The 288358-nt window shown below is 36.8% G+C and overlaps 2 protein-coding genes across 6 annotated transcripts; one reads left to right on the top strand and one right to left on the bottom strand.

Moving 5' to 3' along the window:
- Positions 1-94753: 94753 nt before the first annotated feature.
- Positions 94754-253413, bottom strand: LOC131052518 (uncharacterized). Of its 4 annotated transcripts, XR_009107442.2 has the most exons (12): positions 253234-253413; positions 195999-196076; positions 190948-191030; positions 171081-171182; positions 170554-170935; positions 141936-142040; positions 141749-141849; positions 141463-141601; positions 103939-104051; positions 103024-103406; positions 96257-96396; positions 95921-96053 (listed from the first exon to the last, which is right to left on the bottom strand). XR_009107442.2 is itself a non-coding variant. In XM_057987132.2 (11 exons), the coding sequence occupies exons 1-11, from the start codon at positions 253285-253287 to the stop codon at positions 95401-95403; spliced, it is 2193 nt and encodes a 730-aa protein (XP_057843115.2). In that variant the 5' UTR covers positions 253288-253413; the 3' UTR covers positions 94754-95400. The 4 variants fall into 4 exon arrangements, 3 of the variants coding, with proteins under 3 accessions (XP_057843115.2, XP_057843117.2, XP_057843116.2); XM_057987132.2 differs by lacking the exon at positions 96257-96396 and having other exon boundaries at positions 94754-96053; XM_057987134.2 differs by lacking the exons at positions 96257-96396; positions 253234-253413 and adding an exon at positions 201171-201291 and having other exon boundaries at positions 94754-96053.
- Positions 197389-199624, top strand: LOC131857312 (uncharacterized). 2 transcript variants are annotated; one of them, XR_009358651.1, is made up of 3 exons: positions 197389-198587; positions 198701-199399; positions 199515-199624. XR_009358651.1 is itself a non-coding variant. In XM_059209601.1 (2 exons), exons 1-2 carry the CDS (start codon positions 197409-197411, stop codon positions 199049-199051), a joined length of 1530 nt encoding a protein of 509 aa, XP_059065584.1. In that variant the 5' UTR covers positions 197389-197408; the 3' UTR covers positions 199052-199444. The 2 variants fall into 2 exon arrangements, 1 of the variants encoding a protein (XP_059065584.1); XM_059209601.1 differs by lacking the exon at positions 199515-199624 and having other exon boundaries at positions 198701-199444.
- Positions 253414-288358: the final 34945 nt, after the last annotated feature.

Genomic DNA, 288358 nt, shown 5'->3' with positions numbered 1-288358 from the left:
GTATGAAGGGTCCATTTTGGAACCAGAATAGACACAACCCATGCTATGAGAGGGAAGAATCGTGCCCTACTTAAAACATGGTTAAGTTATTTTCCTATTTTTTTAGTATTTTTAAGTGATGTTTATTTCTAGATCTTTTTTTGTGGGCATAAGTAGGGAGGGCACTCAAAATATGTAAATAACTTAATCTAGAGATTAATTACAAATTATTTGATTGACCATGGCCATGCTCAATGAATAGACATAGCGTACACATTTATAACCATTTTGTTCTCTTTTGAAAAAGTAATGAAAAAAAGAAAAGAAATTGGGGATTTTTCTTGCGTCAACCGATTTTAAGGAGCTAGCAACTTCCCTTGGTCATGGATCCCCTATGGGTCATGACTCCATAGGTGTTGTTGCCTCACATTGTTGGGATGAACCTAGTAGCAGTGTTTTAGCTCAAATGTCATGTTTTTCTCCCTTTTTCATTTTTATTTAATCTAAAATATTCTCAAATCAAAACTTTATTATTATATAATATTATTTTACTATATTTTATATATTAAATATGTATATATAATTTAATGCTTGTATCCATAATTTAATATTTATTTGTTTTTGTATATAAAGATTATAAGAAACAATATATATAAATTATTTCTTATATTTGCTAGATGTTCACATATTTAGATTTGTAATAGCCATTTATATATAAAGGTAAAGATAAAGGTTTTTTTAAATTATATTATTATTTATATGTAAAATAAGGATTGCCATTAGAATGTAATAATGTGGTTTTTGTTTGATTTAGTCTCTTGGCTTGTAGGTGGATGATGGAATTGTTGTCAAAGAAAATGGGTCTTCATCGTTAGACTAACACTATAAACAATCTCTTATTTCTTTCACCCAAATAACAATAAAATTCAACCAACTATTGCATTTCATCTTAACCCCAACTACATCCATCTTCCTTTTAAGACAATCTAAAAAAGAATACATTTTTTCCTTACTACACACTTGAATATATTGCATCTTTCATTTCTTTTACAAAATTTGTTACAAGTTTTTTTGGCCAACCTTCCTTTTTTTTAACACCATGCTCTTAATAAGTATACTCAAGGATTGCTTCTATGGAATAAATATTAATGAAATTAAAGAGAACAACACCAAAAAATATATCATGTGTTTCAGCACTAACAAGAGTAGATTATAAGTTTGTCCATATTTCAAGTTAGAAGGGGATATTATCCCAATATTAAACTAATAGATTATAGACCATGCCAACAGGTGAGGAAAAACTCTCCACAAATCCAAACATGACATCGTTAAGACATTGCATGGCTCTATCCATCCCCTCAGGAGAGAGAAAAATCAAAACCCCAAAATTAACAAGTTTGAATAGCAAATACCTACATAAAAATCACACACTATTATACAAAACTCAACTTCTCAAGTGCACGCTTGAATCAATCACAAACCAATATAAAAATAAGAACTATCAAAAATCACATTTAACCAAATCTCAAGCAAATTTACAACATTCACAAAATATCTCTATTAGCATTTGGAGTTAGGGTGACTTAACATTCCTTCTTTCACTCCCCTTTGTTGGACATCCTTCATCTTCTTCTTTATTAAAACCTCTTCCAAGAGAACCTCCATCGCATCTCCTCCTAACCAAGTAGAAGAAGAATAAACACAAAGAAACAAAAAATATATAAAAGAAAGGATCCTTTTTTTTTTCGAGAAGCCTCTTCCTTTTGCCTTAAAAGAATCTTTCCTCAAATCCCAATTTCATGACAATCATAAAATAATAATAAAAAGGGGGTCAACACTCATTTATTAAACACGTTATAGTTTTCAAAGCATGCCTGACCCCTATGTATGTATCTACATATTAAAAATCACCAAAACAAAAGAATAAAACATTTGAAGGAACACTTTTAAACCAAATAAAAGATGCATAAACATTTAACGAAATTTCAAGTGAACTTTTACCCCTATATAGCTTCACATCATATCAAATGACCCCCAAAAGTAAAATTAAATAATAAAACACAATAAAATCAATATCGGCTCAAAAATCTGAAAGGTCAACTTGGACAAATTGAAAACAACACATTGGGCCTTTCATATACATCAATTATAACTTAAGAGTTCAATAAGTGAAGTATGTCTATGAAGTTTTGATCTCTCTCTCTCTCTCTCTCTCTCTCTCTCTCTCTCTCTCTCTCTCTCTCTCTCTCTCTCTCTCTCTCTCTCTCTCTCTCTCTCTCTCTCTCTCTCTCTCTCTCTCTCTCTCTCTCTCTCTCTCTCTCTCTCTCTCTCTCTCTCTCTCTCTCTCTCTCTCTCTCTCTCTCTCTCTCTCTCTCTCTCTCTCTCCTATTGACACTTATTTCCTACACAATATCTACAATGTTAATATACATACATATCCAATATATGCATGGTTAGTTATTATCGAAGAATCACACTTGACATTATTTAATTGATAACAATTAATATATTCAATCCAAACTCATTAACAAATAAATTTTATCATAAACATTGATTTTAGGTTTTAATTTACTTAATTTTAAAATATCTTCAACAATTTTCTTATTATTAAGATTGCTATGTGACAATATTAATGCATATAACCTACCACTTCCAATTACTTGAAGTTTACATTTAGTCCAAATAACATTACCTTCACTTGTATTTTTGGCTACCAATCTCTTTGAACTACTTGAAAACTCTTCTAAACCCCTCTTCTCAAATAGCATCTACATCAAAAGACATTTAACAAATTAATATATGCATTAATCTATAGATGAAAACCACACTAATCATTATCTCCTAATCAATTAAATTAAATCATCATATCATATTTCTTGAAAATAATCCAATCATGAGACATCACACCTAGTCCTAGAATTGGTCAAAAAAGCATATATCTATAGATGAAAACCACACTAATCATTATCTCCTAATCAACTAAATTAAATCATCATATCATATTTATTGAAAATAATCCAATCCTAGAATTGGTCAAACAATCACCAATCCAAACTGATAATGTCAACAATTCTCATCAAATAATTCCATAACATTGATAACATATGGTGGGAGTCATTAGATTGTGAAAAATATGATATGCTTGGTTACAATAATGTCATAGAACTACAAGTTGTCATTAGATTATAGAACTATATCTATAACTATCACAATTTGTTTAAAAAACATGCCTCAAAGCCTACTACAACCAATGCACATCATAAGGGAAATTTTGATAAAATAAAATTGTAAGTTTATTATCAATCACGATTAAACGTTATTTTGGTATAATTTTTAATCATAAAATTTTAGCCATGTGTGCAATTTATGTTTTTCTTAAGTGTAATTGAAGGACAAGTTGTTTAGTTAATCTTGCAAATGTTCTCTAACTCATTATTGCTTTTGGAGATCTACGTGTAGTCCAAGTGTTTACTCCCTTTTTGTGGCTATAGTTTGACATGCTCAATGTGCCTTTTGGATGTTAATATTCCTTATTATCTTTAATGAACTCTTTGAAAATTTATGTATGGTGATTTTGATTTATTTTTGAATATTTTGTATACCAAAATTTGATAATTATTTATCTTGTAACTTTTAATTTAGTAACTTTGAAATTGAGCTCATTCGATTTCTCATTCTTAGGATTGATATTTCTTTTTCTTGGCGATTTTTTCTTTTTTAGATGGATTTGTTTCACTATTTCATGTAATATTTTTAGTACCATGGTCATGATGGGCCTCTAATAGGTCATATAAGAGAGTATATTGTAGAGGAAATGCTTGTTCTTGATGTTGAGAAATGATGCTAAACAATTATTATTTATCTAGCTAAATGTATATTGAGTAAGCTATTTGTGATATAGTAGAAGCATGTAATTTGTGAACAAGTCTTTAATGATTGGAGTGTATAAAAATCCTTATTAATAATGATTCATTATCCTTAAATTTATATAGGAGCTAAAATCATAGCCTTTTTCTTTGGTGGATTGTAAACATGGAATTTATTTAATTGTTTGAGTAGGTTGTATCTAGATGAATGGATTTTTTACTTATTTTACCATTTATGAAGATATATCCTAATTCTAAATTTGAATATATCATATATTTGATCAAATATTTCAAGTTTTATTATTTAATACAATCAAAATAAGAATAGAATTAAAATATTTATGAATATTTTTCTCAATATGAGAAATCTAAGAGTGAGTTATCAAATCAAGAAAGTAGCATTAATATTAGAGTAAATGTTTAGAACATAAGTGCAAAAGATATCACTAAGTATGTAATTTTAAGACATGATAACACTAGTTGTAGATGTGGTTTCATAAAAAGGATATAGGTGAATAAATATTTGTTTTCAATGCAAATATTGACTATTAATCTATGAAGTTATTGTTTTTGTAGTATGAGATTTATTATGCCTAGTAGGGGTTATAATGATTTTTAGGGACTGAATTACATAACTTTATGGCAGTAGCCATAGGTACATTCCTATGTGATATTTTGAAAATAATATGTGAAGTAGTGTTATTTATTGAATTCATGTTTAAATTGTGATATGTAATATTTTTACTAGAATATTTATTTATAAAAGTTATTATAGTTGTTTGTAAAAGAAACAATGATATATTAGTACATTTAGAAAGTAAGATGTGATTGAGAAATTTTGTTATATTACATAAACAAATTGAACCATTTAATTTGTTAACACTATTACTCTTGTCAAATGAAATGTGGTAAATCAAGTCTAAAGTGTTTACTTTGCTCTTCAAAGTTCCAAAAATTGAAGAGTAAGTTGACATAGGGAGGCAGAACCCATGGACGAAAGAAAGCATAAGCGAAATGAGGTGGATTTATTATGATTAAATTGACGGAAAACTCAATAAAAAAGAATTTTGATTAAATTTTAATTCATTTTAAAATTTAATTTTATTAAATAATTTGAATATTAGGTGCAATAATATTAAATTTGGAGATTTCAATTATTTCTTTTCTTTTTAAATTCACAAAAAGTAAACTCTTGTTAAATTATATTTAAAAAATGTGAATTAATAGAAGCAAAATGGAATTTATAAGTAAATTAATTAAATAATTTATTTATCTTTATTTCAAATGTGCAAGTCCAAATAAAAAAAATATTGGACATAAGCAAAAAGTGGACAACAAAATTAGAAAGTTAACTGGTGTAGGAGCACCCTAGGGACCTGGTTTGGTCCAAGAAGTCAAAATTTAAATTTTATGTTTGTTTTATGTTATTATGTGCAAATAAGGCCATTTGAGGCCATTTTGATGTATTTAGAGTCAATTTGGAAAGTTTGGGGTCTGTATGGTTAAAAATGTAAAAGTTGCAAAAAGTTGTCATTATTGTCATGACAATTTTTGCAACTTTGAAAGCAACTTTTGAAATGTGGTTGAAAGTTAGTTTTGAATGGTTTTTATTTTTTAACCCACTTGTATGGGCATAAATATGCCCTTGGAACGCCATCCAAGGGGTTGGTGGATGTATTGAAGGGAGAAAGATAATAAAATTTTGAGTTCTTTCATTTTTCACTATTTTTCTAGATGTTACAGTCTGATTCTCTTCATTTTTTAGTATGAAACTCATCATGTTTTGATTGGAAACCAATTTTATGTGTTCAAGTAGTGAACTAACTTAATTTTTTCTTTTGTGGCATTAAATTTCATTCATATTTGGAGTAGTTATGATCATTTTATTGACTACAATTTTCCAGATTTCTCTGTAATAGTTCGATTGTAGCGTATAATACGGGCTTGTATGGAAGAGTTGTGATCTCTAATTGGATTAATTTGAAAGAGTAGTGAATCACTTTATTTGACACTGATTTCATGAGTTTTGATTAAGTTTAGTGCAAGTTATAGTATTTTTTCTAAAATTTGCCTGTACACAGGCAGTGATAGGGCCTGACATAAGAAAGTTTTGTTTTGGCCAATCCACCTATTGTATGACACTATTACTAGGTGGAATGGAATGTTACAATGTATATTTTTTTTTTCAACCCTTGGAATGGTTAAAGGAGCTCCTTTGATGGCACTGTGATGATGCTTTAGGTGGACTAAGACACATTCTCCAGTAAAAATGAGAGGTATGAAGTCGGAAATGGATGAACAACAGTTGGGAAGGGTGATGTGAGTGTTCTAAAATTATTTTCAAACATTATATAAGTTTTTTGATGAGTTGGTGAGATTTTGGAAGTTGTGGAAGTAAGATTTCTAGTAAACCCTCTTATTACAAGCCTTAAATAGACCTCTAATAATGAGGGTTTGATGATTTGATAAATTGTTGTCTTTGTAGCTTGTCAAAAATGATGAAACTCCCCATTTGGTAACCTTCCCAAAATATTTATGTTGATTTTTCAGTGTGGGAAGGATTTTCCTTGATAGTTGCTTTGGAAATTAGGCCTAATTGAGCCCCCAAAATGGTGACAATCCTAATTAGGTCCTTGTGGTCTGAAACAAGCCTTGGTGAATTTTATATATGTCATGTAACTAATTAATGGGTATCTCAATATGTCCTTTTTTTTTTTTTATCTATCACCATTGTATAAAAAGTTATGTGCCAAAAACTATGTGTTGAGGGCTACTTGGAAAGTGTTAGGGTTGTGAATGGAGTAATGAAGAACTAGGTCGGAGGGTTCATGTCAATGGTTGAGGGGTGTTGTTGTGATGCTAAAACCCTTTTTATAATCCTTCCCCTAAAGTTTGGATCCATTTTGAGTCAGCATTCAAGTTTGGGTCATTTGTTGACAAGGTGTGAGGGGATGGTGAGTAGGCAAGGTGAGTTGGGAGAAATATCTCCCTTTGGAATCTTGTGAGCACTTTTGGGAAATGGTTTTGAGCTTTCTCTAATGAATTTTATCCCTCTACGTCATTAACATTTGAATGCATGATAAAGCTGGAGTGAAGTAAAGTAGAAAAAGGAAAGTTGCTATATATTGGTTCTTGCATGTACATCCACTAAAGAGGGGACTTAAAAAGATTATAAATTTGTTCTTGCATGCACAAGAAAATAATGGTTCTCTATATTTTTCTGAAAGAGATTTTCTAGTTTTGGACACAATTATTGGTTTCAAGAAAGCTATAAATTCAAGCTTGTGGCTCATTGTAAATTGTTAGATAGTTAGACTTTTCTTAGTTATAATCTTAGGTTTTAGAAATAGTTTAGGAATTGGAAAACTTTTGGAACTTGATTGCATGTCATTCTAGCTTAATTTACATACATTTTCATTTTAATGTAGTGGAGAACAATTTAATAGAAGATAAAAATTAGGTGTTTTATGTGACAAATCTGCCAAACTTTAATATCTTATTCGAAGGTGAATTTATATATTTTCATACAATTTGACACTTCTTTTAGATGTTTTTTTATTCATATAATGTATGTTTAGTATTCTTTCATTTGATTTAACTTCCACAGTCTGGAAAGAATTGCATTTGCATTAATTCAATATGTGTATTTTAATGGTGGTTGATTTTGATGTCAAAATGTGGTTTAACATTTCTACCTTTGTTTTAGTTTTATTAATGTGTTAAGTTGATAATTTAGATATTAATGGTTGAATACTCTAATGACCTTTGGATTTATTTGAAATTTAGATTAAATGAGTATTGAATGTTCATCATCTTTCTTCCATTCTCTTCTACTTTTTCTATTTCTTTCCTCTCATTTAGTTTGGTTTTAGTTTTAGTTTGTTAACTTGTGTAGATAAACCAAAAGATTCAACACCAACAGGCCCCTAAATAAGTATAGCCACATCAACTATCATGTTACCCAATGTCGTTGTGACCCAATCAAAGAGACCTTTGAGTCATCAACCCATTGAGGTTGACTACTTTTCAGGAGAGGTGATGTGTATGAATTTATGTGCTACCTTCCTATCGATAAGTGTGTCAAAACAAGGTTCAATAGTCTACATACTCAAGAAGGCACTTTATGGATTCAAGCAAGCTCCTAGTGCCTCGTACACAAGGTTGGACAGATACTTATAGAAAATTTTCAAGAAAGGTACAACAGATAGTAATCTTCATTTCTAGTTTGAAGGTGATAAATTGCTAATAGTTGTGTATATCATATTTAAAGGAGATGATAGTGTTTGTAAGAAATTTTAAAAAGAAATATATAAAGAATTTGAGATGTCAATGATTGGTGAGTCGTCATTTTTCATTGGTTTTTAAGAGACATAGTAAAAATATGGTATTTTCATTTCTCATACCAAGTGGGTTAGATGTGTTGATGACAACAAAAGTACAAGTGGTGGTACAATTTTCTTGGTAGGCAGATTGGTCTCTTGGTTGAGAAAAATGTAGGATCCAGTATTTTTATCTCCTACAGAGGTAGAAAATAATGTATCAACATATTATTGCACTCGAGTCATGTGGATGAAGCAAACTCTCAAAGATATTAAGGTGATGTATGGCGAAGGAATTTCTATTATGTGTGACAATATAAATATAGTTAACATTTCAAAGAATATGGTAATGCATTCAAGGACTAAACAAATCTCTATTGAATATCACTTCTTAAGAGAGAAGGTTGCCAATAAGGAAGACAAATTGGATTATGTGCCTACATGTAGTGCCCCTCCATGCTATTCTTTGAATACTTGTTACTTTGACTTGTTAGACTATGTTTTGACTTCTTATGTGTGATTTATTTTGTTGCTTTTTCACCCACTGGGAATATTTTGGTGGACTTGTTTGTGTGTGGCTAGATTGATCTCTACCATGTGCTTTTTAGTACCTTCATATTTCAATTGTGGGATGGTTTACCATTATGTTATTATTTGTAATATATCTTACAAAAATGGTGTAAGAGATTATGTATCTTTTTATTTGTATTCATAACTGTAAAGATATTTGAGATTATTCTAAGTGGAATGCTGGTAATAGAATAGATGTGATTATATTAATGGATGTCTTGCAAGTGAAAGAGCTATGTGAATTGCATATATCAGTATATATATCTTTATGTGACGAGTTATATGGTTAACATATGGTAGTGAGTGTTGCTTAGCAGCGATGTTCACACGATGTTAGGGAACCCTTAGAGTTCTATTATGTGATGTGATTATCTTTTGCTAAATATTGTAACTATGATTCTTTTATGTTGTGTAGTGTGCTTACTTAATGTTGTATTGAATTAAAGATGGTTGATGTGTTATGTTTCCTTTTAAGATAAAATGTATTTACTAAGTATTTGAGTTATTAGTTATTAGTACGTTGGGGTTCCTTGGTGGGTTGTTACACTACAAAGGATCAGATTGCAAACATTTTTACCAAGGAACTAGCCAAGGATACCTTTGAGTATCTTTGAAAAAAGTTACAGGTTTTTGTCCCTCCTTCAAATTATATGTAGAGAAGTCATGCATCTTTCTAGGAAGAGAATCAAAGTTTATGTTTTATCTCCTAGATTGATGTGGTAGTTGCTCTCAAGGGGATTAGTGAAGGTTATGGTTTGTTTGTTGTAGTAAAGTGGTTGCAGAAGAGAGATATCCCTATCAGGGGGGGGGGGGGGGGGGGGGGGAGTATGGAGAGTTATTGTTTGCAGTATTGAGTACTTTGTCTTTAATGTCAAAGGGGAAGATCTAAATACAATTGGAAGGGGGATATTGTTGGTTGGTGGTACAAGTGTTGTCATCAATGGCATAAAAGATTGTTTGAAACTTGAGTTGTGTTGGCATTGATGTCACTATGTGTGGAAGTTGTAGTTCTGCAAATGTAATAGAGGGTCTAGAAATTAGTGTTTAGATGTTGTGATGTTGGCTAGTGGTGATAATGAGTAAGTATGAGCTGTTTTTGGAAGGCTACAATAGTGGAAATTATAATATATAGGAAATAGTGTTGAATATCTTTATTCACCACATTCCTTTGGTTCTTGATATTCATAGCTTGTGATTCTAGTTATAATGTAGATACACCCTGTGGATGTTGCACTATCATGTTTTCAAGTTCTCAGTTGGCTAGATGATGAAGCTGGTTATGGCAGTTTGTTGGCAGTGAGGTCGTTTGTTAACATGCTTCTTCATTTTTCTACATGTTATATTTGATTCCAACTTTAGAGGATGTTCTAGCATGTGATGTTCATTGCAACTGAATTAGGAATATGTGTTATGATGTATTTGGGCCCCTTTTATCTTCTAAAGTAGACCATATTTTGTATTTCTGCTCTAGGTGGCTAACATTATGTATTTCATGTATATTTTATTTGTGGCTAAACTAGTTGAGGGTTTCAATGTATAACCTTATATAAATAGAAGTACAAATGTGTAATTTGGAAAGTGAATTATTGTAAATTGTATGTGAATGATATGAAAGTAGTAGAAGTGAAAATTTTAGATTGGGATGAGCCTTGATGATCATATGACAATGTGTTGAGATGGTAAACAAATTCAAAGATGTTTGCCATGATATTGTTTATTTGACATAGTGGTTCAAGGATAGTTTCATGATTATGAGATCTTTTTCATTCCAATTCATTATTTTCCTATACTTGTCAATAGATAGTGATCCCTTTGGCAACTTGTGTAGTCTATGTATCTTATCTTGAGATTGTGCGTGAAAGTAATAAAATTCCTTTGTACCATGTCTCAAGTTTGTGCACCTTAGTCTGGAAAGTTCAATCATGTGCTATGAACTTCCTTGGCCTTGAGCCTAAAAAAATGTAATCAGTTATTTATATTGCATGTGTGATTCTAATTGTGATTTTTCTCTTCTTGGGTTTTCCATTTAAGTATGGTGTTCTTTGGTGTGTTGTGCTTTATGGTTTCATGTTTTGTAATTGTAGAGATAAGTTAATTGTGATTTAAGGTTTAAAGAATTATAAGTAATAATATTGAAGATCCAGACTAATTCACCCCTCCTCTTAGTGGATTGTGGTGTGTCCAACAAATATATACTCTAAGATACAATGATCACTGTATACACTAAAAAACTGGCTATGAATAATTAAATAAATATTGATTATTTATTTAATGTTAATTTCCTCTATTAAATAATTAAATTGACAAGTTTAATTATTTAATTCATTTTAATCTTAATTATTCTACTAAATAATTAATTTGAAAAGATTAATTTAATTGACTTTAATTCTTATTTTTCTATTAATTAATTAAATTAAAACATTTTATTAATTAATTCATTACCCATTTCTTCTAAATAAATTCAATTAGATATCTAAATATTTAATCATTCCCTATCTAATTCTTCTAAAGTCTCATCAATTAAATAATTTTATAATTATTTAAATCATCAAATCCACATCACTTCATCTCCACATCACTCAACCTTGCCAACTCACATTTTATGTGGCTAAATAAATTATTAATTAGCCATATTAATTCTAACCTCATTTTCTTCTTTTGAGAATGTGTACTTACACTCATCCTCAACTTCCCTATATCATCTCCAGCAACTCCTACATCTTTGGAGGAAGCTTGTCCTCATATCCCTAAATCTTCTCCAACCATCCTATATTCTCTCAAGTCTTCATCCTCAGTCAAGGTGAACCTTCTGACACTTGGCTTTTCCTTCCACCTTCTCCTCAATCTTGCGGGTGTAGAAGAAACATCTTCATCTTTTATCTCTCACATTATCTCAACCAATCGTTTCATAGCCATCCAATCTACATGATTCAATCTCAACTATTGATCTCTTCCACATGGGATTCTGCACATCAAAAATCTATAAAAAGAGAGTTTCTCTAGAATTTTGAAACTAATAGTCATCTATGGTGATCTTGCAGTAGTCATTTTGCATCCATAAGTTTAAGCATTTTGAGTATCTGAGCATTTTAGGAGTCTTTTATTATCTTGCATCATAGCATAAATCATTTTAGCTTGCATAATCCAACTATCAGTTATTTGTCCATTCCACATTTGTCATCTTGGAGGCCACACAGTGCATGTCTGAGAGCAATTAACTGCAACCAAGAACAATGGGGATAGGACACAATGAGATAGGATGGTAAAGGTATATTTTTCATATTTTCATGCTTTATTCCTTCACTTTGTTTCATTGGTTGATATTTGGAGTTTTCCTGTAGCTTTCATTATCAATATTTGTTGAAAAACTAACAAGTTTCAGGCTTATTATGAAGATTAATTCCAAGTTGATACATTTTTGGCACCCACTGTGGGGTCCGAGGCCTCATTTTCTATCTTATTTCTTTCATTCTCGTAGGAGTTTAGCAGAGTTGCACATTTGCCTAACTTTTTAACACATTTGTAATGCCTTTTAGCACATTTGTTGCTTTCTGTAGTGCATTTGCAATATCTGGTAGTGCATTTGTCAAGTTTAATAGCATATTTGCTAGATTTAATAATGCATCTATTACATTTTAGCGCATATGTAATGCAGTCTACCACATTTGCATTTTTGGGTAGCGAATTCATTAATTTAGATAGTGCATTTGCAGTTTGATTTAGCACATTTGTAGTTTTAGTGCTTTTGTTCTGATAATTTGTAAAAAATTTAAAAGCAGGTTGTTTGACTAACACTTTTTGCAGATTCGACCGTCAAAGACCAAATCTTTAAAACAATTGTGCTCTTGCAAGTTGTTTTTCATGCATTTCTCACATTTAGTTTAACTAGGGGTTTTGTAATTTATCGTCTTTTGCTTCACTATGTAATCCCATATTTGTTTAAAAAAAATATATATCAAATCTAATATTGGTTTTATACTTTTTGGCTTCAAGTGCGATGAATATTCTCGATGGTGAATGTTTGAGTTAACTCAACCAATTTGTTGCTACCTAGGTTGCTATCTACTTCTTGGTGTAAGTTTCTTTCACCAACCATTCATAGTTTGTAGTAAAATGAAATTTGAGAAAAGATAAAATATGATAGAAATGAAATTTCAATAAAAATTTGGGTCTCACATGCCGATCCAAATGTGCAGGTACATGGGTTGACAAAAATTCACATGTTATTCATGATGTCGATGGGGTTTTCAAATCAAATGTAAAGGTCCTTGAAGGTCATCAATCAAACAACTTGACACATTGCGTGCTCTATACAACTCTATATACATTATATTTGCATTATTTAAAATCAAGGCAATGCCTTCTATGAACTTGCATGAGACCAATTAGGTTGTCCCATTACTAGTTGATTGTTGGTGTTAACTGTTGAAGGTAGATGTAAGTTTGTCTAGCCCTATGTTGCACCATTAATTTGTATCATATTTCAACTTTCCATAATAATAAAGAAATTGATATAAAAAAAATTTTGGCAAAAGTGGCAAAGCCACCTTAATGTATTATTATTAAATATAAAATATTTACAAAACTAGTTCAAAGGAGCATACCGACAAAAAAGAACCAGCAAGAAAACCTTTGGTTATAGCTCAAAGAATATACAAATAATTAACCCGATCATATCATTGATGGTTACAAGGATCCATCATGAGTTTACATATGCATATATCCATGTGCAAAAAAATCATATCAGAATATCATCAACACGTTTTGTTTTTCCAACTTTTTGTGTGCAGAGTGGGAAGATCATTTTGGATCTTAGACATAAGTAAAGGATCATCATTATAAGTAAAGAAATTGATAAATTTCATAAGCTTCCCCGCTTAAGAATCACTATAAGTTATGTCTACCTTGCTACAATATAATTACAAAATTTAATTTTTTCCTTGAAATAAACTTGCAATTCATACTACACATTCACAATTGATTGTGAAGACAAATTAATGCACTATAGACACATCCATTCATATAAGTAAACACATAAAATAGGAGACAATCTAAATTTTCATGTAGTCATTTCACTCAACTCAATTGTGCATGTGTTGTCATTGATCTATCATCTAACCAAGAAATATGCTTCTTATGGCTTATTACATCAAGAGGAAGAAAAAGAAACCAACTTTTCAAAAAAGGCAAGAAACAAAAATTCAAAACCTTAAGATCTTTGTACAAGAATATATGCATTAACAAAGAGTAATACCTGAAAATTGATGACTTTCCTGTTTTGAAATCAAGAAATACACCTCTTTCAACTCATAATTTTTGAGAAGAAGAAAAGGAAGCAACATGTTAAAAAAAAAGGCGAGAAACTTAGAATTTGAAAATTCAAAATTTCAAAACTTGAAAGTATAAGAAAAGAGGGAAGAAAATATCAGAAGTGATCAAATCCATGCTACTAACTCTTGAAGCCTCTTGATGTGTCCCTTGTATTCTTCATCTTCAATCTTTGTCTTTTCCATCTCTACCTTTACCACTCCACTGTCAATCCTTGACAATGCATCCATGTAAGCTTTCAACTTCTTCAGGTACTACACATCATCTACAATGATATCAGCTAACATTGGGTCAATTGCATCTCTAATATCCAGTTTCCATTCTGACCTAGGTCCGAGGAGCTTTTTTCCTCCCACTTTACTCTTTTATATCAAACACAACTGGCATATGACTTGTAACCAGGCATTGGAAACTTTTGAGCTCATTTCATATCCTATGTGTGTACATCATGTGGATAATGAAAAATTTCCTAACCACTTCAAATTTTTCTTTGAAATTCATTATCATTCTATTTAGATACTCAAGAAGGGGCTTAATCAACACAATCTCCAGTACTGCAAGCAATTTGCTCATATGAGATAATGAGCATGCTAAGAATTATTGCCACTTCAAATGCTCTTAGGAAAATGCTAGTAATTCTATATGTTCATCCCAAGCTGTATCTGCATGATCCAAAATTTCAGTGATCCTTGACTCAAGCAACGAATGAGCTATCTCCATCTTAATACTCCTTTCTACCCTTGAAGTGTCTAATTTCAATACACCAACCTCCTTGCTTAATATGGTTGCTTTTATTATTGCCTAAGCCAACTCACTTCTCAATCCTATTATCTCCTCATAAGAGTAATCAATCATACCACAAGGTCTATTTGTAGGTCCTGCATATAACTGTTCCTGTAGTGTGTTCACCTTTTCTCTCAGGATTTCATTCTCTTCATCAGTCTTTATTGCTACCTTGTGAGAAAAAATTGTCACATGCAAAGTCAGGCCTATTTCTTATGTGGCCGAGGTGTCTGCCACTCTCCTAGCCAGTAAGTTGCCAAATAGTTGATCCATCTCATGACTCATTATTGGCCTCCTGGTAGCCAGGTGAAGGCATCAAATAACTAATTGATCAAGATGATCATCAAAGATCACTCCCAAGAGCACCTTTTCTCTCTGCACCAGATCAAATGAATCCAAATCAATGTCATGCCTTCTTCTTAACTCATCAAAAACTATGGTAGAGGAGATATCCCATCCTTCCAAAATAAGTACTCCACTCCTTTTCACAATTTGTCTCCCCATTTCAGGGGTCATGATGGCTAGTTGTTCCTTAGTAGTTTTCAATAGTTCATCCTTCATTCTCATCCTCTCATCATGTGCTAAGGTATTTAGGTTAATACCTTTCTTCCTTTCTAACTCATTTGTCATATTCCTCATGACAAACTATTGGAACTCTTTGGTCTGTATAAACTTATCATCACTCATGAATTGTTCATAAGAATTTAACCGGACATCTTCACTAAGGTCACCTCCAAGTCTGAATGCATCAAGGGCCCACACTAGAGGAGGATATTGAATTGTGACACCCAACAGGGTGTCAAACCTATGAGGGGGTAAAGGCTCTTCCCCTTGAAATTCAAAACCTTGTAAGCTTGAAATGGAATATCTCTCCCTATAGATAATGTATGTAGGGGAGTTACAACCCTTGTACTTTCCGGGACTTGAGAAAAAGAGCCCCCTGAAGATGAAGCTATCATAGGCTTTTTCATGGCAGCCTCTGCAAGTAACCTTTGTGGTGGGGAGGGCTCAAATGGCATATGAGAGGTAGTAGGAGTGGAAGAAAGTTCATCAAAAATGAGTGGAGGGGATGGTGGAGGTGAAGTTGGACCAATAAGAGAGCCAATGGACTAAGGAGACTCTAGTATTTCCTCCTCAGGCTCTCTAACTTGTGGTTGTTTTTCCATCATTGGTTCCTCATGAGGTAGAGGAATCATATCCACATTTGGATTGCACTAAAGATGGCCATCATTCTAGCCTCATGGATCTTCAATGTCTGTCATGCTAGAACATAAGTATTATCTTCCCTTCTCTTTCTATGCTCCTCATATTGAATTTTACACCATCTCTCTTTTCTTTCCAAAACATCATTGTAATCCACATCATTTCTTATAAGGTCTTCTTCATCACTCATGCTATTGTGTTTTTTCCTTCTCAATATTTTGGACAAACCATTCAGAATCATAAAATATATGCTTAGCTCAGGGAAGTCTATATCTATTCAACATGGAGTCCAAAATATCATATACTTTTCTATTTAAGAAATGATACATCCCAATCACAACCTGCGATGGGATCATTGAGCCCTTTTTATGATCTCCCCCAACCAAAGACTTATATGCTTCTACCAACTGATGCATTATCTCCAAGAAAGCAACCCTATCTTGAATAGTGATAGGCAAAATTCGAGGAGCGACAGGGCTACCAAATACCCTAATTATTGTATGGTCCTTGAAATAGAACCATGATCCCCAATTGTGAGGAATCTCCAACTTAGGTTTGAGATCCACGAGTTTCAAAAATTGTTTAACTTGTTGGATTAAACCCCATCTGACATTTTTTCTGGAGGATGGTTAGCAGTTTTCCAAAAAAAGATCCTCAAAGACTAAATAGTTAGATTCATTCAAATAAAAATTCCAAATATAGGTCCACTCTTGGATCAAGAGAGGCTCTCCTCCAATTATTGTCTTAACCTTCCAGTATTGATGCCAAACACTAAGGCCCTTATATAGGAAAATGTGCATCAACAGATAGTAATACCTAAACTTTGATGACTTCCCTAGTTTGAAATCATGGAGAGCAATATGGAGACCCTTAGCTACCAAGGAAGCACAATCAAAAGGCCTATTGATATCCTTGTCTTGGGTATCAATACACAACACCAACATCCAATTAGGAATCATACTCCTTGCATCTGCAACACACACTTGACACAAAGAATAATATGTATCTGTGAAATATCCAACAAACAGATCAACATTATAGGGGGTCACTTGTCTAGAGGTCAATTTCCTTTCATCTCTTTTGGTCCCCTTCGGCTTGAATGATGCCAAATTTTCTCTATATAATTTTTCATTATTCTTGTATACTTCTTCCAATTCCTTTGGATTGATAGTGAAATCCATATTGGGATTTAACTTGAAAAACTTCCTCAATAACTTCCTTTGAGATTGTTGTAAGTTTGCCACCCTCTTTGGCCACAATTTCCCTAGTATCTGGCCTATAATTGGCAGCGATAGCAGGAACCAACTCAACATTCATGTCTACATTTGAAACCACCAATCTGGCAAGATTGTAAGTCCAGATATTGGACACATGCATTCTTTCTTTCATTTTGTTATATAATATTCTCCAAAGGCTAAAACCCCATGGTGGGACCAAAGCATCCCTACATCTAGCAAAGTGGTCAATAATAAACTCATCCATTCTGGATCCTAGTTTTGATATTTTCTTAACTTCAGTTGACCTAGGAAGATGCAAGATCACTTCCTCTAAAAATTACCTCTTTCCAAGGATAGAAGACTCAACCATTATAGTTTGTTCAAAGCAATTCAAACAACAACTAGGGTTATGGAATTCTATTCAGGACACAATCTAGGCAATTGAATCACCTCGTGCGATTGAAAATCGGACATAAAGGACAAGAGAGATAACATACCAAACATATTTAGGATTTGTATAGAATCCCTTTAGTGTAAACACTAGCAGTCATGCAGAAGATTGCAAGAAGAATTTAGAAGTGTCATAGAGAACTATAAATGTGAAATTGAGTCATGATGGTGCTAATATATTCATGAAATTCAAATTACATCGAGCAATTGGGTTCATTAACTGTAGGCACGTATGTTGGTTTGATGGTGGGAGCTAGCCGTTATAATTCATATTTGAATGTTGGGGCCCTAACAACAAGATCATTTCCAATCGATGACGAATGAGAGCTGGGTGCCCAAAGAATTTTTTATTTTTTTTATTTGCCACCACTCAAAAGGATTTTTTCGGCACTACGAGATTAACCTTATCATGCATCTCCGCACAATCGCACAAAGATATCAGTCATGGATCTATCTAAAAAGCATCACACTTTATTTCACTTAGAAGGTAAGCCAATGGGATCCACATTCTTACCATGTCACACAGTCTTCCACCTAGCGTCTGTCGACTTGCCCAAACATTGTAGTCACCACCAATAGGCCCCATATGCCACATAGGCGGGTGGAATTGCGGAATTAGGATGAGTGAGAATATAGTCATATAGTCCTCCACTTGTCATTTGTTTTATCGTCCAAATGTGTGTCATCATCGCTAGTAGGGCTCATGTGCCACATACACAGGCAGAGTTGCAGAGTTAACTCATGCGGACAACTTTGGTTAGCTTGGAAAGTGATCAACCAAAACCATAACATACATGGTGAGGAAATCAGGCCCACCTCTCTAATGTGTCCATTGACATCCAACAAGTAGAAGAGTATTGGTGCACTTAGAATGAGTCAGATTTTTGTGGGGCCCATGTGCCATGTGACCAGGTGGATTTGTGGAGTTAACTCCCACGACCAACTTTGGTTAGTTGTGCAACTACATGATGATCTGGACAGTTAGATGAATGGAAAGTGATCAACCAAAACCATAATGTACGTGGTGGGGAAATCAGGCCCACCTCTCTGATGTGTCCACTAACATCTAACATGTGGAAGCTTATTGGTCCACTTATAATGAGTCAATTTTTTGCGGGGCCCATGTGCCATGTGAGCGAGCAGAGTTGCGGAGTTAGTGTGAGTGAGCATCTTGGATTAACTGCACAACTGCATGATCACGAGGTCGTCAATCTTACATAAGATGCACAACAAGATAAAGGCTTAGGAAATAAAGCAACCAAGTGGCTACAAAGAAGGGGCCAATCACAAAAATGATGCAAAAGGCTTAAGTCATGACTTAAGAGATCGAAAAATTGACTACAAGAAGTCATTGTGAGATTATAACAAAAAGAGACAAGGATTGTATGGGTAACTTTAGGGTTTAGGGATGTCTTTGGGCTTAAACCAAAAAGATGACGACTCTGGTTTTTCGGCTCTAGTCCTTTTAAAATTTCTCCTCAAAAATCATTTTTTTCTCATTTAATGTTTGGTTGAACTCCTTACATTCTTACCTTCCCCTCACACATGTCGATGGACAAATGATGTATGGCACGACTGAGAATGATTAATTTTCCTACAAAAGATTTTGCGATGGATATGTTTTTAAATTTCGAGGACCTCTACTCATATCACATTTACTACGCATTTATGATCTCTCTCTCGATTATTTAGTTTTCTATATATTTAGATATTTGCAGCTTCTCTTTTTGCATTCCATTTCAATTCCTTCATTTTCCCACCATTTGCCTTGCTGCTTTTTTTTAGCTTTGCATCTATGGATTCTCCTATCTGATTTATTTCTACCAAACAATAAATGGCTTTTCTTGGGGAAATTTTAGATAGGTGCCTCTTAGGGGTTTTGAATTATTCCAACCCCCTCATAATTCATGCAATCAAAAAAATCTTGGGGGAGGATTTCATCATGTCTTCTCATAGATACATAATGAATACAGACGTCCATGTTGTATTCCTAGCTTCGATTATCTAGGCGGGAGAAGCAAAGGTGACGACCATGCACTTGTGACAAAATCTTTTTGACGATGCTTTTTTGAGAGAAATTGAAATAGTTGTTGCTAATATTGGTGATCGTTTCACCATTTCACTCCCACACATGTGACTACTTTGCAACTCATCATGGGAATCGACAAGTTTGCAGGATGCCTATTCTTTCTGGGCCATTGGCAGATGTGTTTGTACCAAGAACAACAGAAATTCTCAAGCATATGAGATTTGTGTAGAGAGTTTTGGGTCTGAAGTTCAACAAAGGCAGGGATTAGTTCGAGGAATACATCAATGAGGAAGGGCTCGACACAAACTATGAACTAGAGCATCATGGTTTGGTTATTGAAGAAGAAGTTTGGCCTTCTAGTTCTAATGATGAACCATAGCCAGGACACCAGGTGTGGCAGGGACAGACATTCTAGGACCAATCCATCACTAAGGTCTAGCTTTGCCCCTTCATTTCTTCTGCTTGCACGTCACTAAGAGTTGTAGTATTTGTTTTTTTTTGCTTACAATCTGAAGAATGTATAAGGAATTTACTAGTTTTGCTTCTACATATTTAATGTCTAAATTTAGGGAAAGTATATGGGTTATGTTAATCAATTTTATTGACTGTGATGTATTTTGATTTAATGTGAAATTTCAAAAAATATGGAGATACTATAGACTAGGGTGTTCAGTAGTTTTTTTTGTATATGGCTCAATGGTTATAAAATATTGATCGAGAAAACAATGCACATATTTTAACTTTTGTATACTATTCTCAATATAAAACAAAATTAAATGGCTTATACAGTAAATCACTAGTTTTGATATGAGTCTTTCCAAAATCCTTACAAAATATTGTAGTACTTATAAAAGTACAAACAATATTGTCGCTTGACTATGTTTTTCTCATTTAGCATGCATTATGATAACAATATTGGCGCTTATCATGGTAGAAAAAGTAAGAGAAAATATTTCACATTCCCTACTTTATTCAAATTGCAAACCTACCTAACTAGTAGTTGCCAATGAGCCTCCCAACGACTTCATCTACATATTTATATATGATACGATCAATGATTATAGACCATTCCTACCATTGATAACTAATAAGAATTATTATAAATCTAACAAGTTTTATTTTTATTGTCTTGATTTAAGGTTTTATCTATTAATTTATAATTACAAATGTCTTAATTTATTAAATGTACTATTAGTTTAAAATGGACATTTCTAACAAAAAATCCATTTCATCCCCTACCTCATTTAACTTGTATACCCTACATTTTCTTGATTTATCTACAAATTCTTTGATATTAATTATTTGGATGTCTCCATCTACCAGTCTCTATTTAAGTTATCTAATTGATTGAAGTGATAAATTTCAATTGAACCTAATTCTCAGTCAAAAAATATGCAAAAATTAAATTAAAGAGAAAAAAATGCCTCGATACTCTCGACGTACTTTATATAGATTAAAGTGTATATATATAGGCTAGTATATATCTCTCATAGCTTTGCTACACATTTTCGATAAAAAAAACAAGTAAAAATTCACAAAAACTATGAATTTTTCTTTTTTACTTGGACAATTTATCCCTACAATGATTGTTGACGACATTAGCCAATAGGAGGATGAAGGAATAATTTTATTAGAATTATTTAAATGTTTAAAAAGTTGGAAACATTAGGAATGTTAAAGTAATGGAAAAATTGTGAAAAGAATAATCGCATCCAACAGATGCATTAGTATCCTGCCTCTCAGTAGGAACTAAAAAAAAATTATTTTGTTGATGGTCATTCCTTCTGATGTGTCCATCCACATGTGCATCAGTGAATCGAAAAGATGAATTTTTAACATCTTCGGAACACATAAGATGGAAATATAAAGGGGTATGAAAAATGTTATAGAAAAAATTGATACATATAATATCTAGTGAAAATAGGGGGGTTTCTAATTTGGGTTGTGTATTGGGAGGGGGTGACAAGAAAAGAGTTTAAGGAAATATTTTTTGAAAATAGGGGGATTATTTAGTATGCCACGAATGCACATGATATAACCCATGTTCACTAAGTGAAGCCCCCATGATATATGCAAGGTTGGTCATTGTACATTTTATACTCTCATTTCCATATATAACATACATCGTTTTGTGTTCATTATTTCACTAATGGAAGAGGAAGAAGAGGGAGAGGAAGAGGAGGAGGGAAATGAGGAAGAGGAAGAGGAGAGAAGGTCTCTATAGTTGGGTCTCAAAGGTGTTGATTAACTCAACGAGTAATTGTGGGCAATTTGTTTAAGAGGCCTTTATGGTTCTTTTAAACTTGGAAACAAATTTCTTTTTGCAAAATGATTTTTATTTCTATATTATTTTATCTTCTTAATTTCATTTTTTAATCACTACCAAAAAAAAATTTAAATGTAAAAAGAATGGGTTTAACAAGAAATCAATAAATTGATAAATGATATAATCTTAAAAATATTGACCTTTATGTCACAAGATCTAAATGAACGACCCTCTAAAATCAATTCACTAAGATAAATGAATTTTCAATATTGAATAAAATGAATACAATTTCCAAAAGATCTAATGATAAATTCCATGAACTCATCAAAATACATTCTCAATCTACGTATTCTAAATTTCCTACTAAATTCAAAACATAAAGAATCGACAAGAACACTCTACCATTTTAGAGACAAACAATTGAATAAGCCAAATCCTTTATAAATTTTAGCAGAATTCACTACACCAAAATCTTGATCTTCTCCTTACAAAATTCTTTCTCTAATTATTACCAAAAAAAAAATCTAACTAATCACTATCTTACTAGATTTAATATCAAAAGAGGCTTCCCTTTTACAATCTTAAAAGCTCCCTTTTATAGAGAAAAATGAGGGGCCGAAAACATTTGATTGACCTATCCTAATATTTGTAAAATGTCCATGCACACATGTTCTCAACTGCAAAAACTATCTAAAAATAGCATCCTATCTCTAGGTTTTACAATCTAACACCTATAAGCTTCCAAGGTGCAACTAAGCTGCAAATGAAATCAAACAATGGAGCAGAATTTGCAGTACTATATGAAGGCATTCAATTGTGCTGTGAAAAAGATATTAGAAGAATTGATATTCAAGTGAATTTCATGATTGTAATTAATGTGATTGCCAAATGAAACACACCAAGCTAGAAACTCTCAGCTTGGATCAAATGGAGGAATATATAATCTGATATTGGATGGCTTAAATCATTAAGTTTTGATTTCTAAGCTTAAAAGTGTTAAATATTCATAATTAAGTGACATTTTTTAGGTTTGATATGTTGCTTAATGTGTGTAGTTTTAGACTGGCCATCAGACATATATACCGTAAAGAAAAAAATAAATGAAAGAAGACTTCATAAACATTCCCTATTGTAGATGTGATTGGAGAAACGTTGAAGAACAATTAAAGGAAGTTTTTGTGATAAAAGGTGACTTGGAGGAAGATGAGGTAAGAAGAATAGTAGGAGAACTGAATCTGAGTAGATCACATATTCAAAACTCTGAATTGTTACAGTGTTTTGTTTACAAGACTTTGTGAACAACTAGGGAAATCAAAACAACAGAGAAAGCCATCAAACGTATGATAAACTCTGAGATGCAAACTATGGTATTACAAGCAATGAGAAACATAATGCTCAAGCAGACTAAAGGGTTGATAGGAGACATGGTAGGCATTGAAACATTGAAGAAGAACAAGAAGCAAATAAAGATTGTGACAGTGCTAAGCGAAGGACTAACTCACAATGTAATGGACACACATGCATACTTAGTTAAATTTCACAAAATGTTTTTCACTCCAGCACAAATTGAGCATCTTCAAGAGGTCATTGAGGTCATTAGAATCTTTATTTTCACTCTCTGTGGCTAGAGTATGTAAGTAACTAGCGGTTGGATCTGAGAAGGTCCAATTTGTACTGTCGATAGCAATTTATCAGATGAAGATGAAGTACATCATGCCTGAAAATGCACCTACATTATATCGAACTCTTATGCAAAATTGTTGGTAACATATTTCAATATTTTGATGGGAAGCCAATGGTCATTTCTAGCCTACTTAGAGAAACGACCAATTACATCGCTTCTCTTACAGTAACATAAGTAGATGTTCTGAAATCTCTTGCAATTTCTGCTAGTACTGCAGCACAATTGAAGTGCTAAGTTATTGTGATATTGGATCAACTGGTTTTGCCTCGCATAGGTTGCCCAAAATTAGTTTATTGGCAATGGAGGGAATTCCGTATATACAAACAAGTGTCCCCTCCCTCTATGGAAATTCCCTCCGCAACTGAATTATTCATTCCCAATTAAAGGAGACACTTGTATATATATTATCGTTTAGGTCACATCTGGCAGTTTTTTTCGATCCCCGTGTTTTTTTAATCTGTTGCATTCATTGCTTACTTTCTCGGACATTTGTACAGAATGGACGCCCAACCAGATTCTTTTCAATCATTTCAAGGGAATCTGTGAGCAAATCAAGATTATTTTTCATGCTAATGAAGCTCCAATAAGGCCAGTGAAGGGACGACATGGAGCAAAAGTAAGGGTGAAGAAGAAAAGGCTTAAAAATTGAATGGTGAAATACAAAAAGATGCGTACCTCTGGATATTAGCAAGCAGAATATGAAAATAACTATGATCGCCATAAGACATATATATTATCAGTCTGTCAAGTGTTTTATATAAAAGTTTAAGTTTCACCTCTTCTTCAAATCTTACAAACCATCAAATGCTTACCCAAGCTCAGTTAGCTTTAAGTGGGCTTCTAGATAATCATCAAGGAAAGCATTTTCATTCTGACACAGACAACAAAGCTCATTTCAATTAGAAGTTTAAGGATAAACTCTTATAAAATCAAATTATTACAAAGAAAAGCATATGATTATCACAATTGCCAAACAACTTCAAGTGCCTAGAAGATTTGTTAGCGATGTCCCATCATAGGTGACTGATTTAACAGCTTCAAATGCCTCGAAGATTTGTTAGTGCTTTCCCATCATAGGTAATTGTGAAATTATTGAAGCAAAATTAAAGAACTAAAAGTATAATATATGATTTATGGGAATAAGAAAACTACTTTTATCAATATTGTCATCCTTCCGTAGAGCACAATATGTTGTGTGAACATCTTGAACTTTTCATACTTTCTTTTTATAAGGAGAACTATTGTAGGTGAAGTTCTTCCTTTGGTTGTGAAGCCTGTGTGCGACATAGAAACTTGTTAATAATTTACATGAATGGTATATAGTATGTGGGCGACATAGAAACTTGTTAAGAATTTACATAAATGGCATATAGATGAAATTCGCTGAGAAAGATTAAAGAAGCATACTTCTTTTTTATTAGGAGAGTTGTTGCAGTCGAGCTTCTTCTTTTTTCCTAATGACCATGTATGGATTGTTCTCCATTTTTGTGTACCGCTCGTAAGAGAATACCCCACCACCGGGAAACTGTCTCATGTCGTTAAATCGTGATTTTCCGTTACTGACAGTTTTTTTCAGTCGTTTCCCGTTTCAAATAGTTTTTTTCAGCGTGGGGGGCAGAACAAATGTATTATGTTGCAGACTAAGAGTGGGACGATAACAACCATTTGGATTGTACGAGACTTATATTTACACTAGTCTTATGAGTCCAAGGAATGAGAGTCGAAGTACAAAGGCATTATTTGCATATATATAAGTTTAAGTTACCTAACCATATGCATTATTGTAAACTTAGCCTTAATAATAATTATAACCATAAATCTAAATGTAATCTAGTTCTAATTATAACCATAGTTCCAATCATAATTCTAATGTAATCTTAATCTTATTTTTCTCTTAATCTTATTTTTTCTCATAACTCTTAATTGTAACCTAAAATAATTTTCATAAAATTGTATTTGTATTTTTTCAATTAAATAGCTATTATTTTTAAAAAAATAATAATAAATGTGACTTATGCACTTCAAAATAAAATTTACATTTTAAATACATTTAACTTTTAGACTACTACTAGTTGTAACCTAAAATAATTTTCATAAAATTGCAATTGTATTTTTTCACTTAAAATAACTATTATTTTAAGAAAAATAAAAAAATGTGACTTCTCCACTTCAAAATTAAATTTACATTTTAAATATATGTAATTTTTAACCTACTTGTAATTGTAATGTGAAATAATTTTTATTAAATTGTAGTTTAATTTTTTCACTACAATAACTATTATTTCAGGAAAAATAAAAAAATATAACTTATGCATTCCAAAATAAATTTTATATCTAAAATAAAAATTATATATATGTAAGTTTAAGTTAAACAAATATAAAGTCCAATGCTTACTAATACCAAAATATGATAGGATTCATTGGGTTAAAGGAAAATCTTTTTCCGTAGATGGACAATTTAGCTAATGATCTTTAAAATATCTAAATCAGTCCTAGTCAAACTATCTATATGACTGTATCATATGGTTACCTAACCCAAGAAGAAGAATGTCACACTAATGATATATCACCTAAATGAAAGATTTGTTATGTATGTCGTGCCAGATAAGAGACTAAAAGCTATTTGAGCAATATGTCATAATTTTTCTTTTGGTACAGAAAGGTATATCTAACTATCAAGAGGCTATGTAACAAGTCTCATAAATTTATTTTCTTATAGAAAAACATATACAACATTTGTTTTGAAGATATAACCACCTAGCTAGGTCATGTTATTTGTGCTTTTTATATATTTGAATTATAAATAAATAATAACTAATACACTTTTCAACTTGCTTAATAATTTCAAATTATTGAGATAAAATGTAATTCCATTCTTTATGATAATAGCATAGTTTCTTAGTGTAGATGGATTGGACCTAAATTCTGAACAATGTTTCTTCATGCAAGTAAGAAATGAAATGTTGCAACAGGTAGCGCACATGACAACAAGGCATTAATTTAACAATACAATTATAATTCATCAATTTTTCAATAAAAACTCTTCATAATAAGTAAGATATTGATAGATTGCATGATTCAAAGTGTAATGGTTCATTAAAATTGCAGAAAAAATATTTAAACTTGAAATTAATTTAATGTACCTTTCTTGAGGTGTTGATTATATCATTCATTGAAAACTCATTTGATAAAATTATGAGATGGATGAAAGCACTCTTATTTCCAAGTGTTTCATTATTTGGGGATGCCATCTAAAGTAAGGTTTTATGTTTAAATTATTTATTCTATTTATAGACATTGTAGGCGGTGAAGAAAATGAAGGCAATTAAAACCAAATCAAATCTATAAAAAAATCAAGGCGAATCAAATATTCACCCCCAAAATATCATATGCATTTAGTGGATCCACATAAGATTTATCTCCATTTACTGAAATCCACCATGCATTTACTGACTCCATATTGTATCCGATACTATATTATTTAATGAGTTGGCTTGTTGGCCATTAAAAATCTGAAAAAATTAGATTTGTATGACATGGGCTGCTAGAAGATGCAGCATCATGTCTATCATTTCTCATTATTTTTTTGTTATGATCATCAGGATCCTTTCGGATTTGCCAGTAAAATTAATTTTTTTGCTATGCTCGTAGGGTTTCTTTTTTATTTGCTAGCAAAAGAGGTTTACCGATGCCGACACTTTAGAATTGTATTTGGGTGATGAAAACTGTATACCAGTGAAAGAAAACCATTTACCAGCGTGAGATAGGTTTTGTTGAAAATCCCACGCACATCTGCGGTTTGATGAACCGTGAAATTTCTGGGCTGGCAAAAAAATTCCGGCGTGAGACAATTCCGGTGGGAGGCTTTCCCACAAGGAATTGCCTATGGGCAATTATATGATGATTAATGAAATGGAGCTATCCCACTGGTAGCAATTTGCGCAAAAAAAAATAAAATAATGAATAACATAAAACATGGAGCATTTATGATCCGAATTATGGATTCAGATGACAACACTTGAGTGAGAACCTGCGGTATTGTAAATTCTGTTTACATGAACAAGAAAGCATAGAATTGAAGCAAGCCAAAAATTAATCTATTCAATTCAAATTCAGTCCAAGGGATTCCAAGGGTCACCAACAACTCCTTGAGAATCGAAACCCAACAGTCACATCTTGTTTATTTACATAATAAAATCTAAAACTATGAAAATTTCAAAAAAACTATATAAAATTTTGTCCTAACTTTAACTAGACATAACTTTTTGCACATGACTCGAAATTACGAGCCGTTTAACTCGTTGGAAAGGTCTCCAAGAGTTGGAGGCAAAGTTGTACCATACAACCATCCATTGTCCTACAAGTTGTACCACCATCCATTCTCTTACAGACCATACAACCACCCATTATTTTCCAAGTCATAAAGCTATCAACTACATTTCAAATAGTACGATCCCCATATGTGATCTCCTCCATACACCTAATCCCTATATCATAGAGTTCTCACATATAATTTTGTCCCCATCATATGCTCTATACCAATAATTGATTCCTCTTGAACACACACCATACACCCTAAACCTAATTCATCTATGCCATATACCCCTACATTATTTCATCTCCATTGTATATTTTTCCATTTCCAACCATGCTACCCTTCTATTGTTGTGCTATTTATTATTTTATTGTCATATTGCATTATTGTCCAACCCATTGTAAGACCTACCCCTGCTACCATTCGGTTACTTTATCCAAAACCTCACCAATGTATGCCTCACACACAAAAAAGGTTTATCTTCATACGGTTTGTATGTCCATCATTCTTCATACAACTTGTTGGAACTTGGCTTTGCCTTAGAAAAAATTAGGTTGTTATCAAAATTTGATTGAAGATGGTCTAGTTGATTCTTCCTCTAATTATGACTTTGGAAGAAATAGGGAATACCTCATATAGAATGGTGAACTAGATGAAAGTGCATTCCTAGAATATGGGGATACTAAACACTATTTTCATGATCAAAATGCTTTTGAAGTGTATGCAATAGTATCTGAGCTTACTAATCAATTGGGTGCAACACTCTTATATTTTATAATACAATCAAATGGGGTCCCTTGGTTGGTTGGTCCTAAGCATTATTCAAATATTGACATACATTGGTAAACACTTCAAGAACTCTCATTTTTGGCATTATAAGCATTGTTTTTTTGCCTCTAAAAGACCATGAAAATGATGTGTGCCATCATGGTTTGTGTGATTTTCCTCATGAGGGGTACTACCTCTCAACCCCACTAGGGGCCTTGCCCCTACGTCCTCACTAACTCATTTGATTTACCAAGTAGTCTCCAAGCTTGATTTTGTGAACTATACTTTGGAGTTTGCCTGCATGCCTTTGTCTAGAATATTGTCATCAGTTTGAAAAATATTCCTTAATGTTACTTCATGCTTACTTGTTTTCCTTGTCATCTAGAAGACAACGTTTTCTTTTCAAAGGGATGATGTAGTTAATGTATAACATTTATTATTATGTTTCAATAATATGGTTTATCCAACTACATATTAATTATTTATTGGTTTCAAGTAGTTTATGCATCAAGTGATTGACAGTTGTTTTGTCTTCGCAATTGTCTAGTTCTTTAAATAGATTTTGTATCGTCAATGGAAGAAGAATGATCTAGTTGAATTGACTTTGATCCTTGCCTAACCATCTCTAGTCTACTTCTAAAATAACATCATGTGTGAATAAAGATATAATTTTGATCATATATTTGGTATGCATTATTAATTATGTTTAATCTCTCAAGTATTCATTTTATCAGATAGGAGAGTAAATAGATGTGTCTCAATGATGCCATGGTCTATAGTCAAGTGCTTTGGTTTAAAATTTGCTTTCCCTTTAGCTCTCTTACTTTTTTTTTGTACCCACTTCTTGATGCTATGTTAGAATTCTAATGAATAATTTTGAAAAAGGATTGATAATGGTGGTCTAGTAATTGGAGAGATTTTCTATATCACCACTCTTAAAGAGAGGCGTAACAAGGCTAGTTTTCCAATCTATTGGAATCCCAAGGTTGATGATGTTGAAAATGTTCCTTGTATGGGGAGAAAGAATGGTCTTTCCCCATTTTAAGAACTTTGCCTATAAATCAACCATGTTCTTAATACCTTCTTTAACCACTTGGAAAGTAAATTGTTGTGTTGTCATATTGACCATGGGAGGTGCCTTTGGTTCGTGATCATATAGTTGCCCTGCTTAAGTAAGACATCGATCAAATATTATTCTATTTCTTGTGTTTTGTTTTCTTTGTTGAAGCTCCCTCCAAAAAATTTGGGTTATTATTCCCTAAATAGATCAATTTATCTATCCTTCTAATCATCTACTCTCTTTTTTTCTTTTAAAATGTGCTAGAATATACCTTTTTTGTTGCCTTCCACTCCTCATCAAACCAAGCATTTGTAAGAAAATAACTTGTTTTCTTTCCCCTATTTTCAACCCTTATACATCTTTGAAGAGCATCTTGTAATATGATTTTTAATTTGTGATTTATGAATCCCTACTTACTATTTTTCGTTATTTGTTGTAATGCCTCTCGTGTTTGCATTCTACCATTGCTTTATTTTGATCCAATATTGACTCTATATATGGTAAACTTGGATTATGCATATGTTTTTCTTTTGTATTGGCATCCATGTGGTGCACCCTTATTACAGTTATATTCTTTCGATCATGTAAATATCACTACTAAAGTTTATAGATGTTATACATGTATATCCAGAGATGATTTTATATATGATGTTATGACATGATGTTTATATGATGGTTTTTTAATTATACTAATGATGATGCGATACATTATGATACATTGATTATGTTGTAATCATTTGATGACATATCATGTTACTGACCATGTTATGATGTGACCCCGATTGGTGAATGATTATATATGTGATTTTTCTGTATTATACATGTACAAGTATATTGTTTTATTGATTGATTTAGGTACAAGGCATTGACTCTACTTGGCTCCATAGGTTTGAGCATGCCCATTTCCTCGTCGGTGGTTATAGGAGATAGCACATTGGCCAATATTATACCTATTCATAACCATCATTCCTAATTTGGATGATTTGCCTGATAATGTGTTACACCTCTAGTCACCATTTTGGTATGTATGGTATATACCCTATTGCATACTTGTGTAAGATTTGTAATGATTGTTTATGCATAGTCAGTCATTTGTGAATTTTCATCATTTTAATGTGTATATTAATGATATTTATATATTATTGTGGTATTTTAATATTTAAATGCATAATATGTCTTGTGTGCATTTGAAATGATGTTTGCATGATTTTATTATAGGGGTTATTTGGGGGGTAGTGTAGGGGGCAGGGGGAAAGGGTGGTTATTTTTTATTTAAGTTTTAAATTAATTTATTATTATTTTATTCTCATTTTAAAAAGTTATTTTTATATTGTGGATTGGAGTTCATTTTTTAACACTTATTATTTCTCATTGTGAGCTCTCAAAACCATATACATGGATTTGGGATTGATGATTGTGGGAGTTCTACTTGGATGATTTTTAAGGGTAGAGGTTTGATTGAATCATGTTGGTGAATGTTACCAGTTGTCCAAAGAATTCGCCCTCTCCCATTGTGTGTGCATTGCATTTCCATATTGAAGTAAGATTGGAGGTAGGAACTCAATTTCTTCCTTGTTTTGCAATTTGATTGTTTAAAACCTATTACAAATGAATTGTTAGATGATTTCAAACATCTCTTCTATTTAAACTTTTCTAGTTTAGTTTTTATATAATTCGATTAATTTGGATTTTGAAAACATGATTTTATATGGTGTTATGCTACCCAATTTTGTGTAGAATGAATGGATTATTTATTTGAGAGTGATTTTTATGGTGTTGGGTTTATGAGAATCAAAAGGGTATTCTTGCATTTTCAATTTTGGTATTTTAGAAAATTTGAGCTTTTTAAGGTCCATCAATGGTGGATGGCCTTAGGACTAGTTTTTGGTCCAAACTTGTGATTTGTTGCAAAGTGAATTTTGATGGTTTTCTAATGATGTTCCAATGTGGAATGATAGTGTTATATATGTAATTTCCGAATTGAGATCGTTTTGGATCCAATTCCATGATATTGAGGCTAGATGGGCATTTTGGTGAATAATGGTAATTGATGCATTGTTGTGTGAGTTTATTTGTGATTGGACAATGAATTGCATTTGATTTCTCATTCATTGGAGTGAAATGAGCTTAGGGTGTGGGTATTAGAGTTGGTTAGGGGAGTGGCTCTCAATGGGGATTGAGCCCCAAAGTGGCCACCAAGGTAACTCATTGGAGAGTTGAGTAATTAAAAGTAAAAACATAATTAAAACATTGGGGAAAACAGACTAATAATATAATCAAAGATGCATGTTGCATGTCTTGATGTCATGACCTGACTTAGACCACCTAGTTAGAGATTACTTTTATATGCCAGATACTTATACTGATGACATTTTTGCATGTGATGACTTTGATTAGGTTAATTAATTATGTTAGATGATACTATGGTGCTTATGATGTTAATGATGATAGATACTATTTATGATGTTTAATGTCATTTTAATAATGATGTTTAATGATATTAATGATGATTAGTTATTTTTATACTATTTATGACGTTAAATATTGTTTTAATGATGATGCTTAATATTGTTAGATTTTTAAATGTGATGCATTTTTATTGTGATCTGATGACTTGTTGTCGAGTATGAGGTGGTTGTAGGTTGACCGTCAAAGGCAGACATATGACCGAGGAGTTTTCTAGCTTTCTGGCAGTGACCTATGAAATGGGACCCTATGCAAAAATACAAATTAGATAATAATTAGTAAATTAAACCTTGAAACTAAAATAAATAAACCAATGCTAGAAATTAACTAAATAATAATTAATTATTCGAAAATGATTATTCGATAGTTAAATTATATATATATATATATATAATAAATAAAACCTATTAAAGAGATAAAGCATAATATTTTAAATTAAATATATATTTTTTGATTGGTAATGTTGTGATTATTTTTATTTATTAAGAAACCTTTTAACTGGAGCTATGAACCAGTGGGGGTCACAATGGGGGGGCCCCTCCCCGAGGGATTACATGATGAGGTATTAACGCCTCCTCGATGATGTGAATGCCACACTTACATATATTTTTGTTATGTATATTTCTCCTTATCACTCGATATGCCTTATCTCTCCAAACATCTCCTTATCACTCCATTACAATTCTCCTTATCTCTCCAACACGGGCTTTGTTGCTCCTTGAACTGGTAGGGGGGCATCATGATCTGGGCAGGGCACAATGAATACGAGGAGACATCAACGCCTCACCAATGCGTGGACACGGGAGCAGTGTGGACACCAATCACAGGAGGAAACCAAGTCAGTCGAAGACGAAGGGACTCGAACACGGGACTGCCCTCTCAATAAGGCTCGTGACAACCGTCATGCTACGGGGTCATCCCCCCAATTTTAAATTAAATATTAAATTAGAGGCCAATTGTAGTATAAATAAATAAAATATTAATTTATTTGAAGGTTGAGTTATATATATATATATATATATATATATATATATATATATATATATATATATATATCAATTTTAAGATTGTAAATTCTAATAGTATATGCCTGAGCTATAAATAAAGCAAATATAATAATTTTTGCATGTGTGAATAATAAATAATAATAAATAAATATAATAAAATCAAGATTTGTAATTATAATATCTAAATTATAAGGTTTGCATGTGTGAATAAGAGAATTAATATTATAAATTAATATTTTGACATGCAATGGGCATTGCATTAAAATAGCTAATCATGCGTAATTTAAAATTAAATAAGAAAAATTAGTTGAATTTCATAGAAGTAATAATAGATTAAAATATTTGTTAAAATCAATTTGACATGCTATTAGCCCCTATTTTCGCAATAATAGGCCCTATTTTATTTTGGAATATTCATGTCGTGATAGTCTATGTATTAATTTTAGCATAGCTGGGGTGTCCTAGCCGAAATATTCTTATGTCTAAAATATTCGAGTATCTGAACCTTTTTGTTTGAAGCCATAGTTTAGTTCATTAGTTCATAGGTTCAATGGTTCATTGTAACTTTGTGTATATACTATGTTCTGGTTTCGCTGAACCTAACTTGTGCAAAAAGCTCGAGCGGGAGGTGAACTTGAACCACTGAACCATTCTTGGTTCATGCGTTCATTGGTTCAATGCTTCAACCATTCTTCATTCAAAGCGGGCACTTTATAAGGCGAAGGTCAAGAAAGGGGAAAGACTACAGTTATATAAAGAATATTCCAAGGATCCCAGCGATTTATTTGAAAAGATTTTTTACAAGATGGTAATCATTTCCTAATAAGGAATTGTGTGAGGTGTTGTCTAATAAAAGTTGGTGTCAGAAGTGTCATCTCTGTCGTCACTCAACACGAGTGAATGAGTTGTGGTAATCATGACCGGATTTTGAGCCATTTATATTGTTTTTGTACAAAATGATTTGTGTCTTCATGAAAAGACTTAATTAGGAAAGGCGAAGTTCGGTGCTGGAGATAATTTTCTCAAAATTAGCAAACACACAGTTGTATGAAAGGTGAGTAGAAAATCTTTGCCATCTTTATCATTTTCATACTACAGGGAAGGAACTATAATTTTGTTGTAATAAATTGTAGTGGGTGTAATTGTTGAACTCGTTTTGGTTAAAAAATGAGACTCGTCCCACCAAAACCAAGGCCAAAATATGGTCTAGGTTGTTCTCTCTCTAAATTTGGGGATACATCCCTAGTTCATGCAGACTTAGATGAATTCATAGAAAGAGCTAAAAATTCCTCCAGTTCACCTATGATGGGAAGAATTGTAGACAGCGGGTTGATAGAAGCTTCAATGATTCTTGTTGTCATGCAGTGCTCTGAATTACTACTTGAGTGTATGAACACGTATGATCATGTACATAGATGCATGAGAAATGCAAATGGGGGCATTTTGTTGAATGTGAATATAGAAACCATTATGGCAATATTTAAGATTCCTACCAAAGAATCGTATGAATATTGGCCAAAAACCACCTCATATTGGTTTTTCTCAGAGAAGAAAACCCAGTATAGATGTGTCATAGCCAGAAATTGGCTCCTTAAATTCTAGAAGGGTGGTTCTAGGTTACCAAAGCTCTTCACCAGAGAAAATTTGATTAAAGAGGTGAGAGATATTGTCATACTATTGCATAAGGTGAAGGAAGTCATCAAGCATTTTATTGGGAAGACTGGATGTATTTCTACATCCAGATTATTCTAGATGAGAAGAGATGTATTGATTGGGCAGAGTAAATTGTAGAGAGACTGCATGAGGGATTAAGTAATTGTCTTGGAAACAATAATTTCTATATATCCTCGTACTTGTTTTACTATTTGGCATGTGTTAGACCCTGGCCAGGACTGCATCATGCAGAATGGTTTGATGGGATGAAAATCAATGATTACCACCCATACCTCCTATTAAAGAAATGTCATGAATATTTCAGGAGAGTGCATGATATATTTGTAGGGAGGTTGGTGTATGAACTGCGTGGAAATGTAAATAAGCGGTTATCTGATGAGGCAATGCAACTAGTGAGCACCTATGGGAGCTATTTCATTTAATATCCTTGGTTCACTTATATGAGGGTTGGTGGGTTTGAAGGTGAACCATTCAAATTGCCAAGGTTTGCCCTTGATCGATTTGTGTTAATTGAGTTGTGCAGGCAGCTAGCTCATATAGATAAAAAGACTCTGGCTAGACAAGATTTAGACATCTCTTTTCTGGTTGAACTAGGTTACTATATTTGTCATTCTGTCTCAGATGCCTTGAACTTGGAAATTGATTTCAAGAAGTTGAATCTCCAACACTATGTTTCTCAACCAAATTTTGATAGTAAAGACTATGCTAGGGCACATTTAGCTCTGAAGGAAAATTTCTCACATGTTCCACAGCTTGAAGATATTGGGGAGGCCTGTGGGGATGAATTTGAAGTCAGACGGAGAGCATTCTCCAGGTTCACTGTAGAACAAATTATTTCCTTCCTGCTCAGAATGGATATAATAGAAATTGTGGATGAGGGAGAAGATTTGATTGACCCACAATATGCACAAAAGGTACAAGGCTCCCCAATCCCTAAGATAGAATGGGACAAGAAAGAGGAAGAGCACATTCAGATGAGGACTTTTCCCATTATCCATAGGACTGAACAATGGTTGAGAAAAAAAAGATTGGGAAGGCTTGTGATCAAGGATTCTTCTATTCAAAAGGCTTCATCTAATAAATCTATTAAAATTTGTGATGCAGGTAGTACCAAGATTAGGCATGAGGCAAACACTACCAAAGTTCAAAGAAATCCCTTGTTAGCCAACTCCCAGCTTTCATTACCAGATCTAGAACCAAAATTACAGATAAAAATTTGTTAGAGAGTTCAGTTGTGATCGATCTAGAAGGATCTGTAGTACCCCTACCCTATTCAATTTCTAACCTTGGTTTAATCTTGATTAGTTTATCGTAATATAATGTTATAGTCAGATGTTGATTTAACGCATAGCTATTGATGTGGTTTTCACACTAGTTGTATGCAAGTTGTTAATGTACCTATTTCGTGGTATCAATATTGAGCTAACGTTTTCATTAAATTTTATATATGTATGCATGTATGATCCTTGGTTGCAGGAGATTTCAGGTGCAACGCCGCATGAGTGCGAGGTTCGTCTTCACCTGGGTGTGCAGGTTTGAGTGTGCCTTTTTAATCCTTAGATTTGGATTAGGTGGTCGTAAGACCCTAGTTGACCTTAGTCGTGCTCAAGTGAGCATCGCCAGTCGTCGTCGGTTATCCCTTTTTGTTTGGGTTTGCGAGTCGTCTATTTGGTTGACCTTCTCGATTTGCATGCTTGATGTGTATGGTTAAATTGATTAATTAGTCCTTAGTAATTATCTTGATTAAATATATGCGTTTGTGCTCTGAAGATTAATGGATTAAATTGATCGGGTATTCGTTATGCGATTTTCGTTGTTAATGAATTGCCTATTTTAAATTGGAAGAAAATTTGATTTAATGATTGATTTGGAATATTTAATGCATTTTATATATGCTGTTGAAAAAGAAATTTTTATATTTTATCGCAATAGACGTAATTGCATTCTGTTGGCTTCTGAAATTAGAATGGCTAAATCTGATTAAATGAGAAATCGTTTTTGAATTAATAAAGCAAGTTAATTTGTTGCTAGTTAGAAAGAATTAATTTTTGAGGATTATTTGAAAATAAAGATTTTTATTCCAAAAATGGAATTTTTGGGTCAACTCTTCCATATAACCCAAATTTGGGGAAAAATGGAAAATGGAAAAAAATGGACATTTTGGGAAGATTTTGGTTGGAAAGATTTTTGTTGGAGGTTTGGGAAGGAATGTTGCTGGATCTGACAGGTGGGTTCTCCCTCAGCTATACCAGGATTGCGATTGAAGGTAGGATTCTGAATTGTTTTCCTGTTGCCAAAAGAATTTACTGTTTTATTGAAAGGAATGAATTTGTCATTAGAAAATCAATTTGATTGCTCATTATGAGTTTGGCTGGAGATTTTAATGGAGATGTGCATTTTCCTCTTTGCGTTTGGGTGTTGGAAACCCTTGGATGTTTGTTAAGGATGAAAAAAAAAAATCCATCAAGAAAATATGTTTTCTAACGCACTTCGTTTAATTCGAATTTTTAATGAATCGAAATTTCCATCAAACTTCTTGCTGGGCGTTTGTGTTAATTTCGGACTGGGTGTTTTTGAAAAAAAAATATATATATATATAAATTTTTAGTGAGCTGGGCGTTGTGTTGTTTCCGCACTGTGTGTTCAAATTAAATTTAAAACGTATTTGTTTTTGGACCGTGCGTATGTTTTTTTTTAAACCCTGGTTTGGGGTTGGAGGGCGGGGAGCGGAGCTCCACCTGCTCCTCCCCCCTCTCCCGCACGTCCCCCTTGCTGCTCCCCCCATCTCCCGTGCCTTCTCGCAGACCGTTTGGGCCGCGGCTCACGGCGGTGGCCGCAGGGGCCGCGGTGGCCGCAGGGCGCCGCGGCACCTGCGGGCACCACCGTGAGCGCCACCCACGGGTGGTTCCCCGGCGCTACGGCTAGGGCACAGCCCGCTCGCGCCTAGGGTTTTTTTTAACATGCGTTTTTTTTAAAAAGAAAAGAACCTAGTTTTAAAATGGTATTTTGGTTAATGTATTTTTTTGTATTATTCAAAAAAAATGCATAAGATAGTTAATATCATTTCATGTAAGTTATATTATTGTTAAGTGGATATTAGTTCTTAATTTGGATTAAGGAGGCATTAATCGTCACAAATGTTAGTTTAATATTGATTAATCTTATAATGGAGTTTATAGGTTAATTGCTATTCAGCTTCCTTTCGTGATTTCTGCCCTCTTTCTAATTAAGTTCTACGACTATAATATTGCAATTTAATATTGTTGATTATGCTCTGATTGATCTTGGCTAATAAATTCATATCTTACCTTCTAGCTGATTAGGGAAGTTGGCTAATTGAGGTAGTCTTGTTTAAAAACAAATAGAGAATAATATATTATTGAAAAATCATTGAAATACGATGTAGTTACTAATTGATGTTGTTAAATATCTTATTTTAGTTGATTAATGGTTGTCTGAATTTTATTAATATGAATTGGTTAAAACTCATTATGGCTTAATTTGCCTGTTCGATGCTTTGAACCTTAGGAGTTAGAAAACCAAGAACAACTCATCCCTAGTTGAGGTAGATAACTGTAATCTGATTTAGATCTTGTAGAAAACTCGATCGACTTGTAATGATTAAATCAATTTGAGGAAATATTGTAATTTCTGATTATTGCCTTGCGAGTTTAATTTCTGTATTCGCCTTTAATTATGAAATGGCAAGAGTGCTTTGTTTGATAGGACCCTGTCGTATGGATGATTTGGTGTTCCTGTTTCAGTCCTCGATTCCGAGTTGACTGTTGTATTGTGGTAGTGTCGTTTTGGTCATATCCTCTTTGTGTGAGTCGAATGATGATTCATGGTTGACCTTAGTTTGTCAGGTCTCTAGTTAGAGTACCGTCAGTAAGTGTTCATCTTTGAGTCGTGTTTGACCAGATGATTGTTTCTCTCTTCTTGAACTCCGTTCGTCTGACCATGTGTATTCCTTGGTTTGAGTTCGTCTGAGTATAGTCTAGTGTCGTATGGGAAAGTGGCTTTCGATTGGGGGCCGCGCCCAAAGTGGCTGCTGGGAAACCCATCGAAAGTGAGTCTAATAAGTGATAACCTAAATATATTAGAATGGAATCTCTAAATAAGATAAATGTGTCTCACACATGGGACGAGTGCTATCATAGATTCGACATGCGGTGAGAAGGCCTGAGATGGCAAACCACCATCCTTGTCTTCACGAGAGGATGCGTGGGTCCACACGAGGCTTGGATGGGCCGGAAGCTCGGATTAGGTTGCCAGGGTGACCCAGTGTATGGGGCCGGGACCTATGAAGACTTGCCATGGTATCCATACCAGGTTGTGTGATGACACTTGTCCCTACGTTCGCTAGTGTGTTGTTGTTTTGTCCTGTTTTGAGTACCTTTGTGAGTCGTCCTTTTGTCTCTGCCCTTGTGAGTGTCGGTTTCATGTTAGACCTTGGGTGGTGATGGCTCAGTTTTATGGATGCTCTCATGGACCTCTTGTTTTAGCTTTGATTATGTTCAGCTGGATCCTGTTCTTTTTAAGGATCGTTTATGTATTAATTGACCGATGCGGTCATTTGTTTATTGCTTATGTATCGCCTTGATGGCTGGATTGTATTGGTGTAACCTCTTGTATTCTTAACCTTTATTATTTATCAGAGGGGTCTTGCAGTTGCGCAGACCCGGAGATGTAGCCCTTTAGGGGTGAACTCCGAGATCATTATGGTGTTATGTGGTGTATTCGCTTATGTTTCCTTTATTCAGCTTTATCATGTATGATTAACTTATGTTAGAATGGTTAAGTGGATAAATGGGAATTAACTATAAATGCTTATATTCAGTTCTTCCTTGAATGCCATGTTGATCGAAAGCGTAAGTGTTCTAGAAGTGATTTATCGTAGATGCTAGTATGCAATCGTCTTTTAAATGCAATAAATTGGAATATGAAAGAATGTATTTTAGAGTAATGGATATACTCAGTTGTTATTAAGGAATTTAAATATGCTTGGAAAGATCTCTTATGTTATGATGAAATCCTAGTGTATTGGAATGTTATATGTATGGTTTGTAATTTCAAATGAAAAGCTTGAATGTAGATTATGAATATATCTTAATAGGTGAATCTTTGTTGTGATTTATATTTCTGTCCTTTGAAAGAAATTATCCTGATTATGAATTATCTCATTATTAAGATATTCAGCTTAATGGATTAATTGTGTGAGTTAAATGAATTGTGAAATTTGAGTAATCTCGTTGGGAAACTCTTTAGGAGTTAGTTGATGTCTTCCGCTATGTAATCTGAATCTTTGATACCATGTTGTATCTTAATGTGGTGTAACGTTAAAAAAAAAAATTGCACTCTATTCTTGTGTTATGGCTTAATCCCTTCGGGGTTTCCTGGCGGGGCATTACAGGATCTCCAGAAGCCAAGGATAAAATGGCAGAATGAAACAATGGGATACCTACGTTGGAGATTGGAGATACTGAAGAATCTGAGAAATAAGAGGAAGGTGTTGAAGGCGCATTAATTTTAGCTAATGTTGAGCACCCTCAAGATAAGAGAGATGCCAGTCACAACACTCACCATTGGTTGGACACCGTGTAGTACCCCTACCCTAGACAACTTTGTAAAACCAGTTTAACCTTGGTTGACTTTTTATGTGGCAATCTTGAATGGTTGAATTACCATGAGGTAATGTTTTGTCAGATATTATGATTATTGTGAGTATCTGTTAATGTGCTTTCGCATTGATTCTTATGTAAGTTTAAATTGTCCTCCTGATTCTTGTTAGTAATCTCAAGCTAACTTCTTCATTATATATGTGTGTGTGTGTGTGTGTGTGTGTGTATGCTTGTCTAACTCTTGGTTGCAGGAGATTGCAGATACAGTACCGCCTAGGTGTAAGGTTCGTCTTCACCTAGATTCGCAGTGTTGAGTATACCTCTTTCATCCTTAGAATTTGGGTTAGGTGGTCGTAAAACCTTCAGTTTACCCTAGTCATACTCAAATGAGTGTCGCTTGTGTTCTGTCAGTTTTCTTTTCATTTGGGTTTGCGGGTCGGGTAATTGGTTGGCTTACTTGGTTTGTGTGCGTGGTGTGTGTAAATAGAGTATTTAACCCTAAGTATTTATTTTGATTTAATGTGTTCATTTACACATTAGTATTTGAGGAATTAAAATAAATAGGTTTCTTTTATGTGATTAATCATTAATTAAAAAGATCGCCCTATTTATGTTTGTAGTGAGTTTAATTTAATGGTTAATTTTAAATAACGAATTTATTCAGTTTATGCATTTTAAAAAGGAAAGATTTAAATTTATTCGAAATAGAAATAATTTTATCTCTTTTGCTTTTAGGAATAGAAAGATTAATTTTAATTATTTAAGAAAATCAATTTTGATTAGAAAAGTGAGTTTTATTCATATTTATTTTATATAGTGTGTAAGATTGATTTTGAGAATTTAATTCAATTAAAAATATTTTACCCTCATTAATATTGTGAAATGCAACTATTAGCTTTGTTAATTAAAAATTAAATGAGGGAGAAAAACATTTCTTTTAATTAACTAAATTTATAATCTCAATGCATAAACAATTCAACTATGAGATAATTCCATAAAATTAATTAATTAATTAATTAAATTAAGTTGCAAGCTGCATGATATTAGAAATATATTTTTTATTTAAATTTTAGTGGAAAAATAAATTAGATTAATTATATTTATTGTTCCTAGAATTTTAAATAAATAAATTAAACAATAAATTAAAAAAAAAAATGAATAAAAGAATTAATTGGAATTAAAGTATTGTTTTAATTCTTTATTTAGAAAATTAATTAATTTGCATGAGAAAAGAAAATAAAGAATAATGATTTTTAATTATTGCATGTTAGCTTATCTTTTGTTATAAAATTATAAAATAAAATAAAATTACTTTTATTCTAAATTTAGGTTTTTGAGAAAAGCTATTGAACCTAGAATTTTAGCTTAAATAGGGAATAGGTCTTTATTTTAAACACATAGGAAACAGGTCAAGGATTTAGGTGAAGAAATTTATTGGAAACTTGTGGAAAAGATTAGGGCTCTTCTACAAAATTCTTCCAGGAAAGCAATACCAGGTTGGGTGGCTTCTTTGATTGTTGATTTTTAGAAAATAATTCTATTTCTTCCATTTCTCTCTGAATGATGTGTATGTAAATTATTGTCAAACCCAAAACCCTCTTCTGGTGAATTCGAGTTTTGTTTTAAAAATTCATGCCTGATGTGTATTTCTAATTTATGGGAAGAATGTAATTTTGAGAAAATTAGGAAAATTATTATAGAAAATTTGTCAAGATTTTATGATGCATGGAGAATTGCAAGATTGGTGAAAAAGGGTATTTATCTGAGAAATTAACTTCTCTTGTTTGATTTTTTTACAACAGTTTTGTTTATTTATGGAATCTTTATGAAATGGTTTTTATTACCTTAAGAAAATAAATTTAATTATACATTAAATTTATTTGGGTTAATTAATAAAAAAATATATATATATGAAAGATTAAATTATGCGAAAATGTAATTATTGAAAAAATATTGTTTTTATTGAAATTAATGTTAAATTTTTATTTAAAAATACATATATATATAGATATATATATATAGATATATATATATAGATATATATATATATATATATATATATATATATATATATATATATATATATATATATATATATATAATAATTAATTTATTAATTTTTGTGGGGAGGCATTGCCTCTACCCACGCGGCACTACCCATGGTAGTGGCTGCTGCCATAGGGCAGCACCGCTACCCAAAGGTAGCGGTTGCTGCCTTAGGGTAGCAGCACTCCCCATAGGTAGCGTGTGCTACCATAGGGCAGCAACGCTACCCATATGGCAGCAACGCTACCCTTAGGGTAGTTATTTTAGAGTTTAAATGTAATTTTTAATTTTTAAATTTTATTTATTATTTTATTTATTATTTATTTATTTTTTAATATAAAAAAATAAAATAAATAATATTAAAATAATTATAATGTGTTAATATATATATGTATATTTAAATATATATATATATATATATATAGTTGTTTAATTTTTATTTGTCAATTTAAAGATTTTTGTTATATGAATAAAGAATTTAGAATTTTGTAATTTTAGAAAAAAGAAAAAAAGCTTATAATTTTAAATTCGATATTCTTATTGGAAATATATTAGGAGTTTAATTCATATGTGAATTTATTTAACTTTATTGGACAAATGATAAGATGGATTTATTAATATAGTTATGTTTCCTTGTCTTCTGAAAAAATCTATTTAATTATGTTCTTGATTGTTTAAAGAAAAGATTGCCTGTAATAGGATCTTGTGTAGATGGTGTTATCAGTCAAGTTTAATTTTATTGCAATTTTGGTTGAGTTGTCATTGTGTCCTATGTTGATATATTTGTTTGGACCCTGTCATTGGATGATTTGGGATACCTGTTTATGTCTTCTGTTTCTAGTTTGGTTGTTGCCTTGTGATGGTGTTTTGACTGGTCTTCTTCTGTATGTGAATGTCAAGTGTTGACTTGTGGTTGACCATAGCGGGTCAGGTCTCTAGTTAGAGTATTTTCGGGCAGTGGACCTTGTACCAGTTTAAATGTGTTCAATTGGATCCGTTTCTATGTAGGGATCATTGATGTAATTATTGACCGATGTGGTCGGTTGTTTATTGGTATGATTCACCTCGGTGGAAGGAATGTAAATGATGTGGAACTTATGTACCCTTAACTAATTAAAATGAACAGAGGGGTCTTGCAGTTGAGCAGACCCAAAGATGTAGCCCTCTAGGTGTGAACTCTGAGATCACTTTGGTGTTATGGGTTGTTTTTGTACTTATGATTTCTTTTTTAGTTTTAGCATGCATGAATGGCATTATTGTAGCGTCGTAAATTGTACGCACTCGCTAGGGTGGTACAATTTCACACCTAGTTTAGCACCCGCCTTAGTGCATTTTGCATTCTGCATTGTATTTCTCCTTAAGCACTTAATTAATCAAATTAATTAGGTCTAAGGTCCCTATTTCATCATTCTCTACATCATAAAGTTGGTCCCTTTCATTAAAGTGTGCCCTTTTCATTTTATTCCTCCTATACATCATTTAATCAAAAACCCTAATTAGGTCCTATTTTGAACTTGGGGGCTTGATTTCGGGGGTCAAAACATCTCGAAATCACCTGTAACTTCGGGATTCTCTCTAAAATCATCATATCCGACGGCCCTGAAAATTTGGTGAAAAGTTGTCGGGACCATGGCGCCCGTGCAACATGGTCCCGGACATTTTCCCGAAATTTTGGGAGCACGATCCAATCATAAAATAAAGCTTAACCCTAAGAAATTGGCGGGATATTCAATCTCTAGGTCGGCCAAAATACGAATTTACGACCTAGGGTTTCATACATAAAAGCTCTCTTTCCTCATTGGAAGGGATCGGATTTTTGGTTTCCAGGAACTTCATATGCAGCGAAAGAGCGGATCTTTGAAGACTTCAACAACACTCAACATCATTCTATCAAGCATCTATCAAATCCATTCATTCATCCAATTAGGGCTTGGAAGACATTGAAGAACAATAGGAGATTACCGACTGAAGATTGGCTTGTACTCCTCCCCTAAGGGTTGGGTATGATTTCATATTGTTTTCATGTCCTTACATAAGCTTTGATACATCATTTATTCATGCTTTAGATCATATTGCATCTTGATTTAGAGCATTTACATTATCATTTACAAGCAATTAGGGTTTACTTTCTAGGTTGCTCTAGTTTGCTTTCTTGCATTTTGGACCTTGCACACACACTAGGTTTGCACACACAATACATTTTACAAAACAACTTGGCTATTCGTGGAGGTGGAAATCACCGAAGCGGGGCTTTGACTAAGGCAAAACCCTATATAGCTGCCCTTCCCCCTTTTCAGATATTATTGCAGGTTTCGGGATTCGGACGACGCCGCAGAACACAGATCCGGAAAGAGAAGACTGAGACAGAACCTTGTATAAAATTGCAGCTCAGAAGACCAGGACAGGGGCGCTGGGCGCCCTGGTCCATGGGACAGAGGCGCTGGGCGCCCTGGTCCTCCGGACAGACAGCTTTCCGACAGTTTCCAGACAGTGTTTCAGGGTGCAAAACAGTGGTTTCCGGTGCAGTTTTCAGGACAGTGGCGCCCACGCCCCCGTCCCGAACATTTTCAGTCTGATTTCGACTCCGGGTACATATCTGCATTCTTATTTTATCCTTACATTTACAGCTGTCTATTGTTTAATCTCAATTCTGCAAACTTGTTACTAGTTCATACTTACATTTCGAGGTTAGGGTTTGAACTTGTATCATTTTAGCTTTCAATTTCAACAAGGGAATAGAAATCCTAATAGATATCTCGTGGCTCTCTCTTTCACCAAAAGAAGTAGCCAACCGTGCGATATCTCTAGGCTCTTTCGTATTCCGCAATGTGTGTCAAAAGTTAGGATTAGGGTACATTGTCCTAGTCTCGCTTTTTCCCCTACACAATTATGTTAGAATGTATGAAGTGGATTAGATGAAATTAATTGTAAATGCATGTCTTTTAAATGCAGTAAATTGGATCATGAAAGAATGTAGTTTGGAATAATGGAATATATTTCGGAAATTAAGTATGCATGGAAAGATCTCATTGGTTTATGGTGAAATTTAAGTGTGTTATTAAATTGGATGCATGATTCAAATTTTAATGAAAAGTATGAACGTAATGTATGAATAAATTTTAATGGATAAACTTTGTCTTGTGATCTATATTTTTTCTTACTGAAAGAAATTATCCTTGTTTAAGAATTATCTCGTTATTAAGACAATCGACTAAGTGGATTGGTTAGAATGAGTTAAGTTGATTGTGTAATTAAGTAATCACGTTGGGAAACTCTTTAGGTGTTAGTTGATGTCTTCCGATGTGTAATTTGAGCTTGGATATCTTGTTGTATCTTAATGTTGTGTCTTATTTTATTTTTTATAAATTATTGCACTCCATTCGTGTGTTTTAGCTTAATCCCTTCGGGTTTTCCTGGAGGGGCATTACACACCGCTCTTAGCAGCAAGAAAAGGAACATGGTACTTGTCTTTGTTCTAGTTGAGGACATGGTTAGCAAGTGTCTAGGAAAGACTCTGAAGTCTAAGAGGCTAAAGATAGTTTCCAAGATTGATTTTGATCAAGATACAAGAAGTTGGACTGCTAAGATAGCACGTCTTGTTTCAGATAAACAAATAGAAAATCCGTCAGCAAAGGATTTTAATGTTGAAAAAAATAATTTAGGTGTTTGATCACATGTGGAAGATGTGCATCATTTAGAGGCCTCCACTAAAAGGATAATTAACAAAGCTTAGAAAGATGAGAAGGATAAGAAAAATCTCAAACAAACGCTGAGGCACGTGGCAGAATATATAGATGTCATTGATAATCCAAATGCTCAACCAATATCCCAATTGCCTATGTCATTTGATCCCAAGTCACCAAATAATCAAAAGCTTTTCGGACAAATCCACAAGAGTAGGATGGTGACCGAAATTTTCCTGGAATGGTTAAGTGGGATCACATAATCTGGCACAAAATACTTTAAAAATATGAGCAAGGTTTATGAGAATGCCACGATTGTAATGAAAGAACTCGAAGTAGAAATTACCAGTTGGAGGAAAGAGGAAACCAAATGAAAGACTGTGATAGCCCAAATGGCCAATGTGCAAAAATATGGCATCATGAAATTTCTGTCAGAAAACAAGTACAGGGCCTAGATGATAGTGTTCTTTATGTGTGCAAGAGAAATATTGAGTGAGAGAATTTTGTAGTGGAATAGGGGTGTAGTGAATCTTCTAAGTTGCGAAATGAGTTATCTCAACTCGTTCTATCGATGCAAAATGATTTAAAATGTATAGGAATTAAATGCCTGAAAGAAGATGGAAGAACCATAGAGAGTCTAGAAGTCATTACTCAATCATTTGAAGAAAGGATTAACTATGTTATAGAAACAAAGGCCCTGACCACAAATGACTTTTGAATGGTGGCGAAAATTGAATCCCTTATTTTCCTCTGCATAGGACACTTAAGGAATCATGCAGATATCGTGGCCCAGATTCAGCGAGATAAGGAGATGTGGCACCAGAGAATCGCACATATCAGAATCCCGAACTTCGTCGTTATACAAAATTTCTCAGCTACTCGGAGTGGAAACGTGTCTCTAGCATCGCACAAAACCAGCCCGAAGAATCCACCTCAAAGTTGCAATATCGGCCATGCTGGCCATTGAAATTATTTAATGTTGAATTGTAGGACGGTTTTTCTTTCAAGCGGAATGTTTTCTGGTTACATTTTCAAAAACCAAATCCTAACTCAAGGGCAAAGTTATGTAACTCTATGTTTCCCAAAATTTTAGTTAGCCGATGTGTGGCTATTTATATGTTCTCAAAAGACTATGGAAAGGTCCAAATTTTGGTTTTGTTTTCTGAAAAGCTTTCAGACTTGTTATGTTATGCATTAGCTAATGTTTTATACAGAAATTCTCATTTATATGTGTGTGAATGAAGATGACCTTTTTGGAAAATTCAAATTTGTGTATTTAATGAAGGAATTGAATTTCTGTTGGGGTTCATTTCTATCAAAATAGTCTTTATTTCTGATGAAACATTATGTGTTTATGAAGAAAATTATGTCAGAAAGTTTTGATGAATGGAAGGTGTGAAAAATAGCGAAGTCTGTGAACTTTGTTATTAAAGAAATTGAGTGAACATAAATTGCATTTACAACATAGTGTTGTGTAGATGTGAAAATGCCTTTCGTACTTTCAAGTGAAAAGTATATGAATTGTTATTTTCTTTCCTTAATTCATTGAAGATCTAAAGAGGGAGTTGTACCTCAAAAAAAATTAGAGGGAAACTTTCATAAGTTTACCCAACTGTTTGGTTAATGATTTATTCTTTAAAGGGCAACAAAGTAGTATTACATTAATTTCATCAAAGGACAATCTGTTAACCACTAGATTTTGGTGACTCTGCTAGGGAACAAAAAAAATAAAAATTGAGTCAATAATAGTCGCCTAGACATGGGAAAAATATAAATATCTCATGTGATAAATTGTTCTGTTGTGTGATTTGTTTATAATATACTGAATTAAGCAGAAAATTGTAATTGAATTGTATACCACAACAAACTAGAGTCCAGGAGGTATATTGGATCCTTAAGGAGAGAAGGTGTTGTTGATCCCATTTTTCAGGAATTACAAAATCTGAGTTTCTCATCTACTCCCCCTCGCGTAAGGCGAGCTAGAAGTAGACCATCCTCTCCTCCTCGGAAGGCCTTACATCCCCTAATTTTCAAGTCCTCATCTTACATGGAACTACCTTGCCTATTGTCATTAACCTTGTACCTCTCACTGTTCTAATGGCTCAACCATGGGGAGCTTCTATAGATCCCCTGAACTTAGGAGCTAATTTAAATGCCCTGCCCAAAGGAGCGAAAGATAATCTGCCCAAGTTCAATGGAGATGGTAAAACAATAATTGATGAACATTTGAATTCTTTTAATGTAGCATGTGGTGTATTGGGGGTTCAACATGAAGATGTGGTTGTGACACATTTTGTACAAACTTTAACTGATGCTATGGCAGAATGGTTTTACCATTTACCCAATGGTTCAATCACTACTTGGGATGATATGAGAACAAGATTCGAAGCTAGGTTCAAAAGTGTAGAGGATGAGCATTCTCTACTCGCTCAGCTAACGCAGTTAAAAAAATAAATTCATGAACCTATGAGAGAGTTTGTAGCTAAATTTAATAAGTTTGTTAATAAAATACGAGAAAATAAAAGGCCTTATGCTGATAATAAAAAAAATTCTTTCTTAATTCAATGCCCCCTAATATAGGCTTTCACCTCAGGAGACAAAGGATAGCTAATTTGGCGGCAACCCAAACATTAGCTATTGGGTTAGATGATGATTAATCATTGCTGGTAAATGGAAGAAAGAGGTTCAAACACCAAATGCCCAGCCTTCAACCTCTTCTGATCCAATGATACAAAGGTTGGTTAATGATGTTATTGCATTAAAGAGAGTTTCCAAAAGCTATTACCTCTTTTCAACAGCCTTATCAAGATATTCCTAGAAAAAATAATAATCAACCAGCAAATGCTAGTAATAAGACACTACAACTTCCACCTATACAACAGAGGCTTGCTATTGAAGCTCATCCCGATAAAAGTAATATGTGTATCTTACATTTGATAGATGAACATGATAGGGGTTCTTGCGTAGAAATGGTACATTATATACAAATGACTAATACGAGGGAAACTGTGGAAGAGGTTGTAGATGATGGAAGAAATTTTGAACAGCCTGGCGACTCTAGGATCCACTTCCTAGAATATGAATCAAATTCAAAATGAGGAGGTGATATATTAATTGCTCTTGAAGATCCTTCGTGTGTTGTACTAACTAGGAACCAACGCAATTTCATATCCACAAATGAAGTGACCTCTCTATAAATATCAACCAAGGGTAAGGAACTCCAAACTCGAACCCCTACTAGTAGTTCAAAGGTTCAAGAGGTTCAATTGTTGAAGAGACCCAATACCGAATCCTCGTTTGATATTGTAGAATTTTGTAAGTCTTCAAAAATTCAAATTTCCCTTGTTGAATACCTTAGATTGAATCCTAATGAGCTAGAAAAATGAATAAAATATGTCAAAGGTGAAGATCCACAACATGAGCCTATCAATCAGTATTCCATTGATGTTGAGTCTTCTGATGTTTCTTTGTTTAAATTGGTTGAGTCTACACTTGACTTGATTGCAAGTTAACCCAATGATTCTTCTCCTTCATTCTACCCAAAGCCCGATCCTTTTTATGTATCTTTGTTTATCAATGGTCACAAGCTTAGTAACTGTATTATAGACTCTGGTGCATCAAATAATATCATGCCCTCTGCAGTAACCAGAGCTTTAGGCTTATCCCTCACAAAAACATTTCGTAGATGCTATTCCATGGATTCAAAGCAAATTCCCATGCTTGGGCAGATTAAAGACGCACAGGTAGCTCTAGCGATTCATCATAGTAAAATGGCAAAAGTGACTATTCTTGTCGCTAATATCCCTACTAGTTATGGCATGTTGTTGAGTAGGACTTTGTAAAGATTTGGGTGGGAAAATTAAAATGGATTGGTCATAGGCAACTATTCTGGTAGGAAAACAAAAGGTGGTATTACAGCCTAAAATTAAGGCGAAGTTTACTGTGTTTCCTTCTGATGATCCTAAGTCCTAGATATTGTATCAGGAATGTGATTTCGATAATTATATGATTTTCTCTTACAGTCAAGATAAAAACTCTACACTAGAACTAGAATGTTCTAATGATATTTGAATCATGGAATTCGACGATAGTTGTTCTACAACTGGCTCAGGAGTTGTTCTGATCTCTCCTAGTGGTGAGAAATTCCCTTTTGCTTTCAAATTGGGTTTAGAGGAGGCTAGAAAGAAAGGAATAAAAATGCTTTGGGTTAAAGGAGATGCCGAGTTGATTATTAAACAAGTGAGAAGTATTTTTACTGCGAAGAATGAAAGGTTGAAACATTATAGAAATAGGGTCTGGGACCAAATTGAAGGTTTTGATGCATTTTCAGTTGAGGCTATTCCTAGAGAATAGAATACCTGGGCTGATTCGCTTGTTGTATCGGCTTCTCTTCTGCTCCCTCATCCTGATTTTAAGGAGGAAACATATAGAATTGAAATAGTTTATCTCCCTAATGTGCTTGATAATTCTGAATCTTGGCAGGTGTTTGAGAGTGATAAGCAGATTGATAATTTTCTGCAGAATGCAGGTAACAACTTTCTTTGAAGGTTGTGGCTCTGAATGTAGAGATTTTTGTTCTGATCCAGAAGATAATTTGGGTGGAAATATAGTTCATCTTAAAGGGAACAAGTTTCCTAAGGGGTTAATCTCTCTTGAAAAATTATTTGATAGGCATGATGGATATAAAGGAAATAAAAATGTACCCAGTTTCAATGAGTCAAGAGATTATGAAAAGGTGAATATAGGAGATGAAGTTGATCCCAAGTTTAATAATTTGGGAAAGTGTTAAACGCCTGAGGAGAAACATAGATTTATTAATCTCTTGCTAAGTTATAAAGATGTTTTTGCCTGGTCATATGATGATTTGAAGAATTTCAGGGATGGCCAATTTCAGCATCATATTCCTTTGAAACCAGGAGCAACACTGTTCAGACAGAAGTTGAGAAATTTTAATCCCAAGGTTGTTGATGCCATTTTCAGAGAGGTGGATAAGATGTTAAAAGCCAAGATCATATACCCAATTCATCATTCAACTTGGGTAGCTAATATTGTTCCAGTGCGCAAGAAAAATGGGGAGATAAGAATTTGTGTAAACTTCATAAATTTAAATCAGGCCAGCCTCAAAGATAATTATCATCTACCAGTCATGGACCATATCCTGCAAACTATTGTTGGTTTTCAAATGATGTCGATTTTAGACGGGTTCTTTGGTTATAATCGGATAAGTGTTGCTAAAGTAGACCAACACAAAACTGCCTTTACTACTCCTTGGGGAACCTTCGCGCACAACTGCATGCCCTTCGGATTGATAAGTGTTGGAGCAACCTTCCAAAGGGTGATGGACCTCTCTTTTGGTCACTTAGTTAATAAAATAATTGTTATCTCTTTGGATGACCTAATTGTCTTTTCCAGACGGAGGAAGAATCACTTAAGGGATTTACAGACTGTTTTGCAAAAGTGCAAAGATCATAGTGTTTCTTTGAACCTGAAAAAAGTATGTTTTATGTGTTACAAAAGGTAAGTTTTTAGGACATATTGTCTCTAAGGTGGGCATAAATATTGACCCAGATATGGTCAGAGCCATCCAACAACTAACTCTTCCATTCAATAGAAGTGGTGTTAAATATTTCTTCGAACAAGTTAATTTTCTCAGGAGATTTGTATAGGATTTTGCAGAGATCACTAAACATATTGTGGGAATGATGGATGAAAAATTGGCGTTCAAGTGGAATGAAGAAGCCAAAAAAGGCTATTTCCCAAGAACCTACTTTAATAAATCCAGACTTCCAAAAGGAATTAATCATTTACTATTACGCCTTTGAACATACTATGTCTGGCATTTTGTTGCAAAAGAATGAACAAAATGAGGAAGTTCCTATAGCCTTTATGAGTGTTCCACTTAAGAAACATGAACTCAAATATTCTTTAATAAAAAAGAAGGCATTTGCAGTGGTGAAAGTTGTTAAACACTTAAAAAACCATATCCTACATTCTCATGCAATTGTGTTTGTGCCTCATTCTACTATGAAAAGTATTATAACTCTATAGGAGGTAGGTTTGAATAATCATGCAACCCGGGTCTCTAAAATATAGGAGTTTGATCTAGATATCAAACCGACAAATCTTGTCCGGGGACAGGGCTTGTGTCATTTGATTGCTGAAAATAAGGAGGACACAGAAGAAGGATTTCCCACAGTCTTATTTATTGGACTTCAAGATCCATGGTTTGTTGATGTGGCTCATTATTTGACATATGGAGAGTTCCCAGAACACCAATCCCCTAGAGAGAGAAGAAATTTGAAGTTGAAGGCAACAAAGTATGTAACTTTTGATGATATTCTATACCAAAAAGACTTAGATGGAACATTTTTAAGGTGTGTAGATGTTGATCAGAAGGAAAATACTTTAAGGGATTTTCATGATGAGGCAAGTGGCGGTTAGTTCTCATCTACAGTAACAACTTTCAAAATCCTCAGGAATTGTTATTACTGGCCCAGGGTATTCAAAGATGCATATAAGTGGGTAGCCAATTGTGAAAAGTGTAAGTTGTTTTCTAGAGCACTTCCACTGAGACCTGTTGTCATAGAAGAACCGTTTAAGAAATGGGGTTTAGACTTCATTGGTCCCCTTTTGCCTCCCTCAAGTGTGAGGCATCCTCATATCTTGACTGCAACTAATTATTTTACCAAGTAGGTAGAGGTCATTCCTATTAAGAAAACTACTTCTGAGGTTGTTGTTGGACACAATGGATCCCTGAGAGGGGGGTGAATCAGTAACTTAAATAATTTTTATTTAATCAGAGCTATACCGATTCAATATGAAATAAAAAAAATGCAGACCGGTTAACAAAGGAATGCAAACAAGGTGTGTAGGAGAAATATCTAAAAGATTAATACAATACACACATGAAGATGCAACACACAACACCAAATGTATGAGGAAAACCCAATGTGGGAAAAACCTCAATGAGAATAGTTGTTGGAGATCTTTTGCTCCAATCCTGCCTCACAATGAAAAGGTCTGATTACAAATTTTAGGGCACCAACCCCTTATTTATGAGCACCTACTCAAAGGAGCACCAACCCCTACACAATTTATAGGCTACAACCTAAAGGATCTACAACCCCTGCACTAAGCACCTACTCAGTGAAAACAATATGAAAAATCAGATATACAAATGAGATCCTTGCTGCAAATGAAGTCTTGCAACCCTTCAAATCTTTGCACTACCAGTTTCTATCTTACCGGTTTCTATCAACTCAACACACACTACAATTTAGCCTTTCTGTTGGTTCTAACTCTACTTAATCTTCTCTACCTCTGTTCTATTTAATTCAAATCACGCTTGGTCACTCTCTATGAGGTACTGCTTCTTTCAGTTTGTCACCTTTGTATTCTATGCTCACTCTATCGGTTTGTTCCTTACACAGGTTTACCCTGCTTCTCCTTTTTGGTACAATCTTCACTCACAAACACTTCAAGTGTTTATCTCTTCGGCTCTCAGACAAAAAATTTATTCTCTCCTTCACACTTTAGCAGCAACACTATATGTCTTAAGTCGTCATATTTAAACTAAAGATTTCTCGCCAAAAAATAATTCAAAGAGGGTGGCTAGGGTTTCCTTCTACTGACCAAATCTGCATCCAATCTGATCTGATCTACCTTGGATTTCACACCTACATTGGAGGAAAAAGCCATCACGCATTTTCCATATGTCCAAAGTATGTTTGCCAAAAATAGAAAACCCGACCATGATTTACGGCCTTGAAATATGTTGACTCATTTATGATCTAGTTGTTTCCTTCTCGAGGTCCTCTTGCAATTTGATTTTCTTGCTTTGATCCAGGTGCCAACAACTCCCAAATCTTTCTCTGTCATTCATTCTTTCTCGAGCTGCATCAATCTATCATTGACCTGTGATTTGTGGTTGTTTCATTTAATGTCAACTAACTGCTCCAACAACCATGTCGAGGGAAACTTCACCAACCTCTGCATTCTCGCCACCTCAGCTCCACTTGGCATCACATTGGCATACACTCATCTCACTAACACAAGGTCAGTTTAAACTTGAACATTTAACAAATCCTCATATCGACACAAGCCCTTACCGGTAAAACCTTCTTCTGCTGCTATCCGACAGCATACACTACACCAGTAGCTCAACTTTACCTCTGATGGTTTGTGATCTCTTTGTCACTCTGCCTCTTTATCACAAACATTATCACAAACAAACAACTAGCCTTCATACCGGTTACAACTTGTCATGCCAACACACTTCATATCACCTCTTACCAGTGATGTCACTGACATTCTCAATACCTACTTGTGTTCCACGCCTTCATACCGGTTTTGTCTTCCACCATACTGGTTGACAAGCCTTCATGTTAATCTTCCTTATGCCGGTTCAATTCTTCTTCATACCGGGTTGACATACCTTACTAGTAGCTTACAATACCGATTGACATCAATGACAACTCAATGCCAACAATCTCCCCCTTTGGCATTGATGTCAACATTATCTATTCTGGTTTCTCTCCCCCTTTGATAGAAATGGAAAAGAGAACCTTAGTCTAACACCAATAATATCTCCCTTGGCTGGATCCGGTTAGGACACATTCTTCCCTTGTGTCCATGCTTCATGATTCAAGAGTCATATGATAGTAACAATTGTTGACTCCCCCTGAACCATACATCCTCCTACACATTTAAGTTTGTCGGATGGTGGGACAGCTCCCATCTTGTGTCTCAAGTACTCAAATGGACCTAAAAGAAGTGGCTTGGTAAATATGTCAGCAATCTGCTCACGAGTTGGAACATATTCTACTATCACCTCCTTGTCTTCTACCTTCTCCCTGAAGAAGTGATACTTTATTGCAATGTGTTTTGTTCTTGAGTGCATTACTAGATTCTTGGAGATGTTGATTGCACTTGAGTTATCACACCGAATTGGAATAGGATCTGGTATCTCCACCTGCATGTCCTTTAATGTCTGCTTCATCCATAGCACTTGTGAACAACATGTAGCAACAACTATATATTCAACCTCAACAATGGATAATGACATTGAGTCTTGATTTTTGTTGTGCCATGATACTAACCGGTCTCCTAAGTAGAAAGCACCACCACTTGTGCTCTTTCAATCATAAATGCATCATGCCCAATCTGCATCAGTATAAGCCTTCAAAGAGAAGTCTCATTTCTTTGGATACCACAGGCCATAACTGATAGTTCCTTGCAGATACCTGAAGATTCTCCTTATTGCATTTAAGTGCCACTGCTTAGGAGAATCTTGGAATCTTGCTACCATGCAAACAACTTATACAATATATGGTTTAGGTGATGTTAGATATAACAAACTACCAATCATAGACCTATACAGTGTTTGCTCAACTTCTGGTGACTCATCTAGTTTTCTCAACTTACAACTGGTAACCATAGGAGTACTTACTGGTTTGTTGTCCTCCATTTGAAACTTCTTCAACATATCTTTAACATAGTTGGTTTAAGAGATGAAAATTCCTTTCTTCTGCTATGAGATCTGCAAACCAAGAAAATAGGACAACTCGCCTAGCATGGACATCTCAAATTATGTCTTCATCTGATCTGCAAATTGTTTGCACATGATGTCCTTGTCTCCACCAAATATAATGTCATCCACATACACAATGACTATGATCACATGGTCTCCATTTATCTTGATGTATAGGTTGTTGTCTGCATTCCCTTTCCGGAATCCTTGCTCCTTTGAGTATTTATCCAATCGAAAATACCATTCTCTGGGAGCCTTCTTTAAACCATACAAGGCTTTCTTTAACCGGCATACAAAAATCTCATCATCATGTAAAAGATAACCCTCTAGTTGTTCCATATACACCTCTTCTTCAAGGTTACCATTCAAAAAAGAAAATTTGACATCCATTTGGTAGAGCTTGTAACCTTTATAGGAAGAGAAAGCTAAAAACATTTTTATTGCCTCTAACCTAGCAATCAGTGCAAAGGTTTACTCGAAGTCAATACCTTCCACTTGAGCATACCCTTTGCAAACTAACCTTTCTTTATGATGAATTATCTTGCCTTCTTCATTCATCTTATTCTGGTACACACACTTGGTACCTATGACATTCTTGTCTGTCGGTCTAAGAACAAGTTCCCATGTTTGATTTTTCTCAATTTGTTTCAACTCTTCATCCATGGCATCTACCCATTTCTCATTTTTGCTAGCTTCATCAAAAGTTTTGGGTTCAAGTTCTGCCATGAGACAGAAATTTACCTACTCATCATTTCAAGATAGTCTTCTTCTAGTTTGCACACCTTCATTTTTATCTCCTATGATCTATTCTTCTAGATGGATCTTCTGCACATACCGGTTGGAGTTCTTGCTTGGTGCTTCCTCTACAATCCACTATTAGATTGATCTTCATTCTCATCATCTTAAACATCAATATAGGGTGTTGGTGCAGATTCTTTATTATGTAGGTCTTCATCTATTCTCACATTTATACTATCAACCATTTTTCTTAAGTTCTTTTTGTAGCATTTGTAGGCTTTGCTCTTGGTTGAGTAACCCAATAATATTCCTTCATCACTTCTAGAATCAAAACTTCCTAATCCATCAGCATCTCTCTTGATGGAGCACTTACTTCCAAACACTCTAAAATGCTTGAGTGATGGTTTCCGATTGTACCATAACTCATAGGGAGTCATTCTACTGTTCACTCTTAGATGTACCCGATTTAATGTATAGACAACAGTATGAACTGCCTCCTTCCAATATGTATCTGGTATGCTAGCCTCATTCAACATTGTTCTAGCCATTTCCTTTACTGTCCTATTCTTCCAATCTACCACACCATTATGTTCTAGTGTTCTTGTTGTTAAATATTGTCTATGGATTCCATGTTTCTCACAGTAATCAATAAATTCATTTGAAGAATATTCTCCACCCCAGTTTGATCTTAAACACTTTAACCGGTGTCCACTATTATTTTCAACCATCCTTCTAAAAATCTAGAATCTTTCAAATGCCTATGATTTTTCATGCAAAAAAAGTAACCCAAGTCATCCTTGAGTAGTCATCAATGAACAACATGAAGTATCTCTCACCAGTTAGAGCCCTTGTCCTTGATGGCCCACACAAATCTGTATGCACTAATTCTAGAGGTCTTGAGGTATTGTAATCCTTTGTTTTGCAACTTTCTTTGATTTGCTTGCCTTTGATACATTCATCACAAAAAGTACTTGTTGGTTTTGTTATTTGTGGAATGTTTCTTACATACCGGTTCTTGCTTATCTTGACCAGATTACCAAAGTTCACATGACCTAATCTTCGGTGCCACAACCAACTTTAATCAACTTGTCCCATCATGCATTGGGACTCATAGCATTCCTTCAGATTGTAGACATTACGATATGTTCTCTTTCCTTCTGCCACAACCTGAGTGATACTCTGTTTTCTTATCTTACAATCGGTAGAGTCAAATGTGAGCTTGTACCCTTTGTCACACATCTGACTAACACTTAGCAAATTATGCTTCAATCCTTCCACGTAGTACACATCATGAGACTTAAGCTTTCCATCAATATTCAATGTACCACGACCTTTAATCTTGATGGAGGAGTTGTCACCAAAATGGACAAAACCACCATTCCAATCATCAAGCTTGATAAACTTTTTCTTGTCTTTGGTCATGTGATTTGAGCAGCCACTATCAACTACCCATAAATTCTTCCTTTCAGAATGTAGAGCAGTCTGCACAATCAAGTTTGAAACTATCTTGTTCTTCTCCTTCTCTATCCAAACCTATTTCTCTTCTTTCTTCTCCTCTTCTGTCATCTTGTGTTCCGGTTTAGTCTCTATCTTTTGATTCGGTACTATTTTCTTTTGCTCACCAGTTCTCAGCTTACAATGCCTTGCAATGTGACCAAAATTTTGACACTTGTAACATTTTACATTAGTTTTGAAATATGTATCCAAAGCATTCTTGTAGGACATCTGCACACTTCTCCTACACTCATAACTCTTATGACCAAACTCATTTCAATTATAGCAAGTGACATTTTTACCTTGTAATGCAGCAAATGAGTTTCTACTCTCAAAACTAGGGTTTACATTCATTTTCCTACAGTCTGCCATTCTATGACTAAATTTATTACACTAGTGACAATAACCATGAAAGTTTGGAACATACCAGTTAGATTGTCTTAGTCCTGCAAATGACTGCCTCACCAGGGGTCTTCCTTTCATGCTGCTAACTCTAGTGAATCCTTCATGATCATCTTTTGCATTTCTCCTTGGATCTGCATGTTGGTGCATTGAGTATGGTCTCTGGTTCATTGATCGTGTATACCGGTTTGTGTGACAATTCTTAACAACATTTGTGTATGTATTCTTACTGGTATCTTTGCTTACCGTGAATGTCTTCTTCTCTTCACCTTCATTTGAAGAAGTAAACAATATCTCCTTACTCGATGTGTCTTTTCTGTTTGAACTTTGACCCTCTTCAAATCCTAAGCCACTGGTATCCTTAGATTGCTTCTGTTTGCTCAACATCTTGTCTAAAGCTTCGGTGTTGCCTTCATATTTGCTTCTCACTTTCATTTCTTCCTTTCTTTTCTCTAATTCCTTCCGGAGCTTGACAATTTCTTCTTCTAGGTTCTGATGCTCCTTCTCCTTTTTACTCATGCTAGTGCTAATAACTTCATAGATCCTCTTGGCTTCTTCCAATTGACTTTTTAGATCTGCAATTGTTTTCTTGAAATTTTCAATAGATTTTTCCAACATCTCTTGTTCTTCAACTGTAGCCTTTTTCACCTTCTTCAGATCTCTTCTTGTTTTCTTCAGCTCTTCCAAGGCGCCGATGAGCTCTGCTTCAAGATCCACTTCTTCTTTCTCTTCCTCTTCTTCTTTTATTCAGGTACCAAAACCTCTTGGGCCATGAAAAGGGTTGCACTGACTTCATCTTCATTGCAACAGTCATTTGAGACACTCTCCTCATTGGTGGTATCATTTTCATGTGTGTAAAGACCGTTATGCTTTTGGTTTCCTCTTCTACCATACTGGTAGACATTATTCTTCTTGTCCTTACTGTATGATCTGCTACCACTTGATTGATCATCTTCATTCTTATCACCATAGGGACATTTGGTAGCAAAATGTCCAATCTTTCCACAATTGAAACATTTCAGGGGTAGCTTGCCTTTGTATTTGTCTAAGCTCGTCTTGAGTCTTCTGACAAAGTTTGCCATGTTATCATCAGAGTCTTCACTGGTCTCATCATGATAAGACTCTTCTTTTCCTTTTCTTGATGTTTTTAATGCAACTTCTTTCTTCACAACCTCAATACCAACAATCCTCATTTCATAAGTAGTTAGGGAACCATACAACTCATCCATTGTAAAGACTTTCGGATCTTTTTTTTCTTCTATTGTAGAAACCTTTATATCATGCTTAGGTGTAAGGGATCTAAGTACTTTCTTCACTACCACCTCATCTTGTATTTCTTCTCCAAGCCCTCTAATGATGTTTGTTGTTACATCAATCCTTTGGAGATAGTCAACGATCTTCTCTTCATCTCTCATCTTCAAACCCTCAAGTTGTGCTTTCAATGTTTGTAACTTGGCTTCCTTGACTTTAGCATCGCCTTCAAATATTTTTGCAACTTATCCCAAGTTGCTTTGGCAGATGAGCAGTGCATGACCGTAAAAAAATCATTATCAGATAGCCCACTAAGAATAGAATTCTTTGCCTTAGCATTGTTCTCATATTCCTTCTTAGCATCTAGATCAGTAGGAGGATTATTAGGGACAGTATACCCATTCACAATCGACATCCATACATCACAACCTAGAGAGGACAAATAGGTTTCTATTCTTCTACTCCAAAAGGCATAGTTGACACCATCAAACATAGGGGCTTTTGAGGAGGCTGATTTTTTTCTTGCCATTGTGAACACTTGACAGGATCTACCCAAGCGAGAGGACGCTTTGAAAAACTAGGGTACCTAGGCTCTGATACCAATTGTTGGACACAATGGATCACTAAGAGGGGGGTTAACCAGTGATTTAAATAATTTTAACTTAATCAAAGCTATATCGGTTCAATATGAAATAAACAAAATGCAGATCGGTTACCAAAGCAATGCAAACAAAATGTGTAGGAGAAATATCTAAAAGATTAATACAATACACACATGAAGATGCAACACACAACACCAGATGTATGAGGAAAACCTAATGTGGGAAAAACCTCGGTGAGAATAGTTGTTGGAGATCTTTTGCTCCAATCCAGCCTCATAATGAAAAGGTCCAATTACAAATTTTAGGGCACCAACCCCTAATTTATGAGCACCTCCTGAAAGGAGCACCAACCCCTACACAATTTATAAGCTACAACCTAAAGGAGATACAACCCCTGCACTAAGCACCTACTCATTGAAAACAATATGAAAACTCAGATATACAAATGAGATCCTTGTTGCAAATGAAGTTTTGCAACCCTTCAAAGCTTTGCACTACCGGTTTCTATCTTACCAGTTTGTATCAACTCAACACACACTGCAACTTAGCCTTTCTGTTGGTTCTAACTCTTCTTAATCTTCTCTACCTCTACTCTACTGAATTCAAATCACACTTGGTCACTCTCTATCAGGTACTGCTTCTTTCAATTTGCCACCTCTGCATTCTATGCTCACACTATCGATTTGTTCCTTACACCAGTTTAACCTACTTCTCCTTACCGATACAATCTTCACTCACAAACACTTCAAGTGTTTATCTCTTTGATTCTCAGACAACAATTTCACTCTCTCCTTCACACTTCAGCAACAACACTATCTATCTTAGGTCACCATATTTAAATTGAAGCTTTCCCACCAAAAACTAATTCAAACTGAGGGTGGCTAGGGTTTTCTACCGACCAAATCTGCATCCAATTTGATCTGATCCGCCTTGGATCGCACACCTGCATTGGAGGAAAAAGCCATCACGCATTTTCCATCTGTCCAAAGTATGTTTGCCAAAAATAGAAAACTCGACCATGATTTTCGGCCTTGAAATATGTCAACTCATTTATGATCAAGTTGTTTCCTTCTTGAGGTCCTCTTGCAATTTGATTTTCTTGCTTCGATTCAGGCACCAATCACTCCCTGATCTTTCTCTATCATTCATTCTTTCTCGGGCCGCATCAATCTATCATCAACCCGTGATTTGTGGTTGTTTCATTTAATGTCGACTAACTACTCCAACAACCATGTCAATAGAAACTTCACCAACCTTTGCATTCTCTCCATGTCATCTCCACGTGGCATCACATCGACATACACTCAGCTCACCGACACAGGGTTGGTTTAAACTTGAACATTCAACAAATCCTCATACCAGCACAAGCCCTTACCAGTAAAACCTTCTCCTACTGCTATCCAACATCATACACTACACCGGTAGATCAACTTCACCTCCGGTGGTTTGTGACCTCTTTGTCACTCTGCCTCTTTATCACAAACATTATCACAAACAAACAACCAACCTTCATACTAGTTACAACTTGTCATGCCAACACACAACTTCATATCACCTCTTACCGGTGATGTCACTGACAGTCTCAATACCCGCTTCTCTTCCACGCCTTCATATACATTTTGTCTTCCACCATACCGATTGACAAGCCTTCATGTTAATCTTCCTTATGTCAGTTCAATTTTTCTTCATACCACGTTGACATACCCTACCGATAGCCTGCAATACCGGTTGACATCAATGACAACTCAATGCCAATAGTTGTGTGTAATTTTCTGAAGGAAAACATATTAGTATGCTTCGGTGTGCCCCAGAAGATTGTGACTGATAATGCTCCCAATTTCTCCTCAACGGAATTGGCTATGTTTTTCTATGATCATAGTATCTCACTTTCTCATTCATCAAATTATTACCTACAAAGTAATGGATAGACAAAGTCCAGCAATAAAAACCTGATTGCTATTATGAGAAAGCTGGTGAATGACAACCCCAAAAAATGGCATAAAAAGCTATACAAAGCACTATTAGCTGACCAAACTTCACCTAAGTGGGCAATAGGGATGGTGCCTTTTGAATTAGTATGTGGAATGGGGGCTCATTTATCACTTCCATTAGAGCTAGCAACAACTAGGTTACAAATAGTGATTGAGGACCAATATTTCCAGAATTCTTTAGAGAAAAGAATAATATACCTAACCAAAATAGAGGAGGAAAGGAATGAGTTGGTTGATCGTATCACAAATCAATGGGCTAGAGTTAAAAGGATATTTGATTAGAAGGCCAGACCCAAGAAATAAATGCAAGGTGATCAAGTCTTATTGTGGGACAAGAGAAGAGAATCAAAAGGAGCTCATGGAAAGTTTGATTATCTCTGCAAAGTACCATTCAAGATCCATCAGGTATTGGGTCCTAACTCTTTCAAGTTAGAATATCTCGATGGAACCATCTTGCCTCTATCCTATAATGGGCATGATCTGAAACTCTATCAATTGTAAGAAACGAGTCCCCTGTCTTTGTACATAGTTTGGTTTAGTTGCTTTGTTTTGGTGTGTCGTTCGTGTGTCTTCTGTTTCAATTCGGTCTTCCTTTCCATGATTGAAAGTTAGTGCGTAACCAGATATTCTAGGTTCATTTCCTAGTCCTTCACAGTCTTGGTCCCCAGTCAGAGCCAATTGTTAGCCCCTATTTTAGCAATAGCGGACCATATTTTATATTGGAATATCCATGTCGTGATAGTCTGTGCATTAATTTTAGCATAGTTGGGGTGTCCTAGCCGAAATATTCTTATGTTTAAAATATTCGATTCTCTGAACCTTTTTGTTTGAACCCGAAGTTTAGTTCATAGGTTCATTGGTTCATTGTAACTTTCCGTATATACTATGTTTTGGTTTCATCAGATCTAACTTGTGCAGAAAGCTCGAGCGGGAGGTGAAATTGAACCATTGAACCATTCTTGGTTCATGCGTTCATTGGTTCAATAGTTCAGTCGTTCTTCATTCAAAGCAGACAGTCTATAAGGCAGAGGTCAAGAAAGGGGAAAGACTGCAGTCATATAAATAATATTCCAAGGATCCCGGTGATTTATCCGAAAAGATTTTTCACAAGAGGGTAATCATTTCTTGATAAGGAATTCCGCGAGGTGTTGTATAATAAAAGTTGGTGTCAGAAGTGTCATCTTCGTCGTCACTCAACATGACTAAATGAGTTCTGGTAATCATGACCAGATTTTTAGCCATTTATATCATTTTTGTACAAAACAATTTGTGTCTTCATGAAAAAACTTAATTAGGAAAGGTGAAATTCGGCGCTAGAGGTAACTTTCTCATAATTAGAAGACACATAGTTGTATGAAAGGTGAGTAGAAAATCTTCACCATATTTGTCATTTTCATCCTACAATGAAGGAACTATAATTTTGTTGTAATAAACTATAGTGGTTGTAATTGTTGTTCATTTTGGTTTAAAAATGAGATCAGTCCCACCAAAACCAGGGCAAAAATCTGGTCTAGGTTGTTCTCTCCCCTAATTTGGGGATATATCCCTAGTTCATGCCGACTTAGATGAATTCCTGGAAAGAGCTAAAAATTCCTCCAGTTCACCTATGATGGGAAGAATTGTAAACAACTGGTTGATAGAAGCTTCAGTGTTTCCTTATGTCGTGTAGTGCCCTGAATTAGTACTTGAGTGTATGAACATGTATGACCTTGTACATAGATGCATTAGAAATGCAAATGGGGACATTTTGTTGAATGTGAATAGACAAACCATTATGGTAGTATTTAAGATTCTCGCCAAAGAATCGTATGAAGATTGGACAATAACCACCTCATATGGGTTTTCTAAGAGAAGAAAACCTAGTAGAGAAGTGTCATAGCTAGAATTGGCTCCTTAAATTCCAAAAGAGTGGTTCTAGGTTACCAAAGCCCTTAACCAAAAAACATATGATTAAAGAGGTGAGAGATACTGTCATACTGTTGCATAAGGTGAAAGGAACTCAACAAGAATTTTATTGGTAAGACCGGATGTATTTCTACATCCAACTTATTCTAGAGGAGAAGAGATATATTGATTGGGTGGAGTTAATTGCTGAGAGACTACATGAGGGGTTAAGTAATTGTCTTGGAAACAAGAATTTCTATATGTCCTCATACTTGTTTTATTATTTGGCATGTGTTAGACCCTGACCAGGACTGCATCATGCAGAATGGTTTGATGGGATGAAAATCTATGATTACCACATGTACCTCCTATTACAGAAATGTCATGAAGATTTTAGGAGAGTGCATGATATATTTGCAGGGAGGCTGGTGTATGAACTGCGAGGAAATGTAAATAAGCAGTTATCTGATGAGGCAATGCAGCTAGTAAGAACCTATGGGAGATATTTCATTTAGTATCCCTGGTTCACTTATATCAGGATTGGTGGGTTCAAAGGTGAACCATTCAAATTGTCGAGGTTTGCCCTTGATCGCTTCATGTTAATTGAGTTGTGCAGGCAGTTGGCTCATATAGATAAAAAGACTTTGGCTAGACAAGATTTAGGCATCTCTTTTCTGGATAAACTGGGTTACTATATTTGTCATTCTGTCTCAGATGCCTTGAACTTGGAAATTGATTTCAAGAAGTTGAATCTCCAGCACTATGTTGCTTGACCGAATTTCGATAGTAAAGCCTATGCTCAAGCACATTTAGCTCTAAAGGAAAATTTTTCACATGTTCCATTGCTTGAAGATTTTTGGGAGGACTGTGGGGACGAATTTGAAGTCATACGGAAACATTCTCCAGGTTTAGTACTGTAGAACAAATTATTTCCTTCCAGCTCATAATGGATATAATAGGAATTGTGGATGAGAGAGAAGATTTGATTGACCCACCATATGCAGAAAAGGTGCAGGGCTCCCCAATCCCTGAGATAGAATGGGACAAGAAAAAGGAAGAGAACATTCTGATGAGGACTTTTCCTGTTATCTGTAGGACTGAACAGTGGTTGAGAAAACAAAGATTGGGAAGGCTTGCGGTCAAGGATTCTTCTGTTCAAAAGGCTTCATCTAATAAATATGTTAAAAGTTGTGATGTAGGTAGTACCAAGATTAGGCCTGAGGAAAACACTACCAAAAGTATAAGGAAATCCCTTGTTAGCCAACTTCGAGCTCGCATTACTAGATCGAGAACCAAAATTAAGGATAAAAAGTTGTTAGAGAGTTCAATCGTGGTCAATCTAGAATGATCTCTAGAAGCTGAGGATAAAATGCCAGAATCAAACACCGATATACCTACTTTGGAGATTGGTGATGCTAAAGAACCTGAGAAAGAAGATGAAGGCACTAAAGGCACATTACTTTTACCTAATGTTGAGCACCCTCAAGAAAAGAGAGACGCCAGTCCCAACACTCCCCATTGGTTGGACACTTCTCTTAGCAGCAAGAAAAGGAACGTAGTACCTGTCTTAGTTCCAATTGAGGACATGGTTAGCAAGTGTCTAGGAAAGACTCCAAAGTCTAAGAGGCTAAAGACAGTTTCTAAGATTGATTTTAATCAAGATACAGGAAGTTGGACTACTGAGATAACACGCCCTGTTTCAGATAAAGAAGTATAAAATCCGTCAACAAAGGATTTTAATGTTGAAAAAATTAATTTAGGTGTTGGATCACGTCTGGCAGATGTGCATCATTTAGAGGCATCCACTAAAAGGATAATTAACAGAACTTGGAAAGAAGAGAAGGATAAGAAAAATCTCAAAGAAACATTGAGGCACATGGCAGAATATATAGATGTCATTCATACTCCAAATGCTCGACCAATCTCCCAATTGCCTATATCATTTGATCCCAAGTCACCAGATAATCAAAAGCTTTTGGGATAAATCCACAAGAGTAGGATGGTGACCAAAATATTCCTAGAATGGTTAAGTGGGATCACACAATCTGGCATAGAATACTTTAAAAATCTGAGCAAGGTAATGAGAATGTCATGATTGTAATGAAAGAACTCGTAGCAAAAATTAGCAAAAATTACCAATTGGAGGAAAGAGGAAACCAAATGGAAGGTTGTGATAGCCCAAATGGGCGATGTGTAGAAATATGGCATCATGAAATTTCTGTCAGAAAAATAGGTACAGGGCCTAGATGATAGTGTTCTTTATGTGTGCAAGAGAAATATTGAGTGGCAGAATTCTATAGTTGAATGGGGGTGTGGCGAATCTGCTAAGTTGTGAAACGAGTTATCTCAACTCGTTCTATCGATGCAAAATGATTTGAAATGTATAGGAATTAAATGCCTGAAAGAAGATTGAAGAACCATAGAGAGCCTAGAAGTCATTACTCAATCATTTGAAGAAAGGATTAACTATGTTCGAGAAACAAAAGCCTTGACCACAAACGACTTCTGAACGGTGGCAAAAATTGAATCTCTCCTTTTCCTCTGCATAGGACACTTGGGGACTCATGCAGATATCGTGACCCAGATTCAGCGAGATAAGGAGATGTGGTGCCAGAGAATCGCACATATCGGAATCCCGAACTTCAACGTTATACAAAATTTCTCAACTACTCACTTGGAGTGGAAACGTGTCTCCAACACCACATAGAACCAGCCCAAAGAATCTGCCTCATAACTGCAATCTCGGCCATGTTGGCCATTGAAATTGTTTAACGTTGAACTATAGGACGGTTTTGCTTTCAAGCAGTTAGTTTATTGGTTACATTTTCATAAACTAAATCCCGACTCGGGGGCAAAGTTATGTAACTCGGTGTTTCCCAAAATTTCAGTTAGCCGATGTGTGGCTATTTATATGTTCTCAAAAGACTATGGAAATGTCCAAATTTTGGTTTTGTTTTCTGAAAAGATTTCAGACTTGTTATGTTCTGCATTAGTTGATGTTTTATACAGAAATACTTGTTTATCTGTGTGTGAATGAAGATGACTTTTTTGGAAAATTCAAATCTGTGTGCTTAATGAAGGAATTGAATTTTTGTTGGGGTTCATTATGTCAAAATGGTCTTTATTTCTGATGAAACATTATGTGTTCATGAAGAAAATCATGTCTAAAAGTTTTGATGAATGGAAGGTGTGAAAAATAGCGAAGTCTGTGAACTCCGTTAGTAAAGAAATTGAGTGAACATAAATTGCATTTACAACATAGTGGTGTGTAGATGTGAAAATGTCTTTCATACTTTTAGGTGAAAAGTATATGAATTGTTCTTTTCTTTCCTTAATTCATTGAAGATCCAAAGAGGGAGTTGTACCTCAGAAAATTTCAAAGGGAAACATTCATAAGTTTACCCAACTATTTGGTTAATGATTTGTTCTTTAAAGAGCAATAGAGTAGTATTACATTAATTTCATCAAAGGACAAATCTGTTAACCAACACATGCATAATATTAATAATAAATTTTTGAAAACTAAATGCATATGCAAAATTAGTAAATTCATGCCCTTGCAATTTTAATTAGCTAAATTCTAAATTTAAAACTCAATATTACTTAATTTTTAATTAAAACAAAATCGTGCATTCTTCATGCATTTAACTATCTTAGCCTTCTTATTTATAAATATACGATATGTCAATCTTATTGGACACATTCAACTGGCTGAAGGTGTTAGGATACCTTCTATGTGATCTCTTTCCCTAATTCAGCGAGCCTAAGTATTTAGTGGATAGAACGTTTGCTGGTGAGAAGGTGTGAGGGGGATAAAGAGTCGGTTGGGAAACAGAAAGACTTCGCCTCCTCTTTTCCATCTTCCTCGTATTCTCTGTCAGGTAACTTTGGCTTGATTTATCATTGACTTGGAGGTTGAAGGGTAATTTGCTAACCTTCATCTCTTCCCTCATCTAGTTGAGCTTGTATCTATGTAAGTCTCCAAACCTAGGAAAAATTTCTTCCTTTTGACAGCAATTTGGGATCACAGGAAGGCGATTTGAGATGCTGTTTTGTTTTAAATAACTCTTGCCAGCTGAAAGTTAGTTCAGCATCCCCTCTTTATTAGTATTTCGATTTGTAAATGCCAGCCGAAGTTGATGATTTTAAGTCTTCGCCACAATCTTTCACGCCCCTCCTCTGAGCGCCTTGTCCTGGGTTTTCTGCAGAGAATGTAGTAAAAAAGGCGATGGTTTATTCCTCTCCACGCCTTCTTTTCCCTTCTACCACGCCTCCTCACCTCCCAAATTCTTCCTAGCTTGATTTCGTCGCAAAAAAATAAGTAATAAAGGTTGGGGGAGAGGGGAGAGGGGAGCGGGGCGAGGGGGGGCATTGTGTTTGGAGTTTGATTTCCCACGCCTTTCTCCAATTAAGTTGCATGTTAGACACAATTCGGTTGAATATTAAATTTCACTTATTATTTGCATGTCGGTTATCGTAACATTGCATGTGCATTAATGATAATTTAATTTAATTGTAATTATGAGTTACTATGGTGGTTTAACTAGGGTTAGGACAAGCGGGTCCTTACACTTGAGTGTATTTGTATAGGCTAAGGACGTATTGAGAAGGCTTTTTCATCCGTGGGGCATTGATCTGGCATGATTGAGTCTCCTCGTCTTCACGAGAGGACTACTCGGTTTTGCATGAGTCGTCGCTTCGAGCTATGTGATGACACTCTCATTTTGTAGTCTCTAATATCCAACCCCTATGTAGAATTGAGTAGTGAACCAATATGGATTCATGACTTGGTATCACTCCTATCATTGATGTTGCATTGCATTCTCATATGTCATTGTATGTCATCTGTGCATCGTGTATGGCGTGTGAGCCTACTATCCCCTTGTATGTATTGTTTGATGATATGGGTCGTGTGGTTATCCCCACAAGCATGGTGGGGTGGACCTAAGGGTTCCACGTGATTGGTTGGTATTGCAAACCACCACAAACCGCTGGACTTGGTTCAAGATCGGCATTGGAGAGTTCTTCCATCTTCCTCAACACTTGTTCTTTCTCATTCCCTCATTTCTCAGAAAGTTGTAATCAATTGTATTATGAAATAAGAATTATAAATTTTAATGATCTGTACATGAAACACTCTGAGAGGAGAATGATGTAATTGAAATGTATTGATATGATTTAGAGTAGTTTTACGTGAACCGGTGTCAGGGACAAACTAAGATCTTGTATGCTTATCAATTCTTAGTGCATTATGGTATTATCATATGAACACTTCAATTGGTTCTCTAAAATGAGCATAGATGTGTCTTGAGTAAACTCAAAGGTTGATGAATTCATCTCCTAATGTTTTTGTGTGATCATGTCCAATTTGGTGTAGTATGGTGTAGTTTGGAGTCATTCTAAATTTATTTGGGACAATCTCAAATGTGTCCCAATGTGGTTTTTAGATGGTTTGGACATCCCTGAGAGTGTTGTTTATGGCTTAAGGAATTTTAGGGTGGATTGAGTATATTTAGGGTCCATCTGAGTCTCGACTAGTCTCGTAGGTGTCACCTAGTGAACCGTGTTGGTGTAAATATAATTAATTCTTGCTTGAGTTCCACTTACGTAGATATTAGTTATCATTATTTAGTATTTCCTAAGTGCATTGGTATTTGCATAAGGGCAATTGTACTTACTCCTACCTATTCCCTCATCTCATTGAGCCACGTGGCATTTTTATGCTCTCAATTGTCTAGCCTCTTGCCTATATAAGCAAAGGCATTGTATATTTGTAGATATCTCAGCTCAATATCATGTTTGGTGTTTAATGTTCTCTCTATGGAAGTATTTGAAGTCATTGATACTAGCTTGGGAGCATTGTTTCAACATGGTATCAGAAACTTTTGATCTGCAACTCTTCTTGTTGAGACCCTTCACCCGTCATGGAGATCCCAGCTATTGCAATTGTGTAATTGTCTTAGGCAGAGCTTAGTTCTTTGTATTATCATCAAAGTTTATTTTGCCCTATCAACGGTAATTTTGATTGATCATTGACTTTCATTGTTGTGGTAGTTGTTTATTTCATTATATTATTTTGTCAGCCCTATTATCTTTCCTATATAAGCAAAGGCATCATACATTTGTAGATATCTCAGCAAAATATCATGTCCTCGTGTTTAATATTCTCTCTCTATGAAAGTACTTGCAATTGTTGATCTTAGCTTGGGAGCATTGCTCCAACATGGTATCAAAGCCATTTGATTTGTGCAACTCTTCATATTGAGACCTATAGATGTATAAAAATGACCACTTTCCTAAGTGAATATTTAATATTAATTTTAACCTCATTCCTCTATTTAATTAAATTCTTTATATTCATCTATTTAATTAAATGAATTACTCAATTTATTTAATTAAGTTCACCTCAGTCTTTTCTAGCCTTTAATTAAATAAATCACTTTATTTAATTAAATTCCCCTTTCTCCCCTTCTAATTAAATTTACATTTAATTAAATTGATCCTTGCAAGTAAATAAATTTTATTTATTTATTTAAATCCCCCACTTGTATTTATGCAAGTTGCATCTATTTTTGTTGAAATAAAGTAATTTATTATAGTTGAAATTCCCCTCCATCCACTTGCAAAATCCTACATCTCCCACTTGCCTCCTTAACCCCCTTCTAGATTCTTCTAATCACTTCCAATTTAGCCTAATCCATCTTCTAAATATTGTCACATCCCTAAGCAAAGGGAAGTCACTTCTCAAACCCTCAAATTCTCCAATAACCGTTAAAGGCTTTATGTCCTCAACAAGTTAACCTTCAAAGTCTTCATAACCATTAATGGCTAACTCAACCTTCTTGCATGATTAGAGATTGTCTCTCTAACTCAACCCACATCTAACCCAAGGGTCTCATCAAGCATTCATGGCTTTAACCTTAGTTTTCCCTTTAACCCTTGCACAAGAGTTTACCTCTTGGGTAAAAGCTTTATCCAATGGATAACTCTAATCTAACCTTAACCCTTACCTCCTAAGGTAACCTTCATGTCTTCTCAAGCATTTAATGCTTCTTTCATCTCTTCTCAAGCAGTCTCTTATTGACAATTGTCACCATTTCATTCGTGACAATTGTAAACATAGATTGATAACTTTCAATCCTGGCCTTTGTTAAGATTATCCAATCTTGACCATCCATTGCCCTATTTTTCCTATAAATAGAGCTCTCATTCTCTCATTTCCAGATATCCAAGTTTCATGCATCTAATCTATAGTCATTTTATTAAGCATTTAGCCTCTCTTTGATAAAAATCATCTTAATAGCATTTTAGAATTAATTTTAAATATCATAGCATATCCATGTTAGACTAGTATATATTGTTGGGATAGGATTACTAATCTTCATCATAACATCATATTCATGCTAGTTTAAATCATCATAGATTCAATATCATACATATCTAGGAATGCATTCATGCTAAATTAATCAAACATCACTCATTCTTAGAGTTGTCATTCCTAAGTCACTTTGCTCAATGATCTGAGAGCAAAGGCATTGGCTTGAGGGATCCTGTGAGATGGAGAACAATGGAACACCCCTTGGGAAGTTGAGCTATTCAATATACCTCCATAACTTGCACCAAGAGTCCCATTGGTGTGTGGATCTTTTGGAAACTGAATTTTACATTTTTGTCCTCCACTTTTCCCGCACACATTTCCGGCACCCACTGTGGGGCTTAACCCCATTAATCTTATCATTTTTGATACAGGAGCAACATTACAAGCACGCGGAAAAGCTGAGTTAGTGCATTGGATACTTTCTTTAGCGCATAGAACCCTTTTAGTAGCGCTTTCGGTATATTGTTTAGCACGTGAGACTCATTCATTAGCGCATTTAGGCTTTTTGTTAGCACCTAACAGTTCTGGCTTTATTCTGTATTATCATAGCGCATTCGAAAAACAGAGTAGTGCATTAGGTAATCAACTTAGCACATAGGAAGCTTTCTGTAGCGCATCTGCACTTTTCTGTAGAGCATCTGTGCTGCAGTCTAGCGCATAGCTATAAGTGGGAAAAACACAATTTGTAACCGAAGCAAAAAGTTAGGCTTATAAGCTTACATCTGATCTAAATCTTTCACTAACTGGTATTTTTGTTGCAGGTTACTAATCTTTATTTGCAAGTTGGAGGAGTTTCATTTTAAAACATTTAATTATTTTTGTTTCTAACTTTTTCAAGTTAGTTTTAAAAATAGTTCATTTTCTTGTTGGTTAAAAAGAACAACCTCATTTTCATTTGGTGTTGCTTTAAAAAGAACAACAAACTTTCAAATTTTTACGAAGGATTAAAAAAAAAAAACCTCATTTTCATTTGGTGTTGCTTTAAAAAGAACAACAAACTTTCAAAGTTTTACCAAGGATTAAAAAGAACCTCATTTTCATTTGGTGTTGCTTTAAAAAGAACAACAAACTTTCAAAGTTTAGCAAAAATTAAAAAGAACAAACTCATTTTCATTTGGTGTTTCTTAAAAAGAACTTCACCTTCCTTTGGTGCATAAAAGGATCCATTTTTCTTGGCAAGGGTAAAAAGAGCCTCATATTTATTTTGTGCAAGGCAAAGGAAATTTTTCATTTCGCAACTTCCCTTTTGTTGACCAATATCGAAATTTCCTTTGTTGACCAGGATTTCTTTTACTTAGATAAAAAATCACTGATTTGAAGGTTAAAAAGAACATGTTTTTTGGAGCAAAATCTCCAAGTAGAAATTAGAAAATCACTGATTTAAAAGTTAAAAAAAACACTTGTGTGTCTTATCTCGAAAGTGGAAGGTATATGTTCTCCCCTTAATTGGGTGACCAAAAAGTCAAACCAATCTTATGCTTTCTTCATTTCAAGCATTTAAATCCTTTAGCAGGCTTGCCCTCCCGAGTTTCTCTTAGAGCGCCATTTAAATGGTCAGCGAGAGGGGAACAACCTAAGTGGGAAACAACTTTATCGTCAACTATTCCAACCCACTATAATCAAAAGTGGAGGCTGATGAAAGTCCCCTTCAACGGTTTTGCTCAGTGATTAGCCTTCCCCCAGTAAAGCCTTTGTTATAAAGGTTGGGAAGCCTCCCGAGGGAGTTTATCACTAAAGACCAAATGAAAGCCTGATTAAGAACCTTAGAACTAGAAACTTTGAGCCGAGACAGTATCCAAACATCTTCAATATCATAGTGCAAGAGTGGGGAAGAATCTACCCCCAAGATCACTCACCATATATCTCCCAAGATAACTACTCAATTGTGAAGTAATTCACTTTGAGTTAATTTCTAGCAAAAGGCAAAAAAATGGGCGCCCTCTAGAGGGTGACAAGGTTGTTTGAGTTGACGAAGTATCGAGACTAGTGGGCTATGATATTGTTGATGACCCTTGAATAAAGAGTCTATCTGATTTGTCTTACTTGTTATCTAAACTTGTGAAAACATCGGGGATTTGAACACATCCTCACTGAACATACACTATTTGTCTAGCAGAGGAAAAATTTGTTATCTCATTTGTGTGTCATGTTTGCAGCTTATTTTTCAGAAAACCATCCATCAAAAACACAAGTTAAAATCCCAAAATGACATAAAACAAGGAAATTAGGACAGTTTAGCGCATAGGAGCAACTTCCTAGCACATATCATTCATTCTTTAGCGCATCTTAACCAAAACTTAGCGCTCTCAGCCTTCACTTTAGCGCATAACCAATTTCAGATTAAGAAATTTTTTAGTAGTGCTTTGTGATACCAATTTAGTGCATTCGCACATCAGCCTAGCGCATAGGAGGCATACTTTAGCGCTTTCAGCTTAAACAATAGCGCTTTTCAAGAACATATTAGCGCGTAACCTTTCAGTCAAAACAGTTTCAAACAAATCTCAATCAATGCGTAGAAGAGGCAGCTTAGCGCATAGAGAACTTTTTGTTGCGCATCTAGGTCATTAGTTAGCGCATCCAGTCTCTGCTTTAGCGCATGGTAAAAACCAAAAAAAATAGAGAGCAAACCAGGCCTTTCAAGAAAATTTTATCATCAGTTGTAAGTACCCTTTTTGGTCCTCTGCCAAAATCATCAGTCAAAATCCGAACTAGATTATCAAAGAAAACAATTCCAAAATCAAGCAAGCATCCTTAGAACAAATTTTTCGAATCTTAAACTAACTCGAGATAAGACTTCATCCAACAAAAATCAGGCAGTACCATCACATTGATCAAAGTTTCACCATCTAATGAATCCTATCACAAACTAAATACCAAGTTTAATCTTTAAGTTGTCAAATCGAGTTTCCATATCGAGAGACTCTTATCCATATCATTTGACACACTTTGTCGTGGGGGCGAATCTAACTAAACCTCTACTTGATGAAGTAAGCTTGAGTTTTTCAAACAAAGTATCACAATCCAACATCAAAGGAAACCATTGATCATTCATGTATGACCACTCCTCATATTTTGAGAAGAACAAGTTTTCATCAAAAAACTAAGTTGAAGAAGAGACAACCTAGTTCTAAGACACTTGCAAAAAAGAATAAGTTTCTCTATATCAATTGCCAACTTTTTAAATCACATTGCACATTCTTGTGTCACATGCGATTGTATATTCAAGGCAAATCAAACGATTTTGACAAAGAACCTTTAAGAAGAAAAGCTTATATTTAGATAGCAACATTCAACCAATGCTTAAATCGTGGAGGAAGGATCAACCCGACTTTATTCCCACAGTTCTGTATCACTTATAACGAAGCTCAACCTGAACCACCAACCCCTGAGAGAGAACAAGAAGAAGAAACTCCCTTTGTAATCGAAAGTTTTTATTGAAGAACATATTCTATCCACCAAACACCACCAGGAACTCCGATAGAAAAAATGCCCATTGTCATTCGCTCTCAAAGAAACAAGCAAAGTGAATCACAACTAGAGTCAAGTATGGGTCGTAGATTATCGAACCCTTTCGAGTATACTAATCTGGGAGATACAGAGATCACTGAGGAACTTCTCCATGAATGTCAAGAAAATCCCTCATTCCAAAGGCTCATGGAAAGACTTATTGAAGCAAACAAAGAAAAATATATGCTTATGCTAACTAGCAAAGGAGTTAGACTTCCTAAAGATTTCGATACCGGAAACTTAAGGAATGTAGACGAACAAATTTTTAGAACAAGGTCTAGGAATTACGCCTATCAAGACCAACAAAGAGAAGAAGAAACACATGACACAAAAATCATACATGAACAAAATAACACACCCGAACACAACCATGCCCGAACTTGGGATTATCTTAATGAAAGGGAAGAAGCTTTCTCTCGATGTACAAATGCACCCATGGTCGCTCTTACACAAAAAATTCAAATGTTGCAAAGGCAAATGCAGGACATGCAACAAGGGACCACAGTGTGATACTCCTTGGACGAGATCTGTCCTTATCCCTGTGAGAGGATATTAAACATGATACATTTTCCCCTGAATTCAGATATACCAAAATACGACAAATACGATGGTAAAAGTGGTCCCCACAATCATGTTCGGGAATTTTGTACCATAAGCCTAGAGTTTGCTCACGATGACACTTATTTCATGAGACTATTCCCAAGAAGTTTGGGAGGGCAAACAATGGAGTGGTTGTCTAAACTTACACCTCCCATCAGATCATTTGATGAGTTGGTAAACAAATTTATCACACAATACTCCTATAATATTGAACACGCAATCACCATGTTGGATGTATGTAACACCAAACAAAAAAATGAGACATTCATGGTGTTTCTTTAACGTTGGAGACATATGGTTTCGAGATATCCTCGAGACGTACCTGAAAAGGTTAAGATGGAGATCTTTATCGACAATCTAAATAGTGAGATGAGTTATCAACTCAAACTCCAATGCATACCATCTTTTGCCAAGTTAATCGAAAATGGAATCCAAGTACAGGAAGCCTGCATCAAGAAAGGAACATTGAAGTTCTTTAAAGAAGGAACTAACTCATTCGACACTCACTCCTTTAACAATCAAAACAACAACAACACCTTAGACAAATCCAGATTTTGGACAAGAAACAAAAATGTTGTTAATGAGGGAGGAGTTGATGCTAATGATATGAAGTCCAAACAACCAGTATTAGCTTTATCAGGTAATCCACAATCTAACAAAATTCAAAAAGCTATTAATCAAGGCCCTAACACTTATCCACAAAATACCAATCAAGGACCTTCAATTTCAAACATCAACAATACCCAAGGAAAACAATAACCAAGGCAACAATGCTAACCGAGGGAATAATACAAACCAAAGAGGTAACACCAACACTTTCCCAAATAGACGCATCTACACACCATTGGGGCAAACCTTAGAAACAACATTTTGAGAACTCCTGGCAAACAAGATTATCACATTGTCAGCCATAAACAACTTTGAACCCCAGATCAAACCACCTTGGTGGAATGACTCGCATTTCTATGATTTTCATCGCAACAAAGGACATAACACAAATGATTGCATGAGGCTTAATAATATTGTTCAAGATATGATCGATAGAGGTGATTTAACGATTGATGGTCTCAAAACAAACGGTGACCATCACGCTTTTAAAAATCCTCTTCCAAATTACAACAAAGAAGGAGCTTCATCATCAAATGATACAAGAGGAGCTTGTATAAATCACGTGTACAACAAAACCATCAATCACATATAAATGGATGACAACCAAATAAATTTCATAAAAATCAAGGACAAACAAGACCATGCATCAATCAATGTGACAACCAAATCTCAAAAATACATCTTGAAAGGGCATACATCAACATCCACCACTATCCCCAAGACTCAATATGATTTGGTTAATCAACTGCGAAGAACTCCTGCTCAAATATTCACATACTCGAGTTACTCAAACTCTCGCCGAAACATAAGGACATCTTAGAACAAGCACTAGTTGAAACAAATGTTCCTCAAGATCTGGACATTGATAAATTCCAAGCCATGGTAGCTCATATGACAGCGCCTCATAACCTCACCTTTTCCGAACACGATAATATCTCTTTGATTCACATTCACATAACACTCCCCTTCATATTGAAGTCTTAGTCTACAAACATCGAGTTAAAAGAGTATTAATAGATGGAGGAGTTGGTCTCAATATCTGTACTTTAAAACTTATTTGTGAATTAGGATCCTCTGAACAGTCTATTGATCCACACAAAAAGATCACCATCAAGGCCTATGATGATGAAGAAAGATCATCCAAAGGAACAGTAATACTCCCTATTCAGGTAGGACCGATACAAAGGGATACTATGTGCCAAGTCTTAGACATAGACTTAACATACAATATTTAATTGGGTCATCCTTGGATACATGAAATGCAAGCAGTGCCTTCAACATACCATCAATGTGTCAAATTCACGTATAATGGATAGGAAATTTCCATATCTACCGACAATAATCCTTTTCAACATTGCAATGCTATGGGGGCAGCTCAAGACAACTTGGTTCCACACAATAGGGAAGCTCCAACTTCCTCAGCATTAGATCATCATCAAGAAAAGCTCAGGTCTTTATCCATGGACTTCAAACAAAAGATGAAAATCAAAGAGCAAGGCATGGGAGAATACTCTTTCAAACCCATGTGTCTATCCAAATTGCCAACATCACCAAAATCTCATGGACAACCTTTTGCATCGACACATCAAGCAACACAACCCATCACCAAGTTTGATGGAAAATTTATCCAATTGGGCACACTAGCAAATGAATCAAAAGAGAAAGACATCCTTAGTTGGCTATACAAGGATGAGGAAGAGGTCAAAGTTGCTACTCTGGAGGTGGCCATACCAACACAACAATATGGAAAAGGATTCATGATCATGCAACGGATGGAATACAACGGAAAAGGACCTATAGGCAAGCATCAAGAAGGCATTACAGAACCGCTAGAACCTCTTTCACAATTTTCTCGAGACAAAACATGACTGGGATATGGACGCAACATACCACCTAGGCACAAACAAACTAAGTATCAAAAACCTCAGTGGAAAGCAAAGAAGAAATAGAACGAGAACTCATGGCAAGAGGCACTACACCAAGCAACAAAAACAAGGAAAGAGCGAGAACAACAGGAAAAAGAGAAACGACAAGAGGAACTAGCCATTCAAAGGGAGGAAACATCTTATGAGAAAGTGCATCATGTACATGAACCTATTCAAAACAAGGCAAAGTCATCACCCGAAGAAATCATTTCTCCCCAAGGAGAAACAATGTATGAACAAATGCAAAGGGTACAAGCAGGCTTTGATTCTGAATCAGAAAAAACTACACGACTAGTATCAATTATCAGAGATCTTTTCTCACCATACAACGTACCTGTCAGCAACACTGAAAGACTCTAGGACAGTACTTCTAAAACTGATTCTAATGACTATGAATGGGGTAGTTGTTCAAATATTATTGAGGATGTTGAAGAAGGTACTATCCATTAACACACACCCCTTTCTCAGGAGAGACAAGGCGTAGAGTCTCGATTACTTGAATTCGGACCATGACATATCTATGAGGCTAAGGAAAATAAGCAGTGGCACTACGAACAAGTCTACACCGAAGATGATACCATTGAAGACCTTGACAATATTATTAACCTAACCAACATCCCAGACAACTTTAATGCTACCTGTATCATGACACTTACCGCAGCCAATCTTGACCCACCAAATGACTCTCTACCGCTCGTATTTCCTAATTTCATAGACTGGGAAGAACCTGAACACCCTGATATACCTATTTTACCAGATGATGAATCCATTTTCCATTACCTATGTACAATCAACCCGGAAACATGCTCTACCAGTGAACAAAATAATGATATCTGTAATTGGGAGAGTGTCAAGTTTCTCAGTCACAAAAATGAAAGAAACAAAGGATCTAATGCTGAAAACCAGTCAATGGCAGCACTAGATCACAAAAAAGTCAAAATAAAGGATGCATCTAAGGGTGAAAACCTTATTAAGGCACCTAAGGATGGGAGACTTGACACTCTTCCTGAACACTATCAGGAGTGGTCACCCATATTGATTGAGCCAACTTAATCAATAAACATTGGTACAGAAGCAGCAGCTAAAAACATACACCTAGCAGAATCACTGACAGAAGAGGAACAACCAGAGTTTATCAGATTCTTCAAAGAAAAGAAAATCAATTTTACTTGGTCCTATGCTGATATCCCCGGAATAGATCCGAACCTAATCATGCATCATTTATCTATTGCTCCAACGGCTAAGCCAGTCAAGTAGAAGTTAAGAAAGATGAATCCGCATGTAGCATTGATGGTGAAATTTGAACTAAAGAAGTTATTAGACAACGGATTCATTTGACCTATAGACTATGATGAATGGATTTCAAACATTGTACCAATTTCAAAACTGGATGAAAGCATCAAAAAATGCACAAATTTTAGAGATGTCAACAAAGCCTGTCCAAAGGATGACTTTCCTTTGCCCAACATTAACATAATTGTGGACCTAACAGTAGGTCGTGTAATTCTATCATTAATGGATGGTTTCTCTAGCTATAATCAAATCAAGATAGCTTCAGAGGATCAAGATAAAACTGTGTTCACCTGTCCTTGGGGAATGTATTGTTGGAACATCATGCCTTTTGGCTTGAAGAATGTTGGGGCAACTTATCAAAGAGCAATGACGACAATCTTTCATGATATGATGCATACCTTCATGGAGGACTATGTGGATGATTCACTAGCTAAGTCATTCACCCGGGCAGAACATCTAGGCATATTAGATAAAATCTTTCAAAGATTGGAGCAATTCCAAGTCAGGATAATCCCTAAGAAGTGTGTCTTCGGGGAGACATCAGGTAAACTATTAGGCTACATTGTGTCTGTAAAAGGCATTGAAGTAGATCCAGTGAAGGTACAAGCCATCATGGAGATGCCACCTCCCAGGAACATTAGTCAACTCAGACCTCTACAAGGACGGCTACAGCCTATCAGGGGATTCATAGCCCAACTAGCATATAAAAGTCCCATTCAATCATCTGCTACATAAGAACATACCATTTTGATGGGAAGCCAAGTGTGCGGAATCATTCTAACTCAAGCAATATCTAATGAATCTACCAGTTCTGGTACCACCCATAGCAGGGAAGTTGCTCATTCTCTACATATAAACAACGAAAAAATCATTGGGGCATTGTTAGCACAAGAAGATCAAGAAGGCAAGGAATGAGCTATATATTACATCAGTAGGACATTAAACAAATATGAGCTAAATTACACATTCATTGAGAAGGCTTGTTTAGATGTGGTATCCGCCTCTCAAAAGTTCCACCATTGCATGATAGCTCACACAATCAAGCTAGTAGCAAAAATTGATCCTCTCAAGTATTTACTCAACAAAGAAGCTCTTATAGGTCGATTGGCTAAATGGGTCATGATTATCAGTGAATTTTATATCCAATACATAGAGCGTCGGGCTATCAAGGGACAGGTAATTGCAGATCAACTAGCTGAAGCACCACTACCAGATAAACAACCAATGCAGGTGGAATTTCCAGACATGGATGTCCTTACTATTTCACTCAAGCAATGGACCCTATACTTTGACAGTTCCTACACCCAACATGGATCGGGTGCCAACATATTGTTCGTCACTCTCGAAGGACACACTATTCCAAGATCGTATAGGCTCATGTTTCCATGCACCAATAACATCGACGAGTATGAAGCCCTGGTCACAAGAATCAAAATGGCAGTGGAATGGAGAATCATAGAATTGAGAGTCTATGGAGATTCTCAACTGGTTATAAATCAAATCAACAATGAATATCAGACAAAGGATGACAAGTTGCTACCATACAAAAGAATGGTGGATGACTTCAAACAGTACTTTGTAAACATCACCTTCGAGCAAATACCAAGGTTGGAAAATAGAGTGGCCGATGCAATGGCCACTGTCGCTTCACTACTACAAATTCCAGAGTAACAGAGTCATTATGAGTTCTTGGTAGAGCAACTGTTTTCCCTGGCTTATGACAATTTTGCTTCCCACATCATCTATGCCTTAACCGATTCAGACTCCCCTCTATACGGGACAATCTATGAATATCTTAAAACCAATACCCTACCACTCGACCTATCTCGTAACCAAAAATGCAATTTTATCCAGCAGGCCGTTCATTATACCTTAACCACTGACACACTTTACCGTCGAGGTCTAGATGGTACTCTTCTTCATTGCCTTGATCATAATGAATCTGACTATGCTTTACATGAGATTCACAAGGGTATCTGTGGCACACATTCAAGTAGTCCTACTCTCGCTAAAAAAATTATGAGAATGGGATATTACTAGCCGACAATGGAGAAAGACTCTTATCAATTTGCAAAGAAATGTCTTAAGTGCCAAATTCATGGCAATCTTATCCATGCACCAGCACAGGAGTTGCGGCCATTTACAACATCTTGGCCTTTCTATCAGTGGGGATTTGATTTAGTAGGAAAAATCCATCCTTCCTCTTCCAATGGACACAAGTTCATCATCACTGCATCACAGTATTTCAAAAAATAGATTGAAGCAATCTCAATGACCATAGTAACTAGAAAACGAATTGCCTCATTTATTCTCAATTATCTAATTTGCAAATATGGCATTCCAAGTTCCATCATCACAGACAACGGGCATCCCTTTAAAAATTAGGATGTACGAGAGCTATGTGAGCGATTCAAAATCCAACATCGCTTCTCTACACCTTACTACCCATAGGGGAATGGTCAAGCAGAAGCATCAAGTAAAACAATCTTGAAAATCCTAAAGAAAACAGTAAATAATGCAGGTAAGGATTGGCATGTACAACTCAATCTATTACTCTGGGCATATAGGACTAGCATTCAAACACCTACAGGGGCTACGCCATATTCATTAGTGTACAGATCAGAAGCAATTCTACCTCTTGAGGTATAAATTCCATCACTCAAAGTATCTTTGAAAGGCCTCATACCAGATGAAGAGTATCGGGTAAACAGACTGCATGAACTAGAGCTTCTGGATGAAAAATGACAACATGCCTATGATCATCTCAAGGCATACCAGCAGTGCATGTGTAGAAGCTACAACCACAGAGTCATCCCTAGGAATTTTAAAGTCGGTGATCTTGTACTCAAAGAAAATCCCAGAAATCAACAAGATCGAGAAAAGAAGGGAAAGTTTGATGTTCTCGATGAACCAATCAACAACATCCATCTAAATAAAAAATAAATTAAAAAAATAAGTGCAATAAAAGCAAGTGGTGAAAACCTAGCAACAGACACTATTTGTGAGAGAACAACTCCTCTATCTATCACTACTCATATCTTTTACATCCATCCAAAATAAAAGCTAATGGCCATTGCCCCACACTTTTTACGCAGTATTATCCCAGACATACTTAGCGTAGTCATTGTCCTTGATTATTCGAAGATCAGTTCATCATATCCCACCATGGCTTGGTGATCACTATGTATATCCACATTGATATATATCTATAACTAGGGGCAACATTCCTCCCACTTCAAGCATTCCAACAAATGAACAAACAAGAATCACAGCACGCTAAGGAAATCTTGTAAACAATAGCTCATCAAGCCAGAAAACAAGACCATTATCCAAATACAACTTTAACACACACATGATGGATGATTTTCTGAATTATAATTTGTTTACATCTAGCATGAAGTTTTGACTATTTTGTATCTTAAAATTTTGAATCATTAGATCTCTTTAATTTCTCAACGATGCATCAAGCTATAGAAAAGAAAAAGGGGGAATCTGATATTTTTTGGGTTTTTTGTCTATGAGGCGATCACTTGTACGGTTCAAATTTCTCTTGAGACATGATTGAAAACATATAATTGAATACATTGTTCCACTTTGCGGATACAAATGGTTAACTCTTCTTTGTTTTATGCAAGCAACACTAAGGTCATCTTGGTTTAATTATACCTGGACACTTGTGTCGTCTTGCCATATCAAACTCTATGCAAGTATTACTTAGGTCATTATGGTTCAATTATACCATTATGCTTGTATAAACTACAAACATATCAAAAGCTCAATGATGACAAACCAAAATAGAGCAAAAACAAATAACTAAACAAGAATGACAACAACAAAATGAAGGTGATCATTTAGCTGCATATCATTTTAAACTTGCATTTAGTTGCATATCATTTTAAACTTTCACTTAGTTGCATATCATTTTAAACTTGCACTTAGTTGAATATCATTTTAAAGCAAACTTTCATATCATACATCTCACATCATCATCATTATCATACATCAAAGAAATCAAGATAACAAAGCATCATCATATTTTCATCATCATGGCTCATACATCATAATCAAAACAAAAACATTACATCATCATCATAGAAACATCATATCAATGCATATCATAAATCATCACCCATAACACATCACATGTGGATCAGAGAAATCAGTGCCATATATATTTCTCTCAAAAATGGTTGAAATGTACAAGGGATATCATGTCTGTCAAAATACAACAGAGATGAGTCTATCAGGTATGTCTATCTCTTGAGACTAGCGGTCTCACAGGAGATGTCCCAACTTCTGGATCTCCACCAGCTGGATCACATCAAGGAGGCCCTGTAACACCTCTGCTCTTTGTCCCCGTCTAACTACGAGCAGATCGACTGGCTACATAACTAGGAGCTCTGTGCTCTCTAGGGACTAGCTTCTCATATAACCGCCTGTAGTACTCGACCTCCTTGGTCATGTACCGTATCTCCCTCAGTGTATCCCACATCGGGGCACCACCTGTCGCTCTCTCCAATATCTCAATAAGATCCTCTACTCAGCCCCGACGCTCTCTCTCTCTATATCCCACTCTACCATAATCTATGTAATCTGGTACTACTGTGCTAGCACATGTTCTTGTAGTTGTTGCACTGTGACCTAAAGGGATCTAATCTGTGAGTCTTGTCAATGGGTGGGTACCCTAATTTGAATGGGTACCTGTGTTGTGGTCCCACCCATACATGTCCCTGTCTAACGCACCGGTGGAGGTAGAACATCAGATCTCCTCCTCTGGGCGGTTCGCCTAACATCCTCTATACCATCCACCACTACTAACACTGCACCTACCCTACTAGCACCACCAACACCAAGGAGAAGTCCTCCTCTCCCTCCATCCCCTCCTCGTCCTCTATCTCCTCCTCTATCTCTCCCTCCACCTCCTCTATCACCTCCTCCACCACCTCCTCCATCACCTCCTCCATTATCCCCACCTCCATCTCCTACCTCCTCTCCCTCCTCATCTCTCTATCTAACTCCCCCTTGCCTCTCTGGCTACTCATCCTCCTCATCATCAAAAGTAGGTAACATCTCTACTGGATCGAATATCCATGCCACTGCATGTGCCACGAAGTAGGTAGAGAACTCCTCTGTCATCCCAGCATCAACAACCCCAGCCAATGTCATGTACTCCTCTACCACCGCTACACTATCCACCATGGGTCCCCACTTAGGCACATCCTATCTCCAGCAAGCATATAAATACGCTCCCTATGGTATCCCATGTTGTCTTCCATACTGCCACTGCACACGGCTATGAAAAAATCGCTCAATGATAAAGGGTGTCCGCCCGATGAAATATCTCGACATATACACATAGGGCATCTCTATCCCATCCTCATCCCACACCTCACAATCCATATACGGTCTCCAAATTACCATATCAATATCATCCAATGCCCTCCGCTAGTGCTCTAGTTTGCCTAGCTTACGTTGGAAAACTATACTTGTATACCCATAAGCATATGCTTGACCAACTAGCCTATCCCTATCGACAAGTGGTCTCGACACAGGAATGTGCTCCCAGGCCCACACCTATAGTAATGTCACCCCCACGAACAAACTGTTTTATCCTAGATACACCACCTGGTGAAGCTCTCTGTAAAGGTGGGATAACATATAGGACCCCCATGCAAACCTATGTCCCTGTGTGACCATATCCTCCAAAACCAATCCCCATCCCATAGCTAGTCCCTTCGACCTACGGTCAGGACATAGAAATCCACCAATAAAACTTGCTAGTATCGAAGGCAAGGGAGCATAATCCAGATCCACAAACTCCTGCCATGGGATCTCATATCCACATATTTGATCATCCTGGAAGATGCGACAAAAAGCCTCTATCCCACCCTCCTCAATCTTTTCATATGCCAACAAGGCCCCCACAATAGGAATCCACAGAATGCGATAACAGTCCTCAAGTGTGACTGTTATCTCGCCAGTAGCCAAATGGAAGGTGTTCGTGTCACTGTGCCACCTCTCCGCCAAAGCTGTCAACAAACCTCGTTTAATGATATACTAAGGCATGTCTAGTAAGGATGATAAACCACATCTCTTGATCACATCCCTATTAGCCTGTGACAATCGCGGAATCAATGACCACGGTCGCGGAAATAACTCTCATGACTGGAGTAGACCAAGTTGTGCCTGCAAAACAACAAATGTCCATCATCAATTCCCACATCTATCTGATATATCCAATCAAAACAAAATCAACTTGAAACAACGAAGCATCAAATCAAGACCCATATCAAAAATCAAGACTCATATCGAAAATCAAGACTCATATAAAAAATCCAAGGCCCATATCGAAAATCAAGACTCATATCGAGAAATTATACTAGAGATCCATAACGCAAGCATCATATCGAGAAATCATATCAGAAATCTATAACACAAGCAATTCAAAATCCATAATGCAAGCATCACATCAGGAATCATATCGGAAATCAAGAATCAAAACTCATATCAGACATCACATTCACATCGCAAAGAAAAAATCATAGATCCGCATCAACAGAAAATCTGGATCCTCATCAAAACAATCAATCAGCTTGGCAAAACATATCGAAATCAATTTCAATAGACTCCAAATCATCAAATCAAGACTCAAACATCATTACAGTAGGCAAAAACATTGGCTCATAACCCATCTTGAAACACTTAGCAAAGACCTATCCACCCCTAAGCCACCTACATCATCTATTCCCCTCCCCCCCCCCCTCCCCTCGCGACACTTTCTTCCAAGTCTTTTCTACCCATTTTTGACCCCACACGCCAAAATAGACCTCCTATGCGCTAAGCTGCTAACTATGTGCTATCTTTTTTTACCAATGCACTAGAAACTTTACTCTACACGCTAAAATCCTCTATGCGCTAACTGGTTTTTCCATTGCGCTACCCTGCTCACCCAAAGCGCTAATCCACCTAACTCGCTACTCTATCTACCCTGTGCGCTGACCTGTCTGCCCTATGCACTAAAACACCCTACGCACTACCTTAACCTATCGAAGCGCTGCAGAATGCAACCTAAATGCTAACCTAGTTAGGTTAACCCTACATGCTATTGTTCCTATCGTATGCACTAAAACTATACTCCTATGCGCTAAAATGATAAATTTTCAACTAAAAAATGAAGAACGTGAAAAAAAAAAAAAAAAGCAAAATCAATCAAAAACGTGGCAAAAATTATATGACTTATAGGTGAGCCATACGCGACGGGCGTCCGGTATCGACAAACGCGCTCGAATCGATGTGAAGCATAGGGAACCGACATTTTTCGTCAGAGCTCAAGTGTCACAATCACAAGGAGACAAATGTGCAAATGATAAGAATAAAATCACTTTTTACCTTTTTATAGGGTAAAAGTCAACAAGATTAGTAAATGGGGCATGTATTTTCCTCATATTTTCCTCACTTTTAACCTTATCAACATCATTTTCGGGAGATGAATCAATTTCAAATGCATTCAACACAGTCAAAATATTCAAAATACAATTAATTCAAAAATGTTCATGAAATCAACAAAATTTTCAAAATCCTTGATTCATCTCCCGAGGGGGCATCATCAATATCATTCATTAAATCTAGGGCATCATATCAACATCTCGACACACGACATCATATCAAATAAATTTTGACAACATATCCAACAAAAAAAAATTGAATCAACATGTGTACACACGTCACTTCAAAGAGGGGCAAAATGTAGACGTATAAAAATGACCACTTTCCTAAGTGAATATTTAATATTAATTTTAACCTCATTCTTCTATTTAATTTATTTAATTAAATTCTTTATATTCATCTATTTAATTAAATGAATTACTCAATTTATTTAATTAAGTTCACCTAAGCCTTTTCTACCCTTTAATTAAATAAATCACTTTATTTAATTAAATTCCCCTTTCTCCCCCTTTAATTAAATTTACATTTAATTAAATTGATCCTTGCAAGTAAATAAATTTAATTTATTTATTTAAATCCCCCACTTGTATTTATGCAAGTTGCATCTATTTTTATTGAAATAAAGTAATTTATTTTAATTAAAATTCCCCTCCATCCACTTGCAAAATCCTACATCTCCCACTTGCCTCCTTAACCCCCTTCTAGATTTTTCTAATCACTTCCAATTTAGCCTAATCCATCTTCTAAATATTGTCACATCCCTAAGCAAAGGGAAGTCACTTCTCAAACCCTCAAAGTCTCCAATAACCATTAAAAGCTTTATGTCCTCAACAAGTTAACCTTCAAAGTTTTCATAACCATTAATGGTTAACTCAACCTTCTTGCATGATTAAAGACTTTCTCTCTAACTCAACCCACATCTAACCCAAGGGTCTCATCAAGCATTCATGGCTTTAACCTTGGTTATCCCTTTAACCCTTGCACAAGAGTTTACCTCTTGGGTAAAAGCTTTATCCAATGGATAACTCTAACCTAACTTTAACTCTTACCTCCTAAGGTAACCTTCATGTCTTCTCCAGAATTTAATGCTTCTTTCATCTCTTCTCAAGCAGTCTCTTATTGACAATTGTCACCATTTCATTCGTGACAATTGTAAACATAGATTGATAACTTTCAATCTTGGCCCTTGTTAATATTATCCAATCTTGACCATCCATTGCCCTATTTTTCCTATAAATAGAGCTCTCATTCTCTCATTTTCAGATATCCAAGTTTCATGCATCTAATCTATAGTCATTTTATTAAACATTTAGCCTCTCTTTGATAAAAATCATCTTAATAGCATTTTAGAAGTAATTTTAAATATCATAGCATATCCATGTTAGACTAGTATATATTATTAGGATAGGATTACTAATCTTCATCATAACATCATATTCATGCTAGTTTAAATCACCGTAGATTCAATATCATACATATCTAGGAATGCATTCATGCTAAATTAATCAAACATCACTCATTCTTGAAGTTGTCATTCCTAAGTCACTTTGCTCAGTGATCTGAGAGAAAAGGCATTAGCTTGAGGGATCCTGTGAGATAGAGAACAATGGAACACCCCTTGGGGAGTTGAACTATTCAATATAGCTCCATAACTTGCACCAAGAGTCCCATTGGTGTGTGGATCTTTTGGAAACTGAATTTTATGTTTCTGTCCCCCACTTTTCCCGCACACAAGACCCTTCACTAGTTGAGATCACAGGTATTGCAATTGTGTATTTGTTTTAGGTAGAGTTCAGTTCTTTGTATTATCATCAGAGTTTTTTTGCCCTATCCTTGCCAATTTCGTCTCATCATTTACTGTCATTGTTGTGATGGTTGCTTATTTCATTATATTATTTTTTTGGCTCTATTTATCATGAATGCAAGTTCTCTATTGTGGACGAGAGATACTAGGTTCTATTTTCTGCAAATCGGCCTGATGCCACAGTATTGACCGACGATTTGGTGGCCTCTCCAGACTATTCGAGCTTATTACTGGCTTTGTTTTAGGTTGGGACCACGTGTTCTGATCAGCCATAATTTTCCTTTTGGCGGCTTTGTTTTTTTGTCGGGCCATTGATCTTAATTGGCAGGCAGTTTGCACTTCCCATCCACCTTTATTTCTGATCTGCATGGGCCATTTTTGCACAACAGCATCAGACATTTTTTATTGGGGGAGATGGCTTTATAGGATTGGTCAAACCAATAATTGAATGAAATATACCATTTGTTGTGAAAAGAAACCAATCATTTGATGTCACATCATCTACACAAGTATTGGGCTCTTTTGCACACCTATTGGTCTCACTTAGTTTTTGGGCTATTTTGGACACCTTGGTGAAAAACATGCTGATGTGGCATCATACTTGATGATGTGGCCCTGAAACCTTAGTTATAAGCAGGGGACTTGCCAAGTAAGCTGCTGTAAAAATTTCATAATGATTTGAAATTTCCACATAGGATTTTGAGAAGCGTGAAGTTAGGGTACACAACTACTGGGTCCTCTCCCCTATTTGTGATTTGGAGTTTGAATGCACAGAAGTGGGCCCCTATGATATTTTGTTGGGGTAGGCATCAAACTGTATAGTCCCACATTGGAGCTGCAAGAGAGTATTTTGTTGTTCAAATAGCCAAGCGTTCCAATTTTGGAGTCCTGCCAAAGGCTTATTCTCATGTGTGAAAGGTTGTGGTGCTTGTGATTGGTTGTATGGTTGCTTTTACTTTTGTGTGAAGTTGTTGTTTTTGTTTTTGTGTGAAGTTGTGGGCTTCTGAACTGCACTTGTGGCATTTTGATTTGGAGCTGATGTGGCGCGAGACCCAGTGGGACTTACATCTTTTTGGCAACCAATCAGGTTTATTTTGTTGCCTCAAGTTTTTTTTTTATCATATTCAGGAGTCTCTATATATATGTTTCTATCTTGAGTACTTTTTGAAGAATAATCCTAGTCTAAAATAGGTTTTGTATTTCATCCTTCTTTGATTATCTTGGAGAAAGGGAATTATAGACAATGGAATGATTTTATAATTAATCATCTTAATGAGTGTGATTTATTGTCATATTTATATAATCATGTTCCTCTTCCTGACACCCCTCGTTAAAATCTCGTTTGGAAATACAATAGGGCTCAAGTCTTCAGAGTTATTTTTATGCATTTAGATGAGAACACTTTGGAGTCATTTGTTCCTTCTGAGAGCCCTCATACCTTTTGGATTCACATTTGGGAGTTATATGTGTCCCTGATTCTCAACCATTATCAGATGATCCTATTTCTGATAATTATGTGCCTCTTCATTTTTCAAAGAAGATAAACCCTTGTGATCTTTTGGAGGAGGTTGCTTCAAAGGTTCCTAATTCTTCTTTAGAGATAGTTGATCCGCCTTCACATCCATTTACTTGTTATCCAAAGTCATTGATTGAGACTTTCATCATTCCTGATCAGAAAGAGCATCATTGTCTTTCAGACTTGGTTGAATCACACATTGTTAGTGATTCATTACATGAGGTGTATATCTTCCTGATTGAGATTCCTATTTGACAAATATTGATTCATTATTTGTGGAGTCTCACATTTCAGATTTGGAGAACACATTTGAGGGGTTATCTCTCCTTTTTTATGATAGTTATTGCATTTCTATTGTCACATCATCTTCGTTTTAGGATCTTGCTTCATATCAGTTTCCATATAGTTCTAGTTTGTCACCTTCTTGTTTGTTTAATTGGAGTGTGGCATCATCATATTTCATGGACAAGGAGACACGAGAGCAATTTTCAAAGACATCATCATTCATTTGGATTCTACTTCCTATCAACTCCTATTCAAAATGGTAAGCATACATGCATCTATACATGGTTTTGTTTCTTCCTAAGGGGAGACAAGTGGTTTGTAAGCACTGGATTATGTTTTTCCTTCAAACACTTACCATTCTTGCAAGAGATTATTCATTATAGAGGGGCTACATAGTCTCTCATTGTCCTTCCTATAGGGGGTCTATCATTGTATTTTTGTGATAGATGTAGTTCTTGGGGGGTATTGGTGTTGAAAACTCCATTCATCACTCATCTTCATTTGCATTATATCTTTTTTGGAGAAGAGTTTTGTTCCATGAGGTTTTCTCCTTTTCTTCGTTTGTAAGAGATTAGTTGCATTTGCATTGTACATGAGTACCTAACATGGCCTTCGTTGTCGAGACCCATATCATATTTCATTATTTCTCCCTAAGTTGCACTTAAGGGGCAGTGTTTGAGTAAATATTATTTACTCTTGCTTAAGTTCCACTGAAGTAAATATTAGTTGTCATTATTTAGTCTTTCCTAAGTGCATTGGTATTTGCATAAGGGTAGTTGTACTTACCCCTACCTACTCTCTCATCTCATTGAGCCACATGGCATTTCATGTGCTCTCAATTGTCTAGTCTCTTGCCTATATAAGACAAGGCATTGTACATTTGTAGATATCGCTGCTCAATATCATTTCCTAATGTTTAATATTTGCTCTCTGTGGAAGTACTTGTAGTTGTTGATCCTCAATTGGGAGCATTGCTCCAACATGGTATCAAAGACACTTTTCTTGCCTTGTCTTCACACCTGACCTTTAAGTTCTCTCAATTCAAGTTTTGTGTGGATATTTTGACTTCATCAAGGGGTTTGGGGTGCCCAAGGATCCAAATTGTCCATCTGGGAAGCTCACTAATCAGGACAAATGCACGTCTCAAAGGATGTCAATGCAAGTCTACTAGGTCAAAGGATACCAATGCATAATTGGGACACAAGCACGATTTGAGGACATTGGTGTGTCGCACTAGTGTCCTATAGGCACGTAGGTATCCTTTTCAAGCGATTGCATCCTCCAGTTTAGTCTGTCAGGGCTTTCGGGGTCCTAGGAGCTCAATTTGACTTCATTCTAATTGTGTTTCAAAGCTAGTGACATCTAGGAACCCTCAAAGGTGCCTTGAGTTGGTTTTAAATGAGTTTGGGTGGTGTCGATGGCATCCAAGTGCGATTAGGTATTTGCTAGAGCTCATTGGTGACACCCAAGACCTAGTAAGTGGTCATGTTTGCCGAATCAAGTTTTGTAACTTTCGGAATGGTCTTGTGTGACCCTAATCACCTTAGTAACCTTGTCCTTGTGTTTCGGAGATCTTTCCTCATGTTTGGTTGAAGTTTCAGGTGACAAGTCTTCTACATTTGCATTGTCAAGTAACAACAAGTTGACCCAATCTTGAGGTTTGAGCTTAGTACTTGTTTATGCTATGTATGTTTATACTTATCACTTCAAAAAAAATATTTACATGTATTCCTATGTGTATCTTGCTCATATCCTCTAGGGTTCCTGACGAGGCACTATATTTACTTTAAAGGTTATATTAAGGTAAAGCATTTTTCTATGATTATTAGAATATTTCCTTTTGTTGAGTCTTCATGATTATGTTGCTCTTTTATTATAGGCTAATTGCTTTTTGGTCAAAGTAACATTGTGAAATTGAGCTATGATCTAGTTTTAGCTCCATGGAAGGATCTTCTAATGCTTTTTTTTGTTATCGTGCCCATCAAGCTTTGCGAGAAAATAATGGAATCACCCACAAGACATGATTATAGATTTTAGTCATGTAATTCTCAAGAGTTCTTCCATCTACCTATACCATCACAAATAAGCAAGCTATAAATACCACATAAGGCTAGTAGTTCTTCTCCAAAGTGATTAATGCCCCCATTATCTTTTGAACATCTAGTCCAGTGATGGTTTTCTACTTCCTCTAACCAATAAGGATTGTTATTCTCCTTGTTGCTCAAAAGTTTGGATTGCTCATTTGTAATCCTAGCATTAAAATAACCCATAAGAATGGCTTCACCATGCTTAGCATGTTCATATATCTTTTTTTACGGCTACAAAATGATCCTTGCCATCCATCCCACCATTTTTGTAAGTTTTTGAAGCCCATGGAGCAAAATAAGAAGCTACAAATAGGATGTCTTCTGTTTTATATTATTCTAACCCAAATGTATTGCTTATTTATGTTTGCTTTATCCAATTGAATGTTCATGCCCCGAATTCTCTAATGTTCCATTCCAAATGGTCATTTTCATTTAATCTTCAAATTAAAAAAATCTTGCAACTATGGTGCTCATGAGTTTCTTTGAGAGAGATAATGTCCCTTTCCATCAACAATAGGCCCTAACCCAGGAACCCTTCTCTATGGGTAACCCTTTCAATTCAAACATACTAAATGCTCCTAAGTCAACCTATTGTTGTTTACCTTGAGGAAAATGACTCATAGGAGTATCCTCAATTCTTTTTAGTCATGTTTACTTCATTTCATCTCTTGCTTGCCATAATTTTCCTACCCCCTCTTTGTTGCCTTCATGTTATGTTGTGGTGTTTCAAGGCATGAAATTGGCAATAATATCTTTATTGGTTTGTAACCATGCCCATATGCCCTCATTCCTTGCTACTCTATCTAATTCTCCTCTTTAAACCTCTTCTTGTGTTGGTGTTAGGTCCTCGCCTAGGAAGAAACAAGAAACTTTTAAAGGACATCTTTTCCTTAAAAGTTGTTTCTTGTCAACTATTATCATCATGGCATCTTTGATAGACCTATTACTTTATACTTTATTCATTTATCTTTGTCTCTCTCAACTTGATAAATTTACCCTTTCCATTGCATCTTGTCTCTAAGAAAGTAACTAGTAAAATTGAGTGTACTTTCAATTTGTCCATATTCTCTCTCTCCTCTAATAATTGGATTTTTTAGCCTATCATTTGCTTTGTACTCTCTTGCTTGTGATTAGTGTGTTTTGTGTTTGGTTCAATTGCCTTATCTGTTGGCTCTTTCAAATCCTATGCCCTTGATTTTGTTGCCTTTAAGAAGTTACTTGTAATGGTTTCTTTTATCTTCATGCCATGCATGTTTTCTTGTCACGGTATTTGCATTTGAACTCCTGCACCTTTTGAATATGCCATGCCAATGTCTATTTTTGTTGGTTCTTGTGTGAGTTGTCAAGTTTGTTTCATGTTTCCCTACCCCTAATGCTTCTTGAAACATTGTTACATGCTCCTTTAATACTTTGTTATCCATTTCTAGAGATTGATTTGTCATTATGATGCCTCAAAGATTGCAACTATTTTCTTGCTCCCTAGTTTCCATAATTTCCAACCTTGTCTTGATATTCAATAGCTCCTCCATCTCACCTTTGATGTTCAATAACTCTTCAATATGGTGACGATGTAAGAGGTGTTGATGTGGGTCTATAAACTACTTCTATTTCCCCTTTCCCTCCATTCACATTTATCTCCAAACTTTCTAAAATTAAATTGGAAAATAGAATCTTCTCTTTAGACTTGGTGTTGAGAACATGAATAAGGTGTCCTAATAGTGGGATGCTGTTTTTCATACCTTTTCTAAAGTTTTGGATGATACAAAAGAATGCACGGATGGTTGTTCTTCTCTTCCTTTCCTTTAAATGAATGGAAATGAAAGAACAAGAGAGTAAGGTCTTAAAATTTTGATTTTCCACAACCTCTTCAATTTTATTTTATTTGTCTTTGAATGCTTCAATTAAATCTAACTTGCAGTGTTTTGAAACAACTTCCCAAGCTTTAAGCTAACTAAATAGGTTATTAATATTTTGTTACTTAATTCAACATCAGAGTTTTATTTATGATATGTAAAAGATGAAATTCTGGGGTTCTTAGCCCATCAATTGTGGAACTTCGAATCAATAAAACACATCACTTTAATCTTGGATAAAAGCAATAAATACATACAAACAGAATGCGTTCTCTACAATGTGAACTCTAGCACTACCAGTTCAAAGCAAATACATACCAAGCCTTTCCAATTGAGCTAATCTTATGGGCATTTTAAATCAATAAAATCCATTACTTCAATCTTGAGTAATATCAATAAAAACATAAAATAATGTATTATCTACAATGTGAACTCCGGCACTATCACTTTAAGGCAAATACATACCAAGCTCTTCCAATTGAGCTAAATTTATGGGCACTTCAAATTGATAGGACCCTTACTTCAATCCTGGATAACAGCAATAAAAACGTACTTACAAAATTATTCTCTACAATGTGATCTCCACCACTACCACTTCAAGGCAAATATATACCAAGCCCATCCACCAATTGAGCTAATCAAACCAGATTGAAGCACATTTGATCAAGTACCGCTTACCTATTTCATATAACCCATAAGGAACTCTGGAGCCCACTCCCAAATTGTTCTGGAAATCCCATCATGTTTGGAGAGCTTGGACACACAAGTGGAGAGAAGTTCTACCACAAAAATTGTCGGCTGACAGTGAAAAAAATTCTTTGGAAGATAACAATTTTTCAAACCACATAATTCCTCAGCACTTTAATGTCATACTACTTGGACCTGGAGAAAAATGAATCTAAAGTTAGATTCTGGTTCCTCTTCTTTGGATAAAAATTCTTAGCCAAAAGGTTACTTTGTTTCCTCCACTCATTTGTATCTTTGGAATGCAGTTCTAGTGCATAATGATAATCTTCATGTTCCTGCTTCTGTTGTTCATCACAACCCACTTTCTGTCCACATTTCTCACAAACAAAAGACCCCATAACACCATTCTCTTCCATCTCAAATCCTCTCTTTCGTGTACTTCCCTGTTCTCTGTTGCCACCTTGAACATGAATGCTACCTGGAGAGGTCTCACCCAGATCTGATTCAATGTCAACACTTACTCCTGCTACACAGGCTCTGCTTTCCAGATTACCACTGTCTGCAGTTTCTGTTTGTTTCTCAAAGTCACAAGGAAATGAAAGTACCTCCCTCCTAGAGTTTTCCTCTGCTAATTCTTTCTTTGCCTGGAAATAATCTGCTCTACAAATAAAGGAGCTTGAGACAGTAATTTGGGCAACATCTTCTATCAAAGGTCTGCAGACATCATCATTGCCATCTTCTAGTCCTGATGATGCATTCAACTTGGTCATATCATTTCTCTTGCACTGCTCCTCGATAGCTTTTCTCAACTCCAGAGAGCTTTTGCACAACATTTCACCTGAAAAAAAATTTTGTTAACAAATATACCTCAGTATACAAATCAAGCATTTTTAAGACAGCTTAGCAAGAGAATGCATCCAGAAGTTCCACGGAACTTGTATTTTGTAATACACAAAAAGACTTACATTCTTGAAATGTAATCAGCAATTAAGAGAAAATGAAATGCACATATCATCATTTGCTTAATTAACGCATAGATACCATATAATTCAAAGATGCTTGCAGAGCACTTCCATTCGAGTACAACAGTTGCAAGAGAGAACTAGTGATATTCTCATATAACTCCACTAAGAACAAGTATTGTAGAATATTTCCATAAACAGAAACCAAGCATCAAGTTTCTGCAATATTGACAATTTCAAACTTATATATTAAAAACCATTATTAAAGAATGGAACATATGTTAACATTTATGATACAAATATGAAATTTCATGATTCACTGATATTTTATTTATAATTTAGAATCTTGTAACAGAATAACTTAAACTTTGATTCAAGTCCCAATCTAAATGATACTCATGAATTGTCAGATTCAAAAAATGTGTATATAAGTCAAAATGTCACATCACAAAATATGAGATTTGGAAAGCTCTAGAGGAACTTCTTATAACCCCCAAAAGCCATACTTCTTGTTGATTTCTTTTCTTTGTATCTTTTTTTTGGACTCAACTGAACAAGATTATCTTGTCCCTTGTGCAGAGACCACCTCCCCTGCATTAAGTTTATTGACAAATTCCTAGGGGTTTCTCTTATTTTCTCAAAATAGCAACTATTATTCATGTATTAGATGTAGAGTCGCCACCTCCTAAGAGGAACAATATCTAATCCTCAATTGATCCAAATCTGTTGGTGCCCAAAACCACATATTGGAAAACCAAAGACTTGCCTAATCCTCAGTTGATCCAATCAGCCTTGGCCAACGAACATGGATGGTCAAAGACCAAATCCCTCTACGCTTTAGGCTCCACTAAACCCAGGTGGGTGTACCTTACACTCTCAAGCACAAAAGAGGTTTGTTTTGAGTGAATTTAAACTATGGGAATTAGCAATTGCAGGGATGGCAAAAGGTTTTCCTACAACTATGCTAACAGGAGTGCTTTTTATTGAATGCCTTTAAAAGTGATAAAATAAGTGTAAGTATAGTTGTATTATGCAAAAGATTACTGTTAGGACTTTACACAATTATGAAAAAGAGCAATACTTATAGAAATTAGAAGATTTATTTCTTTAATAAGGACCTAATGCATACAAACTTATTCAGCAAATATTAATAATGTTTACCTCACTGGGTAAACAGGAAGAATACAGAAACTGAACAGCAATGCACAATGCAATTACAAAGGAAGTACCAGAATAAGCTTTCCATTAATGTCAAAAGATGTTCATATTATAATCTGTCGTCCACATTACATGTCCTCCAACACCCGGAGATGGTACAATATATGACAGCCGAAGGGGTGCGACACAACCGTCGCAACTCCAACTACCTACCCGTCGGCTAACTAACTGACCGTCGTAACACATTATTACCGACGACAACATAAACATAACAACATAACATAATGATTATTCTCGACAACAAATAATAGACCAGTGCATTTATCTGTCAGTTAATGTGTAATGTCCCTACTAGTTAGAGATCATTGTCCTGCAAAACAGATTGTTAGAACACAACAAAAATATATATACATAACTAATCTAATTTGAATTAAAGTTCAATTACTTAATTAACACTACTTTCAATTCTTTAAAATAAAAAGGATACGAATGCCATACGAAGATATGTCCTTGGGCAGCTGTGAAGCTCGTCTTCTTGGAACCCATCTTGGTTACAAGCCATCCAGGAAATCGAAGGTGAATTCGATTCCTATCTTGGATGTAACTTCTTACACCCAAGCCATCCAGGAAATCGAAGGTTAATTAAATTCCTGTCTTGGATGTAACTTCTTACACCCAAGCCATCCAGGAAATCGAAGGTTAATTCGAATCCTGTCTTGGATGTAACTTCTTACATCCAAGCCATCCAGGAAATTGAAGGTTAATTCGATTGCTGTCTTGGATGTAACTTCTTACACCCAAGCCATCCAGGAAATCGAAGGTTAATTCGATTCCTGTCTTGGATGTAACTTCTTACACCCAAGCCATCCAGAAAATCGAAGGTTAATTCGATTTTTGTCTTGGGTGTAATTTCTTACACCCAAGCCATCCAAGGAAGACCATATGTCAATTCCTTGCCTTGGATGATGCATCTCATCATCCAAGTCCATCAGAGGGGACCGGCCAGATCCGTCTCTTCTTGGATGATCTTAGTCAACCAAGTCACATATATGCATATAGATATTCAGTATAAACTGCCTACCAGGGATTATCATAATCCCTCCATTAGGCTAAAGGAATTTCTTCCATATGGCCTCCATCATATAATCACATTAATATTACATTTTATAATTCATTACTGTTTTCCATTCCATAATTTACGTCTTCATTTACATATTCTTTAATCTTTCTAATGATCCTAAATATACATACATATTCTACATAGATTCCTATCTTTATTGCCACATTCATATAAGTAATCATTAGAGATATATGTATTCATAAAAATGCATTAATATATGTGTGTGTGTGGTAGACATGTCCAGACACATATAGACCTTAAGACTTCTTAACCCCTCTTACCTGTACGCAGATTGTAGGCTACGATTGGAGTTCGCACTGTAGATGTCACCTGCAGATTGGGAGGCATACCACAAAGAACACAAATGTTACTTCCTGTAACTTGATAACAATTCTGATCTGATCTTATCAAATGCTGATCTCGCTAGATGCTTTTGATTCCTTCCCTTTATATCTCTCAATTTGAGGGAGAGGTCACACCTCTTCATCATGTATGCCCTTTGGCAAGAGATACACCCTTTCACCATTATCACCCTTTGAAAGAGTGCAACTCTTCATTATTTCTACCATTTGAAAGGGACACAACCTTTCATAATCAAATCTGCACTTATTATTTAAATCAGGTCTGCACTTCTCATTATCAAATTATCCCTCCCTCAAATGAGGTTTTCTTCTCCCTTTTATATATCATTGTTGAGGGAGTCACAACTTTTCCTTTCATGTCTTTTGACTTTTCATTAACTTAATTAATTTTTAATTAATCATATTTAATTATATCATTTTATATTTTAATTTTATTATTATCATTTATTATTAAATTCTATTTCAAAGGGGATATTATTATCATTTATTATTAAATTCTATTTCAAAATGGAGACATTACATAATGCATAACTTTGTGGACAAGCATCACTATCAACTCAAGAGACAATTATAAGACCATCACTGCGAAGGTTTCATTGTGTGTTGCATGAACAATAAAAACCCAATTTTACATTCGATACAACATCATGTGATGGGACATCACAGCAAATCCAAAAGATTTATCAAGAGGACATATGATTTCATCAAACACAAAATTACACACAACGATCTGAAGATAAAAACACGAAATCTTGTATATTAACTTCTGGAATAAGAATGTACACAAAAACTGCACTTACAAATACTCTAATACATTCCGTTTGCACAGAATAAACTTCTTATTCCTACTAGACCTTTCTAAAACATAACACTTGCAGCCCAGCCAGCGGCAGAATTATCTATTGCCCCCTCATGATACAAAAATGGCTCTTAGGAGACAACCACCAAAGACTCTGAACACTTCATTATAATTAAATTGTTATGTTATGTTGTACCCAACTATGTATTAATTAATTGTCAACTTGTGGGTAGTCATTAGGAGTTGGTTATAAGTGGTTCTAGATAGTTGTTTTCTATGTGGCAGCCACTGGACACTTCAAAAATGTTTGCTATATTTAGGAAATGCAATCTAATCCTTGATTGAACATCCCTGGTCTACTTCTATGCAGAGAAATTTATATAAATAAAGTTATACATCTGTTACTCAATCCAGTTGCATGTGTTTTATGTTCATTTAAGCAAGTATTAGTCCTGTCAAATAAAGGAGTAAACAAGAAGGCATTAAATAAAAATCAGCTGAAATATGACTATAGCTAAGTAAGCTTAACCTATGGTGTAGTAAATGATGAGAACACACTTATACTGAGACGATGGGGTGGAGGGGTGAATCAGTATAAGATAATCTTCTGCTTATTTAAAATTCAATATCCTTAATAACAACATTCACAAAAGATCAGAAAGAAGATTAAATTCTCTAAGGATGCTGTTTGATGTGTTTTGGTTTGCTTCTGTTACAATTTAGATACCTATTAACATTATAGTTGATGCTCTCTGGATGTGGATGGGCGAATGTTTGCTTGAATCTTGTTGATATTATGTATTTTGTATATTCTGGGACTGTTAAAGAGAGTATCTCTGTAGTGGTTGAATCTGTAAATTTTGTATATGGGACTGGCAAGGGTACATCTTTGTGGTAGACGAATATGTAATTTTTGTATATGGGGTTGTGGGGGTGGTTGATTTTCATGCTGACATCACTGGTAAAAGACCGCTTTCTACATACTTTTTGTAATATTTCTTGATAACTAATACAAAATTAACCTTTACCAATCAAAAAAAACATTCACAAAACATCTAACAATTAAGAAACACAAGATTTACATAGAAACCCTTTCGGGAGAAAACCACAAGAAAGACCGCTTGGATCTACTGCAAATCCAGCCACAAAATACAATTCTCCTAAAATACTTTGTAGGTACCAACCCACTGGAGACACCAATACCCACAGCTGAGCACCAACTTAGCAAGAAACACCAATCTCTTCTTTTAAGAGGCACCAACCTCCAAACAAAGAATATTTTCACCTTCTTTCATATTGCTTATTCAATGGATGACCATCATTTAAATCACCTTCATAAAATCTGCTTGTAAATAATGCAATGTTTTTTCACGCATATACACTCTTCAAAACTCTGCTTGTATTAGAAAGATATAACATTTTTTCTGCATACCTCCCTACCCCCATCTCATCTTATTTTTATACCACTTCATGCCTCTTCATGAAGAGAAGAAATTTTTCCAAGGGAGGTCTTCCCCCTTTCAAAGAGGTGCCCCAATTAATATTAAATGGGACAACTTGTCCCAAAAAATGGGCACCAAAAATTGAGATTCCTTGGGCGCAGAAATACATGGGTCGACCATTAAAATTAAATCATAATAATTGCATTAAATTATTCCATGGGTCGGTTAGCCAAATGATTCTTTTTTTTTACTTTAATAAAACATCATCTCGACATTAATTCTCCTTTGACATCAATGACAAAATCTCCAATAGTAAATGCATGAGAAATACATACCAAGTGCAAAATGCATAAATACACGCATACACCAGCAAAGTACTTCTACAACTTCTCTATAAAACTACTAATATTATATAACTGTATTTATGTATACTTGCTTTGATGAAATCCAAATGGTCCATGATTATTATCAACCCAAAATATATAAAAAAGACATCATAAAGATGTGAAATCCACGATCCTGAAGATGCACATATTTTAAAGTGTACCCTAGAGATGCATCCTTGGGGATTTATAGCAACCCTTAAAAAAAGGAATATTTTAGGGTCTTAGGGAGACAACAATGGAGCATCCTCACCCCATCCCCAACTTTTCTTTAAAAAAAGAGGGACATCACCTCAATTTGGAGAACATTTCTAGGGACATGCCCTTCTAGATATGCCACACAGAAGCACTTGTGTCTTTGTATTCCCTCGACCATGCCTAGGACATTAGGTTGTATCCTACAGCCTTGAAATATTCCTAACTCAAAAACAAACAAAAAGTAGAGAGAGAGGGAGAGAAAGAGAGTTTATTTTGAAATTTTCTTACTTGATAGATCATATTTATATTTATTTTTTGTTTGAATGTCGATAAAGTAGTAAATGTTTAGTATTGTAAGGCATTGCTCCTATCATATGTTCTGTTTTCTACCATATCTATTTTGCGACACACTCCAATTTCACTTGAGCGTATTTTGTCCTAATTGGAGGCATAGCAAGGATTCTACATAACATAGAATTGATCAATAATAAGCTGCCTTCTGTTTAAACACATGGTAATATGCTTAAATACTTTTTTTTTGGCATTTAGAATTTCACCTAATTGTTTTCAACAAAATACCAGCCTTCCAAGGCACACGTAGTTTTCATTGAGAATTAAATATAGTGATTGGAATGTTCTTGTTAACTGGATTCAATGAAAAAAAGAGGAAAGACAAACCAATGCCATGTCATGGTTGTTTTCTAGGTCATGCTTTCAACATTACCCACAAATGGTTTTGTGATACACTATAATATGTAGAATTTTAAAAATCTGATGCCTCGTGATCAATTCAATCAAGAAAATGTCATCGCAAATCCAGCACATTGTCTACTCTTTTAAAATTTCAACTTATTTTAGTATGTTTAGGTTATTTTTAATTTTTTATATAAATGTATCTGAAATATTTAAAAAACCTTTTTGTATATTATTAGTAGACATTACCCTGCTGTTCTAAAGAATCTGGGAAAAAAATTGACATCCTTGAAACTTGGAGAACCATTGAAATTTTGCTTATGTTTCAGAGTTTGTACAGAAATTGTTAATTCCCAGTTTCATGGCATATGCAAATTCAGCACAGGGATTTCATTAAATTTGAAAAGTCAGCAATTTTCCAATACATTTGAAGTTTGAAGACAACTTTGAAACACTGTAATGTCATCAAACCTTTTAGCCATGTGAGATATGAGTACTGTAAAATGGTTTACAAGTTCTTGAATTTACACCCTATAGAATTGTAGACAAACCAAAAGAACAAAAGATAAATGTCACAAAAATTGAAGAATCGTGCAATGTCACAGACTCACAACTCAACTGTGAATGTTTTCTTACCAAATTCCAGTAAAAGTAATAAATAAGAAGTATGGCATGGAGATGAACAAATTACCAGATAAAGGAGATTCTATAGAACCTTCACTGAGCCTCTGGCCAAACAAAGATGGACAGGCATGGCTGTTTCTTGAATGATCTGTTTTTACCACATTCCTGAAGAACAAAATTTCATCCTTGCCAGAGGTATGAGTTTCTTGAATTTTAGTAGAATTCTGTAGTAAAGAGCGAATATCTTGTGAAGCACTTGAAATGCCTCTATTAGCATCCGTAAAATTTGTGGCACCAATGTTTAACACAACAACTGAAAAAGAATGCCCCCTGAGGCTACGAGATACAAGGCTCATTCCTGTTTGGACTAAAATTTGCTTTCGCCTATCCATGGTGCATTTGGTTGATAGCAGCTCCGAAGGCATTTGAGTTGATGCGCTTGTAAAATTCCTTCAATAATAGACAATGTAAGAGAAAAACATATCATAGCATTCATCCAAGATGCAGAAGCTTGATTACTTGGAATGCTCTAAGGCACAGGCAGAACCAAAGAGTATGTAGGATGCAAATCGGTGGCCTTTTGAACAATGTGCATCCCTAACAACAAAATCTCTTATTTTCGGTGCTCATTAAGATGCCCACACACACAGATAATTTATGCATGAGCTTAGTTTCTATTTTAAAATATCCAAGATGCAGAAGCTTGATTACTTGGAATGCTCTAAGGCACAGGCAGAACCAAAGAGTATGTAGGATGCAAATCGGTGGCCTTTTGAACAATGTGCATCCCTAACAACAAAATCTCTTATTTTCGGTGCTCATTAAGATGCCCACACACACAGATAATTTATGCATGAGCTTAGTTTCTATTTTAAAATAAAGATATTGTATATCACTAAACATAGTAATGGAGAAAACAACCTTTTAGCAAATTAAAAGCTATAAAAGATTGCCAGGGTCTAGAACAACTCAATTTGCTTACCCACTACCCTTTTGCCTCCATTTGATTGTAAACACCCGTGGTGCCCGCCCAGTTTCCATTTTATCTTCATCTAGCCTAGCCATGAAATCTAATGCCAATGATGATAATATGCACTACAAAATCCACAATGAAAAACCTTTCAGAAGCTATAATTATGCATAAGCAGAAGTGGTAAATAAGTTTAGAATCTAAAAAAATGCTATAGATATTGTAACCCTTTTCCACTTAAATTCTTTTTGGCAAAAAATCAAATTATACTATATCCACAAAAATTGCACAGAAGTGCAAAATGACCAATCGAAAGAACATTGGAGTATTATAAATATTAAGAGAACAATTTACCGCATCCTAAGTTATGAACAAATCGTGTAAAATACATACTCAATGTAGGTTATAATAGGTTGCAATATGTAGATTTTAATGATTAATTTATGTGGGAAGAGGAAAAAAAGAGAACTTATTTGCATGCAACTTGAAACTTCATTTTTTCATTAATGCTATCATGAAACCAAAAAAATATATTTGCATTGAAAACATTCCAAATAGCATGAACAATTACTTCTCTATCTAGCCAAACACAATTATTTTTTTACCATATCATGATGTCAATGTCATCAGTTCCTTCTAGAAGACCTGTTGACAATGCTGGATACTAAACTGGGCAAGTCTAAAGTGTTCAATCTCATCAATAAAAAACTTTTGCAGAAATCTCATCAACTCAGATGGAAATTCTTCATTTATCTGGCATACATACAATCAAGCCAAACATATCTTAACAGTGCACTGTCCTTTTGAGGATTTCACCCTTCACTGCCAATTGATATTCATATTTGCTTCTAACAATTGCAAAACCTATGTCGTCAGTGGTGGACGGATCAGTGATATGAAACTCAGTCTTAAGTACCTACCACTATGGCACTGCACCCTGCTCACTCTTCTACACATTCTGAATTTGCCCCATTTTGATGTCAAGCTGCCCCCCATGGCCTACAATTAGAATATGGAGAAGATACTTATCACCATTTTCATCTCTACAAAATCATCCAGCCTGACCCTCTCAACCATGGCCAGTCTGCAATGGACATCATCAAGTCTTAAATTGGCCCTCCCGTGGCAATTGATGAGGATCCCATTGGCTACTCAGGTTTAAGCCACAAACATGTGACAGTGCTAGCTAACATCCAAGGTCTTCATTTTCAATCTTCATCAACTCTGTGTTTCTTTGAGGAGTTCTCCCTCACAAAGCTATTATTGCTTGTACTTAGATACTATGGTTTGGGACTTTATAACTTAATTCCCCCCCCCCCCTCTTGCTTCATTTCTTTGTTTTAGCCCTTAGTCTTTAGTCGCTTTCATAACTTAAAAGTATTTTTACTCTCCTACTTCTGTATTGTAACTGAATGAAATTTTAAGTCTACTCTAACCTACTTTGTGGATTTGAGAACATTAATCTAGTTTCTTTCTTTCTTTCTTATTCCATTTTCTGCATCACCCAAGTTGGACAATACCACTTATTGATCCAAGTGGCAGCACTAAATCTACAATAATCAGTGTAGACATATAAATCTGACAATCTGATTAAATAAATATTTAATGTTTATTTAATCCATTAAATCAAATTCCTCTATTAATTAAATCATATTTAATTAATCCTCCCCCCCACATTCTTCTATTGATTACATAAATTATTCAATTTATTAAATTGACCACATTCTAACCTTATATTGAATAAATCATTTTTATTTTAAATCCCCATTTCCTATTTAATTAAAGTCTTTATCCTATTTAAATAAATCAAATTTATTTAAATATCCTTCCAATGCAAGTTGTAACCACTTTTTGAAATAAATCATTTTATTTCAAATTAAATCCAAAAATATCCTCCCACTTGCATTCTCCTAACAAATCCACTTGCATGACTTAATATCTTCTAGAATCTTCTAGATTCTTCTAGATCATCCTAATTAATCCTAATCCCCACCTTAAGCATTTGCACATTCCTTAAGAGAAGGTCACTTCTCAAAAACCCTGAAAGTCTTCATAAACCATTAAAGGCTTTATGTCTTCAACAAGTTAACCTCCAAAGTCTTCAATAACCATTAATGGTTAACTCAACCTCAACCCTTGGTTACAGACTTTCTCTCTAACTTAACCCTGATCTAACCCATGGGTCTCTTCAAGCATTCATTGCTTTGACCATCATTATCTATTAACCCTTGCACAAGAGTTTATCCTTTGGACAGAAGGATTATCCAAGAACTCAACCCTAACCTAACCCTAACCTTACCTCCTAAGGTAACCACCATAGCTTCTCAGGCATTTCATGCCTCTTACATCTCCTCTCAAGCCTCCTCATGGTGACACTTGTCAACATGGGATTGGGTTGAAAATCTCACAAGGATTGAAGATCATTCAATCCTAACCCTTGTTAAAATTACTCAATCTCAACCCTCCAATTGCCCATTTCTTCTATAAATAGGCTTCATTTCCTTCATTATTCATCATCCAAGTCTTCATGCATCCAGATTATAGTTCATTTTATCAAGCATCTTGCCTCTCTTTGATAATAGCATTTTAATCATTTAGGAGCACATTAACATAGCATTTTAATCATGAATCAAGTTAGCATAGCTTTTTAGTTTCTTTATCATATCATCATCTTCATCATAGCATATTATCATATCTTAGCAAGCTTTGTTAATCCATGTAGATCTAAAATACATTGCATATAGATGACTTTCATCTCATATCACTCGTTCTTGGAGTTGTCATTCTAAAGGTTAGTTGCTCAATGATCTAAGAGCAACCATTGACTGAAAGAATCCTTGGAGATAGAGAACAATGGAACGATTTTAGAAGATTGATTGTTGAACTTGTTTTGCTCATTTAATCTCTCTCATGCAATGTTTCATTGGTATACTTGATTGTGTTTTGCTCGTAACTGCCTAACCTCTCTTTCAGGTATACAATCGGTACCATCAAATCTAATTCTATGGTTTGTCATGATGCCAAATGGAGATATACAGTCCACAATATCACCAAGATCAATTTTCTATTTTGTTTTGTGAGCAATAGTTCGTAGTGATTGTATGAGTCGTCTAGAAACAAGTACATGAAATTTCTATTGTCTGAAGTTTTGGAATTTGGATCTCTCTACAAGACCCGTCAAAGTGGAAATGTTTGAAGACAATACTTGAGCAAAAAGAAATGTTAGTGGTTCTTAAAGAAGGCAGGAGGAGGTCAGATAGATTAGAAATGAGATGGTGAGTACAAGAAAAACATAGAAAGAAGAGGATGATTGGGGGTTCGATAAGTTAACTCCAAAAGGAATTAATTAACAGATTAATTTGTTAGTTTAATTACTTAATTAATCAAGCCAATCAATTAAGCACATTGGTTTACAACATATTTGATCTATAAATCAGCTTGGTATGGGTTTTGGCTAAGTTTGTGTTTTAAGGTTTTTAAGATTGGCTGAATTTTCAACCATCATCTTTCTTGAGTTTGTTCAATCATTTTTTACATTTATATGGCTTCCCTTATTTCTATCCCTGATACAAAAGACGTGATTGTTGAGTTTCTCATTTTCAGCTAATGCCAATCGTTTAACCATGCATCATTGTATGTTTCAAGTAGTATCCTTGATTCTTCTTTGGAAAATCAACCTGTTTCACCACATAAGGAACACTATATGTTCAAGGAATCTCGTAAATTTTCTTTTCTGATTAGTAACTTCTAATAGTCTTTGGCACTTCTAAAGCGATTTCCAAGTCTCTTTCAGCATAAATGATAATATGTCAAGTGAAAGTCCAATATTGACGAAGAGCTAACCTTCTAAAGCTAGTTGTAATGTTATCAACTTATCACCAATTCAAGGCTACATTACCTAGGGGCACGTCCTCGGGTTTTTCTTCAAGCGTCCCCATCCCAAGAACATCTCAGGGACAAGGGATGCCTAGTGGACATCCCTATAAATTCTTCATATTGACAGTGAATTTTGACAATGAATTCTATAAGAAATATGACTGAGACTCTCAATTCAACATAAATTAGGCATAAGAATTCTGCTAGTTCTTATATGTTAAGGTTCTATAGTGTATATGTGCATGCTTTATCCATGTTTTCATATGAATATTTTAAATTTCCCTATATATTTTAATTTTCCCTATTTTTATATAGACGTCTCCTTTGCCAACCCCTAGCCATCCCCAAAATTGGTTAAAAAAACTGCCATCTCGGAAACACATCCCCCCATCCCCTATTGTCCCCATCCTGAAAACTCGAGGTAACATAGATTCAAGGTCATTCCATGCTTGAGGTTTAGTGTTGTGGTGATAGTATAGGCAAAGGCTTCAAAAGTTTTTTCCAAGAACTCTAACAAGCCTATTCAACAAATTAAAGGTGACTATTATGCAATCACCAACTAATTATACAACTACCTTAGTAATCTCATTGTTGTTGCTGTCCATTTCGAAATTGCCACTTGTTGTAGACAGTAGATTAGTCACAAAATACTGTACAAGTAAATGAGGGGCCAAGTGTTTTCCCTACACTCGGCCTTTCAATTTCAATTCCACTTGCCCTCTTGCACACCCACCAACCCCTAAATCTCAGTCTCTCTATAAATACAAGCACAATCTATTGATAGAGGTTAAAAACCAATGGGCCTCACAAGTTGTAAACAAGGACTTTCACAAGCACATTCAACAAACTAATGGTGGATGGTATACAACCATCAACAAAATGTGCAACTACCTCAGTGATTTTGTCTTTGTTGCTGGTCTTTTCAACACTACCAGCTATTATAAGCAATAGTTTAGTCACAAATCACTGTACAAGTAAATGAGGGGCCAAGAGCCAAAGAAAAAGCATTTGTCCTGCCCTTAGCCCTTCTTTATAAATTCCCCTCACCCTCTTGCATACCCACCAACCCCTAAACCTCACTCTTTCTGTAAGTACAAGTACAAACCACTCTCCCTCAGTCAAAAACCGTGTAATGCAGCCTATTATTCTACTATCTCATGAACTCAAGCACAATCCTGCTATATTTTCTACATGCTAGGTTAAAATTTCACTAGTTAGGCATTCCTTAGCCTTTGGAAGCTACTAGGTGAGTTGCAACACATCATACCACCTACAAGGGTCTTTGAAGCAAGGTGTTCACTTCCATAGGGAACTATTCAATTATCATATAAACGGAAAACATTTACAAAACATAACACAATACAATGCTTCAATGCAGAACACAATATAGGCTTCAAAAGGATATTTCTTTGATCACCATATGCACTGTGTGTACAAAATCACTACTGGTTCTCAAGACACAACTGAGTACATAAATAGTGTCCAGTGGTTGGTTAAGACTGCCAACTGCCAAAAACTACCCACAACTACCCATTTGGGAACAAATGACATTAGACTGCCAAATACAACATAATTAATTAACTAACAACATTTTATTTATGAATTACGAGAAAATTGCCGAGGCAATCACTATTGCTCAATCCTTGGTTTGCCACTTTGTTTGGCAAGTCAGGATTTGCTATTATTTATTTCAATTTTCATAAATCTAGCATAGATTAGGATTTAGATTAATGAATTCTTGCTTGTTTGTGTTATTTTTTTCTCATAGCATTTTCTCTCACTTGCTCATTTGTTTCAAAGAGGAACATGGGCAGTTTGGGTAGAATTTTCATAATCCTTACCTGGCACCCTGTCACACCTCCCAAATTCAAGTTTACCTTGATTGCTTGTTTCCACTCAACTTTGTGTTCTTTGTTTATGTTTTTCTCAATCTCAAAATGGTAATTAGAGTCTTCGGACTCTTTATTTCATAATGAAATTGGGCACTGCTTGAAGGCCACCAAATGATAAGATTTTGTTTAATTGGCGTTGTTCTTTCATCCTTCTTTCTTTATTGTAGGTCTTCCTTGAGTTTGTCAATATTTTCATCATACTACATCAGTATTTTCCCTATCATTTTTTCTGTTTCCTGATTTCCATGAATGTCATTCTTGTTCAAGTATCATTTATGATCATTTCAAATAGATGGTAGTTGTCTACTCTTACTGAATTTATTTTCTAGTTTCTTTCATTCTTTGTTGTTATGAGAGTGTTTCAATCCATTGTAGGTTTCAACTTTGTTCTCGTTGGAGTAAATAGGTGACTCCACAACGCCCCCAAGATCCCTGAAAGACCAAAACAACTTCCACAAGAGAGAATGGCAAGCATGAATTGCTTCAACTATGCAAGATTGATTGAATATGATAATTGAACATGTTAATGTGCAATGAGAAGCCTCACATACAAAGGCAAGGTGATGAGGTAGAGTGGTAACTACCCTTGATACAAACATCAAATGCATGATGCAAATATTAAATGCCTACATACCTAGAAATAAATGAGGTGAACATGGCCAAGTTATAACTAACTTCTAGAATGCCGCCTAGGATATAAGGACAAATAACTTAGTACCTAAGTAAACTAAACATGTGAATATTCCCACTAATAACTAGATAGGTATAACCTCATCCACACTAACACCACCACCACCCCCCTTAAGTGCAACTTAGGGAAAAGATTATTATGCAATATGGATCTCGCCTACCCATGTGCAATGCAATCTCTCACAAACGAAGAAAAGGAGAAAACCCATTGGGACAAAACTCCTATCCAAAATAGATAAAAGAAACAAACAAATGATGATGCATGGAGGACTCAATGATACCCCTCAAGGACTACATACATCATGTATATACGATCAAGTATCCCCCCATAGGAAGAAAAAAGAGAGATATGATCTCCCCCGATAATGAACAATGTCCTGCTGAAATGGTGAGTGCTTGAAGACAAAACATAGTCCAATGCCTACAAACAACATTTCTCCCCTTGGGAAGAAGATAAACCAAATACAAATGCAAGAATGCTTCCTATTCTGGATAGGAATTGGTAGGAAGTGGAAACCATAAATTTTATGTGTCGCCAAGTCCTTGGATGATAAAGATGCCACAAACCAATCAGGTAAATATCAAATCACAATAGAATGTGACAAACAAGGAACCAATGGAAACTGATTTTGAACAAACTCTGATAACAAAGATGAAGTGACAACAGTTGTGCTAATACTATCATCAAATAGGAAAGATAAACCCGCAAATGTGTCTCTCAAATTTGAAATGTGAGACTCCACAAACAATGAAGCAATGTCTCTCAAATAGGAATCCCAATCAAGAAGACAAATAGATACATGTTGTAGTGAATGGTAGTACTCAATGAATCACCAACAAAAGATGAAGGTGTGATCTCAACTGGAGAAGTAAGAGTTGCAGGAGAAGTTTCTGGATCATCAAGATGCTCAAATGTTGCATCATATTCAAACTCCACTAAGTTATCATCATCAAAGGGAATATTGTCAACATTACCAAGTGAAATGAGGCAATTTGAAGTAGGATCATCTAGGAATGGAGGAACATAAGGATCTGCAAAAATCTCCCAAATCTTGATCCAAATTGTGCGTAGGCACTCGATCCCTCTAAAATGTGTGTAGGTTTCATAAAAGAGGCTTTTATTGAAACTAAAACCAATCAACCTTATGATATGATCATTCTTATTTCCCCAAACTGATTGTTTCCATTGTGTCTTTGGCTCAAGAATGAGTCCACAGAGATGAGGCAAAAGATTAAGCCACCTACAATGTGTAATAGTGCCTTTTGCCCATGACTCATAATCGTCCTTAGTCAAAGTGATTACAGAAGGATGAGTTGCATAACCCATGATTGCATCAATGATACACTTCTCAAATGACAAATCAGAGATCAATCACATGAACTATAGCTGAAATGAAGTAACTAAATCAAAGAAACACCTTCTCAACTAGCAAAATATCCAAGTAATCCACTAGTACGCAACAATAAAAAAATTGAATCACACAAGTACCTGGGACACAATCTAGAAAAAGCGCATGGATGGCTTTGTGAAGCTCCTCAATACCTTTCCAACACCACAAGAATCACAAAAATCGGAGATCGTGGCCAAAAGATATGAACTCAGAGGTGCAAGACTAATATTTCCCTTCAACAGGGAAAAAATAGCATTAAACAGCAAAATCTCTAAAAAATACATGTACCACTGAGAAAGTGGCAAAATCAACTTTCCATTGATATCTCGTTTGCAAAATTTTGCCTCTGTATGTCCAAGTTACAATAGTTTCAAAAATAATTTAGGCACTTTAGGCAAAATCACGGCCCCCCAGGAGCTAAACGTTGGTCACCAACATGACCACAGGCTACACAAGTACAAAAAATAAAAAGTGCTTATGTGGGTGTTGCTAGTGCCCAACCCACATACATCATTGCACCACAAACCCTGTACACACGTAGCACCAACCTCAACATAATAAGACAACCAAGGAAAATATGTCATGGGCTGACAAGAATAGTACAAGCACCTACCGAAAATAAACCTCGAACCAATGATAAGTGTGATGCAAAAGGAGAAAGTGCGTGGCCAAAGAGAATAAAATGAAGGCAGTAAACTTCTTGACAAATAAATCGCACCCTGCATCCTACAAAACAATAATACGCCCTCAGAGTGAGCAATAGAAGCATCGAACAAATGCAAGTACAAGCTCCTGCCACCAATATATGTTGTGCCAAATAACACAAGATACACTGACCACGGAGTGAAAAGGGAGCTGACCTTGGCATATAAAGTGCCAACCAAGTGAGCCGACCTTACAATACGGTGGGCCAATGAAATGCCTCCTACAAAAACACAAAGAGAAGTCGACCTTGGACAATGGAAATGACTCAAACAAGGTATATAGTCCAATCGACAAGAAATATTTATGCACCTAAAATTTTCCACAAATGACAATCTGAAGAAAGGCTGACCACTAACCATAAAGCACCAATGTAATTTGAAAGGTTGATCAATTGTTGAAGCCAACTAGTAAACAAAGCGTGGTGCTAACAAGACAAATATACGAACTGGTATAGATTTAAAAAGTCGACAAGTTTGCAAAAACGGTACCCCCAACAAAAAGGACGGGTCTCCAGACCCGTGAAGAGCCTAAAAACCAAATATATGTCACCAAAACAATTTTGTTATGATCTTTTTGTAAAAGCAACTATAGAAAATAAAGTTTGCCTGACCAAACAATGTAAAATGCAGGAAAAATATAATGAGGAAAAATAAAAAATTTGTACCCTATGAGCTTTGAGAGGCCATACAACCTCGCCAGGCAAAAAAATTTTCCTTCAGAAATGACTTTACCCAAATTTAAAGTGCCTTATATGGAAATAAGGGTTTTTGGGCCTTCTGAACACAACCGTGATGCCCTTTTCGCCTCAAATTGCACTCATTAACAACTCAACGCCAAAACACAACTCTCAATGTTGGGAAGGAGTCTTCAAATTTGGAGCTTTGATACCATGTTGGAGTAAACAAGTGAGTCCACAACACCCCCAAGATCCTTGGATCAAGAGAGAATGGCAAGAATGGATTGCTTCGACAATGCAAGACTATGATAATTGGACATGCTAATATACAATGAGAAGCCTTGGTTATTAAAGCAAGGTAATGAGATAGAATGACAACTACCCTTGCTACAAATATTAAATGCATAGATATCTAAAAGGAAATGAAATGAACATGGCCCCATTATAACTAACTTCTAGAATGTCCCCTAGGATATAATGACAACTAACTTAGTGCCTAAGTGAACTTAACATGTGAATAGTTTCCCACTAATAATGAGATAGGCAATAACCTCATTCACACTAACACTTACAACTTTACAATTTTCTATCCAACATCTTGCCATTGGTTTCAGTCATCCTTAGGGTTAGCCATTGTTGTTTGTTCACTTTTAGTCTCTTTCCAGCCTTCCCTATCACTGTTTGAGTGGGTTTTCAGCTAGCTTGCTGGTTCAGGTTCGGGCAGCGGTACGCCGGTACGGCAAAATTTTGAAAAGGGGTTTGGGTTCGTTAGTACAAAGACATGTAAATTTTATATATATATATATATATATATATATATATATATATATATATATATATATATTTTAATATTTGTGCAGCGTGTAAGCATGAATTAAGATTAGCATGTCACATAGCATCATATAAACCAAAGTTCCCAGACTCGGACTCGGCTCGGACTCGGCAAGGCCAACTCGACTCGTGACTTGGCTATGACTCGGCAATGACTCGGCAAAATAAAAAAACCCTTGAAATTAAGAGATTTTTAACAATTTAAAACTTGTTTCATGCACCCATTATTGAATAAAGCCCAATTATAATGTGTGCTAGCTTGTTATGCCATGAAAGGCATGCTGGTAGAGTATCTACTTGCTTGGGGCTTCTGTTTAGTATTTTCTTTGGCCAAAATGAAATTTTGGGAGCACCAACATGAGACATCATGAACATCTTCACTTGGAAACTGTAAGGAGTGCTTGTGTATGGTAGCATTAAATAGTGTGCTTGTTGAGCTTAGGTTTTACCTTGGGACTATAGTTGACCTTGGTCTTTCTTGTACCTCTTAGTTTTTAGGCTATATATATGTTGGATGGAAGGGGGAATTGTGAGGCTAGAAGGGTTTGAAAATATGCTCCTCAGAGACATGTCCCTTGCCAAAAATAACCTTGTGCCGCATGGGGGGAATTTTTGGGATGTGGGGACAAGTAGGAAATGTCCCCAACTCACCCCCTTTTTTCAAAATTTTAAGAAACATCCCTGTTGTGAGGTACTCACACATCGCCCCGTTGGAAATGCAGACCCCCACTTTTTGCTTTCTAGGGTTAGCTCTTTTAGTTTTGTTGTTGGTCGTTTTAGTGTCTTAGCCTTTGCATTGAAGGGATTGAGTTTCTCAAAGGTCATCAAATCAGGTGGATCTCCTCAAGGTGGAGTGAAGGAGGTTAGGTCAGTTGAGCAATTAGGGGTTATTTAGATCATTCCTAGGGTTTTTGTGTACTATCTAGTCACGCTTCAAGTTGCTAAATCAAACCTTGGTTGAATGCATAGTGTCCGCCTAGGTCCCGTCCCTTACATCAAGGTTAGAGTGAACTCGCCTTAAAAGTCTGGAATGTCATCCTGATCCTGAAATGGCCTGAAATTCGACTAAGTCTGGAAATTTGAAGGATTCTCCAAAAACTAGATTTTGCATTATAACTCATGGAGGTCCGAAACCACTCTCAAACATCCTGACAATATATATGGAATATAACTTAAAGTATAAGAAAGAGAAAAGACATAAGGAAATGTCACTTATACTTAAATGTTATATTCCATATATGAATCCTGACGGAGAGACTAACTTGTCAAACAAGTCAAAACATTGACCTGTCGTGGCCGAGTCTTGGAGCTTGGACTAGGCGAGTTTTGCCATAACTTGCCTGACTCGCGAGTCAGGCGAGTTTTGGTCAAAACTCGCCGAGTTAGAGTCCCGAGTCAGCAAAACTCGCCAAGCTTGGCTCGACTCGCCAACTCGGCGAACTCGCTTGGCTCGCGGCGAGTTTGGGAACTCTGATATAAACAACAAAACAAACATAAACTTGTAATCATAGCATCATGATCATATCATAATTGCATCATATACATCAAGTTTAATATCAAAATGACAAAATATTCAAGTATCATTGTTTCAACTTTCAACAATATAAAGTTTAATCATCAAATGGATCAGCTAATTCATCCTCCTCCTCCTCCTCCTCATCCTCCTCATCATTGACATTGACATTAGATGAGCCAACGCCACTTGCACTTGCACTATAAGATTGCTCGCCCTCCAAGTCATCAAGTGTCAATGCAAGAAGCTGAGAAGTGGGAGCAACCAAATCAGTATGCTCTAGCTCTATATCCCACATCTTCGTTTCCCCTTGTGTGTAGTCACGTTGTTTGTGTGAAAGAAGACGTAGGTTGGAATGCACATATACTAAATTCTCCGCTCTTTTTGATAGCAACCTATTGCGCTTTACTGAGTGGATGAAAGAGTATGTGCTCCAATTTCTTTCTGAAGCAGATGAACTAGCAACCTATGAAGACAAAGTAAACAATTAAAGTTATACATTAATAAAATTAAAATGGAAAATTACTAGCAACCTATGAAGACAAAATAAACTATAAATAAACTTGTGATAATTTTAATTAATTAAACTTACTTGTGATAAAAATTTTACAGCGAGGGGTTGTAGGTGTTGGAAGCATGCACCATGGAAGTACCACCAACTATGAGCATCCTTCTTGGATCTATGACGAAGTGCCTCAACACTTAGACCATTCCCATTTGCGAATTCTATGAACTCATTTGTAACAATATCTCGCAAATCATCATCAGGATATAGTCTAAGACATGCTTCCTTGTACCCATCAGATACTTCTAGATCTCTCCATGGTGGAATCCTTCCTGGTTTATCAAGATACTGATTACTATAGTGCTTTGGTGTCAATGCATAGGCAAGAAGATGCAAAGGAGTGGTCATCTTATTCCACCTTTCTACAATAATTGCTTTCACTTCTTTGAAGAATTGCTCCTCACGGTCATTCTCTTTTGCATTTATAGTGAACTTTATTTTTTCAAACATTGAGTCAATGCCATCATAAATCTCACCAATGCAAGGCCTATCCATGTCGGTATAGCGAATCATACTCATAATGGGCTCAGTGATACTTAGGAGATATGTAACAAGATCCCACCATTTCTCATTCAATATTCTCTCCCTAATTTTTTATGCCCTCTCACTACTACTCTGCTTCCATACAGTCCAATTGTTGTTGATCACCATATTGCATAGTGCCACTCTAACTTTCACATGTCGTCTTAAGACGATTGTGTTTGATGCAAAACGGGTCTCAACAACCTATAACACAAATTAATGTCAAAATGATTAAAAAATAAAGCCAAACTTTAAAGAAGAATACACAATATAGCTTACACAATGATATTATGAACATTGAAATTAAAAAAATCAGAAAATGTAAAATTAAATTACTATTTCACTTACCTTCAATAGCTCCAAATTCAAAAAGGATCTAAAAATCCCTTGAGACATGTGGTGGTTTGTGATGAACATCTGGATGTCCTCAGCCTCTGCATACACATCTCTGATCCATTTTATTTTAGTCTATTGTGACCATTTCACACATCGCCCCATTTAAAATGGGGACCCCCTCTTTTTGCTCGTTTTTGCTCGCCTTTCGCTTTGCTTTTTAGGGTTTTGGTAGTTCGTCAGTTGTTTGGATTTAGGGTCAAGCCTTAGGGTTTCCGTTCTGTCTTTTCAGGCCAGAGTCCAATCAATCTTGAGAGCTTTTTAAGCTTCCTTTTGTAGGATGCAATTTTGAATGGAATGAATTCGCCAGAATGGTCTATTTTCAATTGGAATTTTGAATGCAGAATCTTAATTTGTCTAAGTGTTGATGATGAAAATGTGAATTTTATTCAATTGAGTAATTTTGACCTAAATTTTGAGTTTTTTGATATTTGATCCTGGGCATGGGGAATAATTTGTTTTTGCCTTGTGAAGTGATTGAACTTGTGAAATCATGATATTTTGGCCTGTAGAAGCAAAATCGCTCCTGTCCCTCAGTGAAGGACCGGAGCTCGTTTTCAAAAATCTTACTATCTCTGCAGGATCAAGATGATTTTTCGAATGGAAGTAGTAAAGAAAGGCGTGATCTTTCCGTTGAATATAAATTGAAGAATTTCACGAACATAGAAATGCCTCAGGAAGCAAAATCGCTCCTGTCCCTCAGTGAAGGACCGGAGCTTAAAATCAAACATCACCTCGTCCTTGTAGGATTTTAACAACTTGACGATTTGGAGAGATCCAAGGGAGTGCATTTTACCAGATGAATATAATTTGAAGGCACAAACATGAAGAAAAGTGGACCAGAATGCCAAGATCGCTCTGTCCCTCAGTCAGGGACCAGGGCGAAATCCATTGTAGCTCCCGTCCCTCTCCCAGGGACCAGAGCGAAATTCTTCATAAGGCATGTCTTAGGCAAAGATCAAGCAAGTTTTATGTTTGAAGGCAAAAAAGGAGGTCAATTGAACCCGTTGAAGACAAATTGAAGATTACAAAACATCTGCAAGGGACCCAAATGCCTAAGTTTGCTCCTGTCCCTCAGTCAGGGACCAGAGCGATTTTTACCTTAGACAAATTTCATGCCAAGTAAGAGCAAATTCCAAGGCATGGATGAGTGAAACGGAGCACTACAAGACCATTGAAGATAATTTTTGAAGTTAGCAAAGTGAGATGAAGCCTACAAGAGCAAGATCGCTCCTGTCCCTCAGTCAGGGACCAGGACGATATGATGGTTATATTGCCTTTCCTCCAAGTTCAAGACACTCCAAGACGAAGTACAAGGTGGTGAGGACGTTTTAAGGCATCTCAATGAAGAACGAAGTATCCAAAGCCACCAATGTTGAAGGAATTACACCAAGACACCCAGTTCGCTCCTGTCCCTCAGGCAGGGACCAGAGCGAAATTTTCATAAAGGCCTAGATTTTGAAAGTTTAACGAGTATTAAGCGACCAAGAAGGATCAAAGGACTTTATTTTACACGATGAAAGTAATGGCAAGTTGTTAAAAGCAAGCATGAGCCCAGGACATTGAAGTTCGCTCCTGTCCCTCAGTCAGGGACTAGAGCGATATTTACCATATTGGCCAAATCTCTCAAAAATCACGTTAAGTCAAGGTTGTGCGAGGTGGTAAAAGGTCTAAGGTGTCTTAAGAAAATGATATACAAAGGTTTCAAACGTCAAATGACTATCAATTGAGCCAAGGAAGCTATATCGCTCCTGTCCTTTAGGCAAGGACCAGAGCGATTTTCATTAAATCATTCATTTTCCTTCAAAATCAAGACAAGGCAAGGATAGGCAAGATCAAGGACATCATTTAGGAAGCAATGAACGAAGAACAAAGGTTGAAAGATGGCGAGTTTTGACTAGAATATGGAGATCGCTCCTGTCCCTCACCAAGGGACCAGGGCGATATTTGCTAAAATACTTGTTATCCTTCAAAGATCATGTCAAAACAAAGTTGCAAAAGGTTTAAAACGTCGTTTGGAAAATCATGAACGAGGAGTTAAAATCAAGAACGAAGAATTTCAAGTAAGAACATAGGGATCGCTCCTGTCCCTCTCCAAGGGACCAGAGCGATATCACCTCAAGAGGCACTCATTTGCAAAGTCAAGTCACCCAAGTTCGAAATTCATAGCAAAAACGCCAGCTTCAACGTAAGGATGAAGATTTTGAACGTCAAAAGCACAAGAATCAAGACCAAATTGAAATTTCGCTCCTGTCCCTCAGTCAGGGACCAGGGCGATGAGGTTTGCACTTTTCCATTTTCAAATTTTGGGCGCTCAAACATTTGTTTGAATTTATTTTAAATGCTAAATTCGATAAATTTAAAAAATCAATTAAAATAGCATTTAAAATTTGCGCTAAATATTAATTAATTATTTTTGCCTTGTAAAAAAAAAATCGAATTTGTTAATTAAAAAACAATGGCATTTAATTAATTAATTATTATTTTAAATAAATAAAATGGGGCGCTTGGAATTTAAATTCTTTTATTTACAAAAGTCGGCCTTGTTTTTTATTTTAAAATTGGTTTTTAATTGCTATATTTTGTAAAAGTCGGCCTCAAGGTAATTGTGGTGTGAGCGCCTATAAAGGGAGGTGAAAGATTGCATTTTTACATCATCGTTTAATCATCTTTACATGCGATTGGAGGAAGACAAGGGAGAGGTGCGAATTGTATTCAAGGTAGTGCGAATTTCATTTCAAGCAAGGAGGTGCGAAGTATTATCCAAGGAGGTGCGAATTTGAAGTTTGAATTAAGGCGAACTTGCCAAAGACCACATCAAAGACATCTCCAAGGGTGGGGAAGTTGATAAGAAGGACGTTTGTTTGAAGATCACGTTGAAGGCTTCTAATGTTAATTTTGCCTAGGCGAATCCATTTGTTTTGCATTCTAGACTTAGCTCTCTAGTGAGGTATGGCGATATGGTTTTATTGTTTTAATTTTGAGCGTTTATCGTCATAGCCTAGATTTTGAATTTTGAAGTTTTGAATTCCCCTAGCTCAATCGTTTTTTTTAGGAAATGATAACTCAAGGACTTATCATGAAGTTTCCTAAAAAATTAATCTTTAATCTAATCTAGTTATGCATTGCAAAATCTAGTTTCTCATTATGAAATGTTGTGTAGGTATGGTGACCCCGAAGGTGGGAGCATCCACCAGTCATCCAGCTCTCATGAAGGAAGATCAAAAGACCGAAGAAGTGGAGACCAAGATCGTGTCTAAATGGAGCAACATTGGAGATACTAACTTGGGCAACTTCAGCACGAAGAAGTTTCGAGATGTCCCTTACATTGGCAAGCCATCACCTGTCGCCTGGAGGATAATTGAAAGTGGCATCATTAAGGCGGCCGGCTTCCCTCCAGCAGTACAGTGTCATGAGTTGATGATCGAGTGCGCTCGTCATTATGATCCTCAGTCCAGAACGATCGTGTCCAATGAAGGAAACACTTTGGCGTACCTTTCAGAGGAAGCTATAAGTGAAGCTTTCCATCTTCTAGAGCACAGAGACATGATATACAAGAGCATAGAAGGAGCCAGGTCAATGTACGAAGATGATCCAGATGCTTGCCTAAGCATCATCAACAAGAACTGGTTACTCAAGAGTCGTCCTCGCCTGAGTAAGGTACCGAACACACCACACAGGATTGATTTCCAGGAGGAGTACAGAGATTTGATTACAATGCTCAACCGAGTTACAAGAGCCCCTCACGCCTTCTATTTTGAGAAGTGGATGTTCTACTTCATCCAGGTGATAGTTCAGGGTAAAGGAACAATTCATTGGGCTAGGATGATTAGCCATTGCTTGGACGTACAGTTGAGGAGACTAAAGGCTACCAAGTCCTTCCACATGAGTTCATACGTCATATATGCTTTGATCAGGAGCTTCGAGTATGCAGGACTACCTCACAGAGGAGTGATTGGAAGAGGACCCGACGAGGTCAGAGTTTGTGATTCCTATGTCCACTTGCATCATCCGCCAGGAAGCAACTACAAGCTAGTTAATGATACCTTCACGATGAAAATCACAAGGACGTTGCAAGGTGGTATTCATAACAGATTATCTCAGGATGCACAGAAATTAGTAAAGAGGTACGGTGCTTGGTTTATCCAATTTCCGAAGTTTACTTATATCAAAGTACATGGATGTCCTTTACCTCCATACATGTTGCCGAGATATCCGACAGACAGAATAGTGTTACTTGAGGTAACAAGACAGTTGGCAGCTTATGCGAAGGCATTCAGACACAGACATGGAAATGGAGTTCCGGTACCTATCATATTGGGCAATTCAGTTGAGGTATGTCCTAATGCTTTAGCCATGGATGATGCAGAGAAGGAGTTAGCCTTGTATTCTTTTTCATCCTTTGCTTTGAGAGAAAGCTTTGATCCACATGGACATTTAGAGGAGACAGTCGGTAGGAAGTTTAAGCATGAGTACCAAATTGAAGATTTTATGATGAATCTCTTAGATGATCTTGAAGTGAAACGAAAAATGCATTCTAGATTGCCTTTGGATTTCATCAGGAAATGCAGGATTTACAGAGTGGCCGACCAAGCTCAGGACAGTGGCAGACATCTCCAGTCATCCTATGACCGAGAAAGCAAATCAGTAAAGTTAGATTGGAATGAGCCCGAGGTCGTGGATCTAGATGCTTTGATGGCTCCAGTCTTGTCTTGTACTCGCAGATGGGTTGACGTACAGCATCAGAAGTTGAGAGAGCAAGGCATAGCTATGACTTTCACTTTGGAAGAGAAACCAGCCGAAGGTGGAGCTAGTGTGAGCGAAGGTAATCCTAATCCCAGAAATACAAATGAAGGTAACCTTCGAAGTGCAAGTGAAGGCGATCTCCATCCAAGAGGCTCGAAGAGGAAAGAGAGACCTGAAAAGAGAGAATCTTCCAAGAAGAAGCAAGGGGCCAACCGAGATCGTTCATCCGGCACATCTTCTCGACCTGAGAAGAGGACACTTGAAGTGGAAGATTCTATGGAGTCGATGGTTCAGAATGATAAAGAAGGACAGGTACCTCAAGGGTCACCAAGTGGATCTCTCCAAGATTATGAATTACATGAAGACAAGAATAATGACGAAGTAACATCTCCTCACAGAGAAGAAGAAATAGTGCATAAGGAAATACAGGTCAAAGAGACAAGATCAGCCATCCCAGATTGGTTGAAGGAAAGATTAACGAAGGTGATTGTGATCGAGGACGAAGACAATGTGATTGATTTAGAGAGCCTTGTTGGACATTCCAAGGAAGTGACAGAAAAGAGGAAGGCTACCAAGATGTCCAAGATGATTAGAGATGAGACTAGATCCAGAAAATTACAGATAGCTACACCGACAGTAGACAAGTACGAAGGTGAGATCCTAGCAGAGGAATATGATGTAGAGACATTTGAGCTAGGTCCATCCACAGCTGAGCAGACACTAGATGATGCCACAGATTCCTTTGAGGCATTGAAGGACAAGCTTAGAGAAGAAATGGAGAAGAGTAGAAAGCTTGAGAGAGAGAGAGGTGCATGGAGGACATATTTCAGTCATCTCAATGAACCTTTGGGACGTCAGGATCCAGCTAGGTCACCAGTGCAGGCACTTCCCCTTCAATCAATTAATGAGGCAGAAAGATTCAGGAATATGGTCCAGCGTACAAGTACTTGGATGGATAAATCTCATACAGTTGCCGTAGAATTTGTAACAAGGATGATGAAGATTATTCATCAAGCTATCCAGGTTCTTGAGATAATCCACAATTTGATGATAACAGTAGCCGCATTTGCTCATACCAAAGATGTTATCATTCCTGTCTTGAAAGTAATCAGACACACATCAAGGAAGGTCTTAGCGCAAGAAAAGATCATGGATGGAGGATCTCACAGTTTGCTTCAGTGGTCCACCTTACTTCAGATGAAGGAAGTTCTCTCCGAGGACATCAGTACTAGATGCAGTCATGTTGAGGAGGTGATCAACCCGATCCAGGACAGAGTATTTGAGGTACTACGTACCATTCTTGGCAGGAGGATCGAAGTTGAGATAGATGTGGATATGCAGGAATTAGAGGATAGAATCAAGGTCATCTTTTGCAAGGATACTAATATCACAGACGAGCAATATGATCAGATGTTTGCCACCATGCTCCTGATTGAAAGAACAAAGGAACTTGAATCTTCATGGGACGCAGCTCTTCTAGATGCATTTGATCAGGTCATCCACTTGGAAGAAAGTATGAAGAATCTTCCCGAGATTCCAATTGTAGAGATCGAAGGAATCGTATCAAGATTCATTGCATATGCTAAAAAGGAACATTGGAAAGGGAATAAGATTCTAGATGAGAGGTTGTTATAGATGACATGGCACCTTAATTGTCATTGGTTTATGTCTCCTAGGTTTTTGTGCCGAATTTAATATTTGGCTATGCATTTAATATTGTTCAGTAAAAAGGAGGCCATTTGTAACAAACCCTAATTAGGGTTTAGGTGTCATGATCTTGACCGTTGATCTGCTTTCAATCTGGACCATTCATTGTAATTGAGGATGCTATTTATACCCTCATTTCCATTTCATTTAAAAAATTAGAAAATAGATAATAGTTAAGAGATTAGAGAGAGAAGTTTGATGTATTAGAGAGATTAGAGTTTAGAAGCAATTTATTTTGTAGCAAGATTGAGTTTGAGGAAAGGAATTCAAGCAATTGTTGTACATGATGACTTTGGAATCAATGAAATATTGAAGTTATGGTGTTTTGTTGCAACTTTCTTGGTTATCTTCATGGTTGTTCAATTCATTTGAATCATGCTCAATCAAAGTAGTGTGTTAATTTGAAGGACATAGTGTGAGACTTGATCTTTGGTAGGATTCGTAATCCAAACCACTAGCTTCTTGCTGATTGTGGGAATGCCTTGCGTGGTCGACTGGAGATATTTGAATCACTTAACCTTCAATCATTATTGTATCTTGGATATGTACCTTTGTGGTAGTGTCTTTGATCTTTGATGCGTTGAAAATCTTTTGTTACCTTAGAAGATCGCATCAATTTCAATTGAGTTGTTATTTTATGGCGAAATTGAAGTTGGTAGAATCTTGCCAAGTCTTGTCCACATGAAGTCATTCTTAGGGTTAGATTAGATTAGACCTCTTGCAAACCCTATCCTTTTGTTATTTTTTGAAAAGCTTCTTTAGTTTAGTAAGACTTTCGGAGTGTAAGGCCCCTTAAGGATACAGCAAATCACATCATACCGCTGGAGCTTATCCACACGTAGAGACCCTACTAACCAGAACATTGGAGTCATCCTAACTGATCCTTCATGCGAATCTTCAGCAGTTAGAGACTTTATTCAAGAGAGGATAAGATGCCTTTAGGTATTTTATTCTGTGTATGATGGTGTACAAAATACACGTCAACATAGTCCCAATCCTTTGTAGCATAAGATTGAGTGAATGGACCGCACAAGGTGTCCAAAAGATGTGATCATAGCATTCCTCAACCAACAAACCAGCAGCTCTACAATTTCTTGCATTGTCCATTATGACTTGGACAACATTGCGAGGTCCCATTGACTCAATGGCGGAGATGAGAATTTCTGTAATAAATTGGCCATCTTTTACTTAGCCCTCACAATCCACAGCTTTCAAAAACATTGCCCCTTTAGGGGACACCGCTATGACATTGATCAAGGGATGATTTTTAGCATCTTTCCACCCATCTGAAACAATTGTTACACCTGTCTCTGCTCATGAATCCCTTATGGGTTTCAATGCATCTTCAACCCTCTTCACCTCTTTGTCCAATCATGTTCCACGTACCTTCTCATAACCTAGGCCCTTATACCCTCTTGGAGCTTCATTAACACTTTTTATCATTTGCTTCCAATATGGGGAGTGAACTACATTGAAAGCCAACCCATTTGCACAAATGCACCTTTCTATATCTTGGTCAGCAATGTCTCTACTCTCATTTTGAAATGCGGTTTCTAAAGGCCTCTTTGTTCTTTTGCATATCAAGGGTGGTTCATTTTCAGGTTCATTTGTGGAAAAGAAGGGGTGGTCTTGTACTACATCATCGGGATGAAATGGGGCTTGCATTCCCCTTGTTTTCTTTGTAGAGGTTTGAGTCAATCTCCGAGCTTCTCTCTCTTCTGCCTCCTCATGCTCCTTAAAATATTTCATCACTGTCTCATTTGGTATAGGTTTACCATCTTTTCCAAGGCATTTTTTGATGCCTCTTCCTTTTATTCCACACAAATGGCCTACTACCTGATAATATGAACTATTACATTCAATATCACATCCTTGGCATCTCCAACGGAATCCCCCACCTCCTGGACGTGGGCTTAAAATGTCAACATACTTCCATAAGGGAGAATTCGGATCATTTCTTTGTTTTGTAATTGTTTGTTCATTGCCAACGGAGGAAGAGGTAGATGCCATTCTAGTTCCTATGGAAAGAAATAACATTAACATATTCAAAACAAAAACAAAATAATGAAAAACAATTAATGTTTCATGTTTGAAAATCTGTGAAACAAAAATAGTTGGAAAAAAATGTTAAAAAATCTACCTCTTATAGGCAATGGGAGTCTACAAATGTATGGAAATGATGCTGCAGCACTTGTTGAAGCTTCAAAAATCAGTCTTCAACTCCTCCTATTTGATCTTGGAAGCCAAACTTTGTTCACCCTTTCAACCTGTTGTCAAAAAACTTTTGTTTGCAACACAACTGAGGAGAAATGAGACAAGATTATGTTTTAGAAGTCACTTTTAGGGTATAAAATTGACTTTTTACATGGCGGATTTCAAAAAAACAAAAAATTGGATTAAAAAGTGCGTTTTGGGCTGCCCAGCCGTCCGGGTTTGACTTGGGTCCGCCCGGGTTCGACCCGGTTCGATCTTGGTCCACCCGGGTTCGAACCAGGTCGAACCCCATCTGGGAAATTCGAACCTTGATCGAACCAAGGCCGGACCGGACCTGGACCGTACCAAACCCAAACCAGGGGTGTCTAGGGGCGAACCCGGTAAGCTAGGTTTTTATCCCTTTTTCAACAAGCAATGGAAGCCCAATATTTGTGTCTTTTCCCCTAAGATATTTTTTGTTTTGAACCTTTAAGCCATTGTTTATTTATTATTTACTCTAATTTTAGCAAGCTGCAGCTTGGTGGGCAAAGGAGGAATACTTACCTTCAAAACCAAATCTTTTCTGCATATTTATAAACATATGAAAATGCTAGAGCAAATTCTTGATATAAATGGTTATCTTCAAAGCTGAAGCAAATACAATATCAAATATAACAGCTCAACAATTAAGTGAAAGTTTATTTGTGTAAAATTCTTAGTAGGGAATCAAAACTTTCACTAAACCTTCTAAAGAGGGCTTGCCAACAACACAAATTCTTAGTAATATATAATAGGAAAATAACATAAATACGGCGACTAAAATATCTCAACCAAATTCTTATAAATAATCAAAGAAACGATCCCAATCGAGCAAAGACACCCAAAACTTCAGCTTCTACCCTAATCATGGCCCCTGCAATATGTAGCCCCATTCTCTCTTTTTTTCTTCTTTTCTTTTTTGTGATTTTTTGTGTTTCACAATAGTTTTGTATGATAAAGAAGAGTGTCGAGAATAGAAATGTTTGCAACATTTAAACAACTCAGGAAATTGACAATATACAGAAACACACAAGGCTGAAATATTCCAGATTTAATTTCTGATTTGATAATACAATATTTCTCAAAAGTATGAACAACCCAATTCATAATAGCATTACCAATGTATTTCAAACATGCCAAGAAAAATGCAGTAATGAAATAGACTGAATTGGTATTGAAATCAGCTAATGGGCACTTGTAGTTTGGATGCCAATCTTCAATAACTTGTCCAAAGGCCATGAAATGGATAGAAATGGTAGTGCAGACTCTAAATGCCTCCCAACAGCAATGAAAACCTCTTCAAACCCCAAGCACCACCTTCCTCTATGCTCATGCCACTCCCTAGGTTGTATGACATGCAAATAATTCGTTCAATTTGCTCCTTCAAGACAGTAAATACAATGGAAATCTTTCACGATGAAGCCCCGTTGTGATCTCTATGTGAAATCACCGAGTAATGCTCCAGATTGGGTCTTTCACCAATGTAGAAGATGTTCCTTGCAAGGGTTTTCATCCTCACAAAGCCTGAGCTTAACCAAATTCAACTCAAGAAACCACATAGTGTTTTCTCAAAGAGAAATATTAGAAATTATTAACTCAACATACCAAATGATCTCTCAATTCCCCTTTTTGCAAGCCTTTTAGGGAACTTTCTAGAAACTCCCTTTTAAAATTACTTTATTAATTTATTAATCCTTTTAACTCCAAAAAGTGATTTAATTTACTTTTATAACATTTCTGGCACTCAAAGTCACATCTAAGCATCCCATCATTTAAAACTTTATATTCTCTTTCCAACAAGCTATAACACTAAGATGCCCGATAAATAAATTCAATTTAAAAAGCAACCACAGTGAAAAATATTAAATATAGCTCAATAATGTACCCAATTAGCGACAATGGTTGAAATGCATCATAATTGCAATCTGACTATGTAGGAGTGATCCCAATGATGAAAGATGATAAACAGACCTAACTGGGTGACTTACTAAAAATAGACACTCCCTCCAAGAATCTTGGAGCCCAAACCGGAAGTCAAAAATATAAACTGAAAGTGTCATATGACTCGTCCAAACCATCTAAGCTCACTAGTAACATCAAATTACCCCTCTGAACAAGCTAACACAAACCCAGAAAGTCAACAACAATTGCACTGGTAGAGAACCTAAAAAATGGGGACATTACAAGCTTTGATAAGAAGCAAAGGTAGTGTGAATGCTATCAATTTTACCTCACAACGAACAAGTGGGAGGTTGAAGGTTTTGGTGACTGATCATTTGTGGCAATCAATAAGCGTTGGCAGGTGCTGATCCCAAACAAATGAAGAGAAAAGCAGTTAGATAATTATAAGAGGATGTTACTCGATCATTATAAGTATGAATTTATCAGGGAGAAAAGGTCATCGTAGTTGAGCAATGTTATTTTTAGTACTTTCAGATTGAATAAAACTCAAAAAATCAGAATTAGTTTTAACTAGGTTAATTAGATTTATTGTTTTCCAGATTTAAGCATAGTAAAGGAAATGAATGCATAAAGACAAAGCACAGTTACCCTAGGAAAACCTCTTAGGAGGAAAAACCCAGCCAGAAAAGATCCTCAGATCTGATTATGGTTTTGAATTCAACTGATAATTACACACTTATCTGGAGTATAGATGTTGCAGTCACAAGGAAGATGACATAGAAGTCTACACAATTAGTTTGCTGATGGAGATCATGATTTGCAGTCCTTCTAATGGGTTTGTTTGGACCTTCAATGGAGTTCTCTATCTCTTGGAGGTGATCTGCTGCCTTTGATGAAGTTCGTTGTCTTCTATTAATGATTTGCTGCCCTTTAAAATAGTTCATTGTTATCAACTGCCTTGAATATATATTTCGCTTCCTTAGAATATATTTCGCATCTTCTTGCAAAACTGAAAATGAATGATGTTATGTGAAGTATATGCTTTATTTATGGTAGTAGCAATACTTCTTAATCATGTCGGCCTTCTTTGCAAATTAAACATATTAATTTATTTAATTCCTTTTAAGCGAAATGGATAGGGTCGGCCCTATCATGGAGGCGTGTTGGGTTTGGGTGTAGCGTGGGGACCTTTTAGGTGGAGCCAAGAGGTATGGGGCCTAGCCCTATATGTTGGAAAAGGGGTTGGCCCACTTAGGCAGATTCCAATGTTGCCCAAGGCAATTGGAATCCGCTAGCCCTAATTACAAACAACACTCCTTAATTAGGGAAGAGAATCATAACCATAATCTTCCATCTTGCACACAAGCAAGTATGGAACTACATAATCATAATCTTCCAGCTTGCACACAAGCATAGACTGGATCCACCTTACATTTCTCGCAAAGGGTGGAGAGGATCTTTTCTACCATCTTACATTGCCCGCAGAGGATGGTCAACAATTACACTAATACCATCTTACATTGCCCGCAAAGGATGGTTAACATTCACAATATCATCTTACATTGCCCGCAGAGGATGGTTAATAATTACACTTCTCCTTGAGAAGTTTACAATACCACCTTACATTGCTCGCAGAGGGTGGTTAACATTTACAATACCATCTTACATTGCCCGCAGAGGATGGTTAATAATTATACTTCTCCCTGAGAAGTTTACAATACCACCTTACATTGCCCACAAAGGGTGGTTTGATACAACACAATGTATTACTGAGATTGAGACTCCCTCTCAATTAAGGTTTCATTTTCCATAGTACCAAGTCTGTCCCTGAAGTACACAAACTTCACTTTGGATAGAGGCTTGGTAAGAATATCTGCAACCTGCTCACCAGTGCTGACATACTTCAACTGGATAGCTCCTCTTTGCATCATATCCCGAATGAAATGATAGTGGGTTTCCACATGTTTTGACCTGTCATGAAACACTAGATTGATAGACATTTTAATACAACTCTGGTTATCACAGTGAATAATAGTAGGATCCCAAGCCTGACCAAACAACCCAGCAAGAAGCTTGCGAAGCCACACTGCCTCTCTGGAAGCTACACTTGCTGCAATATATTCAGCTTTAGCAGTACTCAATGCTACTAAGGATTGTTTTTTGCAAGCCCAAGAGATCACTGCGGATCCCAAGCTAAAACAAATACCGGAGGTGCTTTTCCTGTCTTTGACGCTTCCAGCCCAGTTTGCATCTGAATAACCTTCCAAGGTTATTGAAGTGTTAAGTGGATACTTCAGCCCAAAACCAACTGTGCCTCACAAGTATCTTAGGATGTGCTTGGTTGCAACAAGATGAACATGTTTGGGCATGCTCATAAACTGGCTGAGAGCATTCACAGCAAAACATATGTCTGGTCTAGTGTTAACTAGATACATCAATGATCCAATCAACTGTTGGTACTCTGATGGATCTGCAAAATCAAAGTTAGCTGCAGAAACACTTAACTTCTTTAAGTTATATTCCATAGGAGTAGACATGGGCTTACAATCCATCATTCTAAATCTTTTCAAAATGTCAATAGTATACTTTCCTTGACTTAGAAAAATTTCGTTAGATCTTTGTCATACTTCTAGACCTAGGAAATAATGCATTAGACCTAAGTCTTTCATTTCAAATTCTAAACTTAGTTCTTTCTTGCATCTAATTATGAGTTCATCATTCTTTCTTGCATCTAATAATGAGTTCATCTTTACCAATAAGGAATAGGTCATCCACATATAGAACTAGAATTAGCATTTCATCATTGGCTACCTTAAAGTATATGTTAGAGTCAACATCATTTTTACAAAAACCTAGACTTAGCAAGTATTTATCAATTCTTTCATACCAAGCACAAGGAGCTTGTTTAAGGCCATACAGAGCTTTCTTCAACCTGCACACATGAGTTAATCTATTATGAATCTCATAACCCTCAGGTTGCTCAATATAGACTTCTTCCTCAATGACACCATTAAGGAAGGTAGTCTTAACATCCATCTAATGTAGTTTCCAACCCCTAGCAGCAGCAATAGCTATTATCGTTCTAATAGAAGTATGTCTAGCAACAGGAGCAAATGTTTCTTCATAGTCTATGCCTTCCTTTTGAGAAAAACCACGAGCTACAAATCTAGCCTTATATTTTTCAATACTACCATCAGTATTATGTTTAATTTTAAATAACCATTTAGAGAAAACAACAGATTTACTTTTGGGTCTGGGCACAATATCCCACACATCATTCTTGATGATTGACTGATACTCTTCATCCATAGCAAGCTTCCAAGCATGATGAATCAAGGCTTCTTCAACATTGCAAGGTTCAGTTTCGATGAGATTGCACATCAATGCAACATAGTTGGAGAATACCTGAGATCTCTTAGTTTCACGGAAGGTGCCACTGGGAGTAGCAAATCTTTCAGCTTCTTGAATGGTGTTTCTTACCCAAATAGACCTCTTTTTGGTAACGACAACGTCACTAGGAATATCAATGGGATTCATGGGCTCTGGTGGATCAATAGGTTCTTCTTGAGGTTGAAGTTCAACCAGCTCCCTTTGAATCTCAGGGTTAGTATCAACATTTATATCTTCATTGTCATTAGTTTCATCAATAACACAAGAACCTTTCGATTCCTTGAAGGCAATGTTTTCTTCAAATGTAACTTCCCTACTTACCTCAACATACCTTTGACCCGGGATGAATATCTTGAATGCCTTGGAGGATTCACTATAGCCGACTAGCATGCCTTTCTTTCCGGAAGGTTCCAACTTTGTTCGCTTTTCCTTGGGCACATGAACATAAACGGGACTTCCAAAAATTCTGAGGTGACTGATGTTTGGTTTGGATCCTGTGAAGGCTTCTTCAGGGGTCATGTTCTTTAGAACACGGTGTGGACATCTATTATGGATATACACTGCTGTTCTAGAAGCCTTAGCCCATAGGAAGGTCTGCAAGTCTCGATCGTGAATCATAGCCTTTGCAGCCTCAACAATCGTCCTATTCTTTCTTTCAGCAAAACCATTTTGTTGAGGAATGTATGGAACACAAAACTCCCTCTTAATTCCTGACTCAACACAAAAATCATAGAAGCTACCAGAGGTGTACTCACCTCCATTGTCAGATCTTAGACATTTAATTCTTTTACCAGAGGAGTTTTCAGTTAATACTTTAAACTCTTTAAATTTACTTAAGACTTCATCTGACTCTTTAGATTTCAAGAAGTAGATCCAAGTTTTCCTAGAGAAATCGTCTATGAAGATTACGTAATAAAGAAATCCACTAGGAGATGCTATAGACATAGGACCACATAAATCAGAGTGAACAAGTTCTAATTTGTCTTTAGCTCTATTTTCACTTTTATGAAAAGGACTTTTAACATTTTTACCTCTAGCACAACCTTTACAAGTGTTATCATGAATTTGACTAAGTTTAGGCATACCTTTGACTAACTTTTCAAGAGAAGGAAGAGCTTGATAATGCAAGTGTCCAAGTCTTTTATGCCATAGCTCACAAGATTCAGGAGCCTCATTAATGAGGGCTTGAATAGGGTTAGTAGAGAGCCTATACAGACTATCATATCTATGACCAATTATACGAGCAGATTTAAAACTAGATTTCTTAGGCCAAGCAAGAACTTTTCCCTCAGAAAATGCAATTTGATAACCTTTATCTTCTAGAGCGGAAATGGAAATTAGGTTTCTTTTAATTCCAAGAACAAACAAGATATCACTGAGGTGCAGAGAAATACCAAAGTCTAAATTTAGAGAGGTAGAGCCAGAACCTCTTACCAAATAACGAGCATCATCACCAATTACCACATGAAGGCTGGTATCTTTTTCTGCTAAGTCTGAAAGATGATCACAGTAGCCTGTGATGTGTCTGGAGGCACCACTATCAATCAACCATGTATTATTATCTGAAGGGACACTGCTAGACAGAGCGGAGATGAATAGGAAGTCATTACTTTGTTCTGAGACTTCATTTAGGTTGGCTTCACTTTGGGTAGGGTTATTCTGACATTCTTTAGCATAGTGACCAAATTTGTCACATCTAAAGCATCAGACACGCGAGGTATCTCTTGGTTTCTTCCAAGGGTGTTAGGAACTAAATGGTCTAAATTCCCTATTTCTTTTTGGGTAAGGCTTCTTCCAATTTGCCCCTTTCTTGCATTGGGCTGCAAGCATGTGATGATCATCTACATGGGGACTTTTGGTTTGCCCTCTTGTAATGAGGCGAGACTCTTTTTGGATGCAATCATTCTTAAGGCGATCAAGGGTAGGTAACTTAGTCCTGCCACTTATGGTCTGAATAAATAACTCCCATGAGTGAGGAAGACCATTTAGGGCAATCATGACAAGGTCTTTGTCTTCCATGTTATGACCAATTAAACCTAGCTGATTCTTTAGTTCTGAAATTCTCATAAAGTAGGAAATAACAAAGTCTTCTTTTGCCATTTTGATATTAAGTAGTTGTTGTCTCAAAGTAATTGCCCTACTGAGATTGTTAACTTCATATGTACCTTGTAGATGGCTGAACATTTCCCTTGCAGTGGTAAATGAGGCAATAGAGGTGACTAGGTGGTCTTTGATGAATCAATGACAATCTTCCTGGCCTTGACAGCATCCTTTTTGAATTGTTTTAGCTCGGCTGCATCCGTAGGTTCAGTTAGCTCTTTCGCTACAATGAATTGGAGAAGATCTTCTTCCTCTAGTGCCAACTTGATTCGAACCTTCCATGCAGTGAAATTGAGATTCCCATCAAGCCTATCTTCAACTTTCAGCCCCATTGACCTGACCTGCAAATGCGACAACAATCTGGAAATAAAGGAGTACTGAATTCTATATCTGAAAGTTGATCTAGCCTATAGCTCTAATACCATGTTATTTTTAGTACTTTCAGATTGAATAAAACTCAGAAAATCAGAATTAGTTTTAACTAGGTTAATTAGATTTATTGTTTTCCAGATTTAAGCATAGTAAAGGAAATGAATGCATAAAGACAAAGCACAGTTACCCTGGGAAAACCTCTTAGGAGGAAAAACCCAGCCAGAAAAGATCCTCAGATCTGATTATGGTTTTGAATTCAACTGATAATTACACATTTATCTGGAGTATAGATGTTGCAGTCACAAGGAAGATGACATTGAAGTCTACACAATTAGTTTGCTGATGGAGATCATGATTTGCAGTCCTTCTAATGGGTTTGTTTGGACCTCCAATGGAGTTCTCTATCTCTTGGAGGTGATCTGCTGCCTTTGATGAAGTTCGCTGTCTTCTATTAATGATCTGCTGCCCTTTAATGTAGTTCGCTGTTATCAACTGCCTTGAATATATATTTCACTTCCTTGGAATATATTTCGCATCTTCTTGCAAAACTGAAAATGAATGATGTTATGTGAAGTATATGCTTTATTTATAGGAGTAGCAATACTTCTTAATCATGTCGGCCTTCTTTGCAAATTAAACATATTAATTTATTTAATTCCTTTTAAGCGAAATGGATAGGGTCGGCCCTATCATGGAGGCGTGTTGGGTTTGGGTGTAGCGTGGGGACCTTTTAGGTGGAGTCGAGAGGTATGGGGCCTGGCCCTATATGTTGGAAAAGGGGCTGGCCCCCTTAGGCGGATTCCAATGTTGCCCAAGGCAATTGGAATCCGCCAGCCCTAATTACAAACAACATGCAATGCATATGTTGTTTACACCCCATGCAAGGTATAAATGGTCAAAGGCATGTTGAAGCAATGATACTTCAACATGATCATATCAAAGTGCGAGGCGCAATTTGACTAGTCACAGAATAACTATTGGATGCTCTAAATCATCTTGTTTATACCTTACATTTGTGGTCAATGGGTATCCAAAAGCATGCTTATGCTTTTGTTTTAGAAAATAAGTGAGGTTAGTGTGTCATTTAAATGTTATATGATGCTAGAATGTTAAGTAAAATTGTGTTTGTAATGTCATCATTGATAGTTATCAAGTGATTCGATTCCTGGGAGTTTCAAGAAATTGTGGGTGGGTGAAATATTTTGTTAAAGCAAATGGCTTTATAAGCCATATTTAAAATCATTTGTGATTCCTAAAGCATATTTGATGATATATGATTGCATAAAACGTTGAATTTTTCTTCCTACTTGTTCTCTAATATTACACAATGAGAGCATCTTTCACACCCTTCAATGAAATGACATTGTTAAGGATAAGCTCCTCTAATTTATCTGAAATTTGACAATTACGATTGAAGAAAACTTCTTAATTATTGAGAATGAGTTAAGGATTAGAAGCTTTGGAATGGATATTTGAATATCTAAATCTATAGGTCCATTTCTACTTCACTACAAGTGTCATTGCCTTATTTGAATTGGAGAACTGGATAATCTTATATATAATGTCATGTGCACTTGTAATAAGCACAATAATCCTTTCCATTGCCAAATAGAGTCAAACATGAAAAAGTTTCATTCTTTGACAATGTGAAAGCATGGACAATATGCTCCTTTTATGAGGCACAAAATAGTGATTGGGCTTGCAAGATTGATTTAGTTCCTTGAAACGCATGCTCAAAGATATTGATGATGAAGATCTCTAAATCCTTATAGAGATGAGAAAATAAATCTGAAACAAGCTTCATTTGAAGGATTTTTTCAACATCTAAAACCTTTAATTTGATAGCGATAATATTTAAGTGATCAAATGTATTGTTAAACCAGATGGCCAAAACCTTGACAAAGATGGAACCGAAGTATAGATAGCTACTCTTTGAGGGGGGTGAATTTTTTTTCAAATTGTCTCTTTGAAGAATTTCCAATTGCCAATCTATAGCTACTTTGTCACAGCAAAATCTTGGACACTAGATTGCCACCAAGTAAGATCTTGATAATTCATAAACTTGGTGACCATAATGTGTTTTGTTTATGTCGATGTCTTTGTGTTTTGATGCATGCTTTGAAAATGTGAACTCAAACATCTAGTTTGTTACCAATGTTTGTACCATCAACATGGGGAATGAATATCTTACTGTTTGATTTCAAATTAGATCGGGCAATCAAAATCTGAAAATCATTGTAGGAGTTTTTCTTGTCATTGGTTGTGTCAATTAGATTTGGTTGTAGTTCTTAGTGCACCTCCTGTGCAAACATCTAGACCAGCTAAAGGTTCTAAGTGATATTTGATTAACTACCTAGACCATCCATAATTTTCCTTTGTTTAATAAAAATTACAACAAAAGAAAATCAAGGAACATACCAATAAAAAATAATAATATTAATAAAATAAATTAAAGGACTATAGAAGCATAAAAAGTAATGAGCCCTTTAGGCTTATAACATAGAAGTGACCCCTATGCATGAGGTACTAATGATTCATCCATGATGAAAGTGAGTAAACAAAGTTACAACAAGATCCCTTACACAGCTTTAGAAAGAGTGTACTATTCCCTTAGACAAAAGGTGATGACAATAAATGGGAGTAGCTTCTTTTTTGTTTTTTGAAAAACCTAGTGAAAATTTATTAAAGTAATTCTGGAGTGTTTCTATAATGGTCATTCAATTAGGATCTTTCCCTTTCGTAGTTTGTTTCTTTTTACTATGCTTCCTTTCGTGTTTCTATTCTCAATCGTTTCCCTCATGGAAAGATCGTCTTGTAATTTTGTATATAAGGAGCATTCCTCTCCTTAATTAATTACAACATCAAATTATCATTTCATGGTATTAGATCTTAGGTTCTTTTTTGGCAAATATTTTTAGTAAAAAAAATTGTGGGTATTCTGATTTTTTCCACAAAAAATCATGGAAGCGTTTTGCTAGATTTTTTCCACAAAAATCATGGAGTTTTTATTTCTATTTACTACTCGTGATGGCCGCCAGTAAAGTTTTTGACCAGACTAGGGAGTTTTGTACGATTTTCTCCTCAAAAAATGTGGATGGGTTTTCTGATTTTTCTCCAAAAAAATCATGGTGGTGGCTTTTCTGATTTTTTCCATAAAAAATCATGATGGTGGGTTTTCTGATTTTTTCCAAAAAAATCATGGAGGAGGGTTTGTCGATTTTTCCATAAAATCATGGTTTCAGTTTTTTGCCAAACTTTTTGTCAACAAAAACTTAATTTTTTTGAGACGCTGATCTCGATGTTTTTGGATAAAGGGAGGGATAGCTTTGTTACCCAACATCATGTTGGAAGGATTGTGGTAAACTTGGTCATATCCAGAAGTTTCGCAGAACAAAGGAGGGTCTCAGCAACAGGCTCATATCGCAAAGTGTTCTAAGGAGAAGAGGGCAGCCTTCTATGCATTCATGGCCAAATGACCTCCAAATTATGTTAAGTTTTCAGTAAAGTAGTTAGTAGAATGACCATTTAGGGAGGGTATTAAAGTAATTTTGGAGTGTTTCTATAATGGTCATTCAGTTAGGATCTTTCCCTTGCATAGTTAGTTTATTTTTAGTATGTTTTCTTTCATGTTTCTATTCTCGATCATTTCCCTGATGGAAAGATTGTCTTGTAATTTTCTATGTAAGGAGTAGTTCCTCTCCTTAATAAATTACAACATCGAATTATCATTTCAAAATTATGGCTGCTAGGCTCTAATGTAGTATATGAAAGAATTTTTAAAAAGAAAATTTAAATAACTTCTAAAACCCCTAGAAAAATGAATTGGCAATCAAAGGCCATAATTTATAGTATATTCCCTTAAAACTAGCAGTTTTTAAACAAGACCTAAATGTAGGAAAATGACAGGAATATTATAATTTTCATAAAACTTGAACATATCTTGCTATATCTTTCTTCAAGCAGGGATCTCACACAAATCAATTCAGGCTACGGCATCTATGGACAGTATGAACATGGCCACAAGCCATGTGCTAGGGCCAAGAAGAATCCTTGCCAAAATCCAAGTGACCCATGGAAAGGCATTACGAGGAAGTTCATTGTCATCAAACTGCAGCAGCAAACGCCATGGACCATGCAGCTTGATTCTCACAAACTGACAGCTAAGTTCATAAGCACAGGCAATGATCATGAATAGAAAACAGAATTGCTCAGCAAAGAATCTTACAATAACCAAGCATGGATAACTAGCTAAACAAGAGACTAGGACAGCAAAGGCAGCACATGAAGGTTGATATCTAACTAGAAAAGTGTAGGATTTGTGATTTGGAAAGGCAAGAACAGGCCCAATCTGCAATATCAAATGAGGCCAGAATCTTCAGCTGCCCAAGTGGCCAAAACCCTCGTGAAGATGACTAACAAATATGTAAAGAAAAAGTATAAAGCTAGCAGAAACATGACCAGGAAAAAACAAAAGATAATGATAGGCTGCACACAAAATATGACTATACCAACCATAAGCTCTCTAATGGCACAAAAATATCAAAAAAACTGTAATTTGAAATTGTATAGGTGTCAATGTACTAATGCTATGTGTGATGCATGTCCACACAAATCATTACAATATTAGAGCAGTTAGGCCCAAAGAATCAATGTGTATCACCTAACCACATTAATGAAAAGAATTATGGATGATCCAAATAGTGACAATCACAAATAAAGAACAAATAAAAAAATTAAAAAAAAAAAAATAGGACCACAAATTTAATAATCGGCGTCTTGGTTGAGCTATGGAGATGATGGTGGTGTTGATCTGCACATTTGAGGTATTTGTGTTGTCCTTTAAATAGATTTTTCATGATCATAATGCCCATGGATATAGCTTTAAAGCTGAGTTACTGGTTCAGGTTTGGGTTCAGAATCGGGTTCAATGGTTCAGCTTGCAGGTTTGGTCAAAAACATTTTGGAGGTTGGGTTCATCAATACAAAAACTTATAAAAATCAGAAATAAATACATATGGGTCATCAAAAATATCATCATCACCATCCATATTAGATGACTATCTTCTTGTAGATCATTTGACTTGGGTTTACTTGACATGACAATGCATGACATTCCATAGATAACAACTTGATGACTAGCATATCCATGGCTCTTGATAGAACACTGCGATACATAGGATACTCTTCATAGAACACTATGATCTCTCTTTTGATACCACTGTCATTTGAAGTTTACTATCACTCTCGTGATGGCTTCCCTGTAAACTGTATTTGTCTGGTGCTGTATCACAAGGTCTTTACGCATATTAAGGCTGCTTCTTTTGAGTTTATAGAACCTTGAAGTGTGTCAAGAATTTGGATAGGGCTGAAGGGATTCTTGAAGTAATGAACTGACCCTAAGGTTTTAACATGGTTATAACCTTTGCTCATTATCATCTACAGATCACTGCCCCTACACACTTGATAGAGTGGTGCAGGGGGTTAATTGATACTCTTGAAGACACAATCCACTCTCCTTAGCAGATAAGCATGATTCATGCATTGTTATAAATTTGATACCATTAGAGATTGAGAGTTGAATATGCAAGTGTATATGATTTATACTATGTTGAATTCTTTTGTCATTGATGTCGAGAAGTTTCTGGTTTGATGCTGGAAGTGTAAGCTCGGTTGTCAGCTTCAGCATGTGCTTTTTGGTACTTCAGAACAGGCCATGTTTTGAGAACTCAGGTGACTTGCTTGTTTCTTGTCTCTTATGTCGACTTGGCTGGTCAGATTGCTCTAGTGACAGATGGATGTTGAGTGTGTATTTCTGGCTCCAGCTACATAGCTAGTTGTGTAATGCCTTTGCCATATATGACACTGGGCGTTGTGTTTCAAAACGTAGATCCCTTTTTTTTTGGGTGGTCACAGAGCCGTTTCTCTTGCTGTTGGTGGAATCGATTTTTATTGTTGCCAAGTTGTATATGAAGTCTGCAAATCGGTTTATCTGCAGAGGGTCCAATTTAGCTTATTTTTGGTGGTGATTTTTCAGTAGTCTCTTTTTCTTCTGGAAAGTTTGAAAAAGAGTGAAGAAAGTTGCAACGGATGGCTGAAAAGACTGGCGTGTTGGTTAAAAAAAACCAGCTCTGCATTGTTTGGTTGCAGGCATCTAAACAGTCACTCGTCAGCAATATCGTGGGCAAGTGTGTCCGAGCTGGTATGTATGGTAAGGTTATTCAAAAATTAAAAAATCGCCTCTTTAGAAAAATATAGATGGCGGATATATGCGTTTTAATATATATACGCATGATGAGAGAGTTGCTATAATCCTATGAGGTGTGCCTATCGTATTTGATTGGTTTAAAAATATTAAGTTTTTTTTTGGTGTTGAAGTTACATAGAAGAATGTGAGTTTTTGAATGAAGTGATATGCGTGTGGTTTTTAAGTTTTTTTTTGGCATGGTGAATTTGTGGAAGCGAAGCTGTTGTGTAATGGAGTTTTTTGAAAATATGATGAAATCATAACAGTATTGTAAAGTGTAAAGGGTGCTGTTCGAGTTTTGGTGATTAGTTTTCTGGAGGCAGCAAATTTTTCTTTCTTTGAAGCTGTGTGTTCTTAGGAGTCCGAATCTTGGAAGTTTGTCTTGAGCTGAAGTGATCTGTGTATCACAATGAGACTCTTTTGCTACTGAGCGTTGATAAGGTGACAAAATCTCCAGTGGCTGGTTGTTTTCAGTCAATACATACAGAAAATTTCGTTTCAGTTTGACATGTGCTGGATATCAATCAGTATGATATGTTTTAAAAGAGTTTTACCCATTTCTGAGTAAAACAGAGAGCTTGCATGTTCATTAAAAATTTCTGAACCTGTATTCTGTGTAGTTGAGATGGTGCTCATAATGTGAGTTGTAGCTCACTTCTGTAACAGGATTGTTGCCCATTTTTAATAGATGTTCTTCAGTGCCGTGGTTTTTTACCCGAAAGGGTTTTCCACGAGATATACCTTGTGTTCTTGCTTTGTGCCTATCCTATGTTTATCTTTCTATGTTCAATGATTGTTGTGCATGCTGAAGTTAAAAATACTAAACACTGATTCACCCCCCCCTCTCAGTGTTTTCTGTTTGCTTTTCATAGGAGACCTTCCATTTTCTTTCTAGCATGGCAACCCGGTGATTGTTCTTTGATGCAATGGTTTTGACAATCTTTTTACCACTACTATAGATGGATACCTTACAATTAAAAGACAAAAAAAGTCAAAAAAAAAATTAAAACAACCCAAATTCACTGACTGGACATATCTAGAGGTGAAATTCGGGTTCACCTAGGCTCATCTGGGCCAAACCCACAAGCTGTGAGCAGGACCTTGGCCAAACCCACAGAGGTCATGACCAGGACCCTAAGCCCAGTTTGAACTGGACTAGGACCCAGGGTTGGACTGGGACTCAGGGTTGCCCAAAGATGAACCAGTAACTTGGTTTTAAAGGTTGGTGTCTTGAAGGTGGTGGAGATTTGGTACTGAAGAATCTCCCTCTCCTCTCCACTTCCAAATCCTTTATTTTCTTATGTACTTAGAATATCAAGAATTACAATATTAAACGAACTTCATATTTATTTTCTTGTGGCATCATGAATGAATTTTTCCCTAAGTTTTCCTGTGCACCAGCTATGCCTTCACTAAAATCTTATAGGATCTCATACTATTCCCAATGGTGTGCCCTCGTAAAGCTACTCTAAACCCCTCCCCTTGCCCAACATACCCCACTTGCAAATCTTTTTTGTCTTCATTTTCCTTTTGAAGCTTATCAACATATGATTAGCTGCTAAAGGTTTAAATCTCAAACTACAGTGTGCTACCTCAGGACAGCAGTTAAACCAGGCTACCAACCAAATTCAGTATCCTATATCATGTGTTGCATTGTTGATGTCCTTGTCATGCAAACAAGCTGAATGGAATGTGTTTTCTAGAAATAAAAATTTAATTCTTTACAAACTTTAAACTACATTATTGATATCTTTATCGACAATGGGAAGACATCACAAGACCACTTTACCTCTATTCTCTTCAAAGATGTACATGGAGGGAAGGAATCTTCAACAGATACAGATTTCTGTGGTCCTTTATCCCTTACAGGTGACAAGTCAACTCCCCTGCATCCATTAAATAGGAAACGACCTGTTTTCTCACCAAACCTGAGTTAAAGAAGCCAATGAAAGAATTAGAAAGATTAATGGGCGTAATGCCACCCACTATTTAGATGACTTTAATAGTGCACATAAAATACAGTACTATGTAAGAAATGATGCTATAAGTAGTCAATATCTCACAAGTGCCCATACATTTGCAATAACTCATGCAGACTGCAGATTTGAAGATCAGCTACTGTCTGAATTCCAATCTCCATGAGCATGGATTCTGTCCGATGTCCAACACCAGGTAGCTTTCAACACAAAATCTATTAGCTTCAATAACCGTATCATAGAATTTAAGTTGCCAAGGATCACTTGCAAAGTAAATCAAACCAACCTTACGCACTGAAAGTGGGCAAAGAAATTCAAGTACAGCTGATTTAAGAAGGCACGTTTGTTTATTAGGCTTATTAACTGAGCTTACCATCTTGGCAAGCATTTTCTACAACAGAAAACATATAACTGTCAGAAAGAATGCAAGAAACTAAACTAACACCTCAAACTGATAAACAAAACTGAGCATAAGTAACATAATGACTAAACAAATAATTGAATATCAAGATGTTTCTTAAACTTGAGTAATAAGATGTAGTGATATGTCACAGCATAGTTCGATATGAAGGTGCAAGTAATATTTTGAGTTCAAACAACATTAACATAAGTAATTGGATTTCAACGCAGGTCATAGTGCTAAGGAGGATACTATTGAAATTGCTGATGATTTTGACCCAGATCATTATAAAGGGAAGATTTTTGGAGGCTCTAGCTCTATTCATTTGGTTGGTTGAAGGTCGGCCCATTTGCTAAAGCGGCCTCTCAAGGTAAAGGCAATGAGCAGAGGGGTAAACAACCCGTTCTAGATGATGATGCGGTGTAAAATTCCTCTCTAGAAATTGTTTGCAAATAAATATACTGTACAATTTCTCACTAGGAACTTAGTGCAAATAAATATGTATAGCCAGTTTATCCAGAGATGTAACATTTACTAAACCTTTTGATCATTGAAATTCCCATACTATAGCATATAACCCGTGCCATTCCCAGTTACATTCATTGAAATGCCCATAGTGTTGCATATAACCCGTGCAATTCCCAGTTATATTTCATGTTTATTAGTATTCACAGTATGAACGGAATTAACATTTACAGTATTCAAGATGTAACGATGCACCTGTTGTTTGCCGAGGCAGTGATTCCCCCTTCATATAGCTATCAGACGTTGGACTGAACTTCGTGGCTTCCCCGTAAGGCGTGATGATGGCAACCTTCTACGATATTTACACTCGGGTTTCCGAACGAGTCTGGGTCCTTCGTATCAACACGCATGATTTACATTCATACCCAATATCGGGTCTCCTTAAATGCCACGGAATCAATAGATTGGTGTGTGTCGATGCCTCTTCCCCTGACTTAGGTGATGGAGATGTATGAACTTGGTGCTATGCACGATAACCATGAATGAAGTTTGCGGCTCAGTCAAAGCACTTGCAGCCGGTTTTCTGGAATTCGCGGCAATGTACAGAAATGTGGTTTTCTCACCAAGATACTAATGGCTTTCCAACTTGCAAACAAAACTTATCATGAGGTTCCTCCTTGAATTCGATACCTCTTAATCCCAATAGGCCAGATGCTGGCTGGCGAAAGGAATTGTTCCCTAAGTTTGATATCACACAGATAATCAAACGCTTCTCTCACGCAATGTGATTGGTTTCATAATCTTTTCTCCTCCCCTCCATCGCAAATGCCCATTTCTTTTATTACCACCGAAGTGGTTATAAGTCCCGTAATCGTTACGGCTAGCAAATACGTAATTAAAAGAATATGCCTTTGTAAATATTAATCATTTATATAAACGAATGGGAAATTCATATAAAGTAATTAATATTTTTTATATCTTCGTTAATCACGTACAAGGGGACATGACATGCAGAGGAGTCTACTGAGGATGAGTATTAGCCTCACAATGCTGAAGAGAGCATGGAGAACAATATGCAGCAAAGAAGACTCTAACATTCACAATAATAATGGAGAGGAGGTTGATTTTGAAGAGAAAAACATTGAAGAAGAGTATGAGACAGACGCTGGTCAGGAAGAAGAAGATTTAAACAAAGAAAAGGAAATGTTAGGAACAGGGATTGAGATTAAGAATGACAAGGTGACCAATGATAGACTCAAAGTGCAAATTGCAGACCTTCATGTCTATATTGCTGATCTGGAATCTCGGGGCAAACTCGGCAAAAATGATGGAGAAACTCAAAATGATGGAAAATGCCCTTGGAAGCATAATCTCAGTTACAAATAATATAATGCAAAAAGTGGTGATGGGTACTATTTCTGGACAATCCAAGATAAAAAAAAGCAAAGCAAGACCCCAGAGGTTAAGGACTCTGTTAAGGGCAGAAACAAGAAGCCCAGAGGTGTATGGATAGACTTGCTTGATGCTCTGACTGAGAATTGGAACCTAATCATTGGTTCTAAGGAATGAAGGTTTATGATGCTTTTTGTTGTTTTCTTTTTATTGTGTTCATATGTTGTTCTCAGGCCTGAGTACCTGTTTTTGTCTATAAGGCCTGCATGCCTCTCCTGATAATATAGTTTTGGATACTATGCTTAAGGCTTGCGTGTCTTCCTTTAGTTTTATGTGATAGTACTGGCCTAAGTGCCAGTTTTTGTGGTTGGTCTAGGCTGGCCCGGACTTGTTCTGCTGTTTTGTTTCTGTGAATGTTGGGATCAAGACCCATTCCCTACTTATTTAATCAAAAACATAAGTAATTGGTGCAAAAGACCATATAGAACATGAAACCAATGTTACAAGACTCACCAAGACTTGCCAACATTCACCTGAACTCGGCAAGTCCCAAGGCTAGCAAGTCAAAACGAGGCCTAAGGACTCATGATGCGGGTACTAGGTGAGTCTGGTCAGACTCGCCAGACTTGGCAAGTCCCAACTAGTTGACTTGGCCAAGTCTATGAAAACTACGAAAAAAGGCATAAAAACTTGAAAATGCTTAAAATTAAAAGCATGGAAGCCAAGCATTTATTGAAGGGTTTGGAGCACTTTTGGAAGATAGTTAAAACTATTAAAATTATTAAAAATGGCACATGCCATGATGGTTTGTGTGATCTCAAAGGCTTTAAGTTGGACTTAGTGGTCAAGCTCAGCCCTAAATGCCACCCTGTATTGCGACAGTGAGCACACTAGGGCTACCCTTGGACCCCACAAGAGGCACTACCTCCAAACCTCCACAAGGGGTATTGCCCCCCAAACCCCCTTGTTGGGGGGGACATGCTACTCCCAAATCCCTAAACAAATAAATAAAATCTTTTTGTGCCATGTTGGATGGAAAAGCAACACTTTTTTTAATTTTCCAACTTTTTCCCAGTTAAATTACATTTATACTTCTAGTTTGTTAAGTCAAATCCTAAGTAGCACTCTTAAGGCTGCAACAACATTTGCAAACTTGTCTAAGATACAAGTACGTGACTCCACATAGAACTAGAAATGTTGGGTTGAGGGATACAAGATTCTTTCTACCATAGTTCATAACTCCATATTGTGATTCTTATTTTTGATGCCATGGATATCATAATCCATATTTTATGGTTTTTTCAATTTGCCGAATTTAGTTCAAAAATCACTTGTGAAGTCTCTGCCAAATTTAAGCCTTGTAACTATGCATGAAACTATAGGATTTATTAAAAAATTCCAGCATCTAGTCAAGGGATGAAATAGATGAATTCTCTCCAGCCATTATATATAGGAGTAAAAAAGTTACATAATTGCTCTACCACCAACTTCTTATTGAACTTTCAACCATCTTGTTAGGATTGGCCCCTTAACGATGCTTGCACACAATGAAAAAGTACAAAGAGACTTGCAAGGCATTATTAGAAACCTAAGTTGCAAGAAATGTCATAGAAAGTCCCCATCCTCTCATTTCCCAATTGTGAATTCCCTAAAATGCCAAGGGATATCTGAATTGGTTACTCAATGACATTTTTGGCATTTCCAAGATGTTTGTTTCTAGGGGCAAGGAATTTTCTAGGCTTTTTAAATATTTTTATGTACACATGCAGAAAATAATGTGTTTTTGTAAATATACATATATGTTTACACACATACACATGTTTTTTTTCAGTTTTTTTGTTTGACATTTATACATCATTTCATTTCTAGGGATTCTTAGAAAATCAGCATTTCCAATTTAGTCCTTTGGCTAGATTCAAGTGATGGTCTTCCATTTTGGACCTTTATGTTTATTGGATGGGTGATCTTTAACACCTTTTTGCAGAAGTTTATAACTATAGAGGATTACTTTTCCTGCATTTTGTTATTTGAAAAAATAAAAATAAGCATCAGGCAAAGCTATAGTTTAGTAGCGCAATCTACTAACATGGAGTATTATTCATTAGCACTATGATCAATTGATAGAAATTCTGTACATAAATGTTACAAAGCTAAAGAGAGGGAACTCCTCTATAAGATTCGTGTTGTTAATAACTCTTCGGATGGAGGTAATCTAACTGTCCTGCCAGCTGATAGGTAAAATCTCTTAATGTTGTCTAATATTTCATTCCTTCCAACAATTTTTATTATACAATCAAATTTCGTTTGTTATTGTGCTAAATAATGGAAGTTCCCTAGTAATGTGTTCGAGGGTATAGCGGGGTGTTTACTTCAAGAATGACCTCTATCAGTTCAAAGAACATTGTCATAATGGATCTATTCACAAGACTCTTATCAAATATGTTTCCACATCTATCCATGCAGACTTGTTCCTCCCAGTATAGAAAACCCTCCTTCAAGAAAATCACACATTCGTTTAATAGTGAACCCCAGTTGAAGTATCCACAGTGCTTGTAGGTTCAATAAAATGTGATCCTCGCCATCTCTCTCTTCTTCTCAACCTTGAAATCTTTCAATTAAACTTCACAGATTGTGATTTTCTTCATGCCTTTTAGCTTGAATTGTGTAAAGGTATTTAAATATGTGATTGATGACTTCCTCTATCATTGTTTTATTGTTGATATAGAAAACAGTATACGTATTCTGTAGAAATAGGTCACAAAATTCCTCAGACAAGAATTACACTCTGTGCAGATGATTACACAACGCTATTACAAAAGTGGCTAAAGAATTTTCCCAAAAACAACAATTTAGAGCCAGATGGCATTTAGAAAAGACAAAATAGACCATATAGATAATGATTTTCAATCTTTCTGTTGTAAAACAAAAATGGAGCATTTGATATAGAAAGAAAGTAGATGTGGTCATGATGAGAATCAGGAAAGCTCTCAGCTTCATCCAATATTCCTTTTAATGGTGCAACGGTGCTTCTCAGTTTGAGTTTGAAGTGGAGTACACCCTTCATTGTTACAAACCCATTCCATAATTACCTTATTTGGACCCCCTAGTTGTGCATTCCATGACTCAACAGGGCTGTTGGCGTCAGTGGGCATCATTGATGTTGGAAATTTTTTGAAGTTGAGACTTGAGACCTTTTAGAAAAACGGAAATGCTGGAACTGCTGGGTGGTGTTGGATATGCCTTGTATACTTTGCATGTTTGACACCATGATGTGGGCTCCAAGGGACGTGCTGTCCCTCAATTGGAAGATGTGGGGAGCCAGCAGCCCCTGAGGAAAGACATTTAGGTCCTTATGGGTGATTTCTCAGCCTGTGGTTTTATTATTTTATACCAATTGTAATGTATACTTGTTGTGGCTTAGTAGTTTCCTGTATTGATGTGCCTAAAAAAATTTAGCACATGAATTTGGGTTAAGCATAAATGCAAAAAATGTTATTGTCCTGTGAACACTTGAATTAATAGAGGGAATGCTGGTTTATTGTGTTTTTTCCAAAAAGGTTTCCTAGGATAAAATGTCTTGTTATACTGTTACTGAGCTATTATTTCTTTCTGCTGCATTTTAAGATTTTGTTAGCATTGCTTCCTGCATAGTTTTATCAATATTTTCTCTTCAGGAGGTTGCAGCACCATCACTTCTCAGCACTGAAAATAAATTTGTAGCCTACATGCAAATAAGCACACTTTAATAGCAATGTTGGAGGACAGCAAGGCCTTTCTCCTGTTTTTTAGGGCAATTCATGATAACTCATTAATTGTCCTTGATGGCTAAAACATTACTACACAGCAGAGTGGTCTCAAGTTCTACAGCCTTTAGGAGACTGTTGAGAGTATTGTTATATTTGCCAAAGTAAAACAAATGGCAATAAAGTTTTGAAGTTGCTTTTTAGTTTATTATGTGGATAACAATGCAAGATTTGGCTCTAACTTTCAAGGGTTACCACATTATATAATTGGCCACCAAGATTGAAAGGAATAGAATGGCGGAGGGTGTTTGCATTTGCAGAGAGAAAGAGGTGTTGATACTAGAATTTAGTCTTCATGAATAGATAACAGAGGGAAACTAAATGTTTGTGGATATCGAGTCAATTGTAGCAGATAATTTGAGGGATTGAATGAGAATGCAACTCATGCTGATGGGTCCAGGAGATAAAGCAAAAACAATGCAACTCTTACCCTATTTTGTAGTGTATCAGGGTCCTAGAAGCAGCTTTCTTGGCACAAACAAGCAGCTGCCAGAAAGAAACCTCCTATCCTTTGCATTCCTCATCAAAAATGACGATGACAGCATACTTAGCATCACTTCCTTTGATTGTATAGTCATCCTTTCAGACCCCTTTATCTTCCTTGTGTAAGTCTTTTTGTGGCTGGTAATTAGCTTTGAGTCATTTACAACTGCAGTACGGAATAGAAACTCTTATAGATTTTTCAAGCTGCCTAAGACTCTTACTGATGCTCATAATCACCTTGATTTTGTGTTTCCAAGTAGTTATGTCAAATCTGAAACATCCCTTGAAGTTGCCACATTGACTTATCCTTTACATTCCTCATCAAAAATGATGATGACAGCACACTTAGCATCATATGGGTAGGCTTCCTTTCATTTTATATTCATCCCTTCAGACCCTTTTCTCTTGCTTGTGTAAGATTTTTTGTGGCTGTTGACCATCTTTGAGGCATTTACAACTGTAGTAAGGGATGCAAACTCTTATAGACTTTTCACGCTGCCTAAGACTCTTCCTGATGTTCGTAATCACCTTGATTTTAAGTTTCCAAGTAGTTATGTCATATCTGAAACATCCCTTAAAGTTACTGTTATCACAAAAGCTTGCACCCTTGCTAAGCTATCAACTCAGCAACCTTGTGAAACATGGAAACAACCCTGAAGTGTGGAACCTTGCGCATGGGGTTGAATCTCCGGAGAAGGCCGGCTTCCTTCTTCAAATAGGTGCAGGTGTTGAACCAGCTCAACACTTCAAAACTAACTCCTAAGCCTATCCTAACAAATTGCAAAGGAAAAGGGAAGAGAGAATGCTTGAAACAAAAGGGAGGTGATGCACCGAGAAGAGATTGTTTCTCTCCCTACCGACATGGCACAAAAAAATCAATTGAAATACCCCAGAGATGCACAACTTCAGTTGCATAAGTGACCCAAACGCATGTATGGAAGTTGGAATTTTGCTAAGTGTCAAGAGAGAAGGATTCCCACAAGTCACGCTCAGAAAACAAGTCAACACAGCATATATGGAGAGAGGAGCCACAACATACACTTATGATGAAGGTAAGGAAACATACACAGCATGCATGTAAGCCAGTTAATTAGTAAATAAGGCTTTTGTAAAGCTTTAAAAGAAAACAATAGTATTAAGTTATATCTACGGGTAGTTAGCTGCCTGACAATTGGTGGCCTAACCAACCGCGAACTCTTGATATTGTAAACTCGTAGCACACTTTGGACACATTGGATGGGAATGGAATATAATAGAGAAATCCGTGTTACATGAATATATCGTGGTATACTGTATTGTGTGTTCTTGATTCCGTGTTAATGTGTTACTATGCTCTGGTGTTATAATTTGGATATTGATGTTCTGGATACTACAACCTAACTCACTTAGGCTACTTACATTTTGGCGCCGCTGCCCAAGTCGAATTTGAAGGTCTTAGGAGGGAAAGCTGGCGGGATGGAAGTATAATGGGTCGTCCATTAGACCAAAGCATCCTGGTGACAGACAGTGACGTAGAGGATAATACGGAAGTAACCAGTGAGGATCAGTTGACACAAGACCTGATTCAGGCGTGGAACGTTTTCGTGGACCGGTACGTACAGCGAGAAGCAGAACTGAGCGTTGTCTCGGCTGGTACGGTACAGGCGGAACTCAACGTGAACCAGGCCGTGCACGATCTCCTGGGTAGCCTTCCACGGTTGTTGGCAAGTGTACTCGTGGAACGTGAAGAGGAATGAGAGAACACACGGAGGGAGCAACGGAGGCAACAAGTGCTTCAACAGTATAGAGAAAGGAACCGAAGGGAAGAAGAGCAGAGGGACTACACACAACAACGAAACCACCGCAGTTCCAATAATTAATGCCAAATACACTCAATAAAGATCGAAGCCGACAAGCCTCGAAGGAACAAGAAGGGAACCAAGAAGACATAGTGCGAAGATCCCTGCGTATCCAGGAGCAACTGGAGAGGCGCCTGAAACTCTACTGGATAGTTGAAGAAAGAGGGAGCCTGGCGGAAGGTTCTCGACAACATACACAAGAGTGGGACAGGAGTCACAATAGCCCAGAGGCAATAGGCAGTAGTGATAATTGGGATCAAATAACCGCACCAACCGAGTCATTCAACAATTCCCAGAATAACTTGAGGGGTACGAGGAAGATGGCACATAACCCCAAAAAACAGAAACTTCCCAGATTCAATGGACTAGGATCGGAGGACCCCGCTCACCACTGTAAAACGTGTGTCACCATATGGTAGGCCAATGGCAAGGATGATGAGGATAACTGGCTGAAAGCATTCCCAGCCACCCTCTGTGGAATTGCCATTGACTGGTACACGGACCTACCCACCACTTCGAACGATACCTGGAAAAAACTTGCTAAGGCATTTGAGGAGGAGTTTCGGCTACTGCGGGACGATGATGAGATCGTCGCAGAAATATACAACACCAAACAGGGCAAGTGTGAGACGGTACGGTCCTACTACCGCAAACTAAAAGAATTAATTGGCAAAGACAATACCCCGGCCAACGGATTAAAGAAGCGATGGTTCATCGAGGGTCTGCAACCATCCCTACGGAAAAAGATGAAGGTAGTACCTCCATCTACTTTCATGGAGGCATACAATAGGGCCATGGATATTGAAAGCGAGAACAAGACATCGAAGGGCAAGAAGCGCACAAGCGATGAAGATAGTAGTGATCAGGAAAGCGAGGAGGAGTCACGAACGATACAAGCACTCTGGAAGGATATGAGACGGATGATGCGAGAATGCAGACGCAAAAGGAAGAAAGTAGGGAGGGCAGGGACCTCTGGTGCACAAAGTGCAAACTGGAGGGACACACAAAAACCAATTGTCCAAAGAAAGCTTTTTGTGACATCTGCCAAGTGTTGGGGCATGCTATTAAGGAATGCCCCTACAACTTGAAGGCAAGGAGTGCCCAGGTACTATATACTCAAGAACAAGCAACACCACCCACTACACCCTCCAAGAACACAAACTCAGACACATCACCAGGTGGCTACAGGAGCAGCCGGAGAGGGAGTAACAACAACAGTAATAATAATACCCCACAGGGTCGCATCCAATACGATGCAAAAGGCAGACCAATGATACAATGTCGACGATGTAACGAATGGGGCCATTTTGCACGTGACTGCCAGAGTGGTGTTGGACAAGGAGGAGGGCTACTCTGCAAATGGTGCGGGTCGGGCAACCACGAAGATGCGGAATGTCCAAGACAGAAAGGCGTGAACATGCTGGAGGTAGTACGGTCAAAACCAGAAGTATTGGCCACTACCCGATCTCATACAAGGAAACTAACTTACCCTGAACCAGGTATAGAAAAGGAAAGACTAAAGGAGGCACAAAAGGAAGTAGAAAAGGAAATGAGTGAGGGACGGCGGAAGATAGTACCCCACAAAACCACCAGGACCATACGAGTCGACTCCGGAGCTACCATAATGAACCAGCTGCTACAAACCACCGTCCCAGTTCGTGTAGCGGATCTGTTGCAGACACTACCACAACTACGGATAGCTATAAACCAAGTGGAGGAGACCACGAAGGGGGAAAAGACGTCGGGCCTAAGAGAGGAAATGGAAGGAAGGAACCACTCAAAGGAGACCACTGACCCTATGTTGATGGCAGTAGGGGCAGGCAGGACACCAGCCGTAGTAGAAATGGAGATTCTTGGTTACAAACTTACTAACACGATTGTAGATGGTGGGTCCGCGGTAAACGTGCTACCCGAGGAGACATGGAAAACCTTGGGGAAGCCGACACTCTGGCCACCTGCCTTTCACCTCATAGGAGCAGATCAACATGGCATAAAACCACTTGGCACACTTATGGGCCAAAAGGTAACCATTGGAACCCAACAATTCTTTCTAGATTTTATGGTTATATCCTTAGCAAGGAAAGGATACGATGCACTCTTGGGAAGAGGATGGCTCATCATGGCCAAAGCGATTACAATTGCAAGAAAAACACTCTCTCAATCGAAAGTGAAGGGAAGAAATATATCATTGATCTAGGAAACCAAGTAGTGAGTCAAGAAGTGGCTTCAGATTCCGAGTCCGAGAAAGGCACACCAGGGGAGGATGCTAAAATGGAACCTGATGAAGGAGTCCTCCGCCTAGGGAATTGCTCAGAGGACGAAACAAGTTCTATCAATGGGTTATTCCACTAGCAGATGGAAGATTATGAAATCTTCCACCCGTGCAACATGTTGGAGATCCTGGAGATCGAGGAAGGCAATACTTACCCACCACAATTTGCCGAATACCAGGAAGGGGAAGCCCAGGTAGATGGGACCCCGGCCCACCAATTCAAAGAAAATGAGATCATACAATATGTGGAACCCAAGGTACAACAAACCAACCTCGGCGAAGAAAAGGATCCAAAAGTAATACTAGTAGGGGACGATTGGGACCTGTTGTGACCATTTCACACATCGCCCCATTGCAAATGGGGACCCCCTCTTTTTCCTCCTTTTTCGCTCGTTCTTCGTTTTTTTTTTTAGGATTTTGTTAGATTGTCAATTGTCTGGATTTAGGGTCAACCCTTAGGGTTTTAATTAACGTCTTTTCAAGCCAGAATCCAGTCAGTTTTGAGAGCTTTGAGCTTCTTTTCTAGGATGCAATTTTGAATGCAATGATTTCGCCAGATTGGTCTATTTTTTCAATTGGAATGTTGAATGCAGAGCTTAAATTTTTCTAAGTGTTGATGATGAAATGTGAATTTTTGTCCAATTGAATATTTTGACCAAATTTTGACTTTTTTTGATTTTTGATCCCGGGCATTGAGAATGATTTGTTTTCGCCTCGTGAATTGATTAAACTTGTAAAATCATGTTATTTTGGCCTGTAGGAGCAAAATCGCTCCTGTCCCTCAGTGAAGGACGGGAGCTCGTTTTCAAATATCTTACTGTCCCTGCAGAGTCAAGATGAATTTCGAGTTGGAAGTGATAGAGAAAGGCGAGATCTTTCCATTGAATATAAATTGAAGATTTTCACGAACACAGAAATGCCTCCAGGAGTAAAATCGCTCCTGTCCCTTAGTGAAGGACCGGAGCTACAAATCAAATTTTGCTTTGTCCTTGCGGGATTTCGACGACTTGACGATTTGAAGAGGTCCAAAGGGAGATGTTTTATCAGATGAATATAATTTGAAGTGCAAATATGAAGAAGAATGACTCAGAATGCTAAAATCGCTCCTGTTCCTCTCCAAGGGACCAGGGCGAAGTATGTTATAGCTCCCGTCCCTCTCCCAGGGACCAGAGCGATATTCTTCATAGAGTAAAATCCAGGCCAAGATCAAGTCAAGTTCATGTTTGGTGGCAAGGAAGACGGTGAAATGAACTCATTGAATATAAATTGAATATTTTAAAATGTCAACAAGGGTCCCAAAATGCCTAGTTCGCTCCTGTCCCTCAGGAAGGGACCAGAGCGATTTTTGTTATAAATGATTTTCTTGCCAAGTTTCAATCGATCCCAAGGCATGAATAAATGGAAGGACGCATTACGAACCCGTTGAATATAAGTTTTGAAGGTGACAAGGTGAAATGAAGACCACAAGAACAAGTTCGCTCCTGTCCCTCTCCAAGGGACCAGGGCGATACAGTGGTTATGTTGCCTTTTCCTCAAGTTTAAAACCAATCCAAGTCAAAACGAAGGGTGGCAAGGACGTTTCAGGGCATTTCAATCAAGCACAAGTTACCAAGGTCATCACAGTAAAAGGGATTTGCACTCTAAGACCCAGTTCGCTCCTGTCCCTCAGGAAGGGACCAGAGCGATATTAGGTATATTGGCCAGCTCATGCAAGAATCACGTAAGGTCAAAGTTTTTCAAGGTCATACAAGGTCCGTGGTATGATTAGAAGGTGATATGCAAAGGTTTTGAACGTCCGAATGTTGCCAAACAAGCTAAAGAGCTCATATCGCTCCTGTCCTTTGGACAAGGACCAAAGCGATTTCATTAAAAACAGTCATACTCCTTCAAAGTCAAGGCAAGGCGAGGATGGACGAGGTAAAGGACGCTATTTGAAAGGCAATAAACGATGAACCAAGGTTAAATGTTACCAACTTGAGCTCAAAACGGAAAAAAAACATGGATCGCTCCTGTCCCTCTCCAAGGGACAAGGGTGATGATCCTTATAACATCCAAACCACCTCATGATAGCAAGTGGGACGTGCGTGGAATGGACTAGCAACGATGTTATTCGCCTAGCAATGGAAGTTCGAAGATCAAAGATGCAAGATGAACGTGAAAACATGGAGATCGCTCCTGTCCCTCTCCAAGGGACTAGGGCGATGTTAGGCAAAACACATGATATTCTTTGAAAATCACGTTAAGACAAAGACGCACAAGGTTTTAAATGGCATTTGGAAGATGATACAAGGAAAGGATCGTATCAAAATGGAGAATTTCAAGCGAAAATCTTAGGATCGCTCCTGTCCCTCTCCAAGGGACAAGGGCGGTGATACATCTAAAGACACTCATGCACACATGCAAGGCAATCTAATTCGAAGAACCCAACAAGATGATCGATTTTGAACGTGGAAATGAAGGAGTTGAACGTTGAAAACGCAAGAATCATGACAAAAATGGTGAATCGCTCCTGTCCCTCTCCAAGGGACCAGGGCGATGAAGTACGTCCACTTCATTTTCAAAATTTTGGCGCCAAATTAACCTCTTTGAATTCATTTTAATGCTAAAGTTCGATAAAATTTAAAATCCTATTTAATTGGCATTTAATATGGCGTTTCGCATTTATTAATTATTTTGCCTTGGTTTAAAAATCGAAATTTATTAATTAAAAAACGAAAGGCATTTAATTAATTATTAATTAATCATAAAAAAAATCGATTGGGTCGCTTTGATATGGAGGTCGGTCTTATTATTTAATTAAAAAATCATTTTAAAATTGCTATATTTTCCAAGTCGGCCTTGATAAATGGAGAGGTGCAAGCGCTATATATGGAGGGTGAAATTGTCATTTTCACATAATCATTTTACTTATCTTACATGCGATATTGAGGAAGACGAAGAAAGTGCGAAGTGTGTTTGAAGAAGTGTGAATTTCCATTCAATCCAAAGGTGGCGCTAATACTTCCAAGGTGGTGCGATATTTGAAGATCTTCATTAGAGCGAATTTGCCAAGATTTGAAGGTCACGCCAAAGGCGAACTTGAAAGATCACGTCAAAGACAAAGGTGGCGAAATTGATTTTCTTTGAGGAGATAACGTTGAAGATTATTTATACCTCAATTTTGCCTAGGCGATCCTTTTCTTTTGCATTCTAGAGTTAGCTCTCTATTGAGGTATGGCGATTTGATTTTTATTGCTTTATTTGTTGATCGTCATATTTTGAATTTTGAATTTTGAATTCCTAGCTCAATTGTTTTATTTTAGGAAATGATAACTCAAAGACTTATCATGAAGTTTCCTAAAATTTCTCCTCTAATCTATGTTATTTATTGCAAAATCTAGCTTCTCATTATGAAATGTTGTGTAGGTATGGCAACCCCGAAGGCGGGAGCATCCACCAGTCGCTCAGCTCTCATGAAAGAAGATTAGAGGACCGAAGAAGTGGAGACCAAGATCGTGTCGAAGTGGAGCAACATTGGAGATACAAACTTGGGTAACTTTAGCACGAAGAAGTTTCGAGAGGTCCCTTACATTGGTAAGCCATCACCTGTCGCCCGGAGAATAATCGAGAGTGGTATCATTAAGGCGGCAGGCTTTCCTCCAGCTATTCAATGCCATGAATTGATGATCGAGTGTGCTCGTCACTATGATCCACAGTCCAGGACGATCGTGTCCAAAGAGGGAAACACTTTGGCATACCTTTCAGAGGAAGCTGTAAGTGAAGCTTTCCATCTTCCAGAGCACAGGGACATGATATACAAGAGCATAGAAGGAGCCAGATCAATGTACGAAGATGATCCAGATGCTTGTCTAAGTATTATCAATAAGAACTGGCTACTCAAAAGTCGTCCCCGTTTGAGCAAGGTCCCGAACACACCGCACAGGATTGATTTCCAGGAGGAGTACAGAGATTTAATTACCATGCTCAACCGAGTTACAGGAGCCCCTCATGCCTTCTATTTTGAGAAGTGGATGTTTTACTTCATCCAGGTGATTGTTCAAGGGAAAGGTACAATACATTGGGCTAGGATGATTAGCCATTGCTTAGACGTACAGTTGAGGAGACTCAAGGCTACTAAGTCCTTCCACATGAGTTCATATGTCATCTATGCCTTGATCAGGAGTGTTGAATACGCAGGACTACCTCACAGAGGAGTGATTGGAAGAGGACCCGGCGAGGTCAGAGCTTGTGATTCCTATGCCTACTTGCATCATCCGCCAGGGAGCAACTATAAGTTGGTTAATGATACTTTCACGATGAACATCACCAGGATGTTGCAAGGTGGAATTCACAACAGGTTATCTCAGGATGCCCAGGAATTCATAAAGAGGTACGGTGCTTGGTTCATTCAGTTTCCCAAAGTTCACTTATATTAGATTGCATGGATGTCTTTTACCACCATACATGTTGCCGAGATATCCGACAGACAGAATTGTGTTACTTGAAGTAACAAGACAGTTGGCAGCATATGTGAAGGCATTCAGACACAGACATCAGAATGGAGTTCCAGTACCTATTATTTTGGGCAATTCAGTTGAGGTATGTCCTAATGCTTTAGCCATGGATGACGTAGAGAAGGAGTTAGCCTTGTATTCTTTTTCATCTTTTGCTTTGAGAGAAAGCTTTGATCCACATGGACATTTAGAGGAGACGGTCGGTAGAAGGTTTAGGCATGAGTACGAGATTGAAGATTTTATGATGAATCTCTTAGATGATCTTGAAGTGAAACGAAAAATGCATTCTAGATTGCCTTTGGATTTCATCAGGAAATGCAGGATTTACAGAGTGGCCGACCAAGCTCAGGACAGTGGCAGACATATCCAGTCTTCCTATGATCGAGAAAGCAAAACAGTAAGGTTAGATTGGAATGAGCCCGAGGTCGTGGATTTAGATACTTTGATGGCACCAGTCTTGTCTTGTACTCGCAGATGGGTTGACATTCAGCATCAGAAGTTGAGAGAACAAGGCATAGCTATGTCTTTCACTTTGGAAGAGAAACCTGCCGAAGGTGGAGCTAGTGTGAGTGAAGGCAATCCTAATCCTAGAAATTCAGGTGAAGGTAACCTTCGATGTGCCAGTGAGGGCAATCTCCATCCAAGAGGTTCGAAGAGGAAAGAGAGACCTGGAAAGAGAGAGTCTTCCAAGAAGAAACAAGAGGCTAACAGAGATCGATCATCCGGTACTTCTTCTAGACCTGAGAAGAGAACAATTCAAGTGGAAGAATCCATGGAGTCTATGGTACAGAATGACAGGCAGGAAGAAGGACAGGTACAGCATGGGTCACCAGATGGATCTCTCCAAGACTATGAGTTAGATGAAGATAAAGAGGACAATGAAATAACATCTCCTCCCAGACAAGAAGAAATAGTGCATAAAGAGATTCAAGTTCAAGAAACAAGATCAATTATCCCGGATTGGTTGAAGGAAAGATTAACCAAGGTGATCGTAGTAGAGGACGAAGACAATGCAATTGATTTAGAGAGCCTTGTTGGACGTTCACACGAAGTAACAGAGAAGAGAAAGGCTACCAAGATGTCCAAGATGATTCGAGATGAGACTGGATCCAGGAAATTGCAGATAGCTACACCGGCAGCAGACAAATATGAGGGTGAGATCCTAGCAGAGGATTACGATATTCATACAATTGAGTTAGGACCATCCACTGCAGAGCAGACAATGGAGGATGCTACCGATTCATTTGAAGCATTGAAAGACAAGCTTAGAGAAGAAATGGAGAAGAACAGAAAGCTTGAGAGAGAGAGAGGTGCATGGAGGACATATTTCAGTCACATCAATGAACCTTTGGGACGTCAGGATCTAGTTAGATCACCAGTGCAAGCATTGCCGCTTCAATCAATCAATGAAGCAGAAAGATTCAGGAACATGGTCCAACGTACAAGTAATTGGATGGATAGATCTCATACAGTGGCCATAGAGTTTGTAACAAGGATGATGAAGTTTATTCATCAAGCTATCCAGGTTCTTGAGATGATCCACAATTTGATGATAACAGTAGCTGCATTCGCCCATACCAAGGACGTTATCATTCCTGTCTTGAAAGTTATTAGACACACATCAAGGAAGATTTTAGCGCAGGAGAGGATCTTGGATGGAGAACCTCACAGTTTGTTTCATTGGTCAACCTTACTCCATATGAAGAATGTTTTCTTTGAGGACATCAATACTAGATGTAGCCAAGTTGAGGAGGTGATCAATCCGATCCAGGACAGTGTATTTGAGGTACTTCGTACCATTCTTGGCAGAAGGATCGAGGTCGAGACAGATGTGGATATGCAGGAACTAGAGGATAGAATCAAGGTCATCTTTTGCAAGGACGTAAATGTTACAGATGAGCAGTATGATCAGATGTTCGCCATCATGCTCCTGATTGAGAGGACGAAGGAACTTGAATCTACTTGGGACGCAGCTCTTCTAGATGCATTCGATCAGGTCATCCACTTAGAAGAGAGTATGAAGAATCTTCCCGAGATTCCAATCGCAGAAATCGAAGGAATCGTGACAAAATTCATTGCATATGCTAAGAAAGAGAATTGGAAAGGGAATAAGATTCTAGATGAAAGGTTGTTACAGATGACATGACATCTTATTTCTCATTGGTTTATGCCTCCTAGGTTTTTGTGCCAGATTTAATATTTGGCTATGTATTTAATATTGTTCAGTAAAAAGGAGGTCATTTGTAACAAACCCTAATCAGGGTTTAGGTGTCATGATCTTGTCCATTGATTTACTTTCAATCTGGACCTTTCATTGTAATTGGGGATGCTATTTATACCCCCATTTTTCATTTCATTGGGTAATAGAGAAATAGTGGAATAGTGTGAGAGTTAATAGTTGATGTAAGAGAGATTAGAGTTAGAAGCAATTTCATTTTGTAGTAAGATTGAGCTTTGAAGAGAGAAATTCAAGCAATTGTTGTACATGATGACTTGGAAATCAATAAAATATTGAAGTTATGGTGTTTTGTTGCAAATTTCTTGAGTTATCTTCATGGTTGTTTGATCTACTTGAATCGTGCTCAATCAAAGTAGTTTGTTAATTTGAAAGACTAAGTGTGAGACTTGATATTTGGTAGGATTCGTACTCCAAACCACTAGCTTCTTGCTGATTGTAGGAACGCCTTGCGTGGTCGACTGGAAAAGACATTGAATCCTTAATCTTCAAACGTTATCGCATCTTGGATATGTACCTTCGTGGTAGTGTCCTTGATCTTTGATGTATTGAATATCATTTTATTACCTTAGAAGATCGCACTAATTTCAATTGAGTTGTTATATTATGGCAAAATTGAAGTTGGTTGAATCTTGCCAAGTCTTGTCTACACGAAGTCATCCTTAGGGTTAGGTTAGATTAGACCTCTTTCAAACCCTATCCTTTTGTTATTTTTGAAAAAGTTTCTTAGTTTAGCAAATCTTGAACTTTCGGAATACGTAAGGCCCCTTGGAGGAAACAGCAAATCACATCATACCGCTGGAAGCTTGTCCACACGTAGAGACCCTACTAAAAGAACCTTGGAGTCTACCTAACTGATCCTTTATGCGTATCTTCAGCAGTTAGAGACTATTTTCTCAAGAGAGGATAAGATGCCTATTGGTATTTTATTCTGTGTATGATGGTGTACAAAATACACGTCAACAGGACCCCGTACTAAAAGCAGCAGCATTTAAAATATTTCTCGAGTACAAAGATGTGTTCGCATGGACATATAAGGATTTGAAAGGAGTGCCTCCAGAACTATGTGTACATCGCATAACATTAATACCAGGGGCTAGGCCAGTAAGGAAATGCCCTTACCGCATGAACAAAAATTACGCGGCAAAGGTACAAGAGGAAATAGAAAAAATGTTAGAAGCCAGAATCATATTCCGGGTGCAAACCAGTGAATGGGTCTCGCCTATTGTCATTTCGCTCAAAAAAGAGGGAAATCAGATCCGCATCTGCGTAGACTTCAGATGTTCAAATGCTGTGACAGTGAAAGATCCCTTTCCCATACCATTTACTGATAGTATACTGGAAGAAGTGGCGCGGCACGAAAGCTATTCCTTCATGGATGGCTTTTTGGGCTACAACCAAATCAGCATAGCCGAAGAGGATAGGCTGAAAACCACCTTTATTGTGGAAGATGGAGTTTACACGTATAATCGGATGCCATTCGGATTATGCAATGCCCCAGCCACATTCCAGAGGATCATACTGCATATCTTCGACAAAATTGCAACTGGAAATTTTAAAGCATTTCTGGACGATTGGTTAGTGTACAGCGAGAAGAAAAATCACTTGCAAATACTAGGGGAGTGCATGGAAAGGTGTCGTCGAGCACAACTTGCCCTCAATCCAAAGAAATGTCGGTTCCTCGTTCCCCAAGGAAGGTTACTTGGCCACATAGTCTACGAAGTAGGGTTGAAAACTAACCCTGATAAGATAAGAGTCATCATGGAAATGGAAGACCCAACGGATGTTACAGGAGTAAAATCCTTCCTGGGCCACATAGGATACTATCGACGGTTTATCAAAGGATTTGCTGAGGTGTCCCTCCCACTAGAAAAACTCACAAGGAAGGGGGAGCCATTCGTATGGCACCAAGAGCAAGAAGAGGCCTTTAGGGAACTCAAATCCAGACTTGTAAGTGCACCTACCCTGATATACCCAAATTGGGATAATAAATTTCATGTGCATGTGGATGCCTCCAACTTTGCCATTGGCGCCACCCTAGCACAGGCAGGAGCCAAAGGCTTGGACCACCCTATATACTTTGCTAGCCGCCTACTGTCGAGAGCAGAAAGAAACTATAGTACCACAGCACGAGAAGCCTTGGGGATGGTGCACGCAGTGCAAAAATCCCGGCATTACCTCCTGGCCACGCCCTTTACCTTCTTCGTAGATCACCAGGCACTCTTGTATCTGGTAAACAAACTGGTCATCCAAGGGAGAGTAAGTCGATGGCTGATCTTACTCCAAGAATTTACCTTCAACATTGTGGTGCGACTAGGAAAGAGCCATGTAATGGCTGATCATCTGTCAAGGATAAAATGAGGGGAACGCGCAGAAGGGGGAGTAAATGAGGATTTTCTGGATGGCCACTTGTTTCAAATAGCAGTCTTACCATCTTGGTATGAGAAGCTCGGACAATACCTAGCCAGCGCAACGTTTCCAAAGGAGATACCCCCAAGTGAAAGAAGGAAGCTGGCACTGAAAAGCACAACGTTTCAACTGATCCACAGCCTTTTGTATAAAATAGGCCCTGATGAGGTACTACGAAGGTGTGTCTTAGAAGAAGAACTTTTGGGGGTTCTGAGGGAATCACATGAAGGGCTAGTCGGAGGGCATATGGGCCCAGATGCTACCGCAAGAAAAATATTACTAGCAGGGTTGTGGTGGCCTACACTTTATGCAGATGCGCGGGAATGGGTGTCAAGTTGTGATACTTGCCAAAGGGCGGGTAAGCCACTCAAACAAGACTTTATGCCTCTTTTTCCATCCCAACCACAGGAGTTGTTTGAGAGATGGGGGCTAGATTTTGTAGGGCCACTCAGGGTAAGCAAAGCACATAAATGCCGGTACATAGTCGTGGCCACAGAATACCTTACAAAATGGGCCGAGGCTAGAGCTCTTCCAGACAATACGGCACTCAGTACTGCCAAGTTCCTATATGAACAGATCGTAACTCGATTTGGCATACCGATACAAGTCACCAGTGATAGAGGCGTACGTTTTGTGAATCAGGTGATACGCACTATGACAATAGAATTCAGAATTTTTCACACACTGTCGAGTCCATAATACCCAAGGGCGAATGGACAAGCAGAATCAACAAACAAAGTATTGGTGTCCATTCTATACAAGACTTGTGGAGTAAAACAAGAGGACTGGGAGGAAAGGTTGAGCGCTATGCTGTGGGCCTGTCGCACTTCTTACAAAGCCACTATTGGGCACACCCCATTCCAGCTCATGTATGGACAGGAAGCTGTGATGCCAGCAGAGTACACTATACCAAGTTTGAGAATAGCGGTCCAAAACCAGTTGGGGGACGAGGACAGCCTAAGGGAGCGATTGACTACATTAATTCAGATGGAGGAACGTAGGACAGTGGCACAATGGGCCACAGAAGTAGCCCAGAGAAGAAGGAAATTCTGGCATGACAAACACCTCAGACGGATGAAATTCTCACCGGGATAGTTGGTGCTTAAATACAACGGCTAGAATGAACTTTGACCTGGGAAGTTTAAGGTACTATGGTTAGGACCCTATAAAATAGAGGGAGTAGGGGCAAACAGAGCTATAAAACTATCTACCATAGATGGCAATCCGATCAAAGACCCAGTAAATGGCTCAAAACTCAAAATCTACAAGGAGAGAGAAACTATCCAGGGGAGAGGAATTGTCCAGGAGAGAGAGGAGAGAGAAACTGTTGCGGTAAATATGTTGGGGTATGCCTGGAGAGAAAGTGGGACCAAGGAGAATGGTTCTAAGTCACGAAAGTTAGAAACATGGGCTGAGAACAAGGAAAAATTAAATGCAAAGAGAACCCGAATAAAAATATTTCGCATGAAAAGAAAAGGCCATAGAAAGATAAAGACCAAAGGAAATATAAAGCACTTAATATGGGGCCAGCAAAACAAAGGAGGGAGTGGCTCACAAAATACTAAACGGAGAATAAAAAGCACCCGGCATAGGAGCCAAGTGGCACAAAGGCACATAAACCTTGGCAAAGGCAACAAAGAAGCGTGGAGGAGTATACAAGGCGTACGCATTGAGCAATTGGCACGAAGGCATATCAACCCTTGCGAAGGCACTACGCGGCACGTACGCACCACGCAGCACGTACGCACGACCAAGAAAGGGCACGCCACGCATTGGAAAGGTTGGAGCGTACGTGGAGCCGTGAAGGGGAGACACGGCGTATGCGGAAAGACAAAGGGGAGAGATGGCACGAAGCGCAGTGGTACGAAGGGAACACGGGGAGGCGGAGGTGACGGCTACGAAGGGAGCGCCCCAAGCGTACGCAAGCTAAGGCGTACGCGGGTCAATGGCACACGCAGCACCAGTGGCGTACGTAGCACCATCGTAGGTGTATGCATAAGCAGACCAAGGCTAAGGCGTACACGAGTCAACGGCACAAGCACCAGTGGCGTACGCAGCACCACCGTAGGCGTAGGCGTACGCATAAGCAGACCAAGGCGTACGCATAAGCCCAACTGTGACGTACACCTTAGCCATAGCAGGCGCAGGGACCACAACACACGCAGCCGCAGCGCACACAACGACGGGGTAAAATGGCCACATCAGCTCTGCAGTATAGATATCCTTGAAAAAGCTCAAGGCCACCAAAAGGGCCATCACTACGGTTGCACAGTAAGGGGAAAGCATACGCCAGCAAGGCACAAGATGGTGAAAGGAAGTCACGGCAACCCTAGAACGGGAAGTTATGACATAAACTACAAGGCCAGTACCTCTAATAAGCAACTAATGGCCATGCCAGGAACCAAGAAAAGCCAGGAGAAGGCAGAACAGGTAAACGTGGAGAATATCACATTTGAAGGAGTTCTTGGAAGTGAGTGCAGGAGGTGGTGGGAAAACAATGAGGAGGACCACCCCCTAAAGAGTCCACTGAAGAAAGCAAAAGTTGATAAAATCATTTTTATGCCCATCTTCAACCTAAAAGAATTTGGGCCTATATTGCGTGCCATGGTCCATGGGTATGAGCAAGACAAGCATAGATCAGTAATTGACTATTTGGGACAGACAGTGGTCATTTCTTATGCACCCAAGGAATTCAGCAAGGTTTTCAACATTCCGAGTAGCGGCGATTCAGCTATGAAACCGTCAGCAAGAATGCCTACAGAAGAAAAGAAGTGGCTACTTGAACACATCTGTGGCGATACACTCACAGAAGAGCAATGGGGCAGTTTATGGCAGAATAGCACTAGAAGGGGCCTGAAGAAATCCTATCTCAGCTCACCAGAATGGAGATGCATCATGGATATCCTGAAGAGTAAGCTAACAGCAGCAAGCCAAGCATCTGATGTTGCAATATGGATGCTACGCCTAATGCACGGACTGAGTAATGGCAAAATTTACAACTAGGGCCGCGTCCTCTCCAACTGGATAAAGGAAGCCATGCTCCTCAAACACAAGACTCTATATGTCCCCATCACCTCATTGCCCTCTTCTTGGAAGCATTGTGAACTCAAGTGGCGTTGGAAAATAGAGGAGGTTTTGTGGCCTCAAGCCAGGTGGAGCCCTACAAGCCAGCCATGTATTATTGGCTACACCTGGACACTTTTACAATAACCACAGAGACAACACCGAGGAAAAAAGCAAGGCAAGAACTGGCAGGGAGCATAGAAGATGGAGGAGAAGAAGACAACAACTTTGAGGAAGAGGTAGAGACAGGGGAAGAAGAGACATACATATCATCTCCAGAGGAAGATGAAGGAGAATTCCGTATGGAGCCAATGGGCATGGAACAGGAAGGAGGACACGTAGGAGGTCTGCGACAGGTAGAGACAGAAAGCCGTATGGGGGGCATACCAGTTGTACAAGGATGGGGAGTAAGGAAAAAGGTACTTTTCAAACCAGCACACATTCCCATCACGGCACAATTGTTAACTGGGGTCACAGGGACCCCATCTCAGTTAGTAGACTTGAGGAGACACAGTGCTGGGGCCCACACTCTCCATATAAACACACCCAGGGGCGTGGAAGCGGCTAGAGCTGTCGCATTGGTAGTGGCACCAATAACTGATCCGCTTGCAACCATGGAGGTAGGAAATACCGAAGGGGGAATACACTGTGAAGAGCGAGAGGGAGACAGAGGAAAGGGGACCGAGGAAACAGACATGGAGACAGAAGCAGACAGCCTACTAGCGAGATTCCAAATGGACATAGAGGTTCCACCTCCTTCACCATCGCTAGGGCCTGATCAACAGGAGAGGAGCTTGAGGATTGAAGAAATCAGGAAAGGGCACAATACGTCCTCACCAGTAGAGGGGATCCGAGAGTGGGAACCGGTTGCGCAGCATTTTCTTTCCGAGTTGGAAGTAATGAGGATAGCCACGAAGAGGATGATAGATAATTCTCGAGGATCTGATATGCCTGCTATAGTAAGAGCAACGGAAGCACTACTGGCGTTTATGACAGAAGGCTGCGAGAGGGAGTTCTCAGAGAAAATTAGGAACCAAGGTTTGCCCGACACGGAAACTCTGGAGATAGTAGCAAAATGGGGAGTACCACAGATCCTTAGTGGGCATACAGGAGGTAATCAGGAAGTAATGAGAGCTCTCACTTCCATGGAACGGACTTTCTGTACTACATTCTTACAGCTCCAAAGGATGACCTGGAAAGCGAGCAAAATGGAAGGAGACCACACCTTAGCCCTACAGCGAGAGAGTGAACTGAAAGAAAGGATCCATGCTATAGAGCAAGAAATGGTTCAAGAGAGAACCACACGACTGGAAAAGGAACGGAAGTTGGCTACCTCTGAGAAGGACCGAATGGATGCACTCAGGCTTCTGAAAGCCACTCAAGAGAAGCAACTCCTTGCTGAAAGGGATCTGAAGATACTCCGAGAACGGACCACTACAAGAACAAGGACGTCCTCTTGTCCCTCTAAATAGATATTTCTTGTTATTTTGATGTGGTGTTTGTCTGGAAGACGAACAAGTTTTGGGGGGGGATGATGTAAGCTAGTTAATTAGTAAATAAGGCTTTTGTAATGCTTTAAAAGAAAACAATAGTATTAAGTTATATCTACGGGTAGTTAGTTGCCTGACGGTTGGTGGCCTAACCAACCGCGAACTCTTTATATTGTAAACTCGTAGCACATTTTGGACACATTGAATGGGAATGGAATATAATAGAGAAATCTGTGTTACATGAATATATCGTGGTATACTGTATTGTGTGTTCTTGATTCCGTGTTAATGTGTTACTATGCTTTGGTGTTATAATTTGGATATTGATGTTCTGGATACTACAACCTAACTCACTTAGGCTACTTACAAAACTAACTCCTAAGCCTATCCTAACAAATTGCAAAGGAAAAGGGAAGAGAGAATGCTTGAAACAAAAGGGAGGTGCTGCACCGAGAAGAGATTGTTTCTCTCCCTACCGAAATGGCACAAAAAAATCAATTGAAATACCCCAGAGATGCACAACTTCAGTTGCATAAGTGACCCAAATGCATGTATGGAAGTTGGAATTTTGCTAAGTGTCAAGAGGAGAGAAGGATTCCCACAAGTCATGCTCAGAAAACAAGTCAACACAGCATATATGGAGAGAGGAGCCACAACATACACTTATGATGAAGGTAAGGAAACATACACAGCATGCACAAGTTGAAAGAAGGCAAGAATGTAACTTCAATTCGTTTGAAGGCCAAAGGCCAATCTTACAGTTGCAGAAGTGCAAAAAAGATTACAAGTCTTCAAGAGAAAAGAAGAGCATAAGAAAGCTCAAGGCAGCAGAGAGAGAACCCCTTACAATGAGGCTTAACAACCTTATGTAGAAAAATGGGTTACAATGGTGATCATGACCCCTGCATGTCAGTCTGGAGGTGCAGGGAAGTGCATGCACTTGGCTTGTACATACAAGCAACCTAGCCATACCACCATAGGCAACTCTGAGGAAGGTAGATTGACTGACCCTCCAAAGTCAGACATGACATAAGTCACCCAGCATGGCCCCGTACCTTCCTTGAAGGAAATCCTACCAAAACATTTAATACACCCTTGTGGCTCCAAAAAAAGTCACCAAAACCGTCGGAGCATTAAAGGCCTTGAGTGTCGATCATGCCATCCGGAAGTGTCGCCAGTCGGAAGGAATCTCGGAGACTTCGGAAGCTCGGACTCCTGAAGTGAGGAAGACAAGGGAAGAACTTTGGAACCTCGAGGTTCCGGAGTTCCGGGATGGAGAGGAGAAGAGAAGGGAAAGACCTTCGGAACCTCGGGGTTCCGAAGTTCCGGAGGAACTAGAGAGAGAAGACAAAAGGGGAAGGAACTTCAAATCCTCGGGGTTCTGATATTCCGGGGAGAAGAAGGAAGAAGGGGAAGGAGGGAACCTCGGAACCTCGGGGTTCCGAGGTTCCGGGCAAGGCAAGGGAAGGGAACTTCAGAACCTCGGGGTTTCGGAGTTCCGAGGAACTGCGCAAAGGAACTTCAGAACTTCAAGGTTCCGGAGTTCCGAGGAAGAAAGGGAAAGGCTAAAGAGGAGGGGAACTTCGGAACCTGGGGTTTTCGGAGTTCCGGGCAAAGGGGAAACTTAAGAGAAGAGGAGAAGGAGAGGAAGGCTAGTAACTTCAGAACCTCGGGGTTCCGGAGTTCCGGAGAGAAGGGAGAAAAGGGACAAGGGACAAGGGACAAGGGACTTCGGAACCTCGGGGTTCCGAAGTTCCAGGCAAAAGGAGAGAAAGGCTAAGGAGAGGAGGGGCTAAGGAGAGAAAGGCTAAGGAGAGGAGGGGCTAAGCTAGGGAAGGAACTTCGAGGTTCCGAAGTTCTGGAGAAGGAAAGAAAGCGGCTAAGGCAAAGAACTTCGGAACCTCGGGGTTACGGAGTTTCGAGGTAGAAGAAAAGGCCAAGGGAGGAACTTCCTCCGAACAAGGCAACACTTCACACTTCATGATTCTTCTCTCCTTGATCAGCAGGGGCAGCGCTGGCCCATAGAACATATCTCTAATCGGTTCTCACTGATGGACCAAGGGTGTCATAAAATGACAACAGTTACCACAGTGAATACAAAAAACTGCCTCAAAGCTCTTTGCTAAGTAAACTTTGAAGGATTTGAAATCTGCCATGAAGATGATTTCAGGTGAGATCTTTGGAAGATGCTATAAGAGAAAACCCATAGATCATTGCCTTCATTGTCAATAGGAAGCAACAAACACATTAGCTATTGTGTACCATTTACTTGCATTGTGATTATCTAATGAGCTTGCCTCCTAGGATCCTCCAACCTGGCCTCCTTAGCTCTAGATTTTGTGACAAGCATTCTCAGACTTGATATTGGTACTCCTGAAGTAAAAAGCTCCTCCAATAAGAACTAGACACTGACACTTGAGAGATTTTGAATCTCCATCTTGTGGTCTTCCTTTGTTTCTATTGCTTTGCACGGTTATCCCCACACTATTCCATTTATAATTGTACTAAATTGGGGGTTACTCTTTTTGGGTTAAGCCCCATGTTCCAAATTTTCTCACAGTTTTTGATTCATGTCAGTGGCACTTTTGCCCTAATACTTTCCTGTTGTATGTGATGTAAATTATAGTCCCTTTGATCTTTTCGGGTCATTTGTGGACATTAATATATTTTATTTCTTTCAATATTCTTTATTAGTGAGAACTTTGCATTTCCTAGTTGCTTGCAATATCCATGTTGTGTTCTCCTACTATCGTAAATTGCATTCTATGAAAGGAATCTTGATTGACCCTGGCAAATCAGGTTGTCTGAGTGATGCAGATAAGGGAGCCCTCAACAATTCATATGCCTCTTGTTGCACTCATTTCTTTGAAATAGTCTCTTTAAGATAATCATTGTATCATGTATGAAAACACTTTAGGACCTTCTTGTTAAAAATTGTTGAGCCTGATGACAACAATTTTCTGATTTCAAGGCATGCTTCAAGATGTCTCTAAAACTTGTAAAATCATGTTGCCCTATCAGCTTACTTGGTCTTGCACTAAGACCTAGAATAAACCACTAGTATTGCAGTTCCAACTCCAAACCATATTGGATTGATCAAAATTCATTTTACGGATATCAGTGTTTAAAGAATTATATGGCTGTCTAGAATGTAAAATCTGACTACACAGTAAATTGTTTGCTAGATGAATATCAAAAAGTATTGAAAATTTTAGTCAACATTGAGTTACTTTAATTGGTTCACCATTTGAACCTTCCAAGTTTTACTTATCATATTCTAGTCAAGAACTCTATTAACGGAGATGGCTCCAAAGTTGGCAATTTATTTTGCTTGCTTTAGCCATTGCAAGCCACAATTACTATGACACAAATCAAACCTCATACATATTTCCATCTCCGCCATATCCCAAGCAAGGCTACAATGGGATAATGAATTGTATCCATTTAATGCATTTGGTATGCTTCTTGGATGAATGGATTTAATAAAGTGGCACAATCCCATCAATATCTCTTATTCCCATATAAAAATGTCCGAGACTGAATTTGCGGTTGATCACTCGACAATTCTTCTCATTCTAGGTAAAAATTCTTTGATAATTATATCATTTGTTCATGCATTATTTTAAGTTTTACTGTTCTAATATCATAATTCTATGTTTCTCAATACTTATTATGTCTTTTATAAGTCCATTGTTTCTACTTTAAATTTTCTGATTCTTCACTGCTTTTCTAACATCTGATATTTATCATGCAAAAAAACAAGGGGGTATGAGATGAATCCGAATAGCTAAACTGAATACAATCCTCATATTCTAGCTCTCTGTCATCGCCTCTATTCCATTGTCTTCTTTGTTAAGTTAGAGGTACCTGCTTCCTAGACATAATAAATGTTATATTACCACTATCAGCATCTGAAGACACTAAGCAGTTCTCTCTTTAAGATCTTTATAGAGGAGCTAAAATTGTTCTCAGGGCTATATTGTTCACTACTAATCTATATATGGGCAAGATTTAAGTTTTACATGTCATTTTTTGCATTGAGTCCTTGGATTGGATGAAACCCTTATATTAGATTCTTGGAGTTTTACAACCTTTAGATTTAATCTCTTAGATATTGCCTGAGGCCTATACAGAGCATTTATCAAATAAAATTTTGAATATAAAAATTAAGTTTGCAGAAGAAAATATTGAGGGGAATTGGTATGAATATTTCCTTCCATCAATAGCACAAGTTTGCTTTCGCAAACGCTTCTTTTCTAGGTAATAACAGTGTTACATGGTGTATTTCATATATTTATCAACAATTGGAAAGATCAAGCATTTTTTTCAAATTGCTTGATGAACTCCTAAATATGTCACAGGTTTATATGGAAATCTACTTTTTATTTCATGGACTGTGGAAGACTTAATACTCTTTATTTCTATTGGTAGAGTGTAATCTCAGGGACTTACTCCTTAAATTTGTTCAGATAACTAACATTTTAAAGCAGTCATACAGTGGTTTCCAAGTCTGTATTGTCAAAATCGATGATTTGCATAAAATAGAAAAATAAAGCATACATTGTAGGAGATTCCACAGGAACATTGAAAACCAGTCTCTGCCTCCACAATTGCACGAATTTCAGCTACTAAATGGCTTCCAACCATAAGCAGATTCCTGCCATCAGAAGAAACACTATGGAACTCATTCTCAATCTCTGAAGTAATATTCCTAGCAGATGCACTGACCCCTTCGCATTTGCTTTCAGAAGCTGAATATGGACTCAGGTGTCCAAGGTTGCATCCTGTTGAAGTAGTTTCATCTTTCATATGCTCCTTTTCAAATTCCTTTACAGATTCAAAGCCTACTACAAAACCCACGAAGTGATTGGGAAAGGACCCTAGTGCAGCACGCTTTTTGGTCTCAGATGTGATATCTATACTACATTCATCCAATCCTGACCTGCAGAGTGACCATATCACACACATAATGCTTGCTAGTGTTATAGCCAACATAATTTTGTGCTTCCTACACAACTTGCTTTTACAAGAAACCTAAAAGAGCTCATAAGTATGTGTGCATCAATTCAATGACCATACATAAGCACCTTTCTAGTGTACCAAACCGCCTGAGCACATTCATTATCTCTCTGCTAGCTGCTCTATATGGTGTAAGATCTTCCCCATTGATCAAGACTATGTCAGGACACCTGCTCAATCAAAAAAAGAAAACAGGTGATGATTCTCAATCAAAGCTTCAAATTAGAACATCACAAAAATCTGGAAGTGGTAAAAGGTGGGAGTTACAATCAAAATGGCATACGAACCACTAACTCCTAAAACAGAAGGCCATAATGTGACCTATATTCTATAAAGCCGTCAATTTGAAAACAAATATCCAACAGACAACAAGATGGACTAAAAGTACAGTCCAAAATCTCCAATAATAATTGATCAAAAAGAATAAATCTAAATCTTCAATGGAGGAAACATACAAACAAGAATTGAGGCTTCAATACCTAGAAGTACAATGGGAAATTTCAGCAGCCCAAAAAATGAGAGGTGATCAAATGATGTAGCATGATTCATTCCAGTTTTTTATAGCTCTATAGCTTTCAAAGTCAATCTTGCCATACTAAATATGCTATTGCTGGAACACAGTGTGTTTACAATTTGTGAAAAAGAAAATTAATAATAGTACAATTACATAGGAAAGAGATCTCCTTCAACATAATCCGCACAAAAAATGGACAAACTTGAACACACCAGCAATGTGATTACACTAAGAAAACGATACAAAAAATGGACAAACTTGAACACACCAGCAATGTGATTACACTAAATGAAAGAAAACGATAGAAGACCAGGCAGTTCATGTTACATGAAAATAGCAACCACACATTTTTCATTATCCATGCAGCACCTCTTTTTCTCTCTCTAAGGATGTTGCAGAGGTTAATTCCTTTTTTTCTATATTGCTAATCGTTTGCAATATTCTGCTCATACATTCATCAACATGAGACCAATACAAGCCCTTGCAAGTACAAAAATGAGACTAGTTCTAGCCCCTTTTGAGCAACCACACAAGAAACCATCCATGGAAGACAAAGAGTCACAACCTAGAATTCCATATTGGATGTCCCCTTGGGATTTGAACTTGGGTATCCACAATGTGAAATCAATGCTTTAACCAATTAAGCTCAACCCCTTGGACAGAGATTAATGCCTTAAAAACAAAAATCGGTGAAAATCCCTATTAATTGGCCTAGTGATTAGACCCCATAAGGTTTCTTGACAAAGCACAAAACAAAAAAACACAGTGTCTCCAATTCGTTCAAAAGAAGTCGCGTCATTTTATTGTTTTCCAACAACAAACATTGGCTGGAAATCTAAGTTACGGGGTTCGGCTATATAGGCCCCCATATGCCTAAATACAATTCGGGTATGAGGGTCGTATGTGGAACAGCATTTGGTTCGCTTGGGGTCCACCTCCGACTCCAACTCCTCCGTCTGCTTCTGCTATGTAACATTTTGTGTCTTCAGCGTCAGTGCTTCCTATCTTCGTGTCTTCAACGTCAAATTTCGGCTCATATATTGTTCCGAACAGCTCCGCGATGGTATATTTGGAATTGCCACAACTCCTGGTATCAATTATTATATAATATATAATATATATATATATATATATATAATTTTTATATTGTTTTTGTACTAACAAACCCAACTCCTGGTATGAATTATTATATCTTATTTCCCCATAAAGTGATTATTATATCATTTAAATCCAAACTTAGGAAATATTAAAATATTTCAAAATGTTTCCTTATTTATTAATAAAATGAGATCCGGGGCTCAAATTGGAATTTCGTCTAAAGTGCTATGATCACTGTTGACGATTGAACCTTTGCAGGCTGACTGGCAGTTCCTCCTAAAAAATAGGAACTCGCCCTAAAAAATAGTTACCTCGCTCAAAGTGCCAAAAACTGTCTGAGAGGCTCTTGCTCAGCTCCGTGGTCCCTCGGGTGGTCAACCTGTTAACTGCCAATTCTCCCTAAAAAATAGGAGACCTCCCTAAAAAGTAGGAACTGTCGTTTGAACATCTGAATCAGCTCACAAAGCCCCTTGAAAGGCTCCATGACTCCTGAATGGGTTCCCTCGTCACTCCACTGCCCTACGGAAACCAGATGATAGGCCAATCCTTGCTCAACTACATGTCACCTAGGAAGGGGACATTACACTACATAAGATGACCAAGAATGAATGATGGTGTTGATCTTACTGATAAAACAACAACAAAAAGATAAATGCTCCGCCAATCTTGGAGTAAAATATGAAAGACATGCCTCAATGCAAAGTACATATGAAGTGAAATTTAAAAATGCACAACAGGAAGGTGTCTTAGCTGAAAACGATTATGAAGTTTAATTTTCAGGTGCTTCTGCAAGTGAGGAGTAAATGAGTCTTCATGGCAGTTCTGAGATTGAAGGATATGCTGATTTGGAGTTTACTAAATCAGCAACTATTGATAAGTCATTTGAAGGTATGGAATTAATGATTTATTGCTTGAGCAAAGTGTTATCATCTCACCTGTTCAAGCAGTTTGCAAGGAAACAATTACAAAGACAAAAGATCAGCTTGCTGCTACAAAAAAATTCCGTGAGCAATTTGTTGCTAACCCACTTCTTGACATGGAGACAAAGTTATGATTTGATAATCAACTTTTTGGGATGGATGTTGAGATATTTTCCATTTCTAATAACATAGCTTGTGACCAGCTTGTGACCGTAGCAAGATATGGGACCCAGGTGATTGTTTGGGTCACCCAAGACTAATAGTCAAAATGGAGCAATGGTAATTCAATGATATGATGAGGTATGCTCATATTTTTACTTTCAGCCCACATGAAAATAACTTGACAATGTTTATGATGATGCATAAGAGTGGGATAGATAAAAGATTTGATAGGACACTCTGGTATGAGGTACTCCCTTCTACAAAAGAAGAATCTAGATTTTGTGAGTATCTTAGCTTGGCTTATTATTCTGAGACACAAGAAATGAAAATAGGAGTAATTTACATTCATATTCCAATTTTAATCAGAGTGGTGCAGCAAAAGCATTGTGCAGTGATCCTGAGATTGATTTGGGATCCTGGAATCATGTTAGGTTTAACGGAGATCAATCAAAATTGAGATGGCATTGCTTGAGGACATGCAATTTTGGGAAGGTTGGACTGTAATGTCCCCTTTTCAATCTATTTCAACATTCTTGGAAAGTTCCAAGATTCCTTGGAGAAGGCCAACTTCACCAAAAAATACTTCTGACAATGGTAGTGAGCACACTTACTCAAGATAAGTCCAACAGTACTTTCTGGATGAAATTTCAACATTCTAAGATTTGTCCACACTTCACAGAGAAATTTGCTATCTATGGAAGGCACTATCTTTCATAAAGTTAGATTACCTGAGAATTTAAGGTAATTTTGGCATGGTCAAAAATCATATTTGGACCATTTTATTATTTTCCGTAACTTGATGGCTGTGCAAAAATATAAATATTTTATTTATTAAATGATTCATATGGTTCTAAAATAAATTAACGCAAAAGTCACTTTATTATGAGGGGCAATATGAATTTTTTACAAAGTAATTAAATTGTTATTTAATATGACTTCTAGAGAGATCCGAAGGGGTTATAAAAGGAGGTTGAGAGAAGTAATTTTCTCATTCTTGATATTTTTGACATTTGCTATTTCATGGAAACCCTAGTTGTCAAGTTGAGTAAATTACTGCCCTAGGACGAAAAGCCTAAGGTGAAGATTGGTTTTGGGGGTGAAAAATCTTCCCAAGCCAATACAGCAGGATTCATTCCAGGTCACAAGTTGTGCTAAAAGATCACAGTTTGATGTTGGAAGAGTTGTGCTAAAAGAGAGATATCATCCTAGTTGATATTGTGCTAAAGGTAGAATTATTGAGATTTGTTTACAAATAATAATTTTATGTGGAGCATATTGGATGCAGGTGGATTTGGAGATTTTTGTTAACACCAAAGGACAAGAGCGCTCCATAATAGGGTTTATTTAGCCCTAGCCATCTCATTTAGAGTCCACCTGAAAGGAGTGATATTTGGAGATATATGTGTTAGTCGCAGCCTTGAAAGAAGTGTATGATGTTATTCTGTATTTATTGTTTGAATATAAACTAGTTGTCCACCTTGGAGGCATAAATATAATCAGCCACTTAGCTTAAGTGACTTTGAGCAATAAAAATGGAGCTGCATTAAATAGGAAATTTAAATTGGGGAATAGCAATTTTGGATGCCTGGAAGATGTTTGAAGGCTGTTGCTAGATTTCCTAAGAGTCCAGATATACTAAATTGTCTGCTCTTATTCTATGCAATTCTAATTGTAAGTTGTTAAATTCCATTCGAAGGGACTTTACACTGAGATTCTGACTTCTATTCATAAGCTAACAGAACATGTAAAAATTGCTTGAGAAATGGCTTATAATAATTTTTTGGGGTAGCGATAAGGAGGCAATATAGATTGCTGTTAATGAATAGTAATAATGGGTCTACAGATAGGACAATTAGTAGGTTCATAACTCTAAGTCTTAGTTGTGTTTGGTAACATTACACAAATAAAGCCAAACAATCAAACCTCAAAACCAAATTAGGAGTTAAGAGTGGTGAATCACTTGTATTCTTTGTTTATGTGTTGGGCATGGTCATGCTTTTCTGATGTAATTGCTGTGTTGGTCGTAAAATGGGCTTTGTACTACTTGTTAAGCTACGTTGGTTAAGTATGTTAGTGTTGTCAAGATTAGTTGTCCATTGCACGACGGTTCCCCACGGGTGGTAACCGCAACCCTTGATCGTGTCTTTATATATGCTCTTGTACTTGTTGTTGGATACACTGATGCAGAGAATGATTATTGTACTAGACATTTTGGCATTAATGAAAGCATTGCTTTGAGTTTCTGGTTACTATTCTATCCTATGGTTATCATCTAACTGTTGATATGCAATATTAATAACACACCCCACAGGGTAAACATCTGGAGCCGTTGCCGTCTGAATCTGGGTAGCCACGGAGTGTGAATGGCCTACAGAGGATAATGGGCCAGCCCATTGGCAATAGCACCGAGGGGGATGATAGCCGACTAAGAGAACTTTACGAAGGGGAGAACGCATTGACAGGTGACTTAGTGATCTGGTTCCAAGCGGCTATAGAGACTTTCGTACAAGGGGAGGCTACACAAGAAGAGGTACCCGAGGGTGTAGTTTGGGACGCTCTCAACGTCAACCCGGCCGCAAATAGGTTGTTGCACCAACTCCTGCGTCTCCTAGCCCAAGCAACCCTTGCCCACAAGCACAGAAGGGAGGAAACCCAACGTGAGGAGCAACACCAATAGGTCCTCCGGGAGTATGAAGAAAACAACCGTTGCTGGGAAGAGGAGCCTAATGGCAAGCGACGATGGGAAACTTGAACCTTGAGCCTCAGGGGCAAAATAAAGAACACTCCTACATTATGTACGGGAATTAATGCCCGGCTTATTAAATAAGGATAGAAATAAGAAGGCACAAAGTGAGGAGTGGGAGGCCACACACAAAGCCCTGATTCTGGAACAAGTAGAACGTAGACGGAGGCTGAGGCAACTTGCTGAAGGACGACCTGCCGAAGGGTTGCCCGAAGGGAACCAAGGAGGTGTCACGGAGAGTGCAGGAGCAGAAGCTGAAGGAGATTTCTACATGTCGCCAGAACACCGTAGGGTGAGAAGCTACAAAGAATTTTTGGAGGAAACAAGGCTACGAAGAAATATGGTCGAAGAGACCCGGCATCAATTCGGGAATTTATCCCTTACACCGCGCACGGAGGACCACCGAAGGGAGCGAACAGACGACGGGGGTGAGAACGGAGGGGAGGGCAACCGTACAACCGTAGGTGCGGAGGAGGCATAGGCACACGGCAAGCAGGACCCCCTCTTGGGACCCATCACACCAAGCATGCAAGTACAAACCACCGTACCCCCAGTCACTCAAACAACACACACCACCGGCGCGGATGGGAGTGGTGCAGGTAAACAAAAGTTGTCGAAGTTTAACGGCGACGGGAAGGAAGATCCCGTCCGCCATTGCTGCACCTGCGAAACCATATGATCAACGAACGGTGTTACCGACCAGGACGAATGGGTAACACAATTTCCAGCAACCTTAAGGGGAGTGGCCATCGACTAGTACTCCGATATGGATAAGGCCAAAGTCGGCACATGGCCCAACCTAAAGAAGGAGTTCGAGATAGAGTTCCGCCTCCTTAGAGACGACAATGAAATAGTAGCCGAAATCAATGGCACAAAGCAAAACAAGAACGAGACAGTCCGAGCCTATAGTCGGCGGCTCAAGGAACTGTTGGGGAAGAGAGTCAACCAGCGGATGGGTTGAAAAAGAGATGGTTCGTGGAGGAACTGAAACACTCCCTCTGGAAGAAGATGAAAATTGTTCCACCAACCTCATACGAAGATGCATATAATAAAGCGACGGATCTCGAGAGCGAGACCAAGACATCCAAGAAGAAAAAGAAGAAGGATAGCTCGTCCGAGGATGATGACTCTTCGAAGGGAAGCAGCAACGATGGCGAGTCCGGCAAAAAGGTGCAAGCCCTGCCAGAGGACATGCTAAGGATGATGAAAGAGTTGAAGGTTATGAAGGGAGGTCCGAGCAAGACCCACGAAGGGGAGCTTTGGTGCACGGAATGTAAGACGGACGGCCACATGAAAGACTCCTGCCCAAAGAAGGCCTATTGTGATATATGCCAATTGATGGGGCATCCCACCAAGGAATGCCCCTCCAACATGACAACACGAAACCAACAAGTATTGCTTACCCAGGAACAACTGTAATGTCCCCTTCCCAGGCGTAATGTTTCAGTTGACCGATGGCCTATTTCGGAGACCCGTAGGCTACTCAATGGGTGAAATTAGGGTTTCCAATTTTGGAGGTGGTTGTTGCTCGTGAATTAGAGTTTGGATCGCGGATTCTTTCTGGGTTTTCAAAGGGCTTCGCAGTGGTATGTCCGGCTTTGCGTTCTGAGCACTTTATGGAATTTACTATTTTTAGTAAATTCTATTTCTGGCAATGATCCTAATTATTTCGACATAGTTGGTTCTCTTCTTTAGTTGGTTCAGTTGGCTTCGTCACTTTTGGCCTTGGGATGTTTTTGGAGAGATAAGTTCATTTCATATAAATAATGTTATGTTTTAATGTTATATTTTAAAGTTGACCCCTTGGCCTAGCTTCATCACTTCAAGTTGTTTTAAAAGGTGGTCTTCAAGGGTGGACGCATCATGGAAGGGATTTAATATTTCCTAAGGTCTAAAATCTTGCTTATGAAAAGGGGTGCCAACTTTATGAAGAGAAGTGAATTAAAATAAAGGTTAATTAAGCTTTTAAAAGTGGCGTCATTTCTTGGAGGAAAATTCAAATGTGAAATTAGGGTGCACTTTCTAGAAGCCTCTAGAGATCCCTTGTTAAGCTTATAAATGGAGGCCTCTTCCCTTCATTTGGCATCTTATGTCTATGGTAATGTTACTCTGCCGGAATGGTATTAGGGGTGCTTCGAGGAATGAATGCCTCCTAGCCTTGGCATGGCTTCTTGCTTGAAAGATAGCAACTAGTGGTGATTTAGTGTAGTTGTGAGAGTTTGTAGTGGGGATTGCATTGTAGCTTGAGTTGTGCTTGAAGTTCAGTTATTTGCAGTTCATTTCATTTTCGGGAGTCGCGGTTAGCAGGGCAGATTTGTAGTTTCATTCATATAATCCAAAATAAAAACATATTCATTCTGGGTATTGCATATTTCCTCTTGTTTTGGTTGGGCGCTCCTTTGTGCAAATTTGCAGATTCTAATATGAAGTGTTTTATTTTATAGAGAAGAATCGCCATTCTTGCCTGGCGTCACTACTGGGATTTGCCTTGGGGTTCGTGTTAAATAATATGTTGGGTTAATGTCTGATTTCTTGGTATTGGTTGGGTCGCCTCCTTCATAGGAAGCCATTGCTTTTGGTTTTGGGTCATTCAAACTAGTATTGAGAGAGTAATGAGCATTTTAATGATTCCAGGTGTTGCTGATTAAGCATTTCACGTGCAGGTCTGTCATAAATCAGAATATTAAGATTGATCATTGAGTAGAATATCTTGGACTTATCATTTTTGTTAAGCCCGGGAGAGCCTTCTATATTGTTACAGCATTGTATAGTCTTAATCCTATGAACTTGGCAAGCATTTACTATCATATTGTAAGCTGAACAGTAGTACTGGCAGCTTTTCTTCTCATTTTCATTTCACGCTTGTTATTTACATTTAATTCCATTTGTAAGTTCTTAGCATCTCTGCCATATGGTAGCTCCATTCCCACCCTGGGTTTGAAAGCACATGCTTGGTGTCAAGTTTTCCTTTCAGCAATTGTAATTGTAAAGATCCTTTGACCATATGTTAGTCCATCTTGGGCACATTCTTGGTTAGAGTTGCTTTCAACATGCACCAAGATCCTCTGACCATATGTTAGTCCATCTTGGGCACATTCTTGGTTAGAGTTACTTTCAGAATGCTTTAAGACCCTCTGACCATATGCTCACGCCTTGCCCAACCCGGGATCCTGGTGTACATTCTTGGTTAGAGTTGTATTCCTCATCGTTTTGGTTTAAGTGCTAACCCTAACGGATGTGTGTTGCATTACTCTTTGTAATTGATAAATTGAAAAAATTGGTCTGGGATATTTCAGTGGTATCAGAGCTTCACATCCTGCCATCCTGTGAAACAAACCTTCTATGAGTGACAGAGAAAGAAGATACTTAGCAAGGGAAGATAAGGAGGCTGCAAGTTAGTTTCAGTTTCAGTGGTATCAGGTTCCTGAAGGTCAGACAGCATTAGAGGTTTTGAGGGCTCGTTGGGAGTCTTCTCCGGAAACAGAAATGGGGGACAGTGAAAGGCGAGTGGGTGGTACTAAGAGGTTTACAAGCAATCGGGATGAAAGTGGAAAAGGAAGGGAAAGAACACCAAGTCCGGGAAGGAGGTTCGAGAGGAAGATGGATGCCTTATTGGATATGGTATCTCTCATGATGGGGAAAATGGGTCAAAGTTCTAATTCACAGAACAATCAAGGGCACACCGGAGAACACAGCGGCTCCAACCAGCATAGTGAACATGTTGCTCCACATACCTCAAATAGAACAAACATTTCTTCCAGGCCTTTTAAACCCACCTTCTTGGCACCAGTAAACCCTCAACCTGATCCGGGAGAGAATGCATCATTTGTGGAACAATTGAGACTTGATCGTGCTGAGTATGAGTCTCTTCCTGATGAAATCAAGTTAGACATGTCTTACAATGATTTCGTGGACCATAAAAGGAAGAATAAAAGACATGGGAGACATTGTGAACATAGGGAAGCAATAGTACAGAGGGATTTGCATCAAGCAATCAACAAGGTTATGCTTCTACATTTTGATGGGAGTGATAGTAGTTCAGCTAGAGCTTGGATACAGAAGTTAGACAACTATCTAGCTCTTAGACCCATGACAGAAGAGGAGGCAATCAAGTTTGCTACGCTCCATTTAGATGGGGTAGCACACGAATGGTGGTACCATGGTCTAGTCACCTTGGGGCATCGGTCGATCACTACCTATGATGAGTTCACCAATAGGCTCATAGAGAGATTCGAGAAAAAGGATCCAGAAGTGCATTTCAGAGAATTGGCACAACTTAGACAACATGGCACAGTTGATGCTTACATAGCTGAATTTCATAGGCTTTCAGTAATGGTCACGGGAATCACCGAGAGGCGGTTGGTGATCCTATTCAGTGAAGGGCTTATGGAACCACTCAAGGGTTGGATTAAAGCTTTCGATCCACCCTCCTTACAAGAGGCAATGAAAAAAGCAAGAAATATGGAGTGGGCTGCTCCTAAGGCAAAAATTCAATCCAAGCCATTATTTCACAAAAAGGATAAAGGAAAGGGACCTCACCATAAGGAGTTCAAACATCATAACACTCATGTCACAAGGCTGGATCCAGAGACACTTAATGAACTCCGAAGAAAGGGGTTATGTTTCCGATGTAGAGAAAAATGGTCCCAAGATCATATTTGCCCAAAGGGGGTCAACATTCATCAAATTGAATACTATTCAGCTGGAGAAAGCAATTCTGATTCTTCAGACCAGCAATCAGATTGTGATGACAGCGAAGTGGAAAGAGTTCCCGAAGAATCTGAAGGTGAAAAAGGAAGTGGGGGTACCTTGGCTCAACTTTCGAGCTTTCAAAAAAATGAATCCTTCAAGGTTCGAGGGATGATTAAGGGGCAGCGAATAGTTGCTTTGATTGATACTGGAGCAACGCATAACTTCATTGATGAAGTGGTGATGGTAAAGAAAGGGCTACAAACAGAAGATTTTGAAGGCTTCAAGGTTATGGTTGCTGATGGGTTTCACATTTCTTGCACCAAGAAGATCCCAAATATGTCTATGCAATTGGGCAACTACGAAGTCAAGGATGACTTCTATGTAGTCAACATTGGAGATACGGATGCCATCCTAGGCATTCAATGGCTATGTTCACTTGGAGAGATCTCCCTAAATCTGCAAACCATGGAGCTCAAGTTTCAATCCGATGGGAAGAAGGTGGTGTTAAGAGGAATGTCTAACGGTGGACCTCGGATCGTGTCATTAAAGCGAATGGCAAAGTTGATTCGGCATGATCAAGTTGAGTGGGCTGCGGAATGTATGATTCTCCCAGCTAGTCCGGTTGAAACAAAGAGGGACTACCCTCCTGATATCCAATCCTTACTCACCAGGAAGAGTAAAGTGTTTGCTGATTTACCTCTTAGGCCACCTCTCGAATGAGGCTCAGAGCATGTCATAGAGCTCAAGGAAGGGGCTAAACCAATTATCACAACTCCATATCGGTACCCTAAGAAGCAAAAGGATGAGATTGAGAAAAACATTTAGGAACTCTTGGAGATGGGCTTCATTCGTCCAAGTAAGAGTCCTTTCGCTTCAGCAGTTGTTCTTGTGAAGAAGAAGGATGGTACCATTCGTATGTGTGTGGATTATCGTGCTTTGAATCAAAGCAACATCAAAAATCGATACCCCATTCCAAGGATAGATGAGCTCATAGATGAGCTACATGGAGCCAAGTTCTTCTCAAAGATTGATCTGAGGTCAAGCTACTACCAAATTCGGATGAGAAGGTCCGATGTTGAGAAGACAGCATTTATATGTCACTATGGTCACTTTGAGTTTTTAGTCATGCCATTTGGGTTGACTAATGCTCCTGCTACCTTCCAGTCTTGTATGAACAGAGTCTTTCAGAAGCAGTTGAGGAACTTTGTGTTAATCTTTTTTGATGACATTCTGATCTACAGCAGGACATGGGAAGAACACCTCAAGCACGTAGAGGAAGTGCTTAGCATCCTTGAATCAGAAAGTTTGTTTGCCAAAGAATCCAAATGTGAATTTGGAATGAAGGAGCTACTTTACCTTGGTCACATAATCAGTGCTGATGGAGTGAAGGTTGATCCCGAAAAGATCAAGGCAATAGTTGATTGGCCACCCCTAAAGAACTTGACTCATTTGAAAGGGTTCTTGGGTCTTTGTGGTTTTTACAAAAGATTTGTGAAGGGCTATTCACAGAACGCTGCTCCTCTTACTGACCTCACGAAAAAGGGAGCTTTTTGTTGGACAGAAAAGGCTCAAACTACTTTTGATAAGTTTAAGAAGATCATGAGCTCTTGTCCGGTTTTGGCAATTCCAGATTTCTCCAAGCCCTTCGAGCTACAGTGTGATGCATCTGGAGAAGGTGTTGGGGCTGTTTTGATGCAAGACAAGCATCCCATTGTGTTTGAGAGAAAAAAATTAAGAGGTGTTGAAAGGACCTACTCCATCTATGACAAGGAAATGCTTGCAATCATGCATGCATTAGCTAAGTTCAGACAGTATTTGGTGGGGAGCAAATTTGTGGTCAAGACTGATCACAATAGTCTCAAGCACTTCATGCATCAGAAGGATTTGAACGAGAGACAACAAAAATGGGTGAGTAAGCTTCAAGCTTACGATTTTGACATTGAGTATGTCAAAGGGAAAAACAATATTGTGGCTGATGCTCTATCTAGGAGACCTCATCTGAGTTCATTGTGTGAGCTCACTGCTGATTGGAAGGACATGTTGCTCGCTGATTATGCCAAAAATCAGTTGGCAATCAGCATCATTGAAGGTACTTTTCATGACGAAAGGTACAAGGTGGTTGACGGGTTGATACACTACAAGGGTAGAATCTTTGTGGTGGCTGATTCTAAACTCAGAAAGAAGATTTTGATGACATTCCATGACATTCCACTTGCTGGTCATCAGGGTTTCTTCAAGACATAGGCAAATTCAGGAAAGATTTGCTTGGAAAGGGCTGAAAGGGGAAGTTCAACACTACATCCAAGAATGTCCTATTTGTCAGATGAACAAAAATGAGCACACTCTACCTGCTGGTCTGCTGCAACCTCTTCCCATTCCCAACCAAAAATGGGAAAGCATATCAATGGACTTCATCACTGGGTTGCCAAAGGCCCAAGGCAAAGATTGTATCTATGTTGTAGTGGACAGATTGACAAAGTTTGCTCACTTCTTTGCCATCACGAGCTCTTTTTCAACAGCTCAAGTTGCAGATTTGTTTTTTCATGAGGTGTTTCGATTGCATAGGTTGCCGAAAAACATTGTGAGCGATAGGGACAGCAAGTTCCTAAGCACCTTTTGGCAAGAAGTCTTCAGGATGAGTGGTACGGTGCTTACTCCAAGCACTAGTTATCACCCCCAAACCGATGGACAAACAGAGATAGTGAACAAGTGGTTGGAAGGCTATCTGAGAAACTATGTTTCGGAGCAGCAAAGAGCATGGGTGAAATGGCTCCACATAGGCGAGTATTGTTACAATTCTTCCTTTCACATGTCAATAAGGATGTCTCCCTTCATGGTTCTCTATGGTTATGAGGCTCCTAGCTTTGCTGATTTGGTGTTTGGTGATAGCAAAGCCCCTCAAGCCAAAGATTTGTTGCAGCAAAGTCAAGACATCTTGAAATCCTTGAAGAACAACTTGCAGATTGCTCAGAATCAGCAAAAGATGTACGTTGATCAACGACGTGTTGAGCGCTCTTTTGAGGTTGGAGATATGGTTTATCTTCGACTACAGCCATACAAACAGTCTACTCTCAAGAAGAGTGGAGCTGAGAAGCTCAAGCCTCGTTTCTATGGGCCATTCCAAGTCATCAAAAAGGTTGGAGCAATAGCTTATGAGTTGGAGCTACCTTCGAGTAGTAAAGTGCACAATGTCTTCCACGTGTCTCGCCTCAAGAAGGCACTTGGACATAATGTTATTGCTTCTTCACAATTACCACCTTTGGACGAAGAAGGGCAGTTGATTTTGATTCCGGAGGAGATTATTGATTCCAAAGAGAGTTCTTTGAGAAGAAGGACAATCAAGGAATACTTGGTGAGGTGGAAGAATTTGCCCTTGGAGGATGCAACTTGGGAGAATGAGGAGATTTTGCAGCATCCAAACTTGCAATTGCTTGAGGACAAGCAATCTTGGGGAGGGCGGACTGTAATGTCCCCTTCTCAAGCGTAATGTTTCAGTTGACCGATGGCCTATTTCGGAGACCCGTAGGCTAATCAATGGGTGAAATTAGGGTTTCCAATTTTGGAGGTTGTTGTTGCTCATGAATTAGAGTTTGGATCGCGGATTCTTTCTGGGTTTTCAAAGGGCTTCGCAGTGGTATGTCCGGCTTTGCGTTCCAAGCACTTTTTGGAATTTACTATTTTTAGTAAATTCTATTTCTGGCAGTGATCCTAATTATTTCAACACAGTCGATTCTCTTCTTCAGTTGGTTCAGTTGGCTTCGTCACTTTTGGCCTTGGGATGTTTTTGGAGAGGTAAGTTCATTTCATTTAAATAATGTTATGTTTTAATGTTATATTTTAAAGTTGACCCCTTGGCCTAGCTTCATCACTTCAAGTTGTTTTAAAAGGTGGTCTTCAAGGGTGGACGCATCATTGAAGGGATTTAATATTTCCTAAGGTCTAAAATCTTGCTTATGAAAAGGGGTGCCAACTTTATGAAGAGAAGTGAATTAAAATAAAGGTTAATTAAGCTTTTAAAAGTGGCATCATTTCTTGGAGGAAAATTCAAATGTGAAATTAGGGCGCACTTTCTAGAAGCCTCTAGAGATCCCTTGTTAAGCTTATAAATGGAGGCCTCTTCCCTTCATTTGGCATCTTATGTCTATGGTAATGTTAATCTGCCGGAATGGTATTGGGGTTGCTTCGAGGAATGAATGCCTCCTAGCCTTGGCATTGCTTCTTGCTTGAAAGATAGCAACTAGTGGTGATTTAGTGTAGTTGTGAGAGTTTGTAGTGGGGATTGCATTGTAGCTTGAGTTGTGCTTGAAGTTCAGTTATTTGCAGTTCATTTCATTTTCGGGAGTCGCGGTTAGCAAGGCAGATTTGTAGTTTCACTCATATAATCCAAAATAAAAACATATTCATTTTGGGTATTGCATATTTCCTCTTGTTTTGGTTGGGCGCTCCTTTGTGCAAATTTGTAGATTCTAATATTAAGTGTTTTATTTTATAGAGAAGAATCGCCATTCTTGCCTGGCATCACTACTGGGAATTGCCTTGGGGTTTGTGTTAAATAATATGTTGGGTTAATGTCTGATTTCTTGGTATTGGTTGGGTCGCCTCCTTCATAGGAAGCCATTGCTTTTGGTTTTGGGTCATTCGGACTAGTATTGAGAGAGTAATGAGCATTTTAGTGATTCCAAGTGTTGCTGATTAAGCATTTCACGTGCAAGTCTGTCATAAATCAGAATATTAAGATTGATCATTGAGTAGAATTTCTTGGACTTATCATTTTTGTTAAGCCCGGGAGAGCCTACTATATTGTTACAGCATTGTATAGTCTTAATCCTATGATCTTGGCAAGCATTTACTATCATATTGTAAGCTGAACAGTAGTACTGGCAGCATTTCTTCTCATTTTCATTTCACGCTTGTTATTTACATTTAATTCCATTTGTAAGTTCTTAGCATCTTTGCCATATGGTAGCTCCATTCCCACCCTGGGTTTGAAAGCACATGCTTGGTGTCGAGTTTTCCTTTCAGCAGTTGTAATTGTAAAGATCCTCTGACCATATGTTAGTCCATCTTGGGCACATTCTTGGTTAGAGTTGCTTTCAGCATGCACCAAGATCCTCTGACCATATGTTAGTCCATCTTGGGCACATTCTTGGTTAGAGTTACTTTTAGAATGCTTTAAGACCCTCTGACCATATGCTCATGCCTTGCCCAACCCGGGATCCTGGTGTACATTCTTGGTTAGAGTTGTATTCCTCATCGTTTTGGTTTAAGTGCTAACCCTAACGGATGTGTGTTGCATTACTCTTTGTAATTGAAAAATTGAAAAAACTGGTCTGGGATATTTCAACAACCAACTACATCGGGCGGTACCAGCAGCTCCCAGGCGAACAACAATGCAACATCGGGAGGCTATCGAGATAACAGGTGGGGAGGACGAAACAACAATAACAATACAAGGAGCCGGATCCAATACGACTCCAAAGGCCGACCGATGATACAATGCAGAGCGTGCAGCCACTGGAAGCACTTCGCCCGAGACTGCCTGAAGGGAGAGGCCACACAATATTTGTGCAAATGGTGCAGACCAGGAGACCACGAAGACGCCACCTACCCAAAGTCCAGCGTCAACTTGCTCAATATCGAGGAAACCAAAGAAGAGGAAGTGTTGGTCATAACTCGCGCCCAAGCAAGACAAGCAACGTGCCCAGACCCAAAGACGGAGAAGTGAAGGGTATGGGAAGCACGGGAAGAGATTGAGAAAGAGATACGAGAGAGGGCGAAGGCGAAGAGTACGGCAGGTACTTCCAGCCGACCGGAGGCGGAGGAGGCTATACTAAATCAAATTTTAAAACTGGAGGTGCCTGTGAAGGTACACGACCTCCTCCAGACGATGCCTCAATTACGAATGGCGTTGCTGAATAATCTCTCCCAACCACGCACCAATACCAACCACCGCACGGATGTTCTTGGGGGGTCTGCAATAGACCCTAGGCTGCTGGCAATTAACACTAGAAGGAACCCGGCCACTGTGGAGATGGGTATCCTTGGCACCATTCTAACCGATACCATCGTCGATGGTGGATCGGGAGTGAATGTTCTTCGAGAAGAAACCTGGTGGAAGTTGGGGAAGTTGACGCTATGGCCATCTACATTCAATCTGTTGGGAGCAGATCAGCATGGAATCAAATCCATCGGGACACTGATGGCCTAGCAAGTTACCATCAGGGCGCAACCCTTCATACTGGACTTCGTGGTAATCCCACTAAAGAAAAAAGGGTATGATGCGTTCTTAGGGAGAGGGTAGATGGTGGCAGCCAAGGCCACCCACAACTGGAAGAACACTTTGTCTATGGAGAATGGAGGAAGGAAGTTTATCATAGACGTTGGGACGTAGTTGGTTAGTGAGGAACTGGCATCATCTTCGGAATCGGAGGGTGAAGGAGAAGGCGACCTGAGGGACAAAGGACAGGGCTGCATGGAGCCCAACAACGAAGGGATTCTCAAACTAGGAGAGTGCTCTAAGGATGAGACGGGGTCATTAAACGGGCTCTTCCACTAGCAGATGGAGGATTACGAAATGTTCCAGAGCTATAGGCTCGAAGTAGAGGAACCAGAGCAAGTAACAAAGGAGGTGTACCTGCCGGAATACAGAGAATATTGGAAGGGAGACGCCCGTGTGAATGACACCATCACACACTAGTTCCCGAAGGAAGAACCCATCAAGTATCAAGAGGTAAAATTGAAGGAGACAAACCTCGATGACGTAGATAACCCCAAGATCATTCGTGTCGGCAACGATTGGAACCCTATGTGGAAGGCCGCAACCTTCAAAATCTTTATTCTTCTTCTTCTTATGTACGGGAAGGAGACCGTGGTCCCTGTAGAATTTATGGTTCTAGGTCTTCGGATGGCCATTGAAAATAGACTTACCATCAACGGATCCAAATTGAAACCCTACCACGAGAAGCGCTCAGGGGACCCGAGAGGCCAGAAGGACACCCAAGAGTCGGGAGGGGGACCCGAGAGGATGGAAGGGGACCTGAGAGGCCGGGCAGGCGACTCGAGAGGCACGGGACCAAAGCGGGAGACTCTCGAGCGAGGCAAACTGAGAAGGATGAAGGGCGATCCTAAAGGCACGGGACCCGAACCGAAGACTCTCTGGACAATTAGATTAGGAAATTAATTTTTTTTTTTTTTTTTTTTAATTTAAAAAAAAAAAAACGCTTGCCATGGTGGCCCCAGACCCCACGAGGGCACTGCCCCTCGACCCCGCTGGGGCACTACCCCCAAACCCCTAGTTTATTTTTGAGCTACAATACACTTTTGAGTTGGGCGAAGGGCATCAGAGAAGTCACGGTAAGTGTTGGGGTTGTTTCGTACTGTGAGAAAGAAGCCTGAAGCTAAGCATTGGCGAGGAAGCCATAAGCCGTAGAGGGAGATGGATTTGGAGGTTGCGAACAAAAAGAGTTTGAGGGAAGGCATTGCAAGAAAGCGAAGTCGTACGGCCCCAGGGAGTTATTCAATTCAGTTATTAGCCTTTGGGGAGTGTGATGGAGGATTTGAGGCGTCTCCTAGCCTTTGTGCCAGAGGGTTGTGGCCACTTCCAGGCATGAATGGTACGCTTTGAGGAACTCGAAGTATGTCTTGGTTGGACGTGAGGTTGCCTTGGTGGATGCACAGAGGGCTCAGGAGGAGCTGACCACCAAGTTGGAGGCAGTAGTAGTGTGAGACTTAGCTCAGCATACCCAGGAGTTGGATGCGGAGAGGGCAGCACGGGTGGCTATCAAGGACAAATTGGCTAGGGAGACAGTATCATTTGAGTAGTAGTTGGTGGAGGCTGAGACTGAAAAGCATGTTTTGCAGACAAGTTTGGTTTAGGCACAAGAGGACTGTGATGTCAAGGAAAAAAAGAAGACTGTGATGTCAAGGAAAAAAAGAACTCCTTGCGGAAGCAATAATGGTGAAATCTGCACTTGAGCATTGGATGGTAGCAAAAAAGGGTTTTCAGGCGAGGACGCAGCAAGTGTATGAGTTCCAGGCTCGACTGGTGTCAGTAGTTCCTGCATCTTCTTCATCGACGGTGCAACTACCTCCTTCAGGGATGCCCCCTCAGCCCCTTCTTCTCAGTGATTTTCTTATTGTATACAATGTACTTCATCCCCATTTTGTTGTGTTAGCCCCGGATTTTTGACCTTGTCGTCCGGAGACAACTTTTCTTAGGGGGGGATGATGTTGGTCGTAAAATGGGCTTTGTACTACTTGTTAAGCTACATTGGTTAAGTATGTTAGTGTCGTCGAGGGTAGTTGTTCGTTGCATGACGGTTCCCCACGGGTGGTAACTGCAACCCTCGACCGTGTCTTTATATATGCTCTTGTACTTGTTGTTGGATACACTAACGCAGAGAATGATTATTGTACTAGACATTTTGGCATTAATGAAAGCATTGCTCTGAGTTTCTGGTTACTATTCTATCATATGGTTATCATCTGACTGTTGATATGCAATATTAATAACACACCCCACGGGGTAAACATGCTGGAACATGTACCTTTTTGGATAGTAAATATTTTACTAATTTATAAAAAGTACAAAATTATATCGGTGAATTTCCATCCATCCAGATGCCTAGGTACTCAATCATGGTACTGATCAGTATTATAGGAAAATGAACTGTATACATGCTATATATTGATTTTTCAACAAAAGAAAACTTATTACTTGTTTGCTAGCTCCTGAACATCTAGAATAATAAGTCCTCCAGGATGTTGCCATTACTCCTATAGAAATAAAATTCTGCCAAATACCAAGAATTCACCTCGATATCTTTCCATACAAAGCAAATACTACATTGCTCATCATTCTGTAGATTAACTCATGACAACGGTCAGTCAAAATAGATGGTCATAAATGTAATCATTTTGATTTCCATCCATCAAAAAATATTACTTAGTTCTTTTTATTTTTTACATTTTAGGTTTCCTTTGAGAATATTCATCACTCTAATCCTACATTTCCAGGAAATATGTCCTGGTTTACCAAAGTAATAAGAATACAATCCTTGTTCTTTGCTAGCATCCCTACATTGAAGATTGCCATTTATCTTGTAGGAAACATATTAAGTTCGATTCCTTTCATTTGCAGATCTTCTTATTACATTGGTTTTCACATCGAACAACAAAATGACAAAATCTAGTCCAAACCCACAGATTAGTTTGCTTCCACCTGTGAATATAGAACAGCGAAAAATTCAATCCATAACAGAAAAAAAAAATCCATTTCCATTGGCCAAAGCTATCCATGAACTACAATCAATATCCTGAAGAAAACCTCTTATAGGATATGGCCTGGATATATCCATTGTCTATCCAAATATGCCTATGCCTATCCAGATAAATTTAGTATATTTGATCCTTGTTTGTACCCATATCAATATCAGATATGGCAGAGGTACCCTAGAGAACCAAGTAATATTGCTATGCAAAAAGGTAAAGGAAGAAAAAGGACTGAAATACTATACTACATTTAACTACGACTAGGAATGGATATTACAAAAGCTCTCCCTTATTTATTCACACAAAAGATAAGGAAGATCACATACATATGTGTTGAAAACAAGGATTCCAATGTTTGAAAAGGAAAGTGGATACACAAAACGCAAGATAAGTATTCATCAACAATTGCATACACTTTCAATGGCATATAGTACAATCTTACAGATAGCTATCTCATATGAATTTTTGTACACAACAAGAAGAATATCAGAAAAGCATATAAAAAATAAACCATTAGAAAGTAATTTTGACTGAACCTCCTTTGCGTTTCCTCAATTGATGCCATCTTTGGTACACCGCGTTGACGAGCCAAGTAGTTGCAGGTGACCACTAAAAACTTCTATAAATGAACAAAACACAAAACTGTCAGCAATGTGCCACATTGCTAAGAGATTATTCTTGAGTAACATTAAAACTTTATTGGTGGTTTGCAAGGCACTGTACCTAAAAGTTACATGCTTCAATTAAATACATGTCACTTATACAAGTTAAAATGCAACAGAGGTAAGAAAACTATGATAAAATAAATGTCTAACAAGATCATCTTCTAAACCAAATAAGTTATACAGTAAAAAGAAACATTACAAAATTGCAATAGACTATAACACTTTACAATACCATTGGGATCCAATTGGAAATAGAAGACAAAATAGTTAGAACTGCTCTGAACAGCTTGCCATACAATTTTAAAGAAAATTAAATTTAAATGTCCATATTGTGTGTACAAACAAGATAAGCTTTCACCATCAAGTAGATTTACTAACAACTAAGTTGTGACCAAAATGTAAGCTTTACGGGGTGCTTGTCTGTCCCTACATACAATATGCAAATTTGAAATTGTTGTGCAATGCAAAGCTACTCAAGCTTTACAAGAATAGTGGTGCCTAGATCAGAACTGAACCCAGTGAAAGGGGTGACATGGTATGGCTATGCATAAACCTCCCACGAAGGACAATTGTAGCATGGCCAGGACCAAAGCATTCTTCATTTTCCTCATAATAGTCAGGCTTGCCAATCTGTGGCTCGCCTACCTATGCACTTTCTAGTCTTTGTCGTATCATCAATTTATTCAAACAATATTAATATCTATTCTATAATGGTCATCTTCTATTCTTAGTGGTCATCTTAGTTGTCCACTTATTTAGCTTTTTAGTCGACTTATTTAGCTTTTTTAGTTCGTTAAGTGAAACTATTGCTTCTTTATTAAAGACGCATAGTTAGCTTTTATTATTTAGCTTTTTAAGCTTTATTTAGTATTTTAAGCTTTTTAAGCTTTATTTAGTATTTTAAGCTTTTTAGCTTTTTAGTTTTCACTTAAACAACTAGTTCTTAATTTAGAACGTCGTCTTGTAAACTCTTTATATACGGTTGTATATCGTTCAATAGATTAATCCGATTATTTTGGGCAATCAATTTTTCATGGTATTAGAGTAGGTCGATGGGATTTTTTAATGAAAAATTCGTAGCCTCTTGCTACTTGGATATAATTTCCAGAATTTTTTTCAAGTGTGATTTTTCTTGGAAAAAAATCAGATTGTTGTTTGCAGGCAGATCGTGAGCTTTTGGAAATTTTCACATTCCTTTTTGGGAAGTGCTGAGGGTTTCATTTCTAGTCCTTTCCTGAAGAAAAATGGCAGCGAGGGTTTCTGTTGAAGAATTGCAGAGTGTTGACCGAGCGCAGGTTTTCATCGTGATTTTTGTGCGACCTCTTGTTTTTTTTGCGCCATGGATTTCATGTGGGTTATTTTTAGCATCGCACGGGAGGAAAATCACGTGTATTATTTTCGTGTTTTGGTGCGATTTATTTTTTTTCGTGGGTCGTTTTCTATTCATGCAGACCTATCTGGTCGCGGCTAGGGCATGGGATAGATTTCCGGCAAGGGCGCGATGACGAGGTTGTTTCTTTGTGCGTCGCAAACCATCCCCCACGTTTGCATCGCGTTTGTTCGTGTTGTGTGCGTTCCGACCTCTCCGCATGCGTTTTTTGTGCTTTCTTGGCGTGATTTCTTGGCAGAAATTCCGCAAGTTTTTTGCGATTTTTGCCGGGCTTCTTCAGTGACGGAATCGCAATTTTCAAGGCTGCAACCAGAAGCTAGGGTTTTTGCACTGTTTTTTTTACCTTCTTTTTTTAAATCGTCTATTTTTTTTACCTTTTTTTAACAAACAAAAAAAGTGTTTTTTTCACTAATTTCAATATTATTTTTCTATAGATTATTATTTTTTTCAAAAAAATTTCAAGGTTCAAATTTGCAAGAAATTTTAATTTATGGGTTTTTTAGCAATCCTCGAAATTCGTGCAATGGGATTCATGCCTCGAATTATACTCCAGGTTGACCTCGTTCAACCTCGGTTTTTGCGATAGCATCTTTGACCGACATCATGTTGGAACACAGTCGGAAGTTCAACAACTGCAACAACACCTGAAAATAGCACATGTTGGATGATATTTGAATATCGTAGCCTTCATCAGATTGATTTGGGCCAAACCTCTCGTCCTACAGGTCCCACGGTTTTCACGATTTTTTCCTAAAAAAATGTTTGTTGGTTTTCTGATTTTTTCCATTAAAAATCATGGGAGGGTTTTGCTTGATTCTTTCCTCAAAAATCAAGTTTTTGTCGCATAATGTCTAGTGTTTTGACGCGCGACATTTTAGGTTTTCACGATTTTTTCCTCAAAAAATGTAATCTGAAAAGTTTGTGTGGGATTTCTCTAGGTTTTCATGATTTTTTTCTCAAAAATTGTTTGTTGGTTTTTTCGATTTTTTCCTCAAAAATCATCTGTAATACGCGAAGTTCGCGTGGAATTTTGTTATTTGCAAGGTTTGACGGATTCTTCCACAAAAAACGTGCTTTGTTGCAGTCAGTTTTGGGTCGCACTACTAGGGCGAACATTTGCAACCATGGTATCTTGCAATCTATTTTGGAGTTGTTGGAGCAATCAGTGCTCAATACTCTTCTGCAAAAGGGTTTACCGATTTTTCCTCAAATTAATGGTTTCAGGCTTCAATAATTCACATGTGAGGGCTACATTTGGATGGCTTTTTGGTACATTTGGTCATTTACATTCTGCAGATCCTAGGAGGGTCTCAGTAGCAGCAGAGTGTTCTTTGCATTTGTGACCAAAAGACCTGCAGTGTCTTCTACAGGGTAATGAGTACGATGACCATTAGTGAGGGTATTAAAATAATATTAATATCTATTCTATAATGGTCATCTTCTATTCTTAGTGGTCATCTTAGTTGTCGACTTAGCTTTTTTAGTTCCTTAAGTGAAACTATTGCTTCTTTATTAAAGACGCATAGTTAGCTTTTTATTATTTAGCTTTTTTAAGCTTTATTTAGTATTTTAAGCTTTTTAGCTTTTTAGTTTTTGTTAGAATGCGTATAGCTTCAGTCAGAATATACTGATCATTATATTTGTTGAACGCGTATAGCTTCGATCTTCGAAGTAGTCATGATCATCTATTACTATCTGTTATCAATCTAATCACTTATCGTTTTCCTCTATTCGGTGATTATTAGTAATGGTTATGACTAAGGTAAATTGCATTATTAGTTAGTGTTTCGATTCACTAATGAATCGTTACAAATTATTTTAGTGCCACCATTTCGTGTTAAGGGACACGGCCCATAGGAAAGCCCGTGGAAATCATATTTATGGACAATATGATTTCCTTAGCACGGTAAGGAACTATAGGAGTGCAGATCGATACTTACCTACAGGTGGTTCCATATAAACAAGCAGTCTGTAATTATCATCGAATTATAAGGAAGTTCATACAATACAACTTGAAAGGCATTTGGATAATATATTACATATCGTGGCACATACATACAGCAGATTGGTGACATATACAAGAAGCAGATTGAATTCTACAAACTGATCTGTGACTTACATACAAATCATATTCGAAGGATTTAATTGATATCAGATTGTGACCAAGGTACAAATAAAATTTTAAAATTACCTAATCATATAAATCTGATTCCAAACTTAACAGTTTTCACTTAAACGACTAGTTCTTAATTTAGAACATCCTCTTGTAAACTCTTTATATACGGTTGTATATCGTTGAATAGATTAATCCAATTATTTTGAGCAATCAATTTTTCACAATTAGCCCTAAATCTGGACCCCATATTGTTGTAAGAAGGATGCCAACTTATTTAGGGAAGGGGGTGAATATGAGAGAATTTTGGTTATAAGTTCTTATCTACATTGAAATATATATGTTTTGTAGCATACCTACAAGCTTAGTAAACACAATAACATAAGAACAAGTTCACTGAAGTACCTTCATGCCCATAATCAAAGGATTGCACCTGCAAATCTAAAGAGATGGAGGAAATACCTCACAAATTTGAAAAAAAAAAACAGCTTTAATTGATATAAAATTGGGATTGATTATATTAAGGCAGTAAATCCTTATTCTAAAAGCATGAGTATCTTCTCATGCAAGCTATGTACATGACTATATTTTCTAGTTTTAATGAACCTGCTAGTACCTTTCACACAAACTATCTATTTAATAACATCGACAGAATAGCAACTACCTGCAATAATTATCTACCTAATACCAGCAATTGCTACAAGTTACATGAATAATCATATGAAGAAATTTCGTATTTAAGACAGACTAGCTCATTTATATATTTTGATTGGGAAAACAATATAACCATGAATTGCTGAAGAAATGTAAAAATAAAGAGTAATAAACAAACGTCTTTCCATTTTTTAGGTATGAGCAGTTGTGTCCAACAACCATACCAACCATAAATGCTTCCCATTTGTATGTTTTTCACAGGCATTGAGAAGCCTCGCCACTAAGGAATGGTAATAATAAGACCACAAACATTGACTTTGATACAAATGAAAGTGTTTGCATTCTCCATAGTTGCGTGCAATGGTCATATTGGTCGATACTTAATAAAGTGATTTCAATTGTATATACAAGCATGTGAAGTATGTGTCTGTGCATGTCTTTGTGGTTGTATGTTTTTGATTAAATATTCCAAGTAGTTTTACAGACATACAAGGTAATAGAATGCAATGCAAGAATGGAGACAATTAAGATCAAGTCGATATATATTAGCAGAAATTACAAACACTTATTATCCACTGAAAAACCATGACATATCACTCAATAGAAAGCTACAAACTTCAAATTTTTTAACATGTTGCATGTTTCTCTCAGTATCTTCCCTTTGTAGATACCATGGAAATGTACTGCAGAATTTTCCACTGATTCATATCATAAAATGTATTTCAAAAATAAAAGCATTTGTTTCATTTGAATTAGGAAAAGCACCTGTGTAATTCCAACTGGTCGATCTCTCAAGTGTGGTTGTTTAAGTACTTCAGTCTGTGCATAAAAACAGTCCACATCCTGCACATAGAAACATGGAAGAATTTACTCATGTAATACTAAACAAAAAAGATCTAAAGAAACATATGTTGGCCTCACATTGTGTTTAATAGTACACACAAACTTTGAAAAGTTTATTTGGGAACAAACACTTTGACAAGGGATTCATTGTTTTTAACATTTTGTTTATATAGCATTACAATCAATCTCCTAGAAATCTAAGAATTTCTAAGGAGTTATTGATAAGTAGGTTCACATGATGAACTTAGACACCCTTCTCTAAGATAATGCAATGGCTAGGGCAAATCAATGCCCAGCATGAGCATTCCAAAACAGTAGCCTTTCAGAAAAATGATTGATTTCTCCATACAACAACAAAAAAAGCACAATATTATTGCAAACTTTGTTATAATCCAACTCATGAATACATGTGGTGAGGTTATTCATAATCTGCTCTATGAAGGTTATAAATTTATAATAATTTTAATGTTCATAATCCCATCCTTCAATAATGACAAGTGAACTACACTAAGATACAACATCAGCACTCAAACATCCTCAAAGTAGTTGATCCTAGGTGATTCCTATTCTTGTTTCTTTTCTAGTTGTTGTCTCATTTTGTCCTGTGATACCGGTTCTCCCCTTTTTTGGCTGGGTCCTGGTCCTGGTCCGTGCCCAGTCCTGGTCCTGGTCCGGTTCGCTCTAGGTCCCACCCGGGTCCTGCCCAGGCCGCTGGGTTCCCTGTGGGTCCTGCCACCCAGCGGCCTGGGCAGGACCCGGGTGGGACCCAGGGCGAACCCAGGAGGACCCAGGTGAACCCAAGCCCGTGGGTTCCCAAAAACGGGGCCCACGGGTTAGCAAGCATTTAAAAACAATAAAAAAACAATATTTTTAATCTTCTAAATACATCTAAACCCTAATCCGCCCCTCTATGATGCATTTCATGCATCAAAACATGCATTCAACCTATTCTACTTGCATTTTTGAAGATTTTTTCTCTACAATCAGGGTTCTTAGTTTTTGTATTTTTCTTCGAAGGTGACGACTACGAAGGTGTGAGACACGCATCAAAGGCATAGGAATCACTGGAGAAGAAGGATTTAGCCATTAAAGGTAAGTGAATCTGAATTTTTTTCAAGTTTTCAAGAATTTTTCCAAGTTTTTTTCAAATTTTTAAATTTTTTTTAAAAGTTTTTTAAAGTTTTTTTAATTTTTTTTAAAGAAGTCTTGTATATTTTTTTACACTTTGTATGCATAGTATGGGGTTATAATACCAAAATTTTAATAATTTTTTTCAATAATGTTGTGCATTCTCTTTTCATTTTAAGTGCACTATTCATATAATCATACATAATGGCTGGAACTGGAAGTGCAAGTGCAAGCTCTAGTTCAGTTGCAAATGTCCGAAATGAAAATACCCCCTTTAAAATTGATCAAGATTCACCACTTTGGCATTATACAACAATGATCAAGCCAGTGTCTGGTGGTGGGGGTTTTGTTTGGCAATGCAACCATTGTGGCACTGAGTATACCAGCTCATACTATCGAGTGAAAGGCCACCTTTGTTTCATCCCTGGGCGTGGAATAAAATTTTGTAAGGGATCAGATGGCAAGGGGCTGCCAAAAGCTCTAGTTTTGGGATATATTAGAGAACAAGAGGAAGCTGATAGGAGAAGTAGCAAAGCAAAGACTGATCATCCTCTTGTCCATCAAAGCTCAATGTCTAAGAGGCCTTCTAGTAGCATTGGCTCCACAAGACCAGCTGGTTCACATCCTTTCATGCAAAACCCACCAGTTGATGTAGTAGAGAATCAGAATGTTGTGGCTTCACGGAAAAGAGGCCCATTGGATTTTGCCTTCAAAAATGAACTGAGAGAGATTGCAGATTCCAAAATTGCACGTTGCCTTTATGGCAATGGGCTTCCTTTCAACCTTGTTAGATCACCTTACTTTCGGGACATGGTGCATACTCTTTGCAATACACCTTCTGATTATGTTTGTCCAGGGTATGAAAAGGTGAGAACCACCTTATTGGCAAAGGAGAAAGCATCCATAGAGTTACAGTTGAAGGTCATCAAAGATACATGGCAGGAAACAGGTGTGACCATTGTTTCTGATGGATGGAAAGATTGTAAAAATAGGCCATTGATCAATGTTATAGCAGTGTGTCCTAAAGGGGCAATGTTTTTGAAAGCAGTGGATTGTGAGGGGCAAGTGAAAGATGCAAGTTTCATTGCCAATATCTTGATAGAATGCATTGACATGGTGGGGCCTCAAAATGTTGTCCAAGTTGTAACTGACAATGCTAAAAATTGTAGGGCAGCAGGGACTATAGTGGAGGCTACATATGGTCACATCTTTTGGACACCATGCGCAGTACACTCACTCAATTTAATCATGCAAAAGCTTGGCACACAAATTGATTGGGTGAAAAAACTATATGCGGAGGGCGAGGAGATTCAAATGTTTGTGACTAATCATCATATGTCACAAGCCATTTTCAGGACCTTCTCCAAGTTGGAGTTGTTGAAGGTAATTTATAATTACTAATTTTAAATTTTATTTTTTAATTTTTTAGTTTTAAATTTGTATTTTTTATAGACTTGCATTTGATATATGTTGTGTATTTTGTTATGTCATGTTAGGTTGCTGAAACACGATTTGCATCTCACACGCTCGTCTTAAGACGACTTCTGAAGGTGCGAGACGCCTTGAGTTCTATGGTCATCAACAGCTTGTGGAGTGTATGGAAGCAGTCCCACACAGAAAGAGCTCTAAAAGTAAGAGCATTGATCCTTAGTGAGAAATGGTGGGATGATGTGGAATATGTTTTGAATTTCACTGAGCCCATCATGAGCATGATCAGGTATGCTGATACTGATCGCCCATGTTTGGGCGAGATTTATGATGGCATGGATTGCATGGTGGAAAAAATAAAAGAAGTAATAAATAGAAAAGAAAATGACCCAACGGAAACATTTTTCAAAGTTGTGTAGAAAATTGTTGTTGACCGTTGGAACAAGATGACCACCCCCTTACATCTCTTAGCATTTGCTTTGACGCCAAAATTTTATAGTGCAGAGATGCTTGCAACACCAAGGAGGGTGCCACCATATAGAGATGCAGAGGTTGCTTCTGGCTATAGGGCTGCCTTTAAAAAGATATATCAAGATGAGGAGACAAGAAATATTGTCATGAGAGAGTTTGGCCAATTTGTATCTGCAAAAAATCATGATGTTGTAGCTCTTAATGCTAGATATGGGATGGATGCTGATGAGTGGTGGTATGTACATGGTCAAGGCTCCATTTACTTGCAGCCTCTTGCAATTAAACTTAACTCCCAAGTATGTATCTTTTTATTTTTTATTTTTATAGTTTTCCAATTCCATTTGATGCTATCATTTTTTTATTTTATAATTTTAATTTGTAAATTTCTAATTATGTTTTAACTTTTAACAGGTTGCAAGTTCTTCTTCAGCTGAGCGGAATTGGAGTACATACTCCTTCATCCACTCAGTCAAACGTAATCGTTTGGGTGCAAAGAAAGCTGAGGATTTGGTCTACGTACACTTCAACCTTCGTTTGTTGTCACATAAGGACCCTGAATATAGTGAGGGTGTAACAAGGAATTGGGATCTAGCCCCTGAGTGTGCTGATTTAGATGCTACAGTTGCACAACTTTGCCAAGTCTCTATAGACGAGGCGGTTATGGAATTTGAGAGAGACATAGCTAGTGGGAGTGGCATTCCATTTGATATTGGTTCAATTGATGCTGAATTTGAACCACTTGATGACCGTGGGCTTGGGTTGGATGCTTCAGATGAAGATGAATATGGAATTTAAATCCCATAGATGGCTTGTAATTTGAATGTTTAACTTTATACTTTATTGTGTCATGACATTTTCACATTTTGAAACTTGAAACTTGAATATTATCTTTTTTGCAAATTATGAATATGATATTACATTTATGATTTATGATATATCAATATCAGAATATTTATTGGCATTGGCAATTATGGATTTATGATTTATTGATTTATGATTTATCTGTTATCATCTATGTATCATTGTATGGGAAAGTTACATTGTATGTTTGATGTTTCATATTTGTATGTTTGAACTGTGAACATATATAATTTTGATGTTTGAAGTTTGAACATATATATATATATATATATATATATTAAAAAAAATTAAAATATATATATATATGTGTATGGACGAACCCGTACCCGTACCCAAAAAAAATTTTTTTTTGCCGAATCCGCGAACCCGTACCCGAATCCGAACCGGAACCGGTAACTTAGATTTTGTCCCTATAGCTTTCATGTTGTATTTGGGATTCATTCCAAGCAGCAAAACTAAATAAGCTATCAGGAGAGACTATGAATTAACTCATAAAAAACTTAAGTTGGTACAAAAACATCCTGCTCGAGAAAAATTGGAGTAGTTGGAGAGAGTGCCTTATGTAATATCCCACGATGGAATATTTTGATCTTTTCTAAATATAATTAAATTCAACTTAGCAAGTTCCACCAATTAATCTCAACAATCAGAAATGAAGTCAGGATCAGATTTGATTGCAAGTGTACTATTGGTTGCAAGCCACAATCATGCATATGGAAGCTAATTAATCCTTTGCAGAGATGGAACTTCTGGAACCAATAATTAATGAAACATAACTGCAGTAATGATATATGAAAACCTTTGTAATTATCAGCAATGTCAATATACTGCATCTCACACCAACAGTAATTTATTTATTTCAATGAATATTTGCTAATTGGCCAACTTATGCAACAATACAGAACTATAAGACACAGTACCATATTTGTAGAGGATCTGCCCTAGTTGGAGCAATGATTAAGTCACAATACTTGCCGCTTAGATCCTATAAATATATGCCAATAATTTATCCTTACAAAACCAGAGTTATGACAGATTTCACAATAATTATTTCCAGCAATTTTAAGCAATATCGACCCTTAAAGACCAGCAGATGGGAATCTAAATCCAGATTAGTCATATGTGAATGATTTGACACATCAACAAATGAGAGCATAGACCCTAAAATGCTTCCAAGTCAAATATCAATGGCATTGAGCAAGTTACCTCAATAGAGACTAAAAATTAATCAAATCTGCACAATGGTGATCTCCATGTGAAAGCACTCCAAGGAATTGTGGGATTTCATCCTCCAATTCCAAACCTAAAGGGTTTTTGTCCTCAAGTTAATTGAACCAAAGTCCAATGCTCCAACAAGAAGTAGAAATCAGAAAATAGAATAGTTGATTGATATGCCTCCTGTAGAAGTTGATGATACAACCACAAGAGCCAAGAATCATCTGCAAGCAAAACACCTATCACACAAGAGAGATCAAGAGAGAACAATATGCTCAACAACCAAAGAATTATGTACTCGTCAAAGTTACAAGACTCGGACTTGGCTCGGACTCAGCAAGTTGATTTTTGACTCGGACTCGGACTTGGCGCCCAGTCTCGGCCAAGACTCGGCAAATTGAAAAACCCAAGAAATTCAAAGATTTTTAATGATTTTAAACTTCTTTCATGCATTTTTTAATAAATAAACATTAAAGACACAATAATCTCATCAAATAGAAGCACATACACAAGTTTACATTGATCACATAAGTATAAATGCAAATTTTAGGCTTGCGCTGAAGGAAATAAGCTAAACTAAATAACACATTAGAAATATAGATAGTGTCAAATGTCTACAAAATTCATGGAATATGAAATCCATGTCTTCAAAAGTTCAAAACATATATCAAGTTCAACATAAAAGCTAGAGCCTAGAAGTCTAAGGCTCAGAGGAGCCAATATCAGTCGACCCTGCAACTATCCTACGTGTGCGCCTAAGATAGTGTTGTGAGGAATTCACACATCGCCCCATTGCAAATGGGGACCCCCACTTTTTAACTTTCCAGGTTAGTTGTCTTAGCTTAGCTATTGGTAGTAGTTAGAGTCCTTTACTATTAGCCTTTGCATTGAGAGGTATAGATGGTCAAGAAACCAAGAGTAAAGTGAATAGCCCTTTTGTGAGGGGTAAAATGAAGTGATTTGATGGAGAAAGAGGTTTGATGTAGGAACCCTCAAAGAATGAGTCCAATCAATAATGCAAATGTTTCTTTCATCATCCAAGTGACTTATATGCATTCCAAGTGAAAGGTGATCTCTAGGAGCAGAATTTTGACTAACTATCTAAAATTTTCAATTGCTCCCTAGATGGAGCGAAATTCACCTCATGTGCTCCTTATTGAGAGCAAAAATTCACTTCGAGTGCTTCTTATTGAGAGCAAAATTGTTCCTAGAATGCACATTGAGCTTAGTTTGAAACACCTAAATAGATGGAATGAAGGAGAATGCACAAGGAAGTGCTATCCATTAATCATATTCAACTCAATGAATTCCACCAATTAATCTCACAAATCAGAAATGAAGTCAAGATCAGAATTGATTGCAAGTGTCACATTCGCAATATCCACACAATCATGCATCTGAAAGCTAATTAATCCTAATGCAACGACAAAACTTTTGGAACATATCATTAATGAGGCATAACTGTTGTCATTATCAGCAATGTCATTATACTATAACACACACCAACAATAATTTCTTTGTTTCAATAAATATTTGTTGATCAGCCAACTTATGTGACAATACAACAATGTAAGGCACAATATAAGATTTAGACGATCCACCCCAATTGAAGCAATTATTATGTCACAATCCTCACCGCTTTCTGCCTATAAATATATACCAATGATCTATCATTACAAAACCAGACTTATAACAAAGATCTCATGATGATTATTGCCAACAATTTTAAGCAATATCGACCCTTAAAGAGCAACAAATGGGAATCTATGACCAGATCAATCCTATGTGAGCAATCAACACACATCAAAAACAGCAAGCATAGACCTTGAAATGCTTCTAAGTCAAATACCAATGGTCCTAAGCAAGAGATCTCAATAGAGACTAAAAATTAATCAAATATTCACAATGGTGTTCTCTATGTGAAATCTCCAAGGAATTGTGGGTCTTTATCCTTAGGTTTATTGAACGAAAGTCCAATGCTCCAACAAGGAGTAGAAATCAAAAAATAGAATGATTGATCAATATGCCTCCTCCTCCTTGCTTGGACTCTCTTGAATAGAGTTTTCCTCCAAAAGACATAACTCTCCAAATTTCCTTCATGACCTTGATTGATATTTGAGAGAAATATTTAAAATAAACACTAATTATAAGAGACCTTGTTCTGTACTTAACATTACTCGAGGCCATCTTTCTTATAATTTTAATCACATTTCCTTACTGCAAATTTCTCAAAACCCATGAAAAATGTATGATGGGCATTTTAGGTTTCAACTTGGCTTAATTTCAAAAAAGGGGCATTACACCTTCATGCTTAACTGAAAGAAAGGAATATACAACAAAGCAATGGTCACTATTGGATATTCCATCATTGTTTCTACGTAGATAGGTTGTTTTGATGTTTGTTAATTTGTTTATGTTTGTTTTTGGTTTCTTATTATTTGTTAGCTTATTTAAGCTATTTGTTGCACCCGTGAATGCACGGTTGCTCATTGCTTTGATGTATAAATATATCTCATGATGTAAATCAAAATATTTGATTCTTGTGGAAAATCTGATATGGTACCAGAGCTTATACAGATTTTGTGCCTATTATTTTGTGAGTTGGAGATGCCTCTGGTTCAAGCAATATGATAGGAATTAAGGACGCCTATTCTATTCCCTTCACTGTCTCCAATAAAAATGGTTTGTCTTTCATTTGGCTCAAATCGAGCACATTTTCATTCTTGACAGTGGCATGTTAAGCACATTGTATTTGCCCATGCAACCAATGTTATGTAAGTCAAAGACTTCTTGACATCGAGTTTTTTGGTTGGCATGATCAGTGGAGGGAGTTCTCTCGTCTTCTATGACTCAAGGTTGAAGTTTTTCCTCATCATATGCATTGACCGGCATTTGGTATCCACATCGGACAGTGTTGTGTGAATTGTGTTGTTCCTGATCAGCCCATTCATCAATTGTGCCGAATTTTGAAGAGGCGATTTGCTCTTTTGCGGCTTCATTAATCAGAGCGAGGCATAAGGATAGGCCAATCATAGACGAAAGCTTTGTTTCTTTCATCCCAGATTATCAATTTGCTTCACCAAAACCTTATTCATCACCATAAGTTTCTCATTCAATGCCAACAGGAGATTAGCTTCTATGTGCTACTTCTCACAGCATCTTCTATTCTAGAACCAAACCTTGATTTGCTTGGATTGGCCATGCAACCAGATGCCAATGCATGATATGTGAAATGCGTGCCAACAACTGAATAGAACTTTGATTCCCTTGGATGAATTGTAAAGCATAGTGAGCATGAGTCTAAAAAATTTACAAATTTCTTTCGTATGTCTATGTCTTTAGTTGTACCTCCTTGTTGAGAGCAGGAACATCTTCATAGCAAAGGATTCCGAGAAGAGTGGCCCAATCAATTCGATTCCTGTGCATGGTTTTCTAATTGCCTGTTTATGGTGTGTGGCCATGTTTGGCTCATATGGTGTGTGGCCTTGTTTGGCTCGTGTATTGGCAGGTGCCTTTGTTGGCAAGTTATTGGAGGTAATGTCGTCTTGCAGTTCACAAATAAAACCCTCTATCTTTTCCTGTAGCTGACCTCTGACCAACATGATTCATATTATGTGACACCATCTTGTTTATTGGATTGAGTCTTATTACCTCTGCCATGTTTTGTTTGGTATGCAACTTATGAGATTTTATCAATGGTGATCTTTGATGGCTCCTGGTCGGATCTACAAGCTAGACGTCTTGGCCACGTTTTTCTTGCAATGCTTCTGAATTGATTGGCAGTCGTATAAATGATTGGACAACATTTTGGTTGCAACTTTTTGCAGCGTGCGGGACAGGCGCTCCATATTTGGCAGGCCCATATTCATTGTTAAGGCCTAATGGCAAGGCACTGATTTGAACACTTGATGAGGTACTGTTTTCAAAGAACACGGACTCAACAACTCCATAAAAAGATGTTTTTAAAGTTATAGAGGTTTAAATTCCTAGCTTTATATGTATGTATTATCTTTGTATAGCCGTCGTTGATTGTCCTAGAGATTCCATTTTGCCCCATGCATATCGGCACATATGGATTAGTATATGTAAGAATCTATGTTAGAGTCATGTTAACATATAATATTACAATACCATCAATTTGGTTCAAACCTAGGTTAGGAAAGTTTCATAATGTCGAGTTGTACAATTCCTAAAAGCCACTTTTCTAAGGATGTTTTTGTGAAAGAAATAGGAAAAAATAGCATCTAGCTAACAAAATGGCAGGAAGTTCTCCAAAGTTTCTTCTTCCAAACTCTTAATTACTGTGTGGAAATAATTATTCTGCCTGGAAAACCAAACTCAAAACTCAGCTTAAGTTCAAGGAAGTTTGGGATGTGGTTAGTAGAACCACAACAAGACACAACACAGATGCCAATGAGCAAAAGAAATTTGATCAAGCTGACAAAAAGGCAAAATTGATCATTTTGTTCAGTGTGTCTAATGAAGTTCAGCCTTTCAGTCGAGACTCGTCCACAGCCAAAGACGCATGGGACAAGCTCAACACCGTATATAAGGCAAAGAATCAGAATCAAATTCTAAATTTGCAAAGTCAACTACATGGCCTAAAGATGAAGAATGGAGAATAGTTAGAATCCTTCCTCAAAAGGATTGCAGATTTGAGAACTTCCCTACAAGCATTGGGAAAACAATTGATGATGCATTCTTGGTGCCTATTGTTCTACAGACACTACCTCCCAGATATAAAGTCTTTGTGACAACTTTAAATGTCATTGAGACAACACCCACTTTTGAGAAGTTGGTGAATCTTCTCTAGAAAGAGGAGTCTATAAGGCAGAAATATGATCAAGATGATCATGCCGTGACCACATGGCATAAAGGCAAGAAGCCTATGAAGCAGTTTATCTGGAAATTCATCCAAACCTCAGAACAAGCGTCCAATATGTGAAAGAGTTGGACATGACGTGAAAAATTGTTGGTACAACTCCTTCGACAAAGGATCATCCAACAAACCACATCCAAAGAAGCCATTTCAAAGCGACAAACCACAATGGGAGCAAAAGAACAAACAGAAACAACAAAGCAATGTTGTTGAAGCAAAAGATTTTCCGGATAAGGAATACATGCTATCTACCCACACTTCAAAAGATGGGTCACAATCAAACTCTATATGGTATGTGTACTCAGGTGCTACAAAGCACATGACTAGACAAAAATAGTGGTTTAACACATTGAAACCCCATCACGGTATAGTAACTCTTGGAGATGATACCACCCATGACATCAAAGTTATTAGTGACATCTCTTTGAAGTTTGGCATAAATCATTGCATGATTACTAATGTCTTGTACGTGCCAAGACTTACCAAAAATCTCCTTTTTGTTAATCAATTTCTTGGCCATAACCTTAGAATTAAGTTTGATATTGATCATGCTAAAAAGATGTCTTATCCGAGACAAATCTAAAAATGATAAGATTGTTGCCAGTGCTAATGAAGTTGGTAAAATGTTTAGGCTTGATATAATTTCTAATAATCAAGCCTTAGTGACTAAGGGCAATGATCTTGCTATGCTTTGGCATCGTAGTTTTGGTCATTTAAGCACTAGTTACTTGTTAAAACTTAGTCAAAAAACGCATGGTCAACGGGCTTCCGTCACTTGAGAAGTCGAGTGCTATTTGTTCTAGTCGTATTGCTGGAATTCTCCACGTACCTGAAGGAAAATGAAATTCGGCGTCAACTAACTGCAACATACACACCTTAGCAAACTGGAGTTGTTGAACGAAGAAATCGCACCATCGTGGAGATGGTCCAAAGTATGTTGAAAGATTCTCAACTAGAGCATCCATATTGGAATGAAGCTATTCACACAGCACTTTATCTTTTGAATCGTGCACCAATCAAAGCTCTTGATGGCATCACACCAAAAGAAGCATGGACAGGGGTAAAGCCTTCTATCTCTCATCTTCGTGTATTTGGATGCACTACCTATATGCACGTTCCTAAACAAAAAAGGAAGAAGCTAGATGAAAAATCAATGTAATGTATTCTTCTTGGCTATAGTGATGAATCTAAGGCATATCGCCTTATGGATCCTAACATAAACAAGATATACATTAGTAGAGATGAATTTTTTTATGAGCAAAGTGAGTCAAGTTCTCCTCCCACATCATCACCTACTTCAAATAGTGCTCCTATATTCAACATGGATGGAAAAAACGATGGCAACGTTGATAGTCAATCAACACCCACAAATGTCACAAAACCTTTACCAAAGTGGTATATTAGTACCATTTGCGATGCAAAGCTAGATGGAGTTCCAAACACTTCCACTTCAAGTCCGAGGACTCACAGCATAGCTCGCAATGAGGTAAACTTAGCTCTAATGACTATAGTTGTTGAAAATTTTGAGCCATCTAATGTTCAGGAAGCACTAGAATCAAAGCCTTGGAAAGAGGCTACGGATGCAGAGTATCAATCTCTGATGAAAAACAACACTTGGGAGCTTGTTGATCTACCACAAGATAAGAAAGCAATTGGATGCAAATGGATATTCAAAACTAAATATAAGGTAGATGGTAGTATAGATAAACATAAGGCTAGACTTGTAGCCAAAGGTTATGCTCAAAAAGTAGGGATAGACTATGAGGAAACATTTGCTCCCACAACAAAAATTAAAACAATTAGAATGATTTTTTTCTTTAGCTACCCAATTTTGATGGAAACTATACCAAATGGATGTAAAAAGTGCATTTCTTAATGGAGACTTAAAGGAAGAGGTCTATATGACCCAACTAGAGGGATAAATTACACCTAGAAAAGAAGAAAAGGTATGCAAGCTTGTTAAGTCCCTATATGGTCTCAAACAGGACCCTAGATCCTAGTATATCAAAATTGAAGAACATTTGTTAAAACATGGTTTTAGTAGGCATCCATATGATCCAAATCTCTACCTCAAGGATCAAGGGGGGATATTGTGATTATTAATGTATATGTTGATGACTTGGTTATCACAGGTAGCTCAGAAGCAATGGTTGAAACAACCAAAAATGATCTCAAGAAGGCATTTGATATGACTAATCTCTGGCTAGTGCACTATTGTCTAGGCTTAGAGGTATGGCAAACTAATCACCATATCTTTGTATCTCAAAGAAAATATCCCAAAGCACTACTTGAAAAATTAAGAATGATGGATTCCAAACCCATATCTACACCTGTGGAATCAGGATTGCAGTTATCTACATCTGATACATCTCCTCAAGTGAATACAACACTCTTTCAAAAAATGATTGGAGGTTTCATTTACTTGACTTACACTAGACCAGATATTAGTTTTGTTGTTAATACTTAATTATCTATCAAGATTCATGCAAGAACCAAAAATGTGTCATTGGAAAGCAGCAAAACGGGTACTAAGGTATATCCAAGGTACAATGAATCTTGGTTTGGAATATAAAAGGAATGATCAATTCTTCTTGATAGGATACACAAATGTGGATTATGTAGGTTTAGTTGATGATAGGAAATCCACATCTGGATTTATTTTCTTCCTAGGTTCAGGACCTATTTCTTGGGGAAGTAAGAAGTGAGCCATAGTTGCTCGTTCTTCAACAGAAGCAAAATATCGTGCAGCAGCTTGGCTACGTCGCATATTAGAAGGATTGGGGGTACCTCAAAACCAGCCTACTATCCTCTACTGTGACAATCAGAGTGTTCTCAAGCTTGTTCGTAATCCAATATTTCATGAACAGACCAAGCATATTGAAGACAACTGTCACTTTATACGAGAACACGTTCAGCAAAACAACATCCAGCTCCAATTTTGCTCAACTCAGGAACAACTACATATATCTTCACCAAGCCTCTTGCATGTGTGAAGTTTGAAAGTTTTCACGATTCTCTTATTAGTAATTTAAAGAAATGATGTAATAAGGGGGGAATGTTGGATATTCTATCATTGTTTCCACGTAGATAGGTTGTTTTGATGTTTGTTAATTTGTTCATGTTTGTTTTTGGTTTCTTATTATTTGTTAGATTATTTAAGCTATTTGTTGCACCCGTGAATACACGATTGCTCATTGCTTTGATGTATAAATATATCTCATGATGTAAATCAAATATTCGATTCCTTTGGAAAATCTGATAGTCACACTCAGCAACAACAAAGTAGAAATGCATTCAAATGACAAATGAATGAAATAGTAAAGGCATCAATCATATTTATTAATTATGTCATACCCATGCTTGAAAAATTGTATTTAGTCAAATTTCAAGCCAAATACTAGCCATTTATTGGTCATAAGCCATTCTTGAGTCCTTGTCTCTAGTAGTTGTCAATGAGATCATTATATATTCTAATTAACACCTTACCAAGGACTATGATAGGAGGTTTTCAAGCATGTCAATCAAGGTTACAACTTGGATATAAGGAAAGGCAATGAAGTATCAAGGCAAGGAAGTGATCATCAAGGCACTTAAAGCACATCTTGATAAAGGAAAAGTACTTTTGGTGGCTTCAGATCAAAAAAAGGTGCATGGATAATGTGGAAAACACCTTGGAAAAGAATAACGAGTTTCATAATAGGTTTTAATTTTCAAATAGCAAGTCTTCAAAGAAAAAACACAGCTATGTTAAAAGAAGGATTTTTGCTTGCAATCACTTCGAAGGTAGATTGCAATCTAATGAAAACAAACAATGGGGCCTAACAAAGTGACTTCAATAGGAAGTTTTTTTGGTGGGGCCTAGCACATCAAGGCAAATGAGGGTTGTATCAATTCAGAATTAGGCCATCTTCAGTTGTGTGGGCCCTACTCACAGTTTAGCAAGCAACAAGTTAGCCCCACGTTTTCCCCCTTCTATCTCTTATTTTTGGTGACATCTTTTTTAGCTTTCCTACCTCCTTTTCAAAAACTGTAAACCAAGGCTTTGTAAACTGGAGTTAAGAAAAACATGCTATGAAAACCATGGTTAACCATCAAGAAAACTTCAAGGAAGCTTTGACATGGAAACCTAGCAGTTCACTAAAGAAAAAACACAATTTTCAATGGAAAACAAACACTAAAAAACCTTAGGGATAGAGAGATTTGCATCAAAGTGCTTTGAGACAATAAATGATCCCCAAATGCAGTTAACTAGTTCTTTGTTCAAGAGGTTATACTAGGATGGAATATAATTGGGCCTTTGAGTTTTTTCTTGCTACAATACCATCAAGCTAATGTAGTTGACACAAGTAAAAGGTTGGTATTTGTGAATGCAAAGCAATATAGAACTATTTGAAGGCACATGGAAATCTCAAAGAAGAGGCAATCATATTAAAAAATCACTATAGTTTTACTGAAAATAGCTCAAAACAATGCAACTATCACTATTAGAATGCTTCATTTAGTAGGTGACCAAATAGAGAAAAGAGCAGATAAAGGTAAAAAGAATGAGGTTTTTTTGCTTCAAGAGGATTCTAAGTCATAGCAAAGCAAAACCAAAACTCTCACAACAAACAAAGGGAAAAGAGAGGAAGGGTTTCAAAACAATAAAGACCAATACAACCTCACAACCATAGATGAACTACTCGGCGAGTAGTAAAAAACTGGCGAGTTTTTTTCGCTCGAGAGTTTTTACAACTTAAACTCGCGCCAAAAACTTGGCGAGTCCATATCAAAAACTCGGCCGCCAACGTTTAAGTGGAAAAAAAGGGCAGAAAAAGGTTTTATTTCATCATTTCCTGTGTTCTATTTTGCTAAGAGGGGGAAAAAAGCTCTTTCAAACACTTGACTACAGATTTCCATCGATTTGAAGCGGATTTGAGGCGGATTTGAAGTGGATTTGAGGTGGTTTTCGAAGAAAAATCAGATTCCCAAGTAGGTTTTCTGATTTTTTTTCTCTGTTTTTTGAAAACATTTTATTTATTTTTTGTTGCATCTAGATGAATAGAAAATCATTCCTAAGTACTCAAACATGTTTTTGAGTGATAGGAACAAGATTTAACACTATTTTTGACAAGTTTTGTTGAATTTTTCACTATTTTTTGAAGAATCTCTAGTTTTTCAAAAAAAAAGCAAACCCTAATAGTTTTTTTTACTTTTTTAACTTTGAATGATGTCTAAAATTATTTAAACTAATTTAGATAGTTTGTTAAATTGTTAAACTAAAAAATTAACTTTGTCTTTCACTTTGTATGTGTAAGTTAACAATTAACCATTAATTGAGTATGGCAAATTCAAAGTATAATTGGCCACTAGAACCATGCCTATCTGGATATGTAGGCACCCGTCCTAAAGGTGCTAGAGATAGGGCTTGGAGGTATGCCTATGAAGGACCGGACCCTGGATCAATGATTTGCATTAAATGTGAAAAAGTAATTCATGGAGGCATAAACCGTCTCAAACAACACCTTGCAGGCATCGAGAACCATGATGCTAGAGTATGTCCTAGGGCACCAAAAAAATAAAAAGAGACATTAATGTCTTACTTTCAGCTGGGGAAGAGAAGAAATTGCAAAGGGAGAGGGCAAAACTAGCCATGAGAGCAACCATAGCTGAATCTCAAGGTGCTTCAATTGACATTGAAGAAGAAGAAGAAGCACTTCAGGGCATAGTGGGCTCTCGTCGTGGCCCACGTGTCCGCAAACCCAGCACCACCTCGACCACTACTTTTGCTTCCTCTAGTAGAGTACCCACTGCATCACCATCAGGGACACAGTCTAAAGGTAGTTATTTTGTGCCCAAGGACACACCTAGAGCACAACCATCATTAGACGCCACTGGATGGAATAGGGAGCCACATGAGAAAACAGACATTGCATGTGCTGATTTTTGGTACTTCAACAACATCCCATTCAATGTGGTAGACAATCCTTATTGGCTAAATTTGGTGACCGCAATGACAGTTTCAAGAAAAGGGTACAAGGCCCCTTCTCGATACAAGGCCCCTTCTTGTAGGGATTTGGGTGGGAAGTTAGTAAATAGTCCACTTGATTTCATTTTTAATTGTTTTTCTTGTTTATTAAATCAAAATTGTGTACTAAGACCTAATTTCACTTTGTACTTGTAGGTTGCTCACAAATGCAGTTGATAGGGCAAAAGAAGTGATGGAGGACCAAAGAAATGAATGGAGAAAATATGGCTGCACCATTCTTTCCGATGGGTGGACAAATGGCAAAAACCGCACCATAAATAATTTTTTGGCTACTTGCAAGGACAATGTGGTGTTTTTGAAATCGATTGATGCCTCCAATAAGGTGAAAAATGCAGAAACATTGGCTAGAATGTTGGAGCACACTATCGTGGAGGTGGGAGTAGAGAATGTGGTGCAAATAATCACAGATAATGCAGCAGCATATGTGGCAGCAGGTAGAATCCTTTAGAATTATCACCTTTAGCAATAACTTCTTCTTTTGGAGTAATCTCACTTGTAGTAAGCTTTTCTTTTACAAGTAGAGTATCTTGTACTTTCTTCTTGTTGTCTCTTTTAAGCAATGTTTTTCCTTGCAGGTAGAATCCTCCAAGATAGGCACCCCACTCTTTTTTGGACACCTTGTGCAGCACATGTCCTTGACCTTCTTTTGGAGGACATAGGAAAACTTGATTGAGTGACTCCAGTTGTGGAAGATGCAAGGAGGATCACAAAATATATTTACAATCACCCTTGGGTTCTACATTTGATGAGAGAGCACACCCAAAGGAGAGATTTGGTGAGAGCCCGTGTCACAAGGTTTGCAACGATTTTCTTGACGTTGCAAAGCATTCTTTCTCCATTGACTTATTTGAAACAAATGTTTGTGAGTCAAACATGGCTAGACTCACCTTATTCAAAAAAGGTTGAAGGAGAGGATGTCGCATGCATAGTCTTCGACAACCATTTTGCACAAAAGGCTGCAGAGATTGTGAAGCTAACTTCAAAACTTGATTTTTTAATTATTCTCGACTCAAGTCACTCATTATTAATTTGTAACTTCATTAATTAATCTTTTTGTAATTTGTATTTTTCAATTGTAGGTGTCACGGCCCTTGCTTAGAGTTCTCTGCTTGGTAGATGGGGTATATTTATGAGGCCACGGATAGGGCCAAGGAGTCTATCAAAAATTACTACAAGGGGGATAGACTCAAATTTGATCCCATTTGGAAAATTATTGATAAGAGGTGGAACAATCAGCTCCACCAACCCGCTCATGCAGCAGGGTACTTCCTCAACCCTCGTTTTAAGTTCGAGGGTTCTTACTCAGATCCTAATGGAGAGGTCATAGAGGGCCTCACTACATGCATTCAAAGGATGATACCCGAGGTTGAGGTGAGAGACCTCGTTGTGGCCGAACTCCAAAATTATGAGGAAGCAAGGGGTAAGCTATTCTCTTTAGAGCTGGCCAGGAGAGGAAGAGCCACTCAATCCCCCAGTATAACATTTGCCATTTGGATTTTGGGGTCTAAAGTGATTGATGAATTATGTTTTCGCTTTTCTCTTTGCTTTCTAACTTTTCAATATTTTTTTAATTTTGCAAATGCTTGGTGGCAAAGTTGGGGTGGAAATACCCCAAATCTTAAAAAAATTGCCCTCGGAATCTTATGTCAGCCTTGTAGTTCATCCAGTTCTGAGCGAAATTGGAGCTTGTTTGAAGCCATCCACACGAAGAAGAGGAGCAAGTTAGCGCAAAATCGCCTGAATGACCTTGTCTTTGTGCAATATAATCTTTGGTCGCGCATAAGGAAGCTAGAGGAAGCACCAGCTGGTCCAATTGACTTGGATGATATAAATCCTTACAATGATTGGACATCACAAGAGCAGCCTCCATTGCTTACAGAGGATGACATCACTAATTTGGAGAGGCAGGCTATGGAGGAGGAGGGGGGTGGATTTGGTTTCACACTGGATGACATTGAGGAGGATGAGGAGTCATTACCAATGCCAGGAGCAGATAGAGACATAGCTTCATCCAGGATGGAGGACGAGCCACAACCTAAGAGAAACATACCGAGCGAGGAGGCACAGTCACGCCTACAGCAGACTTCTAGGACTAGACCCTCTAGTTCTACCTCTCCCCTAGTTTTTATTAGAGATGGGAAGAGGAAGATGTAATTGTAATGATGTATTTACTTTTAGTTTTACAAAAACTATTTACTATTTTGCTTCCAGCCATCAGCATTCCTCATGAGGATGCGATTTTGTACCCACTTTGCGTTTAAATATATCTAGACTGAACTTGTTTCTTTTGTGTTCTCATTTATTGACTCATTGGTTGCATCTTCTCATTGAATTTTGCAAAAAAAATGCATTTCTGATTAAATTTAAGCAATTTTTTAAGTTGTCGAGTTTTTAGCCGAGTATTGGCTGAGTTTTTCCCGAGTTTTTTTTCAGGCCTTGGCGAGTTTTTGCTAATGGCGAGTAGTTCAACTATGCTCACAACCACCCTGTTGTTGTGCTCATCAGCCCCACAACCACTCCATTATTGTGGTCATCAAAGCTCTATATAAGTGAGCTCATGAGCATGAAAAAGAGGATTGAGTCTTAGAAGCAAAAGGGCAACATGAAAGTATCAAAATAAAGGAAATTATAGAAGCTAGTAGGAAACTCAAAAGGGAAAACAAGTTGCTCAAGAGCAAGTAATAAGCTTACAAAGCAGTATGGAAAGAGAGCAATGGGAACTGATCACTTTAAAGCAAGAATTAGAACAAGCGAAAGCAACAGAAAAAAAGAGCTCAAAGACAATGAAAGCAAGTGACACAAACCAAACTAGAAGAGATTCAAGCAACAATTGCAAGCATAGAAATAAGTGAAATCAAACTAAGAGGACAAATCTTGTCTACAACTTGTAACTAGGCCATCAATCAAGGAAAAAGAAATCATAAAGAAACACAAAAGAAGCAAATAAAAGAAGAAAAAACATACGAGACAAGCTGTAAATATCATCATCAAAGATTTGAAATACTTTGGTGAAGAAGAGAACTGATATTTTAACAAGAGACTTTCTTAACGAAGCTGAAATGGACAAGTTGTATTCAACAAGCAAATAGAATTGGAAACAAAATAGAAGGAATAGACAAGTAAGAGTTGCCTTAAGAAGCATGGAAGACAAGAATATGATCCTAAAGAACAAGTATCGCTTAGAGGCACACACATATACTTAGATGAAGACTTAACATTTGCCCAACAAGAAGAGCAAAGTAAGGAGTTGAAGAAAGTGAAAACAGCAAGAGATGCAAGAAAGTGGGCATGGATGAAAAATGAAAGCTCAAGTCGACAAGTGATTATACACAAGAAATAGGGATTTGAGGCCCCACGAGTATCTACACATTGTAAGTAGGAATTGCAAAGGTTACCCATGGAGAAGAGGACCAAGGTTGGGGCCCATAACAAAGGGGAAAGACATTATTATTCTGTAAGTGACAAAGTTCACTGAACTCTGGCCATGAAATTTGAAATTCAGCAAAATTTAAAACATGACTTAAAAAATCAGATAAATTCACCTAAATCTGTATGACTAATAGACCTTTTTTTTTCATAAAATCTATTAAAAAAACATTTCTCAGGGTTTTCCTTAGGTTGATGTTCCAAGACCAAGTCATATGTAGGTTAGGTGGAAACGAGGATAGGATGGAATCAATAGATGTTGGACCTAAGGCCATCATACTAGAAGAATTATGGGTAGAGTGTCGGAGATGTACTGAGATATGAATCAGTATAATAACAAACTTTTACTTTTCAAACCTTAATCTAACACAAATGCAAGATCTAGCATGTAGAAACACAAGAAGACACAATTTACATGGAAACCCTTGCAAGAGAAAACCACGGCAAAATATTGTTTTTATATTAGAAACTTCTTACAAGCTTTGTAGGCACCAACCCACTAGAGAATTCCCACAACTGAACACCAACTCAGCAAGAGCCACCAATCTCTTTGAAGACAAGGCATTGTTGATGTGTTTTTTATGCACATGCGAACATAGAATAAAATACCTAAAGGTACCCTATCCTCTCTTGAGCAAAGTTTCCCGACTGTTGAAGATCTCGCCGAAGGATCAGTCGAGGCAACTCCAAGGTTCTTGTCTATAGGTTCTCTACTTGTGGATAAGCTCTCTGTGGTATGATGTGATTTTGCTGGAATCACAAGGGGACTTACACTTGATGACTAAACGTCTGATTTGCTTTGAACATTGTTGGAACACAGGGTTTCACTAGCCTAGATTTTTCGAAAAAAAAGGAAAAAAGGATGAGGGCGAGGAAAGGATCTAATTCTTACACTAAGAATGTAGGAGCAATGAATAACCTTTGATGAAATTCTAACTAAGTCTTGTTTTGACATCCCAGGACCATCTCCACAAGGTTAGTGCGATCTTCGGAGGAAAACTTTATGATGTTCAGATCATCGCTACAAGCATAGACACCATCAAACTGATGCACATCAATGAAGAAGCAACAATTGAAGTTGAGCTTAAACTGAATGATTCCAATTGACTACACAAGGCAAGTCTACAATCAACAAACTGCTAGTAGTATGGATATACGAATTTCACCATCAATCAAACACATTTCTTCCACTCATCTAACAACATGAAATCAAATATGAGAAGTATAGAGACCATGCAAATTGTTGAATCGACCCATAGATTTCACCATTTCTTCAATGAAGTTTACAAGTCTTTTACAACAACATCTTGGCAACAATCTTTGCCTTCTCTTTCTATTCTACTTTAATTGCTATTCTATCAACTGACTATTCACTATTTCTAACTATTCACCTTCTAACAACTAACTAACTATTATCTATTAACCTTTTACAAATGAGGAGCTAGGGCTTATATAGTGCCCACAATACAATTCAATGGCTTAGATCAATTTGAGATCAATGGCCGAGATTTTACAATGAAAACCCTAATTAGGGTTTGTTACAACAAACTCAATTCTGGCCAATGAAATAATTGCATTATTTGGACACGTGTCTTCTCTGGAATCTTTGACCAATGGATAACCGAGGTAGGTACATCGAAGTTTGTGCCATCCCCGATGAGTCAGGTACATTGAATCTGGACACACTGAGGTGGATCAACCCAACATGGAGGAGTGATGACTAGGACGCCACCTTGCCTGACACTCGGAACTTGGCTAATGTTCAATTTGATGATGTTGCAAAGCTAGCTTTAATTAACTCTTCTGAAACTATCTGCTTCTTCAACGAACCCTTGCTTTATCTTCCTTTGTCTTTGATGTGCAGGATGGATGATGTACCTTGGACTGGAAGATGTCGTCCTTGATGATGCTAGACTGAAAAGGTCGTCCCTGTTGATGCTGGACTGGAGAAGGTCGACCTTGTTATGGTCTTCTTTCCTCTACAAAACAAACCCAAAAGATGATTAAGGACACATAATAAATTCATTTCGACATAGCATTTTATACCTTAAATCATCAAGAAGAAGACATCAAAATGAAGTTTGCTCAAGATTCTTCCCAGGGATAGGCTTCATAAGAATTTCGTCCTAGACCCTCTGGAAGGGTCAGGAGCGAAATTTGCATTCTTGGCTCATTTAGACCTCTTTTCAACATTCCCTCACAACCAACTCTTCGCCTTGATCTTTATCATGAGCAATCTGAGTGAAATTGGGAATTTTGCTCTGGACCCTTTAGAAGGGTCAAGAGCGAAATTCACCTTTTAGGTCACAACTCTTCATTTTCTTCACTTCAATTCATCTTGTAGGGCAAAGTAACATCAATTTAACCTCAACTTCGCCTTAGGACTCCAAGTCTTGACTTGACACAAGGAGGAAATAGGTAGATGAAGAATTTCGCTCTGGACCCTTTGGAAGGGTCAAGAGCGAAATTCACCTTTTAGCTCAAAATTCACACTTTTGAAGGTCAAACATCTTTCCAAGGCATTCCAAATAGCTTCTCTCACCCCTAGTCTAGGCCTGACTTAGCACAAAATTTGGAGGATAAGATGGTTTTTAGGATTTTCGCTCTGGACCCTTTGGAAGGGTCAGGAGCGAATTTCTTCCTCTAGCCCAGATTCATCATTTTTGGAGACAAAAATCCATTCAAGGGCAATCTCAAGGGCTTCTATCATCTTTGTCTAGGCCTGGCTTGGCACAAATGTGAAAGGAATAGGTGGATTTTAGAATTTCGCTCTGGACCCTTTGGAAGGGTCAGGAGCGAAATTCTTGATTTAGGCTTAATCTTCCATCATTTCAAGTTGAATTCACCTCAAAAGGCTAGAAAACACTTCTCCTCTATCATCCAACCCAAGTTTGACTTGATTTTGCAAGGGAAAATAGGTGGTTGAAGAATTTGGCCCTGGACCCTTTGGAAGGGTCAGGAACGATTTTCATCATTTGGGCTCAATTCCTTCAATCTTGATAATCATTGGCAATTCGGAGTCATTCCTAAGGCCTTCTTTGATCCTGATCCACACTAGATTTGGCATGAAACTAAGGGAAAAGATAGGTTTTGCACAATTTCGCCTTGGACCCTCTGGAAGGGTCAAGAGCGAATTTCCCTTTCTAGCCCAAAATCATAATTTTTTGAGACAACAATCAATTCAAGGACAAACTCAAGGGCATCCCTCACCTTGGTCTAGGCATGGCTTGGCACAAATCTTGGAGAAAAGGAAGGGTTTTAGGATTTTCGCTCTGGACCCTTTGGAAGGGTCAGGAGCGAATTTCCCTTTCTAGACCAAAATCATCATTCTTTCAATCCCAATCTTCATTGCAAGGTAAAATCTCATCTCTCTTCACCCTAGGAACAAGGTTTAAAATATAGCCTTGTAAGGAATTTCACTCTGGACCCTTTGGAAGAGCGAGGAGCGAAATTTCCTTCCTTGGCTAAAACACTCATTCCTCAACTCTTTCAAACATTCCCAAAGGCCACAACATGTTCATTCTCCCTTTCAACATGCCTTGGACATCAAAATTTGGCCAAATAAGGAAAGAAATGAGGTATAGGAGGATTTTCGCTCTGGACCCTTTGGAAGGGTTAAGAGCGAAAATCTCATTCTTGACTTGATCCTTCATCTTTTCAACTCCAATCTTCTCTAGAAGGTAACAAAACATCATTCTTCACCCAAGAAACAAGGTTTGTGGTCTAAGCAAGGTCAAAAAATAGGCTTGCAAGGAATTTCACTCTAGACCCTTTGGAAGGGTCAAGAGCGAAATTCACCTTCTTGGCTAAAAATCCTTCATTTTTCAAAGCTTTCAAACATTTCCAAAGTCCAAACATGTCCACAATTCCCTTCAAGATGCCTTGCAACTCAAAATTTGGTCAAACTAGGGAGGAGATGAGCCTTAGGAGGATTTTCGCTCTGGACCCTTTGGAAGGGTCAGGAGCGAAATTCACCATTTGGGCTTTGATTGTTCATTTTTTAAACTTCAATTTTCTCCTATAGGCAAATATGGATCGTTTTCCATCAAAGGAGCAAGGTTTCAAGCCAAAACAAGGGAGCAAAAAAGGATTATGATGAATTTCGCTCTGGACCTGTTATCACTTGAACCTACACCCCTGTTTGCTAAGCTATCAACTCAGTAGGCTTGTGACACATGGGAACCCTCTTAGGCATGCGGGTTGCCTAAAAATTGGAGTGAACCTCCAGAGTAAGCTAGTTCTTTTCAAATTCTGCACTGAAACTAACAGTTTCTTCAGGGAAAAGAGTAAGGAGGAGAACATGTAAAACTGAAATCTAAATCTAAGGTGATTGCACCAGATGATATGTTGAAATCCAACTAAGCAAAAGATACACAGTATAATAGTGATAGTAAAGCTCTTTTACACTAACCAACAACCCATGATCTTTGCATCAATACTTCATAAGAAGGCTGGATAATCACAGTCCTAAGGGGAAAACTCCTTTCACAACCTAAGACTGATAATTACTAAAAACACAGCTTATGACCTGCAAGAACATATGTATTTCTGTATAAGGCATCAACAGAAAGTGCAATTTTAAGGGGGGCAAAAAGCCAACCACAAAGAACTGACTAACACTAAAGACACAATAACAGAAAAGATGAGAAGTAGAAAGGTAAGCCAAGCTATTATCCTTGCCAAAAAGGCATCACCAAGCTTTATAATTCCTGAAAATGTGTTACAAAAACATTCCTTCCTGCAGAGAGAACTCAGAAATTACAGTCTGCTAAAAAGATGAATGAATGAGAACCCTAACAAAAAAGAAGTCTTCTAGTATATATGCTTTTGCCAAGGCAGTCAAAAAGACTCCACCTCCTCTTCTTAGGTCGAGCAGACTCAAAAAACCCACTTTTAGGGCCCCAAACATGTCTGAAAGGGAAAGTACTTGAGCCAAAAAGTCAAGCCACCCATACTGCAACCATAAAAGCCCTTAAATGCATCATAAATGACTCTGAAATATCCCTGACAGGCCTGCAAGCCTTCATAAATGCAAAAAATATCTCTCTTTGACCTCCTAATAAATGAAAACAAATATCTGTTAAAGAGATTTAAAAAATCATTACCTAATTGAACATTTGTTTGATTTTATTTTTATATATTTAAAGTAAAGATTTTAATAACATAAAAACAATAAAATTATTTTATTAAAGTGATAAATAAAATAAATCACTTTAATAAGACAATTTTATTAACTTTATTTATTAAATAATAAATGTAATTTAGAAAATATATTTAATAAAGTGTTTTATTTTTTTCACTTTAATAAATAATTTTCTTTATTATATTTATTACATTTTTAGTTTAAATATAAAAAGGAAAAAACAAATGTTTAATTTGGATAATGGTATTTTAGACCATTTTAATGAAGATGCATTCATTTACATTTATTTAAAATTACATATTTCTTAAGTGATTTATAATATCACTTAATAAGATATTAGATGAAATAAAGTATTAAGTGATATTATAAATCACTTAATAAGCATGCTAATAGCTTATTACATGGTCTCTTGCATTTCACGTGGCATAGAAAGGAGAAAAATAAAAATGCAAAGGCAAACATGCATTAAGGCAATTCGATGATATTTTTAGGGGAAATATAACCCTAAAACTCTCATTTCACTCCTCATTTTGCATTCGACTTTTTGTTGGAAACTTCACTTGGAAGCTCTGCTGGGCGCCACTAGGGTTTGGACTGGGCATGAAAGGAGGAAAATTGGTCATTTGCTTGTGTGTCGGGCACAATTCTGAGTGTTGGGCGCCATGGGGCTTTTGCAACCTGATCTCCTTTCTTTGCATTTGCCAATTCTGGGCATATTGGGGCTAATTTTGTTGATGTTGATAGTTAAAACTGTGAATTTCTTCGCACCTCCTTGGCATTCGACACTTTATCTCTGCTGCTGAAAACCTCTGGGCACCGCCACGAGCTAGGGTTTGAGCTCTGCTGGAAACAATTAATTGCAAAAACGAAGTGCAATTTGACGACTTTCTGTGCGTATTGGGTGCCAAATCTGCGAATTTCTCGCATTTCCTTTAGCATTTGAGACTCCCTCATGTTGCTGCGATGCAATCTTTTGGAAGTTGGGCGCATTTTTCCTCTAATCTCGGCTGCTTACAAGTTCGCTATTTTCACTAAGTCTTCCATTCGACCTATGATGACACTCCTCTTTAGAGTTACCATATGAGGCACTTGTTTATGAGCATTCTTTGCATCTATATTAGCTGCGGCATTCATAAGAATAAATGAGATCTTTTTTCTCTTTTTTTTTTTTTTTTTGGGAAAATTTGCACCATAGAAAACTTCTGAGAAAGTCGAACTTGTATCTGTATCTTAGAAAATGAAGTTGGAAACCTCTTAACTTTTCAAAACCTCCTTCTGTCATCTGCCATTATGCTGTGCGTTAAAATATGTATTTTCTGAAAACTGTAGCTGCATATTTCTGGGAACCACTTTCTATAGATTTCCGCCATTAATGGCCGCTTCAGGCAATTTTCTTGTTTGCTATTTCACTATGTGCTTCTGGCTTCTCTACGTGCTAAATTCGAACCGGGGAAAATGTCTCTAAGCTTATGAATTCATAAACCCTTTCCTCCTCTTAATCATTGTCCTTGAACTATGATTGTCATCATACACAGAGGGCTATTCTGAATTATACATGGTTGATGCACTTCTCTCATGGTCTGCTGCATATTTCAGAGGCTCTCTATCGCTGTTTAGGGCTGCCAATGCCTGAGAAATGTATTATCCTGGCTTTTGCTAGTGTCCATAGATAACTGAGATATTTGGTACCTTTGTTGCACAAAATACTCTTGAATCTGAATATCATTTGCAAGGATGTAGCTATCTTGAAATTGTTGAAATATCTGATCAATAATGCCTCTTCCAGTTTATCATAAAAATTTTCAGGCTCAATGCATAAAATGTCCTCTTAATGATCATTTGTAAATATTTGCACATTTTGTTCATGCTCCTCGCATGCATCTTCTCTTATACCCCTTGGAAAAAGCATATTAATGTTGTTTGAAGATCCGTGCACTTGCTGTCATGGAAGATATGTAGTTGCAAATAATCAGATAGAGATGCACTTTGAATAATTCATTCATTTCATGTGACATCTACTTAGCTGTTAGCAGATTATGTACTTCCTTTTGTGACATGAACAGCTCACTGTCATAACTGAAAGTGATGCGCTTCATTTCCGCATTTTTACGCATAGATGCATACGAAAAACAAAGCTTACTGCTTGATACTTTGATGGTTGCTGCTACTTTTGCTTTGAATATAACAACAACTTGCTCATTTACTGTTCTTCTACATCCTGAAGTTTTTAACATAGGATTATAAAAAAGCACACTTCCTTGTGATGCTTGTCATGCTTTCATGATAGCCATAATGATATGTGATGGCTAAGATGTTCCCTTCTGTTACTTATATTGCAAAGCATTCTTTTCACGATTGTAAATTGACTGTGACTATGCACTTGTGGTTTATAAGAAAATTTGACCTTGCACATTGTAGTATTTGCCAGACTTCTGACAGTATAATCTCCACTATGTTTTACTGAAATATTCATTCCTTTGAAGGCATGACAACACTCCTTATGCGTGGAATCATTATCATCATGTTGTGCTACACTACTTTGCTCTATTTGCTGCATAATGGAGATTACTCTGACACGAATACATCCTTGCATACATCTTCTAAAACATGTGACCTGTGGCATGAATGATTGCTGTCCATACTGACTTTGATTCTGGTCTGTATCATTTTCTGAAATATGATTGCATGCCTTTGTGAATTGATCACTGTGATTGTATCTTTGATTATATGCATCCCTTCCATAATTGTGTTTAATGGTATCTTGCATTTTGTTAGAAAATGTCTTCGTTATGATTCTGAAAATGCATTGTATTCCTTACTATTCGCTGCCCACTGAGTCTGAAAAACTAAATGTTGCATTTTCTATACGTAGTGTACAGCTTTATGTATGCACTACATATCTCATTAGCATGCATAAATACCTTGTCCACGTCCTTTAGAAAGGACAGCCTTATCATGCTTATTGGCTGATCATGTGATCGCATACTTGCGTTTTGTTACTCTTTTTCTATCACCAGCTCTGATATAACTTAATTGTATGAGACCTTGCTATTGTTTCACATGAGCTGGGCTCAACCCTTGTGGGAGCCTCATTTATCCCCACTCATTTTTGTGAATTTTATGACCAGCAAGCTGTCCTTTTTCCTAATCCTGCACATGAAACAAACATGTTAGCAAAAATATGCATATGTATGGTGATTTTCCTTTGATCTGATATTTGTCTTTCGAGATCCCTCCGTGATGCTAGTTATATGCATCTGATGCATGTAGGGATTATATATATATATATATATATTCGTGCATTAGTACACATGTTAGGAATGTAGTCAGCCATTGCTTAGAACAAAATGTTCTAACGCATTGCATATTTTAACTCTTTTGCAGATACCAAAAGGAAAGCAGATACGGACCAGGGTGAAGCAACAAGACAAAGGCAACATCGAGTCTACTCCAACCGTTCCAGTCATTCAGGCAATGACCGGTTCCATTCTCAACATGCCCTCTTCATTTTTTGTACTTATGTATACATATATGTATATTTCTTTCTGCACCTAATGCATGTAGCTAGTCTCACGGCTCTTTGTGTGGACGCATGTTTGAATATTAATAAAAATACTTCTCCTTTTGATGAGATGTCTCTCTCTTTTGCTGTTACAGACTAGAAGTACTTAAAAATACCATCTTTAGCTCATTCCTTAGTGCAGTTGGAACACCAAAATAGAGAAGTAGTACACACTTGTTTTATTTTGTAAAAACTAGCATATCTTAACCTATTTTTCAGCTAGAAGCGAAAAAAAGGTAACAGGACCCTTTGGAAGGGTCAGGAGCGAAATTCACTTTTTGGCTAAAATCTTCATCTTTCAAAGTGTCCAACTCCCTCCCAAGGCAAGAACATACCAATTTATCCTACATCACGCCAACACCTAGCCAAAACAAAGAAGGAAATAAAAGCTACAAGGATTTTCACTCTGGACCCTTTGGAAGGGTCAGGAGCGAAAATCATGATTTGACCTTGATTCTTGCTTTTTTCAACTCTAATTTTCTTTGGGAGGCAAACATAGACTACTCTCCTTTCATCTCCATCTTGGTCTTGACTTTAGCAAAGGGGAAAATGAGTGTTTTCAAGAATTTCGCTCTGGACCCTTTGGAAGGGTCAAGAGTGAAATTTCTATTCTACGCTCAATTCACCTTCAAACTAACTTGACTTTGTCTTAGACTCGATCCTAGATCCATTTCCTTCCATATCCTTGCAAACTTGCTTGACCACTCTTTGACTTAGGCGAGATCTTGAGTCTTTGGTGAATTTTCGTTCTGGACCCTTTGGAAGGGTCAGGAGCGAATTTTGACATTTTAGCCTCTTCGTCAAGATTATTTTATGGAATATATTCCATATATACTTCCAGGATGTTTGAAAGTGGTTTTGGACCTCCAAGAGTTATATTGCAAAATCTAGTTTTTGGAGGATTCTTCAATTTTCCAGACAATCAAATTTCAGGATCAGGACATTCCAGACTTAGCCAAATTTCAGGACATTTAAAGATCGGGATGACATTCCAGACTTTATCACTCACCAACTTGACCTAGCTCGAACCTTCAAGAATGATACTCACTCACCAAGCAAGACACAATTAGTAACGAGCAAAACCAGGCCCTAAGGAAGACTCTCAAAGAAACCCTAATTCTGGGGCCCTGTGGACTCACCCTAGCTCAAGCAAAGCCTGCAATCCAACGATCCCATCGACAGCACTCATCCTGCAAAGGCTAACAGACAAAACCCTAAAAGACCTAGAAAACAAACCCTAGAAAGCAAAAAGCAGGGGTCCCCATTTGCAATGGGGCGATGTGTGAATACGTCACAACAGGCACCAAACTCCAAAAGGATAAAGTGATAAGTATTTGATCTTCTTCTTGAAACAAATATGAACCAACTCCACAAATCTGCTCAAAAAGCTTTTTGAAATCTGCTCATAAACTTCAATACTTTCTGCTCATAGGTCTGCAATAATACACTTTAAAATCTGCTCATATTCTTTGATTATTTCTGCTCATAAGATCTGCAATAATTCATCAATAATATCTGCTCACAGGTCTACAATAATTCGCCAATAATGTCTGCTCATAGGTCTGAAAAAAACTTCATTAATATTTGCCCATTTAAGCTCTTTAGATCTGCTCTAAGGTCTGCTCAAAATCTGCGTCAATGGATATGATATTCAGTGAATTGCTTGATTGAATGACTTCCAAAGGCCTCTTATTTATAACAACACATGCACCTCTTTACCAACGGTTGCATCACTTTATGCTAGGTTGGCCAAGGCACCAATAAATGATTGTATCTATTTTATTTGCATTCTAAAATTGGGCGCCAAAAATACCAAGAGTTAGTTTATTTTTGTTTTCAAACCTTCTTAACATGGATCAGCCCATTACATGAGAAGATTATTTGCAATTTTGAATATCTCTAAAAAGGTCAGCAAGCATTTAATTCTCCTTCACCCAAGATCGGCCTATGCAAAAAGGCCTCCAATGATTTTATTTTATTCTCAGAATGGAGTGAATATGTCAAGGAGGGGCTGCACATATAATAGCAGCATCACCAACAATTTCACCAGCTTTATTGAGTCCGCTTGACATAAAAAAACCATTGACATCAATGACAACTAAATCTAACAGAAAACCCATATATTGCATTAATAAAAGACATTTTTGTCTTCAGCACTTCAGAAGAAATACTTCTAATATGTGAATTTTAGGCGAGGACAGCAAGCAATTTGTTTATCCAATTGAGAAATGAAGGAGGAGGTGACAACGATCCTCTATGGTTAGATGAAAATGAAGACCAGCTTCAAGAAAGGGTTTCACACATAGAAACGAGACTTGAACTTGACAAGGGTGAATCGACATGGGATTTAGGACTTGACACAGACTTGACAAAGACTCAGCAAGTGAAAAGGCCAAAAAATTTAGAGATTTTTAAGGATTTAAAACTTGTTTCATGTACCCTTTATTAAATAAACCTCAAAGATACAATAACATCATCAAATAGAGGCTAATTTGATCACATACACAAGAATACATTAATCACATAAGTATAAAAACAAATTGTAGCTGAAGGAAATAGCACACTTAGATATATAAATATTGTCAAATGTATCCAAAACTCATGGAATATGAAATCAAAGACATCAAAAGTTTCAAACAAATATCAAAACAATAACTAGAAGTCTATGGCTCAAAAGAGCCTGCATCCTTCCTATGAAGATGTTTAAGGTAGGTCCTAGATGATGTAGTAGCCATAATATTTTTTTAACTATGAATATGCAATGATTTGCAACAAGGGATATGTATTATGTAGATTTTTATGATCGTGATTCATCATTAGTCTATTATTTTCTTAGACTTATAGATTGATAGGGGTTTGGGGGCAACACCAAAACGAGGTTGAGGGTAGCACCCCTCATGGAGGTCTGAGGGTGAGGGAGAGAGAGAGAGGTAAGAGTGATAGGTCTAGATCATGAGTGGGAGAGGACAGAATGAGATAGAGAGAGGTAGAGAGAGGGGATAGAGGAAGACTGCTAGGGAGACAAATAGGTTTAGAGTTCAGGGCAGATAAAGTGAGTGAGATAGAGAGAGTGAGAGAATGCTGATAGGAGCCTGCTGATTACTGAAATTCAACTGTTTGAAAATTTATAAGATCTTCTAAAACCTAGAATTTGCATTATAACTCCTAGAGATCTAAAACTACTCTCAAACATCATGTCAATATATACATGAAATATAAATCTTATACTTAAATGTTATATTTCATGTATATATTCTGATAAAAAATATTGAAATTTTAAGACTTCACACAGGTGAGAGAATGCTGATAAGAGTCTACTGATTACTGAAATTCGACTAAGTCTAAAAATTTATAATATCTTCTAAAACCTAGAATTTGCATTATAACTCTTAGAGATCTGAAACCACTCTCAAACATTTTGCCAATATATACATGAAATATAACTTAAAGTATAAGAATCTTATACTTAAATGTTATATTTCATGTATATATTCTGATAAAAAACATTGAAATTTTGAGACTTCACACACCAAACTTGGCAAGTCTCGTTGAGAATCGGCCAAGACTGAGTTCGAGCCCTTGGGACTCACCAAGTTCGCGCCCTTGGGACTCACCAAGTTCGCGTGAGTCTCGAAACTCTGTTTTACAAGATGGAAATATGAGTGTTGCACTTTAGAGAGGAGCAACTAGGTCGGGGACCATGTAATTTGCTCCTAGAGTTCTATTTCCAAGTTGTTGGAATTCAATATTAGGGACTCCCTATTGAGTTCGAATTTGATCATATGCCTCTCCTTGTTAAGTTTGGCATCCACACAAACAGCCTACAAGGAGGGAAGGTCCAACACAAGCATAGGAAAGCTCATGCACAAGGTAAAATCCTTGTGAATCAATAAAATCAAGAGCTCTTCATTGCTGCGCTTGAACAACATCTTCGGATGGCAACAAACAACATAGAGTGCGAGGAAAACAATGAAGAAAGATATTATATTTGCAGAAATATGCTAATCCCTTTTATCCACAAGGTAGCAAAGTTGTGCAAGAGATCTCCACCTAAGAAGGGGGTTTCAAATACTCTCCCAGCTAAACCATGGTATGACAAAGAACGCAAGGCTTCAAAAGATCCTTCAAAGAGAACAAGTCAAACAAAGAAAGCAAGATAGAATATGAGAAATTGATAAAATCTAATAAAGAAAGCTATGTGATTTCAAGAAGGCTTTCAGAAATAGCTACAACAAAAGAGAAAACAAATAAAAAATAATATAATGGATGCCCATTTGTTAGAATATGCGAAGCTCCTATATGAGTGGGCACAAGAGAAAGATAACCCTTCACTAATTAGCACATCAATCAAGCTCTTCTCAATGGAACAAACAAGGTACAAAGAATCTATCAAGTGGTAAAGCTCAAAACATTGATGGGCTGCAAGCTGAATTTTAAAGTGAGAAGTTGAGCTCCTTGCTCCTCACATCAAAAAAATAATTTAAGATCACACAAAGTGGCTTTCCGACAGAGTGGATACCTACTATCATTATCCCTATTTACAAAATTGGAACTATCAATAATCTTTCCAAGTATCATACTATCATGACCAATTTTCTTGGAAAACTTTATGGGAGCATAATAGAATGCCAAATCAGCAATTGAGCAAAAAAAGAGGAGAAAAGAGCAAAAAGGTAGGCTGGCTTTAGACCAAAGCATTCTACCATTGATCTTGCATCACTCTTAGGCACTTCATTGAAAAAGTTTGGGGCATCCAAGAAGGGGAATCTTTTTGTTGCTTCATCGATTTCATAAAAACCTTTGACACTCACCTAGGAGCAAACTTTGAAGCAAAATGGAGGAACTCGGGATTACTAATGAGTAAAGCAACAATGCATAAGCTTTATGAGCAGGTTAGTTCTAAAATCAGAACTGAAGAGGGTATGTTTGAATGCTTTGGTAGTAACATTGGGGTCAAACAGAGGTGGCCTCTATCCCACATTTTGTATGGTTTATATATTGATATACTTTAAGTATAGTTAAACAATATTGTAGGAGGGGGGTATCCAACTAGTAGGTTATGAAGTTAAGTTATGTAATGTCCCTTGTTTATACACTCTCAATTACCAAAAACAACATCTATGTTGCTACCTTCTATTGCTATTAATTGAGCATAACTAACTAATTCTTAGTAATATAACTTATTAAAAACCATGCCTGAACTCAAACCAATCTGACCCTATTCCCAGAAGAGGGCTTGGCTGCCTAGGGCGCTTGACAACACCTCCGTAATGTAACCCAAATCACCGGGACTCAGTCCATTCACCCTTGGGGCCTGCAGCCTAGATTTCAAACGGAGTCCTTTCACCCTTGGGGCTTTCCATTGAAGTGGTTTTACTCTGCCCTTCCCTAGCAGCACCCATCTCCCTTGGGGAATAGAAAATACAGAACTGATTATGGTTTAGGACAGTTTAAGACATTATGTTTATCAATTGTTTATGTCTTGTTATCTATTTATTTATGGACCTCTGATTTGTATAATTGATTAAATCTTATTTGATGTATTAAATTAATTGGTAGTCATGTTCTCTGATAAAAAAATTATTTAATTTACCATACCATATTATTATTCTTTCTGCTATTAAATTTGGACGTGAATCCCTTATTAATTCTTAATTTCTGCTGTCACTGTTAATAATTAATCATTCATATTATTATATTATTTACTGCTGTTATTGTATTTCCCAAGCATATATTTAGTGTAGCTTATGTTCCTTCTAACCATGTTACCTTGATTATTATTAAGAAAGGACTTTTCATATTATAAATAGTGTTAAGTTTATTTTTCACGTACCACTGAGAAACTGTTTACCAGTTCAATAGCCCAGCAACTGCCAACATCCCATATCCTTTTTTCCTCCTTGAATGATTTGGGAATGTCTTTGTATATATTGTAATGGGAATGACACATAACGTTGCAAGAGACATGACTTGTACATGTTCATAATAAGCTCCTTAACTAATCGCACCACTTCATGATAACGCACATCTTGATGGTTTGTTAATTCATCGTTTGACATAATCCCTTTGATGGTTCTAATGTTTATTCATTTAACTTCAGCTTACATGCAATTGCTGCCTTCCCTTAGATTGACAAATCACTGCCTTAATAGCGGCAGCTCTAAGTGTTCCTCACAGCACTTTGACACTTAATAAAGAAACACAAACTTAATAAATCCTTTAATTATCAGAAATCGGGGACCACAAATAATTTGGCACAAGGAAGTGGTCAAACATTCAATAATAGTTTCGGAAGAGCTAATGAAGACCCACAGTATTATAAAGTTATCGATCCTTCATCTTCGAAACATTAGAAAATGAATTAAGCTTGCCTTTTATTATTTTAATCTTCTACGCTACTCAGATTGACATCTTCAAATGTTATTTCCGCAGATAATATTTGTTTTAAATGCAACCTTTCATATTCTTACAATCACTGCATCCAGTATTGAAAAATTCATTTACTATGTATTCGGCCAGCATTGAGACCTAAATCTCTTCCTATTCATTTGTTCGGATTTGGGGACATGACAAGTTACTTTTGTATGTGGATGATCTTATCCTAAATGCAAAAACAGCCCATGATTTGAGAGAACATTTAAAGGCTTTAGAACTCTTTTGTTAAGAGGTTGAGATGCAAGTGAACACCAGCAAACCAAGGTCATAATTTTTTCATTGAAAAGGAAGGAGGGGCAAGTTAATTTTATCTTTGAGGGAAGCTCATTGGAGATATAGGAAATATGGGCAGTGACAAAGAGAATCTGCAATAATTAAAAAAACAAATGAAAATAATACGTGCTTTTACATTTTTCAACCAAATACAATACATATTTATAGGATTTCCATATCCTATTTTATAGGGAGGAATATTCCTAAATAGACTGAGTTGTTTTAACAACTCACATTCATACCACTATTATAATAGTCTATTAACAAACTATTACAAACCTAACAACTAAATATTTTATGCATCTTAATATTCCTAACACCTATGTGAACACTAATTCCCAACACCCCCCCTTAGTGTGAACATGGGGAGAAAGTACCTCACAATACTTGATGACCACATTTCGTAGTTCATAATAAGATATGAATAGGGACATACACATCTACTCATGACAAGCAATGGTAGAACTAGTCTCACCACGCTTACTGTACTTTCATCCAAGGACAGGGACAAACACATCTATCCAACATCAAGATCATGAACAAGGACAAACACATCTGCTCACAACAATTATGATTGGGGACACACACATCCAATCATAAGCACCAACCCTTGTGACTGGGACAAACACTTTCAATCACTTACATCATAACGTGAATGGGGATAAACACATCCATTCACAAACAACCAAGAAATGTGATTGGGGACATACGCATCCAACCACAACATAAAAAGCTTGAACACCAAACCCTCATTGTCACGTATGCAACCACCATTATAGATCATTGCCACTCTTTATCACAAATTATTTGAGACGGTTGTCGCTGCCACCTGGAAACCGATCTTGGCTTTTGTCTTTTTGGCAAAAAGTTGATTTGTCACTAAAACAATTTTACGACCCCGTCGCTAGTGACTAACGAGAGGTCGCTGAATTTCCTCCAACCTCATGTGCCTCCATCCTCCAATGAGTTTGCTACTTAGCAAATTTAGCTTTGAGGCTCAAAGTTACAATGCCCCCCACAAGATGGACGTCACGTACAAGCAATAGTGCATCCAATTACAATTTTTCAATTTTTTCCATTTTTTTGGCATTTTTGAATTTTGATAGACACTTTTAAAGACATGAAAATTAACGACTCTTGAAATAGACCCTCTTCTAAAATGACACAACTTAACTTGATACACAATATCTTTATTAATTATAATAATAATCCTTTCATTGATCTTCATTTGTAAGTCCTTGCAACTCCAAAATCAAAGCACATTAACCTTATCACTCTAGTACATAACAATTAAAAATTTTCCCTTTCAGGCTTGTAAATAGTGATGCATAAAATAATGACTAAAGAAAAGGCCCCAACAAATACTCTACATATTCAAAACCATTTGTGTTCATTCAAGACCCTATACCATCAAAATCACCAATCACAAACTCACTTGCAAGAACCCTTCAATCTCCTAATTTATGGTAGAATGACAACAAAACTTGCATTTGCTTAAAATCTTATCAAATAATTTTGTGCATACCTTGCTATCATTGAATCTATTGAAGAAGCATTTTAGAAAATAATTAAAATGCCTTTAGACCACACCTATATCTGTTTGCATTATGTCAAACAACTCACACATATAGTTCTTTTCCCTGTTGGGTGTAGCCTTTATTTCTTTCTCCAACGTGTTATTTCTTTCAATGACTAGAGTGACAGCTTTTTATATCCTTCAAGCTGCACGTTCCAACACACTTAATTTCACCATCTTTCATGCTTTATAAATGCTAAATTCCTTCATTCTATCCTATAATATTATTGTTTTGTAGTTGCTTTGATAGAACATTGATGCTACAGCCTTGCATTCCAATGGCTTGGTAACAATGCCAACAATTGCAGTATTTATTACTTATATCATGCCACACAAACAATATAATCCTTTTTAGAAAGGTTCCAACTTTCCACTTTTTTTAATTTACTGTCCCTTGCTACCGTGCAGTAAAATGTTATGCAATTTCTCACGGCCAGAGTGTCCTACACCACTGATTTAGACTGAAGAATGTATTTCCAACGGCTTCTACAAATGAAACACTTCTTTCAATCCTTGCTCATTTGTAGCTGTGACCTCTTCCAGCTTGTTGGCCTTTTCATGCCAATTGAACACAACAGGCGAACTGTATAGGCCTTTACTTGCACGGATCACCCTTTACATGAACTTCTCATCGTTGGAAAAAAGAGAGAAATAGGTCCACGCTTCAACTACACTTTGTATACTTTAGCCTATGCAAATGAAAGAACCCAAATCAATAAACAAAAAAACACATAGAAATGAATCAAATTAATCTTCCAAATCACTAAGATGCTTTCAATGCTCCCGTGTGCAAGTCACCTGTTGAAGCGAAGCAACAAGCAAGCAATAATAATGCCAAGAGGCGAGGAAGACAAAATGGCATGATTCTCATTGATAATCTCCTCCAAATTCCCGATGCTTATAGGGAAAACTCTTCAGATTGACCACCACGTTCCCAAGAAAGATCCCGAGACAATGAAAGTGAAGCCCATTATCATCATTATTTCCCCGCCAAGATGCAAGTTATACATCAAACGAAGCAATTGAATGCCAAAACAAATGCAGAGATCTACAATAGATTGTCATTAGGCCCCACCTGCTCTGATACCATATAGGAAATATTGGCAGTGACAAAGAGAAGCTACAATAATTGAAAAAAGAAAACAAAATAATAAGTGCTTCTACATTTTTCAACCAAATACAATACATATTTATAAGATTTCCATATCCTATTTTATAGGGAAGAATATTCCTAAATAGACTGAGTTGTTTTAACAACTCACATTCATACCATTATTATAATAGTCTATTAAAAAACCTAACAACTAAATATTTTATGCATCCTAATATTCCTAGCACCTATGTGAACACTAATTCCCAACAGGAGATAGTGGACGAATACAAGTACCTAGGAATTGCTTTTCACAATAGGCTCAACTAGGAGACATAGAACAAAAAGGATACAAGGAGGATGGAGATTTTCTTACCTACTACTAAACAGGTGTAGGGATATGGAGTTATGGGATTGAAAAACCAAGAAAAGATAGAAAACCCTTTTTAGTTTGTTGGTCATGCCAATTATCCTCTATGGATGTGAGGTTTGAGAAGCATGTCAAATCACAAGTGGAGACAATTAGAAAGAAACCAAAAACATCTAATCACTAGTAGTCTCAAAGTCAAGTCAACATTCCCCTTTGAAATCCTTTTAGCTAAAGTGGGTATGTTTCCAATGGAGGCATCAACAATTTGTTTGCTAAGTTCCTTAAAAAAGGTTGAAAACATAGATAAGCATCACTAGACCAAAATGGTCATTGAGAAGGAATTAAACTGTAGGAAAAAACTTGGATGAACCAGAACAAGTGGATGAGCAAATTGGACATTGATTGCGAGAATTGTTGGAAATGTTGTCATTGATGTCAAGAAGGTTGTTATTAATGTAAGAATGAGGTTGATAGAAGTCTTATCATTGATGTTGAATAAGAATTAGTTGACAAAGCATGATGGCCAAAGAACACTTTTACATTGAGAAGTATGATTTAGAAGAGTTGAAAAGAATACATAAGGCATACACATGATTAGAAGAGAATGAATGATTCATGAGACTAGCGGCAGTGTGTAATATAAATAGATGAAATACATGAATACACAGCAAAGATAATACTGGGAGAATTTGATGATCATTAATATCATAAGTAAAACAGTGATCCTTATTTGTATGCAGCAATAAGCATCCTTGATTGACAGAGATCAGCTCTTTGGCAACGACTTGTGACAGCATATTGAAGAGTGTCAACTTAGCATGGCAATGATTTTTCCTAAGGCAATAATCAAAAGTCACTTATGGTAGTGACTAAATAAGATAATGAGCAGCGATTAATATCAATTAAAGATAATGCTAATCGACTGAGTTTTATGACTTTATAAGCAGCGATCAAGGAGGATGGTGATTTAAAAGGTTCACTTTTGCAAGTTCATGTTTAAAGAAAAGATTTATAAATTAAAGACTTCAGCACACAAATAACAAAGCAATGTGGCAGGACTATTTTCTCAAAAGTTGGCAGCTTGAACAATAGACAGCGATTACCTTGGAAAACAAAATAATACTTTTGTTCAATTCAATAAAACGTATGTGTGTGTGTGTGTGTATTTCACATTATGCCGGTTGATTGTATTCTTACTCGGAACGATTTTATTAAGAGATTCTCATTTAAAGTAAGTGCCACTTTCATAAAAGACGAATCAGCATACATGTCAGAAAGAAGATCATAGCACTTATGAATCTATATTCCTAACAGCAAGCGCAAAGAGAAAGGTGAGTTATCTTAGTAATATTGAATGGTAATCACAAGCAATAAAAGAACAGCGATTACATCCTCTATGATAGTGACAGTATCAAGGCAGAGATGTAAATAATTTAATGAAAAGAATTTGCAATGTAATATGATGGTAATCAATTGACTTAGATTGTTAAAGACAATATAAGGTGCAAATTGAAGAAGACGTCATTATTTCCAAAGCCGAATCATATGATGGGAATTATTTGCCATAATCGTGATGCATCAAGTGTCCCCATTTTCGTGAGCATTAGAGTTCAAGGGGTTAGCCTATTATTTTGACCCTCGTAGGCTAGTGTGGTGGATTAGAGGGTCCAGTTTGGGAGTTTTGGAGCTCCAAGTGACCGTTGCAACTGTTTATCTCACCAGATCTTTCATTTGGTCTATGGCATTGATATTCAGAGATTCTTGGTTCCGTTTTGAGGGACTTACTATTTATAGTAAGTTAGTGGATGTTAGAGAGTGACCCTTGCTATTTTTAGTAAGGCGTCCAGATTGACAATGGGAGCAGTGGCCTAGCCAGTGATGACGTCAGAATCATTAAATAATGGTTATTAATGGAGTTATAACATTTAATTATTATTAAAGTGTTACTTTAATAATAATTAATTATTTTAAAGGAATATTATATTGACTTCATGTGACTTTATAATTAAAGGGGATTTAATATCATAAAGTCAAATTATAAAGTGAGAGCATTTAATGGCTTTATTTGACTTTATTATAAAAGGACATTTAATTATTATAAAGTGCATATGAGGAATAATATAAAGTACCAATTTCAAGGGAGATATAAGTGATTATTAATATATATACTTTATATTATTTTATTTGCACAAAATGAAGGGATTGACCCTTTTGAAAAGTTATTATAAAGTTTTATTAAAACCCTAAAGTGCATTTCAACAGGGAATTAAAGGTATTTAAGAGTTGAGAGGATATAAAAGGTTTCAAAATGCAAATCAAACTCATTATTGATGATTATTTGTCTTTGCTTTTGGGTGTTGTGCATTGAGACCTAGGGTTTCAGGCAACTTCAGCATTGGAGAACGAAATCTCTTTAGTGTTTATGCAATCTTGAGGCTGTGAAAGACCAGCTGAATCATTGCTTGATTGTGGGATTCATACAAAGGTCCAATTGGTGCTTCATTGAATAAGATTTACATTTCATTCAAAATCTTCAAGCAGTTTTCAAAGAATATCTTTTGCTGATTTGAATACATTGAAAGAAGACATTGTTGAAGATCTCCATTATTGCTGCTACGACTTTATGTCAGAAGTTCATGCTAGAACAGGGGCGGCTACATGAAAGGCACGATTTGGCTTCAAAGAGACTCCATTCTTTGCACAAGGATCTGCCACATCTTCATAAATCATAAGAACTTCTTTACATCAAGTTCTTTCATGTTTTTCTAGTGTAGTTGGCATTTTTTTTACAATTGTATTAGTCGCTATTCTTAAGCAGTTGTAGATGCACATTTATATCAGTTTGGTACTTGCATTGGATACATCATTGTAAGCCAAGAGTCTTGACCTTTTGCTTGTCATTTCAGTTTGTAAGCAATCTCATTGCATTCTAATATCATTGTAGTCACAAGGAGTTTGAATGTCATGAGTTGTCTCTCTCATATTTAGTTTCCATGCCAACTGTTTGTATTAATGTCTAGCTGCCGTAGGAGCACATTCACTTTGTGTGGGTCATCTATATGCATCAAAAAGACAAAAAGAATTGCATTTGCATTATGGTTCTTTGCCTAGACATCTTGGTACCCATTTGAAAGCATTTAAATCACATTTGACATCATTTCAAGCAATCATTATCAGACTGAAACATAGAAACAGCAAGTAAAGAGGTTGTATGCAAAGTGTTTGACGATATTCCTTGAGCCTCTAATCAGCATTTTGAGGCCAGAATTGGCAAGGGATATTACAATGGTATCAGAGCGGTTTCTTGCCATCCTGTTGGGGTTGGAAATCATTGAGCTCCCACAATTGCACTCTTGTTTTTGTTTAAGTATGGGTAATAAAATGAAGTCTATACAAGAACGCATGCTAGAGCTCATGCAGGCCTTTCAAAACTATGATAGGAATTTAACAAGGTTTTTACAACATACGGAAATTTTGGATCCCTTGTTTGCAAACAAAAAGAAAGCAAACACTAATACAAATAATCTTATCAGTACAAAGGAAATAATGGAAAAGAAGGTGAGTTCTGAAGAGAATGTTGACATTATTAGCGCTCAAGAAGTTGTTATCGGTCATGATAACAAGTCTAATCTTTATGACAGCAATCTTCCACTTGGATGATTTGAAAGGCATGGCAAGTTCAAAAAGTGTTGTGGGAGTGACCTTGAGTTTCGGCACTCATGATACCAAGAATGAAGATTGCATGGAAATATTGACCCATAACGGTTCTGATCTACATGACAGCAGTGATGAAATTTTCCATCAGCATGAGACAGCAGTGGCTACACATGTGCAAGATGTTTCTATTAAGTTGTCACATGAAGGTACTCGAGATTTGGGTACTAATGGTGCAATGTGTGATGTGGATTTATGTCATGGTGAGTCTGATTTTTCAGATCAGACTTTAGAAAACAAGCTAGAAGGTTCATATGTTGACATGGAATCCCAGGATCGTGAGTTGGATGGACATGCAGTTATATTGGAAATGGAAGTGTGTGAAGATACTGTCATATCAGCAGCTTCTACCTTGCCAGTTGAGCCATCCGTTGAGGTGCTTAGCAGCAATACCTTGGATGTTGATGTATGCACTCATGATAGCACACAAGTTGCTGCTAATTAGGAGGTGAGTGATGTGGATACAGCCTCACATCACAGTGCAAATTTTGGGTCAGAACACTTGCATAGGAGTCATTGGTTTCAAAGTCCGCATCATTTGGTTGGGCAACTTAAGATTAATGATGGCATGATTGCCACAGCCATAGAGCACTTTGATGTTGCTCGTCAGATGTTGGCTACGTTTGGTTGGGGTACTCCTATGTCAGATGAGCACAGTGATAGTGGAATTTCCCTTGCAGAGTTCCATTCACTACGAGAAGCCATTGGGATAATGAAACATAATTACTTGCAACTACTTGCTAATAGGGACTTTCTTCTCGAGTGGGATTGTATTTGCTACGATGCACTTAAGGGGAAGGAAGAGGAGGTTGACGAGCTCACTCATGAGCTTGAGGTGACTATGGATTCATTAAAGAGTGCCCAGTTGGCCCTTCAAGAGTCGCAATCACGATTGGAGGAGCTTACCGTAGAATTGAGTTTGGCACAATCTTCATCGACTACGGATACAGTACAGTTTCCTACGATGGCAATTGGTGATGATTTGATATCCACGGGTTGTGGTGGGGATGTGGCTACATCCATCACGGAATCTGGTGCAGTAGTCTCCGATGGGATGAGTAATTGGATTGAGAGCAGCAAAGAACCACATGTTGTGTCAGGTTCTCTTGAGGTCAATACTATGTCAGATGATGCGGGTCAGATTGCTGATAGCTCTTGTGTGGCAATGGTGGACTCTCCTGAGAGTTGTGTGTTGGTACGCGACGCTACTCCATCATCTTCACAAGAGATTCACAGGATGTCATCTGGTTGTGAGTATGGCTCTCATGTTGATTTGTTTCCCTCTCCTGGAAGCAAATTTATTACTTCATCTCATGCAACTGATGGTGATAGACAGCTTGTTGTGTCGCAAAGTCAGAGTGATCAGCTACAGGTTTCAGAGGATAAGGTTGATTCCGCCTCATTTCGTTTTTACCGCGCTGATATATTTGTTGAGAACCTACTTGAGAGTTCGGGGTCACTAGGGATACTCTCATTCATGGTTCATGCGCTATCAAACGTTTTGTGGGAGACATTGTAGGTACTCTGACTATAATGTTTCCTCATAGAGATTTTGAGGTTGGGTTTGCAAAGCAAGTTGACAAAGGCCCTACCCAATCAGTGATTTGGGATCAAAGAATGGAGCCGTCTGATTCCAGTATTGCTAGTGATGAGCCATTGACCGAGGTTGGAGCCTTCTACGGTAATTGCATAGTGGGGAATGCTCATCATTTTTCTTTTGATCCACACACAGAGGACTTGATGATGCATCGGCGTGTATTGGTTCCGAGATTACACCATCCGTTGTGGGAAGGGTATTCACCATCTTTAGAAGATGGGATAGATAGCTGCAAGTTGGATTACTTGCGGAGTCAGCGCATCTATGGGAGTTCAGTAGAGTATGGAGATAGTTGTGGTGATGCAGATACCTTCAGTTATTCCTATCTCCACAGAGCAAATGGATGTGAGTTTGGTTTGCATTGGGACTTGAGTAGCAACAGGTTTAGCAGTACAGTTAGGATGAGTCCCATTCGTTGGCTTCACCACTTCTGGCATGGTGAAGTTGAGATCAGATTTGAGCAGTGGAGGTCTGGGAGTGTTTCTCATGGCAGACTTCCATACTGGCTATGGGATCCAGGGATCGTTCCAGCTGGTGGATTGCTTCTTCCTTCTATTGGGGTTGACTTAGTTGCAATATACAATGGTATCAATGCCACATGATTTGGATGGGGTACTCTACAGAGTGATTTGGGATCCTGGCATTCATCCGAGCATTGAGTGTAGAGTTTGGGATTCTTTGGGTGCATCGGGATTCCAGATAGGGTTTACAGTTGAGCATTGCAACATGTTCAGTGCGTTGAGAGTATACCGGTTCATCCTTGAGCCTCTAATCAGCATTTTGAGGTCAGAATTGGCAAGGGATATTACATCAAGGCAATGATAATAGGCAGCGCTGAAAACTAATGCACAGGCAGTGATTTAATTGAAGCAGCGATTTCACAATGAATTAGGGAGACTAATCAGATCAGCGATATGCAAAATTCAGAAATATTTATCAAGTGTTAAGAAAATAGAGATAAATGTATGTTTGGAGGCAGTCACTACATATTTGTATGTAGCAAATCATCAATTTGTCAAATATCTTATGAGCAGCAATCGTAAGTCTGAAGATATTGCCGACTTCACATATTTGAAAGCTGAGAATAAAGTGGCAGCGAATGGATATGAATATGACATCTCAGTGCATACAGTAAGAGCAAACCAGAATGATTAGTTAGACAAATATTCGGCAGTTTAAACTACTACTAAAAGGCAGTGATTCAATAGAGGAAATCAATAATGGTTAAGGTTAAGATAGAAGTAATTAATGATGAATCAATCTGCTAAACAAAAACAAAGTACGTGATTTGTATACGCTTGGAAAACAGCGATAATATTAGTCATGAAGAGCGATAATATTATTAAGGTAGAGTTGGAGTATCTAAGAAACAGATAATGTTAAAGCAATGTTAAAAAGACAAAAACTGTAAAATCCCTTGCTAACTCTGATCCAAATTGCTGATTAAAGCTCAAGGAATATCATCAAACACTTTAAATACAACCTCTATGCTTGCTGGATTTGTGTTTCAGTTTGTTTATGCTTGCTTGGAATGATGTCAAATGTGATTGAAATGCTTGCAAATGATGTTTTTGAATGCTCTAATGATGCATGATTGGTTGAAAATATAATAGAAATGATATACTAATTGTTTTTGACCTTTCTCATACATATAAGTGACTGAAATCAACTTGTACAGTGAGTTGACATATTGTCAAACACTTTTCATGCATCCTAGGAAAACCAATATGCACCTACAACAACTAGGCATTAACTAACAGTTGGCATGCAAACTGCTTGCTATCTATGAAGATTATAAACATAGACATTACATCGAACATTTATCATGCAACCTCTCCTTCCTTTCATTGTTGTTCTATCTCATTCAATTTATTCAAAGGCTTACAAACCAAATTCATTCCCAAAGGGATGAGTAAGTATTTTTATCAAAACCTGATTATAGGCAGCCACTGCTGACGCTGATAACAAATTCAATCCGCTGCATATAAGTCACTGCTGGGACTGATTACAAGTTTGAACTGCTTGGTTGGAATAATGGTACGGCTGGAGATTAGAGAGTTGTACAGCCTGCAAATAATGTGCCCAACAATTAATGATCGCTGCCCAAAGTAACCTGCTCCTTACCATCAACAATCTTCTTGATGCCTGTTGTGACCTTTTCACACATCGCCCCATTGCAAATGGGAACCCATGTTTTTTTTGCTTTTTAGGGTTTGTTTTCTAGGTCTTTTAGGGTTTTGTCAGTTAGCCTTTGCATTTTGAGTGCTGTCGGGGAGATCAATAGGATAGCAAGTCCAGCTTGAGTGAAGTCCTGATCTTGAAATTTGGCTAAGTCTGGAATGTCCTAATCCTGAAATTTGACTAAGTCTTGAAACTGAAAAACCTCAAAAAACTAGATTTTGCAATATAACTCCTAGAGGTTTGAAACCACTCTCAAACATCCTGAAAGTATATATGGAATATAACTTAAAGTATAATACTTAAATGTTATATTCCATAAAAATTATCCTAATAGAGAGTTCAAAAAGTCAAATTCCGCTCCTGTCCTTCATTGAGGATCCATAGCGAATTTCGCTCCTGTCCCTCTCCCAGGGACCAAGGCAAAGCGCTCCTGTCCCTCACCAAGGGTCCAGGGCGAAAAGGCTTATTTGAGTCATTCCTGACCTTGTTTGGTCAAATTGAAACATCAAAGACACAATGAAGGACGAAATGAGCATGATAGAGCATCCAGACTTGACAATGAAATGATGAAGTTTTTTGTCTACAAAGGTAAAAGCGCTCCTGTCCCTCACCAAGGGACCAAAGCGATTTTCTTTATATACACATTTTTAGACCTTTCTTAGACTTGAACTCTTATTCACAGCGTGTAACAAGATGATATCTTCCTTAGCCAAGACATTTCATGGTGAAAAGTGAAGCATTTTGGCCTAGAAGACAAAATTCGCTCCTATCCCTCACTGAAGGACCGGAGCTTGAATTCCAAATTTGCATTATCCTTGCAAGATTTAAGTGATTTCGTGATTTGAAGAGGTCAAGGGAAGTATGTTTTGCCCATTGAATGTAACTTGAGTAGGCCACAAAGAAGAGAATCAACCCAAATGGCAATAGGCGCTCCTGTCCCTCTCCAAGGGACCAGAGCGATTTTCTCACAAGACAAACTTCGGGCAAAGGCAAAGCAAGTTTTATGTTTGAAATGAATGAAAAGGGGCGTGATTGGTACAATGAAGATAATTTCGAAGGCTAGCAAAACACAAGTAAGCTCATAGTTGCAAAATCGCTCCTGTCCCTCTCCAAGGGACCAGAGCGAAATCTTCAAAATGCCTAAGTGCCTAACATTTGGAAATGCTATTTCTTGTTGCCAGGACTCAAGATGAAGTGGGGAGTGATGTTCTACGTCTCGAAAGTAATTCGAGGTTGATATAATCAAGAGTTTGTGCAATGAACCAAAAGTCGCTCCTGTCCCTCACCAAGGGACCAGGGCGAAAATGCCTTAAGGCAAGCTCCTTCCAAAGATCACATGAATTGAACTTAAAGTTCTAGATAAAATGCCATTTTGAACGTCAAGGATGAGGTTTTGAACGAAAAAAAATGAAAGATGGAGGACAAGAATGCAGGAGCGCTACTGTCCCTCTCCAAGGGACCAGAGCGGAGTTATCAAAATTCATTATTTTTTGCCTTATTTTAGCAAATCGCACAAGATGCCAAGTTCGCCAAAAAACTTCGAAATATTTTTAAAAATTCTAATTAAATTGGCATTTAATGAAAATCGCATAGCATTTAATAATTAATTTTGAGCCTTGGAAAATCGTTTTTTTAATTAATTGAGGCATTTCGAAATTAATTATTATTAATTTAAAATTTAAAAGAAGAGCGCTTGAGGTATCATTTTTTATTGCTTAATTAAGTCGGCCTCTTCCTTTTTAGTTTTATTTATTTTTTTGGCCTATTTTCATCAAGTCGGCCTATGGGAGGTGAAATGGTGAGTGCTCTATATATTTGGGTTGTGTTTTTCATTATTCAAATCATTCACTCATTATTTCAAGTGCGATTTGGAGGGCAAAGAAGAAGTGCGAAAGCTGGCCTATTTGGAGCGAATTTTCCTCAAGTGTTGAAGACTAAAGGTGGTGGAGTTGATGCTTGTGAAGACTAAAGGGGGCGCATTTTGCTAAAGGGAGTCTTGATCTACATTTTGCCTAGCGAATTCTCCTATTTTTTTTGCATCATTTTTTAGAATTAATTCCCAAGTGAAGGTATGGCGTAATCACCTTGGCACCATTTTTGAAGATTTAAATTTTTCTTTGAAAATCCTAAATTAGGAAATGATAACTCAAGATTTATCATGAAGTTTCCTAAATTAGAATCTTGAATCTTCCTTTCTACACTTCAAGATATATTATTAATTGTGAAATGTTGTGTAGGTATCAAGATGGCGACTCCCAAGCTCGAAAGATCTACAAGTCGGAAGACTCTCCTCAAGGAAAATCAAGCCAGATCAAGGACGATCAAGCAAGGACAAGGACAACCTTCTTCGATCCAGCCTAGCATCGACAAGGACGGCCTTCTTTGGACTAACGTCATCAAGGGCGACCTCTTCCAATCCAGCATTCCAAGGCGAGGTACATCAATCATCCTACCAATCAAGGACACAAGAAGTTAGAACAAGGGTTCGTTGAAGAAGCAAATAGTACCAGATGAATTAAAGCTAGCTTCTCAACAACATCAAGTTGAATATCTACCAAGTTACAAGTGTCAGACGAGGTGGCATCCTAGTCATCACTTCTCCAATCAGTGTGGTCCACCTCAGCATTTCCAGATTCAATGTACCTAACTCATGGAAGGTGGCACAAACTCCGATGTACCTACCCCAGCTATCCATTGGTGGAATTTTCTAGAGAGGACATGTGTCCAAGCAATACAATTTTATCATTGGTCAAGCATTAAATGTTATTTAATGGTTGTAACAAACCCTAATTAGGGTTTTCATTGTTGAATCTTGGCCATTGATCTCGAATTGATCTAAGCCATCGAATTGTATTGAGGGCACTATATAAGCCCTGGCATTTCATTTTGTAAAGATAATAGCAATAGTTAAAATATAGTTGGAAGCAATTAGAAGACAGATAGAGAGTAGTTAGAAGGTGATTAGCTAGTTGATAGAATAGCAATTAGAGTAGAGTAGAGAGAGAAGGCAAAGATTGTTGCCAAGATGTTGTTGTAAAAGACTTGTAACTTCATTGAAGAAATGGTGAAATTTATGGGTCGATTCGACAATTTGCATGGTCTTTATACTTCTCATATTTGATTTCATGTTATTAGATGAGTGGAAGAAATGTGCTTGATTGATGGTGAAATTCGTATATCCATACTACTAGCAGTTTGTTGATTGCAGACTTGCCTTGTGTAGTCAACTGGAATCATTCAGCTTAAGCTTAACTTCAGTTGTCGCTTTTTCATTGATATGCATCAACCTGATGGTGTCTATGCCTGTAGTGATGATTTGAACATCATAAAAGCTTTCCTTCGAAGATCGCACTAACCTTGTGGAGATGGTCCTGTGATGTCAAAACAAGACTTAGTTAGAATTTCATCGAAGATCAATCATTGCTCCTACATTCTTAGTGTTAGGATTAGATTCTTTCCTCGCCCTCGTCTTTTTTCCTTTTTCCAAGTCTAAGCTAGTAAGAGCCTGTGTTCCAGCAATATTCAAAGCAGATCAGACGTTCAATCATCAAATGTAAGTCCCCTTGTGATTCCAGCAAATCACGTCATACCACAGAGAGCTTATCCACACGTAGAGACCCTACATACAAGAACCTTGAAGTCATCCTGATTGATCCTTTTCGCGACATCTTCAGCATTCGGAGGCTTTACTCAAGAGAGGATAAGGTACCTTTCGGTATTTTATTCTGTGTTTGATAGTGTACAAAATACACGTCAACAATGCCCTTGATTGATTCCTTCTCTAATTCGCACAAATGTGACCTCTAAGTGAAGCCACTCCAATTGCTACCCTCAATGGATATTTCACCACCTTAGAATAGCTATGACACTGAAGAATTGACGTTCTTCAATGGCTACAAGTGCTAGAAACCCTTGGTTTCTTCCCACCACTCAAGAATGAAGAATAACGAATGCTCAATCATAATAAATTCGATCATCTCTTGGCACTTTATATAATTCTCAAAGCTGGTTGATCCCTTCTAGAGACTTCTTAATCATTTAATTGCATTTATTATGTTATAAGCTTGAACTTTAATATTTTATAAATCCTCCTTGGTATAGGCGTCCAAACAATTAATTAAATGGCCCCCTTTAAATGATAAATGGACCCTTGAGTTATAAAGTGCAAATATAACATTAATATCTAACTTATGCATTAATATTTGATTTTATTTCATTAAATGTCCCTTATAATATAAAGTCCAAATATTAATCATTATTATTCTTATAATTAATTATTATTAAAGTATAACATTAATAATAATTAAAAATGTCATAACTCCAATAATAACCATTATATCTCAATTCTGCAAACAACATAGGGTAGCCCACTGTGTCCACTGTTCATTTGAATGCCTTACTAAAAATAGTAAGGGTCCCTCTCAATCAACCACTAACTTACTATAAATAGTAAGTGTGTGGAACAAACTCAAACGAAAGCCAAACTGAACCAAACGAAAAGCAATCCTGAACACTTTTGACCTCTGGAATGGAAATAAGTCTCATGCACTGCCAACTGGAACCCTCTAACTATCAATCTTAGCCTACGAGGGCCAATAATAGGCTAATCCAATCATAAACCATATCATCTGAAAAAGGGGACATTACAAAAACATAGTGCAAGCAACTAGAAGATTAAGATTATGATAACCGACTATGTAATGCTCCATTAAAGCGATTTATTTAAATCTAAGCCGGTGATTTGTCAAAAGGGAAAGGTGCGAGTTATATTAAAGAACAATTAGATTGTTTTTAAAGAAAATGAAATGGTGAGATTTGTTAAGAAGAATGCTTTACCTTTAAAGAAAAATATTTGTTAAAATATTTGACGGAAAATTGTGTAAATATCTTATCATCCATACGCAGATTTAAGAACAGAGCAAACTAAAGATTTACGGAGAGAATTCATTAGTATGTATCAATTAAGTGAAGAATGTAATGAATAGAAGATCATTAAAGGCAGATTTCTGAGTGTATGGCAGCAGATATATAAGTTTATACATGCAGATTTGATATGTATAGAGAAATGTTATAAGCAGATATGTGAAGGAAAGAATAAGTGTTAAAGAGATTGAATTGTCCATCATCCGTTGTAGTAGTAACATTTAGAAGGTGGAAACAAAAATTCAGATTTGGGAGTTGGTGCTCACAAACGTAGGGATTGGTGCCTACAAACATTGTAAAAGAAGAAATTTATAAAAGCATTGATTTGTCGTGGTTTTCTCCCATGAGGGTTTCCATGTATATTTCTTGTGTTCTACTTGTGTTCATATTAGTTAAATCACATATGAATGTTGATATGCAATGAAAATGTTAATGAGTTAAGTTATATAATTGTGATTGAAGTTGAAAAAGTTTAAATTGGTTGTTATACTATTCACCCCCCCCCCCGCCTCTCAGTATAACTGTGTGCTCTTCAAGAATGTCCTAACACTAATGAAGAGATGAAAAAAGTTTGTGTTATAAATATTCAAGACTATCATGTGGACAAAACAGATTGACTAAAAAGAAACACATTATTTCATAGAGTTCGACCCCACATAGTAACTGTAATGTCCCCTTCTTAGTAGGAAGTAATCAGTGGTCCATTAGCCTATTCTGGAAACCCGTAGGCTGACTGGAATGAGGAATTAAGGTTTCTTATTTTCTAGGAGGATTCCTCACAGTTTTCAGGGATGCTCTAGTTGGAGTTTGGCAGAAAGAATTGAGGTTTCCTTCTGGGTTTTATGTAAGCTTCGCAATGGTATGACATGCAATCAATTCAGGGGAGTTTGCAAAACTTACTATTTTTAGTAAGTTGATGTCAGATGATTGGATTTTGGGGTTTTTCTAGGTTTTTCGAGCTCATTCACAGGGTTCGACGAGCATGTTTTTTGGAGTTGTTTTCCTGACTTACTATTTTTAGTAAGTGTTAGTTCAGGCAGTTCTATTCTTGGCAGTTCAGTGCAGAGCTTCAACCCAGTTCAGTTTGATAGTTTCCAGCACTTCAATTCATAGTTCAATTTGGTATTGATCAGTATTTGTTTTGCAAGTGATTTATTAAATATTAATACTTTATTCTAAAGTTTTATATTTAATTATATCGTTGGACGACTTAGGAAATGAATAGTACATCTTATTCAAAAATTTATTTATTCTCCCAAGTCTGGCGCCAAGGATGGAATATATGCTTAGGTATAATGTTCTTTTATATTGTAAGTTTGGACCAAGGAAAAGTTCAAATTTTGTGCCTAGGGAAGGGGGCGCCAAGTCAAGGACATGTTTGAAATGAAATCCAAATGAAAAGATAAGAATTTGGGTGCCATTTGAATGTGAATTTGAGTTTCAGAATCTATAAATATGAGAGCTTGGCCTCTCATTTGGCATCTGTGAAGAAAATTATAACAAAGTGCTGCCAAAATTTGGAGTGAAGCTTTGGGGAATGCATACCTCCTAGCTACCACTTGGTTTCTTGCTTGCAATACAGCAACTAATTGAGCTTGTGACTGCTCTTCATCCAGAGGAGTAGATTTGAGGAACAATGTTGCAAATTTGTGGAACAATGTTGCAAATTTGTGTATCAGTTTCAGATATTTTGGAGTGTTTTCTGAGTGTGCTGAAGTAGAAATCTGTTCGTGAGTCCCTGTGTGTTCGCCAAGTCATTCTGAATATTGGCTCTACTTAATTCTCTCCCCTAGGCGATGGAGTCTACCAATTTGCAGATCCTCATTTGCTGATTTGAATTTAACAATGCAAATCGTACTTCCCAGTTGGGTCGTACCATTCCCTGGCTGCCTCAGGTTGTGTGCAGGTTGTTGGTGGTGTTCGCAGTGCAGATTTGAGGTTCTTGTTGCATCGTCTCAGTCTTAGCTTTCATTTGCTTCTATTCTTGTGTCATTCAGTGAAGTTTTAGGAGAGTTATGAGCATAACAGTGATTTTGGTACTGGTTGTTTTCTGCATGTTGTGTGTACAGCAGATTGCTTTTTTCAATTTAGTGATCAATGGTGTGATATTTCTCTATGGGTGTGTTTGAGTTTGCTAAGTGTGTTAAGTTGGGAAGTATTCATCAGTATTGGACAGTATAATCTTCTATGAATTGTATCTCTTTATTGTAAGGCTGGATAGTAGTACTAACAGCCATTTATGGATTGTAAAGCAAACCCCCGCTGAAAAGTGGAAGAGGTCGGCTTGCCACCTACATTTGGCTCTGTAATATTGTCCTCCCACTGCATCAGTGGTAGAGTTGATTTGTAATTTATTTGTTGTCCTCCCACTGAATAAGCGGTGGAGTTGATAGTGAATTGCATTTCTAGTCCTCCCGCTGCATAAGCGGCAGAGTGATTGTTCTTCAATTTCTTGCATCATCCTTGGCTGGTTTACCGCCAAGTGATTTTTAATATTCTCCATATCCCGCTGAAAAGTGGAAGGGGTTGGCTTGCCGCCTAGATATTGTAATCAGTTTTCAGTTTGCATCTAACGATCCCCTATGCACTGTAAGCTCTCACCCTCCCAGGTTGGGCTCTCGGTGATCAAAAGGTGTTAGGGTTCCTTTTAGTTGGTTTGGATTGCATTATTCTAACCCTAACGAATGATTGGTGTGTTTGTAAATTGTTAAAATCAAAAAAAAATTGTTGGGGATATTACAGTAACATGATGAAAAATCCTATCTAAGAGGTACAATTGAGGACCAATTCTCATCATCTTAAATGTGAGACGGGTAGATGTATGATCGCTAAGAAAGATTGGGAAGAAAGAACTTGCATTTTTTGCAATAAAGGGGTGGTTAAAACTGAATGACATTGCATCATAGAGTGTGTTGTGTATGAGGATATTTGTATTCAATATGAAAAAAATTTGAAGGTGTGCAGTCTAGATGAGCCATTTGAGGAGGCAAGGCTTTTGAAAACAACTAGTTTCTTGATCAAGATTCATAATAGAAGAGCCAACATTGAAAGGAACTTGAAAATGTGTTCAGGATGCAACTTTTAGTCCCTTAGGCTGCTTGGTCTCATAGACATCATTAAGATTCCTCCATTCATTCATCAACAAAAAGCAAGTGGAAATGATCTCCCAGGGACCCAGGCACATTGTTCAGCCTATGGATGTCATTTTAAGGTGAAAAAAACATGCCAATGTGAAAAGTGCATGCACTTTTCAATGTCAATGACCAATTAGATCACTTAAGTAACTCAGAAAGCACTTCTTCACTTAACAAATGTCAAAGAAGAATTAGAATGGAATACTAATGCTTAAATGATTTTTGAAGGACAAGATGACTAAAAAGTTAAATGTCAAAGTGAAAAAATGTCAAAAGTGATTCTTAACCACTTGGGAGCACACCTAGCACTTGTAAAACATAACAAAAGTGCATCTAAGTGAAAAAGCGTGCCCAAACTCAATCAAAGATCAAGTTGCCAAAGTAAAATTGGATGAAAAAGTGCCCTCGTGTCTCCAAGTATGCCCCCTAAGAGGTCAAATTTCAAAGTGTCAATTACAAAATAGACAGAAACTTCTCTCAAGTCCTCAAATGTGCCCTTGGAAGGTCAAATGTCAAAATACCAATAAGAAATAAGGCAAAAAGTGAAATAGAACTCCCAAGTGCAGCCTTGACACTTAAGCATCAATATATCATTAAACAGCACCCAAGAGGAGTTGAGTGTCAAAATTGAACATAGAAATATAAGTAAAAGTTGCACCAAGAGGCTCAAAAGGATGCATCGAGAGAGTGTCACTAAGTGACAAAGTGAATGTCAAATCATAACAAAAGTGCAAGGACTCAATAGTATGCACTAATCATGAAGAAGTCCACGTTTCACCTCAACACAAAAGAACATTGTTGGAGCAAGTTTCTTAGCATCTTTTTGACCACTTGAAAGAGACTCTCCAAGTTTCATCAAGAATCAACAATTGTTTCCTTTCCTCAACATCTAGAGAAATCATTATGATAGATCTTATAATTTCCTTCACTCTGCATTCAAGGAACTTCAAGATGGGTAGTTGGTCACATTAAAGGTCTTCATCATGGACAAGGTCCAAGGTGTTGGACACTAAATTTCACAAGTTTCAAAGAAAGTAGTTAGATTCAAGTCACTAAGATTGTTTGGTGAGTCATTAATGGTCATCAAGATTTCATGACTTTTTTAGAGGATCCGTCATGGTCTAAACAAGAAAGCTTCATTGGAGTCACAAGGAGCCAGCTATCATATTGGCTATTTCTAGGCATCGCTAGTTTTAGTCATTAATATTCTTGGGAGATGAATATTTCAAGATGATCTTTGGGATGATCTATTTATAGACACTCTATTTCAAGACGACCTTTTAGAAGGCCTATTTATAGAGATATGTTTTCTAATCAAAAAGTATTTGAAGATTACTTGATATAGATATTATTTGTAAACCATATTTCATATTGGGTTTGTTGTGTATGCAAGCAACCTATTGATAGCATAGAAACTTCAATTAACTTTTTATTTATTTTCCATGCAAAACTTTGCAAATAGATACAAATATGAGCCATTTGCACTTAGATTTGGAATGGTAATTTTTACAACTTTTTTTGCTAAGATTACTATTCAAGCTTCTATGTAATCTTGTGTATGTGTTTTGGAAGTAAACCAAATTGCTTTTATTGAAAGTGGCACACTTTGAATTATAGCTTTCATCAAAGGAGTAATTGTACCTTCATATGCAATTCCCTCCTTTCAATTCACTTAAAATTGTGAGTATAATCCAATCATAACTTTTGTGTTTTACACACACTTTCCAATATCTACTTCTAGCTTGAAATACAAGCACTTGTTAGTTATTGCAAGTGTTACTTTCAATAAATAATATAAAAATCTTTTTGGGAAGAAGTGTTGATAAGTCTTGTGTCATTACCGAAGAACATAAGGATGGGCAATTTCTTCGCAATGTGTGTTCAAAACCCCAAGATTTAACTTGTAAATATTATTAAAAAGCTAGAGGTCATTTCCTTAGATTATAGGACTTAGTTTTGTTTTATGTTACAAGGGAGGTTCCCCTTCTAATTCAAAGAAAGGTTTATCCTTACAAGCTGTTCCATTTATGTTGCATCAATAGCTACAAATTAAAACACTCACAAATCTAAACATTCTTAAAGGTAAAAGGATGATGGGAGATAAGACCAAGTTTACTTTTCCAAAATATTGCAAGTTCTAATCAAATAGGAATATCAAGTAAATTAAAAAATGAAATATGAACATAAAGTTAATAGCAATGCTCTTACGAGAAACCAAAATGACAATTTCACAACTTATTTGTTGATAAACTATAAAGATGTGTGAAATGGATAGATTCCAAGGCTAAAGAAAAGTTGGGACTAACAATAAACATGTGTAATAACTCAATGCTCGAGCTTAGCAAGAAACTTGTAACAATTATTGTATTGCGTCTGTCTATCGGGTACAATGTACAAACCAAATTTATAGTTTAATGCACGTATATTATCCACATTATGGTATGGGCAAAAAGGTAGATGTTTGAAATCTTAAGTAAATGCCTAGATGATTCCATTCACAAATTAGAAATTTTGACAGGATTCAGCAATGATCCTTCACAAGCAGAAAATATATAAATAAAGGAAATGCAGTGTGCTTTATGAGACTTTTGTAAAGAAAACCTCAAGAACATTAAAATCAATTACGGTTTGATGGACGTCAAATACAAAAATGAGATTTTTACTTGGGACAAAGGAACAAAAGGAAAAGCCTTCGTAGATGCAAGTTTAGCTAGATCTCTGATCACAAATGTATTCTAGATGATAATTGAATTACTGTATCAAAAGAAATTCACTGCTATCCCTTATCACAAGCCATTGTTACTAAAAATAAAATTCAAAGAAAATGAGAGATCAACTCCATACACATTGCACATTCATGTCTACAAATGTTGAAAGTTGAATCAGGAAAACTATCCACGTCCACTTTGGGGTGTGACGTACCTAACGAATCAGACCTTGTACAAGGTATAGTTGAATCTGATAGAAGAAGTACTTCTCAATCATAGCATCCAAGCTTAAGGAAATTCTTCAAGAAGAATTTACAGTAAAAACTTAACAGTATAATAAAAACTCCTTCGGATTTAATCGAGGGCAAATTCCTCACCAGGAATTTTTATTCCTCCAGGTAATTTAAAAGCTGTGAAATTTTATTAATGGAAAAATTTAATGTTTTAAATTTGTATGGAAAATTAATCAATTGGGGAAAAGTGACCATACAGATTTCAGTTCTGGCGGCCCTAGATAATTTTTAGATCCTATAAGATTATCTTAACCTCCACTCTGTCTGCTTTCTAGGAGTCTGGGAAATCTCTGCAATATATTGCACGTGGATTGGCTGGGTTTAGTCTACTCTGGAATTTGTGATGATGTCAAAACCCAGTGGTAGTAAATAATAAATAAATAAAAACAAACCTTATTCAAAGAGTCTACAAGAGACACCTCGACTGAAAATTTGGCTGTAACTGAAAAATGAACCTTTACTTTTAATGGACTTCTAAGGCTACTTTACAAAGCGGGTTTACTCCCCCGAGAAATTGTCTGCTGTTTTCATGGTTTCAGTTGGGCATCTCATTTTCATGTATGAAACCACTAATTAGCTCTGGCCCTACAATTCCCAGAACCACCGCCAAGCATAAATATAACAATATAAAACATGCACATCGGTACAACCTTGATTCTTGTTCCGTTTGCAGAAAAAAGATATGAAACCATTAATTAGAAGCTAAGAGAAAAACTAGTTACAAAGTGGGCGATGATACGACTGCAGTCCACTTGTGGGACAGAATGCTCTCCCATGCTCCAAAATTTACTTCGCTTAACTTCAGCAGAGAATGGGAGGGAAGAAAAATTACAAGCCCGCGCGCAAATCTGTAAAGCTTATGTCTCGCATTGATTCGTATATTAAAATCTCTTTTTCAACAAAAGAAATCAAATGAAATAATGAAATGAAAGATTTTAGTAATGTCCACGAGGCCAAGCAGTCTATGGGACCCACGAACGGCACAAAGACAACAACTAGCACTAAGGCATAGTGTTGTTAAGTAACTGCAACTTCTTTTCCAAATCAGTTCTTTTGTGGTGGATCTTGATCAACAAATTTGCAGTTTTTTCCAACCTAGCATTTTCAAATAATGTGCTTGATTTGTTAATTTTCAACATGTCTTCATAATTCATGCAGATATCGTTATGCGCTGAGCATTCCATAATAAAATGTCATTATATCTCAACTGCTTCTGCATTGCAAAAAAGACACCCTTTTTTCCCACTCTTTTTTAGGTATCATCCATCTGCCTGTTTCACATCTCAAGTGGTGAGAACTTGTCCTTAACTACGCTATCGACATTTTTGCTTTCCATTTAATATTGGCTCCTACGTAGCTTTTTTCCTCGTGATCTCCTATTGGGTTGAATTCTTTGATATAATGATCTTTTTTCCGTCCATTTTCTTTATTCCATATAACATGTGTGAATTTTTCTCTCACATATTTTTTATTTCCTTATTAGTGATTGGGCATTCTATCATGCTAATGTCTCATTTCTTCATCCATTTGTCATTTTGTTTCATCCATGTCTTCTTCCTTCTGGTTAGCTTTTCTTCTACTACCATATTGGGCCAGCGGTGCGCTTCCATATTTAGAATTTTTCTTAAATAACTTACTAATTGAATCATTGATGATGCTTCCAAAGGGAAGAGGTCAGTTTCTGCTAATAAGATTTCATATGGTATTGCAATTTTAATTTTGAGGTTGCTTATGATAAGATGTTTTTGAATTCTTTCTACTTGCCTTCATTTCTGATTGGACATGCTACTGCCCCATATTTCACACCCATATAAGATCACCGAGGTAACCAATGAACCAAAAAGCATTTTCTTGGTTCTCCAATCCCATAGTTCAACATTCCTACATCTATTCTGTAGTGAATACAATGCTTTCCATTTTTCCTTGGATTCTTTTAGCTCTACATGTTTCCCAATTAAGCTTGTTGTGGACATCAACCCCAAGATATTTGTATTCATTCACAACCTCCAACGAATTGCCTTCAAAAATAAATTGATATTGTTTTGTTTGATTTATTCGTAAAGAAAATATCATCACTTTGGTTTTGGAAGTGTTTACTTGCATCCCAACATCTTGACAAAAGGTTTTAAGTGCCCTCAAGTGCTCCCTTAAGCCATGGGCAGTCTTAGCAATTAGGATGAGATCATTAGCATAGAGCAATAACTTTATTACATAGCTAGCCAACTGAATTCCTTCTCCGTTGGTCTTGATTAATCATTCTTCTAACTTATCAATGTATAATCCAAACAAGGTTGGAGAGAGTGGGCAACCTTGTTTGATGCCTATGTCGCTACCAAAACATTCTAACATTCTTTCTGCAATCCTAATTTTAGCCTTTACCTGCTCATATAGCCTATGCACAGCATCTCTAATCACATTTGGTACTCCCAATTCTTCCATTCTATTCCATAGTTTGTCACGAGGTACTGTGTCAAAACCTTTTATAAAGTCTACAAAATAGAAAAATGCTTCACCACCCTGGGTGATCCATATTTTTTCAGCTAAGAATCTGAGAGTAACACCGTGGTCACTAATGGATTGTTTTGGTCTGAAACCCGATTGCCCTTTAGCTCTCTTTCCTTCTCTTTCTGCCCAACTACTAATCTTGCATTCAACCACGCTTCCAAAGAGTTTCCCCATTAGGGGATTAACCATTATGGTGCGGTAGTTTGATGGGTTATTGATATCACCACTCTTATGAAGAGGAATCACCACACTAGTTGTCCAATTTTCTAGAAAACCTTCTTGAGTGACCCTATTAAAGATGTTTTTTATATGAGGTGTGAGACCAACTCTACCCCATTTTAGGTACTCAACTTGCAGCCCATCAATATCCTAAGCTTTTCCACCTGCCATCCTTTTTATTCCTTGATTGATATCCTCAATGGTAAAAAAATCCACTGTCTTCTTTGACTATTGGGGGCCTATGTTTATCCTGATTACACTCATATAACAACTTTGCATACTCAAGCCACTGACAATCTGTGATGTTGTTTACTACTTGACTTCTCTTTCGCTATAATTCTTTCCAAAATCTCTCTGGATTTTGCTTTCCAAGAGCTATCAATTCCATTCTTCTATTGTTCACATTATTTTCTTTTTTACCCCTTATCAGTTTTTCATGTGCTTTCTTATTTTCTTTGGTTGTCCCACCTTCCCGTAGTTTTCTCTTTGCCATTTTGCATTCTTCGTCAAACCAAGGATTTGCTAGAAAAGTATTTTTAGCCTCTCTTATGGGTTTTGACCTCTTGCATTCATCTAGAGCCTTGTGTATTAGGGGGGACCAACATAACTTTATTTATAAAATGATTTCCTGTAGAACTCGACCTATACTCATGTTCCTTAAATTTGTGTTTGAGAGCATCATTGAAGAGTTTCTGATTTTCATGAGTCATGAGTATTTTGCACTGCACATATGTATTCTTCTGATTTGTTTGACTTTGTTCCATTTGCTGCATATCGATCTTGATGGCCAGCTTAATAAATATGGATTGTGATCAAATTTAAGTTCTATCGAGCATTCTCCTATCACTAACTCCAACGTTCTCGAGATGTGGTCTTGTGAGAAAATAACGTAGTCCACAACACTTTGACAGTTGTAAGTTTTGCAAGTGATATTGCCTGAATTTGGCCATGCCCTCATACCATTGCATATGATCATGTTGTATAAACTGCACAGCCCCAGTAGTTTTACCCCGAGTAATGTTTCCCTTATTGTCATGTGAACTTTTGTCCCAAAATTGGTCATTCTCTTCTTCCAACCATAGTGGGTCACTATTTTCTTTGTATATATTCTCCTCAAATTGATGGTTTGATTGTTTGCAGTGCTAGCATTAAAGTCTCCTACTAATATGACTTCCCCCACGGTGTTAAAAGTGGATATGTCTTTTTTTAGTGATGCATATGGATCTTCCCGGTCTAGATTCTTTTTCTCATAGAATTTCGAACCTTTTGGAGTGAAGTAGCAAGCTACTAACATTATCGTTACCTAATTTTTTGTTATTTTCAGCCATATGTCCTGTTTGTTTGGATCTTCTTTCTCTGCCTTTATAAATCTACCCCATGCAACCCCCTAAAGTAATCTCCTATGTTGACAAAAGATTATCAAACTAGACGTTGAGGATGGTCCATAATTGTTAAACAACGTTATTCTCCTTCAAAAAGAGAAGACAATGTATACATACATCCATCCATCCATACATGCATATATGTATGTATACATACCTACATATATGCACATATACATATACATACATATGTGTGTGTACATATATATACATATACATATGCATGGATGTATGTATGCATATATATATGTATGTATATGTGTACATATATGTGTGTATGTGCATATATATGTGTGTGTGTGTGTGTATACATCTCTCTCTCTCTCTCTCTCTCTCTCTCTCTCTCTCTCTCTCTCTCTCTCTCTATATATATATATATATATATATAGAAATACATACATACATACATACATACATATTTGTGTATGCATGTATGTATGTATGATACATATATGTGTATGTGTATATATACACATACATGCATGTGTACATATATACATACACACATATATACATATACATACATATATCTATGTATACACATATATGTATATATGTACCTATATATGTATGCATGTGTGTATGTATGTATGTATACATACATACATATGTATATACACATATATGTGTGTGTATACACACATACATATATACATATATACACATGTATATATGTACCTATATACGTATGTATGTATGTATGTATGTATGTATGCCTACATATATCTATATATACACATATATGTATATATGTACCTACATACGTATGTATGTATGTATACGTACATACATATGTATACATATTTGTATATACACATGTATGTGTGTGTGTGTGTATGTATATGTGTGTATGTGCACACATACATACATAAATGTGTGTGTGTGTGTGTGTGTGTGTGTGTGTGTGTGTGTGTGTGTGTGTGTGTGTGTGTGTGTGTGTGTGTGTGTGAATATAAAACATGTCTTATCATTCATCAATAAATGAGAAATCTTGAGTACTATGATGTGTTTGAAAAGTGTTCAAATATCATGTTAGTGTCAAACAATGTCCTAATTGAATTAGGAGCCAAATAAAACCTTGTGACAACAAATGTAGAATAAGATCAAAAGATGATGATATCTCCTCTAGATATTACTTAAAGTTCCACAAACTACAACAAATGAATGTGGAAAAAGAAAAAGAGGATCTAGCTATGCCCTCACGACATCTGAAGAGGATGATGCAACTCCATTGGAACTCTAACATCAAAGAGGATATGAATCTCCTCAACAGTGCCCTCTAAGTATACAAGATAGGAGTCACAAAATAAATTTAATATATAATTGTCAAATATTCATCTAAAATAGCTACACCAAATCATTGGAAGCCATGAATAAAGCAATATTGGATTAACAAAAAAAGCAAGAAATGATGGATATAAAGTCTTGGTACATGTTTGACTATACTATGCATCTCTTTATGATGTGTTCGTGCAAGATGCTTAAATATGGACATTGAATGTATTTGCAAATGTTGAAGTACAATAACCTATCAAACTAATGTGATTGTATTGGAGAAGTCATTTTAGTTCATTAATTTTCTTTAGAAAATAATCATCTTCATTATGATATTTCTTCTTAGTCTCCACATTTGACCTTACACAATTTAAAAGGATAAGGTAAATTACTCAAATGCAGAAGCTAGAATGAGACATGATTAGCTCCCCCATGATTACTAGTTCATTAATTATGCCTTTCTTGAGACATCATTGCCATTATTAATTTTTTGCATTGTTTCTAAAAATTTATATTGTTGTAGCCTCTCTTGGAATCATCATTTTTTGTAGTTTTAGCGACATATTTAATGAACTTGTCAAATTGTGTTTGTAAATTCATCAAATATTCAATTCAAATAACTAATCTTGTAGATTATTTCTCCCTAAATATCATATTTTATATGAATCATTGTTTTCATAATTATTTTTTGACATAGTAATTCCTTTTTTGCTTTCACTAATTCTTGTTACAAATTTGCATATTTTATCTCACTTCCTTTAAATTTTTTTTTATCATTTTTTTTAATTTTTCTTTTCATTCACTCAACTTTCATTGCATTGTATTTGTTAATATAGATCTAATGTAGATGCTTATCTATCACTTTCCTCCTTTCTTTTTCACTGACCAATTTAGCTTCTAACTTTTCTATTTGATTATTAAACCTCTTTATTTCTATATCTCTCTTTACCAATGATGTGCATACCACTCCATCATTTTTTCTTTATTTATTGTCCTTGTGTATACTTTTCATTTTGTTGAAAGCTAATGATAGGTCACTTACTTCATAGCTAGAGCAATATATTTGATCTTTTCGTTTATTAACTTTGGGTACAAATAGAATTTATTTAATGGTATTCAATTCTATGTTATATTTATACAACATTTGATTATTCTAGACTTTAAAGTTAGAGTAGTTTTTAGCATTTGTTTTTTGTTTGTTTTTTCTCTTTGTTTTTTTTTCCATAAATTTGGTTTTATAATAAAAACTCGTGACTATTAGCATAATCTAATTTTTTATTATGTGTGTTGGGGACCTTAATTTAATTTCAATAATGCATTATTATTGTCCTAACCACACTAACAACAAGAGGTGTGCCTTTTGGAAATATTTCATTTAAGGTGGAGATACCATGCACAAGATTACTCAAAACTATCACAATCTTTTTCCTTTTCTCATGAACTTTTTGGTATATAGTATGTGTCTATTTTAACCACATGAAAATATTCTATTGTTGTAACATTTGCTAATAATTACTACTATCACCAATAGCACCAAATTGTCCACCATCTCATATACCACTTTAATGTTAAACATGTAAATTATATTGAGTATCTAAATAACTTTGTATTTATAATTGTATATCAAACTAAGGATTCAAATTTAGGAAAATTTTGATTTTACTAGTACTTGTATGGACTTGTTTTTTCTTATAAGCTTAAACTCCTTACACATCTAGATATTTTATAATTTCTACCTCTTTTTTCTATCAAATTTCTTGTCCCATTATATCCACACCACGCATTAATATCCCATGTTTTGGGCTATGACTCCTCCTACAGTATATGTTTGATTTGTGAACTTTGTTATAGTATATTTGTATGAATAAACTTCATTGGCATCCCATCAAATATTCAATCCTTTGTGTTCATTGTACTATTAGATTCATAGTTTATTATTTTGGAGGGATGCTCTATATTTCATAATTTTTTAAACTCTTTATATTATAGGATACTCTCAAATTCTAAAGAATCGTTTGGACCATGTAGATCCTTCTCTGTAGATCAAATCATAGTCGATGAGACTCTACCAATCTTATTTTAGAATATTTGATATGTTTTATAAGATGATATATTAACAACTTTTGTATACAAGTTGTTGTATCTTTTGCTTGTTATCTTTTTCTTTGTATATAGATACAATCCTAATTTTTTTGTTGACAACTATAACAAAGTAATTCTCTTCTCAATAAGAATTTATTCCATTTATTTTTTTATTTTTTATCCCATGAATCCTTTTAAATTATCTTCTAGTGAATGTTTACTTTCATATTAAATTATCCTTGCATAATTCTTATTGGTCACTATATTTTCTTTAATCACCTCATGCTAGCAAGAGTCGACATATATTAAAAAAAGAATGTTTGCATGCCATAATAAATAAATATATTCTCTTGAGTGCAAAAGCTCCACATGAAAAATATAAAGAAGGAAATATGCTCCTCTTGTAGTGAATAAAAAAATGCAATTGATCTATATCATTAATACCTTATATTCCAAGGTAAAAGCCCTTAAAGTCACATGTATAGGAATTTCATAGGGCTTTACTCCTGGCTCTTAAAATGTTAGCATAGTATATTCAACCAAATTTATTTTGTATTCTAGTTAAATGGAATCTCTATAAATCGTAGAAAAATTAAACACTAGTGTATTTGTAATTACATTATAAATTGGAGCCAAATTTTAGTTCACTAAATGATTGTATTTTTTTCTATTATCTATCCTTTCATATGTCCACTCAATTATTGGAAGTAACTTATTTTTTGGCCCTAAACATCCTAATGGTGCTCAATTTGACAAACCACCAACTAAATCATCATATAGATAAATAGCACAAGTAGTTCATAAACCCAAAAATCTCAATGTTGGAGCCTCTTTTACTCATTATTTATTGTCCATACATAGATTTTACAACATGCTCAATAAACTTATATTAAATACATGGTTAACCATAAATATTGTTTACTATTTCAAGGTGGGTTCCATCTACTCTCTTATGTTTGTCCAATCCAAGGTAAAATTCTATCATAGAAATTATCTTTGCAATCAAATGTTTTAAAAATGTAATTTCATAAGGAAACTTATCTTTGGGTACCTTACCATCAATTGTTAATTTTTAATAAAAAATATGTGGAATTTTGAATGAATGCTTGATAATCATTATCAATTATTTATTTTATTTTTAAAAAAAGGGGGTAAAAATTTATAAATAAAAAAGAACCACTACACAATAAGAACAAGAACAAACCAAAAAAGCCAACAAATCGTTATGAAAGGAATTGTCCCAAGAGGCTCCAGGGCAGCCCAAAAATCAACCAACCATGTCTTCTAAAATAATCTTCTCTAAATCCTATGAATACTCTTGAGGTAATTGATCCCATTAACCAATATTCCACCCGTCCAAACTATCGAAGCCCATTTGGTCAAACAGTCAACTACTTTATTCCACTCCTATAAAATATGACAAAAAGAGATAGAATCCAAGGAGCCACACAACCTAAGAAATTGACTAACCAAGAAAGTCAATTGTCAATTAACTACATACCACCTCTCATCACTCAACATATCAATCACAATCTGGGAATCTAACTCACACGTGATTCTATGCTAGCCCAAAGCACAACATCTTTCTAAAGTGCAAATAGCCAGAACCTCTATAAAATTATTAGTTTGTTGACCTTTATATATTGAAAATTAAAAAAGGACATCTCCTAAATTTTCCCTACCAATACCTCCAATCCTTCCATGACCAGGATTTCCTTTGGAGGAGCCATCAGTATTAATCTTCAAGACTTACAAAGGACTAGGAGACAAACACTCATCTCTTTGTATCTTTCTTTCAACATACTAAGGTATCCTCTACCTAGTAAATCGTGTATCACAACCAATCAATTCCAAATTCTTAAGTATTTCCAAATCATCTAGATCCATAGATAAAACCAAATCACATTTTGTAGATGAATATTCTTGAATCATTCTAATGGCATTTTGCCATGTATGAAGAGCCCCCAAATTCCTATCCTAAAAAATATTGTGATTCATTTCGCAACCATAGTTGCCAAATAAACAAGGGGCTAACCTTCCAAGCAATATGAAGGAAGGTATTCCTAGTTAGGGGCCTCCCCAAACTAGTCCAGAACTCAATCAAATAAGTAGTATGAAGATAGGTCTTCTTTAGGCCCTCCACTAAAAATGCCAAATCTCTCTAGCAAAGGAACATTGAAAAATATATGCGAGGCACATTCCTCAATCTTGTTGCAAATAACACAAATGGATGGTCCCTACAAACCTCTCTTTTATAAATTCTCCTAAGCCAGACATATATTTTGAATAGCTAGTCACATAAAGAAGTTACATTTGGGACAAGTAAACTTATTACACACTTGTTTCCACCAAGGAACCACTTCTCTCTGATGGACCTATCGATCTAATTCCTAATTATACCTTGAAGTAACCATGAACTATCCTTTCACATATGTATCCTAGGCAATAACATCCCTTTCACTCAAGGATTTATACATTATATTTGCTAAGATCATAAAAAGAACAAAACAATTATCCTCTAAACCTCCTGGAGGCCACTCATGTAGCTCTTTTCACTTGCAAATCTCCAATTTATTTAAGACATTGACTATTTTAAAGTCATCAACTCTAATCCAACCAGCTTCTATAAATCTATTACAAAGAGGCTACAAACGAGGAAATATAGAAATGATAGGGGGATTACCATCCCAAGAATTAGGGCAAGAGAGATCCTCAAACCCCCTATTGAAAATCCAAAACTGATGCAAGAGCATCCTCAGTTCATAGCAATCTTGCATCAACCAAAAATACTTTCCTTTTTGTTTTGCTTTCTATTTACAGTTTCACTTTTCCTTTATGTGTGTCCCAATTTTGGCTCACTGAATCCTAAGGAGTTGGATTCTACTTGAAGGCTTGATCATCTTTCTTGCTTCCAGACCGCATCACACTTGGATCATTTTTCAACAAGATATCACTATCAGTTTCCATGACAGTTTCTTGTTATTGGTTGCTTGAGACTTATTCTGGTGATCTACCAGAACCTATTCTGAAGCTTGTGGAGCCTTGGGAGTTGATTCCGATGTTCCTTGGCATGTGGCCAACCTTTTCCCGTGATCTATGTTTCTTCCTTTGAATTTTCCGAAGGAATCTCTTGGTAGAGGCCAACCTTGTTTATTTTGCACGTTAGGTCTTGTTCTTTGGGTTTTGATCCCTTTTAGGGCGACTGGATCCTTTGGATCGATAGATATATTTTTAATTACGCATTAGACTACAATCAATTAGAATCAAGCACCTAGACTATGCGTAGAAGATAGATCCTACGATTCAAGGTCCCAGTTGTGACCTATTCTGTATGTTCTACTAGGCTCATGAGCCGGTATGTTGTAACTCGGTTGTTACTAGTTGGATGTAATCAGTTTCATGCAATAAAACAATCTGTTTTGCATTACCTCCATCATATCTTTGTGTTTTTGTTGTGTTTACTCTTGCTGACTGGTCTGGATTGATCTCTTTGAAGTCCCTTCAAGTAGTATTAGAGTGAAGTTTCGTTCTGGAGGTTGTGTGTCCTGAAATTTTGTTGTAGGGTGGCAGATTGCGGATCCGACCTGCAGTTGCAGAGGAATAGCATGAATGATGGCGTGAAGAGGAGCTAGGAATGGTGGAGCACGTGGGAATGCAGACCTTGTTGTGATGGAGATGTTGCGATGAATAGAAGCCTGGTTAGAAGACATGGAGACAACCCAGAGAAGAGGCTGACATATTAAAGATGTAAGTGAAGATGAAGGAGAATAAGCCTTGGTAGAACAAGCAAACCTACCGACAGTTGATCTTGATGAGGAAAGGTTTTTGATGGTTTTGAGTAGGGCAAATACTAAACCTCATTTTACCCCACCGGAATATGATAGGAAGTTAGATTCAGATGAATTGATGGATTGGATCTCGGAGATGCAGAAGTATTTTGATTTTGAAAACACTGCAGAAGAGAGGAAGGTGAAATATGCTTGTACTCGGTTGAAAGGTCATGCATCTCTTTGGTGGGAGCATTTGCAAGTTGATAGACAGAGAAGAGATAAAGAAAAGATTAAGAAATGGGATCAGATGATTGCTAAATTGAAATTGAAGTTTGTGCCGACGAATTATCAAGTGGATTTGTTCTGAAAGTTGCAAAATTTGAAATAGAAGGAATCTAGTGTGAAGGAGTACATTGAAGCATTCTACAAGTTAAATATCAGATCCAGACATGTTGATGATGAAGTTGAACAAGTTGCAATATATTTGAATGGATTGCGGATGTCTATACAAGATGAACTAAGTTTGATCAAATTGGAGAGAGTTGAAGAGGCTTACAAGTATGCCCTAAAGGCAGCAAAGAACTTAAACAAAAGACATGAGTAGAGGCAGAGAGGTAGAGGTGGAAGGTTTACTGGATAAAGATTTCAAGAAGGAAGAGGATATACCAGAGGAAGAGGAACCGATACAGATCATAACAAGGACAAGGAAGTGATCAAAGAAGGTAATTCATACCGAAAGGATGATAGAAATTTTTACAGAAGGAGAGAATCAGATAGTTATCAGAACGAGAATTTTGGAAGACAAGACAAGAGGACATTCAAAGGAACCTCCTTTAAGTATGGAGGAGAAGGACATCATGCATTCAAGTGTAAGAAGACACAAACTATCATAAGAGTAGCAATGGTGGAAGAAAACCCCACTGGATCAAGCAATAAACCAGAAGATGGAGAATTGTTGGTGATGAGGAGAGATTTGTGTCATACCGAAGGAGATGAAGAGCCCTTGCAGAGGAAGAATTTGTTCAAAACCATATGTAAGGTATACAATAAGTGTTGTGAAGTTGTTATTGATAGTGGTAGTTCATATAATCTTGTTTCAGAAGAAATGGTGAATAATTTGAAATTGGAGAGATTGAAACACCCTAAGCCTTATCAGATAGCATGGATTCAGGATGAACATTAGTTGTTAGTGAGTGAACAATGTTTGGCAAAATTGAAAATTGGGAATTATCATGATGAAGTCTTGTGTGATATTATGCCTATGGATATTTGTCATCTTGGCAGTTTGATAGACATGCAGTACATGATGGGAGGAAGAATACATACACTATTGTGCCCAATGGGATGAAGCAAACCTTGTTGCCCTTGGAAGAACCTTTGAAAAATGAAGTCTGTACGAATGCTAGAATCTGTTTAGTAGATGGAAGGAAATTCATGGATGGACTGACACATGAGAATGTGTGCTTTGCCTTAATTCCTAAGAAGACCGAGAGACCAGAACCAGAAGGAGAACACCCAAAAGAGATAAGAGATTTGTTGACAGAATATGAGGACATCATTTCAGATAATGTACCTGATGGATTGCCACCTGTAAGAAGTATTAGTCATTGCATGGACTTGGTTCCCAAAGCTAGTTTCCCTAACAAAGCTACACACCGGTTGACACCAGCAGAGAGTGAAGAACTGAATAGACAAGTGCAAGAGATGTTGAAGAAAGGTTTGATCAGGGAGAGTTTGAGCCCTTATGCAGTACCAGTAGTATTAGCACCTAAGAAGAATGGAGAGTGGAGAATGTGTACCGATTCCAGAGCAATAAACAAGATCAAAGTGAAATATATGTTTCCTTCGCCTAGGATGGATGACATAATGGACTGTTTGAGTGGAGCAAAATACTTTATAAAGATAGATTTGAAGAGTGGATATCATCAGATCAAGATCAGAGAAGGTGATGATTGGAAGACAACATCTAAGACAAATGAAAGACTGCATGAATGGTTGGTGATGCCTTTTGGATTGACTAATGCACTAAGTACTTTCATGAGGCTGATGAATGAGGTATTGAAGAAATTCTTGGGTAAGTTTGTTATTGTGTATTTGGATTACATTATGATTTTCAGCAAGACAAATGAGGAGAATTTGTTGCAGTTAAGACAATTTTTGCAGAGGTTGAGAGAAGAAAAGTTGTTGATTAATATCAAGGTGTACTTTCATGAAGGATGAGTTAGTCTATTTGGGATTTGTGATATCTCAGGATGGTTTGAAGATGGACCCACAAAAAGTGAAAGCAATAGTTGAATGGCCTACACTAGAAAGCATTAGAGAGGTAAAATCATTTCATGGATTGGCTAGTTTTTACCAGAAGTTTATCAAAAAATTTAAATCAGTTTGTAATCCTATGACTGAGAACTTTAGAGGAGATCGAAAGGAATTCAAGTGGACCACCTAAGCAACCAAATTTTTTGAACTATTGAAACAGAAAGTGACTAACCAACCTGTGTTGGCTTTGCCGGATTTTAATAAAGTATTTCAAGAAGATTGTGATGCAAGTGGAACAATAATAGGAGTAGTCTTAAGTCAAGAAGGAAGAGCAGTAGCCTATTTCAGTCAGAAATTGAATGATGCCCAGAGGAGATATTCAGTGTATGATTAGGAATTTTATGCCATAGTTCAAGCCTTGAAGAATTAGAGACATTACTTGTTGCCTAACGAGTTTGTGTTGTATACAGATCATCAAGCTTTGTAGTATTTGAATAGTTAGAGTAAGTTGAATTAGAGACATATGAGATGGGTAGAATTATTGTAGAGTTACACCTTTTTGTTGAAGCATAGAAGTGGGAAATCTAATGATGTTGTTGATGCATTGAGTAGGAGAAGGAATTTCCTGACAAAGATGAGAGTGACACTATTAGGATTTGAATATTTGAAGACCTTGTATGATGAAGACCCAAATTTTGCAGAATCTTGGAAAGCATGTAGAGAACCGATTATGGTAGATAGAAGCAAGTGGTTGGATTACTTCATTCAGGATGGGATGTTATTCAGAGGAGTTCAGTTGTGCATACCTAAGAGTTCTATGAGGGAGAATATGATAAAGGAGAAACACAGTGGAGGACTAGCTGGACATTTTGGCATTGACAAAACAGTAGCATTGGTGAGTGAGCAGTACTTTTGGCCCCAAATTCATAAGGATGTTAAGAGATATGTGTAGAGTTGTAGAGTTTGTCAAGTTGCAAAGGGTAGTAATCAGAATGTGGGATTGTATAAACCTTTGACAGTACCGGTAAGATCTTGGGAGGATATAAGCATGGATTTTGTACTTGGTTTGCCTAAGACATCAAGAGGGAATGATTCTATATTTATGTTAGTGGATAGATTCTTGAAGATGGCTCATTTCATACCTTGTGAGAAGACATCAGATGCATTGCATGTAGCAAACCTATTTTTCAAAGAAGTGGTGACATTACATGGATTACCTAAGAGAATAGTTTCAGAAAAAGCTACTAAGTTTGTTGGATATTTTTGGAGAACACTTTGGAAGAAGATGAAGACAGATTTGAAGTTCAGTTCTACTTTTCATCCATAGACTGATGGACAGACAAAAGTTGTTGGTGCAGGAGCACCTAGTTTTATTGATGCATTTTTCAAAATTTTGGAGTGAGTGATCATGTTTGGGATCAATAAATGAATAAAAAACTATTGATAGTTCCACAAGTGTGTTTTGGAGTTATTTGGAGTGCATTTGTCAACAAGGTTTGTTTGTTTTCTCAGTTTTGGCCAATGTGCCCTTGTAAGCCAAAAATGGCATTATTTTGCAAAATAGTGTAAAAATATTTGTAAGGCCTCATTAGGAATTTGGTCATGTTAGTTTGATGTTAGGGAACCATCCTAAGGGGTTTAGAGTGAATAGAAATTCATAAGTTGCAAAAATGCAAAATGGAGCAAAAGTTGTCATTGTTGTTTGACAACTTTTTGCAACTTTTTGAGCAACTTTTCAAAATTGGTCAAATTGGTGGTTGGTTATGAGAAAGGAGGAATATAAAATTCTTTTTCAATTATTGTAAATGGGTTGGAAGTTCCGAGATCAAATTTTGAATAATATTTGAAGGCAATTTTTCAGGTTTTTGCATAAGATTTTGTCATTTTGGTAATAGCAGCCCATACCAAATGATCTGATCTTGGTATTGTCCTTTCATGGTGGTTTATTATATGTTTTTGTGTTGCTCAAGAAGTGATTTTATTCTTTCTTAAGTGTGGGTTTGGTGTTTGATTACAAATTGTCTTCTACTGCACTGCTCTCGGTCTGAGCAGGGGTTTAAGACCCTAGACATGGTTCTAACTTGAAATCCCATTGTGTTTGTTCAATGGCCCTTGGGATTCAATTCATGGAGCCTATTTATAGTTTAAATATTATTTTTAATGTCCTGGAGGTTGCTTGGAATCCATTTGCCATCATATTCTAGGTGAGCTCTGCCATAGCCCGACTAGGAATATGACTGTCATTTTTGTCATTGCTTGTAGGGAAGATAAAATGTGGATGTTCCAAGTGTTTGGAATGAAATAAAGAATCCTATTGGAGTCTCAGTAGAAGCAGGGAGGTGTGACAGGGTTTAGAAACCAATAAACCCTATTGGAAAAGACTATTAACTCTCAAACCCTCAAAAAGAGCCATTTTTGGGCTTCGTACTTGTATGGACGTACCAGACAGTCTACCCTACTTATTCTAAAATTTTGTCCAAAAGGGTATCCGGATCACTAAAGCTTTTGGGAGGTTTTTTGGAATTTTTCTGAGCAATTGAACAAAAACTGTGAAGGTAGGGCTAATATGGGCTCTAGGGCTACTAGGCCTAGAAAATAGGAACAAGAGAAAGCGATGGGAAAATGGAGAGAAACCAATCAAAGAACCACATGAATGAAACTGAAAAATCTTCTCTACACCCCCTGAGACCCCTTCAAGTGTATGTTGGAGGTTTTGACAATTTGATGGTTGGATTTACTCTAGTGAATCCCAATCATGCTTGTAAGCAATAGGAACAAACAAGTTGATAGGGAGCACTCCAAAGGAGTTTAGTTGTTGACTTGATATGGGACAAGAGAAGAGTGTAAACAAGAATGGAAGCCCACTAAAACATCTCTTCCCTACCTATTAAATAAGGTGCAACTCTTTTGCGAGATCCTCCCCGTCAGTTGTTAACCGAAGTTTGGGAAACTGTTGAGATGTTTAGTGGGAGATAAAACCGGAAGTTGGGATTTGATCCTTGCACAAGCAGAGTTTGCTTGCAACAATTCAGTGAATAGAAGTACCATAAGAACACATTTTGAGATTGTTACTGGAGTGCATCCTAGAGGTATATCAAAATTGAGAGATATTAGTAGTGAAGACTGGAGAAGTTCAAAAATAGAAGACTTTGCAGATCACATGACATCATTGCATATTCAAGTTAAGAAGCATTTGGAAGACATAAACAACAAGTATAAGGAGAAGGAAAATGAGAAGAAGAGACATGAGGAATTTAAAGTTGGCGATGAAGTGATGGTATATCTGAGAAAAGAGAGATTCTCGGTTGGAACTTATAACAAGTTGCAGATGAAGAAGTTTGGACCTTGCAGGGTTTTGAGGAAGTTCAGTTCTTGAAATGCATGTGAAGTGGAGTTACCAGATAGTCTAAGTATTTCACCAGTATTTAACATTGCAGATCTTCATGAGTACCATGAACCAAAATTCAATGAGGGCAGTGTTGCAGACTTGGAGAAACAGTTAGCCCAGAAAGAACTGGATCAGAGTGAAGAGATTTTGGACAGTAGGATTGGGCGTAGTACTTGGAGTAGTCAGTATAAGGAATATCTTGTGAAGTGGAAGGACAGAGCAGTTGAAGATTCATCTTGAATTTCTTAGGTAGAGGTAGAGCGCCTTGGTTTCCCTTTGACCCCGACAAAGTGAGAGGCTCACTTTTTCAATAACCCCAGATGTCTGATCTAGGAGCATCCCCAGTTCATAGCAATCTTGCATCAATGAAAAATATTTTCCTTTCTATTTTTCTTTTTGTTTACAGTTTCACTTTTCCTTTTTGTGTGTCTCGGTTTTGGCTCACCGGATCATGTGGAGTTGGATTCTACTTGAAGACTTGATCATATTTCTTGCGTCCAGACCGCATCACACTTAGATCATTTTCCAACAAGATATCACTACCAGTTTCCAAGACAGTTTCTTGTTATCAGTTGTTCGTTTGTTACTGGTTGCCTGAGACCTATTCTGGTGATCCACAATAACCTATTTTGAAGCTTGCGGAGCCTTGGGCATTGATTCCGATTTTCCTTGGCATGTGGTCGACCTTTTCCCGCGATCTACGTTTCTTCCTTTGGATTTTCTGAAGGAATCTCTTGGCAAAGGCCGACCTTGCTTATTTTGCACTTTAGGTCTTATTCTTCGGGTTTTGATCCCTTTTGGGCCAATTGGATCCTTTGGATCGATATATATTTGTAATTACGCATTAGACTGTAATCAATTAGAATCAATCAGAGAATCAAGTAGCTAGACTGTGCATAGAAGATAGATCCCACGTTTCGAGGTCCCGATTATGACCTATTATGTATGTTCTACTAGGCCTGTGAGTCGGTATGTGGTAACCCGGTTGTTACCGGTTGGATGTAATCAGTTTCATGCAATAAAACAATCTGTTATGCATTGCCTCCATCATATCTTTATGTTTCTGTTGTGTTTACTCTTGTTGTCCGGTACATATTGATCTCTTTGAGGTCCCTCCTCATCGGTGACTGCTTCAAAAACAATCCCTTCTTTATTAACTTAGCACCTTTCTTGAGAGTGCTCCATATCATAGAACCCTTACCTACAAGGTTGTACCAAGGAACATCTTCCTTATACACCTCCCTAAGATACTTTAGAGTAAGGATTCTAGCCCACTCTTGATCTTGATTGTAACACAAACACAAATAGAGCTTGGTTGCCAAAACTTGACCACTAAGACCAGCTAAATGAAGGTTGATACCACCTTCTTTCTTCAGCCTACAAATAGATTCCCACTTAACTAAGCTCCACCTTGTAGAAAGTAAATTTCTAACCCATATAAATTGAGAAGAGAGAGCCTCAAGATACTAAATGAAACTTGAAGGAGTAGTCGGCACAAAGAATCTATAGATAGATTGATCCTAAACCACAAATTTCAAGAGAGTAACTCTCACAATGCTCCCTATAGTCAACTGTTGGAATCCAAGAACATTGAGAGGTGGGGGGGGGGGGGGGGGTGTTGAATCAGTGTTCTGTCGGTTAAGATATTTTTAGCCTTATTAACAAATCCACTTATTAACCGATATGCATAAAAGAAAGTAACAACAAGTAATATTAATGTAACCACATGAATCAACACCATAACATAGAGATTTATACGCGGAAAGCCTCAAAGAGGAAAAACCATGGTGGGATTGGTGACCCACAATATCTATCCACTGGCCAACTAAATAAATATTACAAGATGAACCTGCACATGCGGGAAGGCACACTGCCTAGAGCACACTACTCATCACAAAAGGAGCCTCACTGGCTATAGATCCAAAGTACTAGATTACAAACAAAAACTGAACTCAAAATGTGCATCTTCTATGTTGGATGAGTTTCGTTTTAAGCATTGTTTGTATCAGTTTATACTGTAACCTCCCTTACTGGTAACTTAGATTGCTTCCCAAACCTCTAGACAAATAATCAAGACTAATTACAGATCTTTACATTCTCATTCTATCGATCAAGATATTGCTCGCATATCACATAACCCTTTGCATCCCCTATTTGTCATATCCATAAAATTACCTAACCTAGACTGACTTATATACCCATTTACATGAATAAACACAAATTCCTTATGTCAGCTTACAATCATATTACAAAAGATAAGACACATGTTGGCCCAAACAAAATATAAACATGAAATAATATGATCATTGCCGCTTCCACACTTGCCAGATCAATCTCCTATGTCGGCCTTACAATACCGGTTCCAAGTTTGCCGGTTACATGCCTGTCGGTTCCCAGAATGCCAGTGAAGTGAATGTCAGTTACCTTGATTGTCGGATCTACCATGAAGTGTGTTGCCATCAATGACAACACCTATAATTCGAATGAGTGTCAATTGCCAACATCAACAACCTGCAAGTGCAATGACACACCTTTTTGCAAAACTTATCGAAAGTATCATACCACAAGCCTACAAGTCCAATGACACACCTTTTTGCAAAAAATATCCAAAGCGTCATACCAAAACCCTCCCAATAGAGGACTCATATCAAGAGGGATACCAAGATAAACATACAAAATTGAACCAATCTGAAATCTTAAAATTCAAGCAATCATAATTTGGATGAACCTCAAAGTATTAAAGAAGAAAACATAACATTTATGGACTCATTAATCCTCTACCCAAAGGTATCCACGTATATATCCAAGGTTTTTCTTATATTCATTGCCTTGTTGATTCTGGCCAAGCCCATTAAAGTTGTATCATTCACAAACCGCAAATAGGATTGAGGAGGCAAACTATTACCCCAGCCCCACCCATAGATTATTACCAATTATTTATTGGTTAACAAGAATGGTTCATAAAATTTTGGGTATATACTCCAACCTAATGCAATTTTGTTCTTGGTAATGCATAAGATTTCTTTTTGGGTGTCTTTGTTAACATTCACTTTTTTTCACCACAACTCTCAACACAGACCATTATAAATTTTGAACAAGGTAAGTATTCATGGAACATCATGCATCCTAATCCACTTATCCATGGTGTAGTGACACATTTTTATTAGTTCAAAATTTTGATCATTTTCTTTTGACCAATACATGTATCTAAGATTTGAGGTGTACCTATTAATGACTATGGGATCATAAATATCATAATATTCATCAACAAAACCTAGATTTTGAAGTAAAATTTAATGTAGGTTTTTTTTTTCAACTATTGCGGTGGTAGACATGCTCATAAACCCCTTTAACCTTAAACACTGAGATTTTTTTTTTGAATTAAAATCTTATTTTATAATAATTTCAAAAGAATGTAGAGTTTTACTTACCATCAAAATAAATATAATGACTCCACCACAACCCACATTTGATATTTAGGTGTGGTCTCACATCTAACAAATATTGTACCATTGAACACTTAAATTGTAAATTCATAATACTAGAACATAAGTTTATTGTTTTTCTAAATTTCTTACTTTCAAAGCCAATGTAAGTGTAAGACAAGTGCCAAGCATAGGTGGTACAACCTAAACAATAGCAAAGTTTTAGAATTTTAGTATGAAGAAAATTGAATGATTTGCAATTTTATTAAATTTATGTTATTGATACCACTAATAAAGTGGGGTAGAAGTAAGAAGTTGCAGGACACTTTTATAAAGGAAACAACCATCTTTGAATCACTAAAAATTGACATATAATTTGGTTTTTTGCAATGATGTAAAATTATAAATATATATTATTCAATATATTTTATGTTTGTATATATTTTTGAAATTTAAAATATATATTTGAATATAATGTTTTTTTAAGTGACACTAAAATTTAGTTAATGATAAGAAGCTAAAAAACGAAGTTAAATGGGAGACCCCTCTTTATATAATAGAATTTATTATTTTCACTTCAATTTTTTTGTATATTCGTTAATTAAAACTCTAGTGCATGGATGTATTTTTTTCCAATTTTGATAAATATTTTTTTAAAATAAATATAAAAATGTTTGTATTGAAAATACAATTGTTTCCATGTATGACACCTTTTATATTAACTATTTATCCAAAATAGAAAAAAAAATAATAAAATAATATATATATATCATCTTGCATACATTCTTTTATCTAGCAAATCATTTTTTTTTCAAATTTTCAAGAAAAAAAATAATCTTAACAAGATAATCAACCTTATATTTTGGTGTTGAAAACCTACTTTTAGCAAAAAAATTAAAAAAAAAAAGATATTAAAAATAATTAAATTATTTAAAAGATATGTTTTTGAAAACTATACCCATAGATCTCCAAACGGGTATTTTTATGTATTTTTAAAGATGATTTTTATTAGAGGTAAATCAGTTTTTGATGGGGCCTTGAAACCCATAACAAAAGACCACTAAGGGTCTAGATCAAAGAAGGACAACTGCTTAAAAGATCATAGTGTGATCAATCAACAATAGAAGACATATTGCTGCTGCAAAAAATACAACATGTCTAAACAATAGCAAACCAACAACTTACCAACATGCAAGCACAAACAATGAAGGGCACAACAACCCACCCCCCAAAAGGGACTAAAATTACAATAACTAAAAAGATACTAAACAAATTGGTAATTGGAATAATGGGCTTTGAAAGGATCCCATAACCTTCATATGTAACATAATAAGATCTAGAAAACTCCACCACTTGAAATCCCAAGCTAGCCCCAAAGGAATCCATCATATCTCTATCGTCAAAAATCAAAGCATGCAAATTGTAGCACTTACCAAGGCTGCCAAAATTAACAGAAGGAAACTGTCCATAAATATTGTTAGCACAAACCTAAGCAAAACAAAATTGAATCAAGAGAGCAAACCAATGGGAGGGATATAGGCAAAAGGAGAGCCATCCAATAGTGGAAAACTCCTTTATGTCAACCATCACAAAAATTGCAACAACCTCTTGTATGCCAACAAGAAAATGGTTCTCACAATCACCAAAAAACCTATGAATAATAAGAACACCTCTCACAATCTGCAACATGTCCTTCCTAGCAAAAGAAATGGAAGAACATAAAACAAACTAGGAATACATATGAAAAGTATGGGAAGATCAAGATTGAAGGAGGACCAAGCCTTAGGAACAACTTACTCTATGGCATTCATAACAAGAACCATACATGTAACCTCCTCTATGTCACCAACTGGACAAGCCACTCTAACACATGCTAACCCCAAACTTCAAAACAAACATAGCCTCCAAACTAAAGCAAAGCAATCACAACAAAGAAGAAAATCTAGGTATAAACAAGACAACACGACTAGTGAATTCAACAATGTCAAAACAACCTCCAAGATGATAGCATCCCCATTCGTCATATTTTCCTCTTTAATCCAGAAGTCTAAATGCACTATAAATGACTCCAAAGAGAGTCCCAAAACCCACAAATGGGCCAATATGGGAGAATAAATCCTCCACCATAGAATAAAATGACCAAAAAAAACCCCAAAATACTTCACCTTAATAGAAATAAAAAAAGAAGGGCCAATAAAAACAAAGGGACACCCATAAGTGGGCACCCAAACAACTTACTAGCAATGTCTTCCCTCTCTAGAAGGAGTAAAGGAAGACCACAACCAAAAAACACCAAACTAGAAGGCCACCACACAATATTTTCAACCCATCCCTTACCAATTTGCTAATACAAACAAAGCCCCAAAAAAACCAAGAATGGTCCAAGAAACCCTCCATTAAGAGCCTCTAAATAAATAAGAGACCCAATCAAGCCGAGTCAATCTCTAATAGGGAAAAATTCTCCAAACCAATGAAGCACATCGACCCCAAAAAGAGATCAAGACCATCTGCATTAGTCTCCCATCAACAACATCGACTATTCCAAACATGATGAAAACCCCAACGAGCCCACCAATATTAGAATTCTAGGATTCACCCACACAGACTCCTCCCCAATTGCTCCAGTACCATTATTCTTTAGATCCTCTACTCCAATGGAATAACAAAGTGTAGAAAGGAGGTGTTTCAAACAAAGGTCATGGCCCATTCCACTGCACCAGTTGAGAAAGACACAACACCAAAGTTATCCCAAGCATCATATCATCACCTAGATTATCGACTTCACAGTTACCATTTACCCCCTCACCAAATGAAACCCTACTCATAGAATGTTCGCTCTCACTCACACTCCAAAAACCAATAAATCGCATCGGTCTAGCCAACCCACCAACAACATCTACATCAGTCTCCTCATCAACAACATCGATAGCTCCAAATAGGGTAAAAATTCTAGCAAGCCCACAAATATAAAAATTGGGTTTCACCCACATAGACTTGTCCCCAATTGCTTCAACACCATTCTTCTTTAGATCCTCTAGGTACTCCCCATGAAATAGCAACATGCAAAAAGGAGGCATTCCAAACAAAGCTCGCGGCCTGGTCCACTACATCAGCCAAACAAGACACATCACAAAAGTTGTCCCAAACATCACCATCATCATTTGGATCATCAGCTTCATAATTCCCATCTATGCCCTCACCAAATTAAACCTACCCACAAAGATCTCACTCTTATTCACACTCCCTCAGTTTAATATCCTACTATATTGTTTTTAAAGATACTTATTCACATGAGTATGAATCATTAAACATCAATTTTTTCAAAGTTCTTTTTTTTTTTTTAAATTGACCTCAAAGTGGTGCTACATATGCATTTTGTGAACTCTTTTAATTGGGTAAGTTGTGGTCATATCTAACTTTATTTATTAAGAGGCTAAATTAATCATTCATGACATTAAAATAAATTAAAATTATTGACATAAACCAACCTAATAACTCCTAGCTAACTCTAAATGTTTCTAATCTAATCTTTGATTTTTGAGATTTATGTGCTAGAATTAAACTATAGTCATTGATTGTCATTCATCAAATGGTGGAAATTTCCCAAGCAAAGTTAACTATGAAAGTTAAATTTTTTTGAGTAGAGTCTTAGAGTGAAGAAAATTTAATGACACTAAGTTTTGATACACATTATAAATAATGATAATTAATTTACTCCTCGTTATATTCTAAGAAAGGTTTGGAATTTCGAGAATTATTATAGAGAATTATGATTCATTTTAACAAGTGTTTTAGAATTGGAAAAGTGTAGACAGAGAGAAGATAATTGAATAGGAAAAAATTGGTGTTAAAATTACTAAAAATAAATGGAGAAGTTGTGTATTTTATTGACTTGAAAGGGTATGCACTATCTTTGTTTAATTCTATCAATAGTTTTAGGTTATATGTTTTTCCAAATTAGTTGAATTTTGCAATAAGTTTTCTTTGTGAAAGACCCAAGAGCCACAAACAAATTTATGTTTACAATTGAATTGTCATTTGTAAATATTTTTTATTTTTACGTTAACACAAATATGGTTGGTATTATGGATGGACAATCATATTTTTTATTATTAAAACATAGTTTAGGTATGAAAACCAAAATTAGGGTCATCGTATCACAACCAGTTAATATAAGAATAGTTTGTTGATTAGATATCAAATTGAAAGTATATACGACCCACCTACATTACTGACCATATCCAACAACATAATTAAACCCAAGAATAGACATTAGTTGTTAACAAAAAACATAGCAAAGCCTAATTGGGGTTCTAAACAAATTACATGGGCTGATGTCCCCCTAATAAACAAAATTCGATTTCAAACATATCAAGTTTTGAGATTGTACCTCATTTCCCCATCTTTAACTTCTACCTCCATCAAAGAAATTAAAATTATTAGAAATTTCCCTCATGACAATTTGTCGTCACATTTTATGGCTTAAGATATGATAATATTTTCTAGAATATGGTTAAGATGACTGTCCTCCAAATGAAACATATCCCCCATGTCCTAGTGCAAAACTAATGAGTACACAACACTACAAAGCATCAACATTCAAGACAAAGATTGTGTCATGTCGGAAACATTCGATTAACCTTGAGAATTTAACATGATTCCAACGATAATTTCTTCATGGACTTGTGAATATATACGTCTACTAACCCGCCCCTCCAACTCTTTAGCCAAATTCCAAATATTGACCAACCAAGATAGAAGTGAAAGATCACCAAAATCATAATTAATAAACCTCATGAACATTGCTACAACCCCCTCACCATACGTCCACTTAGATTACTTGCTAGGAGGAGCACCACTATATTCCCTTTCCCTTACCCAGTTCTCCTTGAAGATCCACAACGTGCTTGAGTAAGATAATGATTTATAAATACCAAGCATAAAATCATAGCACATAGCCACAAAGAGAGAACCATAGTGAGCAAAAGAGTAAGGTATAAATTAACCACAAACTTGTAGACTATTGGTCATCTAACATAAGAAAGAAACATTACATGAACCAAATATCACATGCATCCACCATTGAAATATCCCATTATTAGGAGGATGGACATTCAACTTTAGTGGCCATGTAAAAGTAGTACTAATCATCAAATTCAAAGGGTGGAAATTTATTTATAGTGTATTTAATTTTAAAATAAAACTAGTACACAAAATTCTAGTTTTTTTTGGCCTTAGTGCTATTACAATATTGACCTTTGTTGCATCCACAAGGCACTTTTCAATGGTTATAGCTTTGTTGACACTATATCTTCTATATGTTGGAAGAAAATTTGAAACTATCACTAGCAAACATATTAGTTTTGGGGATTATGCTATGTTATTTGTCGAAAGTAGATATTTTTAGAGATTAAGATAACTCAAACTATATAGATTATTTTCAAATATGAATATATAGTCTTGTAAATCAATATATTGCAATGCAAATATTATTATTGTGCTTCACAACTCACACCCCACTTTGATTTTTTCCTTCTCTGCCAAGGGTTTTTCCCCTTCCTATTTTCCTTGTGTTATCCCATTGCCTTTTCCATTTTTTCTTCCCTCTTGTCTAGGGTTTTGGCTTCAATTTAACTTATTCTATATTTTCACCTTGTGAAAATAGTAAGCCCATAAGTCTAATCCCTATTGTCGTGACTTGCAAGAATTGGGGATTGAAGGTGATGTGTTCACTTGGTAATAAGTGAGCATACCACCCCAACCCCTAATTATACTCTCATTCTTGTCCTTTATTCTTGGTGTCTTTTCTACCCCGAATATCGACCCTGCACATTATTGAGGATAGGTGACATCCCCACATCACATATTGGCCTAAATAAGAGCCCAATTCATGTTTTTTTCTCACCTTGTCCATTCAAACTCAGAGCTCTGTACAATGCACTTGCAACTAGTGGTCGTACCTATACAAGTCTTTTACCTTAACCCTTAGATTCCCTCTTCACCAACAACTGGGATCAGACTTGCAAGGTTGTAGGTTAGTTTTCTTTCATGTCTTTTGTCTATGTTGTTTCTAAGATGTAATTGTGGGTTTATAACTTATTCTATTGGTGTTTTTGGTTATTTTCTCTCTTGTTGAGTCCCCTTAATCACTTCATGTCCTTCCTCGACATTGAATCCTTCTCATTTCATCTTCTTTGTTTTGTTTTTTAATTAGCAAGGATTTTGGTGTTGTGTGTGCCCTTCTCCCTACAAATGAAAAATCAAGGGTTTTCTTGCAAACCCTTTCAAAATTGAATCTGAACTAACAAACACATTACAAACTACACACTAAGGTAAAAATTAAAAAATGCATTCAAGACAATTTAAATGGTATCGATTTTAAGCTACCAAAGAATACAAACTAAAAAAATCATTGTCTTGCGATGATCAAACATTGGAATTCCTATGGTCTAAGTTCACTAAGCCTAGAATGCCTAACTAATAAACCCATAACCTCAACCCCGAAGAGAAGAATGAAAATTAAAAATATAAGTATTTAGGAAATTAAGGATTGAGGTATCCTATTCATTGTTCATCAAAATTTGTATCCTAAACAAAGTTACCTCAATCCTTGACCTCCCCAGGGTCATGAAAGAACTTTATCACATCGTGGGATAGGGGATGTCCTATTCAAGGTTCGTTCAAAAAGTTACACCTGAAATTAAATTACCCAAACCTCCCAAATCCCACCAAACATAGTACACACAAGCCATCACTTATTTGGTATCAAGGTTAGCTTGTACGAGTTCCAATCAAAAGCTTACAATGGCCAATGCAACCCTAACCCCTGACACTAATGATTATCATGAGCATGAATTGAGTAAACCCTCGTGTATAAATAATTGGGGGTGCATTATGATTTGTTCTATAAGGAGAAAACATTTCCCATCATACCCTCAAAGCTCGATGTCAGTGGTGTGCCAATTGAGTTTTATGATCACGGGCATCAATGATTCGGGCTGGGTTGTTCAATTTTCATAGTTTAAAGATAAGTTGAAACAACAATAGAACAACATTGAACTTGGACCTCAGTCAAGGTGTTTTCTAAAACATGTTTAGGAGTTTAAATTTGTCAAATTGATAGCTTTGTGATGTAATTAATAAATGTTCTTATTGTTACGATACAATTATCATGTTATACTTTTCTTCACGAGAGTGAAAGTTGATGGTATGTTGACTTTTGTAATAGCTAAAATGAAATCCTCATTTTCTTAACTTGGCTCATTTTCCTTGTAGGCGATACTACGATAGAAGCAGAAGGAACTAAATTCTACATCAATGAAGTACACTTTCCTTACATATATTCCAGCTCCAAGGATGTTGTCAAATGACATCAACATCTCAGACATAGACCTAGAACATATAAACAATAAATATTTTATTAAAAGAGTGAGAGATGAAAATAGAAAGACTCTATGGGCCATATTGGCCAAGTCAAGGCTAGTTAAGAAGCTACAATTCCTACGTCTCTCCACTCTATATACCTAGTGAAAGGTTGTGCAAAGTATTATGACACAAATAAAAGGAAAATATTTGGGACCATGGGGGAAGTTGTAGTAGAAAATTATCCTAATAATATTGAAAGGGTATTTGGTGTACCCACATAATGATTGCTCTATTATGAATATTGAACATGGAGACAAGTACTATACAGAGTTAAAAGGACCCACACATTTGATAACCAAGAATATGATGGACAAGTTTAGGAAAGTACTCACAAAGTTAGCAAATATTATCCACAAAGGCATGCTCCATGAGGATGCCAAAGATCAGGTGAATCTCTTGAGAATATTTATGGGCTTTCCAAATTCTAGAAGCTTCCACCCATAGATGCTCTTGCTCATTAAAATTGTTCTTGCTCGAAAAGGACATATTGATTGGGGAATAATCATTTATGATCTCTAATTGATAGCACTAAAGAGTGATCCTAATTTCTACATGACATCCATTCTTGGGATTATCTACAATGGGATCAAGGATAGACTAGAGAATGAGGATTTATAGATATTATTGACAACTAATCTTGGCTAGAAGCAAAGAGTACTGTTATGTTGTAAATGATCCATCAAGTTTTGCTATAATTAGACATTTAGAAGGGGATTTTGCTAAGAGACTTACATTTGATGAAACCTTGAAGATTTAGGGGTTTTCCAATTATTTCATTCACTTCAAAAATTTCACATATGCAAGGGTTGTAGGTCACAATCAACTACTCAACAGACTATCTCAATATCCAAGTGAACAATTGATTTTGATAGCTTTGTAGAAAAACTGGGGAGGCATAAAAACTTAATGTGACAAAGAACAAGCCTTGAATCATTTTCCCTACTAAGATTGGTGATCATAGTTGTGCAGATACAAAGATTACCAAAATAACAGAAATAGAGTTGGTTGCCTATTCTCTTAAGGTTTTGTTAACATTAATGGCCAGGGGATGGTTTGGCTGGAAGATCAATCCAATTATAGGAGCATATTTTAGGCACGACCGTAAGGTAGAGGACCATTGAGAAAATTACACAAATGATTATAATGTTAGACTAAAATATTTTTGTATAATGGACCTCAAAATGACACACTTAGATGCAGGGTTATGGATTCCTAAGAATTTGAAAGAAGATGGCATAAGACTACACCCCTCTTCTAAGACTATCAAGGTTTATAATTTGGCCATATTCAATTTTGATCCCAACATCGATGAGTAGGTATATCTAGAGGCAAGAGATTGTGAAGTGCTCTAAAGGATTATGGATTGGATATCTTAGCCATACGTGATGTTGGACTTACTAGGACAAAGTGATAAACTTGTTGAGAAAGGAGAGTCTAGCTCTAAGAAATGGGAAGCTAGTTCTAAAAAGGATAAACCACCTTCTTCAAAGGTGACTGATACCAATGTTGCCCTGAGTACTCATAATAGACCAATCAAAATGATGTTACAAAATATGTTACCCCCATCCAATAAAGGACGACAACTATTACAAAATCTATAATGGATACTCGATCTTACATAAGAAAATATAAAGGCAAAAAGACATAGGAGCCTCAACCTCAAGCTTTTAAAAGGAAGAGAAAGTTGTAGAAGATGGCGATTAGAGAGTCTATAGAGGAATGAGTGGAAGAAGAGATACCACTACAAACAAGAAAGAGGATATAAACTTTAGCCCAAGCTGAGCAAGAAATAGATCTTCCTTCTCCTTCTCTTTCTCCAATTGAAGAACACCCACCCTTTGAACAAGATAATCAACTCTCTCCACCTCCCAAACATCCATCTCCATCGCCTAAAATACCTAAACCACTCCATTCTAAGCAACCCTCTCCACTTAAAGATACCAATCCATTCATCCACTCAAGATGAATAGAAGAAGAGTAATAATGGTAAGGGCAAGCCCAAGGAAGGTGAAATTCCTAATGAGGGAAATGGAAAAGCAAGAATTGATGAAGAAAAACAAGAAAAGGAGAAGGATGATAAAGTTAAAGAATAAATAATAGAGCAAGAAGAGCCCAGGGAGAAAAAAATAAAAGACAAAGGTGAAGAATATAAAGAGGATGAAGAAGATCAAATTCATGAGGAAGAAGAACAAAAATTAGAAGCAGATATGCCCCAGGTTGATGACAAACAATAACAAGAAGAAGAATTTGGGGAAGATGTTTTTGAGGAAAGAGAGGAAAGAGCCTTATAAGCACCAAACACTTCATTTGGTGTTGCACATAGACCATTACCAGTTTGGTTGACTCAAATCTCAAAGAAAAGACAAAGGAGACATAAGGAGATGAAGGAAAAATACTTTGTTGTGTTGGAAAAAAACATTTAAGACTCCCGAGTCAAAGAAGAAGAAAGCAAGGAAAATATTTGTGGTAACAATGGATACACGTGATCATCAAAGTGCACAAGTAGTTGTCCCTCTTATAAATAAGCCTAAACACAAAATGCAAATACAACATTATCAAATGTAGGAAATCAACCTCGGGATTGAAACATGAGAGGGTGAGAAGCATTATTGCAACAAGAAATATTGACCATATTCAAAAAAAATTAAAAGGACAAAACCACAAAAGGGGAGTAAAAATCGCAAATTGAAGTGAAGAAGTACATCAATCACCTCATGGGACCCTTGGACTTTGTTTCTCCTTCAACGAGCTTACAAGCTACACTTTCCCTGGAGATAAGGCTTCATCATGAGGATGGTTTCTTAGTAGTTGCCCTACAATAGAGATAGTAGATTGAAATCATGGGAGAGAAAACAATTAATAAGTCAAAAAAAAAATATCGATCAATCACAAAGAAGCTAAATCTTGTGCACAAGATCTTAACTAGTGAAGATAAAGAGACAAGGATAGAAGAAAGTATCCTCATGTGGGAGAATTATCTTCTTATACTTTGTATAATTAAGGCCATTGATGAATATGTGTTGCTTCAAGCAATAGTGCTATATAAATCAAACAAAGGTATGCAAAGAAAGTAGATAATAGACATCAAGATGGTAATTACTACATTGAAAAAGTCAAAAGATAATATATTGGAGAATTATGAAGCTATGACTACATTATTAGACAAAGTAGAAGAATTTGTAGCATCACTCTCGTGCACATTTTGGTAGATTGACGTCAATATGAATGATGCTCGCATAATTGTGAAGCAATTGAAAGTCACATTGCACAACCAGTGTACTAAAGATAACATTGATCATATGATAAGAATAAAAGGTGAGTTGAAAAAATACAAGAAAATCTTCCTTAGATTGAGTAGATGAAGAAGAAAATAAAGAAATTGGAGAAAATATAGGCAATTAAGTTCAAGTATACAAAAACCCTAGATTTGGAAGAATTAAATATAGTTGTCAAAGCTTTCAATTAGGAATTTATAGAGGTCGTGGCTCATTTGTAGCTGTTGGTTTCACATATGAATCCATTAGTTAATAAATTTTTGTAGATTCTAGAGTTTCAGGATAGATTCCAAGTGTTAAATGCACTTAGTTATTTTTACCATGTTTTAGAAAAAGTAGCGAGTTGAAGATTAGTTTGGTGTACTTTCTAGTGGTTTGCAATCTTCACATGTCCTAGTTCCAATTGAACTTCTAAATCCCATCTTTTGGTAAATAATAAGTTGTTTAGATGTTACCTACATTGAAACTTTAGTTTGGATCCTTTTTATGGGCCACATTTTGTTGTTGAATTGAGCCACTTACCTCTTGCATAGGGTATGGTACAAGTTAGTATCAGTGAGAAATTATTTTTTCTATGGTTAATTTTTTATTTTATTTATATTTAAACAATAAGACTTCTAGTTATCACACTAGGAAATCCTAGCTATGGGTTGACAATTTTGAAATTTAAATCTATTTAAACTCATTCAGTTTACATTGCAAAGGGTTGGAAAAACCTTGATGCATAGACTATAGGAAAATATACCGCAACTTTAGTGTGTCATACTGTTGAACTTGTGAATTTGAAAATATAAATTAAATATTCAATCATTTTTGGCCTGCACTTTGGGTGTTTTCAATCATTCGATATTGATAGTTCTGTGTTTATTTTGCTTGATTTGATAGCTTGGTTGAAATCTCACTTCAAGTGTGCTCAATAGGATTTCATCTCAAATATGCACATGGGTACGACTTTGTGATTTTGATGAATTCTGAAAATTCTAAGTATTTCATGAGTTTCCTTTGATGATAACATTTTTTATATATGAATTGTGGAATTCCTCGTTTATATGCATATCGAGTTTGTGAGATTCAATATAACCGTCCATTGTAGCAAAGTTAATATGTTGATCATCACTGTCTAGTTTGAGAAGATTTTTTTTATTTTATCTCTCACAACACCCTATCTCTTTTGATGTTTATTTCATAATCTATGTTAGAATAGGTTGTTAGACTAGAAAGCATTTCATTTTCATATTCGTTATTGCTGATGTTATATCATTGGAAATCTAAAAATCATTATATGAGAGACTTGACACTGAATTCTAGCTAAACTTCAAGGAATACCAACAAATGCTCCTTGAACAAACTATTGCATAACACAATTGGACTATCTTGCATGGCTTAGACCTAATTCACAAGGAACCTCAGAGAGATTCTCATCACTTTTCAAGAGAAGTAATTCATCACTGGGTTACTTGTCATTGGATGTGCTAACATCATGGTCAACAACTACCTATATTTGAATACTAATATAAAAAAATAGAGCTAGTGTGAAGTAGTTCCATGGATTTGTTACCAGGGATAATTAGAATTACATTTTATCAATAATGTATAGAACATTTATATAATTATATATTTTAATTTTATTAGGACTTGGGCCATGTAATTGTATTATTTTATAAATATCAAATACATCAAATTTTTAAATATAAATAAAAGCATTAATGGAAACATCCCATCTATATTTATATGATGTGTTATGTCATAAAATATAGCAACCTAGCCTATACATTCACTTCTAAATCCTCTCATAGATGATTGACATGTTTTCCTTTGATATGTTTGTTCTAGATCACCAAATGTGGGTGTATCAAAAATTCCTCCCAAAAATAAACTTCAAGTTTAGTCATTGATCTTATTATTCATCAAATAATGTAGATTATTTATTTAAATTGAAACAATAAATTATATTCCCCTTAGCCTGTACAACATGAACAAATATGTTTGGTTTAGTAGTAATTTTAAATGTTACATATATGGTTACATAAAACTAGTATAAATATCTTAAATGCATGTAACTAAAAGATATGAGTTGGAAGGTACTATTTTATTAAAACTTACGATATGTTACAAAATTTAGGGATTATGTAGACATGGATCTTTCTGTGTGACACAAATATATATGAATATCAATTATAACAAAGAACATAGATTGATATAGACAATAAATCCCCAGTAAATACATTTTCTAAATAATAAATCATTATCATTACACTCTCTATTTCAATTACCTAAAGTCGATAACATGAGCCTCCCCAGGTCTTGTCCCAATCACAATAATTTGTGTCAAAAAATTAATCAAAATCCTTGTCCTTGGTATAAAAAAATAATATAGCTCATTTTCATGGACAATAAAAAGAAGTGAAGGCTCATTATGAGTGTAAGCAAGAAGAGGTTATGGCCAATGCCATGGATCACAATGTCCAATATTTGCTTTGAACCTCATTTCCACTCGAGTCCCACTACCTTTTACATCGACTTCTTCAACATTTCCTTATTCATACCACACTTTAACTAAATGATCTTTATTATTTAATTAAATTCAATTTCTATATTCCCATAATTAAATAATTTCTTTAAATTATTTAATAATCTAACAATGTCTTCTCATTAAATAAATTTCATAAATTTATATAATGTCATGTGATCTTAATTTCAACTATATTAAATTTCCCTCCAAATTCAATTCCCACTAATTCCAGTTTCATTTGACATTTTTGAAAACCCAAATTCAATCTAAATGGCATTTCATCCTAAATATCCTACACACGTAGAAATTGCTAATTGAGACTAACACTCAGTTCTAACTAGTGACTCAACAATCACTTTTTTTGACTAGTCAGTTACTTCCCCCTTTTTTGAAATCAACTACTTGGTCAAGTTAGTTCCACTCCCAATCATGTCTCTTGACTAGTCAGTCAAGTGAGCGATTCTCTCAATTAGATTTAGTCAAAATGAGTAATTGTCTCTCACCAACTTGTCCATTGAATCTCAATCGTCGATCATTTCAATATTTAATTCAATCTCAGCCATCGAATCAAACCTCTTGAAATCAATAAATTAAACATCAATCCTCCCTTTTCAACAACCACTATCTTTGTAAATGTTGTGCTTACATCTTGAAGGTATTTCCAAAGTACAAATTTGAGAGCCACCTTCCCCACAACAAGAAGAAGGGCAATGGAGGACAAGCGCATTGGAATAAAAATGGATTTAATTATATTATGATTTCATGCTATTCATTGTTGATTTCAATTGTGTTCCTCTACTGAGCTGCAATAGGAGTTTTTAGTTAGATTTTAGGTTTTGTGGTTACCTCTTGATCTAATTGGCATGCTAATTTTCCAATGACAAACCCAATAGTTCCTATTGTTGTTGTCATTGGATGACACATGAGATAAAGGTGAGGTGGGGATGATGAGGGAGATAACAAAGATTAGGGTGGAGATAATGGGGATGATGGAGGATAGGGAGATAGAGGAAGAGGGAGAGGTAGGAGAGGGAGGGGAGGTGGTGATGGTGGGGGCAGTGATAGAGGGGATGGGGGCAGAGTTCTGGAGGAGATGGAGATCAAGTTTCCCTAGTGATAGCACCACCACAAGTAGCATGAGGGGACGACAAACGACAAGATGCCCCAACTATTGGTTGACAATTGATAGCGAGAGGGAAAATTAACATGTCAATTAGATCAATAGGTAATAACAAAACCTGAACTCTAACTAACAACTCCTATCACAACTCAATAGAGGGACACAATTGAATTCAACAATGAAACAAGATGAGATCATAAAACAATTAAACCCATTTTGATTCCAATGCATTTGTCCTTCATTGTCCTTCTTCTTGCGAGGAAGATGGCTCTCAAAGTTGCACTTTGGAAATATCTGCAAGATATAAACACAAGAATTGTAAAGATATTGGTTGTTGAAAGGGAGGATTGATGTTTAATTTAAAGATTTTATGAGAGGTTTGATTCGATGGTTGAGATTGAATCGATCAATGGTTGAGATTCAATGAGATAGGTTGGTGAGAGACAATTACTCATTTTGACTAAATTTGATTGGGAGAATTAGTCACTTGCTTGATTAGTCAAGAGAAATGATTGGGAGTGGAACTGAATTGACTGAGTAGTTAGAAAAAGTTGATTTCGGAAAAGGGGTAGTAATTGACTATTCAGATTAAGTGATTGTTGAGTCACTAGTAAGAATCGAGTGTCAGTCTTAGTTAGCAATTTTCACATGTGATGCAGGAAATTTAGGATGAAATGTCATTTAGAATGAATCTAGGTTTTCAAAAATGTCAAATGAAATTGGAATTAGTGGGAAGTGAATTTGAATTAAATTTGGAGAGAAATTTGATTTATTCAAAATTAAGATCACACCATTAAATAAAATTATGAAATTTATTTAATGAGAAGACATTGTTAGATGATTAAATAATTTAAATACATTATTTGATTATGAGAATATAGAAATTGAATTTAATTAAACAATAAAGATCATTTAATTAAAGTGGAAAATTGAGATTTACCAAATAATTAGATTGTTTAATTAATTTAAATGAGAAATAGTTAATTGATTAAATGATTAAGAGGGAAATTGAATAATTAATTTGAAAGGAAAAAAGAAAATTAATTCAAAAGAATGAAGTTAGATTAATTAAATAATTTAAATAATTTAATTAATATAAAGGAATAATTAGCAATATTGACGTTTGCAGGTGCAATACATGTAATGCCCCTCTAGGTCGGCTACAAATAAGGAGGTATTGTGATATTATACCCTTGCTATAATGTCATCAATA

Source organism: Cryptomeria japonica, chromosome 8, assembly GCF_030272615.1.
Source record: "Cryptomeria japonica chromosome 8, Sugi_1.0, whole genome shotgun sequence".
Taxonomy (NCBI): Eukaryota; Viridiplantae; Streptophyta; class Pinopsida; order Cupressales; family Cupressaceae; genus Cryptomeria; species Cryptomeria japonica.
The sequence above is the reverse complement of the archived record's forward strand: the minus strand, read 5'-3'. Positions and strand labels throughout refer to the sequence as shown.

Excerpts from the sequence above, each read along its gene's own strand:
- LOC131857312 (XM_059209601.1), top strand. The coding sequence starts at position 197,409 with ATGGCTGGAACTGGAAGTGCAAGTGCAAGCTCTAGTTCAGTTGCAAAT. Across the intron at positions 198,588-198,700 it reads CCAAGTTGGAGTTGTTGAAG|GTTGCTGAAACACGATTTGC; the intron begins GTAATTTATAAT and ends ATGTCATGTTAG.
- LOC131052518 (XM_057987132.2), bottom strand. The coding sequence starts at position 253,287 with ATGGGAGAGCATTCTGTCCCACAAGTGGACTGCAGTCGTATCATCGCC. Across the intron at positions 170,936-171,080 it reads CGGTTTGGTACACTAGAAAG|GTCAGGATTGGATGAATGTA; the intron begins GTGCTTATGTAT and ends GTCACTCTGCAG. Across the intron at positions 141,602-141,748 it reads CTGCATGAGTTATTGCAAAT|GTTTGGTGAGAAAACAGGTC; the intron begins GTATGGGCACTT and ends TCTTTAACTCAG.